We start from the raw sequence: 260,148 nt of genomic DNA, 5'->3' as shown, positions 1-260,148 counted from the left end.
CCTTGAGACCCTCACGAGTGAGTAGCAAGCTTTAATACATGCCTGATTGATTGATTGTCTCTGTTATTTGACACGCGCAGATCCATTGCCGTTTTTTTTAAAAACAGATTTTATTTGTCAAATAGCACATACGAAGCAGAGCTCTGTGATCCAAAAACTTCTGCATAATAAGTTTACATCATCATGACTTTGACAAAAACATAATAAAGGTAAATTGGAAAGCAATGCAGATGAAATAAATCAACAAAGAAACCATAACACAACAACACCCCCCCGGCACATTAAAGTCTACCCCAGAGCAGCACAATATTAGAAAATGAACCTACATCAATAACTGCAGCACGCTATTACACATGAAACTACGTCTTGCACCAGTTAAAAGGAAATTAGGCTGGGTCGAGGGTCCCTGCCGTAAAGGCGGGTTCCAGCTGCAAGACTCGATTGTCCGTTTATCGCTTCCAAATTTTAAACTGTTTGTGTGGGCACCCCCTTGCTGTAAAAATGGGGATCTTCAAACCCATGCAAAAGTCCAGACCATTCTTCCATGCGGTCACTGAGGGCGCTGCCGGTGCCCTCCATGACCTTGCGATATCTCTTTTGGCCAGAGTAAACTCCAGTAGCATAAGATGACGTTTGTATATGTTGCCCCCCACCCCTTCCATAATATGTAAGATTACCAACTTCGGCGAACGGGGAAGATCCCAGCCCAATACCTCCGAGAGGCAGGTCATTAACTCCCCTCCAAAATCGTATCAGGGCAGAGCAGTGCCAGACCGTATGCATCAGGGGGCCCTCTTCCCTCTCACACCTGAGACATATAGGGGTGGCCACCAATCCTGCCCTCCACAATCTAACCCTGGTGAAATATACCCTATGAAGGTACTTGAACTGGATAAGGCGCAAGCGTACTGCTATTGCAGCCCCCGCGGGGAGGCCAGTGCCTCCGTCCAGTCCTCCCCCTCCAGCGGGCCAACATCGCCCTCCCAGGCCTCTCTGAGCTTCTGTAGTGTGGAGGAGCTATCGGTAACCAGGGATTGGTAGATTTTATAAATGTTATGGTCTTGGAGATCTCCCATAAACACCTTAGCCTCAATCTGGCTAAACTCAGCAAGCGACTCTAACCCCTCCAGACTAGGTGAGATAGCATGCCGGAACTGAAGATATCTATAAAATTGGGTTTTCGGCATTTGAAAGTCCTTCTATAGGTCTTGAAAGGACTTCAGGACCGGCCCCCGCATTACATCCTCCAGGGTAGAGATACCAATGTTATCCCAACCACGGAACCTAGATAGAGTAGCCAACCGAGGCAACTGTCCATTGTTCCACAGGGGAGCCTCCCTCGTAAGCCTATTCCACCACCCCATCTTCCAAAGGGCATGCCTCCAAATTTGAAAACTTACCCTCTTAACTCACGGCAAATAGTTGCGCAGCGGTGCAGTGTATAGTATAGTATGCAAAGTGGAATCTCCCATACACCTTCATTCAACTGCATAGGCCGGGTCGGCCCTATGCCCGTACCACCATTCATTTAAGACAAGCAGATGCGAGGCCATATAGTACGACAGGATGTCGAAGGTCGCCAGCCCCCTGCAGTACGTAGATTGGAAACATGTCCATAACGCTACTTTGGCCACAGCACCGGCCCACATAAACTGTACCAAGGCCGCATTGCCTTGCAGGAACCATCTGGAAGGAATCGGATAGGGGTGATTTTGCAAGTGATATTGTAAGCAGGGGAGCGAGACCATCTTGAAGATGGATGATCTACCATAGATGGACAAGGGCATATGGGACCAGGTCTTAAGGACCTCCCGTACATTCTGTCCCAAGACACTCTAGGCGAGTCCGAAAAGAATACTCGCAAATACTTCATCCCCCCCTGTAGCCACCCGAACCCACGAGGCCCAGAAGCCCAGAGATCCATTGCCATTTTGCAACGGAATTGGCTTGGAAGTATGAATGGCGTTTTAGTGCCCACACTCTTTTTATCGTATTAAGAATAACATGCTTATAGTGGGGATCATGCATGATTTTCCCTTGTAACCCACTGGCCACTCGATATTCCAATTTATATTTGACGTTTTTGTTGTACCTTTTTAAATTATCTATGTTATTACTTTTGTCGTTGGACCCATATTTAATGTCTATTTGTATCATAATGGTTTTCATTAACCACACAATAAACATATTAGTGGTATTATTATTAATCTGTGTTCAAAATAGTGATTCCTCATGGCGATGCCAGTTAAAAGTCTCAAAAGGTGGCAAATGCTGTATAAAGGCCACCAGGATTCGCTACACAAAAGAACTTGCTTTTTTGAACGTTTTTCTTTGTTTCAAACTACCACACAGCATCAGTTGGGAGACGGTGGGGCAGGGGAGAAACCCCAGATCAGTGATGTTAATCTTCGCACCAGCTTCCTTCTGAATTTGTCAAAGTATCCTGATGGCACAGCTAACATTATTGGCTAGTGGCACATTTCTCTGCAGAACTGAAAGAACCGCACACCTTCAGCTGTATTGCAAGCTTCATGTTTTCCTAAAAAATCATAATAAACATTAATACATGTATGTATAAAAACGGGGGCTTTCGTTCAACCTTCATCCTTTGGTATGTTAAAGTATTATTCATATATGTCTTTTCACCCTCCACAGCATTCAGCCACTGGCTCCCTGCACCATAAGTGACAACGTTGTGTTTGTGCAACGTGTGCCTAAGAAGGAATCTACTTGGGTATTATGGCTGGTAGGCCAGCTTCTATTTCATCTTTCATGTTTGGTTTTAATTTATTTTGGAGATGGGTCATTTCTTTTTTTTTTTTGCATACACATGGATGCCATGTTTAGACGGCTGAGCTATGCAAAAAAGTGATGGGTGGAATGCTTGAAGTAATGTCACCCACTGGTAATTACGCTGGCCTGCAATGCAGCCCATCCTGTCCAGAACTATGGTCTTGAGTGCAGCCCCAAGCGATCGCCAGTGGCTGTGATTAACTGGAACATTCCTTCCATCATCTTGTTTTTGTATGTTTATATGACAGCATTTTGTGCTTTTTATTATTTGCATTCTTCTAATTCATATTACATTGGTAAAAAAACAATCGCTTAAAAACCGCTGCAGGCTTTCCAAATCCAAACCTATCGTTTTGCTAATCTTAGTTATGATTTGATCTTCGTGTGACTTACGGGACTGGCTGGTAAGTGTTTGTCTAACAGGTTTTCAAAAACATGTCTAGATCACACACACATTTTCAGAATAACCATACAACTATGTAAATCAGAACATTTTGATTTGATGAATGCAAATGTATGTTATGAGACTATACTGAAAATCTGGCCTTGATCATTCCTTCCGTACCTACGTTTTATACCCCTAGTATAACGCTTTCAAAAGAACTTCTTAGGACCCTGCAGGTAAGGCCCTTGCCTAGATTACATGTTGCTCATTGATGGAAGCTATTTTCGTGGAATTTGATGGATCTTTATGCATTAATACAAGATTCATGACAATGATTGAGTGAAGATAAAGGTATGGTTGTTCTGTACTAGATAATGTAACTACTCATTGTAGTATTTTCAGTATCAGCACCGTGCAGAGCAACCACGTTTTCCAGTCCCATGCACGAGAAGCTTTTGCAGCTCTGGCTGTTGTGTTGCATGCTAGGATTTTCAGTCCTAACCTATTACAAATCCCGGACCACAAATCTCAGAATTGACAGAAAATGGCTAGAATGCATAAAAATAATCCCTCTCTCAGTGTTTGTGAGTGTCAGTGTTTACACCCCCTTGCTTCAAAATCCATAATTTTCTGTCCCATTGTCGATTGGTGAAGGACTGTAGTCAGGGCACAAGTCGATGGTACACGTAGATAGACGGCGTCTAACCACTATTTTTACAGGGTGGACACCATCTACCCTGCCATGAGGTTGGGCCCTACAGAAATGTGCTAAACTTGTCCTGGTGTAATTTTCAGACACCAGGACATTTTCAGCAGCACCTGCACGTTTTCTTCTTTAGTTCTGAACAGCAACATACGGGCAGAAAAGAGGGATCCAGCAGCGCTGAGCGCCCATAAGAAAAGCCAAAGTTAAGGGGCCACCAGGCCTACTTTTCTTGGAGTATCCTAGCTGGGAGCTACCGGGAGCCCACACCTAGAAGCAATGGAGGGTAAATAAAGACTCATAGCTTGTTTTCACATCTACTTAAGAGATGCATGCTTTTGACTTTGTTCAGTCCCTATATTTAAGAGATATGCATGCACTGTAAGAATATCAGATGTGTTGGTCTGTCCCAGTATTTACACAATTAACAATTTAAATGCCACTATTTTGTTTCATTTATTTTATAGTGCTTTAGCACTACTCATCCCAATGCAGGGTGTCAGAGCGCTTTATATCACATGTACATTGACAATAAATTATTTATGTGTAAATCAATGTACAGGATGTGTCACATAAGACAGTGAGGGTCTCAAGTTGTTGGAGCCACATGTCCTTCATAGCTCAGTGTGCTATATTAGATGGGTTGCAATTTATGAACAGCAAGTAACAAAGGGATCTCTGTGTTAAAAGCAGTAACCCACTTACCCATGTACATAAAATACAAATCTTTCATTGACATGTTACATAATGTGCTTTCAAGGAGATATATTAACCCTTTATACTACTTTGAATCAAAACTGGGACTAGGCAAAACACAGATCTCTCCAGCAAATACCTTATCCTCCAGAATTATCTTACCATTATTATTATTCCCTGAGATGTAGCTGTCACACAAAGATCTTTGTAGCAGGTGGCTCAACCCCCTAATTTGTTAAATATTTTAATGCACACAAATGTACTCATGATAGACCTGATAAACTTATGCAAGGTCTTAAGATCTGATGTCACTTTCTGTGATGTTATGGGTTGTGCTGCTACTTCCTGTAATGCAACAAGCGATGTCACGTGCTGTGATGTCACATGCCATGATGTTCATTCCATACTATATAACTTGGTTAGTCCCACCCACTTCTTTTCTAGGACTTGTGTCCTGACTGTAGTGGTGCTGTTTATAAAGCGTGGCTAATCACCCGATAGGGTCTGGAGGCTTATTCGAACAGTCAGCTCTTGAGGGCCATTCGGGATTCCGGAAGTAAGGTGATGGTCCGGATGTGAGAAGTTGGCCTGATATATGCTGTCCACTAGTTATAGTGGGCACCCGGTATCAGTCTAAACAACCCCTTATTGGTTATAGGTTAAAGACAACCTTTATTGAAAGCTATACTAGTGGTGGCTATGGAGAGCAGCCTTCAGGCTAAGTCTTGAGCAGAGAGTCGAAGGTCCAGGATTCAGCTTCAGCGTTTCGTCCAGGGTAATCTAAAGTCCTAAGGACAGGGGTCCCATACTTATACTAAGGTAGGGGGTTGGACATACTCTGGGAACCCACCTATGGGAGGGTTTGGAAAGATGGGTGGCTACACCCATTTCCTTTGTCCAGTTTCGCACCAGAGCAGGGGCTGGAAGCCCCTGAACCAGTTTGAGCTGGACTATGCACAGGGACACCAAATGTGTCCCCAGTGCAGGACTTCAAAGCACTCAGAGAGTGCTCCACTCAGCCCCAATACACATAAGCCTGTCTGGGAGGTGGTTACACCTCCCTGTGACAGGAAATCTATTGTCCAGGCCTCCCCTGCCGGAGTTTCAGTCAGCAGCAGGAGGCCAGACTGGTGTCTGTGGCTGCAGCATCCATTTTGTGATGCCAGGGCTCTATTAAGTTTCTACCGGGTATACCAGTGCTGTCATGTCTCTCCCTCTAGAAGGGTGGGATCATACTCCCACACCAGTTACTTGTGTGGGGGTAGGATTCCAAGGTGTTTGACACCAAACACGACATGTTTCCGTGCAGCCAGTCCAAAGTTAGCATTTACCGTTTGGTTATAATGCACTTAAGAGTATATGGTCAGGCTGCACTACCAACAGCATCAGAGAAGGGTCTCCCCGAACGCTGCAGAGGGGCTCTGCTCATGCAGGGGCACCCTCTCACATAGGAGCCAAGCACTGTGCCTTCAGTATTGATAAGGCCTGCCATAGGAGTGACTTATAGGTTTATATATGGGTATATGGTGAGATATAGTGAACCTATATCTCAGTAAGGGGTGCATGCACCACCTTACCCAGGCTGCAGTAGCAGACCTGTGGTGTCATTTTGGGTGGCTTCCCAGGGGTGGCATAATACATGCTTCAGCCCCTGGTAGGCCTCTGGGGTACCTATGCCCTGGGTACATAGTGTACCATATACTAGGGGCTTACAAGGACACCTCAGATCCAATCTGTAATGTACCTAAAGTATATGGAATCATTTTAGAGAGGAAGCAGCTAGGCTGGGGCCCTGAATAGCAGGGTCCCAGCCAGACTAAAGTCGAAAAACAGTGAAACACCAGCAAAAAGTGGGGGTAAACATGTGAAGCAGATCCTACTCTCCTACACTGGAGTTGCGAGGTGGGGCTGTTCTAGCCCTTTTCTGCAATGTGGGAGAAGGAGAGTCCTCCACTTCTGGTTCGCTAGATGCAGGAAGAATGAGCACATGAGAGACAGGCAGAACATATTCTTCTCAAAACATAATTTTTTTTAAAGTTTCCACCTGAGACAAAGGAAAACTGGTGGGATGGGCAGTTCTGGCTACTAAGAAGGCTAAATTTGCACTGAGTATGGAAATGCATTGTGTAAATTCCTTATGTGAAAATCTAGGCTGACTTGCACACAATCTTTATAAAACAAAAAATAACATGGTACAGATTGGCCCTAAAGGTTTTCAAGAAATTCTATCAAGCAGATAGTGGTTGACAAGTTTGTCTCTTGGGATACATGCTCATATTTGAGAGATGCCATATTTGCCTTTTTAGGTCGAGCCTAGACAGCGCGTGTGCCGTCTCGGATAGTCTGTTGTATGTACTTTGAGGGCTTGAACTCCACCCATCGCTTTACTTTTGTCTAATTGATGTCTTTTAAAATTCATTGCTTGCCCATTGCCCCATGACTCTTTGGCTTCCACTATTTTTTATTTTGCTTTCTGTTCAGAATTTTTTTTTAAAAGTCCTGAACAGCTCCTCCCACATGCGAACGTGTTGTGGGTGGCTACGTTTGTGCCTTTATCTTGTGGACTAAGCTGTAATGATAGAGGCTGGTTCCTCACGTGCGGTTGTGTACGGTGTTTGTCAAATGTGAAAGTGAGAGCACTTGTTTATTATTTTATTTTGTTTAATGTAAGGTTACGTTTGTGTTTGTTTTTTCAAACATATTCTTCGATGGAATCATTCTTCTATATGTTCTGTGCATCTTTGTTGTACGCAGTGTTTTGTTTGTGAGTCTTTTTTTGACAATAGAATATTAGACGGAATAACTCTTTTGTGTAAATTACGTGTGTTCCTGTTTATGTATTGTTTTGTTTGGCTCAGTTTCCTTAAAAATTATTTTTTGTGATTTGAAATCGGGTGTCTTACTACTAAAATAAGATAAATTTTGTCGCCGTACAAAAAGGAGAATAATCACATTTCAATATGTTTTGTCCAATAATATTTTAGGCAGTGTTTTCTTAAAATGTTAATTTCTCAGTGTAAAATGCACCTGGCCCCTCCCGAATCCCAAGTGAGCACGCCTAGGAGCTTTGTGGTGGTATTTGGGCTCCCACATCACCACCTGAAATAGCAGCCGCGGTGTAGCAGTTCAGTGGTTCCATGAGTTCACCAAGCCGCTGGTGAGTATAGTAGGCAAGGCAACGCGTTATCTAGCGTGCGCCGCCATTATGGCGGTCGCACCAAACCCCGGCAGTGAACCGGAAGCACTTTAAGTGCTTCCGGTTCACACGACCACCGGACGTTGGTGAAGACTGGTTTAGACCAGCCTGCCTGGTGGTCCCACTGCCCCCTCTTAAAAGGGGGCGGTGGGTGCAGGAACAGTCTCTTGTACCTCGCGCCCCCCACTGGAACGCACCCGGGCCATCGGCGGACCCTAACTTGTTTTTTCCTCTTTTGTTCCCACTGCAGATCACGGATGACCGAGGAGGCGACCTACGGTTCGTTGCCTTTTTGGGGGATTATTGGCGGAGAGGAACGGGTCGGCTGTAATCAGCGAGGGGACCGGAAGCAGCGGAGGAGTTGACTGCTGGGCGTCTGAAACTTATTGTGAACGGAGGTGGCGAGCGTGACCGGCTTAAGGAGAGGAGTCCGCTGTGGGGCGATCAGCTGTGTGTGAGGTAACCGGTGCTTGTGTGAGGCGCACCAATGTCTTTTGCGTTTCGTGCGCTATAGAAAGGACTGCACTCTCCCTCGAGTCAGCTGGTTATATTTATATACTCCGCTAGCGGGCTGTGGCCATAGATATAATTTAGCTCCCGGGGTCCCACAGCGTGGGTGGCCCGGCTGGGAAGGTGCGAGTAGCAGTGCTGCGTCACCGGCCGAGCACCATGATTGCCGCAGCCAGCACCGCCCGCAATCTAGTGTGTGAGGCTGAGCAGCATTAGTCCGCAAGTCCTTCTTCACAAGATTTAACTCCCCACGCCTATGTCGGGCTGTACATCAATATTATGTACCTGTAGTGGTGAAGTGTTGATACTTAGTTGCTTTTGCAAGCAGTGCCATGGTTTTTGATGGAATACTTAACTGCCGGAAGGCTGTGGAGAGGCAGTGCAAATTATACACATGATGTACATATGAATATGAATATCTTTAAACATGGAGACGCAATATTGTTCAGTATAGACCCAAGGCTGAATGTTTCTGCTGCTATGGTAGATAGCAGTCATAAATCTATTCCTTCAGGTTCCGAGGCAGTGCTAATTATACACATGGTATACATGTGAATGTCTTTAAACATGGAGACGCACTATTGTTCAATATATACTGTAATGTCCCGTGTCTAATCAATCCACGCAGAGTTATGGTTGGGGTTTGTAACATTTGATGTTTGGTGTATTGGGGCTCAGTGGGTCTTGCTGTTAATGTGGTAGCATGTATTATGTGGTGCTGATATCTCTGTGAGAATGGAGACCGGGCACTTTTAAGAGGACTAGCTAAGTAATGTGTTAGCCACCAGGGTCTGATGTGCCTACAGGCTAAAGACTGATGAACGCCAAGTTGACATCGGGATATCAGATTGCCAGAAACAAATCATCAAATTTGTGACATGTCCAGATGGTCTTTATCTAGAACGGGGTTATGGGCGCATACCTACTCTGTACATGTCAGTTCATATGCTCTATCAGTTTCATTCTGTATGTGCACCTCCAGGCATGGTCTGAGGTTGAGTTAGAATGATTGCCTACTGCTGGTGAAAAAAAAAAAATTGGCTCATTCAACAAGACCCTTTAGTCTTTAAGAAGAAAGTAAAATCGTGCACTCTGGGGCAGTTCTTGAATCGCTGCGTAAATACTGACAGTGGCAATCATTTTTAGGAGAATCATTTATATTGTCTTTAAACTCTTCTGATTCCAAATAAGAGAAAGATGTTATTTGATGACCTTTTAATTCTTGCTCATTGGTTCCTAATTGGCCAAAGTTATTAACATCTGGAGAGATATTGAGATGTATTAAATATATTGTTAAGTCCTTGCTGTTGTTGATGGGCATGCGCATGCCAAATTATAGAAAATCACCATTGCTGTGGATTGATAGTTAATGTGTAGCGATTCTCACTTGGTGGGCCAAACAACTTTGGCGGCTTTAACTATGAAGGGAGCTATGGTGTGTTTGTGCATGATTTCTCCCCAACTTAGTACACTACGTGACTTTCCATTACTGGGGAATGCCAACAGGCTGCGACTCATGACTTGTTAATGGCTTTCCTTTAAGTGTGATGGATGCGCTAATGTTTGTTATGTACAAAAGGTTAATTTTCCGGAATGGTGTCTTTTCCTTGTCTCAATTACCTCACGATACGCCGTGTTATTTACCTGTTACTCAGGTTTAACGCCACAGAAACGAGCCATGCGAGCAACCTGGGGGTGCACCCAGCGTGGTACGGCAGCGAAAGTATTTAGGGCATGCAGTAAATTGTGTCAACTGCAGCAAATTATGATTAGCGTCTCGAATTAGACTTCGGAGGTCAGTTACTGGGCAAGGCCTACAACCTACAAGTGGGGAGGGCCTTGGAACAGGGGCCAATGGCACCATGGTAGGGGGCGTGGTAGACGGGGGGGGGCTACACAAGATCAAGATGGGCCATCTTCTGACTACTCAGAGGTGGGGAAGCAGTGACAAACGGTTGGGCATATAGTCTACATGGCGGTAAACTGTATAGGGAACACAGCAAGCCTTCAGTAATGTTTTCTCAATGTTCCTCACTTAATGGAACTGGTACTATGCTAGGCGTTCTCGTTGAAAGTCTGATTTCAATGTACCTTATGGAACTGTTCCTCATGTCAATGCAACTGGTGAGATGCTAGGCGCTCTTAATTGGAAATATGGTTTCAATGTTCTTCACGTAATCAAACTGGTGCTATGCTAGGCGCTCTCATTGGAAGTCCGATCTCAATGTTCCTTATGTGATGCAACTGAGGCTATCCTAAGCAGTCAGATTTGAAAGTCTGATTTCAATGTGAAGTCTAAAAGCCATGCTTCAGGTCAGCCAGCCATTCGCATGCTGAAGACCATTCATGCTTAAAGTACGCTCGGGCCGGTTCCCAAGAAACACAAGGTATACATTCGGTATGTTACCCGTTATTCTTATTTGTAGTTCCACAAACAAATCCTTGCGGAAGCAAACATTTTCCTGCTTGCTAGAGAGGGATGACAGCCTGGTTGGCTCGTTCGAATTTTCAAGCCACATTTTATGGTAGAATTAACTTGTGGAGTGAGAATGTGTCTGGTCAATCTGAGCGCGAGGAACGCAATGTTACGCAGCCACGGAGTGAAAATTTGTTGCCACCGGAATGCACAAACCATTGACGTTTTGTCAGGTTGAAACATGACTGCCCTACTGTTGGCGTCACATCAAGGCACTCCAAACCATGATGATGTCACATCAATATATTTCAAGTCTTTGTCAGTCTTGCGAGGCGCTTGCCTCTGTGATGTCACTTATGTACATTATCAGAACTTGCGATGTCACATCAATACATCACAGGCCTTGTTGTCACTCATTCGAGAGTGCCTATACACGCGTGTGCTGTTACACATATGAATTAGGAGTCTGTGTCCAATAGCATCTATACACCCATCGCAGGTACACGTATGCATTAGAGGCTTGTTATGTCGCACCTGTATGCTTGTACACGTATTCAATATATACCTATGGTTTGTCACACAGTAACTATGCACTCTTGTGCTCGTATACTTATGAATAATAATGTATGGTGTCACACAGTACCTCTGCACCTTTGGGCATGAATGTTTATGCATTGGATGTCCGTGTGGTGTCACACAGTACCTATCCAGCCTTGTGAAATCAAACATTATGTGCCTGTGGTTCTCCACACAGTTCATACGCACCCTTGTGCTCGTACACTTATAATAATATTGTTTTGTATCGCACAGTACCTCTGCACCCTTGTGCCTGAACGCTTATGCATTGGACGTCTGTGTTATGTCACACGGTACCTATGCACCCTTGTGCTTGGCAATCAAGCGTTATATGCCTGTGGTTCATCACACAGTACCTACGCACCCTAGTGCTCGTACACTTATAATAATGTATTGTGTTACACAGTACCTCTGCACTCTTGTGCCTGAACGCCTATGCATTGGATGTCTGTGTTGTGTAACACTGTATCTATGCACCTTTGGGCCTGTACAATTAAGCATTATATTACTGTGTTTTGTCACACTGTATCTACTCCCTGGGTGCTGGGGCACATTGATGCATTAGATGCCTAGGTCGTATCACACAGTACCTATGCACCCTGTGCTTGTACACTTTTTACACTAGATACGTATGGGGTGCCACACAGTACCTATGCATCGGTTGGCTACCGCATTTGATGTCTAGGTTGTGTCACACAGTATCTATGCACCCAGACGGTTTGGGTGGTAAGGGGGGGTATAGTCTCATGACGTAGTCAACGGGCCTGGCATGCAAACTGTATCTCTTATCCGAAGGCTAAGAGCACTAATCATCTGTGTTTTTTATGTTCCTTTATGTATGGTGGATCCATGAATGTGATACCGGTGAGGTGATCCACACCGCAACGACGGCAAGACGTGGACAAGAAGTGGGGGACCGGAGGATCCAGAATGGGTGTGGCAAGTGGTGGTAATACGTGCTGGCCCGTGGCCAGACTAGAGGCCTTTATGGCACAGCGGACGTGGGCCACGTCAGGGCTACTTCTGCTACATGGCGATGGTTCACTCCTCACTATCTTTCACTTCAAAAGAATCATGGATCTGGCCATGCAAGACGCCGGGTTGGATGGCAGTGGCAATGGGTCTAAGGGAGGAGCAGGTTAAGAGGATCGGTAGGTGGTCCTCTAACTGCTATAAGCGCTATGTGTGGCTGCCATGCTCTAGCCCATTGGTTTTGTTTCATGTGAATTGCAGGTTTCTTTATCCTGGGACTCAGGGAGAAGTTTGCATCAGTACACTGTTACATAGTATCATGTGCAGTAGTGTAGGTTTTTTAGCCTGTCAGTAGGGCAATACACTGACGGATTTTCTATTTTCACATTGGCTTGCACCTTCTTCATCCTGTGACTCAGGGGGGAAGTCTGCATCAGTCCACAATCACAAAGGGAGGATACTCAAGGAGACGGCTGTCAATAGTCCACGAAAGAAGCACAGGAGCTCACGAGGCCAGGGAGAGTAAGTTGGGAACAAGAATACAGTTTCATGGACAGGGCGGACCGTGTGTGGTACAATTCAGGGAGCTGGTAAACCGCGCCTTAAAAGAAAGTAAGGGACCACCAGCAATCTGGATCCTGCATCTAGTGGGTAACAACCAGGCTCGCCTGGGACGAAGGGTTTTAGTTGAGGAGCTGCTCACTGAGGTGGGATGGTTGGCGAAGAGGTGCCCCAATGCTAGGATCGTCTGGTCCCACATGATCCCAAAGGTTCCAATGGAGAGGGGGTGGGTCAGTGCGAGCGTTGAATCACGCGGTAAAGCGGATCAACAATAAGTTTGATAAGCTGTTCAGGAACTCGAAACTAAAGTCAATAGGACATGGGTACATCCGGGTGATCAGTTCTTTTTTGCAAGACGGGGTTCACTTATCATCCAAAGGGAATCAGGCATTAATGGAGGACATCTTAGCATGGTTGGAGAGCACGAGACACAGGGCATGACCTCCTAGTGAGTGCAGGGGGAGGCCAGATAGTCGGGCAACTATGCTGGCCTGTGGCGGTAAGGTCATGGTTGGTAAGCATAGTCTTCGGCCCTTAGCGGTCAGTAGGCTGTAGGGGTGCGGGGGCCAGGGGAGTCACTCTTTCCAGTAGGCCAGTGGCTACCCTCGCATGCGCATCAGGGCGCAAGTATGCAGAATTGAAGCCCCTGTTGATGGAGTTTAAGGCTTAGGGCGTAGGGGGGGCCCGGGGGAAAGTATCCGTCCGATAAGCTATCCGTCCGATAAGCTGTACCCCCTACGCAAGCTAACTCTGGTGGAGTAGTATTTGTAGTTCTACCGGGATCTGGGGCTGCCAGTCATTGACCTTGCCGTAGGCTCTAGAGGGGACATGCAGAAAGTAAAGTATCTACTTTTGTAGATTACGTTAGGAGTGGAATTTGTATTAGAGCATGTTAAGGTTAGACAAGTGACATGTATCTATCAATGTATCTGGAATTTCTGAGTGAAGTGTACATAATAAAATAAAACATTTATAATCAATGTTTTTAATATGTAATAAATACGGCCGGGGGTCACTCCCCCTAATCCAAGAACAGTGTGGTTTGAAATCCTTGTCCTGGGGGGGGTACCCATCCATCTAAGGGCGGATTTGGGGGTTTCTTCGTTAAAAGGGGTCTTAGGCAAGTACCAGGCCATATGGAATGGATGCATGGTGTGTATAAGAAAGTGGTGAACTGCCCAGCTCGGCCCTGCAGAAAATATTCACCATAGACAGTGTGGAGGCGCAGGCTCTTAGTATCCGCTCTTTTGTGCACCACACATGGTCTCTGGAAGGCCTGTTTAAGGAGGTTGCCTTGGCTCTTCATCTCTGCTAAACACCAAATACCGCCAAGTTACGTTATACCTTTTTAAAACGAACAAACATCCTTAGCCGGGCAAATATCTCTTGTACAGAAAAGGTCTGTTTGGTTACATCTCTGTGGAGCCATCTAATCCCTCGATGTCGCAATACTTGGGGTTTATTTAAGGGAGCCAATCTGCAGAGGTTGTATGATGGTACAACACTAGTATACGCATTACATGCCTTTAAAACGCATTTGTTACCCAGTATTTGCTTTTTCCTCGCATGCCATTTCCATGCATTACTAAGGTAAGTTTAAACATATATGTATATATTTATTTTGCATCTTTTTTGGGGGGTGACCCCCCAACCCCCCATACTTACCTTACATGCGTGGTAAAAGCCTATACGTGCTAAACAAATGCGAAGTAGCACATGCGTGGTGAAGGCACTGCGATGTAAAAATCGCGTTCCAAAGACGGTTTCCCCTCTGCAGACCTAATGTGTACTCGGTTATTGAAGCATTCTTGTTGCTCGCCATAATGTGGAGCAGTGCACAACACTTAATGGAGCAGTTACCAGGTTTTTTTGTCCTACTTTTTGTGCCTGGGGCATAACGCAAACACTGGGTGGCACTACTGCACTTTTATAATAATTGCCTAGTGTTTTGGGAACAAAGGTTACGGTATAGGGACCCGACAAATATTTTTAAAAAACACCTTGCATGCTAAGGCGGTGGAGTGGCAATGTTTGAACTGGCTAAGCGTGGCCTGCACTTGTGATTATATAAGTTGTACTGCTCCATCATGCCAGAGAACTTTGTAGCGTAGCGTTGATTAGATCTATAGTTTGCAATTGTGCATGTTTTCTGCATATAATTAAAGCCCCTTCCTGCTATCTGCACTGTCTGACTGTCCACCAGTTTTGACCAGGTGACTGAGAAGATCTCAGTTAAACACTTGTATACTAAAGACATAGTTATACATGTAGTGCTTCATTATCGCGTATAAAAGCACTTCCAGATATATAACTTCAGACTACCAGTTGTACAAAAAAAAACCTCTAAATAAGTATTTCGCAGTGCTATAATGAGCTCATTAGTGTCAAAGCTTCTTTGTTAAAAAAACAAAACACTTTTTTGTATTTAAGAGACTTTATCATGTGTTTATTAAATAGCTCGGAAGCCCATTCTTGGGTGTGTGTGGCCGTTCACCAGTGGCACGTGAAGTAACAGTAGATGTTTAGCACACACAATAATGTGCTCCATGGCTAAATACTTATAATGTTCCAGAGGCGAGACCTTTTGGCTATGCCAATGCTTGTTTTAATAAAGCAAGACACGTATTTTAATTTTTATGAAACAGCAAAAACTTTTTGGGAGTTTGTAAATCTCGTGCTAGCAGGAAAAGCAGTATATGCTTTGCATTGGTCAAAAAAAGTATTACGTGCAAAGTGAACGAATACACACTAAGTGAGTTACTTGGCACTGTGAGACATTTTAAACAGCCCTCTTACTTTCTAAATATAGTTAACCAGCTGTGTACGCCACTTACCCTCTGAGAAAATCCACAAACCAACACACACCCCCGATGAGAACCAATCACATTACTCCCCTAATAACAACATCAGGTGCGAGGAAGGTATTGCTGACGCTTCCAACAAGGTACATGGCAAGCGAGGGCTGCCATGCTAGTTGTGGCATAGACCAACAGCATTATCAGTGGCAATGCTTGTTGTGCGAGAGAGCATAGGTGGGTGAACCGCTGTGCAGAGTGTGGCCGCTGCATACATGCAGTTACATTGAATCGACAATGTTCCTTAAAGTAGTACAGGAAGCGTATGCGCTTCTGTGATAGTTTGTAAAACATTACAAATTCCCCCAAAAATTGTAAAGCTGTTTTAAAGTGGTGTAATTTAGCTTCTCGGTGCTGTTCTTAATGCTGTTGCCCTCACCCAGGCTGTGACGTTTCCCAGACAAAGGCGTGAAAACCTCGCCCAGGTCAAATTTTAACTTGGCATTCTAGGACTTAAAACCTCATTTTAGCTCATTAAAAAAAATCTACAACCCCCAGAATGCACATGAAGTACTTGGACAAGATGAGTAAGACATTTTAGAGCTCAAGCCTCAGAACGCTGCTACAGTTTAAAACAGAACAAACAAAATAACTAACGATTCCTAGCTTTTAAACTTACAACACATTCTAGATTCATTGCCTATGTTTACAATTTTGCAGGAGAAACCAGTCCAAAGATGAATCTAATGTATACAAATGTCACACGTGACACGGCCTCTTTGACAGATCGCGGCAGGCGTATGTTTCATTTTCTTGACATCTCAGGGGAGGGTACAGCGCGCAAATTCTCGACATACTGCCAGAACAGCCGAAAGACAGCAGCTCGCGTTTACGAGCCGTCTACCGGGGAGGATCTTCTTGCCGCACTCAATATGGCGGTTGTAGTTGCCTCCCTGGAGTGACTGACGTCACTAGAAAGAGCCGTACGCTGCGATTCAATCTCCTGTCACTGTTACTTAAGAGTTCAGGAGGCATCGGAGCTGTGTTTACAGGTGAGAAGACCCCGTGCCTCTTTGCAAAGCGTTCTGGACTCTTAAGTCAAGGGAAATATGTAATGTACCAATCGGAGAGGGTTACGGCCTTAGCTGAACCCTGTGATTCTTGGCAAATCACCTAATCTCCCCGTGCTCACAAAAATGAATGTGTACTTGTGTAATAAAACTGGTGCTCATGTCTACCTTCGGGACGAGTTTCCGACCATAAAAAACTGTAAAAAAAAAAAAAAAAAAGCAGACTAGCAGAGGCAATTTGGGGTCTGTAGTTCACACTGTAAGCGACATTTGGGGAGCTAAGTTTTGTCTAGTTAGAAACTTGCATTCGGGCATATTTAATCCTTTAACGACAAACCGTTTTATCTGCAATCATTTCAAAGTAAAAGTAGTATTATCGTTCTTGCATACTTTTGTCTACAGGAAAATGGGGGATATGAGAAATAACCGTTGGAGTGTATTTTTCCTACTTAACCTACATTGAATCAGAGTTAATTTAAGTCGGGAGACGGCTCAAATAAAGCCATTCTGGCTTCTAAAATCAGGAGTTTCTCGCCTGAATCGGGTCTGTTGGCATGTATGTGTCAGATCTGTAGAGAAAATTTTAGGGTGGTCTGCAGCAGGCTCTGCTCTAGAAATCTTGAACTGGGAGAGGTATTAAAACGACTGGGTGGGTCATGAAGGTGCATGGTGAAAGTGTGCAGAAATCAACAAATGTTTTTGGTAGATCTGCTATTGGTAAATTGGGTACAGTAGGGGCGTCTTTGAAGTGAATGTTACATTTTTTTGGGATCTAATGCAATCGCTGTTGACCATGCCAGTGCCATTTTATTGACTTTTAACTATATTCCAATGAGAGTTTTGGCTTTTGCTGCAGCAGGAGTGTCATTGCATACCTTGATGTTCAGTTTTGGGTGAGTGGTAGTCATGTGCTAAGGGATTCTGGAACAAACATTACACATTGAGCTTTCTTTTTATCCAAAAACTTTGATATAAAATACACAAAAAGCATAAAATGACAAGAACCCCATGTCTTTAAGAAAACTCATAAACATGCCTCCTCGGTATATTGTCTGGAGGGATACTTTCATGGACAGTTGCTTCAAAATCAAATTCATAATGGTATTGCCCATTTCCAATCCCATCCAAAAACTATGCCCCTTACTGTACCAGACAGAGGATAATCATGAGGGAGAGTGACGGAGATGTAAAGATCGACAGTAGCTGCTCTGGACTGGGGATTTTGCTGATTTCTCCTTCAGTAGGAAGGGAGCGTTGATTGCAGCCAGGAGATCCTTAGTGGTTGGAGAAGTTAAGGAAGCTTCTTCAGTGGCATAGCTATCAATAGTGGAGCAGGTGCAGTGTCACCAGAATCCAGAAGAGTTAGGGGCTGACTGCGCCCAAGCTCTGTCATACATTATCCTACCATCAGATTGAGGGCACATATTCCCTGCTTGCACTAGGGCCTATGACACTCTTGCTACACCACAAATCCTCTCAAGGGAACAGAGGAGCCAGGAAAGTGGTGCAGGTAGGCTTTGTGTTTGTAGCACAGCACTTTTATGTAGATTTGTTTAAAAAAAGGCATTTAACCAAAAACATGGAATCAAGCGGTTACATTTGTGCAAAAGATAACATTACATTGAATAAGCCTTGTGACTATTTGTTGGACTTGGCCCTTTTTGCAGGGTCATCCCTGAACTTTTTGCCTTCCTCCTGTATTTTTTCAGACCTGTTGTTGGCTGTTTTATGACTCTGGGCACTTTACCACTGCTGATCAGTGCTAAAGTGCATAAGCGCTCCTTATTGTAAATTGATGTATGGATTAGTGATTCCATGATTGGCAGATTTGGTTTACCTGTCAGACCCCAGTACAGTGCACCAGGAGTGCCCAGGGCTGGTAATCCAAATGCTGCTAGTGGGCTTGCAGCACTGGTTGTGCCATCCACAGAAGCAGCCTGTAAAAGTGTGTCTCAGGTCTGCCATTGCAGAGCCTGTGTGCAGTCTGGTACTGCCATGCTGACTGGGCAAGCGCACCCACTTGCCAGTCCCTAAACATTCCCTTTTCTTCATATCAGACACCCCTATGGTAGGCCTAAGGGCAGGGTGCATTGTAAGGATAAGGTAGGACATGCCCTGGTGTGTGTGGCATGTCCTAATAGTGAATTAAAGCCATTTTTGGTTTTCACTATTGCAAGGCTACTTGTTCCCCATAGGCCAGAATGGGCAGTTTGATTATTACATCTTATAATCCTAACTGACTCAGGGAACATGGTAGAAATTCGAGTTTAGTATGCCTGAATTTAGAATGATAAAATGCATCTTTTAGTGAAGTTGGTTTTAACATTCTGTGTTTGAAAATACCACTTTTAGAAAGTAGGTATTTTCTTGTCTAACCATCCAAGCCTGCCTCTGCTGGGTTGTGTATTCCTTGTCTGGAGTTGAGTGACAGGGGCTGGGGAAATTCCAGGAGACAGGGTGAGTCAGCACGGGGCTGAATAGAGAGATCTGCATCTAGATGGGTGGGAGGAGTTGCACCTGAGGGCTGTGCCTTCCCTCCACAATGCTGGCTCCACCTCCTGTGGTGCGTCTGATGCCTCTGCCCTGCACTCTGAAAGGAAAGAAAGAGTCTTGTCAACAAAGTGCTTCAGGACTGACCAGAACTGGTTTGGACTAGGCAAAGGCCTCTCTGCCTTCAGAGAACAAAGAGAAACTGGGTATAAATATTGGGACCCAAACCCAAGAACTTTATATCACTTTGGGAACCAAGAAGAAACCTTTGCTGAGGAGCGGAACCAGAGAGACTGAGGAGAGACTATCCCTAAGCTTGAGGGATTGGCCTGCAATCGTTGCCCGACTGCCAAAGAGAGGAGAAAAGGAACTTTGTGTACTTTATTCAACTTGTGAAGGATCTCCAAGGGCTTGAGAAAAGAGCTTGCCTCCTGCTGAAGTCTCAGGGGCAACAGACTTCACCCACCAGCTCCCCAAGAGTCCTTTGGAAGTGCCTGCTGTTTTGCGAGGCTTTCCGAGGGACTGCGTGTCTCAAGGAGCTGGAAGCGCGACTCACGAGCAAGAAGCATGTTGCCGCACTGCCGCTGTCGCATCACAACGAGAAACCGCCTCGCATCGCCGGAGAACAGGATCGACGTTGCAGCAGATGCCGACGCATCACCGGGAAGCGTGTCGCAGGGCCTGTCGCGGCTTGCATCGTTGTTAAAGCAGCTAGCATCGCTGGGGAGAAGGATCGACGTCGCATCAGACGTCGCCGCATCACCGGAAAGCGTGTAGCAGGGCCTGTTGCGGCTCGTATCGTTGCCGAAGCGTCTCGCATCATCGGAGAAGAGGATCGGCGTCGCAGCAGACGCCGCCGCATCACCGAGAAGCGTGTCGCAGGGCCTGTTGCGGTCTGCATCGTGTCGCATCAAGAAGAAGACGCTATCTTTGTTTCATTGCACCGGATCTTCATCGTATCACGGCGTTGCGGGCCGCTTCTCCACAGAAGCGCAGTAAGAAAATGACGCATCACCGTTCCTGTGTGTAAGGAACTGATGCATCACCTTCCCTGCAACACTTTCATTGTATAGCGTTACGCATCCAAAGGTACATTGAACTCAAAGTGTCGCATTTTAACATATAAAGAGAAATAAGCTAATTCTACCATTTTAAGTACAGTATTGTGGATTTTTGTTGTTTGTGGTCGTGATAAGTCTATATAAAGCATACTTTTTTTTTTTTTTTATATTTTTTATTATTCCTTAATATAACATTAACAAGGCGGCACATGAATGAATCAAACAAACAGTTAGACATTCCTTCTTACATTTAACGTGTTTGGCACATCCACCAATTGAGTTGTAAACTTAAGTCATCTGTGTGTCGTCACATATATGTACGTAATACCTCACATGCAAATCACAGTATTATATTACAGAGATATCCTTCATAATGGTCCTTCTGGGTCTTGTGGTATAAGTGGTAAGGTGCATAGCTCCCCCTGTATATGTTCCACCCTTTCCACAGCCGTATCCACTTTTTCGGGCACCCCCTGCGTACATATACAGTCTTTTCAGCTACCATAGCTATATCCATGTCTTTACACCATTCTGTGAGTGTAGGGGCGGCCGCTGCACCCCAGTGTCTTGCGATTTTCTTTTTTGCCATCATCATTCCTAAGGTTGCCCATATCTGTCTTGTGAGGTTAAGGTCTGTGGGTTCCCATATGTTTAGAAGGCAGCGCTTGGGTTCAGGCAGGACTGGGCTACCACTGAATCGTGTGATTTTTCCCATTACCAATCTCCATTATTTCACTATCGCAGGGCACTGCCAGATAGTGTGGAAAAAAGTGACGGGCACCCCACACCCCCTCAAGCAAAGTGGAGTGTCCGTTCTCCCCATTTGGTGGAGTGTCAGTCGTGTATAGTACACTCTATGTAGGATCTTAAGTTGTATCAGATGAAGTCTAGATGGGATTGCCACTTCCCTGGGTGAGGCTAATGCATCCTGCCAGTCTGAGTCGTCAAGGTCTCCCAGTTCCGCGACCCATTTATCACGGAGCTTTTTCATGGGGTCAGGTGCTTTGTTAATGATTTTTCGATACGTCATGGAAATTGCCTTTTTAGGTCTCGCGAGCCAAAGGCTCGAAGAGACATTTTATATGTGGGATTTTCAAAGTGCTACCCAGTCTTTTGGCTGGCCTAAACCTTGAGTGCACGAGATCACATGCATGTGCACAGCTGCTCCTCTGCTCATTGCATTCCCCCCTCCCTTCTCACCCAGCCCTTTGAGGCTCTGCTCCATTACTTTCACTTTCGCCGCTTTGACCCTTGCATTCCCCCCTCCCTTCTCACCCAGCCCTTTGATGCTCTGCTCGCATCTCCCTCCTCCCTGGGCGTGAAGGGAGACAGAGCCATCCTGCTTGATTAATGGCTTTGCATTCCCATGTGTTCCCGTAGTAAACATGCCCGAGGCGCCAGCCGAGCACAAGGCTCACGGAGACATTCTCTTTACCCTTGTTTATGGATAGCAACCGTGGAAGTCTAGCCTGTGCCGCATTTGTGATTACCTTTTATGGGATCACCACCTGTGATTGGCTTTTTTTTAGTTTGTAGCTTGTTACTTCAAGCGATTTGCGATTTCTTTGCACCCTCACTTCTCTACCTTTTGCCTGATGCCATATTTCTGCCCCCTCTAATTTCAGGTAATGCTGTTTCCGCCACTGTGTGACCCTTACCCTCTCCCCGCCCTTCTCCATTATTTTACTTTACACAGCGGGTTTGAAGTGTTTGCCCCACTCGCTCAGACTCTGCCGCCAGTTCACAGATACTCTGCCTGAACCCTCTCTACTGTTCGACTCTCTTCCTGCTGCTCACCCCACAACCCCTGAACCCTCTCAACTGTTCGGAACTCTTCCTGCTGCTCACCCCACAACCCCTGGTCACCTTTCTACTGCCGTGTTGTTGTGAGCCAGATATAACAGCGGACGCTGATTGCCTCCACAGCACACATGGCGCTGACGGCTCCGCGTTCCATTCACTTTCAAAGTGGCCTCACGCTGCGCTCTTCACCCACCAGGCAACATCTTCCTTGCGTCACCGCAGACAGAAGCCAGACGCAGCGTTGGCCCTGCTCCAGCAGGATCAATCTGGTTCGAAGTGCCACGTTCTCGAGGGAATACAGGTTCAGACCATTTTGACCACAGATTATTATTACATAGTTTTTTTGCTAAATTGACCCTATTCTTTATCAATCCTTCCGAGATTATGCCTGTGGCAAACAGTAGATTTCAACGCCTCGTCAGGAGAAAAAAGCGTTATATAAAAAAAAAAACGCACAAAACCTATATTTTTCTGCAATTTACAATCATTTTAATGTACCCTATACTTCCCTACCACCACATTCTTTATCTCATAATCGTTATAGGCCTGGGTAACAGGATCATATACGCTCAGTCAGATTCGTCTCGTAGATTTTGGATGCTTCTATTCATTGGCGAAACACACTACGAATACGAAGCGAGTTTACTGATCACATGCTGCTGGCGGAGGTACTGGGTGACATGAGGGCTGGCTTGGCCCAACCAGACTCGAAATACACATGCGCGTAAACACACACTATATATGCAGACAAATCATTGAGTGTAGTGAAGTATGAGTGTAGTGAAGTATGTATCTACTATTCTAACTCCACAGGCGCAGTGATACCGGGATAGGTTGTTGCGTGGGACACAGTAAATATCGCTGTGCTTTTAATTTCTGATACACCCGCTCCAAAATACCTACACACTCTTTGAGGACTGGTCCTCACAGGACTTATGTCCTCACATCGATGGCATTTCTCTAACTTTGTCAGGGTTTACTAACACTTAAAAAATACACAGACACACACACCCCAGCCACACTGCTTCTGTATACATCTACAGAACGTGTACCGTGTGTATGAGGAAGTCTTCACTTGTGTTCTACCTCTTGTGAGTTTGAGGGGTACTTTGACACCTACCCTGGCCTGTTATTTGTGTTAGAATAATTGCACTGCTGCTGCCTATAAACAGCAGCAGTGCAAGCCTTCTAACACAAATTCATGGACGCAATATTTTCATGAAGCTTCGTTAAAACCATCTAGCTACACAAAAGCAAATATAAATGGCGCTGGCCATGCTTGTTATCGCATACAATCAGATTTTTTTTCATGAGGAAAACAAACACTGCTTGCTTCATTGTTGACCCGTTTACAAAAGACATGAACATAACACATTTTTCTTTACCTTATGGAATGCTGCAGGACCGGTTATCAAAAGTACCACAGTTACCAATACCACTGAAAATGTACGTTCAGTCACTTATCTTCTAAAGATTGGACTTTTGGCTGTGCAAGAAGGATATCTTAACTTGCCCTCATTCACAATTTGTGCTCGGTTTGATGTATTTTACTTGGTATGCACACTCGGTTTACTGTCCGACTGGACCTGTCCCCTTATTTTTACAGGGCACATAAAGCAGGACTCCGTCTCTTAATTCCTTACATACTAAGCTGTTTTGGGTGATAATGATGCTAAATTCACGATTCGTGATTAGATTAAATAGACTTCATAACCACATTCCTGGGCTAACTCTGCCGGAGACCTGCAGAGGTTTGTTTAGCAGCAGTAACCAGTGTTTCACCTGACGAAGCTGCCAAGCGTCTGGTTTTGATATCTCTGGGCCACCGTTGTGGAGCGTTGGGTGGAACCACAGTGGGGTCATTGGACTCCAGCGCAGGGGGAGGGACTGCAAAAGGGCCACGTAAGATATGCCTCTTACGATTGGGAGCTTTGATAGGCCCTGGCCTCTGAGTTCATGGTTCAGCTAGACTGTTTTCCGAGCCTCTGGATGCTTGTCAAGTCAGTCTTTGTCCTTGAGATATCTCTTTTAAAATGGGGCATTTGTTTGTGCCCGTTTTGGCAAGGATTTCACAAAATATCACTTTTGTTTTTGTGTTCTCTTGAAACACTAGACGTTTCAAGAGAAAACTAAAAAAACAAGCATTTTCAATGCCCTAGTTCTCGCATTTACGCGAGTTTGAGCTACTGGCATTGTACATGACAACGCCTTTTATTTAGGTTTTGGTTTTTAAAACATAAATAAAAGGCATTATCATTTACAATGCCAATAGCTTAAACTCATGTAAATGCGAGACCTATTGCATTGCAAATGCTTGTTGTCCATATGTTCCGTAAGTAACCTGTCTTCTAATGGCGATGCCTCGGGTAAGTGGGTGGCGGGCGGGATTGCTGCCTCAAAGGCATGCTTTATTTGATAATATCGGAAACGCTCCATTGGTGCCATCCCATATTTGGATTGGAGTTGATCAAATGTAATCCTCTTCCCCCGTACCCAGAGGTCCCCGACCTTGGAGATGCCAATAGCATCCCATTGATGGAATCCCTTGCTCTTGCTCAGTCTACCCAGTCTTTCCGTGACCCAAAGTGGTGTGCCCTGTGTGATTTTGTTGTGCCAGCCCAGTTTTTTATGTACTGTTTGCCATATTTGCAGGGTGTGTTTCGTCGGACCCAGCAGGGCCTGCAGCTTGCCGTAGATTGCACGATACGGACCTTCGTCTCCCATTCCTACCCTATCCAGCTCGTAAGCCGGGTCTGTGTGAGGGACATGCAGCCAGTTGTTTATTACCATTAGTTGGGATGCCCAATAGTAGGTCTGGATATTAGGGAGCGCAATTCCACCATCATACCATGTTCGACACAGTTTAACCATTGCTATGTGAGCTGGCTTGTTATCCCAGAGGAGCTTAGTGACCTCTGCTTCTATAGCTCGTAAGTAGGATGGGGGAATCCGGATAGGGGTATTTTGGAGGGCGTACAGAAAACGTGGCAGCGCCATCATTTTAAAGAGCGCCGCCCTACCTAAGAGTGTTAACGGTAGCGATTGCCAGTGCTTAGTGTCTCGCTGCAGCCGTGGCAGTGGGGCGTGTAGATTGAGGGCTGTGAATATCTCGGGGCTGTGCGTTATATGTATCCATAGGTATTTAAAGTGATCTGTCACTATTTTAACGTTGCAGCCAGCTGGTAGTCGTGGTGGGGGGCCATGTAGAACATAGAGCACGGATTTCGCCCAATTGATTGTGTAGCCTGAGAATCTCCCATAGGATTCACAGATATCTAGGAGGCACGACAAGGATCCGCTCGGAGAGGGCTGGTATAGGAGAATATCGTCTGCTTACAGCGATATACGGTCTTCATAGTCGACAGTCCATCGGAGCCCACGAATGAGCGGGTCCTGCCGTACCCATGCTGCCAGGGGCTCTAGTATAAGGGCGAAGAGCAGTGGCGATAGTGGGCAGCCCTGTCGTGTGCCTCGATGCAGTGAAAATTCTCTGGAGATGCGGCCGTTCGTCACCACGTGCGCCAGGGGATTAGTGTAAAGGAGTTGTATCCAGGAGCAGAACGTGGGGCCAAATCCTAGCTTTTTGAGGACAGCAAATAGGAAAGGCCACTCGACCGTATCGAAGGCCATTCTTGCATCCAGTGAGAGTATAATGGTGTCCTCTTGAATCGTGTGTCTGCGCCCCATAACTCCGTGGAGGCGTCGTAGGTTTAGGGCCGTATTCCTCCCTGGCATGAAGCCCGATTGGTCTGGGTGTATTAATTTGGCTAGATACGGTGTGAGTCGGTTGGCCAAGGTTTTGGCCAAGATTTGGGCTTCCGCATTTATCAGGGATATAGGCCTGTAGGAGGTGCAGTCTCTCTGGGGTTTCCCGGGTTTGCAGATGGCCACTATAGTTGCTAAGCGCTGGTCTCGTGGTAGTTCTCCTGCTTCCAGACCCGTCTCAAGCACCGTTAATAGATGTGGTGCCAAGGTTGTAGCGTTAAGTTTAAACCACTCTATGGGGATTCCGTTGGGGCCGAGGGCCTTCCCAGACTGAATTTTATGAAATGCTAAGGCCAATTCGTCTGCCGTAAGCTTTGCTTCTAGGAGCTGAGACTCCTCCGCTAGTTTAGGAAGACGTCTGTCCCGGAGGAAGCCATCCAACTCCGCCTGTGTGTGTGAATGTGCGGAGGCATAGACTTGTTCGTAATGGTGTGCTAGGAGATCTACCAACTCTTGTGGGTTCTGCGTGGTAGCTCCCGTAGGCAGGCTGAGTTCTGCCACCCATCTGTCCGCTTTCTCGCGTTTATCAAGCCAGGTCAGCAGTTTGCCCGCTTTGTCGCCCATTTCATATATTGTATGCTGCGTTGCCGATAGTCGTGACTTAGTTTCTTCCCATAAATGGTCTTTGTATTCTTGTTTTTTGAGCAGTAATCTATGTGTGACATCGTCAGAAGGGTCTGGTCCCAGATTCTTTTCTAGATCATCAATCTCTCGCTCAAGTGTCTCCATTCGCTGGGTTTTATCTCTCTTGTGTTGTGTTATGAGTGAGATTGCCTGCCCCCGGAATACAGTTTTATATGCCTCCCACAGGGTAAGCGGTGAGGGGACTGAGGTTTCGTTTTCGTTAAAGTAGTGCATGGTAGCATCTAATAGTCCCTTTGTTATTTCTGGGTTTGTCAAATATCCGGGGTAAATCGGGTACGTTCTAAGTTTAGCTGTTGTTTGCCATGTGTAATTAGTACTAAGTGGGGAATGGTCGGAGATGCCTCTCGGCAGGTGGGAGATCTCCAAGAAGTGAGCTATTTCACCCGCCGGTGCCAGTATGTGATCTATTCGAGAGAAGCTGTTATGGGCGCCCGAGTGGTATGTGTATTGGCGCGCCTGCGGATAACGGTGCCTCCAGACATCCACAAGGCCCAGTGTCTCCATGAAGTCCGTAAGCGCCGAGTGTGCCCTATGCTGGTGTCGCGGGGGTGTGCGGTCGATGGTGTCGTTTAGCGTAGCGTTGAGATCCCCGCCTATAATTAAATTGCCCTGGGGGAGCTGTAGTAAGAACTCTCCTAGCGCCGGGTATGTCACTGAGTGAAGCGCTGGGGGGAGTTAAACGGAGACTACATTAAGTAGACGGCCCTCCCATTGGCATGTCAGTGCCGCGAACCGGCCCTGGTCATCTGTATATGTCTTTTTGACTACGATTGGGTACTGTTTTTCGATGAGAATCCCCACCCCGCGAGAGCCGGTCGTGAACTCTGAGTGGACCGCTAGTTTGAAGCCCCATCTGTCAAGTGCTTTACATGTCGTCCCCGTCAGGTGAGTCTCTTGTATCATTGTTATCGCTGGTGCCTTACACTTTAGGTATTGGAGGACTAATGCACGTTTCAGCTTGTCTCGGAGGCGTTAACATTCCAGGAAATCATGGGCAGGGTTTGCATGCGCATTCGGTCTTGCTGAGGTGCGTCAGGAGTAGTGAGCATGTGCGGTAATGACGGTGCTTAATTTACGGTCTAGGTAACAGTGGAATTCCGGTAAAGTTGCCAACATAAGCTGATAGTGTGCCTGAAAACATGACAGTACAATCAAATAAACCAAACTAAAACTTCCCTTATTAACCCTGGATCCCTCCCCCTCCCTGCTTCCCTGCAAGACGGTATAGAAACTTCCCGCCACCCCAACTTTGCAGAGGGCCTAAATCCCTTTACCCAACACATCTGTAGGGGGAGAGGAGCGTCCACCAGATGTCCCCGTTTATGGGCCGCATCACAGGATTAATGTCCCAATTTGCCTGTTATGATGAGTTCGTAAGTGGATGGAGAGTGTCTTTGTTTCACCGCTTTTGTCTCACATATCGAGGCGCGGCTGCAGTCAGTTTCAACTGGGTTCGGTCTTTGCTGACTTAGTGTTCATTTACTGCGCGCTTGTCCGGTTTGTCGCCTCTTGGGTTTCATCATTGAGTCTGAACTTGGCTGTCGTACTAGACTTGGGACCACACCCTACTCCGGGAGTGTCCAGAATTCAGAGCGAGGTCTGCTGTATGGCAGCCTAGCTGCTCACCGCTGTTGCCCGTTCCGTTCAGTCGTGAGGTTGTGTCCCTGGCGGTGGGTGGCCATGCCGTTTTTGTCTCGTCCGAAGCCGTTACGGCTGGAGACTCGCCGCCAGCCCTCTAGCCATTCCTGTGCCTCCTCAGGTGTGGTGAAGAACCATGTTTTGCCTTCTGCCTCCACTCTCAACTTAGCCGGGAACATCATGGAATATTTGAAGTCTCGGCTCTTGAGTTCTTGCTTTATGGCCAGGAAATTCCGTCGCTGTTTGGCAACAGACGCGGTGTAGTCCGGAAATATGGAGATCACCGTGTGCTGGTACCTTAAGGGGGGTGCCGCCCTTGCTGTCTGCAGGATGAGATCCCGGTCACGAAAGTTGAAGAGCCTCGCTAGAATTGGTCGGGGGAGGGGTCACCCGGTCGCGGCTTGCCCCCAGGAACGCAGTGAGCCCGCTCCACCGAGAAGTAGTTGGAGTGTCCTCTTGGCTGCAAGTGATTCTTAATCAAGTCCTCCACAAATAGATCCATGGCAGGACCCCCCGTTCCCTCCGGCACACCTACGATGCGGATGTTGTTGCGACGGGAGCGATCTTCGAAATCATCCAGCTTTGCCGCCATTTGTTTGTTGTCCAACTCAAGCTGCTTCATTTGGTTCTTCAGTATACGTGTGTCTGCGCTTAACTCTGTCGTCGTCTTTTCCGCTTCCGTCACTCGCGAGCTAAGGTTGCGAAAGTCAGCGCGTATGAGTGACAATTCGGTAGTGACTGTATCTATGCGGGATTCCAGTGACGCATGGACCTTGTTGAGCGTAGCCATAATGTCTTGCAAGGTAATATCATTTGCTGGTGTGGGGCCTTTACTTGCTGCGTCGTCCGCAGCAGCCCCCCTCGGGTCAGTAGACTCGCTCTTGGAGTATGCATATTTCTCCAGTCTGTTCTGTTGGATCCCTCTTTGGCCCCGGCCCCCCATGGTGCCCTGACCAGGAGCACCAGGCTTTGTTCACCAGGAAACAGCAGGTGATATTTACCGCCGCCTGCCATCGCCTTTCTATCTGGCGCGCGGCCTGTCGGGTTTCTCACCAGCCGTAGGGTGTCACTGATGCCAAGGGGGGGGGACGTTCTCAGCTGCGTCTGAGTAGTATGTCGCCTTCGACAGTCACTGGTGGTATTACACGGATCTTGTCGCCTACTGTGTGGTGGTTGCTTCCAGCAGGTTCGCCGGACACTTGGAGCGGGGGCTCTCTCAGGCCCAGAGACACCCCACCGCCGCTGCTGTCATTCTATGATGTATGGGGGTGGGGGCCGGGTAGTAGACGCCCTGGACAGTCCCTGGCGTTATTGAGCGGAGCTTGTCGCCTGTAGTGTGGTGGCTGCTGCCAGCGGGGCCACCCGACACTCAAAACGGGGTCTCCCTCAGGCCCAGAGGCCCCCTCTTGTTGCTGCAAGAATACTTATTTTTGATATAAAACTTGTGTGGTATCCATCTGTAGTGTTGTCACTTGATTACTGTATGTATTCACAAATGCTTTACACACTGCCTCTGAGATAAGCCTGTCTGCTCGTGCCAAGCTACCAAGGGGGTGAGCAGGGGTTATTTTAGGAGTGTACCCCCTTACCCTGACTAGACGCAAGGGCCCCTACTTGGACAAAGGTACCTACCTCTGCCAACTAGAGACCTCCAAATCTAATACTATTGAGATTGTTTCTTTGTGAAAAGTCGTTGTAACATGCAATCTGTGGATGCTGTTTCTTTCAAGTAATTTTCATACAACTGCAGAAGTTGTATTATAAATAGTTGCAACAAGCCTGTAGTCATGGCTGCTTACACCTCCGGTGCTCACGGTGCAGATTCTGGAAGCCAAATCAAAGACTTTCACAAAAGAAGAATTGTTAGAACACCAAGATTAATAATAATAAATGTCTTTATTCATGCCAAAGCTAGACACGTTTCAGCTGGTAAATATAGATATATCTCTAAAGAGAGCAACAATGAGTCCAACTTTCAGTACCTTTTATTTAGAAGTTTAGTTTAATAATTGCACACTTGGTTTGTTTTTATTTGTTTTTATTTCTCCTTCTATTAACTCTATTACTCACCCTATATCCGAAGGCTCCAAAAATCTTCTTTCTGTACTATGAGGCGTAGACCCAGGACACGGAACCAATATCGGCCTTCGTGGACCGGACAGGATGCTCTCTGCTTGTTAGCCTCAAACAACAAACATAGAGAGAATCTCTATGAGGTTACGTCCTCTTTAATTCATCAGAAATTCACCAACCCCTGTGAAAACTAGTGAGCTTGCAAAAATGAACAAAACAATGTAATGTTGCATGACCTTTTCCCTTCCGCAGCTTTTCTCAGAGTTTCCCTTTGTAATAGATAGCTTCCTAAGATAGACCCCACCACCCAAGAATGCCCAGCATGGCACTTGCCTGTAGCCACGGCTCGATGACGGAGCTGTGGTGTCCTGGCGTTCCTTGCCTTCAGGCCCTGGGGTTGAGGGGTGGCCTCTGGAGTGTTCTTTGGGCTCTGGTGTCCTTCCCTCAGGGTCTCTTTCTCCCGTGCTCATTCTCCTTCTTGTGGTGACCTGGACTCCCACGTCTGGTGCTCCTTTACTGGCGCCTCGGTCTCCTGCATTCAGTGCTCCTTTGCTGACGTCTCGACCTCTCTTTCCCCCATGCACTCCACTGTGCTTCTTTTCATGCGGCTCGACTGTCTCTCTGTCTTCTCCCTCTTTCGATTACTGATGTCAGGGATCCTGGAGACCCGTCATCTGGAATGCTCCGTAGAGCTTTTCCTGGGTCTAGTTTGTCAGCCATATTGGGAGGGAACTCGTTGACTATATTACAATACCTGGGAAGAGTGGGCTGGTAAGCCAGGTAGGGGGATGGGGTGTAGGAGGAAGGCGGCAGTCCGATGGGCGTGCCGGAAGGCTCCAGGTAAGGGAAGAAAGGCGTGACAGAATATCTGCGTGCCAACATCGCCTTTGGTGGCCTGATCATACGGAACATGCCACGCATTTTCCTAGAGGATATGGTCTTCAGGAGGGAATGGTCCCTGAAGGCATGAAAATGCACCTGGGATTGGCTTAGTCTAATCATCAATACTGCCAAACGATTGGCTGATGATGTCCTCATTAAGATCATTTTGGCAGAAAATTCCCTAAAAACTAGGATACAAATTACAGCATACAAGAACAAACTAGCGGAAATAAACACTGAAATCAGTGAGAACAGGGATTATCTACTCAAACAGAAGATAAACAAACTACAGAAGGATATCAAAAAGTTCGACAAAGAACAAGTCTACCCCTACTTAAAAGAGGACTATGCAGGCACCAGCGATGTGTCATCCGATGAGAACAGCACATCAAGGACACAATATTCTTCATCCAACAGCAACTCCAGCTTTGGCAGCAGGGGATATGACGACACCTGCAGGAACGCACAACCATCACCACTGATGGGCTACGACGCACCACCTTACCAAGGCACCCCTAATGGCTGGCACACATACTAGATGTACCCTGCGGTACCACCACATGCCTTCCCCCAACACTAATTCCCCCTTCCTTTGTTGGCAGAGAATGGGCCAGAGGGAGAGGAAAAAGAAGAGGCGCGTCGCAGAAGCACGTCCGGTGGTAAACACCAGACACAGAGTCCTCCAGACAGACCAGGAGCCAGACAGCCTGCAAGAAAAACTGATCGTCAATTTGGCTTTCCCTGAGCCTCGCAATACCCATTACTGTGTTTACCTGATCACATTCCCTTGTCAGAAAAGATATGTGGGTATGATGACCAGGGCTGCCAAGATTAGAATTACAGAACACAGCAGTAACATCAGATGCTGTAGGTCCACATCGAGAATGCTCTCTCACTACATTGAGATGAACCACACATCTGTCGTCATACGATGGACAATACTTGAATCCTACATCAATATTAACCAGCATGCTCTCTTCAGCAAAGAACAACGCTGGGTATTCTGCCTATCCACACACCTCACAGGACTCAACAATGACATTCCATGGCCTGAGGTAGTACGCTGACTCTCCTTCTCACAGCCCGAAATATACTACAGCTGCACCCATATCGCACTAGCCCAGGCGCGCAACACCCATTGGGCTCACCGGACTTCAGCCCCCCCGTCGTGTGTGACAGCCCGGCTGAGACAGCCTCGCGGGCTGGCGTCCGTCTAATTGCAGCCGCACCTGAGTACTTCATGGGTGTTTAAAAGACCATTTACTCGTTAATGAGGCTTTTGTTGTGTTTTCACCCCTTCTTACAGCCATTCTGCCTATGGCTGGAAGACTTAGAACCCCCCCCCCCCCCCAAATCTTTGTCAGCCCCCCCCCCCCCGAAATGTGGCTCTAGTTGCCTGCATGCACTAGCACATGTATCTGGCAGCGGTCGAAGGTAGCCTAGCAGTGTCTGTCTGACTTGAGCCAATACCAGCTTTTCCCCTAGTATCAGTTTAGGGTAACTTAGCTGGGCTTGTCCCACCCAACCTATATGAATCAGCTAATTTTTCTTCTTTACCCCCGCTACAACCCCTCGAGTCTCTGGGGTAACATGATTGCCATGGCACTTTTTGAGCCCAAGGTTCCTCCTCCTCTGCCCCCCCCCCCCTTATCATTTTTCTCCCTTTAGTTGCAATTTGCATCTAGGTCCCTTCTCACCTGGCTCTCAGGGGGCCTCTTACTGCCCCTGTAGACTTCCTTTGAGCCCTCAGTCCCCATATCCCACCCCTCCCGCCCCCTCTTCTCCATTGCTTGGCGCCTCATTCAGCATTTGTTGGGCACCTCAGACACGCATGTCTCCCAGCATTATCCCCCCTGTTACCCGGTTCTCCCCTCCGATGTGATCATAGTTTCTTTGGGCTCTGTCAACCTTTCCATTTCCTCTTAGTTCCTTTCCAAGATGGTGCTTCCATTCTCCCACTCTCCCCCGACCCAATATGGCACCCATTTTCACCGCCTTGTGTATATACGAGAATCTTGTCTCGCTGCATGCCTTTACGCCCCACACGGTAAAAAACTGCTTCCTCTACTTCCTGACATCCCCCTCGATGTCCAGACGTGGGTAGGTCCCACGTGCAGGAGTACCTGAAACTCAGTAAGTACGCGCTCTACCCCACGTTTCTATCTTCCTCTGGCCGCCTTTGCTTGCCACTACTTTCCCTACACCTTGGCAGGGTTTCTTACTGCCATGGCAAGACGGACCATGATCCAGTCATTAGCCCTCCCTGGCCCGAATCTACTGGGACGTTAGACACTTTGCCACACATTGACTCCTTAGCCATGCCTTTCATCACACACGTCGCGACTACACACATCCCCTGCATAGCCATCAACAGGCAAGGGGCCCCCGTGTGTTGCACGCGCTCTCTCCATTTTTTTCTCCTCTGTCTCGTTTCTTTCCCTCTCCCCCTTGCCCTCTAGACTCGGCACACTCCTGGTCGGGTCGACTTCCCACTGCCCTGCTAATTGGTCCCGCACCTCGTGATTGAAATTCAAGGACCTTGTTTCTCTCCCTCAGCCCACCTCTCTGGGACCTTTCTCGCCATCACAGGTATTTCGCCCATTTCCCTCACCACCCTACCTACCGTGACATGACATTACCATATGGTGACACCTCTAATACCCTTACCCAGTTGGGTCCCTTACATGCCGCTAGAGCCCATTGATGCCCATACCTTTCTGGCACCTATGCGACTTGACACAATAGTCTCGCTCCTTTTTAATATTCTCTATGTACTTTCATGCAATAGGTTGTTCGCCCTCGCCAGTGTGCAAGTGTCTTGAACGTCCAGGTTGGGGTCTAACTACATCCCCTTCTAGGTCAGTCTGCTTCCCACTTTTCAAGACAGATCTGCCATGGGACACTGTTGCAGCGGTAGCACTCTACCAGCCCCCACAGGCTGATCCCAAATACCCAAACACAGAACGACAGCATGATTCTGACCCATGTTGCGCATGATCGCCCATACATATGTCTGAATGTTTTTCACCTTGACCACAGGTTTGGAATGTCACCTATGATAATGTAAAACCAAAGGGGATGATGGACGGAGTGTTGAACATTGCACGCACTCACCCCCAGTCAACTGATCTGGGTTTAATCCATCATCATTCTTTGGCTCACTCCGCCACCCCACTTCAGACATGGGCATATGCAAATCAGTCTGACCCTGTGCCTCATGGGAACAGTCCAGCCCGAACTGTCAAGCCATGTCTTCCCTGGACCGGAAACAAGTATGCTGGGACCGGTTTCTGGCTAATCAGCCGTCATAAGCCAGGCTAGCTTGAATCCAGTGGCAAAGTGAGCAAGGGACCCACGTCTGGGCATACCCTGCCAACTTAGGGCGAACAAAGCAAAATCAAAGGGGAAGATGGACGGAGTGTTAAACATTGCAAGCACTCACCCCCAGTCAACTGATCTGGGTTTAATCCATCATCATTCTTTAGCTCACTCCGCCACCCCAGTTCAGACATGGCCATATGCAAATCAGTCTGACCCTGTGCCTCATGGGAACAGTCCAGCCCGAACTGCCTAGCCATGTCTTCCCTGGACCGGAAACAAGCATCCTGGGACCGGTTTCTGGCTCATCAGCCAGGCTAGCTTGAATCCAGTGGCAAAGTGAGTAAGGGACCCACGTCTGGGCATACCGTGCCTTACTAGCAAAACAAACACCTTATTGCCCTACTTGCACAATGAAGGAAAATACATGAGTCTACCGAAGCGGTGTGCTAGTTCCTAGAACTATGACAGCCGGATGCTCCATTCAAACCAATGCCAACTTATTAGATCAAGTAGATGGGTAACCATACATGTTAGGGTCTTACATTATACATGCTAACCTGCAGCTTTATAGGGCAATAATGAGAACAAAGTGAAATACATTGATTGGCCATCTCTAACCAAACAACAGCCCTCCCATCCCCACCAAAAGCCACATGCACAATTCACCCTCAATTCAGCCACATCAAAATACCCTATCCCCCTTCACCACCCCCTTACTAAAGGCTAAAGGACATTAAGTAAAAATAAACATAACTAAAAAGTCTAGTTCCCGGAACAAAAATAACTTTAACATCTTTGACCTGTCCTCACAAACAACACTGAACCTCATGTTAATTTCAGAAACATGGCTCATGAAAGATTTTGCAGCCATATGCCACAAAGCCATGCCTCCTAATTTTCACATCATTAGCAAAACTGAAGGAGACCTAGCTACCATCCATAAAAAAACCACTACAAATAATCATTGAAAATCTCACCATGGGCGGCTGTGAATCCTTAATGATAAGATGTCACCACACTCCAACTATTACCAATTATTTGTGCCTAATATATAGATCACCACACAGTGATGCCAACTTTAAATATGTCCTACTTGATAACAAACACCCATCAGGAACAGCCAAACCTATACATTCTAGGAGACCTCAACATAAGGTTTGACAAAAAAAATCTAACCACAACCACAGCTATCACAACCAACCTTGAAGCCTTTAATGTACAACAAATCGCTTGTGGCCCAACTCACTGCATGAGAGACACAGTAGATGTCATGTTTACCTATGATAATGTTTCACCTATGATTATGTGTGTGTCTAAGCAACTGCTTTTATCTGGATTCCCACATGTCATGTGTTGGGGCACAGGTTCCTCCAATGCTTTATAATGTGATTACTTACCCCTGTTTTGTAACTTTCTTCCCCCTCCAGGTAATTTTTAGAAGGTAGACAGTTTTTTACACTCACTTCCCACTAGCGCCCTGGATTACGACATGAATTCTGACCTTAGGGACGGCATCTCCCAGTCCACCTTTTTGACCGTTCCATTCTAAGAATAGATGAGGATACCCCTGGTCCTGATGAAATGCTATTAATCCTGCTGGAGAATTTAGGCATGAAACATGTCAACCATTTGACCACTTCCACCATTCACTAATCACCTTGAGCTGCAGCAGCTTTAATTATACTCGCCAGCCACGACTCTCACAGTCGGTTGTTTTTATCCAAAGCATCAGTATCTAGCGGATAAAATTATTTTTGGACACTTACAGCTATTTTTGGACACACTCTAACTCCCACTCTACTCATCTCACATACGCTTCCGTCCCTCATATTCTAGGGCCTCACCACAACAAACAGACAAAGCCTTCGGCAAAGAGCCCCCCTGTAGGGCCCACTGGCCATTCCAGCGCCAGCCCAATTAGGAGCTGCCCTATGATGAAGTATGACACCTCTCGGGGTGTGTGAGGGCCCTTGCTCCTTATAGGAGCTATCCCATTCCTGCCTTTCCTCCCTTACCTGGAGCCTTCCGGCACGCCCATCGGACCGCCGCCCTCCCACTACCTCCTCCTTCCAACTGGCCCCCCAGCCCACTCTTCCCAGGAACTGCATACCACTTGTTTCACTTCTATGCTTAGGAGCATGTATGCTGGACCTACCAAGCCCCGTCCCTCCTATTGTGATTATATTACAATACCCCCCTTTCCAGGGGTGGCCGATTGGGCTAGTCCGTTAGGGGTTCTCTGGACAGTTAGTCTACATTCTCTTGTGAACGTCCTGGCCGGTGGTTTACCTGAAATAAAAAAAGGTTGTAAGGCCAGGAACCATCTTAACATCCTAGTATTTGTGTCCTTATTCCTAGCCTACCAGACGAGTGGAGCAGGTCAGTAAGCAAAGTAAAACTGCCCATTTAATAGCTTAGTATTCTTTCTCGATTGTAGGGTACTTTTGTTCTCGGGCCATCAATTTCCTGCTAATATAAACTATTGGATGAAGATTCCCGTCACTGTCAGGCTGAGATAACACTGCGCCTAAACTTTTCCCTGAGGCGTCAGTTTGGAGGACAAAGGTTTGCTGAAAGTTGGGACATCTTAATACACGTTCTTTACACATAATAGCCTTTAAATGGTTAAAACTCTCTTGCTCTGTGTCAGACCAACAAGTTATTTTGTTAGGGTGAAGGTTTCTCAATAAGTCTGTGAGAGGAGCAGCCAAATCAGCAAAATGTGAAGTAAACCATCTATAAAAAATCCACTAATCCCAAGAAGGAGCACATTTCTTTCTTGGTGGTGGGCCTAGGGATATCTTTAATTTCCTGCACCTTCTCTTCTTGGGGCCAGATAGTACCTGCTTGGATTTGATATCCTAGATATTTTATGGAGTTTGTGGCAAGGTTACATTTTTTGGGTTAGCTGTGAGACCTGCATCTAGTAGAGAAGAAAACAACGAGCATAACTGCTCTAGATGAGATTCCCAAGTGGGACTATAAACCACAATGTCGTCTAGGTAGGCTGCTGCATAGGCATTGTGAGGTTTTAAAAGCTTATTATCAGCCCCTGGAAGGTGGAAGGGGCACCATGTAGGCCGAAAGTTAACACTTTAACATGATATAAGCCAGAAGGGGTGGAGAAGGCGGTCTTCTCTTTTGCATCTTTAGTCAAGTCGATTTGCCAGTTGCCCTAATCTCTCTATCAATGTATCTATCCTAAGCATGGGATATGGGTCAAATTTGGAAATGCTGTTCAATTGCCTAAAATCTATTCAGAAGCATATCAAACCATCCGGTTTTGGCACTAGAACGATTGGGGAACAACAATCACTAGTCAAGGGCTCAATTATATCCCCTTGCAGTATATTAATGACCTCCCGTTCCTTGCCTCAGAAATACTGTATGGCTTCAGTCTAACTACTTAATTTGTTTCAGCGATTATGTGATGTTGAGTTAAATTGGCTCTCCCTGGTCTCCCCTAAAACAATTCAGAAAACCTATGAAGAAGGTCATTTAACTGTTTCCTTTGCTCTTAATTGAGCTTGGATCCGATCTTTTTTTTTTATGCCTTCTGGTGTATTTGTGGGGCAAAATTCTATATCCAGGAGTACTGAGTCTTTTATTAATAATGCTTGGTTCCCCAAGTAACCCATATCTTCAGATTGGTTCCACTTCTTTAGTAAGTTGATGTGGTATACCTCACTGTCCGTTCCTTTGTAAGGTACATCAACCTTATAGGAGACGGGGGTAACCTGTTTAATTATTTAATAGGGACCTGGCCATTGAGCTAATAGTTTATTATCTGAGGAGGGTAACAAGATGAAAACCTCCTCACCAGGTAACAGAGATAGGGTTTTGGCAGCTTTGTTGTATTTCTTTTTAGGTCGAGCCTAGAGCCAGCGCCAATTCCCTGCTCTGCGAGACTTATTGTAGAGGAGAAGGGATTAGAAGCCCCGCCCACTCCTCACCCATATTTGCCATTGGCTAGTGTCATTTTCCGTCCTAAATGCTGGCTTCTGATTAATCAGTAGATTTGTTAATCCCTCCTTAGTATCGCCTCTTCTTCATTAGTCACCTCCCATGGCGACTGGCCCCTTTACTTCGGTTGTTACACAGTAGTGTTATTTAGACTGTGAGCACTATTTTCTTTAATGAGGTTTTCCTTCTGCAGGCACAACATGCTTTGGTGCCTTCTTTCCCCCACCCTCCCTCCTGTTGTTGTGCCTTCTTTCCCCTGCCCTCCCTCCCGTTGTCTGTGCCTTCTACCCCCGCCCGCCCTGTGTCCGTGCCTTCGCCCCCGCCTGCCCATTGTCCGTGCCTTCTCACCCCCTCCTGCCCTCCTTCTCGTTGTCTGTGCCTTCTCCCCCCCAGCAGCCCTCGCGCTGTCCGTGCCTTCTCCCCCCCGCCTGCCCGCCCTCCCGTTGTCCTGTGATGCCTACCATTTGCAATGCAATAGATCTCGCGTAAATGCGAGAACTATTGCATTGCAAATGCTTGTTTTGATTAGCTTGGGATTTCTCTAGGTTCATCCTCATCTCTTCCCACAAAGAATGCACCCCAGTTTTCAGCTTAAAAACATAATCTAGCAAATTATGGCTTTCATCCTGCTCCTCCTTCCAGTGTTTTGCAACAATATCAAGAACGGTATGTGGTAGTCTGCCAAATAGTAACTCAAAAGGTGAAAATCCAGTAGAAGATTGTTCATGGATGCGTATCGCAAACAGTACCAAAGGTAATTATCCCAGTCCTTCCCGGAGTTGGCGACCAATTAAAACAAAATAAATCATTTTGATGGTTCTGTTATATCTTTCTACTAAATCATCAGTTTGCAGGTGGTAAACTGAAGTCCTGATTTGTTGTATTCCTAACACCTTACAGACTTGGGCCATCAAGCGAGACATGAAAGGAGTACCCTGGTCTGTGAGTATCTCATTCGGGAAGCCCACACTTGAGAAAACCTCTATCATGGCCTGTGCGATTACCTGAGTTGTCATGCTAGTTAGGCGTATTGCCTCAGGATACCTGGTACCAGAATGTATTGATATCCCCGGGAGGAGGGTACCAGCGTTCCCACTAGATCCATCCCTACCCTGGTAAAGGGAATACCTATAATGAGGTGTGGTCTTAAGGCTACTCTCCTGTCAGTTGAAGGATTTACTAACTGGCATTTCTCGCATTCTTCACAAAATCTCCTGATGTCAGTGAAAGTCCCTGGCCAATAGAACCTTCTAAGTAGATATTCTTCAGTTTTCTCCCAACCATAATCTTCCCCGCCAACTTGACTCTGGGCCAGATGAAGAACTTTTTTTTCTAAAGACCCCAGGGACAATAAGTTGATGACATCTTTTCTTATTTTTCTCTGTACTCCGATATAAAAGTTCCTTTTGTATGAAAAATTGTGGTCCTACCTTTCGTGGGTTTTCCTCAGCTGCATAAGTCCATGCATTAGACAGGGTTGGGTCCTCTTGTTGGGCTTCCCTAAAACTGCACCAGTGTTCCCATTCATCGTCTTTAGAGAGAAAACCAGGTTCAGAGGATTTGGTCAAGAGAAAGATTTGTTTTTGTGGTATTTCTCTAATTTAGTCAATCTGGGTTTTTTCTTACCCTCCTCCATAACATTGCTATAAAACGGGCCTCTTTCAACCAGCAGGAATGTGCCAGCTCTTCCCCAGCCATCACCAGGATGTTGTGGAAGTCAGTACAATCAGTTCCAACTGTTAGATCTGTTCCTAAGGTACTAGTTCAACATCCTAGTCTTCCTTGGTGCCTCCCAATTCCACAGTTACCTTACCACTGCATACTCTCTAGTGTCTCCATGTACACAGGTTATAAGAACCTTCTTTTCTCTCTGAATTAGTTGGGGATCCACCAAATCAGGGTTCACCACTGAATATCTACACCCTGAATCCACCAAGGCTATTCTCGTTTTCCCATTAACTTTAATTTTAAGCATATAACTACGCTTATCTGGTCCACCCATACACAGCGCTTGTCCTCTGATAACACCTACTTCTATAGGTTCAGAAGAAGGAGGTTTTTGGGGACAATTCTGAGCAATATGTCCCCATTTAGCACAGTTATGACACTGAGGTCTCTATCCAACCTCTCTACCTGGGCCCTTCACTGTGGTCTTTTTTGACTTTATTACTCTCCCCTATATCTGGATGTTCCAAAAATCCTCTTGCTGTTCCATGATGTGTAGACTGAGGAAGCTGAACCAATATCGCCCTTCGTGGACCAGAAAGGATGCTCTCCACTTTTTAGCCTCAAACAACAAACAGAGTGAAGCTCTATGAGGTTGCGTGCTCTTTTATTCATCAGACATTCACCAACCCCGTGTGAAAACTAGTGAGCATGTGAAAAAGAACAAAAAAAATGTGTTGCTGCGTGACCTTTTCCCTTCCACAGCTCTTCTCATTTCACATTTTTAATAGATAACTTCCTTAGATGGACCCCACCACCTCCACAAGAATGCCCAGTGTGACACTTGCATATAGCCACGGCTTGATGACGGAGTCATGGTGTCCTGGCATTCCTCGCCTCCTGGCTCCGGGGTTGAGGAACGGCCTCTGGAGTGCAATTGGGGCTCTGGTGTCTCCGTACTCAACACTCGCTCCGGGTGTCCCGCCTGCGGCGTCTCGGTCTCTTGTGCTCGCTCTCCTTCTTGTGGCAACCTGGACTCCCACGTCCGGTGCTCCTTTACTGGTGCCTCGATCTCCCGCATTCGGTGCTCATCTGCTGCTGTCTCGGCCTCTCACTCCTCCGTTAAGTCCACTGCGCTCCTTTCCATCCATCTCGACTCTCTCTCAGTCACCTCCCAGCTCTGACGTCAGGGTTCCTTGAGACCCGGCATCTGGAATGTTCCGTAGAGCTTTTCCTGGGTCTAGTTTGTCGAGCATATTGGGAGGGAACTCGTCGACTATAATACAATGTCCATGGAGACTTCAAACAGCCCCGCATTCGCGGGAAGGAAGGAAGTGGCACAGCTTCGTCTTCTATGAACAATGCTTTTTATTCTCTTTTCTCCAGTGCAGAGATTAGTCCTACGCGTTTCGGCCGTAGCCTTCAACAGGGTCATAGAGTTGCTTTGTGCAGAGTGTACATTTATAGGGAAAATTCAAAATTTGCGAACATACGTGACAAGAATTTTCAATTATATTAAGGACAAGGAGGCGAGGATTATGCTTTCTCATTTCTTTACTAGAAATGCTCAGCAGCCAATAAAAACACAGTATATGAAAAGAAAACGACAATACCCATAAACACAAGGGTATGACGTGAACAACCATAGAGACCATAGTATAAAAGGTCATGTAGAAAGTACAACATCCTCTTTCTTTGGTGAGGAGAACAGTTCAAATAAAATAATAAGTTCAAGAACCACGATGACCATCAGGGAGAAACAACCATCAGCAACGGCAGAAGTCCATATGGAAGAACGCAGCACTGGAAGGCCACAGGACCCTGGAAACAGAAGAACATCGGATGCAGGAGAAACCAGATGGAACAGTAACACCGTCACTTCGAGTCAGAACCTGAAAAGAGACAGACTGCCGTAATACACATCCAATATATAGTATAAACACAATAGAGGGGGGATTAGAGACAACAATGAATTATAAGAAATATAATGCATATTCAAAAGCAACAGTATAAATGCAAAATATGTACATAACAAAACAATGGGTGAGATAATCCTCGCCTCCTTGTCCTTAATAGAATTGAAAATTCTTGTCACGTATGTTCGCAAATTTTGAATTCTATGTCAGGACAGGAGGCTCCGATTATGCTTGTTCAAAGCTTATCCACCAGTACTGAAGCAATATGATCAATTGGCTTGTAATAGAAGGTTTTAAACATAGAATCAGAAGACCAATCTGCGGCCTTCATAATGTCAAACAAAGTAACACCCATCGAGAATGCTTCAGAAGCCATAGCCCCCCGTGCCGAATGAGCACCAAAAATGGAAACATCAATGCCGGCCTCAGACATAAGCCAGCGAACCCAACGAGCTGGGGTAACAGGGCGAAAAGGCTTCTGCAAAGGAATCAACAGTTGACCCTGCATATCTGAACGTAAAGGAGCAGTACATACCTCATAATCCTTGACGCATTGGATTACACAAAGGTTGGGATGGTTAGGAAAAGAAGGATAGGTAATCAAGGAAGTATTTGTTTTGGTACGTCGGGAAAGACGAAAAGTGACACCCTCAGGGGTAAAACTGCGACCTGCCAAGTCCAATGCACGAACATCAGACACCCGACTGCAAGAAACTAGGCATAACAACATGGTCAGTTTGGCTGAAAATTTTTTGCGGGAAAGCAAAGAATTGGAAGGCCAGGCTTCCAAAAACTTCAAGACAACGGATACATCCCATAAAGACGCGTATTTAGGACATGGGGGAGTCGCCAGACGTATACTCTTAAGCAATTTAGTAATCAAAGGGTGTTCACCCGCGGGTTTACCATCAAGAGGAATATGGCCTGCCGAAATGGAACGGAAATTATTAACCGTCCGATAAGCCAAACCGGAGGAAGCAAGAGACACTAAAAAGTTAATAATTAGAGATACATTCGCTGCAGCGGGATCAGCTTCCCGTTGAACACACCAATCACACCATCGTCTCCAAGAGCCTGAGTAGCGTTTGTGAGTGTTGGGTGCCCAAGATCCACTGATAAATTTGCAAGCGTCTCGTGAAAGGCCTGGGACCGTCCAACGGTCCCCGAAAGTCGCCAAGCCAGAAGACGGAGAGAGCCTGACTGGATCAGGGGATGCGGATTGCCGAGAGGGTCCAGCAAGAGATTCCACTTCTGGGGAAGAAGGATCGGCACTGCACAACACATTTCCAGGAGAACTGGGAACCAAGCTTGAGCCCTCCACAGAGGAGCAATCAGAATCAGCTCTGACTGATAACGCTTTGTGCAAGCCAGTACTCTCGGAATCATCATGAACGGGGGAAAGGCGTAGCACAGAAGGGGAGGCCAGATTTGGAGAAATGCGTCCGTGGCCAGGGCTTCCGGATCCGGCCTCCAGCTGAAGAACCGAGGAAGCTGAGTGTCGAGGCGAGAGGCAAACAGGTCGATGTGACACTGGCCCCAAACCCGATGGAGAGAGCGGAAAATGCGAGGATGAAGCCTCCAATCGCTGTAATCCCGAAGGTGACGCGAATGCCAGTCCACAATCTGATTGTTGCGGCCGGGAAGATACTCGGCAATAACAGTGATCTTCTTCTGCAGACAAAAGTGCCAAAAATCTTTGGCGATTTCCGCTAATATCTTGGATCTCGTGCCGCCCAACTTGTTGACATAACGAACCGCGGACACATTGTCCATGCGGAGAAGAATACAACAATTGGACCGAAGGGGAGTGAAGCAACGGATCGTAAAGGACCCCGCCAGGAGTTCCAGACAATTGATGTGGAGAGACAACTCCTGAGGGGACCACCGACGCCCCGTTGATATTGGACCGCACCGGGCTCCCCAACCCCAAAGGCTGGCATCGGACTCTATCACCATCTCCGGGGAAGGACCGAACAGGGCTCGCCCATTCCAGGCCTCCATGTGGTCCAACCACCACTGCATCTCGCACCTCGCCTCCTCTGAAAGAGGAATTTGATCGGAATAGCGAAGGTCGTTCTGGAGATGACGGATCTTCAACCGTTGTAACGCTCTGTAATGCAGAGGACCCGGAAAATGCCTGAATTGAAGACGCCAAAAGACCGACGACACGAGCTATAGATCTCAATGATACAATCTGTTTGGAGATAATCGAAACCAACTCCCTTTTGATGTAGCGAATCTTTTGATTGGGTAAAAGAAACTGACAGGTCAGAGAATTGACTTGGAAGCCTAGAAAGTCTATCACCTGAGATGGGATGAGAACAGATTTCTGAGGATTCACAAGAAATCCCAGGGATTGTAAAAGGTCGATCGTCCATTCGAGATGCAAAATCGGTTTGTGTGGACAATCTGCCATGATCAGAATGTCGTCCAAATAAATAATCATGCGGAGACCCCGAGCGCGTAAGCATTCCACCACGGGCTTCAGAAGCTTCGTGAAGCACCAGGGTGCCGACGAGAGGCCGAACGGAAGGACCTTGTATTCGAACCAGTCCCCTTGCCATTGGAACTGGAGAAACCGACGATGTGGACTGAAGATTGGAATCGACAAATAGGCATCTTTGAGATCTAGGCGAACCATCCAATCTCCCTCTCTGAGAAGATCTCGCAAAATATGGATCCCTTCCATCTTGAAATGGCGGTAAACCACTCCTCCGTTGAACTCCTTTAGATTGAGGACCAAACGGGATCCGCCCCCTCGTTTCTGTACCAGAAACACCGTGCTCACAAAACTGCTTGGATGACGGGTAGTTCGAAGAATAACCCCTTTTGCAAGAAGGGAGTCTATTTCTGTTGAAATGATCTCCCGATCTTGAAGAGAGAAGAACAACGGGGTTGGAAGGAGGGTTTGAGGCTTGGGCTGATAAAACTCTATCTTGTAACCTTGAACAGTGTCCAGCACCCAAGCATCGTTGGAGATTAACTACCAATTGTGGAGAAAAAATTGGAGCCTTCCCCCCAAAACCACTTCGGAAAATGGAATCAACCTCACCTGAATTGTTGGAGTCTTGGTGACCTTCTTGGTGTCCTCCGAGGCGACCCTTCCGGAATTGTCCTTTCCCTTTGCGAGAGGGATAGAAGCTGGAACGGGTGGTGAAGCCGGAGTCCTGACCACCCCCTCTGTGGGACTGGAATCCTCTCTGGGAATTCTGCTGAGATCCCCGGCCGAACAAACGTCCCCTAAGACGTCCGGCCTTTGCAAAAACCGTCCGAAACGCCCGCCGCAGCGAGGCTTGGGCCTTGTCAAGGCCACTGAAAGTGGCCACAAAATGGGTAAGCTCCTTCAGGAACGGCTGACCAAATAAGAGCCCCTGAGCCAAGGGGCCGGATTCTGAAGATGAGAGTTCCGCCAGCTTAGGATCAAGTCGGAGAAGAATGGAGCGGCGTCGCTCACAAGAAATCGCGCAATTGGCATTGCCCAACTGACAAATGGCCCGCTGGGACCACTCAATGAGTTCGTCCGGATTACCAAGAGCTGAAGACTCTTTGGCAAGAACGCCCAAATCTAAAATCTTAGTGAGCAGGCCCAATAAATCCAACAATTTATCTTGGCAGGAACGCCAAGACCTGTCAAGACCTTTCTTGGGGTCTCTGGTGTACTTTCTAAGATACGTGACCATAGTAGGATCCACCTCCGGGGTCTCGGCCAAATGGTCCGCCAAATCAGGACGTGGACACTCCGATCACAGGCGGGCCCTGACATCTTTTTCAAAAGGCTGGCGAATATGAGCCTGCACATATTCCGCCACTGCTGGAGATGGCAACCAAGAGGAAGAATGTGGATGCACAATATCAGAGGGATCAAAAGTGAGAATGGGAGGATGAGCGGGGGCGTCCACGAAGTGCTCCTTACGAGCCTTTTTTCGTGGAGGAGGTTCAAACTCAGAAGAAGTGGAGGAATGAGCTTTGTCAGCATCGGTATCAAGGAGGGATAAAAACGAGGTCCCAGCCGACCCCTTAGCAGTAGCCGTGTCCGAAGACAGTGTTTTGGCCAACTTCTGAAAATCAGACTTATGAGGATTGACAGGGGATTTAGATGCACGAGCAGCCGGTAACCAACCCTCTTGCTGTGCGTAGAGAGATAAATGCTTTAAGGGATTAATAGCGCGAACAAGCGCCTTATTAACGGACTGCTGTACCCCCTGATCCAGCGCCTCCACCAAATCGTGCTCCAAAGAGCCAGAAGGATCCTCATCATAGTAATAGTCATCCTCATAGTAATCCTCCATTATGACACAAAGTGTAACAAGATACAATGCCCACAGGAATGACAACAATCAATAATGGCCAAAGGCACAATGCAGGGGGAGTGAAAAAACCCCACAGCAAACCAACAGTGCAGACTAGATAATCTGAGCACTCTATTAAAAAAAATTTTAAAGGTGGAGGGAGGGCTTGCTGACTGAAAAACGATCACTCTAGGCAAAGCCTATGATCAATTATACAGCCCAAAAGATATAAATTGCTAATGGGCGTAAGAAGGGGCGAATACACAGGCTGTGGGCTCTGGGCGCAAAGCGACCGTTCTGTCAGGAGATAACACCCGTTTCTGATGTTAAAAATGGCCGCCGCGCATGCGCAGTAACGACCGCCCGGTATTCTAAACATACGGAGCACTCGCAAAGCTAGCACGAGCCTCCCAGCCCCTTTCTCCCTCTCCACAATGAGAATACTGGGGCGCGAAGCGCCCGTCCCCGGGAAGGTGCAAACCTCCCGCTCCCCGCACTAACGACAGCGGCGAGCGAAGACCAAAAACCCGTTACGGTAACCATAGAAACGGTACACAACAGCGTGAAACACGCGGAACGAATACGCTCGCATCAATAAAGCATGCACAAAATTGCAACAGTAACACAAGCGTATGAATAAAAAAGGAATAAACACTTAACTGGCTGCGGAGCAGCAAAGAAAGAGGATGTTGTACTTTCTACATGACCTTTTATACTATGGTCTCTATGGTTGTTGACGTCATACCCTTGTGTTTATGGGTATTGTAGTTTTCTTTTCATATACTGTGTTTTTATTGGCTGCTGAGCATTTCTAGTAAAGAAATGAGAAAGCATAATCGGAGCCTCCTGTCCTGACATAGAATCCTTTACCTCACCACCTTTTTGTTAAAAAATAACAACTAGACTGCTCACATGTTTTTTTAGTCCTACAATATTATGGGGCATTTTGACCTCCATTTTCTCTGTCACATTATAAACTGTTAAAGAGTTCTCACATGGCGTACTCTACTCCTGTGGATAGGGAGTATCAATCAGTGAAAATACAGGAAACATTTCATCAACACATCGGACTACTTTGCGTTCATTCTTCATTTCATATAATCCTTATTCAAATACTCATCAAGTCAAATATGCATAAAGCTCTGATCTAAGTAAAGCATCATAAGAGGACTCATATGTCCATTGTATTCCATTGAGGAATTTTCATGCATGCAACCAGGAACTAAGAACAAATAATGGTGCATTTGATACTGTGTCTCATCCTAGGTTACTTGGTAGGCAGCATGAGATTGGTATTCATGGAACAGCGCTATAAGAGCTTGCTGATTTCCTCTCCAACAGGCTCAAACTGTTATTTTGGGGCCTATAAGTCTTGTACCATGACGTTTTTCAAGGTGGTACCTCAGGGCTCATGTCTCAGCCCTACACTTTTTAACATTTATGTTGCCCCTCCTTGCCAAAATTGTCAGAGCCTTCGGCTTTGATATTACATCATACGCGGACGACACGCAGCTGCTAATCTCCCTGGACAAAAATCTGGTCAAAACTAAATAATCTTTTTTTCCGCTGGGATGAAGACAATAGCTACCTAGATGACTGTAAACTGTCTCCAGTTTAATGCAGCAAAAACAGAGATTATGCTGTTTGGAAATGCTCAACCGCCCTGGGAGCATGAATGGTGGCCTCCAGAACTTGGAATGGCCCCTTCACCTAAACTAGTTAAAAACTTGAGAGTCCGGATGGATCAATCTCTTACCATGAAAGAACAGATTTTGTCCATTGTTGGCTCATGCTTCCACATGATGCTTTTGCTCAGAAGAGTCTTTCCTTTATTACCATTCAAAGCAAGGAAAACTTGTGTCCAGGCATTGGTCATCAGCTGTCTAGATTATGGTAATGAACTCTTGGCCTCAGCAAACGAGACATTGCTATCTAAACTTCAGGTGGTACAGAACACCGCCACCTGTCTCATTTATTATCTCCCCTTGGAGCTGCATCTACCCCACTTCTGCATGCATTACACTGGCTACCAGTGAGGTCTGCTATCTAACTCACAAAGTACTATTTGGGGGAAGGGCCTACCTATTTATCTTCAAAGCTTACTCGCTAGTCCCTCTCAAGACTTTTAAGATCTTGCGACAAAGCTCTGCTCACGGTTATGACGTTACTGCGACAATAACCCCGATATAACCACTGGTGTGATTTTAGTGACAAGGCTTTGAATAAATGCCAATATCTTTGATATTACTCATATGCAATGGCGGCTGCTCCAATTTTGTGATGGTGGGGCAACGCCGTAGGAAGTACGTGGGGGTGAGGGGAAAATAATAATTTTTAAAAACCAACGTACCTGCTCCTGTGCCCGCCGCCTCAGTGCTCCTCTTCAGACACTGGTCACGGTATAAAGGCTCCCAAGAAGCAATCACGGCACTGCTCTCATGTTTGTAATACCAGCATGAGATCCACGCTTTGATTGGCCTGAGAGGGCTGATTTGACGCTCTCTCAGGCCCAGGGAGCCTGGGGCTTTTCTCCAACCTGGCTATTGCAACATAGCTGGGTTGGAGAAACATGAGTACGTATGTCTGTTTGGCCGGCCTGAGACAGCCGGCCTGAGACAGCCGGCCAAACAGATATGCGCACTTACTAGTGCCCAACAGTCCTCCTGTAGCATGACGCTCAGTAGGATGGCCAGCCGCCACCCTAACTTTGGTTGGGAATACTGAAAATAAAATTTTAATAAAGTGGTTTTATTCTCATTTTATTTTTCAGTAGGGTGACGCCAGTTTGTCATGTCCTGTTTTGTGCAAAGTGCTAATGCAGGACCAACGCACGGTTTATTAGGTACCTTTATTGACAATCTCAGAGCATCGTGCGATATACGCATACAGGACTTCAGATTTTGTGAAAGTGCTAATACATGCATTATAAAACACTTTACCAGTCTCAGAGCAATGTGCAATATAAGCAAACAGTACTCCAAAGTTTCTTAACGTGCAAGTGCTAGCATTATCACACATTTGCCCAGACATCTCCCCTGTCACTGTGCAAAACATGCGAATGGTACTCCAGTTTACCATTGTAGGAAGCTGAGTACTTGTTGCAGTGCCCCCGCCCCCTTTTTGTCGGTATTTGATGCAACTTTGATTGAAGTGTACTGGGTTTCTGATAACCAGGTTCCCAGTACCAGTGTTCTTTCCCAAAACTGTACAGTTGTTCCCCCAATTGGCAAAACCTTTAGCACCCTCTGTAAGTTCCTAGTAAATGGTGCATTGGTACCTAGGGCTTGAGGTGCTAAAGAGGGTCCCTAAGGGCAGAAGCACAAATTGTGCCACTCCAAGGGACCTCTCACCAAGCACATGCAAGACTGCCATTGCAGGCTTCGTGTCTTGGTGTAGACCAAATTGAAAACACATGTCACACATCCCTATGTGTCATGTCCCTAACACTGCATGTAATAATTTAAGTCATCCCTACAGCAGGCCTGACAACCCTAAGGCAGGGTGCTGAATATTACATGTGAGGGCATACCTGCATGAGCAGATATGCCCCTGTGCTGGTCAGATCTATTAGTGTAAGTGAGCAGGGAAGACATTTTCAAACATGTGCACGACACTGGGGAAAATGAGTACCGAAACTACATGATGGCTTCACTAAAAATAGGGATGTTTGGGTATCAAACATCTCGTATTGGTAAACTCACACTAATTCCAGTGTAGGATGTACCAATGCATGCACTCAGAGGCCACCTTAGAGGTGCCCCCTGAAAACCTAACAGCCTCTGGTGTCCTTGCTGACTGGTTTCTGACAGCCTGCCACCGAGACGCTGTTGTGACCTCCTAGTGGGACAGACTTTTGCTCTCAGGAGACACAGAACAAAAGCCTGTCCAGGAAGAGGGTGTAACACCTCCCCTGCCACAGTATGACCTGCTGATTAGCCTCCTTGGGCCTGCGAGCTTCAAATAAGCTGCTGCCTTTAGAATGTGAATCTGGCTCTCCTCAAAGGAGATTAAGCCACCCCCCCCCTGTCCAGAGCCCCCTTGGCACCTGGACAGGTGGGAAAATTAGCTAGTCAGGAAGGCGTGCCACCTCCTGGCTAGTACCACCCCTAAGGTGGGCTACTGTGAGGTGGACACGATTTTTCAGCATTAGACATCTTTCTGATGGCATACTTAGGAATTCTGGGATAGGGTTATGCACACTTCTCGCAGGAAGTGGTCATATAGGGGGTCTAGTGACCACAGGGATTAGTAGCCCTTTGGCTACGACACTACACCCCCCTAAATTCAGTATTTAGGGGAGTCCCTGCCACCAGAGAATCAGATCCTGACTACCTAATAAGAGAGAGGACACTGAAGAGCCGCAAAAGCTGAGAAGAGAGAAGAAATAGATGACCTGGTACCAAACCCTGCCGGCCTGTCTGCATCACTCATAAAAAACGGTGCCAAAGTCAACTAGTCCCACAACTGTGGCTACAGAAACTTGGAAGACTACCTGCCTTAAAAAAAGACTCAATACCTCCTGTGATCAGCGGACTTGTTCCAAAGAACTCCAAAGGAGAAGACTTTGAGGCCTCTGGAACCGCCAAAACCTGACACAAGAGGTAACCATTGCACCTGTTAACCTTCGGCCCGAGTTGAAGTGGACCAACTGACATCACCTGCAGCCTCTGCCCGCAGGTCCCCTCCACCGCGACTGCTCCTGGTAAGAAAACCAGATGCCGCCTCAAGACACCTCTGGACCCGTTGCTCCCAGGCCACTGAGAAATGGACCTCAGGTGCCCCTACGTCCTGATCATTGCAAGCCTTAAACTCTCATGTTGGTTCAACCCGACTGGCTTCCTGGCCAGAACCTGCAGCCTCCTTTTACAGTGACCGATCCCCATTGAAACGGATTGGGCTTCCAACGCTAATTTGCATCGTGCACCCGGCCGCCCTTGTGCCACTGGTGGTGTTCTGCTGGTGCTGCCTTGGACCTTACCCACCCCTCCTCTTAACTCCTGTAGATTGGTCCTGTAAGTCGATGTACTGTAGCGGTTTGCAGAACTTGTTCTTCCTTCCATTGGATAACATTTCAGAACTCAAAAACTGCATTGTGTCCGCTTTTTGAGCTGAAAAGAATTTATATTTGAAAATGTACTTACCTGAACGATTTTCTTCTGATGCCTAAACATATATAAAGATACTTGCTTTTTTATTAATTGGTGTGGATCTCCTTCTTGAGTTGTGTTGTCATTTATTGATCATTGTGTGTATTTGCAAATGTCTTGCACTCCGCTGTGTTAAACACAAATTGATGATGGACGGAGCGCTGAAACTTTTCCGACACTCACCCCCAGTCACAGATCTGGGGGTGAGTGTCACAGATCTTGGCCACCCCAGTTCAGACCCAGCTATATTCAAATCAGTCTAGAACAGTCCAGCCCCAACTGCCAAGCCAGGTCTTCCCTGGACCGGAAACAAGCATCCTGGGACTGGTTTCGGGGTAACACCCCATATCAGCCAGGCTAGCTTGAATCCAGTGCCAAAGTGAGCAAGGGACCCACGTCTGGACATACCCTACCAACTAAGGGCAAACAAAGCAAACACAAAGAGATGATGGAAGGAGCACTGAAACTTTTCTGACATTCACCCCCAGTCACAGCTCTGGGTTGAATCCATCATCATTCTTTAGCTCACTTCAGTACCATCTTGACCCTGTGCCTCATGGGAACAGTCCAGCCCGAATTGCCAAACCAGGTTTTCTCTGGACCGGAAACAAGCATTCCTGGGACACCCCTCATCAGCCACTGTTTTAAGCCTAAGGCTGCTCGACCACACTACCCCCTAACACAGCACTTTGAGATTGCATAGCAAGCCTTGTCCGGTCGTAAGGGAACCACTGGACTCTTTGCAGGGTATATCAATTTTTTGTTATATCACGTAAAAAGTCAGTCACCTAAACCCATAAAGTTGTTTCCTTCAAATGCCTGTCTCAGAAAAAAAATATGTATATATCCCGAAGGCCAAGTGGTTTATATATGTCACCAGAACCCAGAGATGACAAAATAGGACCCTATTTCACATGGTACCCATTATGTGTTCCTAGGTCTCGCCTGTGACAGTGCATGCTCTCGCTTGCGAGAGACAGTGTATACATAAATGGCTTGCAGCTCACCTATTGCTTACCATTTGTTGGTTTCATTGTCACTCTTATTTGCTGTCTTTTAATTTGCCAGTGCATGCTGGCTGCACTTCCTCTTCCTTCGCCTGGATAAGGACCAAGTACTGATTGGTTCAGCTTTATTGCTGTTGTCCCGCTGATCGTGCTGTGATTGAGGTACTATTTATATTTGTTCTTCTTCCCCAGTCCTCCTTGTTGAACTTCTTGTAGCAGTTTTACTATTCCACATGCGCTTCAAAAAAGCCCTTTTACCCTTTGAAATAGATGTTTATTGTGACAACAGATATTATCTGGTTCCAAATCTATTTTCACTAAGACATAGACATGGGTGCAATTGCTTTCTTTATGTGATAGGATTATTTGCCAAATGTCATATTTTTTTTCACACATGGGGAGATTAACTGACTTGCTCAGAATCACTGGAATGTTGTGCCAGCACCCAGACTGGAACCAGGTTCCCCCATTCAAATGTAGACTGGTTTGTCCATTAAGCCATTATGTTGATTTATATAGCGCATTATTCACCCAAGAGGGTATCCAGGAGATTGTGCAAGTGTATAATCACTAAGGTCCTTATACGAAGAGCCATGTCTTCAGCTTCTTGCGGAACTACAGAAGTTAGGAGGAGGGTCTGATGTGTTGAGGGAAGTAGTTCCATGTCTTGTGTGCAATGTAAGAGATTAAGCAATCTCCAGTTTTGCTTTTGCAGATGCAGAGTGTGTGTGAGAGTGAGGCAGAGCATAGGTGTCTGATGGGTTGGTGAACGTGTATGTGGCTGTTCAGGTCCTGTATTGTGTAGGGCTTTGTACTTGTGTGTGAGAAGTTTGAATTGGCTGCACTTGTTAATAGGGAGCCAGTGAAGCTTTCTGCGGTAAGGTGTGATGTGGGTGAGGCGTCTGAGGTCGAGTACGAGTCTTGCGGCGGGGTTCTGGATGGTTTGGAGTCTATGTAGGAGTTGTATGGATATTCCGGCGTAGAGAGTGTTGCAGTAGTCCAGTCTAGTGGTAATGAGTGCATTGAGTGATGGTCCGTCTGATGTTCTAAGGTTACTATTTGGAGATCTTTTACAGTATGCGTAGGATGTGGATGCAGGATGTGCAGACTGCGTTGACTTTAGCCGTCATGTTGAGCTTGTCATCTAGGATGATCCCTAGATTGTTTTTATGTTTTGTGGGTGTGAGTGTTGGTCCTAGCTCTGACAGCCACTGGGTGGAGCTCCAATGGGGAGGTCTTGTTGCTGAAGACCAGTACTTCTGTCTTGTCTGAGTTGCCAAGCACTTTGATAGATAGCTGGGCCTCTGGGACACAGCATATGCTTACATTGAAAGAGATTCCTTTGATCACAATGCAATAATAATAATTGACATCTTCTGCTTACTTTTGATTCATATTGCTATCTATAGAGCGCTTTGCATAGCACCAGTTGCGTTACATGAGGACACATTTTGTTGTTGTTTTTGTTAGGCACGGGGAGAGTAAGTGATTTGCCCAGAATCACAGGATGTTCAGCATCATTGCTGAGACTCAAACCCAGTTCCCCAGATTCGAGGTCGACCGCCCTAGGCGTTGGGCCAATTCCTCTCCCAATCAACTCACAGATTCATAACCTTCCACTAAAAAAGACAAAACAACAAAAATTATAATAACTACAGTATATGAAAAGTGTACATTGTTTACAAATGCCTTCTAATACCAGAATAAACCCCCTTCCAGAAACCCTACATGCACAAAACAATCATTGGCAAAGCCATCATTTTTCACTACAGATTTACAAAAATGGGCCTTCATAACTAGTGAAATGTTTTGACAGTTCACTTAGCTATTTCAATGTTGTATTTAGAAAAAAGCCTGACATCTTACAGCCTTTCATTTAACATGCTGTGCACAGTTCACTTTACAAAATCCTCTACCTTAAGTCACATAAAGAAAAATACATGTAGGAAGACAAACTGACTTTTGACCTCCGTCTCTGAAAGCCTGCAAATGTGACAAGTTAACAAGATTTAAAGGCATTTTTATTGCTCTTGCACTTCGTGAGTAAATAAATATGTCTTTAAATCTTATCTTGTCAAATTTTCTCTGCTTTCAGAGAGGGCATAAGTCAGTTTGTCTTCCTACATTTACTTTTTTTCTGAATGAAGTTAGAGGATTTTCAACTTGCCAGAAAAGGTGAATAGTCCCTAAAAATAGCTCGTCCTGAATAAATCTTGCTCGACAATGCGAAAAGATTTTTGGAGCCCTGAAAAGTATCATCCCTAGGAAATATACTTGTGAAGAGTCATTTACCAACAAGGAAAAAACATAACAACTGGTTGCAGACACCTGGCTTTTGGAAAGGCACAAACTGCAAAGTGTACAAACACAGAATTAACAAAACATCATATAAACTACACAATGGTAAAGAACAGAAATCATGGAACATATAACCTATTAAACCAATTATGTAGTTTATGTCCTACAATGCATGTGTGGAAAATCATATGTAGGAAGTACTACAAACAAGGTAAAACTGAGAACCTTACAACACTTATGTTGAATAAAAATCAGGACTCAACCTATCCAATTGCCAAGTACTTTTGGGAAAGACATGAAGGGAAGAAACAAGATTTGACCTATTTTGGGAATAAACACAACGGAGCTTGAGAACGAGGGGTATTCGAGAACTGAACCTAAGATGGATGGAATCAAGACCGATTATATCCATGGGTACTGAAACCCCTCTTTGCCACAATTTTGATGCTGAATTACATGTCCATATTTGAGAATAAGACTTTGTGGATGTATTGATTATATCATTTTAACAGACGTTATTCTGAAGCCCCTCTCGGCCACAATTTGGATGCTGAATTACATGTCCATCTTTGAGAATACGACTTTATAGATGTATTGATGATATAATTTCAACGGAAGTTATTCTCGCTCAAACTTTAGATATTGGATCTTTTTAGGAGCCTGATAACTGATATTAGATATTGGCGAACCAGAAAATTGCAACATTGCTGTTTGCCGATGATACCCTTTTGGCATCTAAAACTCCCATGGGCCTCTAAAAGCTTTTTGATCAATTTAAGGATTTTTGCGATATGAGAGGTTTGGTTATCAACACTGCCAAAACTAAGTTGATGATGTTGAATCTCCGCAGAACCTTCAAACAAAATTTGGTGTTGGATAATGTTCCATTGGAGAGTGGTTGGCTCCTTTGAGTATTTGCGCATAAAGCTATCAGATAGTATGACATGAAATAATCATTTAGATAAGGCGACCCTGAAATTCTCACAGCTAACCGGGGCCTTGCTGAGGGAGATTTGCCTATCGTACGCCAAGCCTGTAGCTCCAGCTCTCAAACTCTATAGTGCTAAGGTAGTGAGCAGTGTTCTTTATGGGGCAGAATTGTGGGGTGTAGCAGACGCAAGCAAGCTAACCACTGTGGAAAACAAGTTTCTTAGGAGTCTGGTATCCCTCCCTCCGAGCACGCCCCTTCTCCCCTTGAAAATGGACCTGGGAGTTAGGTCAATTATCGACCAAGCGAGACTACGCCCATTGCTCTTTTGGTACTGACTGGTTACTACCCCTGATTTGGCCCTTTATGCTGCTGCTTTTAATAAAGTTTCTGCCCTAGATAGAAATAAAAAAATCGGGTGGATTAAATCTGTGAATACCATCCGGGCAGCAATTGGTCTCCCAAATGAACTTGTTGGTCCCCAGCCCCTGCATACAAATGACAAAATAAAACTCCAATATTGGTCATGGGTAGAGCAGATAAATTATTTGAAAATCCGCCATGGTAGCCTGACTGGTGCTTTTTTAGATATTAAAACTGTTAAATGTCTTGCGAGCTACTTTGATATTATTAAGGAGCTTGGGGACAGGAAACTGTATAGTCAGTTTAGATACGGCTGTCTACCCATTAACGCTTTTACCACTTCTTGGCAGAATAATAACAGCCAGCCCAAGGGCTGTCCCTCTTGCCCAAATCCAAACGAAACCGTTGGCCAGGTATTTTTTGCATGTCCTGCGTATGCAAGACCAAGAAGGAACTGGTTGGCTCCTGTATGTAGACAGTTGGGGACCCACAGTCATTATGAAGCCCTTCGTATCTTAAAATCAGATACAAGATCACTATTTGTGTGTGCAGTCGTAAAATTTATTGGCCAGTTTTGGGCTATTAAGCGGAGGCTACTGACTACCCCCTCAAGTGTTATGATCCAACTGCAGATTAACAACTGTGACAACTGTCATTTAAACAAATGCACTTGCACTTTAGTTTTTATCCTAGCAATTCTTAACACTGATTTTAAACAGTGAGTTATGTTCCCTGTTGATCTTTTTCGTGTTTATAAGACTGTATCTTGGATTTTTTTTGACTCCTTAGAATCTGGTGTACGTAATTTTTTTCTCATTCTTTGTACTAATTCTATTTCGAGCGCTATTGATAAGAAGTTATATGTTTGTATCCTTTATGGTATCATAAACCGAAATAACGATTTTATGAATGAATGGATATTAGGTCTTTACCATGTCACTTTATCTCCCCCTTTTATATCTTCACCACTCCTCTAACAACTTCCCCTGTATTTATTCCTACATTGTTCGAATTTGCATATACCCTCATAATCTCCACATAAAATAGGATTGATATGGTTTTCTTTTTAAGTTAAGGTAGCCTGAATAAATCTTGAACTTTAGAAGGTCATGTATGAAAGAAGTAACAGTCCATCCATGACAGCCATAGTCCACTGCACTCACATTTTAACAATCTTAATGGGAATTATGTAGTAAGACCGACCTCTTTTTGAGCACCTTAATGATAGATGCATTCTTTTAATGAACAATCGAAGGTAATAAACTCAATGTAGAGTATAATTCTAGAAGGGATTTGTTAACTGAGCTACTTAGCACTTTAGAAGGTCATGGGGGTAAGAAGTGATAGTCCACAGTCATCTGCATTTGCACTTTGTTAAGCCAACAGAAAATGCTGCAGTAGACACACCTCTTCTTTGGAGCACTTTATTGACATATGCACTTTCTTAAGGAATAATGGAAGACCATGAATTCAATGGAGAGTAGAATATCTAGAAGGGTCCAACAGAAAATAATGCATTTGTGAGATTTTTTTTAGATAACAATCAACAACTCTATACATAGATTGGGGATGTGAGGTTGACCCCCCTCTTTAATATAAACAATGAGCTTTTTATGCATATATACAGCCTATGGGATTGAACTGAATTTTCTAATTGTACTTAACATTTAGAACAGTAACTGACTATATAATTGATGGCTACTTGAACATTTTTAAAATTGACAATGATAGTTCAGTCACAAAGTGAATAAAATCGGGGGCGTGGCTGAGCGGTGAAGAGAAATGGCCGTCGCTTAGCGGAGCTCTGTGAAGCCCGTCTCTCTCCCGAATATCTGGCAATCTTATCCGTTACCCTGTAAGGGGATCTAGTCATCGGAAGACGTCCGGTGCCCTCTCCCGTAACTGTGGGGTCTGTCGATCATCTGGGGGCCCTAGATAGCGCCCATTCTGGAGTGCGGCCTGCTGCGGGTCTGCGGGCCGGACCTCGCGTGGGAGCCGGGGTGGCGTGCGTGCCCACGTACTCGGAGTGGCTGGGCCGCTGGCCCTGGGACTGCCGCGCTGCCCTGCCCTTGAATACAGGCAAGTGGTGATTCCTGCTCTAGGTGCTGCCCGGAGGACGGGGGAACTACGACACTGCACATAGGGAGTGGGAACCCCGCTCCGCTCTGCATCGCAAAGCACCGTGCATTGGAAGGACGTGGCGCTTTGAAACACCGTCACTCTAACCCTGCTGGGGGAGGCTCCAGCGGCCGAATCCACCCCAGTGAGCTGCAGCCATAAATAGTGCTCACGGGCAGAGAGTTGAAAATAGCCTAAGACTGCCAGGCTCTATCGGATCAATTCTCCACTGATATTGAAGAGACAGAGTCCATATCCCCCAGTATAACGCTTGGCCACTGCATTCTTGGTTGTCATTCCAGCCACTCTTGACACGGCCTGGCAGGGTGCGTGAGGTACTAGGCTTGGGTACAGACGCCTCCAATGCGATAGTGGAGTGGCGAGAGCCCCTGTCTACACATGGTCTCTCCTGGGAGGAGTTGGGCCCCCAGGTGCGGTATCGGCGGAACAGTCCAGTGTGAGGCATTGGTGACTTAACGCCCGGTGAGGGTACAGAGGAGGCATACAGTGATCTGGCCCTGCCACATCCTCTTCGTTACTGACGTGCTTGGGGCACCTGGGAGGAGGCAAAATGTTGTCCACGAGAGGCAACAAGCCCATACAGCAAAACAGACTGGACCAGTACACTCTCCCCAAGACGTCCCTACCAGATCCCTCACCCATTGAATAAAGCGCTGGAATACAGGAAACGGCAGACCCAGAGCCTACCCTCAAGGATGTTATGGGGGCCATAGCCGGGATTAAGACCTCGCTGGAACAAAAGATGGACACCATCACCGTAGAAGTCAACCTGCTACGAGCGGATCTTAATAAGAATAGCGAACGAGTCAAGCAGGTGGAAATCACCGCCACTAGCCTAGTGGAGGACACTTCCCAGCTACAAACAGAGGTGAAAGACTTAAAAGACTTTTTGGAAATTCGCGTAAGCTAAGCTGGACGACTATGAAGGGCGCCTACGATGCAACAACGTGCGTATTTTGGGAGTTACAGAGAAATCAGAGGGCCAGGCGACTGATCTTTTATTTGAAGATCTCATCCTGAACCACCTACAACCCAAGGGACTGGGAAAGTTCTTTGTCATAGAGAGGGCCCACAGGGTTCCTGGGGGTCGCCCGAAACCGGGAGCCCCTCCTCGCCCAATCCTGGCCAGAATCCTCAACTTTCGAGACCGCGACGGTATACTTCAGCATGCCAGAGCGGGTCCCCCGCTCCGCTATGAGAACGCAGATATAACCTTTTTTCCGGATTTCACCCAAATGGTTCAGAGGCAACGTCGATCCTTCCTGGTAATCAAGAAAACATTGAGAGACAAGGGGTACAAGTACGCTATGCCGTTTCCGGCCAGACTCCGGGTGGAGGCCGAAGGTAGGGCCTGGTTCTTTTACCCCCCGAAGTCAGCAGCGGACTGGTTGGAGAGCCGCTGAACATGCTACAGATGGGGTGAACTTTCTTTGGATTGGGCAAGCGATGGCCAACAGAAGTAGGTGATGGACCAGGTCTGCATGTAAAGTAAGCTTGGTCAGGGAGGGAGCGTGGGGTGGACACCGGAGAGCACCATTGGACAAATATGTGAGACAAGAATCTCTTAGATGTATAGACTTGCGCAAATTCTGGTTGTCGCAAAAGGGTCCATATTACAGTAATGCCTGAGGGGAAGAGGAGGGGACAGAGGATCATGCACCCCATTTTTGTACATTTAGTTAACGTTCTGGGCGACAGGCACTCTGCAAGTTGAATCATGCGCAGTTTGAAGCCCAGAGTGCAGGGACGCAGGGAGGGGGGGCGGTTGGGGAGGGGTATTGTTTTTGTTAGATGTTAAGTTTAGAGTAACACTCGTCATGTTAACAGCACCAAAATGTAATGTAACAGGAGAACAGTGCACAAACATAGTTCTAGATGGGTACGCAGTGGGACACAGGGATTAAGATCCTCAGCTGGAACGTCAACGGGCTTGGCGATAAAGTAAAACGTAGTGTGGTTCATCGGTATGTAAAGAGACAAGCCCCGGATGTTATCCTGTTATAAGAAACACATCTAGTGGGGAACACCTGTAAGGCAATGAACAGGGGGGGTACAAACTGGTGGCACACGCGGGCTTCACGACCGGCTCGAGAGGAGTAGGCATTATGGTCAGGAACTCGTTCCCCTTCACTATGCAATCCACATGGCCGGATGATCGAGGTAGATATATAGGAATCTCAGGCCTCTGGGAGGGTAGAGCTGCAACATTAGTTTCGGTCTACATACCCCCGGGCTTCCAGGGAGACACATTCAAAGAATGGGGAGCGATCCTATTATCGCTCCCAGAAGGCCTACTCATGGTGTGGGGGGGACTTCAATGCAGTGGTCTCGGGAGAGATGGATCGGCACCCACCGCGAGACATTAGACCCGCACATAGATGGCTGCCCGAATTTCTTTTTCGGGGGCCCATCGTATTCTCTCCCGCATCGACTATATACTGGTTCCGGCGTCCCAGGCACTTAATATCCGTGAAATCCGACACCTAGCTAGGGGTATATCAGATTACTCACCGATTTGGGTACATGTAGTCATGGGCCAAATGAGAATTGGGAAAGTAGCTCCCATCAATCCGTGGTATCTCCGAGACCCGGAAACCAGAAAGGATCTAATCCAGGTCACTGACCATTATTTTCAAGAGAATGAGAGAACGGTGGACTCCGCACAAACGTTGTGGGAGGCTTACAAATCAGTAATCCGCGGGCAGGCCCTGTCTTTGATAGCCGGCAAGAAGAAAGATAGGCAAAAAGATATGGTGCAAGGAGAGGACGCGGTACATCGCTTGGAAGAAGAACTACACGGGGCAGTAACCCCTGAGAAACTGCATTTACTGCATCTAAAACAAGATGAATTTAAGGCCTTGGCAACAGATAGAGCTAGGGTTCAGGGTACGGAAACACAAAGTAGAGTATACAAGCATGCTGACAAGGCGGGGAAGTTGATAGCGTGGTTGAACAAGAAGGAATGGGCCAGTCGTCTAGTGCCTGAACTGAGGGAAGGGGATACTGTCCCTGGTACTGATCCTCAGGAAATTGCTAAGCGATTTGCTGATTATTATCAGACAGTGTCCCGCACGAACGGACGGTACGCTGAAGAAGACTCTCGCGCGTTAATCCATGACATCACACTTCCCACCCTGACGGATGGAAACCGTGATTATCTTGGGGCTGACTTGTCGGACGACGAAACAGCCCAGGCTATACCGTCTCTGCAATCGGGGAAGGCCTCGGGTCCCAATGGCTTACCCATCGTGCTCTACAAGCTCCGACCAGACAACATAGCCCCATACCTTCGCTCAATGTTTATGGATAGCAGAGAGAGGGGGATGCTCCCGGCTGATCAAAGGATAGCGAACATAGTGGTCATTCACAAAGAAGGCAAACCCAAAACGAATTGTGCCTCGTATAGGCCGATATCCCTTCTTAACGCGGAACCCAAGATCCTGGCAAAACTACTGGCAATTCGTTTAGTAAAAGTGATAGACAGCTTAGTACATCCCGATCAGTCAGGCTTTATGCCACATCGGAACACTGCCTTAAATCTGCGCAGAGTGCACGGGGTGCTGGGAAGAGTTGCCACCATCCAGGAGCCCGCGATCCTGGTTTCCCTGGATGCCACCATGGCCTTCGTCATGGTGAAATGGCCGTACCTTTTTGAAGTACTTGACAAGATGGGTTTTGGGCCCAATTTTATTAGCTGGGTTAGACTACTGTACTCGAAACCCATGGCACAAGTAGTAGTGAACAATAGAAAATCTGAAGTATTTTAATTAAGCCGTGGAACACGGCAGGGATGCCCCTTGTCCCCGCTCCTGTTTGCCCTGGCTCTGGAACCCCTAGCCGTGTGGATTCGCAAGGTTCTGGTTATTCGCGGTCTGCGCTGGTCCCCGGGGTGGGAAGATAGGATCTCTCTATATGCGGACGATATTCTGCTCTACCTGGCTTCCCCGAAAGCGTCCTTGGTGTGCACACAGGATATTTTGGCAGTGTTTGGCAGGTACTCGGGATTCATAATAAACTGGACCAAGTCCATCATTTACGTCCTTCGGGGGGAAATACCTATCTTACCAAGGAATTGCCCGATCCAGATAACAACAGAGGGTTTTAGATATCTCGGCATATTCATCTCGCTGAATCCTGCACTCCGCTTCACCTGGAACATCAAGCCCCCTATGCAAAGATTGAAACAAGATATAGAGAACTGGAAGTCTTTGCCGCTCTCATTGCTGGGCAAAGCCACCCTCTTTAAAATGATGGCGCTACCACGCTTCCTGTATGCCCTCCAGAACTCGTTAGACCCAGTCCCCAAATCACATTTTCAAGAAATTGAGAGACTCCAGAGAGACCTATTGTGGGAAGGAAAACCTAGAATTGTCCTGTCTAAACTCACCCTCAATTGGTACAATGGTGGCATCGGCCTCCCAGATATCAAAAAATATTACTGGGCGTCCCATCTAGCAGCCATAAATCAGGGGTCCTATGGCCGTCTCGACGACCCGGGGTACGCTATGGATAGATGGATCCTTACGGGAGGGAACTACAATAGAGCACTCTACTCTAGACCCCGTAAATATTCCTTAACAAATCCAACCTCTTACTCGGTTCACGTTTGGCATATTGTAAACAAGAATTTGGGCTGGGACCGCAGGCTCACGCTGGCAACCCCCTTGTGGGATTCCGAGAAACTGGGAAACTTGTGGCGTAGCCAGGGATTTGACAAGTGGGACCTTATCGGAATCTCCCAGATCAAGGATCTTTGGGTCAAATATGATAGTTTTGTTTGCCTTCCTCCAACAGCAATATAGTCTAGCAGACACTGAATGCTTTAGGTATCTCCAGGTCCGTAATGCCCTCCGGACCCATCTTACTGGGGGAACTTCCCTCCCGGATGCCTCCCCTTTGGAGGATAGGTTATTGGACGGTCACCTGCCCGAAAAGGCCATCCCTGATTTATAAAAAATGAATCAATAATCTGGAAGACCCACTTCAGTCACTTAAAGAGAAATGGATAAGAGACGGACTTCAGCTTGACGAGGAGGATTGGAGGGAAGCAGTTTCCTCCCCGAGGGAGGTGGAAATTCAGGCTAGACTGCGATTAGTTCAACTCATGATTCTCCACAGAATCTACATAACGGGGCTGTGTCTGGTGCGTATGGGTAGAGCAGAAAGTGGGGAATGCAGGCGAAAATGTGGGTGTGAAGGCACCTTCATAAATATAATATGGGAATGTGACCAAATACAAACTTATTGGCGTGCTATTCACCGCGTCCTCAGTGAGGTGCTCGAAGTTGAGTTGCTTCCGGAGGCACGTAAGTGCATCCTGAACATATGGGAACCAACAGACCTTACCTCCTACTCAAAGCTCTGGGCCACTCTAGCTGTAATGATTGCTAAAAGAAACATCGTACAACACTGGGGAGCCCTTCAACCACTTGGGGTAGAACACTGGAAAGAAGACCTAGACTGGTGTATGTTCAGAGAAAAGTCAGTCTATATAGCCAGGGGGTGTCCCAGGAAATGGAACAGGGTCTGGGGGCCTTGGAACTCCTACCGTGGCGAAATTTGTACCCCGCCTATACGTATGAATGTAGATGATAGCCTCACACCCCACTAACTGTCCCATGCTGTACACTGCGAATTGAATCTATGTAATTCGGAAACTTAATTGTTTGGAACGTCTCCTCTGTATGTTAAGAATGATATGATGTGCTGACAATACTTAATAAAAAAAATTCTCTATGACAGTGGATAAATTAACAATTATTATGTACTTTCCAATGAGGAAGAAATCATAGAAAAAATGATGAAAACATATATGTTGGGTACACTCATTAAGGTATGAAGAGTAAAAATGGTGGCATGCTTAGAGATGTAACTTTGAGAGCATGAACGCTCTAGATGCTTTTAATGAACACTGTTGTTGGACATACCCATGGGGCTTTAAATGGAGTGTTTACACGCTAGGACTCTATGGTCCAGCTGAAGGCATAAACGCCGAAACGCGTCATCCTTCTTACCTTGAGCAGACACGGAAGGTGATTTATATGGTGAAATAAACAAGTTATTTTTACTTCTGTTGTGTGCCGCTTCCTTCTCTGTGCTGTAGAAATTTCTTTCCAATTTACTGATAAGGGGTTCCCAAAATTCCTCGTAACCTAGTGCTTCATCAAATAGTTTCCTCTAATAGCATAAATCGGCTGTAGCCGCCCGTCAGTAAAATTACCCAGGTACTTTTACTGACAGGGGGCTACAACCGAATTACGGGGACTTTTGGGAACCCCTTGTCAGGAAATTGGAAAGAAATTTCTTTGGAACAAATTCTATAAAGCACTGAAGAAGTGAAACTTTCGCGAAACACGTGTTGGCTTGGCTGTTTATACCACTGCATGTTGATGAAGATTTTTAATTAAGTATTTGATGTTTTTTTGATACGAATATCATACAAACGAAAGATGAACTGTTTCAAGTGTTCGTAAGAAGGACGTGCAATAAAAATTATCTATATGAACATTTAAGATGCAAAGTGTGTTTTTCTCAGTGCATGGTCAAGTGTATGGAATATTCCCTGAAAGGAAAAAGGGAACTGAGAACTAGCGCTGGGCAATTTCTCTACTTATATATATATATATATATATATATATATATATATACACATATATATATATATATATATATATATCACTGAAAAAACCATAGGTTTCACACACGTTATAGTTAGGAATTAGCATTTAAAAAACCTTGCAAATTCACTTAAAAAACCATAGGTTTCACACATGTTATAGTTAGCTGGACATTTCACTCATAAAAAACCAATGAAATTCCCCCGTTATAGTTACTGCAGGCAACTATAACTCACGCGACCGTAATCCTCTGCTGATGCTAATACTGTATTTAGACACTTATTTACCCATGTCTTCTTCCATTAATCTTTAGCTATACATATATTACAAATATTTATTTTTCAGAAAGACACATATGTCATCAGTGATGTAATATCTGACGTCATCAGCAGAGGATTGCGGTCGCGTGAGTTATAGTTGCCTGCAGTAACTATAACGGGGGAATTTCATTGGTTTTTTATGAGTGAAATGTCCAGCTAACTATAACATGTGTGAAACCTATGGTTTTTTAAGTGAATTTGCAAGGTTTTTTAAATGCTAATTCCTAACTATAACGTGTGTGAAACCTATGGTTTTTTCAGTGAATTTGTACGGTTTTTTAAATGCTAATTTATGTATTTTTTTTATATATTTATTTTACAATAAACTACGTATTAAAAATTCTTTTTTTTTTTTTTTTTGGTTTTCACCCTGCGAATTATTTATTTTTTTTGTAAAAAAAAAATTTTTTTTTGTGTTTTTCAGGGTGCGCGCACTGTGCGCGCACCCCCGCGATTTAAAAAAAAAAAAAAATTTTTTTTGCCTTCGGGGTCCTTCAGGGACCCCCTGACAAAGTCTAGGGGGTCAGGAACTCTCTACCCTGCCCCCTTTTCACGTTCGCCACCTTCCTTTTTCACTCTCGCACTGAAAACAAACAAAATGGCGGCCGACACTTCCTGATTTCGACCGATTCGAACGTTGACTAACATGTAACCACCAATCAGAATTACGCTCGCGCACGTTAGGGTGCTCGCACGGTGCTCGCACGGTGCGCGCACCCTGCGCGCATATAGATATATATATGCTTTTAAATGCTATTTTCTCCGGAAATACTGAACAGCTTTACACCAGACCTGCAAAAGGCACTTCCTTGACCTTATGGCTACCTCTCTGCCAAATTTCAAGTAATTCTGTTCAGCCGTTCGGGCTGTAGCTGTGTCTAAAGGTCCTATGGAAAAATGCATGGGAAAAACGCGTTTTGGGACCCCCCTTTTATCTCCGCCCCCGCTTGACGAATCCCCCCGAGACTTTCAGGGTAGGAGCGGAGCGTAGCGCCCCACCTATTTTGAAAAATTTGCGAGGATTCGTCGACCGGCGCCAAAGTTATTCAAAATAGAATGTTGCGGATTTCCTATGAAAACGTGGTCCTAACTATAACTACCTACTGGCGACCGCCAGTAGGTAATATATATATATATATATATATATATATATATATATATATATATATTTATCCTTTTCTCTCTCAGACATTAGATCCCATTTGGGACTGTGAAAGGGCAAGAAACATTTTAACATCAATCCTATCCATATGAACATCATCTCTCTTTAATAAACAAAGGCTCTTGCATATTAAAAATTATTTTGAAAGTTTTTTTTAGTTAATTTGAATCACATTCATACATCTTTAAAGCTGGTCTACACTCTATACATAGGTAGACCCCTTGGCCAGACAACAAAATATCTCTGGCAAAAAAGCCTACCACCCCCGCCCCCGCCCCCGAGGGACCCATATGGCATCGTAGCGCCAGCCCCACAAGGAATATACGCCAAATGAGGAAGCATACCACCAAATTGGTGGATGAGGGCATTTGCTTCTAAACAGCTGCCCTGTTTCTGACCCTAAAAAGGTCAGTCATAAGAGACAACCAGGACCCTCTTGTCTTCGGAACTGTACACCTCATAGATACTCGGAGAGATGTGATAGAATTAGAATGAGTTGGGTAGTTGCAGATTTTTGGGGGGTTTCATTGATGATGCCTCGCATAAGAAAGACTCTTAAAATATCGAACCATAATGTACATACAGTGACATATTGCGTACAGCTCTGTATTGGTGTAAAAAATGTAGAACAGACAATTGCCAACATTGCTGCTTGGGGAAAATAAACTATAACAAACATAGTGGATTTTTTTAAAGCATACATTTTGTTCAAGGGCAAAAATATGAAGACAATTGATTTTGCAGGGAACAGTAAGAAGAAATGGGTTCAATTCTTCAGACTAAAGGCCTGATTATGAGTTTGGTGATGTCAGTGCGGGTGCCACTCCACTGCCCAGCTCCCATACCGCAAAACTCCACCGCTGGCCGCCCGCCGGATTCCACGTCCGGGCAGGCTGTCCTGCGGTAGCTTGCCCACTGCGCTGCCTTTCAAAGGCTCATAGGAGAGTCTTAGAAAGGCAGTGCCGTGGACCGCCACAGCATGTTCCAGCACAGCATGGACTGTAAAGTCCATGCCATGCAGGAACTGGGGCTGGGAAAGACAGGAGGGTACACCATGTGCCCCGTGCACCGAGGCACTAGGGGGCCCGATACAGTTTTCTCAGTGCCACCCTTTTCATAGGGGGCTTACTGTCATGAAAAGAGGGCAGTGAGGAAACTAATAATATGCTTGGAGGTGCAGCAGCTGCACCGCCAGCATATTGTAGCCTCAGACTAATGCAAGACCGGCAGGGATTGCGAATCCCTGGCGGTAGCAGCGGTCCTATAGCGGTTCAACAGCCAAAGTCATAATACGGCAGTCGGCCGGTTGGCCGGTGATTGCCGCACCGCCAACATGGCTTTGGTGGTCCATCGGACCACCAAACTCATAATCAGGCCCTAATTTTGAGGCCAAGTCAGCTTTTATCCTCTTTCACTGAGCAAGGGGCAACAATGTTACTGCACAGCCTGATTACAGTTTAAAATACGTGCTCTGGGTGATCGATTAGTAAGTTTTGATTTGTAAAGTACATTTATTTAGCTATTGTGATGCTGTGTTAGTAATTTGTTTCCACCTTTGATTTGTCTTTCTGATCCACTGTCATTACTTAGCTGGTTCCCAGAGACTTCCTTGCAATTAAGTTATCCTTATCCTGGTTGTAGGATGACTGAATACCTGAGTAACGTGACCGTGATGGAGAATCTAGTTGTGTAGTTGTGGAACTGGAAAATTACTCACCAGTGTTGATTTTTAGGTCACGCAGAACTGCAAGCTAATTCAATGCAATGTAACGGAGCCAGCTATTGGAAATAAGGGTTAAGAGACAGATCACCTGAGGTCTACATAGAAAAGATAATTGATGGGAGAAACTCCGGCTTGTGAACCCTGGACCTTATCAGTCTACTGTGGGGTTGTGCAGTTGTGGATTTTACTACTGTCAGGCCAACGGTAACACCAGTAATAATCTGAATTTATGCACGCACCTCATGGATCACTTCTAATCATTCACTATGTACGTCAGGTGCATGGTTAAAAATAAACTTAAAGTCAAAGTCTGCCTGCAGTTTGAGCTCTTCTGTTTTCTTCAAACAGAGGTTGGATGAGAAAGGGTAGTTATTGAAGGAAACTTTATGACAAATGCTTTTTTGAATTCGAGTTCCGTTAGTGTATCTCAAGCCTATCCTGCAGCACCTTCTAATATGCAATCACAGCTCCACCAAATTACCTCACTTGTAGCTGGCAAGAGAAAAGCATTTCCTCTCCCACTTGCAGACACAGATGGCTGTTTGTAAATTGGAGTTAGTGAAGGTAATGGGCCGAATACTGTTAAACAGATTGGAAAACTGGGCTTGGGAGAAATGGATCCTGGCGGAGGTACAATATGGTTACAGGAAAGGCAGAGGGACCATGGATCAATGCCTAAACTTGCCACTTCTTGCAGGGAAGTACACACAGGCCAAGCCAGAAAATCTTTATATGGCATTAATGGATCTCTTTGCCGCATTTGACTGTGTTAATCAAAACAAATTGTGGCAAGTCATTGCGCAAATGGGGGTGGAGGTGGCAATAATTTGTTTTATAAGACAATTATATGCAGGCGCTTCAGCGAAGGTTTGCCATGGTAGGCTGGGTGAATGCACCAGATCTTTTAACATCACAAACGGCGTAAGGCAGAGCTGTGTACTTGCGCCCTTCCTATTTTCACTGTTTACCAACAAGCTAAATGACTTCTTTGTAGGAAAAATAATAGATACCCTGAGCACAAGTAACACACAATTTCCCATTCTGCTGCACGCAGATGTTGCGGTCCTCCTAGCAGGAACCCCCTTAGCTTTTCAAAAGTGTATCTCTAACTATGTAATTTTTATGGAAAATCTCGACATACATGTGAATAAAGCGAAGTCTTTTATTATGTGTATGGGAAAAAGTAAAAAGAAAGGAAACTATGCAATCAACATAGTAGCTAATTTTTCATATTTAGGAATCATTTTTGATAATAACTTAGATTGGAAAATGATGGTGTCCTCGAGGGCGTCACAGATTAACAAAAGCAAGCTGCAATCTTTAAGTTTGCAACGTCTCCGGGTAATAAACCAATACCAGAGATGGTCAAAATGTATCTGGCAAAAATTGTATCAGTGGCTACATATGGAGCAGCAGTATAGGGTATATCCAATATGGATTCCCTTAAAAAAATAGAGGATAGGCTTACTAAAAGGCTACTGTCTGTTCCCAAGGCATGCAATAATGCAATCACACACAAAGAATTAGGTTTACCCTATATCTCTGATACAAATATATTGGCCCCTCTGTTACTTAGGCTGTCAATCTGGAGACGGTACAGATAAAGCAATGCATTTTAAATGATGTGATGAAATTGGCTTATGAGCATAAAATAACGTGATTAAAGTATATAAGGTGTACTCTGGTCTCTCTGGGGTTGGGGGCCTTGTATGACCACCCAATGCAATGTGAAACTTTCTCAGAGAAATGCACACAAGAAAGAGAGCACAAGATTAAAGTCAAAACCACAGTATCTGCATATAACAAGAGACCCTCTTTAGCGCATGGGCTTCCTTCATTTCTTGGCTGTGTGACTAATAATCGTCATAATTTCCTTTTAATAAGGTTTAGGTTGGGATATGTAATGATAATGCTGGGATATCCAGCGAATGTGTTTGCCTGTATAATTATACCTCTGCACTGTGTGCCATATTACAACTAGAGACCCCGTATGTTAGCCTGGCGGTGGCCTCCTTCCTCTGTGCAGCTTTCAAAACCCACAGACTAGCAAACATCTGATTAAATGTTTAATCACTTATAATATGCACAATATGAATAATTCTAAAAATATATTAAGATACAGATGAATAAGTAATATGATATACATATGTGTTTTTATCTACATTGTGATTAACATTTCTCTTTTAAGACAATTTTATGATAACTTATTGACATGTCTGTATATTTTTATCGGAACATTTTATGCATTTGGCTTTACATGCGAAATAAAGTATTAATTGAATTGAGTTAGTGAATAAACAGGGGTCTAGTTTATGTGAGGTCTGAAACTGGTCTGCAGCCTGCAGCATAGTTTTCCCAGAAATGTATGCCCCTGGGGGCAGCATATTGTTATGGTAGGTCAAGAACAGATACTCTTCAACAAGAAAAAAATGGTATGCTATATTTGCCACTACAAAGATGGGCATAATACAAACAAATGTCAGAATTGTTGATACATTATGTGACAAATCCATCTTACAAAACGTCTTTACCTCTTGCAGGAACGTAAAAAACATGGCACTGCCAGTGGCGACATGGAGGTTCCTGAACAGAGCCCGCTGCAGTGGGGTAATGATGGGTTACACTCGGACTCAGAGTACTGCTGCCAGTCAGAAAGGTAAGGAGCAGTGTGCCAGCAGTTAGCGATTGTGTTTTCATGTTGCCTGTCAGCCTCTCTTTTAGTACATTAGTCTCATCTTCTATGGGAGAACCAGTGTTCTTCTGGAAGCTGAGGGAGGAATAGGAATATGGCCCATCTCCTGTTTTTATGTGTGATGTACAAAGAAATTTGTCACGCAAACCTGATGTAATAAAAATAAATCAATAGAAATTACACACATAGTGTGGCTTTGGGTCAGCCCTCTTCATCTATTGATCTGTTCTAATGACATTCATGTTTTCCTTCCTCCCATAGCAGTATTCAGCGTTGTCCAGTAGGTCAGTCCACTTCAGCTATTGTCTGCATTTTTGAGTCACTGCATTTAGCTTGATCACAAGTGCACATCCATCTAGAAAATGGTGTGCTTCAATGTCACTGTCGGTTTGCCAACTTGGTGGACTGCTGCTGACTCCTTTTTAAGGTCTAGCCTCCCAGACATAGCAGTTGTTTAGTTGCGAAAGACAGATTATGGGCTTAGAAGGAACATCAGGGGATTGGAGCCCGCCCTTTGCTTACCATTGGTTAGCTTTCCTGTCATTCTCATTTGCCTCATTCGCATTTGTATCCCAGCTTGTCAATCTTGTATTTGTCCCTCCCTTGGAGCATAGCCTCTTTACCATCTCTTTTCATTGGCTGGCTTCTATTTTTTCACTTTTTGATTTTCATGAATTACATTTTTCTTTTGGTTAAGCATTCCATGAGAGTGCATGTGTTTTCCAGCATTCTCCCTTGTGTACTTCTCTCCCCTGCGTACTTCTCCCCTCTGCAATCCATGTTGCACTCTGCCCATGTGCTTCTCTCTGTCCCCTCGTATTGTGCTTGCTCTTGTGTCCTCTCCCCGTTATTTTCTCACCTGTGTACTTCTGACCCCCTGCTCCATACTGCTCTCACCTGTTGCTGCTCCTCCACACCCCGCCCACTGTGTTGCTTCCTAGACACATCCTCCTTCTCTGTCTCCTACTGCTTCTCCCCTCCACCCCCGTAAAGGTTCCCACACCTATGCCCTCTTTGTTGCCCTCCTAATCACAATACAAACAAGCATTGGCATAGCCAATAGGTCTCGCTTTTCGGACCTTATAAGTATTTAGTTATGCAGCAAAATATCCTTGGTGCAACAACATCAACTGTTGCATGGCTAAACACTTATAAGGTCCCAAAGGCGAGACCTATTGGCTATGCCAATGCTTATTTTTATCAGTGTGTGTCTCCGGGTGAGCTAATCCAGTGTGTGTGGTTTATGCCGGACCACACTAGGAGCACCCTATGAATAATGCACTGTTTACAGTCTGTCTGGCTGCACTGAACAGAATGCATGTATAAAAAGGATAACAAAAAGTTGAGTACTATCATAGTTCTTCAACATCGTGACAGCTTTATTCTAACTAACGACACTGTATATTAATGTCCCCCTAACATAAAAGGGTGCATGTGTTGCAGTGTTTATATAAACACACACAGGTGAGTGGTGTCACTGGGTAGTGCAGACCTTTAGGGTACTTGGTAAATAGCAGGAAGAACTAGTACGCAAGACTCCCTTGAAGGGTTCTACGCTGATTTAAGTACATGCCCTTGTGTCATATCAGAGAATACAGCTCCAACGCAAGCACACAAGGGTTTGTAGGAATGATACACACTCAGACGAGTATATAAAGTTCCTTTATTCTCAGCTCTGTCTCCTACATTCCACTGCATGCAAGCAGCAACACCACAACGTTCATACTCAATCCCAGAATTCGAGCAAGACTCAGGGTCCAGGGAATTTGGGCCTCAGAGTGCACCTAGTGTGGGCTGCGGAATTACTTGAGGAGCATGAATACTGTTCGCGCAAACCAGTTGCGTAACACAAAGTGACGGGGCTCCCCCTTCAGATTGTGAGGAGGGTCCCCTGAGTCTACGATAACGCACAAATATTTATTGATCTTTGCCTGATTGCAGGAACCTGAACGGCTGGGGGCCACCTGCTCTGTCCAGGCACAAACCTTTGATTTCCTCACATTTGCGCATGCTTCAGTGCATCATTGTAGTTTGTTGGGCTCGGACCTCTAGTTACCGCTATATTGTTCTTGTCAAGATGCCTTGTACGGGGCCCACCATGGAGTAGACGGCCTTTGAAGGTCTCATGATAGGGTTCTTTCTGTATTTCATCGGTTTGCAGCTTTGCTGTTATCCATGAACTGGAATCTCTCAATGGGACTTAAAATTCAATGTATCCCCCTCCCCCCGATGTCACTGCGTCTAAAGGAATGTGACGAGATAAGAACATGATTTACAGCCTTTTACAACGCCGCTCGGAGTAAGTCAGGTGAAAGCGTTTTGATATACAATTTATGGTATTAAAGAAAAGTCACTCGTCTTCAACAAATGCCGCTCGTTTTACACAACTGCCTAGAGGCTGATGCTATACGCTGCTCTCTTAGGAAATAACCACTAACATAACTAGACCATACACAGGAAATGAACAGGCTGTATGCGATATGTACAAGAAATTGATAAGAATGCATGTGTACAACGTTTACAGAGTTTTTACAAAGTGTATGTCAAACCTAGGTAAAATAACAAAACGTAGATGCTTAAAAGCATCAAATACGGGAGTGAGTCCAAAGCGTACGCGCACATTAAACAGTCACTTGTCAACAAAGGACTGAAAGGCGTATCTGACGAGCAAGTAGGATGTATTTTAATTGTAAATTTGGTGGGCCACATTAAGTCAGGCTGAACTTACTAGTGATTAAGAAATATTGGTAATTATGTTTTATGTGATCGAAACGATGGCAGTGGTGCAGAGCACCCATGAAAATGCACTAAAGTGTTCCTGCAAAAACACAGGATGAACTAAGGAAGTCCATATTCAAAGAGAATTTTTTTTTTCAAAAAAGGCAAACCAACGACAGTAAGATGTTCAAATCTAAAATATCTAGGTAAGCAGATGTCACACAGGGGTGAGTGTGCAAAGTTAGAAAAGCCGGCGTACAGCAGGTTTTGCATAAATTACAAGCACATACATGGACGGTTTCTGAAGTACTCCTGTGTTATCCACTGACAGCACACCAAAAAAAAAGTTATACAAAGCGCAGTAGCCTTGAATCGGGCACACGCATGCGCCATGTAGATAAACGTTAAGCATGCGGCCGCCATGTTGAAAGCGCGACGGCCATGAAATAGGAACCGTGCTGATCAAATAAATGGCGCGTGGCCTCCTGATGTGGCCGCAATTGTGACACATAAAAGCGGGCAGTTAAAAGTTAGGCACTCTGCCTCCTGAAGCGGCAGCCATGCTGAAACATGAAGCGCAGCATCCGTGAAGTAAGAAAGGCAACATGCACAGCGTGTGTTCCGAATGAGTCAACTGGCGAGCAAGCGAGCTTCAGTCTTACTAGTAGACAGAAACGAGAACACAGGGACACGAGCAAGATGACAGGGGTGCTGCTGTTGGCACTACCTTAATGCACACAGCTCCGTGCACCCCTTAGAATATCGGAGTCCCTTGCCCCTTGAGCTAAAGGCTCGCTCTGCCTCCTCTCCGATGCAGAATGTCAGGTGGCAACAGCCCACAAATCACAATACACTACCAAGCCCGAAACAGGCTATCACAGCCTGATACTAACTGTCTAGACTGCACCCATCGACTGTTTGAAGTAGGATGGCTCGGACAAAGAGATGTGCGGAATCCGCAGCCAATCAGCGGTTTGAATTTCTCTGCGGCATATTTGGATTGGTTAAGCTGTCCCCAATGATCCAACCCTAGGCCAACTTACACATATGCTGCACCTCTGAGTCCAAGACGACCCGTCCATGTTTTGTGTCCTGGGATTGGTTGTTATGCGAGCCGTACCCACTAACATTGAGAACAAATGACGTCCGTGGAAAGGTTAAACGGGAGACAGGCATTTGACTGAAATCACGGATGGTCCTTGTAAGTAGCGGACAGGTGTTTCATTTTAAATTAACCCATTTTAAGCAAAATAATTTGAAAACAGTGCAGATGTCTACCCCATTGACAGTATTATTCAGCACTTCACATTCAATTAATCATTCGACATGGACAAGTGGGAGCGGCAGGGAGTGCATGCTGCAAAGTCACCTATGTTGTTCCGCTTGCCTGTGGCATGGGGGAGATCAGGGAATTTACAATTTGGACTGTTGGACTGCATGAGGAGGGGGGTGGGAATAAAGTCAACATAGACAACGGGGGACTTCAACATAAATGGGAATGCAGCGATCAGGAAGAGGATGTCTAACAAAGCACAAACACGACTGTGCGGTGGCAGTCATGCTGATTATAATATGAATATACTCCTTGGAAAATGCAAGGGCAGCATCTGTGAAGCGAGCGCCGTGATGAACGGGAGTTGTGTGCGCGCGCGTACACAAAGTGAAAGTGATCGTGGGGGAAAAATGCTACCGCCGGCCACAGCGCATGGTGCGCGCGCAGCAGTAATCACGCCATATGGCGCCTCTGCTCAAGCACGCACCCACGCACATGCACTGCAAGCTGTGGCCGGCGGTAGCATTTTTTGAAGCCCTTACTTAAAGTCTCGCCAGACCAGCGCAAGCGCTGGGTCAGGCGAGACCTAAAAACACTTTAACACATTTTTTCCCATTTATATGCTGATCCAACTCGGATTGGAAGCAAACCTTCATATTTTTTTACATTTATTTTGCCATGCACGCACATCATTGGGGAAGCTGTACAGCATAGTTAAAAAATATTGACAAAGCCAATAAGTCTCAAAGGCTTTGCCAATGCTTATATACTTCTATTCCTGGACTACATATTCCCATCAACTTTGGATGCCGCCATGTTTACTTTTTTAACTTTTCTTTTTTAAATTGCTATAGCATATGTTTGTTGGTGGAAAAAAACATTGCACTGTTGCCAAGGCCCGACTTATTGGCTTTGCCAATGCTTTTTTGTTTGTTTGTTTTTTGGTTACATGGTTTCCCCTGATTACTGTGCCCTGGACGTACTAGGAATGAAGAGCAACTCAGTTAAAAACATGCAGTATTAAGCATTTGGAAATATACTTATTTTGTCGAGGTTTAATGCTGAATCTCATGCACGGTTCACTTTAGTTATAACATACTTTTTTTGTCAAAGAGAGGTACATTATACGAAAGATGGGACGTTACAATATTTAAAATACAGTCTATTATTTTAAAGTTTTGAACGACGCCTCCTTTAGTAACTTGGGGAGGTAGCAAGTTGTGCACCAGAATTGCTTTGTATCTCATATGGGCAGACACGTTTCCTATGTTTAAGAACTGTAGACCTGTGTCCTTTTATTAAGTCACAGTATTAGTGAGGGAGCACTGCACATACATGTTGTGAAAGGTAATTCATTTTGCTTTTTTATGCTCTGTAGGAAATGTTCTCCGCAAGACCTTCTTTATCTTGTTGTGTGTCAATATTTTTAGGTCTGTTTTTTTGTGTTAAGACTTCTTTTCGTACTCAGAGAGGGTAAAACCTCATGAATCTGCAATCCACAAAACCAGCATCTCTCTGCCCATGAACCATGCAAGAAGAATAACACGTACACTAACTAAAAGCTTTTATGCCTAAACATAAATGCGTTATAATACTGTACACCCACCCATTTCTTCCAATAATACCCCCAACCCTTAAAGAAGTTCAGAAATTAACTGTTCCCATAATGAGTTGTTTGAAAAAAAGGTAAAAAATAAAATGTTGTCACTGGCCTTTGAATCTTCTCTAATTGTTCGAAAGTACGTTATTATCCCCCATTTGTGTCATAGCATAACATATGTTTGAATTATTATTTTGCTCGTCGGGTTAATGGGGAGAAAATGTTGTGTTTCTTTTGGGCTTGGGTGCACTGACTTTTCCCCTGTATTTGTACATAAATAAGTTGGAATGTAAGTTGGAATTGTCATTGATTGAAAATTATATCAGGCCATTTATATTTCCTTTTATGAAGTATTATATATGGTTTAACGCAACCTTTGACTACTTTAGAACATTTCAGTTTAGAATTCCTTCTACGAGTGATTTGAGTGTGTGATTGAAATTTATTTCACCCAAATTCAAACCAATGATATGTAGACAGTTGCAGTTGGATAAATAGTGTATATTTCAGTAGAAGGTAGGTGAAATGTAAGGACTGATAAACAAGACACATCTTTACAATCGCCCTATGTACATTTTTCCATATTCTGGTGGCAGTGTATGGCGCCCTCAAAAAACAAAAACAAAAAATCACCACATATGTTACCTTTCCATCACTGCCTCGTAGACTAAAAAATGGAGACACCTTTAAGCTGAAGACCAACATCTTCAAGAAGTTCTACCATCCTGATTTTTCTATCAACCGATATTTATCTTGGGAGCATACATCGATGCAAAATACAAATCAATTTTTGGAGGGTTTGAGCTCTTGGTAGTAGGAGAGAGGATGTCTAGCACATTACCGGGAGCCTGGCTGAAATTTCACATTGGACTTGAAAGTACCCCCGGTCATGTTCAAACTTAAAACAAATTTAGTTTGACATGAAAGGCCCTATTGTGTTTATTTATATTTTACATTTTGAACGTGTTTTGACTTTATTATGGGTGAGATGCGATTACTTAATTGAGATCCTAGTTCTCTTCCGGGGTTATCTTCACTTAAGTCGTAAACACTAAATAGTTCTGCCCACAAGCAGGATTCCTAAGGCCATTAAAAAAAATAATAACAAATAAGAAAAAGTTATTTACTTGTAACTACAGCTCTCCAGCACTGGTATTTTTAATAGTCACATGCGTGAATTATTCCTGCTAGGCATGATGTCTGCATGTATCCCCTGGTGCGTTTGTATCACTTGTGAATGCACAGTTTACAGGTGCAATTAGATCTTCAGTGGCAGCAAGTCAGCAATCTTTGAGACAAGCCTGCACTGATAACTTCACTCATAAAGAAAGACCTGTTGTAATGGATGCTGCAAGACGGTCTTTGAAGAACAAGATCTGTACGTTCAGAACCCACAGCTTCATTTGACAACGGATGCCTTCCTAAAAAGGTGGAACACTCATCTTCAGGAGCTGGCAACAAGTGCAATTTGAAACCAACAAGAGGAGTCTCTCCACATGAATGTATTAACATTAGGAGCAGGAAGATTGATTTTGAGAGCCTTCCTGCCACATGTTCAGAATCAAGAAGTATTTATAAGAACAGAGAGAATGACAGCTGTACATTATAGGATCTCAAATCATGTAATAAGAAGCACAACACCTGTTGGGTAATGCTAGTCTGGAACCTACTCCTGAGGCGGAAGCCGGGAGCGCTTGTCATTGTTTTAAATTTGTATTTTGGTATCTTGATATACCAGTTCTGTGTTCTCCATATCTTGCTCTGTACTCACCTACTCCCTGTCTCTCGGACCGCGCAGCCGATTAAGGCGCTGTCGCGGGGCCAGAGATTGGTTTGCCGCCATTGTTGGGGAATCCCTGGGCTGAGGACATGCCCACTACCGCTAGGCCACGCCCCCTCAGGCTCTATTTCAACGATGTGCCTGTCCCGGCCACGCAGCGGGCGCGCCGCCAGCGCGCCAAAGGCACGCTAAAGGCAAGCCCGTCTGCGCCCGTCCGCGCCTGGCCGGGCCCTGGGGGCCTGCACCCTGCCTGCTCCTTTATATATTCACCTACTCAACTGCTGGCCTGCCACGACGCCTGGCCCATCAGCCCTCTTACCCATGCCAAGATCAACTCTCTAGATATTGCACGACCTGTCCATATTGATCCTTCTAACCCCATACTTACGCCCCACGCCATGCTTTCATGCCCTACCTCTCTCTCTCTCTCTTCTAAATCATCGGTTTGCCCCCCTCATTTGGTCTCGATTTCCCTCCTTAATACCCGTTCTGCCGTCAAGCACCAATTGGAGCTTTTCGACTTTCTTAATACTTTCAGCCCTGAGATTCTGTGTCTAACTGAAACCTGGTATACTGCCGACTCCCTACCTGATGTTCTCACCTCTCTCCCAGACTCCTATTATATCCTCCGTGCTGATCGCCCTGAGGATAAGATGGGCGGTGGAGTGGCTATGATTGTGCGTTCTAACCTTCTATTTCAACCTCTTCCTCACCTCCCTGTTCCATCTGTCGACCTTTTGGTGGTACGTTCTACCAATCTCACGATCCCTCTTACTGTTGTATTGCTCTATCGTCCCCCTCAATCTATGTCTCACTTTATCTCAGCCATACAGGACCTTCTAGCCACCCTGGTCGTTAATAACTCCTCTCTTCTGTTATTAGGTGATTTTAATTTTTGGCCAGGGGACCCGTATGAAGACTTTATGTCTAAAGATTTTTCCGACACCCTCCATAGCATTAATTTCATCCCTCGTATTTTTGTTCCCACTCACATCCACGGTCACACTCTCGACCAAGTCTGGACTGTTAATCTACCCATCTCCACACCTAACATATCCCCTTGTGTCTGGTCTGATCATTTTTTGATCACTTTCTCCGCTTCTTTGGCAGAGGTCAACCTTCCCTCCTGCCCAAAAAACACCTATGCTGGTAACTGGAATAGAGTAGATATGGTCACCCTAGGTCTTTCTTTAGCCTCTTCGGCTCCTACCCTGACTGATCTTCCCCTAAATAAGCAGGTAGCCCTTATTAATCTTTGGCTCTCTGAAGCCTGCAATCAGATCGCTCCACTCAGACGTGTCGGAATTCGCCGCCCTCACGATGCCAATAGATGGTTTTCTAATACCCTTAAATCTCAGAAACTTGCACTCCGTCAGGCGGAGTGCCATTGGCGCCGCAAATATTGTCCCGATTCCAAGCTTCATTATCTGATCCTTCTGCAGGCGTACAAAAAGTCCATTCTCTTTGCCAAGCAGGAATATTTCTCTCAGAAAATTCATCTGGCAGTTAATAAACCTAAGGAGATTTTTACAATTGTGCACGAACTTTCTGCCTCTGATAGAGCTGCTTCTAGGCCCATTCTCTCCCAAACCCTGTGCAATGCTCTCAATGATTTCTTCATTGAGAAGATTGCCATCATAAAACAGAACATCCCCTTGGCACCCACCTTCTTTACCTGTCCCCCTCGACCCCCGCCATCCTCCTTCATTGACCAATTTCCCTTGATCTCTGAAGAGACCTTCCGCACTCTCCTGGGTAAAGTCACTTCGGGCTCCCCCGCCGATCTTTGCCCGGCATACATCTTAAGAGATATTTTCTCCCGTTGTCCGGCCCCTCCTATTACCCTTCTTAATACCTCCATCACTCTCGGTATTGTACCTGATTCGTTCAAATTTGCCACTGTTATTCCCATCCTCAAAAAGCCCGGTGCTGATTCTGCTGTTCCTTCAAACTTCAGACCCATCTCATTGTTGCCACTCTTAAGCAAAATTTTGGAGAGTCATATCACCACTTCACTCTCCAACCACATTGAAGTTCATCACCTCCTAGCAACTAATCAGGCTGGCTTTCGGCTGGCTCATTCTACGGAATCTGTTGTTCTCTCTGTAGTAGATGAGCTCAGGCGCAGCGCCGATACCAACTCCCCCCAGGCCCTAGTCCTCCTCGATCTCTGTGCCGCCTTTGACACGGTCGATCATACCATCCTTCTCGACCGTGTCGGGGGCGCCGGCCTGCGGGGTTCGGCTCTGGCCTGGCTCGCCTCCTTCTTAACCGGCCGCACTCAGGCTGTTCGCCTGGAGGGTTTTCTTGCTCCCATCAACTCCGTCATCTGCGGAGTACCCCAGGGCTCTTCACTATCTCCCCTTTTGTTTAATCTCTACATTCACCTCCTCATTGTTGCTTTACAGGATATGGAGGTCACGGCGTTTAATTACGCGGATGACCTCCAGCTCATTTTCAATCTTTCTCCCTCCCCTGATTCCATCTTTAAGGTGCACTCTACTCTTACGTTCATATTCAACTGGATGAATTTCAACCAATTGAAATTGAACCCCGATAAGACCGAGTTGGTCCTCTTCCTCGGTCCTTCCAACCCCTGGTCTTCTGCTTTCTGGCCCCCTATCCTTGGTTCCCCTCCATTACCCTCAGCCTCTGTGAAAACCCTGGGCATTAAAGTTAGTCAAGACCTCTCCATGCGCCCTCAGATTAGCTCTGTAGTCTCCTCGTGTTTCTTGGCCCTTAGAACCATTCGCAAAATCTCACGTTACTTCTCCGTTGAAGCTCTTAAACTCCTCATTTTAGCACTCATCTCGTCCCGCCTGGATTACGGCAATGCCCTTTACGTCGGCATTCCCACTTATGAATGTCGTCGTCTGCAGCTCATCCAGAACCAAGCGGCCCGCCTTATCTACAGGCTTCCTAAATCTAGTCACATTACTCCTGTATTACGGACTCTGCACTGGCTTCCCATCAGGGAACGCTCACTCTTCAAAATAGGCTGCTTGACTTTCATGTCCCTTACTGGTACTGCCCCTGCTTTTGTCAGATCTAAAATAATTGAATACAAAATGCCCACTCTTCGCAAGCAAATGATGGTGAGCGCAAATCCAGGGAAAGCTGTTTCCATTGCATGGTTTGGGATATTTGCCTACACTCTTCTGCCAATCCCAGTGATCACTAGGATCCTGTGCAAGGTCAAATGGGAATGCTGCTACCTCATTGTAGTGGCTCTGCTGTGAGCTAGACAGTTCTGGTAAACAAATCTGTGGGACCTATTGGTGGACAAACCTACCCATTTCAAGGTAGATTCCTATCTCCTTACGAAAGACCTTGCCAGTTGTTACATCACAACCCACCTCCATCCACTTAACTGACTGGCTTCTTCAGACATAGAATTTGTGTGACCCTTGACCCTGCTTAGGCAGGTCGCTCCCCACGCCGAAACAGCACTACCTGTTGTGCCCCAGCTGCAGCTCGCTGCCGCTGCTCTGACCACGAGTTCGAGGCCCTCCACCACCCGAAGGCTACCACCTGCATCTCATCCCTGGTGGCCAGTGGTAGGCCGTAGGTTTTTTACTTGTATCTGCACTGTGTTTTGTTTTTATTGTTTTCTGCTTGTTCTGTTTACTTGCACTGTATTTGGTAATTTGCTCTTGTGATCGTTTATTCTTTCCCCTTCTCCTCTGCCTTTTTTGCCTTCTGTTTCCCTTAGCCGTTCCCCCCTCACGTTTTCCCGTCGCTGTGTCCCCTGAGGCTCGCCCATTCCTCAGCTCCCCACTCCCAGCTGCTCCTCCCACCTCCCCTTCTTATGGCGGCTGCTGTGCGGCCGACGCGCCAAAGGCGCGCCAAAGGCGCGCCTAAGGCAAGCCCGTCTGCGCCCGTCCGCGCCTGGACCGCGCCCAGCGCCAGAAACCCTGGCCCCCGCGAACGCCACGACACCCGACTCTGCTACGACGCCAGCACCCTCCACGCACTCAACACCGGACGAGAACACGCCTGCTTCCAGGCTGCCCCAAAGTGCACCAAAGGACCCTTCTCCTGCCGGAACTGCAGCTTCACCAGCACCAGAGCCGCCAATACGCCAACCAGGACTGGACTCAACCACCTCCGCTGCATACTCCTGAACACCTGCTCCGTACGCAAACACGCCGTCGAACTCTGGGACCTGCTCGACACGTCCTCCCCGGACGTCGCCTTCCTGACAGAGACTGGCTGAACGACTCCTCGGCACCCGACATCGCCATAGCCATCCCGGACGGCAACAAGATCACCTGCAGAGACCGCATCAATGAAGTTGGAGGAGGAATCGCTATTGTCCACAAGTCCACCCTCAAGGTTTCCACCAATTCTGACGACACACTCAGCACCGCCGAACACCTGCACTTCCAGATCCACACCGACCTCAACACCACCCTCAGAGGAACCCTCGTCTACAGACCCCCAGGACCCCGAGCACAGTTCAGGGACCTGAACTTCCACCTCGAGAACAACAACGACACCAACTCCACCACCCTGATCGACAACCTAGCCAACCTCGGACTCGAACAACTCATCACAACACCCACCCACTCCGCCGGCCACACGCTCGACCCCATGTTCTCCGCAAGCCCCCATGTCCCCTTCAACCACACCACCGAACTCCACTGGACCGACCATCGCTGCATCCACTTCACCTTCCGGAAACCCAACACGCACCACCGCACTCAACAGATGCCTCACCGCTGCTAGAGCAAAGTCACCGAAGACCAGCTAACCACCACCCTCGCCCAGAGCCCACCCGCCGACCCCGACGCCCGCAACCTCAGACAGTGGATCGACGACTGCGCCAACACCCTCGCCCCGCTCAAGACTCCCTCCAACAGTCACACCAGCAAGAGAGCCAGCTGATTCACTGACGACCTCCAGGCCTCCAAGCAAACCTGCCGAAAGCTGGAGAAGAACTGGCTCCGTGAACGAACACCCGACAGCTACGCAGCCCACAAGAACGCCACCCGGAGACACCATCACCTCATCAGATCAGCCAAAAGAGCCTCCTTCAAAGACCACCTAGACAACAATGCACACAACAGCAAAGAGCTCTTCAACATCGTGAAGGAACTCACCAACCCCAGCTCCAACACCAATGACATCCCACCTTCGCAAGACCTGTACGACTCACTGGCCACCTTCTTCCATCTCAAGATCGCAGACATCCACGACAGCTTCAACGTCACGACTGCCCCGACAACCATTGAGACCTCCGCCCCCACGACCACCATCCGCACCAACCGCCTGCTCTCCTGGACCAACATCAACGACGACGACACCATCAAGATCATGAACACCATCCACTCCGGATCTCCATCAGACCCTTGCCCACACCACATCTTCAACAAAGCCAGCACTGCCATCGCACCCCATGTCCGGAAAGCCATCAACATCTCCTTCGAGACAACAACCTTCCCGGAGAGCTGGAAACGCCGAGATTAACACCTTACTCAAGAAACCCAAGGCAGACCCCAAGGACCTCAAGAACTTCCGGCCCATCTCCCTGCTCCCATTCCCGGCAAAGGTCATCGAGAAGACCGTCAACAAACAACCTACTACCTCGAGGAGAACAGCATCCTGGACCCGTCCCAGTCCGGGTTCCGCTGCAACCACAGCACCGAAACTGCCTTCATCGCCGCCACCGATGACATCGGGACCCTGCTAGACAACGGAGAAACCGCGGCCCTCATCCTCCTGGACCTGTCAGCCGCCTTCGACACGGTCTGCTACCGCACACTATGCACACGCCTCCACGACGCCAAGATCAAAGAGAAGGCCCTGGACTGGACCACCTCCTTCCTCTCCGGCAGAACACAGAGCGTCCGCCTCCCCCCCTTCCGCTCCAAAGCCACCGAGATCATCTGCGGCATCCCCCAGGGCTCGTCCCTCAGCCCAACGCTGTTCAACATCTACTTGGCACCGCTCGCCCACGTCGCCTGACTGCACGACCTCAACATCATCTCCTACGCCGATGACACCCAGCTGATCCTCTCCCTCACTAAGATCCCTCACACCACCAAAACCAACCTCCACGAAGGAATGAAGGCCGTCGCCGAATGGATGAGGAACAGCCGACTGAAGCTTAACTCGGACAAGACGGAGGTCCTCATCCTCGGATCCACCCCTTGGGCCAGGAACGACTCCTGGTGGCCGACCGCACTGAGAACAGCTCCAACACCCACCGACCACGCACGCAACCTAGGGGTCATCCTCGACTCCACCCTCTCCATGACTAAGCAGGTCAACGCCGTCTCTTCCTCCTGCTTCAACACCCTCCGCATGCTCCGCAAGATGTACAAGTGGATCCCCACCGAAACGAGAAGAACGGTCACCCAGGCCCTCGTCAGCAGGAGGTTGGACTATGGAAACGCCCTCTACGCAGGAGCCTCGGCCAAACTCCTGAAACGGCTTCAACTCATCCAGAACGCATCTGCACGCCTGATCCTCGACATCCCTCGCCGCAGCCACATCACACCCCTCCTGAGAGACCTGCACTGGCTCCCCGTCAACAAGAGGATAACCTTCAAGCTCCTCACCCATGCACACAAGGCACTCCACAACACCGGACCAGCATACCTCAACAGACGACTCAGCTTCTACACCCCCACACGCCAGCTCTGCTCCGCCAACTTCGCCCTCGCCACAGTCCTCTGCATCCGAAGAGTGACCTCCGGTGGCAGATCGTTCTCCCACCTCGCCGCCAAGATCTGGAACACCCTCCCCATCCACCTACGGCAGACCCAAGACCTGCTGACCTTCAGAAGACTCCTCAAGTCATTGCTTTTCGAGCAGTAGCAGCTTTCCCCACCCTCCAGCGCCTTGAGACCCTCACAGGTAAGTAGTGCTCTTTACAAATGCTATGATTGATTGATTGAATATACCTCCATAATGACTTAATATATTGCTAGCTGCAAGGAATGATTCTATGAATAAAACACATTCACTGAAGTGGAAAAGATTCTGCATCTGGGCAGACACACACAAATTGAGTCCACTCCACAAGAGTACAGTGGTTTCCTTGCCATTTCTACTCCAACTAACTTAATGAGGATTTTTTCTTTTTACAATTTAATAGTAGTTAATTTGGCAGCCTTATCCAGTATCTTACTAATATTATCGAAACAGGCTGTCTTTACTTCAAGAATAGTAAAGAGATATATGAAGAGGTTAGTCAGACTTTTCCTTGCACTAATCAAACAATTCCTGGGAGCAGAGCACTGAATAGGGTCCTCTAATGAGAAGTTTTTTCGAAGCGCTATACAAATCTTCAAGTCAGATGCTTTCATGGAAGACTGCTTTACAGCTGAAATAACCTCTGCAGACATTCTCTAAAGACAAGGTTACCTTACCCACCAATCTGTGTTTCATTCCAAAAGTTCCTTCGAAATTCTAACAAAAAGAAAAGATTAATTTGCCAACATTTTTCGCTCAACCTTCGACGATAGAGGAAAGTGCACTGCATACTTTAGACATTAAACAATGTTTAAAATTCTACATAGATGAAACCATTCAACTCCATAAGTCCAGCTACTTGTTGTAAAATTTTGCAACAGTTTGTAAGTTGGACCAACTTTCTGAATCATTTTGCAACAAGACTAACAGTGCTCCTATTTAAAAACAGGTCATCTCACACTGGATTTTTTCCTGCATCACTTTCTGTCATTCCAAGGATGGTCACCTTCAATTACAAAAGGTGGAAACTCACTTGATGAGAGTCATGGCTGCCACTATGGCTTTCTTTGCTGGTGCCACTTACATACATAAATAAACCTACAACATGGGGATTTATGCACACATTTAAGAAGCACTACTTCTTGAACAGCCAGTCTTGATCAGATACAGCGGTAGGACAGGCGGTGCTATGGAGTCTATTTCATTAAGTTAATACTCATTTGTGCCTATTCCTTATTTTTGATAAAATGCACTGCTTTTTGTAATCTGCAGGTTTCTGAAAATCTACTCACCCACTCGCTGTGGTGAGTCAGATTTTATCAGGGCGAGCTATTTTTAGCATCTACTGGTCGGGTTTGGGGAGTGAACTTAAGTTAGAAGAAACTATTGTTCTGTTCATTCAGAAAGTGAATGAGCAATAAAGATGCCTTTAAATCTTGTTTTTATTTTGACACATTTGCTGTCTGTTCAAGGACAGAGTCAAATGTAATTTTGTCTTTTTCCTAATTTGTTTCTTGTCTTATCCTGGAAAATGGTGTTTACTTCTCTTTCTCTTATTACAATTAGAGGTTTTTATCAAGTGAGCTGTCGGACAATCATTGTGAAACAAAAGGCTGTAAGATGTCAGTTTTTTTTCCTAACAGACAACATTTAAACAGCTTGCAAAAGAATAGTACAAGAATTTCAAAATATATCAGGCATTACGAAGGAACATTTTTTTGTAATTCAGAAGTGTAATGCAAACAAAGATTTAAATAGGAGCAAAACAAATCTGAACACTTTGCTTGGTGATGTGCAAATGACACATTTCTGCAGAAACTCAATTTACAAACTTTATACACTATATCATTTTATCAGTAAAACCAGCTGTCAGTGGGAAATGTTGTGGCCATTTCACTGAAAAATCTACTGATTGCAAATAAGTGTGCCACCACTTCATGCTTCAAGTATGTGATAGTTTTTAAACATGATTTTAGAAACATTCCTGCCCCCCCCCCCGCCCTGATGACAATGCAGTTAATGAACTAAGAGGGAAGTCAGCGGTCAAGTGTATCCTATATGTGGCTAGATTTGTATTACATATGGAGCAAAAGTTTAATAAATTAAATCAAACAAAAGTGTTTTTTTGCACAGCAGACATGCTGAACTCACATATTTTAAGGTGCTTTCATATGTGATAAAGAAGAAATTGACCTCAGTGAATAAAAATATTTGCCCAGGATCACATAATATGAGACCAGTTTATGGGTTAAGTTAAAATCTTAACACTTTTCTGATATCCATCATATTAAGAACCTTTTTTTCCACCACATAATTTTATTGTTGACAGCCGAGACAGTCCTGGTACAGCCAGGATTACCGATAATACACAATAATTGACAGTAATGCTGATATCAACATTTTCAATATTGAGATAACACACTTTAGAAATGAGGGGTATCTGAACGAAAAACTTGATAACAAAGAGTAGTGCCATGTCCAAAATATAGAGTCTGAAACATGTAGCCCCAGCCACCCAATTTGAAAAGAAACATAATCATAGTCCAGGCTGCCCCACAAGCTTGTCATCCTGGCAGCTCCCCGATACCAGAAACTGGAGGGACAGGCTCCAGATAAAGCCCCCGATAATCTGCCCACCTCCTCCATATTTTGAGATGTTTCTGAGGGCACTCCCTCGCCTTGTAAACAGGTATCTCCAGACCCATAGAGAAATCTAGGCCCTTCTTCCATACTACAACCGATGGTGGGGACACATCCTTCCAAGCCCTGGCAATATCGCGCTTAGCTAGGTTTAGGCCAAAGAACAACAAGTGGTGCTTTTACCTACTGCCCCCTATTCCTCTGTAATATGCAGAATGACCAGGTGGGCGAAAGCGGAAAATCTCATCCCAGTACTTCCGAAAGGCATGTGATCACCCCCCGCCAAAACCTCAACAGCTCTGTGCACTGCCACACCGTGTGTATGAAAGTGCCCACTGCAGCCCCACATCGTAGACAGTGGGGGGAAGCCCACCAGAGCCTATGTCTAGTGAAGAAGACCCAATGGAGGTATTTAAACTGAATAAGTCTGAAATGTGCCACAATAGCCAGACTGCGTGGGGACTCCAACGCCTCCACCCAATCGTCATCATCCATGGGGCCCAAATCCAGCTGCCACGCGTCTCGTGTTTTATTCAGTGTAGTGGGGCCATTGTTCACAAGCGTGCGGTATATCTTAGTTATCTTATGGTCGCCCAATTCCCCCATAAAGACATTGGCCTCAATGGGTTTAAAGTCAGGTATGTCTTCTTGATGGGCTATGTAGGGGTAGAAGGCATGTCGGAATTGGAGGTACCTATAAAATTGCGAACGGGGCATGGCATATTCTGTTTGGAGTTCCTGGAAGGACTTTAAGTTCCGACCATGCAAGAGCACCCCAACCCTGTTGATCCTAATGGCCTCCCAACCCCAGGACACGGACAGCAGTGACCACTGTGGCAATAGGCCGGTATGCCATAGGGTAGTTTCCTTTGTCAATCTACCCTACCATCCCATACCACACAGCGCCCGCCTCCAAGTCAGAAACACTGTCCTGGTCGCAGGCGGTTACATTCTAAGTGTTGGGCCAGAGTATAGGATCATATGTAGTGGCATGGTGTCCATCAGCCAATTTTCAACCGTGTATGCTTGGTCTCGTCGGTCTCCTTACCACCAGTTGTTAAGAATAAGGAGATGTGAGGCGGCATGGTGTGCCTGGATATCAGGGGTCGCCATACCCCCGCAATACTTAGACTGGAAGCAGGTCCTTAAAGCCACCACCCCCAGAGAAAGCGGGTAAGTATTGCATTCATTTGTCGGAACCAGGTGGGCAGTATCCGGTATGGGTGGGTCTGAAGCTGATACAAAAGACGGGGTAAAGAGACCATCTTAAATACGGCAGATCTACCAAACAGAGATAATGGTAAGTGCGACCATGAGCGTACCTGTTCCCTAGTCTCTGTCCATAGTGGGGCTAGATTTCTGTCCCATGAAGTGGACTGGGAAGCTGACAGAAACACCCCAAGATATTTAAACCCATCAGGGACCACCGTCACCTCCTGTGTCCATCCGGCCAGTTGCCCCCCCCCCCCCCCCACGCAAGGGCCAGAGGAAGGATTTACCCTTATTCATATATAGAAGCTGGAGGTCTCGCCAAAGTTTTGCATTATCCTTAGCAGTCGTGGGCCAGTTCTGTTGGGCTGCATGTCAAAGAAAAGCACAGAGCGCTATGCGGTCTGAAACCTCTCGTGACCACTCGATGCCACGGACCTGAGCATCAATCCTTACCCAAGGTGCCAGCTGCTCCATGGCTAGTGCGAAGAGGTAGGGGGACAAGGGGCACCCCTGTCGGGTTCCCCGCCCGACAGAAAAAGTTTGTGAGATGGAATCGGTCACCCGGACTAAGGCAGTAATGTTGGTATATAAAAGATGAATAAATGTAAGGAGGCGAGGGCCAATGTTCAGGCGAGTCAGCAATGCAAAGAGGTCGGTCCAGCTGAGTGAGTCGAAAGCTTTGTCAGTGTCCGCAAGGATAAGTGCTGCCGGTCCATCCAGGCGGTCCATGGCCACGATGGCATTATGCATACAGCAAATATTATGCCATGTGGCACGACTGGCTTGAAGCCGACCTGGTCAGGATGGATCAACTCTGTAGTATACGAGATGAGACAGTTGGCAATTACCTTAGCTAGGAGTTTGGCCTCGACATTGAGAAGGGAGATTGGGCGGTATGAGGAGTGAAGTTCAGGTGGTCGGCCCAGCTTTAAGAAAACGGCTATCTCTGTGTGTCTCCCGTCATGTGGGAGGCAACCTCTGTCTACTGCGGCATTGAGGGCACCCAGATATGGAGCTATCACTTGAGATTGGTACTTTTTGTGGAACTCGCATGGGAAGCTGTTGGCCGGGTGCTTTACCCGATTGCATATCTATCCAGACATTTTGTATCTCCTCGACTGTCAGTGGATCGTCGAGGGCCTTGCGCACCGAGTTAGACAAGGTCTGCAGAGGCAGGTCCGCGAGTAACCGATGGACAACATTTGCCGGTAGAGTATCCCGGGGGGCATAAAGATCTGTGAATTATTTGCCAAAGCTTGCCGCAGTTTGCGATGGGTCTGTGAGTATCCCCCCGTCTGGGCCACGTATACCTGGAACAGTCTGTGGGCATGGAATCTGTTGACAGAGGGTATGGAGTAGGGCGCTAGACTTATCGCCCCATTGATGAATCCGACTACGAGTAGCGAGCCAATACATTTTAGCTTCATCCAGCAATTCACTGGCATGTGTTTGTTGAGTACTAAGCAGTTGTCGGCGTGCCGCGCTCCCATCTTCCTCCCTGCTTCTGCGCTCTAAGTCAACCAACGGGCCTCAGTGTGTAACAGCTTCTCACGGGGTTGTTCACGTCCTGAAGCGCAGAAAGCAATATCCACCCCCCTGAGTGTAGGTTTCATAGCCTCCCATAGGGTTGCGGGGGATTCGTCTGAACCCGCATTGTAGGAAAGATAATCTGTGATGGCCGTGTGCATGTGCAGCCTATACTGCTCATCCTGCAACAGCCATGGCGAAAGCCGCCAGCGAAACAGGGAGCGCCGGGGGTCAAGACTCAGCTGTAGCGACACGGGAGAATGATCGGATAGGCCCCTGGGCAGGATTTCAGCATACAATATTCTGTGGGTGTGGGGTGCAGATATAAATATGTAATCCAGGCGGGAGAAGGACTCCTGCACTCCTGAAAAATGTGTATTTGTGTTCTGCAGGGTGTAGCATCCTCCAGGTGTCAACCCATCTCCAGAGTCAATTACAGCAGTCTCGACTCTCGCATATCAATCAGTCGCCCCGAGCTGCACCATCTGTCTCCTATAGAGCATAGTACATCATTCTAGTCTCCCCCGGCTATCGTCAGGCCAGGTGGGATCCCCGTCCAAGCGCTCCACAAGGGTCCAGGCAAGGGGGGGAGGGGCGTAGACACAGCAAAGGATGAAGGGTTCACCATACAGGACACCAGAATCTACGATGTATCTGCCCTGGAGATCAGACCATGTCTTATTGTGAACATATGGAACGCTGTGGTGGATAAGGATCGCTACACAGCGGGAGCCTCTACTGAACCCAGAGAGGAAGGTTTGGGCATATCTGAATTGTGCCAAGCATGGTGTCTTAGTACCCATTAGATGAGTTTCTTGTAAAAGCAGTACTTCCGCCTTGTAACGTTTATTTTGTCGTAGTATGGCCCCACATTTGATCTTATCGAGAGGGCCGCGGACATTCCAGCTAATGACCGGAATCTGTCATGGTTGATGGCATGTATGATATATGGATAGGTACAGATACATGGGTGACCTGGTCTACCTGGAACTATGTATGTAGTAAATGGTGGTGGCACTAAAAACAAACAAGAACTCCCAATAACCACCCAGCCCTCAAACTATGTATGTAGTAAATGGTGGTGGCAATAAAAACAAACAAGAACTCCCAATAACCCCCCAGCCCTCCCTCCCTTCACAATACCTCATGAACATTGAAGTACCTATTGCGGCATGATGAGTATCCCACTCCCAACGGGGGTAGAATCAGCACTCAGCCAATGGATCCCCGATGAACGTCCCTTGCACATGAAAGCGTCCAAACAATGAGGGAATATATGTACAGCAATAGCCCCAGTGTTTTTGCCGTCTAGATTGGTAAGTATCTATGCAAATCTTTGCGGGATAGCAGTTAGGGTGCTGCTGGCTCCTGCTGGTCATCTGTCAATGCGCCTTCTGGATTTGCTGCGGGGTTTGGATCTTTTCTTGGAACGCGATCGGCGGCGTTGCTTATCCATGGTCCTGGGGAATTCACGACTGAGCCCCTCAGATGAGGAGTCTGAGTATGGGGCTTAAGCTTCACAACTTCATCCGTCCAGTGAAACACCTCCTCCAGTATTTAAAAAAGGTGTGTCCGTGATTGGTAGGATACCCTCAATCAGGCCGGATACAACAGGGAGTACTGGATCTTTAGGCCTCAGAGGCGGGCCTTGGCCTCCACAAAGGACTGTCGGCGCTGCTGCACCAGTTTAGTGTAATCCAGGAAAATCATAATGTGATGGGAGGTGTGAGTGAGGGTTACCTTTAGCCTGGCCTGTTGTAGCATAGCATCTCTATCCTTATAATTGAGGAGTCTAGCTATAATTGGCTTGGGGCGGGCACCAGGTGGTGGTTTCTGCAATAGCACCTGGTGTGCACGTTCAATTTTAAAGCATGGAGACAATGTATTGGGTGGAAGCCAGTCTGTGAGCCATTTGGTGAGGAAGTCCTCCGCACTACTACCTTCGCAACCCTTGGGGAATCGCACAAAATGGAGGTTGTTCCTGCGAGCACGTCCCTCTGCATCTTCTATGCACGTTGCTAGGCCCTTCGTGAGTGTCTCCAGGGTAGCTACTTTTGTTTGTAGAGTATTCACCGTGTCTTCCACTGTTGAGATCCGAGACTCCGACTCAGTAATGCGTTGCACCACGTTTCTAAGATCCTGCCGGAGCAGCATAACATCCAAGCCCACAGCACCGATCTTGGCCTCAAGCATTTCTCGGGAATGTGTGATCGCTGCAAGCAGTGCAGCATTGTCGGGCATAATTGCTGCCTAGTCGCCCTGAGCAGGTGACAGAGCCACAGTGCCAGTATATTTATCCATCGTAATTTGCTTTGAGTTTGGGCTGGGCAGTTTATTTTTGGCCATTCTATATGAGTGTTAAGGAGAATGTCTTACAGGTGCGAATCCAAGCATCCTCCAGTACCCCACTTTTACGCGGGTTGATATCTCCGGCCTAATAGTCCAACAGAGTGGCCGGGGACAGCAGCTGGGAGAGGGTACTGCACCCACAAGCTGCACTGAGACCTAGTCCAACCGCTTCTGTGAGCCGGGCACCCTCACTGCCCCCCTAGCGGGAACCGTCACACATCCTCATGCCTTCACTGCCCCAGCAAGTGGATCAAGAAGAAAACAGTTGTAGGTTATCACAGGATAGCTTTGGGAAGGTTCAGAGGCCCAGGTTTCATCTTCCACAAGGGATGCCCATCGCAGTGTGTGATGCTGCAAAGAGGGAGCTGGGGGGAACGGTACACCTCTTCCTCGGCCCTCGATCGGCTGATGACCAGGCCACACCGATCCACGTGAGTCTAGTTCAGGTCTCCCCCGTTGGGGTCACAGTCCTGCAGGCCTACACCAGAGTCGCAGGCAGGGCTCCTCAGAACCCCCCAGACCACGCAGGACACAGGGCGGGAGTGCCGCAGCCCGACATGGCGGCGAGGCCTCAAGGGTGTACAGCATTCAGGGCTGTCGCATCCGTGGGCGCAACTACAGTGATGCAGCGGACGGGAAGGACCACCTCTCTCGCCCATCGCAATGCGGGCTCCAGGGCGGCCCGACTCTAACCGCGCCGCGGCTTAGGAACCTTTTATGATGTAAAGTTAATTAGAGAATAAACAGATTAACATTCAAGTCTGAAATTCACTTGGGAAGGAAGCCTGGATGAGTTCTCATAACCGTTCTTTTCTCATGAAAAACCGTATATGGTTTTTGAGAGCAAAAATGTTTGCATTTTGCTAACACTACATGCTGAAGTGATCACCACAATAAGGGTAGCTTTCAAGGTAAGATGCTGTAATTAAGCTTAATGGATAGTTCGAAAATAGGTGGTACTTAAGCCATGAGAGTACTGTATGGTATCTCTCTGCAATCCTGATTGGAGGAAATATTTTTTGATTAAAAAAAAAATAATAATAAATTATTAGTTACAAAGGCCTGAAGAGAGATTATGGAGGAAGTTTCTAAACACTCCGCTGCAGATGCATCTCGTTTTAAAAGTCTACCGGCCTGACTTTGTCTACAATTGAAACTCTTTTCTACTCACCAGATGTCACCCTAGTGGATGGATGTCTATGCAGTCTTGAGGCAGCGTTCGATAACCATATTACATGACCTGACAAGTCAGGTTGCCAATTGCAGCAGTGGTGTCTATTTGAAGTGATACTCTAACTTAGCAAAAAAAAAGAGATACTGTTTTTTTTAGTTAATTTGACCATTGGTAACAACTCAGAGTGCAGTCTATGTTTTTAGGCTAAGCTGTGCAATTATCAAAGTGGGCCAACCATATGGCATAGACAATCTAAGAATGGGGGTAAGCCATCGGATCCATAGCAGACTTTCAGATAATCACTCTCTATGTAAGTGTTTTCCACTTAGGTTTCTTGTATGCATGAGCAAAGGGAGGATTTTCAGTCCAATAGGAAAATATAGGCCATGTTCAGGTCATTTTTAATAATTTGCTACTGCACTACGAATAGTGGTATAGCTGCAGTCTTACATTGCAATATAGAAGTACTGGCCCTGGGTTTATGTAAATATATCTGGTTTTATAAAACATTTATCTTGTTGCAAAAACTCTCAACATAACTTAACATGATGTGGACATCCTGATGGTCTTCCACAGACTGAGCACTCCTAGACCTACTGTTGATGCCCCTGCTTCACAATATAGATTGCTAGTTTGCTGAATGTCTGTGATCATGATGCCAAAATCTGAGAGGGGGGGACAAGGAGCTGTTAGAAAAAGGTCCTTAACCAATGCTCCTAAAGGTAATGCATAAACACTATTGATGGTGTCAGTTCCTAAACAAGGGAAAAGAAGGAATACAGCAATCTTATTAGCTGTTGTCGGTGTAAGGTGTCTCCAAAGTAGGTTTGAGTGTGCAGAGAGGAGAGAAGGTACTCCTATATGTAAATCGTTGTGCCCTCACGCACCCTTGCGAGTGTCTAGCATCATCTTTGGGCAATGCTCCTCGTGAGGGTGGCGCTGCAGTCTCTCACGGGCCCTACTTGAGTGCTCTCTGGCGGAGATCTTCTAGGAGTTGCCGTATTTGTGCATGTTGGTGTGTGGGTCCGGAGGTGATAGTGGGTGACAATTAAAAAAAACCAGTGGGTACCCTGATCAGTTTATTCGGAGACACCTTACACCGACAACAGCTAATAAGATTGCTGTATTCCTTCTTTAGGAACTGATACCATCAATAGTGTTTATGTGATCATGATGCCCCTTTAGAAATCTCTCTCATTGGCTGACAAAGCTGAAGTTAAAGTGGCACCTATCTGACTGTAACTTAAATTACGAGTTTTTGCCAGGAATCATTGAAGCTTGTGCATTCATTCTGAGAGCACAACACTTGATAACAAGTTGGGGATGGTGAGTTTACAGCATTCAGATTTGTTATGGAAATGGATGTTTTCTACTGCAAAACTAATTTAAAGAAAACCTATAAACCTATATAATTGAATATCAGACAGGTGGAATGAATACGTCTCAATTTTTTACACTTAATAGACTTTGTCATTAAAGAATTAACTAAAAACATGGTGTGTTCTTTTATACAGAGGCCCCATCTATAACTCCTGCAAAAGCCACTAAAGGTATGGATCTTCTGTTTTCATTGTCTTTGTTTAAGAAGTTGATAAATAGCATATATTCAGCCATATTTTAATGGCCACATTTGTGTGTAACTGTGATGCTGGTTGCTTAGACCTCAAGGGAGGTGGGGATTGAGTTGATCACCTTGAGCCGTGTCTCTTAAAACAGAACCGTTAACGTTAATTGCTTCAAACAGATGTGTTTAGTGGTGTAGCAATGACACTTCTCACCTGCGTTCTTCTTAATATAGAATAATTTAACATACAATGTGGAAGGTAATCTCTAAGGAAAGGGGACATACATTTTTTACAAACTTGAAACATGTTGTTCCCTACTACTACATTTTTGTCATCTGCTTGATTGCCTAGTGTAGTGGGTTCAAAGGAATGGGCAGGACCGCCGATCTGTTTATACTAATTAGGCTTTATTTAAATTGGAAACGTCTTCTTTCTAAAATCCGAGTTCAAACAACAGTCAGGGTGATAGAGAAACAAGTCCTTCTGTTAGATGTAATTTAGGCAAGGTCTTCCTCCAAGTCTTCGGATAGACGATGGGGCTCTTCACTTCTCCCGGGTCAGGTGGTCGCTCCCGTGACACAGTGGAAAGAAAGAACGGATTTCGGTGAGTGTACTGTATTTCAAGTGCCCAAAGAAACGGGGAGGGTAGTGAGGGAAACCGCGTAGTGAGACACGTCTACGGCAAAAAATGAAAAGGACGTGCTAGTGCAGGGAAGTGTACGTTTTCTGTGAAGGGGTATGAAGGGGCTCTGTCTCTTACTCGTCGGACCTCACCCGCCTCCCTACCCAGCCCGCATGCTTCCCACATACCTGGGATAGCCACGCTCCTCCTGGAGCGCGGCGGGGCGTACGTGGTCTTGGAAATCTCCCGGTTAAGGTGACCGCTCTGTGTCCTGGCCGGCATCTTCGATGGTCGCTGCCAAACCGTCTGGGCTTTGGTCTCCTCTCTGCTCCTCGTCCTTTGCTTCCTCCCGTTCTCCACTGCTCTCGCTTGTCTCGCGTCCTCCGGCGGTGTACCATACACTCTTCCTGGTCTCGTCCGATCTTATTGGCCTCCACCACTCCGCGTCAGCACAGGGGGCGGGGTCTTCAGTTGGTGTGCTTCTGTTAAAGGGATAGTTCCCCTGTCGTACAGAGGGTGGGCATGCGAGGGGTTTCCAACCTTCCTGTTGTGATAGAAGAAGAGGTTGTTTTGTAGCAGGATCATTCCTCCAAAACAGTTCACTATAGTCCCCTGGCTGGTCCGCCCCGTGACATACCTCCTCCCCTGGATTCTCCCGCTCTGGGAGAGGGAACACCCTGGACAGGTAGTCTGCACTACCGTTATCTACCCCTTTCCTGTGTTTCACTGTGAAGGTGAAGGGTTGTAGGGAGAGAAACCAACGGAGAACCCTGGGGTTGTTCGCTTTGTTTCAGCTCATCCATTGCAGGGGAGTGTGGTCAGTGTACAAAGTGAAGGGATGACCCTCCAAGTAGTACCTCAGTTTATCTACCGCCCATTTAACTGCCAGATACTCCCTCTCTATGGTAGGGTACTTTGTTTCTCTGGGGAACAATTTCCTGCTGATGTATAGGATAGGATGGTCAGCCCCGTCAGAAGACAGCTGTGAGAAGACAGCCCCTATCCCGTAACTGGAAGCGTCGGTGTGTAGGAGAAAAGGTTTAGTGAAATCAGGGGATACCAGAACCGGGCTGGAAGTAATGGCTTTTTTTAAAGACACAATTGCCTCAATCATCACTTTGGTGGGATGGAGCAGCACCTTGGGACTCAGGTCTTTCCGTAGGGTGTTGGTGAGGGGGGCAGCAACCTCTGAGAATTGTGGGATAAAACGCCTGTAGTATCCAATTAACCCCAAGAATGCCCGCATCTCTCGTTTAGTCCTGGGAAAAGGGGTATTGGTTATGTCCTTGATTTTTTCGTCTTGGGGGGGCGATCAACCCATGACCCAGCACATACCCCAAGTATTTCACTTTTTGGTACCTCACTCGTGATTTTTTTGCATTCACGTGTAATCCAGCTTTTTGTAGGGCTCGCACTATTGTCTGAAGATGTTCCAAGTGGGTTTTCCAGTCCGGGCTGAACACGACAATGTCGTCCAAATATGTGGATGAAAAGGACTGATACCCCTGTAAAACGGTGTTCATTAGCCGCTGAAACGTAGCGGGGGCCCCGTGTAACCCGAACGGGAGTACATTGAACTGGTACAAACCATCGGGGGTGGAGAAGGCCGTTTTCTTCCTGTCTTCTTCCCGAAAGGGTACTTGCCAGTACCCTTTCGTTAAGTCCAACGTGGTGATATGCTTGGCGTCTCCGAGTTTTTCTATTAATTCGTCAATGCGAGGAATAGGAAAAGCATCAAAAGAGGAGATCTCATTAAGGGCTCGGAAGTCCATACAAAAACGCCTGCTTCCATCAGGTTTTGGTACCATCACGATTGGGATGACCATTCGCTTCGGGACGGTCGAATCACTCCTATTTGCAACATATTGTGTACTTCCTTTTGAATGGCGGCCCTCCTAGCTGCAGGAATACGAAAGGGTCGTTGTTTGATGATCTTCCCCGTCGGTGATTCGATCCTGTGCTCTGCTAGGGTGGTCCTCCTGGGTTTATCTGAAAATATAGAGGTAAATGGAGACAGTGTCTGTTGCAAGGTCTTCTTTTCTTCAGGACCGAGCTCCTCATTGATCACCAGATATTTAATGGTGCTGGGGTCCGCGTCAAGAGTGGGTAGCGTGAGGAGGGCGGCCTTAGGCACCGGGCCCAACCACTTCTTCAGGAGGTTAACATGGTATGTTTGGATGCGGTTCGGGCATACTTGTAATCTGTATGTAGTTTTACCGATGGTTTCCACTATCTTATACGGACCTTTCCATTCGGCCTGGAACTTGCTGGAGACGGGGAGTAAGACTAATACCCAATCGTGCAATTCAAACCTCCTCCACCTTTTCCCCTTGTCATAATAGAGTTTTTGTTTTCTCTGAGGTTTCTCTAGGTTGGAGTATGCCAAGTCTCTCAGCTTTCCGAGTTTTGTTTTTAGCTTCTGGGCGTATTCGAGCATGTCTCGCGTTTCTGTCATGCCTTCTTTCTCCCAGGCTTCTTTTGTTATTTCCAAGAGACTCCGTGGCTGTCGTCCATACAGCATTTTGAATGCTGAACAGCCAAGACTGCTTTGTACTTGTCCTCGTATCACATAGAGGGCCAGAGGCAGTATCTGATCCCATTCTCTGCCGTTTAGCGCCAACATCTTGTTCAACGGGGACTTTACGTGCCGTTGTACCGCTCGACGAGTCCGTCCGTTTGCGGGTGATAAACAGACGTTTTGATGTGGCGGAGGTCTAGGAGATCGCATACTTCTTTCATCAGACGTGACATGAAGGGTGTGCCCTAATCCGCCAGGATCTCCCTGGGAAAGCCCACCCCAGAAAAACTTCCAATAGTTTCTCAGAGATGTTACGAGTGGTTGCCGAACTCAGGGGATAAGCCTCGGGGTACCGGGTTGCATAGTCTACTATCACTAGGGTGTAGATGTTTCCTTTTTTTGTGCGAGGTAGGGGTCCAATGAGATCCATCCCTATACGTTCAAAGGGGTTGCCTACAATGGGAAGGGGTTGTAGAGGCACGGCTGGGGGTCTGTGTGTGTTTCTTTCTTGGCAGACCTCACATGTCTGACAATAAAGTTTTATGTCTCGGTAAATCCCTGGCCAAAAGAAGTGGCGTGTTATGTTTTGGGTGGTCTTTTCAACCCCGACATGCCCTGCAGTGAGATGAGAGTGTGAGAAGAAGAGAATTTGCTCTCGGAACGACAGAGGGACTAGCAACTGTTGTGGTTCGTTGGGGCTGGCCTGCCTGTACAGGAGTCCACCCTTAATGAGGAATCTGGGGAACACGACCGGGTGCTTATCTTGGGTGGAGTGTGCCTGCTCCCAGGCGTTGAATAAGGTGGCATCATTAGCTTGGGCGAACTGAAAACTTTTATCCCCTATCCAAGGCTCAATGGTTGTGAGTTCTGAGATCGTTTTGCCTTTCCCCCTTCTAGTTCCCTTTTTCTGTTCTGACTGAAAGCAGCCTGGTGAAACAAGTCGAGAAACTCAGGAACATCAGTGCCTAATATCAGTTCCTCTGGAAGTCCCTCCATCGCGCTCACTCTGACCTGGTAAGATAGCCCTGTCTCAAGCGTTACCTGTATAGTAGCAAGGGGATATGGTTTTACGTCCCCGTGTACACACCGTATGTATACCGTGGTGTCTGGCTGTAGCTGACTGGGCGGTACCAGAGTTCTCTGAATGACTGATTGTCTGCACCCAGAATCTAACAGGGCTTTGAGGGTCTTTCCATTCACTTGTACACTTACGTGAAAGGCGTTCCCTAGTTCTGCTGTGTACAGGACAGACCTTGGCATGTACCCCACCTCCATGGGTTCTTCCACGGTTCTCTTCCTGGGACAGAAGTGGGCTATATGTCCCCATTCCCCACAATTGAAACACTGGGGGCTCTTAATGCTCGTTACTTCAGGCATTCCCATTTTGTGCTTCGGGGTGTCGGGAACAGGACGGTGCTTCTTTTCCATTTTCGTGTGATCATCCGGATTGCGTTTTCGGCGTTCCCCACTGCGATACATGGTTGTGCTTGTGAAAAGGAATTGGCCATCTCTATGGCTTGCTCGGTGGTTAGGCGCGTGTGTTGGCGCCACCATTTCTGTGTATGGTAGGGAAGAGCATCCAGGTATTGCTCCAGGTATATCTTATCCATAATTTCCTCCTTGGAACTAACAGCAAGGGTTAACCATTTATCAGCGGCCATTTTAAGCCGAAGAACAGGGTTTTAGGATTCTCCCCTGGGCTCCCTTTTCTTTTCGGAACCTTACTCTATAGGCTTCCGAATCCAGCCCCAAGTGATCCAGGATTACTGCTTTTATAATCCCATAAGGGGTGTCACCGGTGGGGTTGGCTACTTGGTATGCAGCCTGGGCCTCTCCTGTTAACAGGGGGGCCAGAAAGAAAGGCCACTTCTCCGTGGGCCACCCACAGGCCCTAGCAGCACGCTCAAAATTCAGCAAAAAGGCGTCCGGGTCCTCCCCGGCCACGTACTTCTGTAGTGCTATTCCTGAGGGCTGATGTGGCGTCATACGGGGCTCTGGTAATAGGGGTGTGGGCTGTTCTGTCATCACCTTTTGCAGTCCATCTATCTGTCTGGTGATGGTGTCTTTGAATACCTCTCGGTCTGCTTCAACGGCTTTCATCTACCGTTCTACGGCCCAACTGAGTTTATCCTGTCCCTCCACAAGGTGTTGAATCAAAGCCTCCATCTTTGTTGCTCAGATGGCTACTTTTATCCCACTTCTGACACCAGTGTAGTGGGTTCAAAGGAATGGGCAGGACCGCCGATCTATTTATACTAATTAGGCTTTATTTAAATTGAAAACGTCTTCTTTCTAAGATCCGAGTTCAAACAACAGTCTGGGGGATAGAGAAACAAGTCCTTCTGTTAGATGTAACTTAGGCAAGGTCTTCCTCCAAGTCTTCGGATAGACGATGGGGCTCTTCACTTCTCCCGGGTCAAGTGGCCGCTCCCGTGACACAGAGGAAAGAAAGAATGGATTTCGGTGAGTGTACTGTATTTCAAGTGCCCAAAGAAACGGGGAGGGTAGTGAGGGAAACCGCGTAGTGAGACACGTCTACGGCAAAAAATGAAAAGGACGTGCTAGTGCTAGTGCAGGGAAGGGTACGTTTTCTGTGAAGGGGTAGGAAGGGGCTCTGTTCCTTACTCGTCAGACCTCACCCGCCTCCATACCCAGCCCGCAAACTTCCCACGTACCTGGGATAGCCACGCTCCTCCTGGAGCGCGGCGGGGCGGAACATGGTCTAGGAAATCTCCCGGTTCAGGTGACCACTCTGCGTCCCGGCCGGCGTCTTCGATGGTCACTGTCAAACCGTCTGGGCTTAGGTCTCCTCTCTGCTCCGCGTCCTTTGCTTCCTCCCGTTCTCCACTGCTCTCGCATCTTCCGGCGGTGTACCACACATTATTCCTGGTCTCGTCCGATCTTATTGGCCTCCACCACTCCGCGTCAGCACAGGGGGTGGGGTTTTCAGTTGGTGTGCTTCTGTTAAAGGGATAGTTCCCCTGTCGTACAGAGGGTGGGCATGCGAGGGGTTTCCAATCTTCCTGTTGTGATAGAAGAAGAGGTTGTTTTGAAGCAGGATCATTCCTCCAAAACAGTTCACTATAGTCCCCTGGCTGGTCCGCCCCGTGACACCTAGAGTTATTTTAGCACATATTATTTGTAAAGCTTTGTAAGTATTTTTATTAGTTAATGTGAAATCCATTTTGTTAACTGCCTGAAGCATTAGCAATGCAATAGGTCTCGCATTTGTGAAAGCTAGAGCTCTTGAAGCTGAAAATGACAATGCTTTTTACTTTATTTTTTTATATGCAGTAGAATGGTGATATTTGCATAGCGCTATTGCTATTCGTAGGACCTTGCGGCACTGGAGAACCAGAAAATGGGAAATAGGTTATGAGGGAGGGGAGACGAGTAATATGCTGACTGGAAAAAACAAGTAACAACTATGGTATTATATGCGCCTGAAGCCACAAACTTTTAAACAGGACTATGTATTTGACAAACCTGAGGCATAATCCACAGCCTACTGCATAATCTCAGATTACAACAACAAACACATAGTAGCTCAAACAAAATCAACAAAAAAATAATTTGCAATGCAATAGGTCTCGCATTTACGTGAGTTTAAGCTTTTGGCATTGTAAATGACAATGGCAATTATTTTTGTTTTTTAAAATATAAATAATAGGCATTGTCATTTACAATGCCAATAGCTTAAACACACGTAAATGCGAGACCTATTGCATTGTAAATGCTTGTTTTTCTTGGAGTCCTTAGAAAACAATCGGTGATGGCACCACGTACCTGCATGCTTCGTCCAGGAAGCGTTTCTTACTCCCAACTTTATTTAGAGTTACAAACACATTACACCAAACTATCACCCAATGGGTGGCTATTGCATAATATGAAAACAGTTAGCAGTGTTAACTGGTGGGGTGGGAAATACAGCCCCATCTATTGCAGGTTTCACGTGAGAGTAAAAAAAATAAACAAATATATATAAAAACATATCTAGATGAATGTAATAATGGATGTGGCAAACGGCAATCCAGACTTTTGAAAGTGCGTTTAAAGCTCTGGGGTCTCCACGTGCTCCTAGTGCTTCCGCGTTTCATTGGCTGAAATCTTGGCACAGCGCACTCCCTCGGGTACAGTCCCTGCTTCCCTACACCGTTGAGCCAGCCAGAGCCCCTCGCTCGCATTTTTAACAAGTAATACTCATAAAACTACAAAGTGCAATTATTAAAACCCAATTAATCAAACCATTAACCACGGGCCCGCCCACATAAGAGAGGGGAAAATTCATTTAAACTAACAGGCATTCTTCAACATAAATTGAAGCGCTTCATTCTCACATAAAAACAGATCGCTTTACTGAGTACCACTGACACAGTCTGACCTACTATTAAAGAGATGATTTACTTGTGATCGCTGATTTTACTTGCACTACTAAGTCTTCTCACACACATGTTCACGGGCCTGCTCTCGGGGTGATAGACATGCTTGTTCTCAAGATAATCACCGTGCAATAGAATGACTATGCTTCCTTAAAACAGCAGAAAGGGATCTCTACTTACAGCTAACCTCTGTCAAACTGCACTTCCTCAGTCTGTGTACAGACTTCAGCTTCACTTCCCAGTGCAGCTTTGATTTGCTCTGCAACCCTCACACAGATAAAAGGTTGCGTGAGATAGGCTGCCTGTCCGTTACATGTTTTCACGACCAATACCGACATGTTCCTGGGCAGATCCTCTGTAAGCTTGAATTTACATCAGGCGCTTAGTTTCACTTTTACCTTGAACACTCCAATTAAGATGAAAAGGAATTATGTGAACAGCGGAGCTGCAGGTTCAACTAATTGGTTTGCCTTTTTAACTCATCATGTTTAAAAGACTGAATGAAAATTAATTTGCCTTCCTAGGGCTAGTTTCCTTGGTTCCGCTGTTACTGATAATTATAAAAGTTGCAATAAAGCAGTTTTTGTTGTCAGTGACCCTCAAAGTAAACGCTTTATTTTCGGCGCCTGCGTTTGGCATGCTAGCCTGTATTTTTGACCAGCAAAACGTTTTTTTCTATCGGGTTAAGTAGTTTAAAAACACCTTTGAGTCACGAGGATGATACAGTGCTTGTGAATCAGACACATCAGGCGATCCTTTCAATATGCAAGACGCCATTTAAGGAAGTGGCAGTGAAAATAAAAGGCTGATTTGTTCTGCTGGGTACTGCCCATACCCCATCGCACTTTCCTTTTATTATGCTGCAAAATGGTGCTGACTCACCCAGAGACTAAAGCGCAGGTGCCGCGATCATACCGATTTTGCATGCTGTTCTCAGGGAGAGAGTCAGAGACAGAAGAGTGTGGAAACTGTCGTCATTACGCTACCGCCACACAGAGAGAACCAGATCGCAGAAGAACATACACTGCCAAAAGTAAACAAAGTGAAGAGACGCAGCATGCATGAGCTGCAATGCTAGAGAGTGGGCGGGGCCTAATGCCGACAGGGCGGACACCAACCCCGCTTCCACAGAACCCGGAAACAGAAGCAACGACAATAGAGCTCGCCTAGGCGAAGCAGCGCATGCGCTGCATTCGCAGGCGAGACCTAAAAAGGAAGTGGCATCGGCTTGTGGACAGGAAGTGAGGTATCTAGATCTATTACAGTGAAAAAAGTTCACAGAAAAATGTTCCATTTCCTCGGTGGAAATAACAGTAAAGGGCAGCCTTTTATATTGATCCTTTGTTTCTGGAACGTTAACACTGCACTCCAAAGTTGGGATAGTCTTCAGAATGGTGTACAACATAAAAAAGAATTTGATACAAACCTTCTCTCCCTCCTTTGGATAATGAACTCAGTAACTATGACATCCCATAAATGCGCAGCAGCAACAAACAATGGACGAAATGCTGAATGAATCAAACATTCACTCCCAGTCAAGAGACCCGGGATAAATCCATCATTCTTTTGCTTACTATGCTACCCCAGTTTGGACCCAGCCATATGCAAATCAGTCTTGACCCTGCTCCTCATGGGGACAGTCCAGCCCGAAATGCCAAGCCGTGTCCTCCCTGGAATGGAAACAAGCATCCTGGGACTGGTTTCGGGGTAACATCCCTCATCAGCCTGGGGAGATTGTTTGACATTGTTCAGCATTCTGTCCATCAGTTGTTGTTTTGGCATTTATCACAGAAATGCTGTCATGCTATTTCGTGTCAAACCATGTCTTAGTTGTATCGTTGGTTAGACAGTCCACTTATATCATAAGTAGGAGATACACCGGTATGCATAGTCCAGCGCTAAGCTCAAATCATCACAGCCAGTAACCCTTATGGCTTACAGAATACAAGTACAACTCCACTTAGACCATATTTCGGAAAAAAAACATTCAGTTGGTATAAATGAGAAAAACAATAAAGATACCAACGTTTACACAAAAATTGTGATTTTATCACAAGAAATTAAGATTAAAATGTTATTAAAAACAGTCTTATTCCTAAAGTTACTGAGGATCTGCTTCTACAAACAGGTATTAGGACAGTGTCTTTAACATTGTGTTGATGAAGTCCACACAAATCAGAACACATTTCAGAATTTCAATTTATATGATTATAATCCACCTCAAACTACTGTATCTCAAACCGTTCTCCTTCAGGTCCACACAATCTTCTTTTACAGTATTCTTAACTTTGCACTCCTTGAGGTCAGCACACATCCAAATACTTATCAAAGGACATGATCATATTGCAATACAGAACCCCTCATAGATCGAACTAGAACATGTTTTGCGACATCAAGCTTTTTTTCATGGAATATTTGAGTGCTTGTATTCTTTGCAGAGAAATTAATTCAAGACGCTAATACTAATATGATGAAAATAGGTGCCTAAAAAAGTAGTTGAACGTGGACTCTATTTGACTTAATACATTTAGATTTTTAGAGCCTATATATAAGAGAGAGCCACGAAGAAGTAGCAGGATGCCGCGAAATGTGTTGGCTCTATCAATGAGTGGCTCTGTGTTGCTCTACAATCATGGTATTTGATAAGTACTTGGGTATGTTGTGACTTCAAGGAACCCAAAGCTAAGAATATTGTTTAATCACCATGTCAACCTGAACACTTTGGCTTGATCTATAGTAGTTTGATGTATGATCATATAATTTGACATTTTGAAATGCATTCTGATTTATGTGTTTAGATTATTATCTAACTAGCAGTCTTGTAGATGGAGATCTTTAGTACCTTCAGGAATAAGATTGTTTTAAATACATTTTTTATCTTAAATTATTGTGAATAAAAAACATTTTTGTGTATTATTTTGGTTTTCTTTAAGGAAATAAGCTTCACTTGGAAGTATTAGTGTTAATGTGTTTGGTTCCCTACCCTTGAAAAAAGGTTGTTGCTTCAAAGACATATGCAGCTATACCCTAGAGGACGGCAATCACATGCAGTCACACTTACCAGAGAAACAGAAAATGGTATTTTAAAAGACAACCTTTAGGAATATTTTATTAACTTAATCCTGGATGCGATCTTGCATTCGGACATTACAACATGGCATGAATGTCAGTTATGGGGCCTAATCAATAAGAGCACATCCTTCACTCAAGATTTCACTTATTTCTATTCTTCAATCTATGATACAGGACTACATGAGTCCCATCCTGAAGCTCTCTACATATTTTACAATAAGCATATAGCCCAGAAGCTCCGAATGCTGGACATGGAGTCAAAGTTTAAATACATTCCTCTTCTTTTCCTGCAGAACGAGTTCGCTTTGATTGGCGTGATCCATTGCTGTTGGAAAGTCAGCTAACTGATGAGGAGGTCATGATCCGGGACACGTTTCGCAGCTACTGCCAGCAGAAACTCATGCCACGCATACTTATGGCCAATCGCAACGAAGGTACAGAGAAAAACAGACAGCTTTGTTTATGTTACATCACATGTAACTGATCGGAGCTTCGCACTGTGTTTGTAGGAGGTGTAGCTGTAGATCACAGGCTTTGCATACTCCCGCCATCTTGTGTTGGGTGCAGACATTGAAAGTTGTTTTTCTTTGAAGTACAAGTTTTGGTCTTGTGATAACTTATGATTGCTCCCTGAAGCTCAAAACGTACCAGGCACAGTCCACCTCAGATTGTTTTTTTTTTCTCGTCATCAGATTCAGATATATTTCTCTAGACCCCGGATTGTCAAACTGCAGTCAATAGGCATTCAGTTACAGGGAGTGGAATCTACACAGAAAGGAAAGAACCAGTACAACTGATGATGCTTCGAATTCGTCTGGGACGAGAAGGTTTCTCTTGGTGTCAGGTCATATAAGATTAAGTTGTGGATAGGTGGATTATGGAGAATTCAATTTTGACCCCAGTGTAACTTTTAAGTCCCCGTAGTCAGACCATTACTGGGTTTCCAATTTTTGCTTACCTTGGGACCATGAAGAATTGACTTTTTCGGCGTATCAGGCCTTCAATAATGAAAAAGCTTCTTACTCCAGTTGAGGATGTCGGTGGGTGAATTGTAGGATGTAGTGTCAGGATCCTACAAGCCTGGCACCGGTCTTTCTTGCCAAAGAAATGGACGGGACCTACTCAGAAGGGGAAGGCTATTTCTGAATTTTATGGGAGGAGTCTCCAACCAGACTGAAGTCTCAAAACCCTCTGCTCATTTGACAACGAGGAACAGTAGCCTTCGAGGACTTGGAACAAACCTGCATCCAGGATACAGACTGCACAGAAGATACTGATACCTCACCCACCATGCTCTGGCGCTCAGCCAAACAACAACAATCTTGAGTTCACCCTCAGCACATCTCTCAAGGGAGTCAGGCTTTGAGCCCAGAAATAAGGTTAGTAGTTGGCTGCGGTCACTACCCACAAGCACGCTTGGAACCAAGAGCACATTTAGACTCTCCAGGTTTCGGGCCAAACACGCACCGTGAACCCATTTCAGCACTGAGCATGAAAGCCTTCTCAACCACAAGGCATCATAGCCAGTTGAAAAAAGGATTTCATTGCCAGCCTCAATGCCAAGTCACACGACACTGGTCATCGAGCTTCTGGAACAGCCTGACAGTAGGCAAAGGAAAGTCTATATAAGACAAATGGAGCAGGTATATTATGTTACTGGCAAATGCGATTGTCCTTGGCGCACCTGTCCCTGACTCCTGGAAAGGTGCGGAGATCATCCCAGTGTATAAAAAGACGACAGGAAATTACAGGCCTATTAGCCTAATTGACTCCATACAAAAGGTGGTTGCTCGCCTTGTCTTCGCTAAGGTCTAGGAGTGGTTAGATGACAACGACATCCTCACTCCACTACAGGTGGGTTTCCGGGAACATACTAGCACCATAGATCAGGTCTTTCGTTTTATTTCAATACACTGGCTAGACCTTAAGTCAGCCTTCGACCTGGTCTCACGTATAAAATCTTAAATGGTGCTACAGGAGCTGGGGATGCCCACGGAGTTGCTGTCCATTATTGTCTGTCTCCACAAAGACAATTTCGTACAAATACGCTGGGGCTCGCAGGGGAAGGTAACAAACTTTTCCCATAGAGAAGGGAGTGCGCCAAGGATGTGTTATGGCCCCTACACTATGTTCCCTTTTTATTAATGGCATTGCAAAGTTTTTAACCACCATTACCACTGATACACCGGTATTAGCAGGAAATAAGATTCCCCATCCTAATGTTCGCTGACGACACGCTCATCATTTCTAAAACTCCAAGCGGTCTCCAGCGTGCGTTGTCACTCTGAAGATTTCTGCTCAATAAGGGGCTTGAAATTTAATGTTGCAAAGACCAAGTTCATGACCTTTAAACAGCATAAAACTTTCAGGGGTGGTATACATTTTGAGAGGATGCCACTAGAACAGGTAGATGCATTTACTTCCTGGGACTTATCTTGCAGAAAGACCTGAGATGCCATATTGACACTAAGACATTAAAACATCGTCAACTAGCTGGTGCCCTACAGAACGAGTTTAAAACCTCCCTGACCTAGCCAAACCATCTGGTACTACAGATTTATAATATGAAAGTAGTGAGTTTGGTTTTAAGAGGCGGAACATTGGGGCTTTGAGAACCTTACCCAGTTAGCCATTGCAGAGAATAGGTTTCTCTGAACGATCACCAGCCTACCTCGAAGTACCCCGGTATTGCCGCTGTTGAACGACTTAGGCAAGAAAGCATTGGTCGATCTAGCTAGGTTACGCACCATTCTGTATTGGCGGAGAATCTGGTGTACACCAGAACTTGCAATGTATGCAGCTGGTCTCAGGGACATAATTAAGGCAGACAGCTTTCACAAAATTAGCTGGTTACGTGAGATCAGAGACTCCCTGTTCAGCATGGGTGTACCGAATCTGTGGGAAAATCCATCTAATACTCAGTTTCCATCAAAAGCCACGTTAAAGGAAAGATTCTGAGATCTGGTGATTCAAAATACACTCAGGACAAGCGATAGCACCACGCTGACAGGGGGGCTTCTTAGCATTTAAATCTTGGGTAAGCTTAGAGCACTATGGGGATGTAATATCAAAGCCCTTTTTTTATTTCAAATCGTTTTATTGACTTACAAGAAATAACAAATAATAAGAACAGCAATAATAATAATAATAATAAGTCAAATCAATCAAACAGGGGAAAACAGATACAAAGACAAAGTAAATAATAATAAATAAAAGAAACTATAAATTGCTCAAGTGCCCAACTAAGGTATTCGCAGTTAATTCGTAAAAGACATAGAGACAAATGGACCAGCACAGTTCACCATGGGAGTTCAAGGGAGTATAGAGTACAGTATATAGCACAAGTTACATACTACGCAGCTATGAAGGCAAGAATTACAATACAGTACAGGAGATTTTCACGGCGGGTCGTATGAGAATGATGAGGCATCAAGGGACTTCCAGAGTTTCCTGTGGGTTTTACGCCATGGAGAGGTATGGAGTGCGGTATTGTCTGCTCCTCTGAGGTAATATAGCCATTCTTGCCACATTCTAAAAGAAACATCGTTGGTGTTTTTCCACTTACACAGTACAATTTCACAGGCTAAGGTGAGCATGAGGCCTAGCAGGTATCGGTCATTTACATTATTGAATTTAGGGTCCAGGGCACCTAATATATTATATGAAAATAATCTTGGATGTGCTATGTTGAAAGTGTTACTTATACATTCGTAAACCTTGTCCCAGTATGTTTGTAGGGTAGGGCAAGAGAAGAGCATGTGGGAGAGGTTACCAACGTCAGCTTTACAGTTCCAGCATGCTGGTTCTCACTTAGATGGAGTTTAAAAATGATCTTGGGTGTCCAGTATGTCCTATTTATTAGCATAAGTTTGGTTTGCGACAGTATTGGAGATATTTTATTTGAAAATGGTGTGATATCTAAGCCCTTTGACCGCAAACTTTATTTCCAATTCAGAGTGTGATCCTTACCATTAAAGTCATTCACTGCAAAATGGGCTGCAGCAGGTGATAGCAAATGTCCCATTTGCATGGATCAAGAAGAAACACATTCACGCATAATGTTTGTTTGCCTAACCTACGCTGGCCACCGTAAAGCATGCCTCGCTGAAACCTGTAGGAATTTGGGCACCAGTCAATGTAGTGTCACCTTGAGAATATTGCGAATAGATCAATCCCCCTGTTATGCCATCCCAGTAGCCAAGTTCTTGAGCTGGATGTGGAGAATTAGGTCTCACACACACACACTGTCTGTGGTTGTCTGTGGTTCTGATGTTGGCCATTTATTTTTGTGCTTTTGGCCATTTAAAATTTTTATAATGTGCTTATTATTATTTTCTCACAATCCCTACTGCTGCTACAAGAACTTGGCCTTTTAATTTTATCATGATGAATTTATCCTACTCTGAGTGCTTGTTCACGTTTTTAAATATTTAAAAATTTTAAATATTAGAATGTATCATGTTTATAAATATATTTTATCTTTTCTAACAATGCTTTTATGACATGTATTGTCGAATAAAGCTTATTTTGAATTGAATTGAAAGTCTATATCCACCCCACATCTGCGAAGAGTCTGACGCAACCTCCACAAGAGGAAGGCGATGCTATGCCTGGAAAGAAAAAAATACTTACATTTTGAGGAGCCTATCTGTGAAGAGCTCAAACTGTTGTCTAAAAGGCCAGGAAGCAGACATTCCCTAATGGGACAAGAGATGCACCACCTGCAGACAAGGAGAGAATCAAGATAGATACTGCCGGTAAATGTTTTTGTAGGTGCTGCAACACATAGTATATGGGCAGTTCTGTGGGCCTCCTCTCAAGCTAAGACAGGTATCATTGGGAGGAAACATTTAGCAGGGGAAACTCATCTCCAGTGCAAATACCCACTGTGCATTGAATGCTGCAGACACAGCATCAAGGGGGATAAACATGTGGCATCCCTAGAAGGCATGCCTGGCTCCTAGTGTCCAGATTTCATCCTGAAATCTAAAGCGCATCATCAACGTCCCATTTGATTTCAAACACCTGTTGGGGACACAGTTAGGTCCTATGATGGGAAAAAATCAACAAGGGCACAGACATAGCGAAAGTCAAGAGAGCACTCCAAGTGAAAACTGGCAAAACTGGATTTCAGCTACAAAAGCTACAATGCGGTGCAAAAGTTGCAGCAACAGAGCCACATTCTGGCTTCCAGCAGCATCAGCCTTTTCAGGAGAAACCAACTCAAAAAGCCTACATCTCCAGAAGCTTTAAGGGCAAGGACAGAGCAAAAGGCAGAGGCGAACCAGAAAGAGGCATCTCCTCCTCCAAGCAGTGACTTATCCACCATTTCCCCCAATCACACATCTGTCAGGGAAAGAATCAGTGGCCCTTTCCACACTGGGAGGAAATAATCACATTCAAATGGGTCCTATCCATTTTCAAGCAAGCATGCAGCTTTGAGTTTCACACCACCTTACCAAACATCCCACCTCACAGTCAGTCAGTCAGTCAGGAACATCAAAAACGTCTGCAAAAGAATGTCCAAGCACTTCTCAGCAAGGGTGCAACTAAACTGTTTCCTTCACTTCAGCGGAGTCAGGGATTATATTCTCTATTGTTCCTCATCCCAAAGAAGGAAGACACCCTGAGGCCTGTCCTTGAATGCATCCCACAACTGTTGGATCACTTCAAAAGAACCATCCTAAAGGACACCATTCTACTGCAGTGCACAGGAGATCATATGATCACATGGCGACACTCGATCTCAGGGTCGCCTACTTTTACGTCTCGATTCCTCCAGCATATTATTCATACCTCAGGTTTGTGGTAAGTGACAACACTACCAGTTCAAGTTCTACCATGTGGAGTCACAACAGCCGTAAGAGATGTGTAGCGGTCATCACACCAGATCTGCAATACAACTTCATTTATGCCTTTGCGTATCTGGACAACTGATTGAAAAAAGCACAGCTGTTACCAGCAATGCTTAGCACACACTCAAGACCTAAACCAAACAAAGGCTTGGGTCCTATGTCTACCTGGGCTGGACCACCCTATTATATAAAACAGACAAGTGACCAGATAGATTATTGCATAATCATTATTCATTAATCAGCACTTAGACAGTCAATTCCAAGTGCAAATGATTTATTTCACATTGGTTGAACACGTTAAACATGAAAGACCCCTTCATGTTGGTTACACTGATGTGACAACTTTTTAGAGTATAGTACCTGCTAATCTGTGAAGCTCCCATGTGATTCTCTATCCATGGTGTAGCTTTGCATTCATTAATCCGACTGTGGGGGCAAAAATACAATGATGTTACGAGGATGGGAAAAGGAGTTATATTTTCCTCAAGTAATGCGTTTGTTGTCTGACTGGGGACGTACCTTCCATGTGACAGTATAGGTAGAATTCTCAGTTAATGGAAGACTGCTGTCGACAGGAACGTGCAGGTATAATGATCGATGATACCCTGTTACGAAAAGAAGAGGGGAGCTGTTGTAAAACTTGAAATGTAAATGTCTGCAAGCTTGTATACAGGCCCCGCGGCTGGAGCAAATTCGTTTGCATGCCTAAGTGGTCCAGTTACACATTATACGCAGCCAAAGCGGATCTCAGACCTGCATTATTCGCTTCCTGCAGCACGAAGGTACTGAGTCGGTAAGCTCGGCTAGAGCGTGTCAAACTTGCCTTCTTTTTTTTGATGGAATCCGGCTTTTCGTCTACTCAATTTGTGAACATGTCTTCCGTGGAATGCAATTCAGGCAAAAGGGAAGTGACAAACGAGTTTTTTTTAAAAGATCCTGAATCAGGGGGAACCAGAAGTAAGACACAAACTGGAGTTGGAACGCCCAGTTGCATTGTCGGGGATGTCGTTTTTTACAGATGAACAATTTTCGAAAGTTCATTTAAACCCCGAATCGCAGTGTCAAATTTTAAGATGAGGAAAGCCTCTTTTTGGGACAGCTGTGTGGACGGATTGCCCCCTCTCAGCGATGGTCTGACAGCTGCCATAACAGTCCATTTGAAGTCATGTTGTGTATGATTCATTTGGATGAAGTGCTCTACCAAAGGGGCAGAAGCTGTTTTATTCTGGATCGATGTTGGACTTACCGTTGACGTACCTCCTGACTTGTTTTGCCGATGTAAACTTTGTTGCATGGACACACGATTCCGTATACGACATTTTTAGATTTACAATTGGTAAAATCATTATGTCTCCAAAATGTTTTACCATCAGTAAAGAGGGTTCCTTCTATGGTTGAGCCACATGCTGAACATGTACCACATTTATGATGCCCCTGTACTGGTTGAAGATTGAACAGGGTGCTTAGTTGTTTTTCTTCATGAGGACTGCGGCTATGCTGGTGATTTGTTGGCCAATGCTGCGAGTCTTTTTAAGGGCAAACAATGGTGGGCCGACGTCCGGAATGGCCCCCTCGACCAAATGCTAATTGCTGCGAATGATCTTCTTCACTGGCTGGGTATGCGGTCCAAATGTGGAGACGCAGACAATACGTTGTGTAGGTGGTTTGAATTTCTTTGTCAGGAGATGTTCCCTGGGTGTCCATCGTGCTCTTTTCAGTGAATGTCTCAGTAGCTTACGGGGATATCCTCTTTCCATAAGTTTAGTGAGCATGACTTCTGCGTGTAGTTCAAAGTCCTCTATTCTGGAGCAATTCTGCCGGATTCTTAAAAATTGTCCATATGGTAGGTTGTTTTTTAGGCTTCTGGGGTGGTAATTGCGGAAATATAGAGCATTGTTCTTATCTGTCGGTTTAGTGTGCAGAGTAGTCATGAGTCCATCTGTTGTGGATTTGACCTCAATGTCCAGAAAGGATAGATTCTTGGAACTGTAGGATAAGCTGAATTTGATTTCCGGGCTGCGGTTATTAAGCCACTCATGAAACTCCATCAATGTTGTTGTCGAGCCTTCCCAAATACACCACACATCGTCGATGTATCGTAGCCATTGCTTGATATGTGCACTGTATGGATTGTTCTGATGTACAAATCTTTGTTCATATTGAGCCATGTACAAAACGGCCATCTCTGGTGCAAAGGGACAGCCCATGGCGGTCCCTTTCACTTGTAGGAAGGATTCATCTTCAAATTTGAAAAAATTGCGGCAGAGTGAAATCGAGGCGAGCTTTAAGATCAAATCTGTAGGGACACGGTGTGGTCTAGGTCTTGTTTCAAGATATACTTCCATTGCATCCAACCCATCTTGTTGGGGAATTTGTGCATATAAATATGTTACATCCATCGTCACCAGGACATGGGTATCAGGGTCGAAAGGAAAACTTTCCACTTTATTAATAAAGTCCATGGTGTCACACAGATAGGAGGGGACCTCTGACACCAGTGGTTTTAAGACCACAGCCTCAAATTTGGATACAGGTTCCAAGATTGAATCACAACCGGATACGATCGGACGACCCGGTAGTGTGGATGCATCTTTATGAACCTTGGGTAAGAAATACAGGTGTGGTGTACGAGGGTGTTTCTTCATCAGGTACTCTGATTCTTTAGGCCCCAAGATACCCTGTTCTTTCGCTTCTGAGACTATCAGGGATATTTCTTGCATGATGTCTTTAGAGGGATCTTGCGAGATCTGTCAATACCATTGTTGGTTATACACATGACTCCTGCCCTCTGTCTGGTAGGCTTCTTTGGACCATAGGACTACTGCCCCACCTTTATCCGCCAGTCTAATAATCACAACTTGTTGATCCCTTAATGTTTTGATAGCTTCTTTCTGAGCCCGCGACAATTTTTTGTTATATATGGTCTCTTCTTTTCCAATGAGTTGAGTGAAGATAGCACAGTGTGTTCAAAAGACTAAGGGCCATATGTAGGTAGCTAAATACCGGTTGGTAACGGCCGAAATTCGGTAAATATCCCGTTACCGACCGGTATTTAGTCAAGTGAGATGTAGGAGGCCAAAAACCAGTTTTCGGTAAATATGAATCGGTAAATACCGATTCATAATTACCGAATTCTAAAGTACCGATTCATATTTACCGAATACATATTTTCCGAATCGGTAAATATGAAGTGGTAAAACGAGAAAAGATATGTAGGTAAATTCGGTATTTAAGAAATCCATGAAATTCGGTAATTAAGAGTCGGTAATTAACACAGATTGAAAGCAGGTGGTAAGCATCAACAGTGCATATAAGCAATCCCAAAATGCAACAGCATGGACAACATGGCCGCTCTGTATGTCATTGCAAGGCGCCTATGTCTACAGGCAGCAGGTCTGAGGATTTGGAGACGGGAGGAACGCATTTACAGACAGCGCATCACACTCTTTCAACAGACTGAGGCAGAGATACATGAAAGGTACAGGCTACACCCACAAACCATCATGGACCTGATAAGGGACCTGCACCCACTCCTGGACCAGCCAACAAGAAGGGCGCATGCCATACCACCACATGTGCAGGTTCTCTGCAGCCTACATCTACTCGCATCTGGCAGTTACCAGGGGGTGATCGCTGCGGTGGGCGGTGTATCCCAGAGTTGCCTGTCCCGTTTCTTCAGGAAGTTCCTGGATGCCATGATGCAGAGAATGCACCACTACATCAGCTTCCCAAACACACAGGCTGAACTGCAGAAAACCAAAACAGACTTTTATCACATGGCACAGTTCCCCCATGTCATAGGCTGTATTGATGGCACACACATTCCAATCTGCCCACCAGCTGCCACTGAGCACATCTACAGGAACAGAAAGTCCACCCACTCCATAAATGTGCAGGTAATCTGCGATGCAGGGAACATCATCACTGATATCGTAGCTAAGTTTCCTGGGAGCACCCACGACTCCTTCATCTTCCAGAACAGTGGGATCTACACGCGACTGCTTGCGGGAGAATTTGGAGAAGGATACCTGCTAGGTAAGTAACAGTGACGCTCCATTCTACTAAGTGCAAATCATCGTGTATTGAGGCATGTGACTGATGGTTCTCTCATACTCACCTAGGCGACAGTGCATATGCCGTGCGGTCATTCATCCTCACTCCCTACCTACACCCATCAACCCAGAGTGAGAGACGATATACCGTGGCACACAAATCTACACGCAACGTGGTGGAGCGCACGTTTGGACTATTGAAAAGCAGGTTCTGCTGCCTCCACAAAAGCGGAGGCGCACGCCAGTACACACCCATCATCTGCTGCAAGATCATTGCCACTTGTGCAATGCTGCACAACCTTGCCACGAAGAGAGGTACAGAGGTGGAACTAACAGATTTTGAGGACAATGAGGATGAGTCAGGACAGCCAGAGGCCAACGCAGCTGGAGTGCCAACAGCAACAGATGGGAGAGAGAGACGGGCAGAGATCACATGCAACTATTTCTGAGTAAGTAAGGGGACACAGCCAGTTGTTGGATGTCATGACGTAGTTTAATAATGCGGCACTACGCCACAACACCAAGAAAAAGCCATTCTGTCAACATTGTGTAATGACTACTTGCAAGTCCAGGGTTACTACACCCAATTGTCTTAGGCTATGCCGTGCAGCATTACTGTTTGCGGCCACGCACTACAGTGTGGGATGCCACGGATTGTGTATCCTAACTAGTGGCAGCCCCATGCCGCCTGCTGCTCCTCCGTGTATCTGGGACCGGGGGGGTAATGCTGCTCCTGCTGCTGGTTTCTATGCTTTCCACAGCATCTCCAGCACCAGTTGTGGCCGCCTGGCTTGTCAGTGGCACTTCCAGTGCACTGGTGACCTGCACCATCCCCCTTGAAACGTCATTGCTGCAGTGTGTCAGGCCCTCCTGCATAGCCACAGAGTGCCTGCAGAGCAGCGAAGTGGCAGTTGCCAGCCGGTTGAGTGCCCTGGTATGAGTATCTCTCCTCTGCCGTTCCCGGCGCCGTGCAGCTCTGTCCGCATCATACTTGCTGCACAACAGCATGACGGACTGGGACATGTCCCGCATGCCCGCAGCCATCTCACTCATCCCCACCGCCATAGCGCTGATGCCCCTGTCCATGTTTTCAAATGTAGCTTTCAGTCCCCGCATTTGGCGCTGAACTGACATCATTGCCTTTGTTTGTAGGCGCTGTATCTTTAACATGGTGCCCTCGAGCCCCGAGAACACCCCATGGCTCTCATCGTGTGCTGGTGGACTCTGCACCCGAGACCTGCGGCGCCGTCTGGCACCTGTGTGTGCTCCCTCTGAGGTGGAGGGCACAGTGGCATGGCTCCCATCCTGGGGCACAGTGGTTGGCTCCGGGCCCCTGCAGTCGTCAGATGAGGACTCTAACACTCGCAACCTGGAAGCAGCACGCCTCCTCGACCTCACCAATGCAGGCGGTGATGATGCCGGTGATTCCAGCATGAGTGGTGATGCTGGCTGTGGTGGTGATGCTGGCTGTGGTGGTGATTCTGGCTGTGGTGGTGATGCTGGCTGTGGTGGTGAGGCTGCATGTGGTACTGATCTCTGGGCAGAACTTGTGCTGGTCAACCCTGAACTGTCTTGCCGGTGTGCCCTCTCTCCTGTTGCATGTGCAGTCCTGCCCAATGTATCATCTGTGGACAGAAATGCAACATCAGCTCAGTGTACCTGAAGCCCTGCATTGCAAGCATCACAATACATTTCTGTAACACTCTCACATTGTCCTCTGTCTGCTTTTCGCTAATGTGTGTACCATGCCTTGTTGTTCTGTGCTATTGAGTTCATGGTTGGGGTTTCCCAGACTACATCTCCCATAATGCATTGCCAGTATGCACTAACACATGGACTGGAGTGGGATACTCATTTCACAATTGGGGATGTGGGATAGGGGTAGGGGGGGCAACATTGCTGTGCATGCGTCTTACCTTGTTGGGTGGCGGCTCTGGGAGAGCTGTCGGCATCCCCAAGCCCCACGACACTCTCGGGCGCTATTGTGGACTCCACCAGCTCCTCCAGTTCGGTAAGGGCAGGTGCCCTGTTCCTTCCACCTCCTGTCCGGCTGGCCTCCTTCTGCAGTTCCCCCATCTTCCTCTTCGTGACGATCCTTAGGTCGTACCAGCGCTTTTTCAGCACCTCAGTGTCCCTGGGGGTCACTCCAATAGCATTGACCTGCGCCTGGATTCCCAGCCATATGTTACGCTTCTCCGACTCAGGCACTTGCAGGGACTGCTTCCCAAACAGCTTCTGGTGCTGCTTGACCACCTCCTCCACTAGTACCTGCAGTTCCTTAGTGCTAAATTTCTGCTTTCTCCTCCTTTCCCCTCCATCTCTCTGTGTCTCCTGGCTGGACATTGTGAGTTTGAGCTGCACAATCAGGCACTGGCTCGCTGCCTCTCCTCTGCACTCCCAGCCTCTCCAGAGTCTGATGATTGTGTGCACCTGCCTGGGTGTGGCCACTTCCTGGTTGGGTGGGGTTTGGTTGCACAGGATTGGCTGATTCATCCAGTCATGTGTTTTTGTATTTCCGATTCGGTAACTACCGATTCGGTATTTACCGATTCGGTAAATACCACTTCGGTATTTACCGATTCGGTAAATAACACTTCGGTATTTACCGAATCGGTAAATTCCGATTCTTGAATACCGATTGTTACCGAATCGGTAATTATTACCGAATGATTACCTACATATAACTTACCGATTCATAAATACCGATTCGGTAAAAATTGGTATTTATGAATCGGTAAAATACATTTACCTACATATGGCCCATAATATCTCTGGGGATACTGTGCGGTGGAGGGCAAAAGGTGGATCTGTTCCGTATAATCCTGAAGCTTCCATTTGCATTGTGTTGTCTCTATCTTTGAAAAAGGATCCTAATCGAATTTTTCGAAAGAGCTCCATGACTTCCATCTTGACCCTAGTAAAATCCAATATGACTCCAGGGACGTAAGAGAGACCAAATTCAAGCACATCTATTTCTTCTTTTGACAGGCATCTGTTTGTTAAGTTCATGATCGGCGATTTGTCCAGGATTTGTAGTGTTGTCTCCGTGTTGTCCTCTCCCGTTGTTGGGGTTTGAATCTGCCACAGGCTTGCTGTTGGCCTTGTCCTAAAAAAGGCCTCTTCTGTTGATTCCTATTGGAGCGGCCTTTGCCTGGGTCTGAGTCCGCTGTAGATTCAGATGATGAAGTGTGAGAGAAAGTCAGAAACTTCTTCTTCGATCTACCTTGGTAGCCTGACAGGAACCTGGTGGATTCAGGTCTGGTGGAAAAATCGTCTTTGAGATATGGATAAACTATCTCGATGTTAAAGGCCTTTCTGTCCTTTTCAAATTTATTGATCTTAAAATTGATGGTGTGATCTTTGAACGTTGCTATCTCCTTGGCGATTTTGTCTAAAAGTGTCTTAGCTTCAGACACAGTATGACTGTCTTTTATCGATTGCAGTTGTTCTTCAATTTCTTCCACTTCCTTCTTACAAATCCTTTGGGCCGTTTCCATCGTATGGACCATCTGGCCTCTGCTACACTTCGTGCTGATGTAACTGAACCCTTTCTTGTATACTGACTGGGTCCTCGGTAAAAATGACCGGGACGTTCTTTATTTGGAGTCCCCAAGGGATAGTACCAGCTTTTAAGTTTTCTACTAGAAAGTGTCACAAAAGCCCTAAGAGATGTGTAGTGGTTATCACACCAGATATGAAATACAACTTCATTTATGCCTTTGCGTATCTGGACAACTGAATGAAAAAAGCACAGCAGTTACCAGCAATGCTTAGCACACACTCAAAGCACCATGTCACTATTGTACAAGTTAAGGTTGACAGTCAATGCCAAAAAATCACATCTCTGCCGGCAGAAATTCCAACCCTTCTTAGGGGTGGGATTAACCTTCAGTATATGCAAAAACTATCACAAGCAGGAGAAGGTCATGGCATTTCATAGACCCCTTCCCCTTTATCACAGCCAGGTCATTTATCAGTAAAACAAAATCATGAAATTGTGGGACATGAAGGCTTTGTGCGTGCTTGTTGGTAGAACAACAAGAACGTGTCACTGGGCTTATTGTTTGTAGACCCTCAACAACAGGTAACTAGCACCACAGATGCCTCACTTGAAGGGTGTGGAGTGCATCTAGACAGTCTCGTAATTCAAGATGCCTAGATGCACGGAGACCTTACCAGATAGATAAGGGCCTTACCGGACGATATGCAGATTAATGAATCCGCATAAAATAGTTTAGGCATATGATTAATGCAAATTAATCTGCAACACCTGGCTTCCTATCCTAGCATCATTTGGACTCGGAGGGGGTACAATGCATGGGGGAAATGTGACTCATGATTGTGGTAAATGTGGTCTTCTTTTATGGTTGGAAATGTTAAAAATTGCAATAAAAAGAAATTTAAAAAAAGATACTTGAATGGGATGGCATCAGAAAAAGCATAGCAATTTCTTTGAGTTAAAGCAGTCCAAATAGAACTCAGAAAGTTCTCATTAACAGATTGAATCAGAACATTCTTCTACACAGATTTGCAACAAGACTGTTCTATTGAAGACGGACGACATGATTGCAATATACTACATCAAAAAACAGGGAGGCCCTCGCAAATCTCAACTGTCATCATTGGCATAGCTGATTTGCCATTGAGAAAATCATCATCAAACACTGCTCCCAGAGGAACATTTGACGGGGTGAAGAATGAACTCGCAGTATAACAAAAAAGTATCCCACCAGAGTTAAAGGGGGATTTTGCCTAAAATGCACAGGACACAGTATAGGGGGGTGGATGGTCACCCCTCGTGGGTATGCTAGCTCTGCATGACTTGTGCAAGGAAGGAAAAATCCTTTTGATATATAACCCTCACTCACCCTAGTGGTGTCATGCTTCATCATCGGGTTCACCCTGACTCCTAGAGGTCAGAGTGGTTTCAACCGTATTTCAGGGAGCACTTAATAGATGGGTGACCAGGGGGCTTAACTAGAGATCAACATCCCTCACCTTCTCCTAGGTATCCCTTTATTAGTGGAGCTGGTGGGGAGACTAAAATAATAACACACGGGTAATGTGGACTATTATGTTCCTATGACCCTTATTTTTAGACCAGCATATTTCAGCCCTACTCTAAGGCTTATCAAGGTCCGGGGCTTTTATCAGGGTATCAGAACAATGCCTCCCTGGTAAATAGGTCATATTCACATCTGGTAGATTAATGTCACGTAAATGTGAAGGGGCAGTAATAGTACTTGCCCGTTAGTAGTTGTTGCTACAAATCACCTGCAATAGAAACTTTATGGCAGGTGTATTGTCGGGTTCACTCATTACATTTGTGCAGGTTGAAGACATGTATACAAACTGTAATTCAAAAGGAAGCATATACAACCCACTGTATCCCGGTTTAAAACCATGTCTCTGTTGCAGACAATCATTCTAATCACATGTGTATATCCATCTTAGTAACGGTAAACATGTAATTCTTATCATGACTCAGTTCATTCATTCATTCAGCTACACGAGTAGTGTGGGTCTTCTGTAATGGAACAATATATTAATTACTTCAGTAATTTTAGTTCGATATTCGGTTCTCAAGTGTTATGTATAAGGTAAGGAAGTAAACACACCTCCCATACTAAAGCGAACACCATGGTGTGTGGCAAATACCCAAATGTATTGAATGTTCAGGCACCTCGGGAGCGAGGGTGGGCCTCCCTATAGTCAAACACTGTTGGTAGAGGTGTTTGGGGAAGGGATAGAAGTGGCATAAATTAGAGCCGGAGTGCCGATAGAATCTTACCTCCTGGGTTGCGAGCGGCTGTAAACAGACTGGTCGAGTCCGGTCAGGTCTCACTTACTTCGTCAAGGGAACAGCCCCGGCAAATAGACTAAGCTGCCCTCCGTGTCTCCCGGCTTACGATGGTAAAGAGTCGGGAGGCACCAGGTATTTTTGTAGCCACGTTGGTCTGTAACTGCAGGTCTGTGCCGCACCACATGATCGGTGGGCAGTGTAGGCCTGCGTTCTACGTAGAGTTGGACTGCATCTGGAGCCCGTTGCTTAATGGGAAATGTAGTTAAAGTGTATAAAGGTGTCCGAGTAGGAGTCAGAGTATGTTGTATAGCACAACTTTATTTAAACACCAGAACAATGGTTATTATTTAATAATACTAGGCATGCGTACGGGGCAGATCAATAACTGTGGCATTAAGGTGATAAGGACAGCTGGGGCCAAAAAAGGTCAGCAGTTACGCAAATGCCTATTAGATTTCTAATGTTGGTTTAATAGCAGAATGTTAGAAGCGTAAGTTAAAGTGCTATAGAGTGTGAATAAATGAAAAAAGGCACAAGAGTACTACGGTCATTAGTAGGACCCCTCCTTGTAGGTGTAATAGGAGACTCGTGTTCTTAAATGGAAGCTTGGCACTAGAAGCTAGAGGATGCGGGGAGGTTTAGTCAGGTGCACACTATTGTCATAGGTGAAATGCATCATATAGGTATAATTGACATAGCTGGGTCTGTTAGCTCAGTGGACTAAAGCAGCCACTGCAGGGGCCTGTTTTTGACCTCATGGTCACAGGTTCATATCCCGGTGGGTTCACTCAGCCTCTCATCCATCTGAGGTCGATAAAATGAGTACCATTGAGTTGGGTAACAATAAACATCTGTTATTCAGCGCCAAGACACGTACGGGTAATCGTGCGCTTTACAAATACACCTGTTATGTTATGTTATACATATTGGACACTACATTGGAGTTTTCTATTAGGTTAGACTAATTACAGTCATTATGTTGGGGGCTGGATCGTGTGGGAAAGTAAAGACATGGGGACAATATTGGACATAGGCGAAATACATCCTATAGAAGTCCTAAGGTGAAGTATGTACCTACATAGTCCTCATTTATTAGGATCCTAAATAGGTATATACTATTTTGTTAAGGTCCATCCAGTCAGTGTATCCAGAAGCAGTGTATTTAGTTTGGAATGCTCCTGGTGAGTGATTCCCTATTTGCCTGGTAGTCTATTTAAACAGTAACACATATATCAAACTTGGTATATGTATACCGGGGTTTATATCGGTTAGTATCTCATTTGTCCCCATGGGATTTCATCATTCAATCCAGATGTGTTGGTCTTTGGATTGTACACCCTGCGTTGTTCCTTGGTCAGTAGTTTCTTTGTCAGGGCCCTGATATTGTCCATTCTTTCTATTTATTGTCCAATTTACATCCATATTATAAAATAAAGGAGAGGGGCCCAATACCACAAAAGGGGGTAGAGCACCAAATAGACTAAAGTCAAGAAAAATGTCCCCCTTTTGGCACATATACACTTCTACACACTCATTCACATGTAGAGACAATCAGTCACCAGAACAAGACACCAAAGTCTAAACCCAATCAGATAATCACATGAATAATATCCATGTATTTTATTAAAATTGACAATGTAATTTCGACACAATAGCAAATATTATACAAAAGAATAAAAAAGTTTAAAACACAAATGAATAATCAGTACAATAATTGCTCAACAGTAAAAGACAATAAAAAACAATACACAATAATAAAAAAACAAAAAGGTAGGGAGAGCATGTAAGAAAGTTATTTTCTTATCCACTGGAATAGGAAGACATTAGATCCAGATCAGCTGTTCCCCTAAACAGTTATACACCTTCTTGATTCTCCGGAGAACAAATGTCACTACAATCTATAGTCTGCCTTCTAAGCCTTGCGTTGACGCGTTTCGGTGGAAGTCAAGAAATTAAGGACCACCTTCTTCAGGACAAATATAACAATCTCCCGTAGAATGAATGTACAATCTTTTCAGTTGGACGATACAACCACATTAATAGGTATTCAGAGGTCCTTGCACCATCGTGTCAAAGGATAAAGGTCATTCTGTAAAGTCGTATTACAATTGACCCATAGATCTGCCAGCCTGTAGTCTTGTGACATAAAAATCCGAATTTAGGAAAGTATAGTCTTTATAAATAAAGTCGTTTCAATGTATTCCTTTTCTATTTTTTCAATTCCAAATGAAGGACAGCTGAAGCAGAATTACTTCAATCACATAGTCCATTTCTCAAATATCGACATCTCATTAAGAATTATTTCCTTTTTGTTTCTCTCTCAACGAGCATAAAAGCCTCGTACTAGTCTCTGGATCAAAATAACTTTCTTACATGCTCTCCCTACCTTTTTGTTTTTTTATTATTGTGTATTGTTTTTTATTGTATTTTACTGTTGAGCAATTATTGTACTGAATATTTATTTGTGTTTTAAACTTTTTTATTCTTTTGCATAATATTTGCTATCGTGTCGAAATTACATTGTCAATTTTAATATAATACATGGATATTATTCATGTGATTATCTGATTGGGTTTAGACTTTGGTGTCTTGTTCTGGTGACTGATTGTCTCTACATGTGAATGAGTGTGTAGAAGTGTATATGTGCCAAAAGGGGGACATTTTTCTTGACTTTAGTCCATTTACATCCATGTCAGTGTGTCCTTTTTCCAGGAACTGTGCTGTCAATTTGGTGGAGGATCTCTTGCATCTTATAGTGTTCATTAATCCTGATTTAGATTTTTCTTGCAGTCATCTCTATATATAAAAAATTACAGGGGCACGTGATAGTATATATATCTCGTTATTGCTGTTGCAATTTTTATGCTGTCTCTGTTCGTGTGGGGTAGGGAGTCCCAGGTCGATGTATTTGGATTGTCTGGTAAATGGACATGCTGTACACGAGCCACAGGGGTAATGTCTCATGAAACATGTTTGGTTCCAAAGAGTCAGTTGCTGATCAGGTTGTACTGTGAACCAACAAATCCCTGATGCTTTTGTTTTTTCTAAAAGGAAGAAGTGGAGGCTTGTAGGTAAGGTTATTTGATCTAAGAACCCTTCAGTTTTCTTTTTATTATTCGCTTGACTATGCTGAAACAGGAATTATATGTCGTAACGCATATCAGTGAGTCAGTCACTTCCTTTTTATTGGTGTCAAGCAATGCTGCTGGAGTATTCCATGCTCTTTTCTGTGCCTGTTGAATGATCTTTGTGGGGTATTCCTTTTCTTTGAGTCTCTCCGTGACCTTCTTTGGTTTTTTATTTTTTTTACTGAGTTTTATATAGAGCAAACTTGACCCGAATCTCGGGTATCAGAGCGTTTTACATAGCACCAATTGCATGACATGAGGACACATTCATTTTTTGTTAGGCACAGGGAGATTAAGTGATTTGCCCAGAATCACAGGATGTTCAACGTCATTGCCGAGACTCGAACCCTGGTCCCCTGATTCGAGGCCCTAGCCGTTAGGCCAACTCCTCTCCCCATTCTTCCTTGAAGTCTCGTAAGTCTGAACAGTTTCTCCTCATGCGGAGGAAATGTCCTATAGGGAGATTTCCTCTTAGTGACCGCGGGTGGGCACTGTTGAAAGGAGAAACTGTTGGGGGAGATCCTCGCACACGTACATTTACTACTAACAGTAACTGTAAGAGCGATCAGAGGGAGTGGCTGGAAAAAAGAGACATTCATACTACCAAATGGGAGGGTTTTTTTCAGGGAGGAATAAGGAGCGGTTTAGGGTGGGCTTTAAGGGAACATGCACCCCACCTACAAAAGATTTAGCCCATTGTTGGTCACAAACTGTCCTTCCTTAGTTAGTGTTGCCATAAAGGGACCCAAAACATTAGTAACGTAGTCCAGCTCCAGGCAGGAGTAAGTCCATTGCCAAACATGGCCAGTCATTGGTCATTCAACACCCTCCATAGGAAATAATGGAGGTAGAGAATTAAAATAAACCCCAAAGGAAATTATGTTAAAGTATTTAAAATAGTTAAGAATGTAAATAAATCTATTTTAATGTTTTTAAAAAAACTGCACACAAAACGTTTGTATTATCCATTTTAACACCCTTTTTCATTTATATATTAATGTGACATTCTTTAATAAAATATAATTAAATTAAATGTATTTTAATTAATTCTATACATCACTTGTAATAATTATTAATGCATAATAATACATTTATTTTTTAATTTCAGGTAGGAATTTATTGTTTAATTTAAAGTTTAGAAATTGATGTAATTCAAAATTAAGTTAGAACTTTATGTTGTTCTACATTTGAAATAAGTACATACAATTAATTGACATTACTATTCAACATACAAAATATTATTTGCCAATATTTTTACTATTCTTTTGAGTTAAATACACATTTTTACTTTTCCCTATGCTTTACCATAGAGTGACTCTACAGTCAATGTAGAGATATCCCCGTGCTAGATTATAAGGAACATTAAAAAAAGTTTATTAAACTTTAGAATTAGTACAAATATTTTTACTTTAAATATTAATATAAGAACATTTACATGTTTATAGTCTCGAATAAAATAAAAAAGCTACAGCAGTATTACCTTAATGTTTAATAATCTGTAATACAAGTATTAAAGGTAATGTAATTAACAAATGTTATGTTAATTTATTAATTTAAATATATTTTATAACTAATAAATGTCTTATTTTTAGATTTTTTTAACATTAAATTATATTTATTTATATTCTTAACTTTTAAATAATTTAATATAACTTTATTTCCTATGGGTTTTTATTTTAAGTTCCTTCCTCCATTATTTTTTCTGGGCGGGTGTCACAGTACCAGTGGTTGGCCATGTGTGGTGCTGGAATTACTACTATTTCTTTTTTTGACAGTAGTAATTTACACATGCACGTTTGGCTCTGCCCCCTTTTTAAAGTTCTAAAGACTTGTAAGTCTACTCTTTTGAGTAACTTCACATTTGGGTTTTGAGAACACCAAAAGAAAGCTACTCAAAAGTGTAAAAGTAAGTTACACATGTAAATTACTCACAAGTGTAAATTACCTTTGTGAATTGCCTTGAAGGTCTGTCTGCAGAAGAAAAGTGAAGGCCTTGCTAACTTTAAGGACTTTTTCAGGGCTGGATGACTCACACTGATCTGCAGCATATTGATATGATATTTTTTTCCTAGGGGAGACTACAAACCCTTAGACTCCTGGACAGTAATATTGTACATGTGAGCTCCCCAGCAGTTCACAGTTGTTTAAGATGGTACTTGAGAACAGAAAGTGACTCTAGCAAGTAGATTAATTCTCTGTCACCACCACCTCAGAGACCGCAAAGCAAGTACCTGAATACATTCATTTTGTCAAACCAATCCCCTGACTTCTCACAAATCGGCAGACATTTTGTATGTTGAGAGGAATCCCAGACGAGAGAAATGCCCAAAGCCATGGAGCCCAGAACAGACTGCACAGAAGACTAGGTCCGACAAAGTTGAAGACCTTTCCGCCCAATAGAAAGACACAACTCTTGCGATAGAGACACCCTTTTCCTTTGTCCAGCTCCAATCATACACTGTATATACCGTATTGGCTCTTGTGTTGATTTTCTGACATTGAGAAGAAGAGCAAGATCACGGAGAAGGTCTAACATCATATGTGTGTGTGACTACTTTATTGAGTTATTTCATTTTTGCCTACAAAAATATTGACTCCAGAATACTGACTTCCTCTAAATTGTCAAGAGAAATGTAATAGGTAACTATAAATGTAATTTTCTTAATTAGACATTTACGTACCTTGACAATGTACGTGCCAAGGTATGCTGATGTGAATACCTAGCTATAAATTCATACCTTCACCATAAAACATTTTAGTAGTCTGGATTCAATATATCTGTAAGTCAAATTTTAAAAAAAGTTTGATACTTTGACAGGCAACCATCATCAACTTTTCTTTAACAAAAGGATGTAGCCTTACGGCTAGAGTGGTCGACCTCAAAGCTGGGGAACCGGATTAGAGTCTGGGCAACGACGCTCAACATCCTGTGATTCTGGGCAAATCACTTAATCTCCCCGTGCTTATCAAAAATGAATGTGTCCATCTATAATGAAACTGGCGCTCATGTAAAGCGCTCTGATACCCGATGTCTCGGGTCTAGTTTGCGTTATATAAAAAAACATTTTTTTTAAAAAGGTGCCAAATGTACAAAGATTCCATTCTCAAAAAGCTGTCGCAAAGTTGCGCACAAACCTTTTGCAAATGGAATCTGATTTTTGGGAACTAACTCATATTATATTAGGTCAGTTTGCAAAATCACTATTCCCAGGAGGGTGCAGAACAGTCTGTCTTAATTAATATTCATTAGGGAGATTGCAGTTTGTGACCCCTGTCGCTGCCTGCAAACACTGGGATGGGAGCCTCCAAGGGACAGCCAGAAGAGCCTCCCTGGGAAAGGATGCCCACACCATATTATCTGAAGAGTTGTCTCTCACCCCGGTAGACATACACGCGCCCACTGATTCCATTACTAATGTTGGAAATTTTGCACTCACTATAGCTCAGGTGCATGATAAAACACATGTAGCTCAATCAGCCAACCCTAAGGTAGATTCTGAACTGGCCTCGTTACCCGTAAAATCGGCACGAAAATTTAAAAAAGCACTCCGGAGACATAGGAAGAAGGAAAACCAAATTAAAGTAGCAACCACTAAACATAAAAAGGGTTCCTCTACGGGGGACATAGGGACAGTGATACCTATATCGATCAACCCCATTACTCTCTCTGTAGATCACATAGATTTACCTAATTCCGGGGTTGTGGAGGATGTGGGGGATCTCCTGGCTAGTCCTTGTTTGGATGATCATCCCTTCAGTACGCCTGAAAAATACTGCGAGTTCTTGCCAAGTTTTTCTGCCAGCAGTGATGGAGGGGGTCATCATATTATCCGGGATTTTCTCCTGCGTCTTCCTCTTCCTCAAAAGATACGTCCTCACATAAAGTTAATCGCAAACAAAGAGGGGGAGGTCCACCGTTAGAGCAGCAAACAGAAAACTCTCAGAGGAACTTATATCCAACTTTGAGGATCGCGAATGATCCATCAAGTCCCCGAGAGGCTATCTGCCACGCTATCAACGAGGGGGACCTCTTGGGAAAAATTGAGCACCTGGTTAAACTTTCAATGCAGCCCCTCTTTGAAAAAATTATGATGATTAATACGCACCTGGACCTGATTGAGAAGAAAGTAGAAGAAAACTCATCTTCACTTTCTGGCTTGGCGAGTAACTTAGGCAATATGATCCCTAGTAAAACCTCTGTAAAAGCTTCGACAGTTCTAACACCAGCCCCATCATGTTCTGTGACCACTTTTAAACCTACCCAGAGTAGTCAAACTCAATCTTGTCCTTCTCAAACCAAGGAGACAACCGCCCCCTTGCCGATAAAAAAAGTCCGTCGACGAAACCTCATAGTAAAGCAGGAGATTTAACAATGGTTAACCTGAATTTGGAAGGAAACCCAGTACCCTCACAACATAAGGCTATTAAGGCCAACAAGGACAGGGAGGTAGGAATTACAAGTAATAAAACTTGGCATCCTTATAGTACTGTAGATTTACCCCCGGATCTGCCACCTATGTGATTGTTATGGCGGGCGTCCCGGAGCTCTCCTCTGAAAACAAGGAAGATCATCAAGCTCTAAGGAATAAAGTCATTTATTGGCTGAGCAATAATAGACCTTTGCCCGCCCACATAAATGGGGAAATTTTACACGTTAGGCGTTGCAACTGGGTGGGGGCCCGCCCCAAAGATAAAACAGGAGATGTGATCATTGTAAATTTTAAAGATCATAGAGCCGTTAGGCACATTGGGGACTGGTTTGATCCAAGTAGCAATGACTCCATTTCCACTCATTAACTAAATTATTTTTACCCATATGTTCTAGCCCAACGTCGCAAGAACCATGAGGCAAAAAGGCATGATCTCAGTCGGACCCCACTGTTGCAACCAGTTAACTTTTCTAATTCCCATTCTAGGCAGCGCTTTCCTTGCATGAGAGGCCCGAACTATGGTGACAACTTCCTGTGGGCTAACAGAGGCATGGTCCCATTTGCTTATAATATACCAACCTATAATCAGTTTGAGGTCTTTACGGGCCTTGATTGTGTGGATTGACACAAGAAGGATACCCGCGATAGACCATCGCTAGCATTAGGGGGGCCTGCCAACATTGTTAGTGAAAATATAGATGTACTGAGGCCACTGGTCTCCATTGAGGGCAGTTTACAAATACAAACTGTTCTCAGTGCGACCAATACTGATACTGGGACAAATTGTTGCAAGGTAGTAAGTATATTCGATGTTAAGGATGGGGGAAATAACGAAGGCTTTCGCCATAAGCTAACTGGAAAGGCAATGGATAAAGGACACCGATGTGACCTTGGGGTCAACGAAATAAGGAAAACCTGCACATTCCTTTTTTGGAATGTGGCAGGTCTAAAGGAGAGAATAAATAACCCATCTTGGGAAACTGTCACAGAAGGACATGATATAATGGCCTTTCAGGAAACCTGGTCTATAGATCCAGTACACTTTAATGGTTACAAAAGTTTTTTTACTCCGGCAGAGGGTAGCCAACATGGAAGAGCCAAGGGTGGTTTACTCACCCTGGTTTCGAATCAGCTTAAATGCGCTAAGATTCAGTTTACCCCTAAAACTAATTTTTATCAACTAATTACCCTAAGAAACAAGAAGGGGTTTAGTATCGTTCTTATAAATTTTTATAACAATATTCCTAGGAAAGAAATCCCTAGCATCTTAATAATGCTGAGGGAGGATATACAACATGAAACAGATAAAATTGGCAGGGAGCTCATGATCTTATGGGGAGGGGATTTTAATTGTAAACTCTTGTGAGAAAGTGGGTTTCTGTTGCAGTAACCCCCCCTTTTTTTGCCTAATAGCTGATGCACTTTTCCTTGTTGTGCCCTGGGCTCCTGCCAATCAGGTGCCCAGGGCCTATGTTCCTTCCTTAAAACACACAAACTCCCAATTGGCAAACCCTGGCCACATGTCAGCCCCTGGTAAATGGTACCCTAGGTACCCAGGGCCCTGTGACCAGGGAAGGCCTCTAAGGGCTGCAGCACTCATTGTGCCACCCTTAGAGGCCCTGTACCCTTACACACACACACTGCCTTTGCAGGCTGAGTGTCTGGGTGCAGGACAAAACAAAGAGTCGACATGGCACACATCTCTGTGTGCCATGCCCATTACCTATACTGCCAAGGCATATGTCAGCCACCCCTCTGGCTGGGTGCCTTATGCCTATGGTGTGGGCACAGGAGCAGGAGCCCTGTGCCCCTACAGTACCCAGGTCCATTCCTGGGCACTGTAAGTACAGTGCTGCCTTTTACAAGTACATGGTGCTGAGAGCTCGTCAAACACGAGCTCCACAGCACCATAATGGCAACACTGAAGACTGGTAAGTTTGGTATCAAACTTCTCAGCACATTAAACCCACACTGATGCCAGTGTGGGATTTAATGTACTAAGCACCCCAGAGGGCATCTTAGAGATGCCCCCTTACAGCTAACCTACAATCCACGTCTGCTCTGAGGCTGCCCAGGCTGCCACACAGCAGACACGTTGCTGGACCCCTGGGTGGGAGAGCCCCTGCTCTCCCGGGCCTGCAGCAATGCACATCCTGGGTGAGGTGAGAAATCTCCTCCCCCAGGATGAGCAAAGGGAAGCTTCAAAGGCATGCCGCCAGTTGGAGTTTCCCCAGGCCACTGCAACCCCCCACTCTGGCAGGAAGCTTGGCCGGAAACCCCATACAAGGACAGGGGATGTGCCAGCCTGCCCACCCCACCCCTCAGGTGGGGGAGGCGAGGTGAAGCACATCTCCGGGCTCTCGCCATCTTGAAGATGGGAGGCCCTACCCTATCAGGATTAGGCTACTGCCCTCCTCCCACAGGAGAGAGGCAGGATAGGGGGTGTACCCACCCCAGGACAAGGACCCATTGGTCCCTGGCCTTCACCTACCTGTAACGCCCCTAAATCTAGTATTTAGGGGCCCCCTGAACCTTCCTTCCCCAGATTCCAGATAGAAACCTACAAGAAGAGCAAGAAGAAAAAAGACCTGCCCTGCAGCTGCTAAAAAGAGGAAGACACCAACTGCTTTGGCCCCAGCCCTACCGGCCTGTCGACCCTCGAACCTGCTCCTGCTCCAGCGCGGCATCTCTTGTGGCCAGCAACCTCAAAAACCCCGGAGGACCTGGCTACCTTTGAACTCTGATTCCCTGGGACTCCCATGAGTAGAGGCTCTACTCGAGAAACCTATTCCTAACTCCTGGCAGCAGCCCGGAACCGCGGACCCAACACACTCTGCACCAGCCAAGCCTGGCCAGTGCCGGAGTGGACAAAGACCCTGAGGACGACCCCACGGCGACTGTGACCCCGAGTCCGGCACCCAAGGACCCCCCTCGACATCCTGGACGAAGCCTGCAGCCTCAGAACCGAGTGCCACCCCAGCCGCGATCAACCAGAGGGTAAGATTCCCGACGTCAAAAGGCACCCCTGCACCCGGCGCCCTGCGGCCCCCTGTGCCCAATCCCGGGGTACCCACCTAACCTACAACTACCCAACTTACCCCTCGAAGTGGTGGTGGCACCGGAAACATCCTCGTCCCCGAGCCTGCAGCCTTTTTCCAAACCGGAACATTCCCATTGATTTCCATTGAGCGCCCGAAGGCTCAAAAGCACCCTGCACCCAGCCGCCCGAGTGGCCCTGGCAGTGCACTCTCTACACTAACTTACTTCCCCACTTGCCCTGAGTAAGTGACCAGGAGCCCAGCTCCCACAGACGCGTGGCTTGCCAGACAGCAGCCACCAACTAAGGCCCCCCTATCCCTCATAGGATAACATTGGGCCTAACTCACTCTGCACCCGGCCGGCCGGAAACCGCTGAGGGTGAACCAACTGTACCTACCTGACACTGGGGGACCCCTGAGTCTATGCCCGGAATTTCAACTCTGCCAGTCGAGTACTTACCCTTAAACCGCTAACTTCATTTTCCTCATAGGGTAACATTGACTGGCTTTTTCTTCAAAAATCTTCTAAGTGTGAACTTTTCAAAACTGTAAAAATTCACCAAAAATCAGCCAAGTGACAAAAACGAATTTACTCACCTGTTCCTGGGTGAGCTCCCAGTGCTGGATCTTGGCGCCCAGCCCTGACCCTGAAAAGTACTCACAACTATACTTACCTCTAACTCATTTTTCTCCCATAGGAAACCATTGTCTGCTTTTCTGTGAAATTTCTTCTAAGTGTCTATTTTTGCAAATTTGAAATATTCTTTTAAAATCGTACCATTTCTGCAAACGAAATTGCTTACCTGTTTTTGATAAGGACCCCAGTCCTGGGTCCAGGCACCCAGTCCTGGATTACTAAAGTAACGATAAAGTACTCTACCTGCAATGTGAATTTCTTGCCATAGAGATCCATTGAATGTTTTCTTTGAAATATTTTCTAAGTGCTCACTTTTGAAATAGCTAAATATTATTTAAAAATCATTACAGTTATTAAGTCGACTTTCATCACTTGATTCTGAATACTGACCCAAGGCTGGTTCTAGGAGCCAGACCTGGAATTCCAAAAGTAATCTGAAAAGTAATTTATTACAAATAACCTGAATGTACCATTGAGCTCAATGCATTGTGATGTTTATGAAATAGGATTGTTTATTGCAACCAACTGTGACTGTTTACAAAAACTCATTGCTTAAGATAAAAAGTATTTATATGCAACCTCTCATTCTGAGAAAGTATATTTTTATCCCCTTTGTGGTTCTAAAAATAAAACAAGCATATATTTTATATATATAAATCATTGGCCTAGAGTTCAGTTATTGAGTGTGTGAAACCATTTGCTGACTGAGTGTGTACAATAAATGCTTTACACTGTCCTCTGGTACTGCCTTACTGCTCGACCAAGCTACCACTTTTGAGAGTAAGGTCATACCTAACTTTGACCTCTATCAGCCTCTGGGGGACTGTGGACTCTGTACACCCTGTACCTATTAGGGAACAGTATATACAGAGCCACTTTCTCACAACTCTGCCCTAGGGGTAATCAGGGCATCTGCGGTTTAACAATCGAGCAGGAGACAAATCCATCTCATTTTAACCATTCCTTGCTTGGGGATTTATTAAATGACATACTGTTTATGTATGACTTGGGTTATGTAAATGAAATTGCGCTGAAACCTACTGCCTTTGTCCCTACATTTATTGGTAGAGGAGCTCAGTCTACAATTGATTTTATTATCGTCTCAAATAATTGTAATTACAAGATTCTTAACTCAAACATTTTGGACCTACCATTAAGTGATCATCTGCCCCAAATAATGGAGGTTGAAAACCCTTTTTTCAATCGGCTTGAAGATGTACCCACCACGTGCACTGTCCCCGACGTAGTCTTAGGTAAACAGAATGGCTATAACTTTAAGTGGAGTAAGGTGGTCCCGGAAATGTTTTTGGGTAAGCTGTTGAACGCTTGCCCAAACAGTTTCTCCACCTGTTTGGATGAAAAGTCTAACAATGAGTTGATAATTGAGCATTTTAATATAATAGCTTCCACAATAAAGGATAATCTGTGGGTGGAGGTTAGGAAGAGGACTAAGGGTAAGAAAAGTTGGTTTGACAATCTTTGTACCCAGTCTCTTACCGACCTTAAACGCGCAATTCATAGGACACCTCGAAATCCCACAGAAATAAGAGGCTGTAGGAAAAAATATAACGAAGCCTTAAAAAATAGGAAAAATACTATTAAAAAAGAGGCCCTGGTAGCTTTATGTGAAGCATCACAACTAAAGGATGCATCTGCATTCTGGAGGGACGTAAATACCCCGTTCCTCTACGATAATTCCAAAGCGCGTATAGAGATCGCCATCGCGGAGGAGGACTGGGTGGAGCATTTTTCATCTCTTTACAAGACACAAGACGCATGTCATAGTATAGATTCTCCAGTAAGGGCTATTGTGGATGTGGAGACTGAACGACTCATTGTGACCTTGGAGGAAGTCACTGCGGGTCTGAAAGCTATGAAGGGTGGCAAGGCGGCAGGGCCGGACGGGATCCCCGTAGATCTGTTTAAAGCAAATATTGAGGTCTGGGGCCCATTGCTGGTACAGGTTTTTAATGCGGCACTAGAAAGGGGCCTAAATCCGTCCTGGCTCACCTCGATCATTGTACCCATTTACAAGAAGGGAGACAGACAAAGTTGTGCCTGTTATAGACCCATCTCCCTCCTGGACTCATCCATAAAAATCCTGGGGAGAATCGTCCTGGCAAGATTACAAAGCTGGATCGAGGAAAATGATTTGATGAGTGATTTGCAATATGGATTCCAAAAGGGCATTGGCACAATCGAACAATGTCTAAATTTAATGATCCTTCAATCAAAGTATATAAGGATAAAGGGCGAACGTCTGTATCTCACGTTCGTGGACCTTTCTTCGGCGTTCGATTGTGTATCACATGCCAAGTTATGGGCAATCTTGAAAGAAATGGGTGTGGAAGATCCCATTGTCTGCTTTCTTAAAGACCTATATTCTGGGGCCACAGCATCGGTCCGTTATGGTATTGGGGGTCAGTGCACTAGAAGGTTTGACGTGGGTCGGGGTGTGCGCCAGGGCTGCGTCCTGGCCCCCTTCCTATTCTTGCTTTACATAAATGGTTTGGAGTGCCACCTATTGCAGGAGTGTGGGGTCATGCCTAAGGTCGGGAGGAGGTCTGTCCCTGCGCTCCTGTCTGCGGATGATGCGGTCCTGATGGCCCGTACCCCCATGGCACTACAAAATCTGGTCAAATCATTTGAGACCTTTATGTCTAGAATAGACTTGAAGGTGAATTGCAGTAAAACCTTCTCTATGTACTGTGGTAATGGTCCTGGAAAGCAGAAAAAAAGAATGTTTTTGAATAACGTTCCTCTGGAAATTGTCCCTACTTTTTCTTATCTTGGAGTCTTGTTCCATGACACTGGGGCATGGTCTAGTGCGGTTAAGGCCAGAACCTTTTTGTTCCAAAAAACTATAATGGCCCTGAAAAACTTTATTAAAAAACTGGGTAAGAAACCGACAAAAGAAATTTTAACAATATATAAAGCTACATGCACCTCGGTAGCTATGTATGGCTCGGCTCTGTGGGGGTATTCCAATATTGACTTAATTCAAAAAGCTGAGAATAGGTTCTTGAGGTACATCCTGACAGTCCCTCAAAGTGTCGCGACATACATATGTCACACTGAATTGGGCTTATCTTATATATCTGATACGATCAGAATTCAACCAATACTTTTGTGGCATAGGGTATGGACAACAAGGAAGTGTGTTATGAATCGGGCCATCCTACAGGATGTTTTAACCCTGGATAATGTGGGTAGATCTGATTGGCTAAATTATGTCAAGAACTTTATGGTTAATATTGGATGCCAACAATATTATGAATACCCACTTTCAATGGTTAGTATATCTAGAAACCTATTGTCTAAGCTATGTATGGAATACCTCGAAGACATAAGAAGACAAGAGGAAGCGAAGAAAAAGTCAGTAACTTTGCACCTCTGTCTGTTAACTCATTCTAAAATACAGCCTTACTTAACTTTGCCGTTGTCTAATTATGATAAATTTCTCTTGACTCGTTTTAGATTAAATATTATGTTTAGACTCCTGACCTTGCCAGAAATGAACTTATGGTCGTTTAATCTGCCCCTCTGTCCGTGTGATGACTCATCGTTCCAATCAGATATTCATATTTTATTTTTTTGTGAATTCTATACTCTACCTCGTAGGCAGTTCATTATACAATTCCTCAAAGAACTGAAATTAAACAAATGTCGTCCAGCTTTTTTAGAATTTCAACGAATGGATACTGTTCTAACTGTTACCGTAATTTTAAGCTTTTTTAAAAAAAAATTTAAACTTCGGAAAACAATTGGGCTTGGATGAAATATAATATGTCCCGTTGTTTTTCTTTTTAACATTTTCCCTGTGTAAATTTGTAATCTGATGTTGTTGCTTTCATGGTTTTGGTTTTTTTTAAACCGAATAAAGTTTTTCTTGATCTTGATCTTGATTAGAAATGGTACTTTTGTAGCTTCAAATCCTGTGAGTCTGGAAATCACATTGGGACTGCAAAAAGGCTTAGTCATCTAGCCCTAAAAGCCTTGACAGGTTAGTCATTTAAATATGGGTCAATGAAAACTCCTGTTCTGCAAAGAAAAGCTGGTTCTACCGCCGATCATTTGAAAAAAGCCCTGGAGGTAGTCTTCTGGCCAAAGGGAAGTACTCTTTACTAGTAATGATTCTGCTAACTCTGACCCCCCCCCCCCCCCTCTAAAAATCCTGTTTTCGCAAATTTTGACATGAAAATATACCTCCTAGAGCACACGTTCTTTCCCCCAACTAAAGTGTGTGTGTGGGGGGGAATTTGACGAAGCACCAACATCCTGAATTCCTTTTTTACTCACTAGTTCACTCTTTTGGGTTTGTAACTCCGAATCTGAGCCCTTCTTTTTGATCAAGAAGTAGTGTTAAACTCCACTGCCCCACTGGTGTTTTGATAGTAGCTCTATTATTCTTAAAAGTTAAAGTTCTTAAATAGTCAGGGTCAGTTTGCACTTTTTTACTGTGAGATGTATTATTGCTTCTTGTCCTCCATTAATTTTTACTCTAAAATGTTAGTTCAGTTGGGCTGGCAGATATAAAAACAAATCATAACTAACTGTGCATGTTTTATAATTAGATATTATATTTGAAAACAAGACTTTTTAAATGTGATCTAGGATGCCACAAGTACACGGAATAGTCCTTTTACAAATATGAGTGTGAGTACTTAAAAGTACATCTTTATTCCTCTGAATGCGTTGCATATGTCTGTAGTTAGATATTATATTTGAAAACAATATTTTAAAAAAACAAATATGAACTAGGAATCCACCAGTACACCGAAAAAGTCTGCCTTTTATGAATATCTGGGTGAGTACTTAAAAGTACATCCTTGTTCCATCTCTTGTGGTCCATATGCCTGTCCATAAATTGTAATGTTTTACATTGTGGGAAAATGTTTTTTAATTTGTGTTTTATTAAATATTTCAGTCTTTCATCGTGATATCATTTCTGAACTTGGCGAGCTTGGAGTCTTAGGATCCACCATTAAAGGTAAGACATATTACAAATGAAAACAGATATTTCCAAGTGGAGACTTCATAGTTGTTAAGCAGAGGGGAAAAGGCAGTCCCTTTGTCCATCGGGCAATGGTCTGTCTGTACCCAGAAGACGTAAGCTGCAAACGTCAATAGTAGAGATAATCACTTGTGGGTGACTGCCAAGTCGGTGAACCAGACAAGCACTATAGCCATTATTGGTAGGTGCTCGCTACATCATTAGAGGAATGCAAACAACCTAGTAAATTTCCTCTAGGGTCCCATGATATTCCTGGGGTTGAAAAAAGCATCCAGACTACGTCAGCCCACCACTCAACTAAATGACTACAACCACTCAACTGTTAGTTTGTAGAAGTGGAGCACGTCACATCATACCACAGGAGGAGAAGATTACTTTAGGCTTAGCTTGCCAGACCATGACAGCATTGCGAGAAAACAGTTACTTAGGGTGTACCTAGTAAGAGATCATCAACGTAAGGAGATCACCAAATCTTCCTTTGCATCTAGGAGCAGATACTCATTCTAACGGGCGGAAATCACCGCAACCATGGCGTAACATTTTCTTACCACATCACTGTGAAAAGAGAACAGCTCTAACTGTTGTATGTAAAAATATGTCTTAAGGGCTGATTCCTTTTGTTTTTCCTTTGTTCCTTTACTTTAAGGGTATGGATGTGCTGGGACCTCGTATGTCGCCTACGGTTTACTTGCCCGGGAAGTCGAGAGAGTGGACAGTAGCTACCGATCAGTGATGAGCGTCCAGTCCTCCCTGGTCATGCACCCGATTTATGCCTATGGAACGGAAGAGCAGAAGCAGAAATATCTCCCCAAGTTAGGTGAGGGAGGAAATGTTTTCCGTCCTGTGGTGGGCTGTTAGTTTATCTATATTTGTATAGTTCTTTCTACTGCTTTTGTTCACCCACGCACATGGGCATCATTTTAATGCAGTGCTGGGATATCCATCAATCAGTTGAGTATGGTTGCATTTGGTTGTTATTAGTGCAGTGACGATGTATTATTTTCTTAAAGAAATATGTGAACAGCTTATATATTCTCACTATTATGTCCTCTGAGGGTAGAATATATATATGGACTGCATTGTTACTCATGGAGGGTATGAATATGCATAACTCCCAATTCCTATATTGTGGCATTTGTATGAGAAAGAAGATGAATCCATTTGGTTCATTTAGATCCTGCCTGAGAGTTTGAAATTCTAGTTTCCCTACCAAAATCCCGCTTCCAAGGCCACAATTAAGTTTTTTTATGGTTGATGTTATTTATTAAAAAGTTTTAAATTCTAGAATGGGTGGCATGATCAGTACCTTGGCAAGATGCCCAACAGCTGCCTGATGCCAATTCCCCCCCCCCCCCCGGTACCCCCCGCCCCACAAGTATATTAGCGTCCGCTCCATAGTACTTTGCTTTGGGACTACACACACTTCATCAATTGAAGCTTGCCTGGTCCTGCGGTATGGCTCGTACTTGAATAGTGCAGTACCTTACACGAGGGCCCGTGTTGGGTCCTGTGGGAGTACTGCGTATGATTTATTTTCGTGTGCTTTTTTGCCCCTGGGTGGGGGGTCTCTGTGGGTCACCCCTTGAGTGCTAGGGGTGAGGGTATCCCTATCCATTCTCATATCCTATGTGTTCAAAATAATTTATTGGATTTTGTGATAAACAAGGACAATACAGAAAAGAGTACCGATAAAAGTACCTTGAAGAATCTGTCTATCAAGAACAATAAATATGAAAATAAGAGGTACAATATAGTGAGAAGAATAACAAATTATAAAAGGAAGGGGAGAAACAGAAAATAATGTTATTATATGACACCATTTATAATTAATAGAGAAAATAAAACTATAGGTAAGAAGCAATATAATCATCAATCGGTTGCCAAAATAAATGATATGAAGGACTATTATGTACAATGCCAGACAAAGATAAATTAGCACCTCTTCAAGTAAAAATAATCCATGTCCACCAAACATGACACGATAGTAAAGATACATCTTTCCAACATGCAGTAATATACTTTAAAGCAGCCAACAATAAAAAAATTAATAGTTTACAGTTTAAATCAGACTATTTTGTAGAAAGAGCACTGGATTTGCAAATCAAAATATTAAATTAAAGCGTTTCAGAAAAATGTAATTTTTTTTATGACATCCCAAACTTCCTTCCAAAATGAATGAACAAAATTACATAAAAAATCATATGTTTTAACGTGCCTGGATATAATTTACAATGCCAACAATTCAAATTGGGTAAAAGCTTAGCTTGAAATGACGTTAACGGAGTCCATAAGCAGTTAAAAACAATACAAGAATTTGTTTGATATAGTGATACAGGTAACCAACCGGAAATATTATTTAACCATATTTTCTTCCATATATCATGAGAGAAAGATGTTGAAAGTTCATCATTCCAAAATGATTAAATCAACTCAATATTGTTACCTCGAAAAGTATTCAGGTGTTTATTAATTAATGAGACGGCATGAGATGAAGATACTGCATGAATATAAATTGTGGAATCTGAAGTAATTTTTATTGGGGAATTATTAGGAAAGGAATCTAGAAGAGAATTACATAAAATTTAATTTTAAAATAGATCAGAAGGATAAGCTACATTTATGACATATTTCATTAAATAATAAGAAATTATTATTATGGTAAATATCCTTTAAGTAAAAAATACCAGCTTTGATCCAGGAATTCAAATATTTTACTGATCGAGATAATTTTAATTTAGGATTATGCCATAATGACATATCAAAAGAATAGGAAATAGTTGATAGGAAAAGAGCATCTAAACCACAAAAGATTAACTTTGTAGATTTCAAAATAGTAGAATTCTTAAGCAATATTGATTCATTAGACATCGTTAATAAGGTATGTAAGGGGAATGGCTTTATCAAATTCTTTTCTATAAGAAGCCAGGTAGGGAGATTATGAAGGTGGGAATGATTAAACCAAAGAGAACTTTGTTTTAATATAAACACTTTATGATAATTAAAGAAATCAGGGACACCAAGCCCTCCATTACATTTAGCTATTTTTATTTTTTGTAACCTATACGAGATGTTTTATTATTCCAAAGAAATTGAGAAAAATGTCGATCAATTGTCTTATAAAACTGTATAGGAAATTAACTGGGAATCATAGCTAGGGAATAGAAGATTTTGGGGGCAATTACCATTTTTATTGAGTCAATTTTTCCCACCATGACAGATGTAGTGCAGACCATTTGAAGAATCTTTCTTTAAAATAGTTTACAAAACATTAGCAATTTAATGTGATTGTTTTTTTTACAGAACTAGTACACTGGATCCCGAGGTATTTAATTTCATCCCTTTGCCAAATTATTTCCTGTAAAGGTAACTTTTCAGGTGTACAAAGAGAATTTAAAGGAAAAAATTCTGTTTTGTTAGCATTTAATTCATAACCTGAAACCTGCAAATATAATGAAATAATATCTATTAATGGAGGGAATGAGGATTCTTGAGTGCTAATAAATAAAAAGAATATCATCCGCATATGCTAATGTTTTAATAGTAACATCCTTAATATTAATACAAGTGATATCAATATGAAAACAAGTTACTTACCTGTAACTACAGTTATCCAGTATTGGTATCTTTCATAGATTCACATGCCTGAATCATTCCCCGTCGCCGAGGCGGGAGTCCCCGGTAAATAAAAAAGTAGTGCCAAAATGCTAGTAGTAGTAGTAGGCCCAAAGAAAAGGCCAAAAGCCTGTATCTTAGCAGCCTATCTACCTCATTATGCAAAAAGAACCAAGAATTTGGTAACAACCAATCAGACACCAGCACCCTTCTAGAACCCTCTCAGCAGAGCCAGTTCTCCTCAGATTTTCGTAGCACAAGTGGGAAGTGAACGTCCTAAATTATATAGGGGAGGAGGGTGTGTGCATGTGAATCTATGAAAGATACCAATACTGGATAACTGTAGTTACAGGTAAGTAACTTGTTTTCTTATCCAGTATTGGGGTATCTTTCATAGATTCACATGCCTGAATCAGAATAGCGAGCAGTATACCAAGTATACAGTCGTTTGCGGATGGCGGGAGACTAGTGCTGATACTCCCTAATTGCATCCACAGCTTGTTAACAAGAGGTATAAGAAAAGATCTTAAAATTCGAAATATGTAATCTATAAAGAGAAAAAGCATGTAAAAAGGAAAGCAAATCATTATTGTAACACATTGCATTGTTATACTAAAGATATCAACATCTTACATATTAAAATATGAAAAAAGGGTACCTGAAGGTATCTCAAAGAAACAGATGTCGTAGTACAGCTTGCCCAACTGCTGCATCATCACGATGCGTAGATTGGAGGCAGTAATGTCTGGTAAAAGTGTGGACATTTTTCCATGTCGCAGCACGGCAGATATTTTCTAGAGTCACACCAGCAAACAATGCTGTAGACGCTGCTACTGTCCTTGTGGAATGGGCCTTGGGTTTCCTCAACAAAGGCCTGTGAGCCTTGTCATGGCAGAAAAGTATTGTAGATGCTATCCATCTGGCAATGGTGGATTTTGTAACCGCCTTTCCCAGAGTAGTTTGGCCATAAGCCACGAATAATTGATCGGACTTTCTAAGGTTCTTTGTTTTCAGAAGATAGAATTTAAGACATCTCTTGATATCGAGAGAATGTAAGGCTCGTTCCACTGGGGTGGATGGATTAGGAAAGAAAGTTTTTAACGTCACTGGTTCATTAAGATGAAACTGTGAAGGCACCTTAGGGATAAACGTTGGATTAGTTCGGAGGTGCACGTAGTCTTGAGTGAAGTGTAGAAAAGGTTCCTTTACAGTAAACGCCTGAATTTCACTCACTCGTCGAGCTGATGTTAAAGCCAGAAGTAAAGCAACCTTCCAGGTAAGGAATTTTAGGTCAGCCTTGTGGATGGGCTCGAATGGATGCTTCATTAATTGCATTAAGACTGTGTTGAGTTCCGATTCCGGTGGCGGAAGTCTGACCGGAGGAAACTCTCGGAATAGTCCTTTCATAAACTGTTTAATTAAAGAGGATTAACAAAGAGAAGGGCCATGAGCACCCCTTCTGAATCTGGAAAGTGCAGCTAAGTGGACCTTGACTGAAGGGAAAGAAAGTCCAGATCTTGCCAGGTGTAACAAGTAAGGAAGGATCTTTTCTGCAGGATCGTCCACCGGGTGCACCTGGTTTGCTTCACACCAGCAGCAAAACCGTTTCCATTTTAGACGGTAAGTTTTTATCGTGCTCTGAGCTCGTGATTTTGTTAATATATCCCTACAGTCTTGAGGGATATCCAGGTCCTTAAACTCTAAGAAGTCAGGAGCCATGCGTGTAAATGTAGGGACTGAGGGTCCGGGTGGAGAACCTGACCTCTGTTCCTTGACAGCATTGTGGGCGTCGGGTGAAGACGGATCGGCTGGTCCTGTGATAGCAATAGGAGCTCCTGAAACCAGTATTGGCGTGGCCATCTGGGTGCAATCAAGATGAGACGACGCCCTCCAACTTCATCTTGCGTATGACCCTCGGTATCAGGGGTATCGGGGGAAAAGCGTAAGCACAAATCCCTGACCATCGCATGGACAGGGCATTCCCCCTTGAGCCCTGTTGAGGGTATCTGCTGGCATAGAAGCGGCATTTCTTGTTCTCCTTCGTGGCGAACAAATCCAGCGGTGGTGTTCCCCAAGCTCTGAATATTCTGAGCACCTGAGCTTGCTCTAGCTCCCATTCGTGGCAATCTGATTGGGATCTGCTGAGCGTGTCCGCTAATGTATTGCAGAGACCTCTGACATGTTCTGCTCTGAGGGTTATGTTGTGGAGTGTGACCCATTCCCACAACTCCTGAGCTTCCGTGGACAAAGTTGCTGATCTTGTTCCTCCTTGTTTGTTCACGTAGAACATGCTGGTGGTATTGTCGGTTCGAATCAGAACCGAAGAACCTGCAATCCTTGGAAGGAAAGCTTGCAGAGACAGGAAAATTGCTCGCAATTCCAGACTGTTGATGTGTTTGTTTTTGTACTCTGGGGACCACTTCCCCTGTATCTGTAAATCTTGGAGATGACCTCCCCATCCTTCCATGGAAGCATCGGTAGTGAGGACAAAGTCTGGAATCTTCTGAATGAAAGTAAGCCCTTCTGATAAGTTGGGAATATGGGACCACCAACGTAGAGCGCTCTTCATGCCTGAAGTGACTCTGATGATGTCGTCGAAGGAGCCCATCACCTGCTGCCACTGAAGGTGTAACTCCTCCTGCAAGGGTCCCATGCGGAGCCGCGCCAGAGGAACGAGGTGTATTGCAGAGGAGCACATCCCTAGGAGCGACGCGAACATCCGGACAGAAACTGACTTTCTTTTGGAAATTCGGATTGCTAAGTTTTGAAGACGAACCTGCCGTTCGTGAGATAAGAATGCCTTGCAGCGGACGGTATCTAACAGCGCGCCCAGAAAAGGAAGGATCTGCCTTGGTTGTAATTGAGATTTGCTCCTGTTGATCGTAAGCCCCAGAGAATGGAACAGACGAAGAGATGTTGTCACGGCAGTCTTGACTGATCTTTCCGAAGGACCCTTTATTAACCAGTCGTCTAAATACGGAAAGACTTGGATTCCTTGGGAGCGCAACACTGCTGCCACTGGAGCTAGGCACTTCGTAAAGATCCTTGGGGCAGATTTTAACCCAAACGGGAGCACCTTGAACTGGTAATGGGCGACAGCCACTGTGAAGCGAAGATACTTGCGATGCTTCGGATGAATTGGGATGTGAAAGTAAGCGTCTTCCATATCTAAGGAAGCTAGAAAATCTCCCTCGTTGAGGCAACCTAGAATTTCCGCCAGAGTGACCATGCGAAATCCCTGCTTCTTGAGGAATCTGTTCAGATTGCGAAGGTCTAAGATTGGGCGCCACTCCCCTGATTTCTTCTTGATGAGAAAAAAGCGGGAATAGAAACCTGTCCCCTTTTGAAGCGCAGGAACCTTCTCGATTGCGTTCTTGAGGAGCATCGTTAAAGCTTCCTTGAATAGTAAGTGAAGACGAGGGGGAGGGGGTCCCTTGGGTGGTTTGTTGGGTGGTTTGGTGACAAACTCTAAGGTATGACCGTTGTGAACCAGGTCCAGAACCCACTGGTCCGACGTAATTTCTTGCCACTTGGTCGCAAAAGTTGAAATTTTCGCACCCACAGGGAGGGGAAAAGGAGTGGAAGGCGCCCTGCAGAAATCATTGCTTCCGTGAGATGTCTCTTCCCTGATTCTGCGATCTTTTTCGTCCGCCTTGACGAGAGAAACCAGATGTATTGGTCTGTCTGTAGGAAGACTGATATGATTGCCGATACTGAGGCTGGTACCTATTTTGTTGGGTATGATAACTTCCTCTGGATGAAAATCCACGGCCCCTTGCTCCTCTGAAGGTACCTCTTTTGTATTGCAAGGAGCCCAACGATCTTGCAGTATCAGTATCCGTTTTAATTGCTTGGAGTGCGTCATCTATGTGTTTTCCAAACAATGATTCGCCATCATAGGCCATGTCCAATATTTTTGTCTGGACTTCTGGTCTGAACGTGGTAGCTTTCAGTCAACCCTGGCGCCTAAGAACCGCAGCCCCAGCGAAAGTTAGTATTCACAATATCCAGTGCGCAGTCGATAGTCTCTGAGGCTGCACGCTCACCCTCCAACAAAATCTTTCGAGCATCTTGCCTGTTATCCTCTGGGATGAGCTCGATAAAGCTTGCCATTTCTGACCACATCTGGCGGTCATAACGCCCTATTATCGCTAGGGAGTTGGCTGCCCTGATGGAAGCAGCTGCCATAGTTGAAATTTTTTTCCCAATTAGATCCAGTCGGCGTCCTTCCCTATCCGGTGGTGTAGTGACCGGTGCTGCCGGATTCTTAGACTTTTGTTGGGCTGCCTGAGTTATAACCGAGTCTGGACACGGTTGGCCAATGAGACAAGAGGGACTGTCGGCTGGAGCACGGTATTTTTTGTCAATCCGTGGAATCACCGCTGGTACTGATGCCGGGTTTTTCATGATTTTAACCCCTTCTTTCCAAATATAGTCAATGATAGGGATAGCTCTCGTAACCTTGCTTGACTCTTCTTTAAAGTCATGCAGAAAACAGTCAGACTGCTCAATGGTGACCGGCAAGTTGAACCTGGTCGCAGCACGCTGCATAAGGTTATGGAACCCCCCTATATCTTCTGGAGGCGAATCAGATGGTAGAGGGGTAGGTGGCGAAGGCATAGGGATTATATATGAATCCCAAGGGTCGGCTGGGTCTGGCAGCTCGCCCTCTTCGTATTCCTCCTCCGAGGTTGTATCTTGATGCGGGTCCTGTGGAGGATCAGGCAGTTGAGGCATTGGGGCTGGACCCTCAGGCAGAGGCAATGGGTCCGGCTGCGGCGCAGTCTGTGGAACCTGTGGAACGTTTGGCTGCGGTGGAAAACGCTGCTTATAATCTGCAAGCATGGCTTGTAGGTCTTGTATTAAAGTAGGAGGCAGATGTGACATCTCGTTCCTACGAGGTTGTGTGTAGCAGGGTCTATGATGCGGAACGACTATGTCTTCCTGATAGTAATGCCCTTGATAATTGTCATCTTCCTCATCATCATCGTCCTCCTGACATTTGTTGTGCAGTTCCGAAGGATGGCGAGCAATCCCAAATGGCCCTTCGTCCTCGTCGTCCGCATAATCATCATCGTCACACTGCACATAAGTTTCCAGGAGATGCGAGGGAGTAAGCGGTGAAATGTCCTGCCTTTGAAAAGACTTTAGTTGAAAAGTCCTGGTGGAAACTGGAGTAGAGGCCATCGTCGACGAGGTCGTCGTCGACGGGGCTGTGGTAGACGGGATCGTCGACGGGATCGTAGACGGTGCCATCGTCGTCGACGGAGCCGTCGTCGACGGGCTCAACGTCGACGGAGCCGTCGTCGACGGGCTCAACGTCGACGAGCTCTTCGTCGACGGGCTCGACGTCGACGGGGTCTTCGTCGATGGAATCTTCGTCGACGAGCTCTTCGTCGACGAGCTCTTCGTCGACGGGATCTTCGTCGACGGGATCTTCGTCGACGGGATCTTCTTCGACGATGGAATCTTCGTCGACGAACTCTTCGTCGACGAACTCTTCGTCGACGAGCTCGACGTCGACAGGCTTTTAAATGGCGGAATCGTCGACGGCGGTACTGCTGACTTCGTCGACGAGGACTTCGTCGACGACACCTCGACGGCGGGCTTCTTTGTGAGGATAGTAATCTTCGTAAACATAATAGGAGAGGTAAGTGCCGTCGTCATGAAGGTTTGTGTCAATGAAGAAGCAGACGAGGTGACAGAAACTGAAGATTGAGAGTAAGCCAAAGATTTTGAAAGGCTTTTACTCACAGTTTGTGTGCTAGTCTTGACTGTAGAATCCTGAGGAGAGTGCGCATCAGAAGTAGAATGATGCGATTTCTGACGCTTCTTCCCTTCGCTGGAAGAGCTATCCTGCGATCTAGCTCTCTTGCTAGAAGTAGAGGCTTTGTCATCCTCCTCAGCCGAAGAGGATTTAAGCCACAAAAGCACTCTCGCCTCCCTATCCCCAAGAGTTTTTGTAGGGAAGGTGCGGCAAATCTTGCAATCTTTTGCCTCATGTTTAGGGTAGAGGCAGTAGATGCAGTCCACATGTTGATCATCAACATGGACTCTCTTCTTGGTGCAGGGCCTGCAGGACTTAAACAAGGCCTTCTTGTCTGACATGCTGAAGCAAGTTGAAAGAAAACTGAGAGGCACTAAGGGAGACTCCCTTCCACACGACGTGCGGTGAAAATCTAAGGAGAACTGGCTCTGCTGAGAGGGTTCTAGAAGGGTGCTGGTGTCTGATTGGTTGTTACCAAATTCTTGGTTCTTTTTGCATAATGAGGTAGATAGGCTGCTAAGATACAGGCTTTTGGCCTTTTCTTTGGGCCTACTACTAGCATTTTGGCACTACTTTTTTATTTACCGGGGACTCCCGCCTCGGCGACGGGGAATGATTCAGGCATGTGAATCTATGAAAGATACCCCAATACTGGATAACTACTCTTACACAAACTTAAGGAATGTGCGGAAGGTCAACCGGGGCATCTAGCTGTGGCTTGATGTATGGTCTAGTGATTTCATCACAAACCGGGATCGTTGGTTGTCTTAACTACTGCCACAGGTGTTTTGGCATCATAATATTGCTCTGTCCACAAACTATTGTTGGGGCGATACATTTTATACTATATTTTACTCTATTTGTAATTAAAGACTTTATAGTCTATTAGAGCATGTTATTCGATGTTTTAATATACAAACTCATGCCGATCCTATTGTGGTTCTTCTACACTAATGTCAGTTTAATTTGCTATAACTTTTAATTGATTGTAATGTCTTTTATGATTTTTATAATCGAAATAAAGACTAATGAAATGATATCAATAAATGTTCAAATAGTAGTAAGCAAGGGTTCAATAACTAGGAGGAATAACAATGGTGACAAGGGTCACCCTTGTCTAGTACCTCGAAAAAGAAAAAAAACTGATTAGAAATTTGACCATTAATGAATAGGCGAGCCTAAGGACTAAAATAGAGAGCCGATATCATGCGAATAAATAGATCACCAAAATTAAATGCAGAGAATGTATGAAATAAAAATTGCCAATGGACTTTACCAACGGCTTTTTCAGCATCCAATGCCAGCACTTCAGATGGTAACGATAAAGAGGACCATTGTTCAATAGCATGTTGTAAAATTCTAGTGTTATTAACTGAATATCTATTTTTCATGAAACCAGAATGATCAGGATGAATAAGGGAATCCGATACTGAAGTGTCTGGTTGCAAGAATTTTAGCGTAGAGTTTACAATCTTGATTTATTAGGGAAATGGGGCGATAATTTGATACAATGGCCGGGTCTTTGTTAGGTTTTGGAAGAACTATAATCAAAGCTTCCATAAAGGAACCAGAAGTTGAACCTGAGGCATTAAAAACTGTAAAAAGTTTAAACAAATGAGGAATAACTTGTGAGGAAAATTATTTATAAAATTCAGGAGGATTTCCATCTGGACCTGGAGATTTACCCTGTTTAAGGGATTTTAATAGCCAATTCAATTTCTTCCATACTGATGGGAGAGTCTAATTTGTCTTTGTTTCATTGCGAAGCTTTAGGTAATCCACATTCATGTAAAAAGGAGTCAATCAGGGAGGTTTTTTTTACGTTGGGTTTATTGTATAAAGTTGAGTAATAATTCAAAAATTAGTTAACAATATCCTTTTGGGATAATGCAGTCTTTCCACTGGAACCATGGATTGAATTGATTGAGGTTTTATTTTTTTTATACGTAAATAGTTTGCCAAGAGCCTTCCAAATCTATTAGCATTAAAGCAAAATTTAGCTTTAGTATTAGAAAGTTATATACTAGCTCTTTTGCTTAATATGGAGTTAAACTCATGACGCAGCTTTTGCATTTTTATTTTAATTTGAGGATCATTAGATGTTATGAAAAGTCTTTCAAATTTCGCTATTTGTTTGTCTAAGTCTTTCATTTTAGATTTGAAAGATTTATTTTCATGAGCCATAATAAAGATGGATGTCCCACTGATATATGCCAGGAAGGTATCCCATGTAGTTACTAAGGATGTTGAGCCTTCTGGGTTAAAATCAAAATGATCCTGAAGTGCTGATAACATTTTTGGTTTATTATATTCACTAAGAACAGTACGAGTATTCATACGCCATCTGGATTGAGCTTGAGAGTCTAACCCAAGTTGTAAGGTCATAGAAATAAGAACGTGGTCAGAAATATCAATATTATGGCTATGTGGAGTAGTAACTGAGTGAATTAAGTGACGAGAAACCAAACAATAATCTAATCTTGAGTGAGAGTTATGACGGTTTGAAAAAAAAGTAAAAATGTTCTCAGTAGGGTAATACAGCCGCCCAATATCAACCAACTTAGTTAATTTAAAAAAATACTTAAGTGCTAAAAAAGCTCTGGGCGGTCTGTATTTAGTTGGGATATTCTGGCTAACAAGGGATCACATATAAGGTTAAAATCTCCTCCAACAATAGTTGGTACATTGCCTAATTTGAGCACTTCTGTAGTAAGAAGAGACCAAAAATTGGGGTCATCAGTGGTCAGACCATAAACATTAATTAAAAACATAACTGTATCTTGAATTTTGAGTTTCACTATAATATACCGACCTTCGGAATCTGAAGATTTGCTCAGTATTTGAAAATTTAGGTGTTTTGCAAAAAGGATAGCAACACCATTTTTCCTATGAACAGCAGGAGAAGATATAACAGTACCAACCCATTTTTTTCATATAATCTAAAACTGTATAATATTTGTGCGTCTCTTGCAAAAAACAAATGTCCGCCTTATATCATTATAAATAATTTAAAATGTTGATACATTTCACAGGATGTCTTAAACCTTTAACATTTAAGGATATAATGTTAATATTAGTGAAATTAGCCATGTTGAAAAAAAGAAAATGTAGAGCATGCAGAGAAGAGAGAAGAGATGCAAAAAAAAAATTAAAACAGGAAGAGATGAAAAGTAGCTCTAATAATGAACAACAATAAAAAAGGAAAAATAAAGATACATACAAACATAAAAAAGGACAACATTTAAACATTAATAACATTGTAGAAACACACACACGTTTAGTAAGCATGACCGTACCAATAGTGCCCTGCAAAACATTTTACAAATAGGTTAGCCGGAAAAAAAACATAAAATGTAATATTCAGGTAGCAGCTTCTTGTGTATCCATGGAAATCTGTGGTTGCTGATCCAAAAAATGACAAAGGTCTTCAGGGCGTTGAAAGGACTTTGAGAAACCGTCTTTCCAAAGCTTTATTATTCTGAATTTCAATTGCATTATCAGATGTTTTCATAGATAGACTAGCCATTTATTTTCTTATTTTTTATTTCGGAGGCAATAGTATCTGTGCTGGAACAAATAGCTTGAATTTCATCCAATAGTAGAGCCAAAGAAGGTTCATTAGATTGCACCAATTTTGATATAACTGGAGGTGGAGGAATATTTTGCTTCCTTTTATTATGTTGAACCTGTGTGTTTTTGCCCGCCATATTTCCTTAAATTAAAATTCTGCAGTGGAATGTACTATAAATTGCAGAAAATAAGTATAGCAAGATAAATCTGACCGTGGGAGTGACTCAGCCACAGCCTCGCCCATTCCTGAATGTATCTCCGTCAGTACCTGCTCCAGAAGACCAGTGGGGAAGCTGAAAATCAAATGAATACCTTCTGCCGTGCAAAAAGGGCAACCATGCACCTTACTGGGAAGCAGAGGCTTCAGTAAGCTGCTACCTTCAATTTAAGGTAAAAAACAGCATATTATCTTTACATTTTTACGGAAATCGGGCAGATGCGATGAGGAGCTCACGATGGGGGGGGGGGTTTGCATATTTGCCCGCGCAAATCCCTCCATTCCCATTTCCTGTAATCGCGCCCACAACATTGTGCGATAAATTGCAGCCAGGCAATCAGATTGCTCTGTAGCAAGCGACTGGAACAGGTCCAGTGATACCAAAAAGGCAGATAAGAGAAAAAACGCTCTTGGCCAATTACCGGCCCTTATGTTTTTTAAATGTATGGTATCGCAGGCCAACTATGCAGATACCACTATATTTTTAGCACCTTCATGACCACCCGAGCACCTCTTTACACTCAAATTTCTAGAGAAAGGCTGAACAAACAGATTTAAGCCAAATAATTAAAAGCATGCTTTCTGAGTAAAGCTCTGACCTTTTCCCAAATTTGGATAATTCCATTCAGCCATTTTTTTCTGTATCAATCCCCAAAATTTCCAATAGGAATCTACATAGGATGGCAGTGTTTTGTCACGGCCCCCCCACCCCACCCCTCTGTTTGTTGTCCGCCAGTTCATCCTAAAACTTTCCAGAATGGAGTTTAGGTGTATGAACTTTTTTGGGAAACTTTCATGCAGATTCATCAAAGGGCGCTAAGTTATTAGCAAAACAAAAAAGTGCTGTTCCTGTAGAAACTCTCACCTATCTATGACTACACAGTGGCAACCGCCACTGTGTAACATATATGTGTATATATATATATATATATATATATATTTTGATGAAATGTCTCTTTATCGTTCTCTTGTCTGAACAAAGACACAGCGAACCCAGGTATGGTGCAATTCATTTATTTTGAACCCCTGCACCCAGCCATAACGCGTTTCAGCCCTCGTGGGGCCTTGATCACATGACACATTAAGGGGGCAGACATAACCTTTTTAAAGTGACAGCACAGCAAGTAGTGACGATAAGATGATAGATATAGTGAAAATACTTTCATTACTCTGCTTAGTAGCTGTTGATGGTAATGCATTATGATGTAAACAATCCCAACACATGATGTGTGCAAAATGAGCAATTTGCAATCCAATAAATATAAATAAAGAAATAAATATTAAATATATAAATATAAAAATGCAAATACTCGATGTTAGAATCAAATGTTTCAGATAAGATGGTAAAAAATTGCTTTAAGAAAGAAGTAAAACCAATGTAAACTCTTTTTTATCACGTTAAAAGCATATTACTCATCCTACTTGATCCTGGTATGCGTACATCGTCTTGCCCAATTTAGACAATTCACACATGATTCATGATATTGCCCAAGTGGGCGCAAGTAATGATCACTGTATGTCTGAAATAAAGTGCAAGTGCAAATAACATATCACCTAATGAACCCATGGGATTCACATGTGCAAAATCGTGCAAAATGATAAAAACCAAACTGGTTAAAACCAATTCATAACAAGGCAGCGACGAATATTAAGACAGTTTGAACAGACCACTAACTTCATAGATATGTGAAAAAATCCTCACTGGAGTTTAAACCATTGGGAGTCTTAGAGTCTAACTCCAGAATATATATATATACACACTATCTATTGCGCTCTCGCTCTCTCTCTCTCTCTTCCTCATGTATTGGAGCACTTTCAAAAGACAATCCAAGGGATGATTGTCTGAATTTCAAACTGTTTCTAATTTTAAAAGTCCATTCTCAAAACTACACTGCAGCACTTAAACTATAAACCTCTGCCTAACAAGTAATGAGGGAAAAATCAGTCTTATAGTCTTACATTGTAAGAGTTAAAATAAAAAGAGCACCTCGTACCGCTAAGCTCCAAGAGCTTCCAATACGCATGATGCTTTGTAATGGGGAATTGCCTTACAGAATCTGTTTTCTCTGAGGATCTTCACTTAGATTATATTTCTTTTTGATTTTCTCTCAACTTTTTGCATCTTAGAAGTCGTGCAAAATGTTTTCTGGCTTTTTCATGTCAACTTGCCTTCACTATTTGTGGAATGCCCATCATGAGGAATAAAACAAGGCTTCCTCAGACCCATACCAAGTATGTGTGTTTTGTTTTCCAACTTCCTATTCCATAAAGGAATGCAAATTCTGTGTGCAGATGTCAAAAAGGACCCTGGAAAATCGGGAAGGCAACCGTCTTTAAGTAATTAGGAATACCTGAAACCAAAAGAAAAGAAAAAGCTGACAATATCTCCAGGGAAATCTCTGCTTCCACTGTGATGATGTCTGCGACACCAGTGTACTCTCGCAAAAGGAGATCTAGGGACAGGAAATCAAAAAGAGACGGAAGAAGAAGACCCTGTTATTAACATTGCTCCTTGTTGCCATAAAACGCTTTCACATTTGCAAAAACCTCAGCCCAACATTCATGCCGTTGAAAACAGGCTCAGTGTCGAATCACCCCCATTGACACTGTTTAAGTATGTTCTCAACATTGAGGCATTTGAAGCTAAAGATGGCATCACATTTGCATCAATTCCCTCGACATTGTCACACTATTCGTGTTCTCTAGAAAATGGTCTGGTGGTTGAAGAAGAGTGTCATGTAGAGGAGCTTGCAGACAGGGGTAGGTTCTGGACCTGGGAAAGAATCATTTGCCTTTAGCTCGGTTGAGTGTTTATCGTTAATTATGAGTTTAAAGATGGCACTGTTAGAAAGTTAAAAGATTGAAGGTATTTCAAACTTTTCACAAGCCTTCCTAATTTACGTAATTTTTATGAAAGGTTTGAAGGATATTAGGTGTTTTCAAAAGTTGGTGTTTTTTTGGTATAATTAGCGTAGCTTTTTTGCATGTTGCTACAGACAACTCCGGCTACTTGTTTCAGACAGGACAGCATTGTATGCTATACTACACAGCCACCCTGTGCTCATGAGTAGATGAATTTATTGTCAATCTGCTTTTTATTGGTGGCTTTCCTCACTATTAAGTGTTTTGTTCCCCACATGGAGCATAGTTTGTTTACCCTTGTTTCTGACTGGCTACCGTGTAGCCATCCATAGCCATTCACTCCTACTCCCAAGGAACTACTTTTTTTAAATTTCAGTATCTGCTTAGTACTCCATGGGAGTGCATGTCTTGGTTTTCAGACCATGCTTGCAGGCTTTACTTTTATTTATGCTCTTCTCACCCAACTTTCTGCTCCCGTCCTGCCGCAGAAGCTTTTTGGCAGCATGCCAGATGCTGGCTTTGGTGAGGCCCTGAATGTCCTCCTTATCTCGTTTCTTTCCTCCCACCCTACCTCCTGACTCTTCTTTGCAGAACACCATATGGTGGAGAGCAGCCTTGGTGATGTCCTGGGTGTTGTCTCGTTTCATTGTCAATTGCCGCCCCTCTCCCTGGTGGTAGCCACAATGAGCTTTGCCCGTGCTGGAGGATTTTTACCTCCACTGGCATTAACACAACAAGTGTTTTCATTGCTTTATATACTTTTAACATGGCCTGTTGGGCATTGGGAAAATTCCTCATGTCACTTGCTCTACAATAGCAAAGCCAGACCGACTGCCTTAGCCAATGCTTGTTTCCCCCCGTACAGACAGGCCCAGACAGAGTACTTTTTGTTATCTTTTTGTAATTAAAAGGGTCAGTTGGCCCTTCAGTGAAATGAAAGATCTAATGGATTTAGGAGAACCTGTGGACTTGTGCCTTTTTCTTCAAGTCCTCTTCTAGTTGTTGTTTACTCAAATTCCAGTTTCTTTTTTTAGCTGTTTGTGCAGCTATTCATTGACATCTAATAATTGCTTTACAGGCATCCTCTAAAGTGCTAGGTTGGACCTCTCGAGTCTCATTGCCTCCAAAGTAATCAACAATATCCCACCCTCAATGCTTGAGTTACCACTTTATCCTTCAAGAATGATTTGGCAAATCTCCAATTGTCCCTTTTGTTAGGCCTCAGACCCAGGTTGACCTCCCATTTAAGCATGGCATGATCTGAGAGTGCTATCCCCCCATTTCTATCCTGATCTCTGCCAGGAATAAGGATTGGAAGTCTTGTGTCAAATCTGTTTATGAATATGATCTATTGACTTTCAAAAAATATTAAAATTCCCGCTCTTGTTGGTGCATTTCACACCAGATGTCCAATAAACTTTGTTCCTGCTGTTTTCTACTTTTTGTTTTTTTTCATTGCATCTTGACGGTACTTCTCCTGTGGTCTATTGAGCTTGGCCTCTTTCCTGGCAAACATTCGGTCCATACGTGTTTAGAAAAGATATTACTTTCACACCTAGTTCACATGATACATGGACGAAGTTCCTGTCTTTAGAGTCTACTGTGACCTTGTTTGCTGCTTAATCAAGATGAGTGGAGTGCCTCCATAACCCCACATTTCTTAGCTCTGTTTTTTCAAAACATTGGGAGGAATATAGCTTATATCGAATTTTGGTGACATCACATTAATGAGACAGTATCCCTGGAGGCAAATTATATGTGAAAGTTCAGATTTGTATTGATCTAACAGGCAAATTTAAACCTTTAACATTCCAAGTTACTATCTTCACCATGGTAGCATCTCACTAGGATCCTCATAAAGCACTGTTGTACTAAGCCCTGAGAAATGATTGCTAACTGTGTCTGTCTGTTTCTCTACAGTAAAGCTCAGATTCTGCTGAAGAACTCCCTCTCATTCCCCTCTACCTTTGAACTGCCCCAAAATATACAGAACAATCTGAGTCTCGAAAGTGGGACAACTCTCATGGGAAGCGATTAGGTACATCCTTGAAGTATATGTGAAACACACCGTGGCAGAGCTTTCTCCGTGGGACTTCCACTTTCCACCTTCCCGCCCCCAAATGGCAAGCTATTGCATTAATTATGTACAGCCTATGCCTTTAATCGCTAAACAACTATAAAAGCTTTATTTTTCCACTACTAGTCAGTGATCATATGTGGACAGTCATGATTTCAGATCTTCCGTGTGGTTCTGCTTGGTGGACATAGCTTCTCTCATCTCTCCTGCCGTTTCCATGTCCTTTGTGACTGCTGAGACACTGACAGCGGAGTACTATCTTTCTTTCCCAGAGACTCAAGTCCTTCAACTACTGTGCAATTTTTTTGATCCTTAGAATCAAATTTGGAACCTTAATACTAACGTAAAAGACTATGTACATCTAGGATGTCTCTTGCAGAGTTCCAACTTGATGGGAATCATTGTGTACCGTTCATTAAGAGTAATCTTGGAACAGATCTGGCACATCCTTAAAGCTGAAGTCCTCTGATCTCCCCACCTCTGTAATAATTTTGTGTTACAGCCTGAATGATCATTATTTCGCCAATGTGTCTCGGGTGGGGTTTGGGACGGGGCAAGAAACGACAGGGGGAAGCAACATGGGAGGGGGTCTGGTCAAGCAACAACAGCGGGAATGGTGGAAGCATTGACTGGGTATGGAAGCATGGCGAGGGGAGAACAGGTGAATCAACAACGCAGAAGGGGGACGGGGCAAGCAATGATGTTGGGACAACAAACTGTGAGGGGGTGGGGCAAGCAACGGCACAGAGCAGGTGGAGGAAGGCAACATGAAGGACAGGGGGAGGAAGGTGGGGGGAAGGGGCAAGAAACATGACGGACGGGAGGAGAGTGGAAGGCTGACAGACAGGAGGGAGAGGGCCTGCAAGCATATGCACTGCTGGAAGTAAAAGGAAAAAGTAGCTCAGGACCAAAAGGAGGAGCAGCGGGAAAGACACTCACTGGACACTGAAGCAGTATTTGGCCATGCTCCAGGAAAGGGACAAACACATGAAGAGGAAGTGAAGCGGACACGGCCTAAGCAAAGAGAAGCAACAAAATGAGAGTGACAATGAAGCCAACCAATGATAAGCAATGGGCAGGCTTTAAGACCTTTTTAAGCTAACAAAATGTTTCACTCGTGAAGACCTAAAAAGGACAGACACATTACATAAGCCATTGGTGCTCTTCAGTCTCCATCACCTAGGGTCTCTTCGCGCAGGCAACAATATAAGGTAGGCTCCAAAGCTGCTTCGCCGGACCCTACCTCCCTCAAACCAGAAGCAGCAGGAGTCATACCACCATCAGGCAGCATGAGGGTATACCATGGGTGCCTAGAGGGGCAACAATAACAGGGGGCAGCGGCAAAGGAGGTTCCAGAAAAGGGGCCTCCACCTCTAAACACTGACTCACACCCTCTGCACCCCTATCACACAGCACATGTCTGTGGGGAGGCTGCAGGAATTCCTCCCTTGTTGGCAGTAAATACTACAGACCAGTGATTGTTAGCAGTGGTTCGCCACAGCTACTTCCTGGAACCTCTCACACCCCCTTCCAACATCCCCTCTGCACCCACACCCTCAGCAGTGATCACTTCATTTGTCTGCAGAAATACATACATGCTCTTCTCATGAAAGAGGCCATAGAGCCATTGTCACCTTACCAGCGGGGTGAGGGGGTCTACTCTCTTTACTTCCCCATCCCCAAGAAGGACAGCTTCCTCAGATCCATCATGGACCTCAGGCCCCTTAATCGCTACATTCTATCTAAACACTTCATATGGTGAAGTTCAGAATGTCATCCCTATAGTGCAACAAGGTCGCACCAGACCTCAAGCACGCCTACTTCCATATCCCCTTCCAACCCATCCACTGTTAATCTCAGCTTCATGGTAGGTAGTCATCACTACCAGTTCAGGGTACTCCCCTTTGCATCACCACTGCTTCAAGGGTTTTGACCAGATGCCTAACTGGAGGAGCTCCCTACTTAAGAACAGGGAATATACACATTTCCCCCTACTATGACAATTGGCTGATCAAGAACGCAAACAAGCAGGGGTGCCTAACCAGTAGTTGTGCTACCATCACACTCTTACACAGCCTTGGGTTCACAATAAATGTACCAGCCCTTTTGATCGGCTGTGCTAAACTCATTCACAGACAAAGTCTACCCAAGTCTCTGCAGTGTTGGAACAGTAGCAATCTGTTGCAGAACCGTCCCTTCCTAGAACCCATTTCGCTGGTCACCATCACCATGGATGCCTCTCAAGCCAGCTGGAGAGCACACCTCGAACACAAGATCAGACAAGCCATATGGGCTCCTCATCAGCTTCTTGCCATACACCTCGCGCTGAAAGACTTTCTTCCCCTCTCTCAGTGCAAGGTAGTTCTAATCAAAACAGACAACATGGTAACCATGCACTACCTCCAGAAATAGGGCATTACTCACTCAACTGGTTAGGGATCTGTGCTTACTTTTTCTGCCTCTCCCACTCCATCCTTTAGTGGTACAGAAGAAGTTGCTCTCAGACTGTTCTCCTCGTAGCCATAGCCTGGGCAAAATAGCTCTGGTAATCAGCGCTACTTGAGGCTTCTTTACATGCCTGAAGTTCTCACAGAAGTCAAATGCAGATCAGACTTCTTTACCCCAAACAGTTCAATCAAGCGATCTGACACTTGAGGTCCTAGAGTTTGCCTACCACTGTCTTCCATAAGAATGCATGGACATCCTACTGGAATCCTTCATGCCTACCACACAAGCCTGTTACGCATGAAAGTGGAAGAGATTTGTCCATTACTGCATCCCCAAACACCTAGATCTCTTAATTCTCTCCGTCCAGGACATTTATTGCTATCTGCTTTACCTGCAGAAGTCAGGGCTTGCCTATAATCATATATGGCTCTATTTAGTAGCCATAGCTGTTTACATGTAAAACGGAGCATTCCACCCTTTTCCGCTTACCAGTCATTAAAACCTTCATGGTGGGACTCAAAGTAATAATCTCTCCCAGAATTCCCCTGCACTAGTCTGGAACTTTAATATTGTCATCACTAGACTCATGGGAATACTTTATGAGCCGCTGCACTGTTGTCCCCTACAATACCTCTCCTGGAAGGTAATTTGTCTTGTGGCTATAGCATCTCTTTTTTTTTTTAACAATTCTTTTTATTGGCATTTATTATTACAGTTGTTACACATATGTATTTGTCTGCATTAACATGTTACATGTGTATCCAATCAGCTATTATCATTATAGGCATGTACAATTACTACAAGTTCATGTAGATGCTGTATGCGCTATAGCCGGTGTTTGCCAAGTAAAGAAAAACCGGGGGGAAAATCAAATTAGGGGTCGTCATGGAGTTTTAGGTGGTACAGCCAGACTAGGGCACGCATGGTTCCTCAAGTATCTGAGCGGCGGCAAAGTTGTATCTCACTATGAAGAAGATGGGCGTGCAGGCGGACACGCGGAGTAGGTGAGTGGGTCGGGGTGGTGGGGGTGGGAGACCAGCAGGCCCCAGGTAGGCATGAATTATCAGGAGGGGGCTCCAGCTGTGTGGGCTCGCATAGGAGACAGCAGTGTGGCGTAGGGGGATGTCGCGCTCGTGATCGAGTCATCCTGGGACTGAGACTGTTTGAATTGGTGTAGCAGGAGCGCCCATTCCAGCGAAATTGGGTTTTTTCGTATGCCTTTCACTTCCTCCTCCCGCAGGGCATCCTCTTCGGCTGCAGCCCATTTGAGCACCGCCCCCGCCCATGCTGCAATCGAGGGGCCTGAAGGGGAGCGCCAATGCATAGCTATGCAGCGTTTAGCTAGTAGGTGGGCTAAGGAGACAAACCGTATGGGCAGTTTGTGACGTTTCCTCCGACCGATTATACCCAGTGCGCAACACTCCCATGTGGCCAGATGGGGAAGTGTGGCTATAGCATCTCTTAGACGTATTTGTCAGCTGCAAGCCATCACACTACAAGAGCCCTTCTTTCAGGTTCATTTAGATAGGGTGATACTCTGGATGTACAAAGTATTTGTATAGCGCACACCTAGCCAAAATGCAGCTGTATAAGGTCAAAGACGAGCATCAGGTCAATGAAAGATCGTTGATGTAGCTGGGTTGCTAATGGTTAATGAATTGTGAAGGAGTCTTCTTTAAAGAGGTGAGTGTTGAACTCTTTTCTAAGTAGGAGCAGCGTTGGGATGGTCCTCATAGATACTGGGATGTTGTTCCAGATTGTGGGTGCATAGATGAAAAAGGCCTGCTGTTGTGTTCTCTTTTTTACACTTCCTAAGATGCACTCCAGTGGTGTTCTGGCTGTGGATGTGCCGAGAACCACCAGAGGTGGTGAGCTTGTCTGCGATATAAGCTGGGTGATGCGCTTTCTAAATGATGCAGCTCGTTTTGAAGATGAGAAGGCTGGCAAGGGGACATAGTAGACTATCAGGATGGGGGTAAAGTGATCATATTTCTTCAGGCCCTGATGAGATGTACTGTATGGTGAAGGGTGCCTTAAGGGGTGCCAGTGTGGAACCTGGAAGGCAATGAAGCAGGGTGTTATGACCATAAAGATGTAAGAGTGCAAGGATTTGAACAATAGCTCTAAAGTCGCTTATTGGAAGAAATGGTTTCACTTTCTTTAGATGAGAAAGCTGGTACCAGACTGTCTTTGTCTCTCGGTGAGGTTGGTGTCCAAGGTGAATCCAAGTGACTTGGCATTTGGTGAACGTTGGAGTTCAATGCTCATGTTATTGAGCCAGCTTTGTGCAGTTTCTTGTTTGTTATTTTTGGCATATAACAGGAATTATGTCTTCGTTTGAGCTGAGCTTCAGGTAGGCGCTGGACATCCAGGTCTGGATGATGTGCAGGCAGTGTTTGAGGCATTGGCTATCTGAAGCAGATTTTCAAGTCGAGTTGTATATCATCATCATATTGGTGAATCTTGAGGGCGTTATCTATGAGTAGAGCACCAAAGCGTCTCCCTGAAGATTTTGAAGATGACAGAAGAAAAAATGAGTCCCTGGGGGACTACACAGGTAATACAGATATTTTGGGTCCCTAGAAGTGGCCATCTGAACATACTGTTGTCCTTTGGAAAGGTACGAGGCAAACCAGTGAAGGGCAATGGTGGTGAATCCCATTCGAAACTCTAGGGTGCATAGAGGGTGAGAAAAGTGTATCAAGGAGAACCAGGAGCTGTTCTATAATGTATCCACTGCCTTGCACATCATCGGATGAGAGCATCTCCTTAGAGTCTGTCGGCCCACTAAAGTCTGTTGCGAGCACATCACCAAGGGCCATGCACATTGAGAAGGAAGATTCCCAGTCACAACAGACACTAAGATGGTAGACAATCACAAGCAACAAGAAAGGTACCATACTGTAAAAGCCGTTTTTACACATATGGTATGTGTATTTTTGTAATGTGTATGTTAGCTCCACAACATTTACAGTTGCTGTAAAGGTAGCAGCTGCTTATGGTGGATGGCTGTGGTACACACGGGCAGGATTGATATTTGCCGTGATATATGATACTTTAACAGGATAATTTCAGGACTTTTAAGATTTTGCGAATTTAATGTGCCCCCATGTAAGTGTTTATAGTAAATTTCAAGAGTTTTCAATGATGTGCCTTTATGAAGTTATAAACCGCACTACTTTCATCGCCTGGTTACAATTATACTGCACACAATACAAATAAAGCACTTAAAATGCTTCATAGCTCTGCACACCACAAGATCTGAACGGCTGGCTAGATCGCTGTTTTGTCTGAAGCATGCAAAAGCAAAGAGAATCTTGTTTCTTAGAAAATCTTTGACCGAAAGAACAAAAAGTTACTGACTTTTAATCATAGTATCACTTCATTGGAATCCTCCTTAAAATTCAATCCAGTAGAATACGTCCGCCTGCATTCAGGCATCCTGCAACATTTTTATAGTATATAATCTATAACTTTAAATGGTAGAAATCTGGCATTTGTTTAAATGCAGATACTCATTCAGCGTTCTAAGGATTTATTTCCAGATTTACAAATGTTTGATCTTTTTATTCTGGTTGGCAAAGAAAATAAGATTGCGGTATAACCCCTCACCTTTACGCCTATTTTTCAGAAATAGGTTACTAATTTGGAAAGTGGGGTGGGAGGGGGGCCTTACCAACTTAATAAAGACATCTCAGTTAAATCTCAGTACAAATATCAATGAAACTTTGATCAGTCCCTTGTAACTATGACACAAGCAGCAGATAGTTCTCCAGGTAAATGCAGTTACATTTAAGCAGTACCCACAGTTTTTGTGTTAAATGTTATCTGTATTTGGTAGTAAGGCAAAGGATAAAACAAATACATACCAATATGGGGATAAATAAAGGAGAGAAAATATTCAGAAGAGAAAGAATGATGATTTGTTACATGGTGAGAGGGAGTATCAGCCCATGCATGCAGCTTATGTTTTGCTGGAGTTATAAGGCATAGAAAACAGAATAATGAACATCGAAACTTAAGCTGCAGTACCAACAATTGTAAAGTCAAGAACTCAACTCCATAAAATTCCCCAACAATCTTGAAGAAGAGAAAAATGTAATTAGCAAAAACACACCAAAACAATACAAATTAGATAAACAGAACCAGAGATATAAATATTTAAGACAAAAAGAACATAAAAATGTAAAGCACCAAGGTAAAGTTTCAGTTTGTGGTTGACTGGGAATGAAGAGCGATTTCAGACAGACTGCAGTGGGGCAGAGGTCGAATACACAAGGCATGTCACCTCAGGCAAAGTTTTTACCTGCAGATTTACGGACCTGTTTGATGTTTGGCAGTCAGGATGCTTCATAACAAATGTGACAAATATCCTGTCCGCCTTATTATAAGTGCCATAGGCTATAATCTACTTGTAATATAGTGGATGGGAAATCCGCCATGTTTCTGACAGAGTATCTTGTGCACCAAACTCTAAATAAGGCCCCTAGTAATATTTCTGAAACGATTTATATTGGAGCGTAGTCTTTAAACAAAAAAATTGTTCCAGCTTTGGTGCTCTTGAAACTTGTCTAGGAAACTCATTACTAATCGGATTCCCCTAAATTACATGAAGCCATTGTAAAAGTGGTGCTAAATGCACTACCCAAGTTGGTTATTGGCACTAGAAAATGTGAGCGTTATCTCACCAATCCAATCTGAACTGGATGCCTTTTGAGGCAATAAGCACCTGTAAGCTAGCCTGCAGCACCAATAAGGCACTCCATTTGGGTTCCCTTTCCTATCTAGCCCAGAAACTGTCTATCTCTGAGGGGCCAGTGCAGACTCGGTAGCTTGGATTGCCTCCTTTGTTAAATTCTTCTTTCAAAAAGACAAAGACACTTAAGCAGCCTTTCTCTGACAGTGCTCCTTTGGTCTAGAATTCTGTCTCTCCATATATTGAGACCTTATCTTCCTGTGATAACATTTAAAAGGTTAAAATATCTGTTGCTGCAACTTCACATCACAACCTGCATGACATATAGGCGTGATGGTTGCGCTTTGACCAGGAAACTCTACATCCGTAATTCTTAATGGATTTACAATTGTTTTATTAGGTAATAAGTTAACAACTCCTTGCTAATGTTTTATGCTAAGGGTAGCACCCACTAACAAGACCTGTATGACATGTATTCTCTCTCAATTGTAACCCAAAACTGGTTCTTTGACTTCTTGTCACCCATTGGAACAAGTCCATTCTATAAAAAACAGTTAATAGGGGAATAGGAGGAAATTGTACCGACTGATTCATCGGAATTGCATCATTGTCCCGGTCTCTTGAAAACAGGACGTGATGCCTAAATGTTTTGGTCTGTGACCTATAATTCTACTTAAGCAGATTACCACTCAATACAGATACTTTGAACGATGCTGTTGATGACCCATTTGTGATTTTATTGATATAGTGCACTGACTGCATCTGCCTGAAAGTTCTCTACCCCAGGCAGATGTATTACCTTTACCAATAATTACTTCAAAGAAACCACCTTCATATCCGCAGGGCTTCTGTTGACAGTGTTCAGGCCCGGATAACCCTTTGTTTATTAAAGTAGTATATGGTGTTAATATCTATCTGAATCAAATCCTACTGATAATCAGATAGGATAAGAAAGGCTTAAGGACTAAGTGGATTGATGTGATATTGACCTTCTCTGTCTGACAGGAAGTCTTGTAGCACCAGGAGACTCAGGTGTGCCCTCCCACCGCCAGTGGTGAAGATTTGAAACCAAGTGCATATCCATATTGCACAGTTTTCAGCTCCGATTTGCCTTTAGTTATTCTTTGCCACTCTTCACAACAGTTAATTCCACCTTGCCCAGTGGAATCGCGCACTGTGGAAATGAAGTGGAGTAGTCAGTGCCTTAAGCTGGCTGCAGTTATTCCTGAAGAGGACTACTGTTGGTGAAATCCTTTGCCCCTGGTGATTTTTTCTGGGACGGCATAGCAGGGAGCCTGCAAATTTGTGCTGTAGGTGCAGGATAAATGGTATCACGGGATGTGAGGAACAGCTGGACATGAAAAAGGTGCAGCTTCCCTAATTGGCTTGGAGCGGTCATCAGAGGCGTATAAGTACTGGCCTCCACAGCCAAATACTTTGTTAATTGATTCAACTCAGCACTGAGAATGTTCTGTGCACCAGGAAAGAAGAGCACAGAAAAGCACTGAAGAGCCGGGATTGGAACGTCTGCTAGAGTTGCCACTCTCCCTACAGCCTGGGCCTGAGTCTGAGAAAACCTACAGGATCGCCTAGAGAACTGAAGAAAGCCCCCCTGCCTTCACAAGATGCTGGACTGTGCCTTCCAGAAGGAAACAACTGATACAAAGGAAGAGTTAAAAGGCCCAGCTGACCATGTAGAATTGTAAATGCATGGGCGGACAGGTGGTTGGGAGGGCAGTTCAACAGACGGAAAGTTCCCATAAGTCTGGCGGTCGGCCCGATCCGGCCCAGCAGAGCTAGCAGGATAAAAAACAAACAAGCATTTACAATGCAATGGTCTCGGCATTGTTAAAGTTAAAGCTATTGGCATTGCTCATGACATTATTTTTGTTTATGTTTTTGTTTTTAAAACATTTAAAGAAACGGCATTGTTATTTACAATGTCAAAAGCTTAATCACTCTCAAATGCGAGACCTATTGCATTTGCACCCACACAGAGCCACCCACATAGAGCAACCCACACACAAATCGAGCCACCCATAGAGCCACCCACAGAACCACCTCCACACACACAGTTACCCACACACAGACAGACCCACCACGCATAGAGCCACCTACAAAAAAAGCCACCCACACACAGAGCCACACACACAGAGCCACCCACACACGCAGACCCTTCCCCACACACAGAGCCACCCACACACACACACACACAGAGCCACCCACACACACACACAGAGCCACCCCCACACACACACACACACAGCCATCCCCACACAGAGCCCTGACAGGAAGGCAGGGTAATGCTGGCCTGGCAGGCTGTGTGGTCGGAAGTTTCAAGACTGGAGATAGTCGTGTTCTGTATTCACCACTGTGATGAGGAGGGGTTAGGAGTGCTCAGAATAAGGGAAGTACTTCAACTCAAACCCCGAAGGAGAGGCACATAAAAGTGTGCCTTGTGGGTACCGCAGCCACAGAGTTCTGCATTAGAAGGGCAATGTCAGACATTCTGTTAAGCTTGGTCTTCCAGAGTTTGCAGGACTGCCTCACGGAATCTTACAAAAAGGATTAACACACAAATCCCCTTTTTTAGTGGCAGGTCGACGCCCCTACCAGCCGAAGCCCTTCCTGCACGTCCAATTTGCTCACACCGGAGCAGGTGCCCAGAAGCCCTTTCGCTACTGTCGGGCACATCTCAGATGGCAGCCGCTCACCTGCCTCCAACATGCAAGTCACCAATGTATAATAAAGATCTGTGCTAAAACTCTTTATACTGGGCTCTAGGTTTAATAAAAACATTTCGCTAAGAGAATAGAAAAATATAATCATTCACACATGACTTGCACGGCTACCCTTTTTAATTCAGATACTTCCAGCAGCTTTAATCCTCGACTCTGATTGTTTGAATAAGTAGAAGTTTGTATTCCCTTCAAAAGACAAGAGGAAAGAAAATGACTTGTCATACCTGACTGCCCCAGTAATATAAAATCCAATTGTGAAGAAGAGGAGATAAGGGCAGATCTTGGGTAGAAGCGTAAAAAACTTCATTACATTGACAGTCAATACAGAGTATGTATATTGGCAAATGTGTGCTGAGCAAAAAAATAAGGTTTCAACATTAGCCCGAACGTCCTCGAACGTGCCGTACATGCATCTGCCCTCACTCTCATGTTCAAATAAAAAATGTTTGTTTTGTTTGAAGCTAACCGCATCACAATGTGGTGTTGTCTGCAGTTATTAACGACCACATTAATTGAATCGCCCTAATCTACGTCCTTTGTGATCTGCATCCACCCACGGCAACTTATATCACACCATACACCAGGACAGAACACACAATATAAACAGACACACTATCTGAATTCCTCTACACAACAAATCAATGCACAGCATCATTTCAGTGTTACAAAAACGTGCCACGCCACAACTCATTGAAAAGTACCCCATCCTGATCACAACAGACACAGCTAAAATCCACGTTCACTTCACCATTTCCTTTGGCTAAAACATTCCACCTTATGGCACTAAATAAAGATCAATTTAGCATATTGTCACAACACACTGTGATATAAAACCTCATACTGTTAACGCAATCATTTTACATCTGCAACACCAAATCGCTAGTTTTAGTGGTACGTCTACACCCTCATGATCTGCCCTTCTTAAGCCCACAACACACCACGCTGTGTGTGTTACCCACATAAGAAAGAAAACACACCGCCTCTTCACGGCACTCACCCTGCCACCAGAATGATGACCCGGAGAGGGTCCCTCGCTACTGTCAGAAGGATCAGGGAGAAGGCGGGTCCGAAGGCAATGAAAGTGCAGCCGAAGAACATGGCGGCCCCCATTTTGCCGGACGGACCCTTACAAAGCCCGACCGGGTCGGCCGCCTCCGACGAACCCCACAGATCAAAATACTAGGGCCACCCGGCGGAGATAGGTGCCATGGAAACAAGTGTAGGGCCACTGCGAACCAGCTGGCAAAATGATAACCACGACTGCCACAAAAGAATAGGCTATGGAAACCAAAGAAGGACCAAAGAAAATAAACTAATGGAAACTATAAAAATACGAACACTGTGTGTAAAATAGCGTCTGAAAACACAACTGGCTCTTGTTAAATACGTGAGCTACTTCCTAGCTCTTGTCTCCGATGGACAGTGGCAACTCGTGTTACAAGAATGGCCTAGCTTTAATCTCAGAGAGACGCGGAGTGCTGCCCTGACAATGTGCATTAGATATTTGTACTATGTTACCAGCTCAACAATAGCAGTGTGATGGTGCATACAAGTTTAAGGGCTCAATAACACGAAACGTACAATTCTTAAGAGGGTGGGTCACGGGAGAATAAATTAATTACAGAATTATCCAACCCAAGAACACGTCCAAAAGAATAAATAAATGTCTTTCGGTGTGTGTAACCTGCAAGTAACCTTTAATGAACACTTTTGAAAGCATTAGCAAACAGCTGTAATAATGTACGATATTTAACTGCAAGGATCTCCCTGCTGGTGGTCTTCAACTCATCTCATTGCTTAGCAGTCGCAGGTCTTTCCATAAAAAACAATGATTTTTCGCAACATTGTCGACAACAAAGTGAACTAACCGGTTCCCTGTGTGTGTACGCTGTTGGTGGTTTCAGTTGCGGCTGCGTGCCGCGGCTGTCAGCGTGCCATGCTTGTCCCACACCCCTGCACACACCCTGATAGGGGACAGAGAGAGGCCGGAGCTAGCAGAGCAGCCGCCGCTCGCACCTCAGAGAGGATTCCAGTCCGAGGAAGCCCGGTCTAGTCCAGCCGAGGGGAGAGGGGCCGGAACAACGCAGCCCCAGTGCTGCGAGGGGGGAGAGCGCGGCGCACCATGAAAGGCATGCGGGACCCCAAGAACATTTTGAGCGGGTTTCTGCACCCCTCAAAGAGCGAGGACACACGAGAGGGCGCCACCCACGAGATTCGTAGGTGCTCCGCTATTCTAGGCTTTGCAGTGTTATGGCTAAGTGTGCGCGTGCACACTCTGAGTGCTCGCACGGATTCAGCAGCAGGGACGGGTCCTCGGAGGGTGGGCCGGCGTTGGCTCGGAGGCTGGGCCTCTACGACATGCGGCCGGGCTGTGAGTGGCTTGGATTATGGGCCTCGGAGACAGGCGGCCGGCCTGCGGTTGGTTGGAAGCGGCGCTTGGTTAATGCCTCAGAGAAAGGCATGGCGCCGCGGAACGGTAGATGAGGGCGGAGGAGAGGGCAGGAGCCAAGAGCAGGGGGAGAGGACGAGCACACCACTGCCTTTCTCCGAGGTTAATGCCTCAGAGAAACGCAGCGTCGTTTTCGGATTCGGGGCGTGTTTTTCTTTTTCTCTCCTCTTGCCATTGGCTGGAAGAGAGAAAAACACGCCCAGAGAAAAGTATCGAAAAAACACGCCCCCGAATCCGAAAAGGACGGTGCTTGTTTTGCGAGACAAACCTCTTCTCCAATGGCTGGCCAGCATTTAAGAGGCCAGCCAATGGAGAAGAGGAGAGAAGAGGGGCGGGTTCAAGCCCCTCTTCTCCAAGTCATTAAATCTCGCAAGCGAGACTGCGCAAGCGCAGCCTTCGCTAGCCGAGACCTAAAAACCTAGGGAGGGGCTGCTTCAACACTTTCACAAGTCCAGGAGGGTGAGCCACCATCATCTCTGACCCTCCCGTGCGGTGCCTGTACCTTCTTCCTTTTTCGCTGATGTGGGTCTTTGAGACTGTTGAAAAACACCCCTGCTGCCACCTGCCGCGGGCAGCAAGTAGCTAGGGGAGGTCTGCCTGAATCCAGAGCCATTTGAACTAAGCCTTACGGTTCTCGTGAAAATGTCAGTTACAATTAAATGTCCCCTTTCCCTCCAACTGCACTTATGGCCTGGCCCTACCTGTATACCCGTATCCAAACCTTTATTTTTAGAGACATGACGACAGAGCATGTGAAATGAACCAAGAAGATGTGAATCATCTTTCATAAAATAACATTGGCAGCCGGCCTCAATGTTAATCTGTTGTTTACACTTGGCACGAGAGAGCTATAATAACCATTGGAATTGAGTCTCCAGTCAAAAAAGTGTAAAGTGCTTCTGCTTTTCGGTGTGTGTTCTATTTTTAATTGTGCTATAATTCACTTATATGTAGTAAAGCCATTTACTTTTGAGTAGTTACAAACTGACCGGGCACTCCTGTTCCTGACTGCTATTTACAGTGTTACACTGTTTCGAACCCCACACCACCTGCTGGAGTAAACCCTGCCTACTTGATCCCTCTGCCATGCAGTTTACTCTGAGCAAGTCAAATGCTAAAAGGGAGTATTTAGTAATTCAGTCAACAGTGTTGTGGCCTTAGGAAACCAGCCGTAAGCAACAGTATACCTAACAGAGTCTGCCTGGTAACCTCTGACCGCTTTAGGACCTCTATAAAGGCCTCACACCTGAGAACATGGTGATATTTATGCAGATTGTGTCTACCAGTCATCCAGAGTTCTGTAATCCCTCTGTTTATGTATTAACACAAAAATACAGATAGTTTTACGAATCTGCACAATCTTAGGTATACATTTACATGCAGGTAAGTTGAGCCTGGACCGTTTCTAGATTCATCACGCGAGAAGGAGGTATCAAGGGGTTCCAGAAGTCACATTTCCAATTCCTAAAGGAAATTCTGCACTCCGCTACGACAAAACTGCTTAAAGGAATCGAACAAAAACTGGCACGAAGATGATGCTTTTGTCTATGCTTGATTTGGCGTAAAACCATTCAGTGCTACATGAGAACATTATCCAAAAACAACAATTGATGGACAGAATGCAGAACAATGTCATACATTCACCCCAGTACAGAGATCTGGGCCTAAATCCATCGTTTTTTTGCTCACCATGCCATTCCAGTTTGAACCCAGCCATATGCAAATCAGTCTTGACCCTGTGCCTCATGGGAACAGTCCAGCCCGAACTGCCAAGCCAGGTCCTCCCTGGACTGGAAACAAGCATCCTAGGACCGGTTTCAGGATTACACCCCTCTTCAGCCAGGATAGCTTGATTCCAGGGGCATGGAGAGCACGGGACTCACGTCTGAGCATACCCGTCCCACTCGGGGTGACAAATGCAAAAACAACAATTGATGGACAGAATGCAGAACAATGTCATACATTCACCCCAGTACAGAGATCTGGGCCTAAATCCATCGTTTTTTTGCTCACCATGCCATTCCAATTTGAACCCAGCCATATGCAAATCAGTCTTGACCCTGTGCCTCATGGGAACAGTCCAGCCCGAACTGCCAAGCCAGGTCCTCCCTGGACTGGAAACAAGCATCCTAGGACCGGTTTCAGGGTTTCACCCCTCTTCAGCTAGGATAGCTTGATTCCAGGGGCATGGAGAGCACGGGACTCACGTCTGAGCATACCCGTCCCACTTGGGGTGACAAATGCAAAAACAATTGATGGACAGAATGCAGAACAATGTCATACATTCACCCCAGTACAGAGATCTGGGCATAAATCCATCGTTTTTTTGCTCACCATGCCATTCCAGTTTGAACCCAGCCATATGCAAATCAGTCTTGACCATGTGCCTCATGGGAACAGTCCAGCCCGAACTGCCAAGCCAGGTCCTCCCTGGACTGGAAACAAGCATCCTAGGACCGGTTCAGGGTTTCACCCCTCTTCAGCCAGGATAGCTTGATTCCAGGGGCATGGAGAGCACGGGACTCACGTCTGAGCATACCCGTCCCACTCGGGGTGACAAATGCAAAAACAACAATTGATGGACAGAATGCAGAACAATGTCATACATTCACCCCAGTACAGAGATCTGGGCCTAAATCCATCGTTTTTTTGCTCACCATGCCATTCCAGTTTGAACCCAGCCATATGCAATTCAGTCTTGACCCTGTGCCTCATGGGAACAGTCCAGCCCGAACTGCCAAGCCAGGTCCTTTCTGGACTGGAAACAAGCATCCTAGGACCGGTTTCAGGGTTTCACCCCTCTTCAGCCAGGATAGCTTGATTCCAGGGGCATGGAGAGCACGGGACTCACGTCTGAGCATACCCGTCCCACTCGGGGTGACAAATGCAAAAACAACAATTTCCGGTCCAGGGAAGGCATGGCTTGGCAGTTCGGGCTGGACTGTTCCCATGAGGCACAGGGTCAGACTGATTTGCATATGGCCATGTCTGAACAGGGGTGGCAGAGTGGGCTAAAGAACGGTGATGGATCAAGCCCAGATCTGTTGACTGGGTGTGAGTGTTTGATTGGTTCTGATGCTCCGTCCATCACCACCCCCTTTTGTACCGCTTTGTTCGCCATAAGTTGGCAGGGTATGCTCAGACGTTGAGTCCCTTGCTCACTTTGCCACTGGATTCAAGCTAGCCTGGCTGAAGACGGCTGAAATGCCAGAAACCGGTCCTAGGAAGCTTGTTTCCGGTCCAGGGAAGGCATGGCTTGGCAGTTCGGGATGGACTGTTCCCATGAGGCACAGGGTCCGACTGATTTGCATATGGCCATCTCTGAACTGGGGTGGCAGAGTGTTCTAAAGAACGGTGATGGATCAAACCCAGATCTGTTGACTGGGTGTGAGTGTTTGATTGGTTCTGATGCTCCGTCCATCACCAACCCCTTTGGTACCACATGAGAACATTAAGCAAGAAAATTTTAGAGATAATTTACAAGGTGGGGTTGTGAATTTATTTCATAAACTGACATTTTAATCTGAGCTTCCAATGTGACTGAGAAGATGGATTACTTTAGTTCGGCAGCCATAACCTGGTGTTCACAAACTAGTTCTTCTTTTTCACAAATCTTGCAGCAAAAAACATATTGCTGGAACCAAATGGGTTTAAGTGGAGTCCACTCAAGCTCCAGTAAACACATACTCTGGAGGGCTACACATTCCTATTGTGTCTGCATAACTAAAGTCAAAGGTAAGACTTGGGGGTCTGTGAACCACCTAAAATAGAAACAATCGTTCGGCACTAAGGGAATCAAAATAATGAAACATGGAGGAACTGAGAAAGGGGGAAAATCTTGCAACAAATAAAGGAATACTGGGTTCCTATTAATACTTGGGTCAGAGGCACTGGACAGGGGCCTTGTCCAAGGCCACATCCTGCATAATCTGCCCAGAGCTAGACCCAGTAAGCAGGGTATAGGACATGGTCTTTGAAAAGAGCCTTGGTGGCTGTGCCCAGCAGGCCTTGAGCTGCAAGAATGAGAAGAGAGCTTAGCCAAATGTCCTACAGCAGCGGTTGTATGACACAACCATGCATGCCTAAACCACGCATGCCTTAACCACGCGGTCTTTACAATGACTGCATCTTTACCACGCATACCTTTACAACGAGTTTGATTGTAAAGGCATGACTAGTAAAGGTTTATGTGTGGTAAAGATCCCACCAAGCCCCCCTGCCCTGAGCCCTAAAATTCATCCCTCCTGTGTTGTAATCTGTCTGCCCCAACCCTATTAACTACACTGAGCCCTAAAACCCGGCCCCCCAGGCCAAAGAAATCTCCAGGTAGTTGATGTGACAGCCCGGTATTGTGGGGTCCACCTGCCCTGAACAGTCATGTGGTGGAAGTGAGCTTCCCACCCTGAGAGTGAGGCATCAGTAGTAATGGTAACTTGTGGAATGGGGTTGAGTAAAGGCCTGCTGAGCAACAAGTTGTTGCTGTTCCACCATAGGAGAGCACGCTGAGATTTTGCCTTTACCAACTCCACATCCTCCCACTGACCCTCTACTAGTGACCATTGCTTCGTGAGGCACTCTTGAATTGGGCACATGTGCAGCCCGGCATGCAGCATTACTGTAGAGCTAGAATCTATCCTCCCAAAAAATGTTATTACCGTTCTTACAGTAAGAGGTCATCCTGTCTGAAAAAGAGGTAGCCGCTTTAGGAATGCCAGCGCCTTCTTCTGGTTGGGGTATGGTTTCGGTGACAAGGTCCAAGGACAGCCAGTTTTGCCAGTAAGTTCACTTATATTTTATTGTGCATTGGACAATTGTTTTTTATGAGATAAAACTGCTACTATAGTAGGAAAATGTGATGCCAAGCATCGACAAAGATGATGTTGCCAGAAATTTTTATTTGAGGTTACACATGAAACACCTGACCAGAACTAGAAGAGCACTGACCCAGCCAACCCTCTGGTTACATGACACACAGAAAAGAAACAAACTACTCACATCACACAAGACTCCAACAAGTCACTACACACGTGCTATTAACCAGAAGGTATTTATCTAATACTCTGCCTGCGTCACAAAAAAGGCTTTCTATGCAAATCACTGTTAGTAAGTTGTTTGTGTTTCTTCTTTTAGCCAAAGGAGAAATGCTTGGCTGCTTCGGTCTGACGGAGCCAAATCATGGCAGTGATCCGAGTAGTATGGAGACAAAGGCACGATACAATCCCACTAGCGGCACCTACACACTCAACGGCTCCAAGACCTGGTAAGAGAGAGTCATATACCTGCTGAGGCCACTGTCAAGGCATTTCCCCAATAAACTCTCATGCACTCATTCCACTCCTCCTCCAGTATGTTCATAGGCCACACCTGTGGTATGCTTTGCTGCATTTGCGCACACAATAGTTGGTGCCAGAACTAACATCTGTCGCTCCCAAACTTTCTTAGATCACTTGCTTTTTGCCCCTGTTGCCATCCCTGGGTCCATTCAGCGTTCCCTCTGGGGAAAGAAGCATCCACCATTTGTCCAGTCCAGCCATGTCCCAATCCATGAAAAACGTTCAGTTTATACATTAGCAAGCAAGCCTAGAACTGAATTGCTTTAGGCTGTGTGAAGCTTGAGCTACATACTGTCACAAAAAGTGAGCAGAAAATAAATCGATTTGGTACAACTAGTCAGAAGGTTTGTGGCAAAGTAAGTTATAACACAGTTCTAACATTTGCTGTCACGTTCTGTGACATTTTGTTTCAGTGTAACATTGGTCTCCTTAAACATTAAAACACAAATGCAGTTATTGCTCCTTGAGATCATTATGTACCAAAACCTGTTTAGCTCTAGACACTTTGTCACAGCATTTATGGATGAAGGACAGAACGAACCACCAATGGGTCACTGTACAGGTGTGGGTTGGGGCTGTTAATAGTTTATCATTTAAGGATAAATATGGTGTTCAGTGATAGCTACTGGTCACATTTCAATCTATCAGTCAATTCCATTTATTCGGGGACAAACCACTTAAACCCATACAAATTAAAAACACATCAATATGTACAACATTAAAACAAACCATAAATACATATATGAAAAATAGGTCTCAATAAAATATACATAATAATATAATTCATTTCTTATAATAGCATTTCGAATATGACACATTGAGGTTAAAAACCTTAATACACTATATACAGTGGATTCACAAGTTTCAGTTCCTACAATTCTCAACGCAAATTTGTATTGGGATCCTCTAGCTGTGTGCAAATTGGAACAATCCATTTTTTGAGAGCAACAGAAATAGTAAATCTACGAGAGTCTCAGAATCTGAGTTACAAGCTGGACAAATAATTATGGGAGCTTTTGGCCATTTACTGCAAAATGTGTTTATGGTCAAAGTTCCATATCTGATCTTGAAGTACAGGGACTTGGCAAGATGTAGGGTAATAGAATCTTAAAAACGCAATAATTTACACCACAGAGTGCAACAAGCCATATCGCATACTTATCAGAATTTGTTCTCGTGTATATAACCAGTTCTTTTCTTTAATCTGAGCTTTAGAAATAAGATAAACCTCTCTTGGGGACTTACACAAATCACCTAAGCCAAGAAAAAGTAAGTTCAGTTTGTACCAATTTCTGCCAGGGTATGCTACCATTACCATCCAGGATCAGCATCTCTTATAAAGCCTTTCTATGCATAGTCGGCTCCTGCATATACCATAATCTTTCCCAATAAAACAATGGCTCGCTGTAGGATTGGGTTTATATCCATATCTATGTTTGGTGTAATGGCGAACTCTGGGGTATCTTAAGAAGAGCCGTTAAAAATTTCCTGTTCATTATAGTCATTCTTGGAACATTCTGATGGCGCAACATCATATAAAACAGCCCACACAGATTGCATTTTATATGTATGTAAAGCTGGGGGTTGCAGACTTGGAGTGCATCTGTGGGTCCTCAATATGCCAATATATTGCAACAGCTTTAGAGCACTTTTTATTATCTGCAAATTCCATGTCATATTGTCAGACAATGTAATGCCAAGTAGTCAAAAGTCTTCACCCTTTCTATTTTGTCTCCATCCAAAGTAGGTACAACTCAGTAACCCCTATGAAGATTTAATGTCAAAAATGTGGTTTTAGCAACATTAACCTCCAACCGCCTATGTATGCAGAAGACAGTGAAGTGGTGTCTTGGAGATCAATAACATGTCATCTGCGAACAAAGGTGTTGAAACCAAGGATTTACATAATTTTAGTGCGTTATTACAACAATCGCTTAAAAAATCCGCTACTCCATTTATATAGGGTGTAAACAACGTTCAGGCAAGTACCCAACTTTGGTGTACCCCCTTGTCCTTTAACTCGCCCAGGTGATCCCTCCTCACTTGTGCATATGTTTCTTCAAACAGTTTTATTAAAATGGACAACAGATTTTCCTGGACCCATTACCTTGAAGATAGGCCAAAGATTGGGACGAGTTACCTGGTCAAAAGTTGACCTAAGATCGACAAAGCCAACATAAATGACCATTCCCCAATACAACAGTCTTCCAATAAATTAGGGAAAATCTAAGAAACCTGATCAATAATGCTGACCCTTTTTTTGAAGCCTGCTTGGAGATGAGATAGGATATTATTCTCTTCAATCCAATCATGTAGCTTCTGGAGAATCTATCTACAGATGAGTTTCTGTGTACTAGCAATAAGGCTTATAGGCAGATAATTACTCAGACATTCCCTTGATCCCTTTTTAAAAAACAGAAATATTTCAGCTCTTGCTCAAGTTTCTGGTAACTCAGTTCCTGTCAGTACAGAATTAAAAACTTTGTTAAGATAGGGACCCCAGGAACAAGGCTCCAACATGAATAAGTCACATGGAATTTTGTTGGGGTCAGGAGCTTTATTTAATTCAGTGGCCTTATCGCTTGAAGAGTCTCTGCTAGGGAAAAAGTTAACAGTTCAATATGACTGGAAGGGTATTAGCACATCGGGCTTTTCTGGATGGAGTTGATTCATAGTTTTAGAATACAAGTTGGTAAAATGGTCAACCCAGGTTTTTGGCTTAATGAAATAATTCGCGGTGGTGTGATCATAGCAGCTACCATGGGCGGCTATATGCCAAAATAACCTGGCGTCTTTAGCATTCAGTGCAATGGTAAGGTTGAGCCACCTGTTATCTTTCAACTCTCTTTTAGCTCTACCTAGGACCCTCTTGTATTTGTTCGTGGCAGCTCTTACACTAACACTGTTTCGAGTGATTGTAGTCTTTAGGTCCCCATTTGCCACATTACAATCCTCATTGAACCAAAAACTACTCTTTGAGTTATGGTGAGCTGGTCTTATTTCTCTACTGAAACATTTTCCCAGTGGTTTAAATAGATGAACATGTGCTCGAACAACATTGATGGAGTTATCGAGTGTATGTGTTATGGGATCGAAACTATCGGCCACTTTCCTGCTTATATATTGGCTAACATATCGGGTTGCTGCAATAGAGAGCTCCATTTTACATTATGCCTGTTTGAGACAATCAACTCTGATACAGCTGGTTTTCCCCAAGTTCCTTGCATAAAGGAGAAAAGGCATTCATAGTCAGATGGAGAGCATTATGGTCGCTATCATTGCGTTTTACAATTACCATGTCAATTAATGCTTTCCAAAGCCTAAGGTCCAATAGGAAATAATCGATTCGACTGGATTGGTTTAAACTGTAATATGTATGTTTTCTAATCCTGCCAGAATGCGTATGCTCATTGCAGACCCTAAACCCTAGAGATAAAGTAAGTGCATTCAGTTGAATAGCCATTGATGTCCATTGCTTAATGGGTGCTAGGTCTAAATCCGGTCTAGCCCACAGCTCCTCTTCAATGTCCATATTAGAGCAAACAGTGATGACCAAAGGTTCTAAAGCTGTATTGAAGTCACCAGAAATTATAAGAGGTGGACTATCATCAATTTTTTCAATCAAAAATTCAAGCTGTCTTAGAGTTTGAGAGCCATTTATTTCCCCTCTGGAAGTACGACTGTAAACTTTAAAGATGACACAGTGTTGCCCTGTGCTAGAGGTTAATTTGATGCCAATATGTCTGTTGAAATTGTTTTTAAAAAATTTGACCACACAATTTAAAGGGATTTCAATCCATAAGGCCCCGAAATGCCAACCCATCCCCTTTCTTTGTGCATGTACACTGTAATTCATGTAACTTGGCCAAAAATAAAGTGTCAAACACCAGGTCTCCTGAAATAGGCAAATATCACATTTGTTTATAAAGGCGCCCCATTCCAGGTCATACATCTTTGGAAGAAGCTCTGCACTTTACCAAGAAGGGATATTCATCTGATTGGGGACAGTTGCCATCACAGTTTAGGCGATATTCTGTTCCCCAGGCAACATAATGCTTGTCCCACTGAAAACCTGTGTGTAATTGAACCGTTGCCGTTCATCTCTGTCAAGTTCGATGAAATTATAAATTGGCCCCGCACTGTCAATTTCCTTCATTTGGGTCACATTTCTATCCATGGAGGGCTGGCTCAGCCATTCCACTCTACCAAAAGCTGAATCTTCCTTTCTTCCAGTATTTGACCCAGAATACCAGGGACTATTTTGTTTGGTACTAACAGTACCCCCAGGCTCAGGAGGCGGTATTTAAACTGGATCGGGCTGCTACTGGAAATACTGGCGCGTAGATCCAGACCCACCAGGCCATCACCTAAGGTCCCTTCAGCAAGAAGTAGTTCTATATTGTCATACATCCTTCCTGAGGTAGGATGTCAGAATGCTGTCAAAATTTCAGAGTGAATAACGTAGTGACAGTGACGTACACCCCGCATCCATTGAATAAATGTATCAATTAGTGAGCTTTCATCCTCCCTCGCTGAATGAGGTAATTTGGGAGCATTGATTAAGAACTCTGTTTTACTGTTGGCATTACAAAAGGACATAAACTCACTTCTAGAAATAGTACGATTAAAATTGCTATGCTGGGTGGGTCTGACAGTTGACATTCCAACTGAACTCTGTGCAGGAGGGACAGTGTGGCTATTATGATAGAGTGGGACTGTGTGCCTACAAGCACTAAATAACCTGTTCGCATTGCTAAGCAATCCTGTGGATGCATGGTCGTAGATGAGTAATGGTCTCAACTGGCACGCTGATGAAGGCCCTTTGACTGATTAGCATTTGTAGGTTCGCCTGCGGGAGCCCTCCTTAGGTTGTTACACCTTGAGATTTTGAGGTAGCATGTAAAGCTGGACAGCTTTTTGTGTGGGAAAATCAAGTGATAGACTGCTTGGTGCCGCTTTCAAAGGCAACAACTGTTTTAGTTGCTTGATCCAGTTGGCAACCTATAAGGATAATATTAGTTTTAGATCTTTTATCTCCTGTTTTAGTTCCATAATTAGTGCTATCATTGTGCTCTCAGGGCGCTTGCCATCAGCCCTCTTCTCACAATTCCCTTTTGCAACTCGCTTGCTTGCTACCTCATTGGGCCCACCCACTGACTGTAAAGGTGTGAAACTGCTCCAGCAGATGGCATTAACTTCTCGATGGATAATGCTCTGGGATGACCCATATTGGATGTCCCTATCCCCCAAAGTGAATAAATCAACGGTGGAACCCCCCAGGTCTACGGACTTCGCTAAATTGGTGGGGGAATAAGTGGTAAAGCTTCTTACTTGAATGTTACTACTATCTTAGGTTGTTTTTTTCTCTGATGCTTTGAAAGATCTTTTTCACAGTTATTTATTGACTCCACTTCATCAATTAATACCTCAATTACCTCTAATGTGCAGCTGACCGGTTGCGCTTTAGATTATTTTTTCAATGTATTTATCCCTTGCAGGAGCTCACCAGCTTTTCTTTTTCCCCATCTCAAGACTAAGGACTTTTGCAGAATGACAAATCAGTGGTACATACAATAGTGCTTTAATTTTGGGCCATAATAAGTGATAAGCTTCAACTTAGAGGCGTCTAGATAGATGAAAAACAAATTTAAGACTTCCCCAAGGAAAATATTTCCATATACATTTCAGCAACTACCGACCTACCAAATATAACCCCTGGCCGTAGTTTGTTTCAAGTGTTCAGTTCTCACAACAAACACATGGGACAATTCACGCACGTCTAGAGTGCAGGAGCCAAGAGAGGGGACCCGGCCACTTCTGGCGATGACGGTCGAAGAAAGATGGGCCTGTCATTGGCCCAGTTGCGTCCCACCCTGCAGAGATGTTGAAGGTGCTTCTTAGCGATGCAGGTCATAGGGCCCACCGCCTCCTCCATGCCTCAAAGAATTCTGGGGATTGGAGTCCCTTGGACCCAAGCAGTCTCTTGTGTCTCGTGCAGCAGGGATGTTGAAAGCGCTTTATAGCCAATACAGATCAGAGGACTAACCTCCTCCTCCTCAATGCCGCAAATAATTCTGGGGATTGGGGTCCCTTGGTTCCAAGCAGTCTCTCTTATTTATAAATCTGTTTATTGAAGTTTAATGAAGCGTACAGTACATTATGAAGCCAGAACAACTTACATTTATATTTGTACCGTTGTTATTTACCCAGGCGAGTGTACATTGATTGATGAGGAGAGGATACACCTCCTAATCTCATGTCGGTATTGGAGGCCTCTCAACTGTGGCGGCAACTATAAAGTCGCTTTTGGTGTCACACAAAAGGAGACAACCCTGATTAAAGAGCACTAGCACTCCACCCACTCTCCCCCAGTATGTCTCCATAACCAGTTAGCAAACCATGGAATAACAGGGGCAGGACTTCAAATGCCCAACCAAAATAGCAACAGCAGCAAAGTCCGAACTTTATTCTAGTATCACCTGTCCATGTCCCTTAGGTCGTCCCCCCATCCCGGTGCCCCACATAAAAACTGTTTCACAGACAATGTCACATTTGCTTGACTGGTGCCAGGCCCCCCTAGGAAAGCGCCCTCGTCACGCACCTGACAAGACACTGCTGGATCCCCATCTAGTCGCATCATGGTCTGCAAAAGCGCCTCCCACTGAGCTGCTATGGGCGTCTTCCTGAGGCCTAGCGTTTCCTCCCTCAGGAGGGCCGTGCCCTCCGCCTTAGCCCATACCAGGAATTAACCTCGCCATGCCCGTGCGTGTCGTGAATCAGCCGCTTTCCAGCGTTTAGTGAGCAGCCGCTTTGCCACCACTAACCCCAGGTCGATGAACCGAGAGGTGACTTTCATGGAAGGACTTCTGTGGGAGAGGTGTAACAGGTAGGTTGGCCATTCGGACGGGATATTGCGACCTGTGCACGCGCAGAGCGCCTCTCGCACTGCCTGCCAGTACGGACACAATACGGGACAGCTCCACAACATATGGATTAGGCTGGCATCTAGCTCCGCACAGCGGGGGCAGCCCGCATCTGTACGATGGAAGTATCTGTTGATAGATTCGGGTGTGAGGTATGCTCTATGTAAGATGAAGAATTGTATTTGGCGGAAAAGCATGTTCCTGGGGATCCTCGTCGGGCCCTGCAGCGCCCTGTCCCATTCCTTGTCGGCCATGGGCCGGGCCAGGTCCGCCTCCCACTTACGACGCATCGGGGCCAGACTGATCGCCGCATGTGTGTGCAGGGAGGCCACAAACCACCGAACCAGATGTCTCCCCCGTCCCATTACATGGAGATATTGCATCGTAAGATGTTGTTCCGGTTCCTCCCTGAGATCTCCCCAACAGCTCGTGAGCGTCGCCATCAAAGACCGGTGACGAAGAAAGTGGCCGGGAGCCAGCCCCGTCTCCTCCGCTAGGGCGGCGAATGAGAGGAGGGCACCCTCCCGGTAAAGATCCCCCAGCGTTTGTATGTCTACAGCGCTCCAGTCCGCAAGTTACTAAGCACCCCGCCCGCTAGGAGAACCTTCGAGTGGTATGGCCGGGGCGTAAGGAGTCCGGGCCCGGGTGAGGTAGAGGCTACGGCAGTAGCATTTGTAGGCCACCACCACGAGAAGGGGCACAGGCCTCGACACTTTCGCGGCCGGGTGGAAAAGCTTGATGATGTCAACTAAAGGGAGGAGGGGTGCAGCAGTCGCAGTATCATCACGCCCTCTGTCTGCCAACCACCGGGCTATCCACTGTAGCTGCGCAGCCAGGTAATAATGCTCAAAGCACGCCATTGCATGTCCCCCCTGGTCGGTGGGGAGGTACAGCTTGAGCAATGCAACTCTGTGGCGTGCGTTACCCCATAGAAAGTCCCGAAGTGACCGCGCAAGGGCTGCGAAAAAAGATGCCGGAATATAAATGGGTAGGTTGGCGAAGTAGTACAGGAGTCGGGGTAAAATCACCATTTTGACTAAGGCGACTCGGCCTGTGACCGTGAGGGGAAGGGTACCCCAGAACCGCATCTGAGTCTTGACTGCTGCCACGGCCCTGCCCAGATTGCCCTCCACAAGATCCGCCGGCTGACGATATATCTGGATACCCAGATAACGGAAGATATCCGGCCGCCATTGGACCTGCACGCCCCCAAGATGATAGTTCGGGTCTTGAGTGTCGGCTCGAAACACATATAGACAGGACTTAGCGGCGTTCACCCGGAGGCCTGAGAGAGCAGCGAAGTAGAGTAGAATGTGCTCCAGTTTGGCCGGGATGTGAGCCACATCTCTAACAAAGACCAGCAGGTCATCCGCATAAAGCGATACCTGATGCGTCGCATCACCCAGAGGGATGCCATCAGTCGGCTCCCTACGGAGCGTGGCGGCGAGGGGCTCTATTGCTAGCGCAAACAGAGGGGTGAGAGCGGGCACCCCTGTCTGGTGCCATGGCAGATTGGGATGGCATCGGAGATGTACGGCCCGGTTCTCACTCTCACCGTGGGATCCTTGTAAAGGAGGGCTGCCAGCTGGAGGAACCCGAGGCCCAACCCGTAGTGCGACAATGCCGCCACCAGGTATCCCCACTCTAGACAGTCGAAGGCCTTTTCAAGATCTAGAACCAGGCAGCCCGCCCTAGGCCATCGTTGAACACTGTCAGTAGCCACCCGGAAAAACCGCCACAAATTAAGGGAGGTGCTGCGCTTAGGCACGAAATCATTTTGGTCGGCGTGCACCAACACCGGCACCATTGGCGCCAGATGCTCCGCCAGCACCTTAGCCAAGATTTTGTAGTCCGCATTGAGCAGGGCAAGGGGGTGGTATGACCCCAGATTGGTGGGATCCCGCCTGGGCTTGAGCAGAAATACCAGATAGGCCTCTCGCATGGAAGCGGGCAAGGTATGTTCTTCGAGAGCGGCCAGATAAAGAGCGTGCAGTTTGGGTACTAGTGACTCCCGATAGGTCTTGTAGTATTCCGCTGGGAGCCCATCAGGTCCCGGCACCCTCCCAGAGGCCAAAGAGGTGACCGCCTCTCCGATCTGTTCCACGGTGAGGGGGCACTCGAGTGACTCTTGATACTCATCTGGAACCGTGGGCAGACAGGCAGCCTCAAGGAACCGATCCAGGTCCTGCGCCTGCCGGCGTCCCGCCGAACGGTACAGGGTCGCGTAGTGTTCCGTCATTGCCTGATGTATCTCCCACTGCGTGTATACGAGTGACCCATCGGGCCCGCGAATAGCATCTATCGGAGCATAACATAAGCAGTCTCCTGTCTGAGCAGCCAGGCCAGCAACCGCCCGCCCTGTCCGACGTGGCATGAATTCGAGCCCCGAGTGAGCCGCATAGTTGTGACAACGCAAGCGCTCCAGCAGCTCAGCGTGGCGCACTCAAAGCCGCGCTAGCCGGGCCGTGTCTCGACCTCCGCCCTCACCGTGTTGTTTGCACGAGAGTAGGCGAGATTCCAGGCTAGTGAGCGACAGTGCAAGCCGCTTACGAATGTTCCACTCCGTGCCCAGACAATGCCCCCTGATAGTGGACTTATGGGCGTCCCACTCTGTCAGTTCACTGCTCGCTGTCCCCTCATTCAGTTCAAAGAACTGCTCTATTGCTGTGCCTAGGGATGCACGAAATTCTGCATCCTCCAGGGCCGCTGGTTGGAGGTGCCACGTGGGGACTGGGGGACGGCCGGGGTTCCATCTGAGACGCAATCTGAGAGGGTTATGGTCGGAGTGTGTCTGACCCAGATATTCTGCCTGGTCTATCAGGGGAATCAGAGAATGGGATCCCACCACCCTGTCGAGACGCACATGAAGGTCATGCACCTCCGAATAGTACGAGTAGATGCGGTCGTCGGGATGCAAACTGCGCCACATATCGAACAATGCTCAGTGCAACATCCAGTTGGTGAGGGTCCGCGCGTTCGAAACCGCCTGTGTGTTGCAGAGGGGCGGGAAGGACCGATCAAGGTGTATGTCAAGGACTGAGTTGAAGTCCCCTCCCAGTAGCCAGGGAAGGCCCGCATATGGTGCCAACACTGTGGACAAATGGGCAAGAAATGACGGTTGCTCGACGTTTTGGGGCATATAAGGAGCCTAGTAATATGTGTTGGCCATTGAGCCTCCCGCGCGCTAATGTGTATCGCCCTTCCGGGTCATCTACTACTTCTGTGCATGTAAGCGGTGTGCCCGCCCTCACCCAGATCGATGTGCCTCGGGCGTGTGCGGATTATGTGGTCCCAAAGAGCTGACCCCTCCAGCGGGCACGCTGTGTCATGTGAGTCTCTTGGAGGAAGGCTATGGCCGCCTTATGTCTTTGCAGATAAGCAAAAATGGAATAGCGACACACTGGCGTGTGCATACCCCGTATGTTCCATGTGATTACGTTGGTGGTGGCCATCTAAAGCAATTAAGGGCTGTATAGGCGACGGGGCCGGGTTCCGATCGGCCGGTGGAGGGGACATAGGCTCTAGGTGTCATGCCGGTGTGCTGCAACAAAGAACAGAACAAAGGAACGTTTGTGTGCTGCCGAGCACACGAAATGGGAATCGAGAACTGTGTAACTACCAGGGCAAATCCCCGAACGGGCATTCGTCCAAACTGCAAGCTAAACGCTTATGGTGTGAAACTAAGCCAGGTAATTGCTAACGGGTGCGCGGCGTGGCTATAGCTGACGTAAGCTGCTCCTCTACCGCATTACCCCTGCATTCACTATGGGTGCCTTCTGTGATGCGAGTTTAACTGAGTGTGGGCAAATGGCCTAGCTGTGTCCATCTACACCGCCTGCCGCAGATCCCGCGTGGCGCATGACCCCCCCCCTGAGCAGGACTTCCCACCACCCCGCTCGCACGAGGTGACCAAGCAAACTTAACGGCGCCAGCACACAACACTGCACCATAGCATACATGGGAGCCTGTAAGCAATCAGTCACCATGACACATTGTCTATCGCATGTCGACATGTGTGCCAGCGGGCGCTGCCACCTCGCTGCCCTTGGCTCACACGATCTGGTCGGCAGTCTGGGGTGTTACCAGCGGCATAAGTTGATCTTCTGAGAGCATGGTGGACGGAGAAGACAATCTGCTGGTCTCGGGTTCACTATGTCCGTGAACTTCCGCTTCGCCCTGGCTACTCGTAGACCCAAGGGTTGCCACCGCCTCCAGGGCTCCCTGACGCTCCAGTCGCATCCTCTCCGGACTGGGCGCTACAACAGGGCCCGGCCCCGCATCCCTGCGGGATCCCCTCCGCCGCCGCCGCCGTGGTCTCCTCTCCTGTCGGCCACCAACTCCTGGGTCTAGGAGCCTCCATCCCCCGCACTGCCCCGTCTCCTCCAGCCAGTCCCAAACATCCGAGGGGGCGTCGAAGAAGCGAGTCCCCTCGTTCGTGACCACCCGGAGACACGACGGGAACAGCAGGGAGTATGGGATCTCCAGGTCGCGCAGCTGGCGCTTCACTGCCAGATAGCTGCTCCTCCGCTTCTGCACTGCTGCCGTGTAGTCCGGGAAGAACATCACCTGCCCATTTCCCACTGTGATGGTGCCCAACTTCCTGGTCTCGCGAAGCACCACGTCCCTGTCTCGGTAATTGAGGAGTCTGAAAAGGAAGGAACGGCCTGGGTTCCGCACCGGGACCCTGTGCGCCCGCTCCACCACGAACTGTGGGGAGAGCACCCCCGGGGGGAGCATGTCCCGGAGCCACCCCTCAACACCCTCAACATACTGTTCCGGATGCCGTCCCTCCTCGTCCTCCAGTAATCCCACCACTCGGACATTGTTGCGCCGGGAGCGACCTTCTGCGTCCTCGGCGCAGTCCTCCAGGGCATGGACGCGGTCTATCAGATCTTGCAGGGCTATAGTGTGATTGCTCACCACCGGCTGGATATCCTGGAGCGTTTGGCGTTGTTGGGACACTGTTTCCACCAACTTGCGGTGGTCCGCATGGAGAAGGGTGAAGTCCATCGTAACTTTGTCAATCCGGGACTCCAAGGAGGCCTTTGTCTGTTCCAAGGTAGAGCCAATTCGTTCCACTGCCGCTAGCACTGTGTCCAGTTTTGCCGCAAGTGGCGCCGCCTGAGGCTCCGCATTTCTGTCGTGGTGTCTCGGTGCGGGACCCGGGCCTTCCGCCTGCGACCGGCCCTCCTTCAACGTGTTTCGCAGCCGGCCCATGACCAATTGCTGTGCTGAAGGCATCCGCTGGCAACCCTGGCACTAGACGGGTGACTCGAGCCCAGAACCCTAGTCCACCGTAATATGAGAGAGTTGACACCACGTTCCCTCCGCTAGTGTGGGGAGGAGGGAGGGGGGAGAGGGAGAGCAAGTACCCTCCTGATAGTGGCTACGGCCACCGTCCAGGAGACACCAGCTTTCTGCTACTTCCAGGCTCCGGAGGCCACCAGGACCGTCTTGTGTCACCCCCACGATGCACCAGGATCGCCCGCCGGGCACCTCTCCCCCACCTTGACGTCGACGTCCCTCATTGATCAGTTCTGGCGATTGTCTGCCGCCGCTGCCTACGGCTGCCGCTCCTGGGCCACCGTCAACTGATGGGCACCGCCCCGGCACTACAGGCGCAGTACAGACAGCAACACGGCCCAAACGGCATTCCAGCCCCAACTATGTCAGGGCGCTCCACACAGTTCGCACCGTTAGGGAAACTCCCTCCGCAAAGAGCCCCCACTGGCCCGCCACCGCCCGCACCTGCAGCCCAGTCCTCGTCTCTCCCGCCCTCTCAGCTCTGCACTGGGTGCGAATGGCCTCAGGCACCACCGCTACGCGCCAATACCTCCGGTGTACGCAGCAGGCCTAGGTGCTCTCCTCATTCCAGCACCAGGACAGCCCCCTCCTCCCTCCGCAGCCGCTCACCCCACTGTCCGAGTCCAGACCATCCACTATAAACTGACCAGGCCTCAGGCTGCGGGCCCCGCAAGTCCTAGGCCCCCGCGTCGCTACTGCGGGTCTCAGGGCAGTCTAGTACACCACAGTCTGCCTCGCTGACCTCCACCGGGCCCGCAGCTCCACTGCTGCACACAGAGAGGTCCGCCTCACTCTCTAGGCCGCCCCGTTGCGCCCATCGGGCCCTTAGAGCCTTTCCAGGCGGCCCCGTCAGGCGATCAGGCAGGTCCTGAGTTGAGGCGCTCCATGCGGCCTTACAGATATATCAGGCAGCACCCCGGAGAGCCCACAGCAGGTCCGCTTCACAGTAGCGCCACAAAAGTGCGTGCTCTGCAGCACCGCCGGCAGACTGCGGCCGCTTCCGCGCCCTCCTCGCACTCACCACTCCATTGAGCTCGTCTCGCAGGCCGTAGCGCCTCCGGCAGGCCACGGACGAACAAGCCTGCCTCACACCACTACCGCTGATACTGGCCGCCACACTGGAGAGGCCCGGCGCCGTCCCGCTTCTTCTGCCACGGAGATCCCGACCAGCGCAGCCTGGTCACCTTGTGGCGAGCCGCGGGCTGGAGTACCCGCTTTAGCCGATCGCGGCTCACCGGCCGCTCCGCCTCCCTCACCGGCACCAGCTTCAGCGCTGCATAGCTGGAGCAGCAGGCGGTCGTGTCCATCAAGTTTCGTTGTGGGGTGGCAGGAAGCCTGAGTTTTGCGACTGGCGGTGTCTGGCGTTGTGAATTAACCCAGTTGGCAGGATAATTGCCAGGGTGATGGCACCGGGCAGCAGGAGCTTCACCTACGCGCGACCATCTTGAAAGCGCGCCACCTAGTGCCCTCGTCCCAAGCAGTCTCTCTTGTCACATGGCTATCTGCTTACAGTGGACTTAGAGTACGCCTATTGCTTACCATTGATTGACTTCAATGTCACTCTCATTTGCTTGCTTCTTATTCGTTAGCTTGTGTGGTTTCTTCTACTGTTTGCCTCTCTCCTGGCGCATAGATACATTACTTGTGTCCTTCCACTGCTCACTTTCCAGACATTTGTTTTTGTTTGAGTATTCTACAAGAGGGCACATTTTCCTGCTGTATCCCCAGAGTGCTTCTCTTCCCCGTCATGCACTCGTTGTGCTTCTCCTGTGCCCGCTCCTGTTGCTCTATTATCCATTTACTTTTCTTTCTCCGTTCCATGTTGCCGACTCCCAGTTAGTTTGATTCTCCCTGCGCCCACAGTGTTACTTAAGCCCTGCCCTATGTTGCTTCCTTCCAAACCCATGCTCTGTAATTCCAATTCGTCTTTCTCTTGCTCCCCACGTTGCTGTCTCGCCAGTGTTTCTTCTTTGCCCATGACGCCCACAGAAGCTGAGGATATTTGAATCTGCTTCAACATGGAGCAAATGACCTGCACAATTTTTGGACCAACTTCACCTGGGGACTAATACTACAGCTCCATTTCTAAAGAGGTGCGGAAGCACCCAGAACCCTTGGACCTGCAATCACGGCCTGGGGTGTCACAGTGAAGAAGGCCAGTCCCTCTACTTCCTTTCACTGAAGTGTACAACTTACCTGTCTGATACATAACACCAATTGTGCTCCCGCCCTCCCAGAGACGCTCGGAATAAGTGCTGCAGAGGAGCAAAACGTTTGCTCCTTGTTTGTGCTACACAGTTTTTAAATTTGACTCCAAAGTTTTACAGCATCTCAGTTTTTAGTTTTCACACATGAGGCAGCTTTAGCTGTCTGTATGCAAAAGCCTATTGTGGACCACAGTGCTTAAAGTAGTACTAGAGACGTGGGCGGAAATCTCTAAGATACTTGGCCTAAGTAATTAAGGGTGTTGCTTAAAATATGTTAACCACAGTCCTCTGCTCACACAGCATGCTCCCTGACTAGCTAGCATTTAGATGCCCCATTGTGGCTATGACATCTAAACATATCACACAACAAGCAAATGCATAAAACAAGCTAGACCTTCTTGCTTTGTGAGTGCTGGTTAGTAATTCTATATAAATGAGTAAAAGCAAGGATTTGGTTATAAATAACATTGATAATTACAAGTGGTACCTGTAGGAGAGTAGGGTCTGCAATCCTATGATCACCCAGATTTTTTGCTTTTGCTTCATTGGTTTACGACTTTCTCCGGCTGTGGGCCTGCCAATCAGACCCACAGCCTAGCTGTTCTCTCTCAAAATTAACACACATGTACGTTAGGTGCATCCACTAATTGGAACTGGGCCACCTTGTCAGTCCCTGTCTCAGCATACCACAGGTATCCAGGGCATCGGTGTACCCAGGGCCTACCAGGGGCTGAAGCATGTATTATGCCACCCCTGGAATGGCCGCCCAAATCTGACACAACTGGCTGCACGACAGCTGGGGCCACGTGGTGTAATCACCCGTTGCTGTAGGTGTAGTATTCCTACACCTAAACCCTAAAATGGACACATGGATTCCTATCAGTCACTCCTATAGCAGGCCTTATCGATCCTGAAGGCAGAGTGCAGGGAATCATGTGGGACGGTGCTCTGGCGCGAGCTGAGCCCGTCGACGGCTTGCGGAACCAAGTCCTAATAGCCGTTCCATGGTGACGCGGGCCAACTACTTTTAATGCATTATAATCCTTGCGGTTATTTGCTAACTTTGGCATCGCATCACCTATACATGTCGAGTAAGGTGTCATACGAATGGGAATACGAACCCCTCGCCAGTCCTGGTGACGGGGTTAGCATTCCCCCCTTTTAGAGGGACACGACATGGAAGTAACCTTGAACCCCGGTTAAAGTTGACTCAGGCCTCAGCATCACAAAATGGATGCTGCCACCAGACACAAGTCTGACCTCCTGCTGCTGGGGGACCTTCCAGCAAGGGGAGCTTGGACAAAGGGTTTCCTGTCGAGGGCGGTGTTAGCACCGTCCCAGACAGGGTTTGTGTATCCCAGGTAGGCAGGGCTGAAAGGAAGGTGATTGCAAGTGGCACCCCGGTGCTCACTGTGCATAGCCCGGCTCAAACCAGTTTCGGGGGCACACCAGCCCCTGAGCTGGCGCGAAGCCGGACAAAGGTTAGGGGTGTAACCACCCCCCTCCTGGCTCCACCCATAGGTAGAACCTAGTCACGGGCCAGCCCCTTTTCTTAGAATAAAGGTAGGAGCGAGTCCCCTTCCCAAATTGGATAATCAGATAATCGGATAACTCCGAATCACGAACTACTTTCCACGAAAGGAACTCTTGACTATTTCTGAAGACTCTCCCTTGTGGCTAAGGAGTAGCCACCCTGCACCAGCAGGCACCATCTAAGCGCTTGCGGTTTGCTGTAAGTCTCTCCTACGGATCAAGACTGCCCAGCTCTACGAGACCCGAGTTCCCTGCCATCTCTGACCTTTTACCTCCCTCATCAGCTCAGCTGAGAGTCGTAGGTGTGACGAGACCTGCGGGACCGGCTATCTTCAGAACCTGCACGACGCTTATCTAGCACGCCCACCGAGGGACCCTCGAGTGAGTGCACCTAGGGTTTGAGAAGCCCTAACCCTGAGCAGCTCCAGCATCGAAGTCTGCCTCCCCAGCATCCCCGAGATCTGCGTGGGGGCCCTTCCGCTCCTTGTTGCTCACCGCGTTGTTCGACCACTTGCCGACCGGCTTGTGGCCCTCTTCACGACGCACCACGATTGTTTCATCACTAGTCTGGTTGCTCCAGACTGGCTCTTGCTCCCCTTCAACAGAGGAGTACCACGGACCCTCCTGGTCCACTCCCGACGCCATCTTGACTCCCCCGCTTGGGTTGCCACTGCCAAGATCCGCTGCCCCTTCCTGGGCCCAGCATCATCGACAGCAGACACCTTCGTGGGACAGCTCGCCCTCCATCCTGGTCGCCGCCGCGCCTCCTGGTCCGAGGAACAGCCGAGTCCGACGTCACCCACTCACCTGGTCGAGGTGACTTCAGCCGGTACCCTCCTGGTACCCACACGATCGCTGGCTAGCGGTTGAGAACTGAGTCCCCTCTGCTTTCAGGTTTTCCTTCACCACCGATCCAGGCTTGGATCGCTCTGAACATCGTCACTGGTCGCCTGCCAGCAACTTCTTCTTTCAGGCTCCTGAGACTACACGAGGACTCCCGACATCTTGACGAACTTCACGCAGCCGCAGCCTCCGGGCTAGGTAACTCGAGCATCTCGGTGCTCCATCGCAGGTTCGCTCTACAAGTGTCCAGTTCCTTTTTCGTTTAGTCCCACTGATCGGATCACTCCGGAATCAGTATCTCCAGACTCTAACCATTCGCATTTCACTGTTAGTGTAGATGGTTTCTCGTGCCCCTCGGGCATTTGTGTAAATTGTGCAACTGAAGTATTTTCCTAAGAGTTTTGTAGTGTGCTTAGCTCCCTGACTCATAAAGAGCCAGGGTAGTCTTGTTATAAATAAATATCCTTTTATTTTCATAACAACTTGTGTGGTGTCCTTTCACTTGGTGTTCAAGGGGTATATGTGATGGTAAACAGCTGGCTTAACACGCCCTCTAGAGTTTAGCCTAAAGACTGCTCGTATCCACGCTACTAGGATAGCTGGTCTAAAAGGTTGACTTACAACCAATCATCAATGAGGGTCGTTTGGAATGATACACAGTGATCACTAGAATAGTGAGCACTACATATCAGGCCAACTTCTCACATTGGTGAGCAGCGGTTGGGATTTGAGCTTGCTGTTGTTTTACCACACACGTATCCTAAGAATATCGCAGTGAAAGATCACATAAGTACCCAGGTACATATAACTTAACTTAGAATACTCCGAGTTCTACTGAACCGGCTGTTGTAGTGTAACAGGGCTTAGCACACCCTGACTACAACTCTTAGCAAGGGATCAGTAGGTAAACCCATAGTGTAGGTAGGTGCAACACTTACACCTCACTAGAAAAGCATGTCGGTCCACGGAGAGTCTGCAGGGACTCCCTTAGTGGTCAGTGACCCTCCACAGGTCGTGTCACGATATGCAACTCTTAGCTTCAAGGAGATGCGACAACTGTGTGCCTCCAGGAAGCTAAACCAGGGTTCTAACCCTACCATCGCAATACTGATAGGTCTCTTAGAGGCGTACGATGCTAGGAGGTCCTCTAACCCAGGTCCCCCCAGTGCAGATGGGAACATGCCTCCCTTAGAGGGAACCCTCGGTGACCCGGACCTCGACCCTCACACAGAGGAGGAGGACGAGGACGAGTTATCGGGAGACGAGGCAGACAAAGGTCCAGTGGTAGTCGGCAGGCTTACAAGGACCAACTTAAGCAGGCATGAGAATGGAACTGGGGGAGCCCCGGGCCCACGCTCAAGCAGGCTTAACCTTGGGAACGGACGAGCTAGGTCTCTCTCCAGAGGCTCTGGCAGATCGGTTCATACACATGTCTCTCAGGCACCTTCTCAGAGAGGAATGACTTCCCCTCAGAGGAGGGAGCATGAAGCGAAGATGCGGGAGGTCAATCTGAGGATCGAGCGGGAAGAACTTGCCCTCGCCAAAGAAAGACTTGCCTTAGCCCGAGAGCAGAAATTAAGTGGGTTAGATCCCACTGGTGGCAGCATTCTCAATAGAGAGAAAGACAGGGGTATAGACACTAGACACCTGAGTAAAATCGTGCCCCCCTTTAAACAAGGGGACGACATCCACAAGTGGATAACTGCCTTGGAGAGGGCCTGCACTGTCCAGTGCGTCCCCCCAAGTCAGTGGGCAGCTATACTGTGGCTTTCCTTTGAAGGTAAAGGAAGGGACAAGCTCCTCACTACAAGAGCTGAGGATGCTAACAACTACCAAGTCCTGAAGAACACACTGATTGATGGGTTCGGCTTAACCACGGAACAGTACCGGGTGCTGTTCCGGGACACCCAGAAAATTCAGTCTCAGGATTGGGCTGACTTTGTCGATTGTGCCACTAAGGCTTTGGAAGGCTGGTTGCTGGGTAGCAAGGTTACTGATTACACAGGATTGTACAATCTTATCATGCGAGAACAGATTTTAAACAACTGTCAGAACCAATTGTTGCATCAGCACCTTGTCGACTCGGATCTGACCTCTCCCCAAGAATTGGGAAAGAAGGCAGACAGATGGGTCAGAACAAGGGTCAAGCAGAACCAGAATCAGAACCAGGGTGGTCAGAAGAAAGCAGACCAAAAGGGTAACAAGAACGAACAAAATGACCAGAAGTCTTCGACAGGTCCCCAACAAACCAAAGAGGGTGGGGGTCAGGCTTCACAGAAGAAGAAGACTCAAGAAGGCCAGTCAAAAAGGTGGTGCCAATACTGTAAAAGTAAGACTCACTGGTTTAGTGAGTGCACCAAGAAAGGAGGGCAAACTCCTACCACTGCAGCCCCTAAGGCACCTGCGCCCCCTAGTACAGTCAGCAGTGGTAGTGCGCCTCCCAAGGCATTAGTTGGGTTAACCTTGGGAACCGAGGGGAGTGACGACTTAGTCGGCACGCTCACTCAGGCCGTCCTTGTCTGTACAGGGGATATGGATATGTCCCCTGATGCCAGTCCCAATACTTTGGGCAAATACAGGCAGACACCTTTGATAAATGGGAGAGTGGCTCAGGTCTACAGGGACACGTGTGCCAGTGTCACCATGGTGACGCCTAACTTCGTGGACCCTGGACAGATCATGCTCGGTACCAGTTACCTAGTGACCAATGCCAGCAACGTCACTACCAATCACAGTATGGCAGTTGTTGATTTCTCCTGGGGAGGGGTAAGTGGCCCGAAAAAGGTTGTGGTTAGTTCAGACCTCCCCGTAGAATGTCTGTTGGGCAATGATTTGGAAACGTCACAATGGTCAGAAGTGGAGCAGAGGACTCACATGGAAATGTTAGGTTTGCCAGCACATGTCCTTGCTGTGACCAGGTCACAGGCCAAAAGATGCCCCACTGAACAGGTGCTGGATCCTGGAAGAACGGACCAGACACCTTCCAAGAAAAGGAGCAGTAAGGGTAAGGCTTCGCCTTCCCCCTTGCCCCAGGTCGTGGATCAAGTCTCCGAGGAGGCTGACCTTAAAGAACTGAGGGAAACTGAGCCGCAAGAGCTTGAACCTGGTCAGGTTGAGTTTCTGGGCTCAGGGGGACCCTCCAGGGAAGACCTGGGGAAGGCACAGTTAGACTGCCCCTCACTTGAACCCCTCAGACAGCAGGCCGCTGCTGAGGCTGCAGGGAACGCCACAGGTACCCACAAAGTGTACTGGGACGATGGACTCCTGTACTCTGAGGCAAGAGACCCCAAACCTGGTGCGACCAGGAGGCTGGTCATCCCCTTGTCTCTGAGAGGTTTCCTTCTCACCTTGGCCCACGAGATTCCCCTTGCAGGTCACTTAGGCCAGAATAAGACTTGGGACAGAATTGTTCCACACTTTCACTGGCCCCACATGTCCGAAGATACGAAGGAGTTTTGCCGCTCCTGTGTCACTTGCCAAGCCAGTGGTAAGTCAGGTGGCACGACAAAGGCCCCCCTCATACCACTACCAGTGGTGGGGGTACCCTTTGAACGAGTGGGGATCGACATTGTCGGACCAATGGAACCCCAGACAGCATCAGGGCACAAGTTCATACTGGTGGTGGTGGACCACGCCACCAGGTATCCTGAAGCTATTCCCCTTAGGACCACTACAGCACCTGTGGTGGCACGGGCCCTGCTTGGAGTGTTCTCCAGAGTGGGCTTCCCTAAGGAGGTCGTCTCAGACAGAGGTGCAAACTTCATGTCGGGATATCTGACTGCTATGTGGAAGGAATGTGGTGTCAACTACAAGTTCACCACACCCTATCACCCACAATGCAATGGGCTGGTTGAGAGATTCAACCGGACCCTAAAAGGGATGATTCACGGACTACCTGAAAAGCTTCGGCGGAGATGGGATGTCCTGATACCCTGCCTCTTGTTCGCCTACAGAGAGGTCCCGCAGAAGGGGGTTGGCTACAGCCCTTTTGAGCTTCTGTTCGGACATCCTGTAAGGGGACCCCTTTGTTTGGTAAAGGAAGGATGGGAGAGACCTCTCAGAAAGCCGGCATCAAACATTGTGGACTATGTGCTCGGTCTCCGCTCGCGGATGGCGGAGTACATGGAAAAGGCGTCTAAAAACCTTGAGGCGAGCCAAGAATTACAGAAAGCTTGGCACGACCAAAAGGCTGTCCTGACTGTGTACCAGCCTGGACAGAAGGTGTGGGTGCTGGAGCCAGTGGCCCCAGCAGCACTCAAAGACAAATGGTCTGGGCCCCACACGATCATTGAGCAAAAGGGAGAGGTCACCTACCTGGTAGACCTGGGAACTCCCCGGAGCCCCCACAGGGTGCTCCACGTAAACAGGCTCAAGGCATATGTCGACAGGGAGGGCATGGGCTTGCTCATGGCCACAGATGAGGGACAGGAGGAGGAGAGTGACCCTCTCCCAGACCTGCTCTCTCAGAACCCTGACGATGGATCAGTAGATGGTGTTGTCTTTTGTGGCAGCCTCTCTGGACATCAACAAGAGGATTGTAAACAGGTTCTTCAATCCTTTCGACATATGTTCTCTCTGACACCCAGTCAGACCAAGTGGTGTACCCACGAGGTCGACACTGGGGACAGTCTGCCCGTAAAGAGTAAAATCTATCGGCAACCTGATCATGTCAGAGACTGCATCAAGACAGAGGTGCAGAAAATGTTGGAGCTGGGAGTCATTGAACCCTCGGACAGCCCCTGGGCTAGCCCCGTAGTGCTCGTGCCGAAACCTCACACCCAGGGCGGTAAGAAAGAGATGAGGTTTTGCGTGGACTACAGAGGTCTCAATGCGGTCACTAAGACCGACGCCCACCCGATACCAAGAGCAGACGAACTTATCGACCGGTTGGCCTCGGCCAACTACTTAAGTACGTTTGACCTGACAGCTGGGTATTGGCAAATCAGGTTAGCTGAGGAGGCCAAGCCCAAAACAGCATTTTCTACCCCGGGTGGGCATTATCAGTTCGTGGTAATGCCCTTTGGTTTGAAAAATGCACCTGCCACCTTCCAAAGGCTGGTGAATCGCGTTCTCACTGGGTTGGACGACTTCTGTGCGGCGTATCTGGACGATATCGCTGTCTTTAGCTCCACCTGGGAGGATCACCTGGTCCACCTGAGGAAAGTGTTAGAGGCCCTGCAGAAGGCAGGCCTCACTATCAAGGCCACCAAGTGCCAGATAGGGCAGACACAGGTTGTATACCTGGGCCACCTTGTAGGTGGAGGCCAGGTTCAACCATTGGAGAGCAAAATACAGGCCATCCAGGACTGGGCTCCTCCAACCACCCAGACTCAGGTTCGAGCTTTCTTGGGCCTGACTGGTTATTACCGGAAATTTGTCAGAAATTATGGATCCATTGTGACCCCGCTAAACGACCTGACAAGTAAAAAGATGCCAAAAAAAGTTCAGTGGACAGCAAGCTGTCAGAAGGCATTCGATGACCTAAAGCAGGCCATGTGCACAGCACCTATCCTAAAGAGTCCAGACTACTCCAAACCATTCATTGTCCAAACAGACGCTTCGGAGCTGGGTGTGGGAGCTGTTCTATCGCAACTGAATTTTGATGGTCATGACCAGCCCATAGCTTTTATTAGCAGGAGGCTGACCCCCAGAGAGAAGAATTGGTCAGCTATTGAGAGGGAGGCCTTTGCTGTGGTTTGGGCCCTGAAGAAGTTGAGGCCATACTTGTTTGGCACTCACTTCAAGATTCAGACCGACCATAAGCCCCTCTTGTGGCTAAATCAAATGAAGGGTGAAAACCCCAAACTACTTAGGTGGTCCATTTCCCTACAGGGTATGGACTTCACAGTGGAGCATAGACCTGGCACTGATCATGGCAATGCAGATGGGCTCTCCAGGTATTTCCACTTAGAGCAAGAAGACTCACCTGGTCAAGGTTAGCTTATTGTCCCGAAGTTTGGGGGGGGGTCATGTAGGAGAGTAGGGTCTGCAATCCTATGATCACCCAGATTTTTTGCTTTTGCTTCATTGGTTTACGACTTTCTCCGGCTGTGGGCCTGCCAATCAGACCCACAGCCTAGCTGTTCTCTCTCAAAATTAACACACATGTACGTTAGGTGCATCCACTAATTGGAACTGGGCCACCTTGTCAGTCCCTGTCTCAGCATACCACAGGTATCCAGGGCATCGGTGTACCCAGGGCCTACCAGGGGCTGAAGCATGTATTATGCCACCCCTGGAATGGCCGCCCAAATCTGACACAACTGGCTGCACGACAGCTGGGGCCACGTGGTGTAATCACCCGTTGCTGTAGGTGTAGTATTCCTACACCTAAACCCTAAAATGGACACATGGATTCCTATCAGTCACTCCTATAGCAGGCCTTATCGATCCTGAAGGCAGAGTGCAGGGAATCATGTGGGACGGTGCTCTGGCGCGAGCTGAGCCCGTCGACGGCTTGCGGAACCAAGTCCTAATAGCCGTTCCATGGTGACGCGGGCCAACTACTTTTAATGCATTATAATCCTTGCGGTTATTTGCTAACTTTGGCATCGCATCACCTATACATGTCGAGTAAGGTGTCATACGAATGGGAATACGAACCCCTCGCCAGTCCTGGTGACGGGGTTAGCATTCCCCCCTTTTAGAGGGACACGACATGGAAGTAACCTTGAACCCCGGTTAAAGTTGACTCAGGCCTCAGCATCACAAAATGGATGCTGCCACCAGACACAAGTCTGACCTCCTGCTGCTGGGGGACCTTCCAGCAAGGGGAGCTTGGACAAAGGGTTTCCTGTCGAGGGCGGTGTTAGCACCGTCCCAGACAGGGTTTGTGTATCCCAGGTAGGCAGGGCTGAAAGGAAGGTGATTGCAAGTGGCACCCCGGTGCTCACTGTGCATAGCCCGGCTCAAACCAGTTTCGGGGGCACACCAGCCCCTGAGCTGGCGCGAAGCCGGACAAAGGTTAGGGGTGTAACCACCCCCCTCCTGGCTCCACCCATAGGTAGAACCTAGTCACGGGCCAGCCCCTTTTCTTAGAATAAAGGTAGGAGCGAGTCCCCTTCCCAAATTGGATAATCAGATAATCGGATAACTCCGAATCACGAACTACTTTCCACGAAAGGAACTCTTGACTATTTCTGAAGACTCTCCCTTGTGGCTAAGGAGTAGCCACCCTGCACCAGCAGGCACCATCTAAGCGCTTGCGGTTTGCTGTAAGTCTCTCCTACGGATCAAGACTGCCCAGCTCGACGAGACCCGAGTTCCCTGCCATCTCTGACCTTTTACCTCCCTCATCAGCTCAGCTGAGAGTCGTAGGTGTGACGAGACCTGCGGGACCGGCTATCTTCAGAACCTGCACGACGCTTATCTAGCACGCCCACCGAGGGACCCTCGAGTGAGTGCACCTAGGGTTTGAGAAGCCCTAACCCTGAGCAGCTCCAGCATCGAAGTCTGCCTCCCCAGCATCCCCGAGATCTGCGTGGGGGCCCTTCCGCTCCTTGTTGCTCACCGCGTTGTTCGACCACTTGCCGACCGGCTTGTGGCCCTCTTCACGACGCACCACGATTGTTTCATCACTAGTCTGGTTGCTCCAGACTGGCTCTTGCTCCCCTTCAACAGAGGAGTACCACGGACCCTCCTGGTCCACTCCCGACGCCATCTTGACTCCCCCGCTTGGGTTGCCACTGCCAAGATCCGCTGCCCCTTCCTGGGCCCAGCATCATCGACAGCAGACACCTTCGTGGGACAGCTCGCCCTCCATCCTGGTCGCCGCCGCGCCTCCTGGTCCGAGGAACAGCCGAGTCCGACGTCACCCACTCACCTGGTCGAGGTGACTTCAGCCGGTACCCTCCTGGTACCCACACGATCGCTGGCTAGCGGTTGAGAACTGAGTCCCCTCTGCTTTCAGGTTTTCCTTCACCACCGATCCAGGCTTGGATCGCTCTGAACATCGTCACTGGTCGCCTGCCAGCAACTTCTTCTTTCAGGCTCCTGAGACTACACGAGGACTCCCGACATCTTGACGAACTTCACGCAGCCGCAGCCTCCGGGCTAGGTAACTCGAGCATCTCGGTGCTCCATCGCAGGTTCGCTCTACAAGTGTCCAGTTCCTTTTTCGTTTAGTCCCACTGATCGGATCACTCCGGAATCAGTATCTCCAGACTCTAACCATTCGCATTTCACTGTTAGTGTAGATGGTTTCTCGTGCCCCTCGGGCATTTGTGTAAATTGTGCAACTGAAGTATTTTCCTAAGAGTTTTGTAGTGTGCTTAGCTCCCTGACTCATAAAGAGCCAGGGTAGTCTTGTTATAAATAAATATCCTTTTATTTTCATAACAACTTGTGTGGTGTCCTTTCACTTGGTGTTCAAGGGGTATATGTGATGGTAAACAGCTGGCTTAACACGCCCTCTAGAGTTTAGCCTAAAGACTGCTCGTATCCACGCTACTAGGATAGCTGGTCTAAAAGGTTGACTTACAACCAATCATCAATGAGGGTCGTTTGGAATGATACACAGTGATCACTAGAATAGTGAGCACTACATATCAGGCCAACTTCTCACAGTACCTATATGTCCATTACTATGTATGCACTGGAGAGAGGCCAAGGATTGGATGAGCACATAATCTGAACACAGTTATGGCCCACTGACTGTCACTGATTTCAGCCTCATATCCAAAGCTCTCAATCGTGCCTCATTATGAACCCCCCGAATCCCTCCCCTAACCAGAATTTACCCGGACACCTAAATGTGGCTCAGTTCACATGTCCCATATACACAGTGAAAAACCCAATAGATCAATCATTTTAGAGCCGAGACCGCTTGGCTTCGCCAATACTTTTTAGTGTTAATTACAATTAGAATGCAAAATTGCAGAGAGTTTACAAGTCTTTACTTACATAAAATATGCAATATAGGTGCAGTAACATTCCTCAAACCATTGACAAAGCTAATAGGTTGGGAAGGCAAGACCTACTGGCTTTGCCAATGCTTGTTTTAAAAAAAGGTTTAAAAAATCATAGTGCTTAAATCTGATTTGTTGTCTAACCTTTATTTTATGTGCGCTCAATCTTGTTTAATTTTTTTTTTTTTTAAATGTCTTTATTTGCATTAAAAAAAATATGACTTTACAAATCTTTGCTCGATCGACATGTTGCATACTCGTTTTGACATATGACAATATTACTGCTTTTTACTGATCCAAGTCCATATACAGCAGATACTGGTAGTTCAACAGATACACTAATAATGCATCAGTAAGCAGGTACACATATTTATATGAAACATTTAATAATAGAAACAAATACTTTTGAGATAACTCTCCCCACCCATACCCACACCCCCTTAGCCTTCCATCTAGACATCAGTCATCAGGTATACAATCTGGATTTAGAGCTGGCTGGTCATTAGACACAGTTAATTGTCCTGTAGGATAAGTGCCAGGCTACTGGGTAGGTCAGGAAACCTATGCGGCCAGGGATCATTATTTGGAAACAGAGTTTTGGAATTGTCATTTGTGGTGTAGTGAAATAGTGTTTTTAATCGCTGGCATCTTCCTCCATTAGAGCAGCCAGAGCTTGTGCCATTACTCCCCAAGAAGTAAATCGTCTGTCAACTTGTCATCTTGTGTCGTCCGGGTCACGAGGGCCTCTTCCGCACCTACCTATTCTAGCAAGTCATTGTTCCAAACCTGTGTTGTAGGGGGTCTGTTACTCAGTCATTCTATTGCAATACATCTCTTGGCCACTACAAGGCCTAGTGTTGCAAACCGTCTGCTTAATTTCTTTTTGGGATTCTCCGGGATCAGGCTCAACAGACATTGTTTCATATTACTAGGGATCTCCCACCCCGTGATGGTTTTGATATGGGACAACACCTCTGCCCAGTACATGGTAATGGCCCTGCAGCACCACACAACATGAAAAAAGGCAGCATTGGCGCAACCGGTTGTATGACAGAACCACATATGTGATTGTATTGCATGACTTAACAATGTGGTCAATACTACGACCCCAACTTTACCACACATGCCTTTACAACAAATTCTGTATATGCGTGGTAAAGATCACACACCAACCCCCACCCTGAGCCCTAAAATCCTGCCTCCAGCCCTGCAAACAACCCTGCCTCCAGCCCTAAAACTTACCCAGGCCCCCCGTCCTGATCCCTAAAACCTGGCACCAGCCCTAAAACTTTCCCGACCCCAGCCCCCATGCCTGAGCCCTAAACCCTAAAACCAGGCCTAACAACTGCCCTGACAGTCCTGCCCTGAGCCCTAAACCCCGGCCCCCAGCTCTAAAAACAACACCGACTCCAGCCTCTGCCCTGAGTCCTAAAACCGACCCCCAGCCCTAAAACTACCCTTTCCCCGCCCTGAGCCCTAAAACCCTACCTAAAGCCCTAAAACCCTACTTACCAAGCCACGTCCCAATCCTTCCTGTCCCGATCCTTCCTGTTTCTCCTTCCAATCTCCTTGCCAATAGAGCGCATACTGCCTTTACCACGCATATGTGTAGTCAAGGCATATGTGTGGTAAATGCAAAGCATGGTAAAGCTTGCAGGGTAACAGAACGCGTGTTTCCATCCGCATTGTAAATGCAGTTTTCCGGCGCTAGCACATGCAGAAGATCGATTAGGATATATAGCGTGCAGTCTCCTTGGGGATAGGTAGGAGAGGTGTACGTAATTATATTGTATTCGTTTTAACTGAGTGTTTATGGAGACCCTACGTACAGCCTATTGGAGTTTGGGTCATTCCCTGGATGTCAGTGGTCCCACGCAGGCCAAATATCCTCTAGCCGGAGTGGCACTACTTGTTGATCCATCTTAAGTGCCCAATATATGTGCTTTATATGTGTACGGCTTCCAGCTTAGAAAAGTATGGTAACCATGATCAGAGTAAGTACTGGGGCCTCTGGAAATGACGGCCTTACCTGCCTAGCCGTTGCTGCTTTTTTTACATACTGTAGAAATTGCCCTTGTCCAAGTCCAAATGATAACGTGGCATCTTGTATAGTAATAAAATGCCCCCGAGTAGAAGTCAGAAAGCATAAGACATCCTCCCTCCTTCCATTTATTAGTTAACATAGTCTGGGTGATCTGACCAGAGGGACGTATGGCCCATATATCTAAGTCTGTGGTATAAGGTGCCTGTTGTAGCCTGCTGTAAAGTCCTTTCCCAAAGTTGGCATAGCAGCTGGATCACATGGAGCATTGAATCCGGGACATGTCTGCGTCTCATCAGCAGCGCACTCAATTGGTGCCCATCATGCGTGCCCACTAGAAGGGACCTCTCCCAGTTATCAAACCAATGAATAGCATGCTGAAGGTGTGTCGCTAAGTGATATAGCTCTAGCTAAGCAATATAGCTCTAGGTCTATGACTTCCATGCAGCCCTTTCACCCATTCTTAATTGAGGGTGGCCACACTAACCCAGCACCTTTTCCGAGTGTGGAACCTCATACATGGCTCCCTGGCAATCTTGTTTTATATGGAAACTGGGTAGGGGGAGATAAAAAGATGTTCATCGGATCACACAGTTGTGCTCACTGGGGATAAGAACAATGGGCCCCAGGATTCAAAGTAGATAACTTAGCCACTAGACCGCATCTTCTCCTTACATACCTCGCTTTTCTGAAAACAATTCCCAAAGGAAATGCAGAGTAGTGTAAAGTGGGGGACCTCTGTGTGCATGGTGTTGAACTGTGAGACTGTGCTGCAGGAAGAAGTGAGGTGTTTGGTAACCAGTGTTAGGAGCTACCTTGTTGTCATTGACTGTTGACATATCATGTTGAACATGAGTTGCACCAGTAAGCTGATGGTTCTTTGTCTCTTTCTCCATTTCAGGATCACCAACTCTCCAATGGCGGATCTCTGTGTAGTGTGGGCTGTGTGTGAAGATGGTAAAGTGCGGGGATTCATCCTGGAAAAGGGAATGAAAGGGCTTTCCACCCCCAAAATCGAGGGAAAGTTCTCCCTGAGAGCTTCTGCCACAGGCATGATATTGATGGAAGATGTAGAAGTGCCGGAGGCAAACCTGCTGCCCCACGTGGTCGGGCTTGCCGTAAGTTAAACTTTTGTACCACAGCCTAAACAAACTTCTTTTGACTCTTAAATTATTTTTAGTATGCTTTTATGGTTGTACATTTCACACCGAATAAAGCTGATTTGACTTGACTCTTAAATTTTCATCTGTCATCTCACAGAGTTTAAAATCTAATGTATTAAGAAATTCGAACGTTCTCTAAGTTTACAGTGATCTTACAGACTCAGTGCTCAGACAAATGTCAGTTCTGGAATGATGTGATGTGGCTTACTGTTTTGGAGGTTGGGATGGTAGTTGAAAGTACAGTCCCTCAAGATTCCCACCTAATCCTTAGAGATAAGGATGACCTGAGGCAAAGAATACCAAATACTGTTTCCAACATAGGATGTGCAGACTGGAAAACAGCAGGTGGATCAGTACTAAGCAAGGGTGAGGAATGGAACTATGGAAAAGCAGGTAAAGGGTAGCTAAAAGATAATTACAGGAGGAGGAAGCAAACTAGAGTGGAGAAAGACTGCTTCTTAACACATGCTAGGACTGTTCTGATAAATTTATTTCAGGAACGGCAGAAGGGAAACAAAAAGACCTTCCTCTGGGTATACAGTATTTTGGGCTTATCCAGTGCTCTTCCTATAGGCAGAGGTATCAGAGATAGACCCAATATATTAAAGGACACCAACGGATGGCCCTGTACCATTATACTCAACACTACCTCCATTCTGCGCAAAAGCCTGCCTTGGAAAACGGAATCTTTATTGGCTTCTGCAATGCAGCATTTGGTCATTGTCACCCTGCACTGTGCATAGATTTTCCCTTGCCTCTGGCTGCCACAATGCTGAGTGCAAGAGCCTTTCCACAGCCTTCCTGGGTAAGGCATCAGATGACTAAGCCTTCAACGACAAGCAAGAGCATCCATTTTGATAGTAGACAAATGGACGTTCGGGGATTTGGAGACTATGTGTGTCAGACAGTTGTGCTACTTTAGAGATTCTGGACTGCTGATAGTAGAACAATCTTTTAAGTAACACAAACAGAAGAACAATTTTTTAGACTGCACAAAATGTAGATTCGGGTCTCAGACAGGAGATATTTCTTCTGGTTCATGCAGCTGGGGTTGGCATTCAAGGATTACAGATTTCACATGCTCATGTATCAGACAACAGAGTTATTTCAGCAGAACTGAGCTAACGTTCAGGTAACACTGATCACTCAGACGCACTCCTTGCATAACAGAACAAGTTACTTACCTTCGGTAACACATTATCTGGTAGAGACTCTATCTAGCTGCAGAGTCCTTACCTTTGAATTTTCCAGGCATCAGGCTGGATCCGGAAATGTTTGCTGAGCAATACCACTTGCGCGCGGCATCGAGTGTCTCCATTCAGCTCCGCGTGACGTCGGCATCGGTTATGACGTCGCAGTGCCTATATAGGCACCACCCAGGTGCGCGGACGTCAGTACTTTTTGTACTTTCCACGCCAGAAGTGCAGAGCCATGAAGTAACTGACGTAGTCATGTGCAAGACTAGGGCCCTGAAAAGGGGAACAACCCTAGCACTACATTATCAGCCCGCAAAGAGGGGATGCATGGGTGGGGCTGTAAGGAATCTGCACCTAGATAGTCTCTACCAGATAATGCGTTTACTGAAGGTAAGTAACTTGTTCATTTGATAGAGACTTCTAGCTGCAGATTCCTTACCTTTGAATCAGATACCCGAGCCATACCATCCCGGCGGTGAGTTGCGGACTCAATATCCTAGACTAAGAAGTCTAGCAGGACTGAACGGTCAAAATGTCCATCCCTGCTCACCTGACCATCAAGACAGTAATGTTTTGCAAACGTGTGCAAAGAAGCCCACATAGCTGCCTGACAGATGTCTTGGACTGGGACAACCCGAGCATAGGCCACAGCCGCAGCCTTTCCCTTGGTGGAATAGGCCCTTAATCCCTCAGGGGGCTGCTTCTTCGCCAAGGCATAACAGATCTTGATGCAGAGAACGACCCAGTGAGAGATGGTCCTTTTCTGCACTGCCCTTCCCTTCTTTGCTCCCTCATACCCCACAAAGAGTTGGTCAACCACCCGGAACTCTTTAGTGCGGTCAATGTAGAACGACAACGCTCTTTGTGGGGTAGAGACGCTCCTCCTCCTTAGAGGGATGTGGGGGAGCAAAGAAGGTGGCAAATTGATGGACTGACCCAGATGGAACGGGGTCACAACCTGGTGCGAAGCACCACCTTGTCCTGAAAGGACATAAGATAAGGAGGCAAGCTGGATAACGCCTACAACTCACTAACCCTCCTGTCCGATATAATTGCCACTAAGAAGGCTGTTTTGATGGTCAATAGCTGGATGGGACTATTGTGCAAAGGCTCAAAGGGAGCACACATCATGTAGGTGAGGACCAAATTAAGGTCCCACTGCGGCATAATAAAGGGCATGGGTGTAAATAAGTGAGCCAACCTTTTTAGAAATCTATTTACAATAGGAGACTTAAAGAGAGAAGGCTGGTCTGGCATCCGCAAAAAAGCAGACAGAGCAGAAAAGTAACCCTTGAGAGTTCCCAAGGTAGAGCCCTGCTGGGCAAGGGTTAGAATGAATAAAAGGACAGTAGAAAGAGGAGCAGAAAGAGGGTCAATGGACCTTTCTGGCAGTATAATACACATTTTTGCCAATGGCAAGAGTGTGTCGTCTTTGTGGATGGCCGCCTGTCCGCCAGAATAACATTAAAGACTTCGGGAGGAAGGTCAAAAGCTATCAACGGTCACTGCTCAATCTCCACGCATGGAGGCGCAGAGTTGACTGGTTCGAGTGGAGCAACCTCCCCTGCTGCTGCGATAAAAGATCCTCCCGAAGGGGCAGCCTGATCGAAGGATCGATACTCATAAGCTCTGAACCAGACTTTCCTTGCCTAGTCCGGATCCACAAGAATAACTTGGGCCGGTCGCTCCCGATCTTCAGAACTCTGGGTAGGAGTGGTATGGGCGGAAAGGCCTATAACAGGCCTGAGCTCTACTGCGACGAAAAGAGTCGCTGAGTGATAGCTGCCTTGGAAACTCCACTGCGCAGTACTGCTGACACTGCGCGTTCTCTTCGGAGGCAAACAAATCTAACCAGGGTTCTCCCCACTGCTGAAAGAGACCATGCGCCACCTCCGACGGAGACGCCATTTGCGATCCGCTAGGCATCGACAGCTGAGTTCGATCGCCCTGGTGTTCAGAGAACCTGCCAGGTGTCGAACCACCAGGGTTACACCCTGCTGTTCCAGCCATGTCCAGAGACGCAGGGTCTCTCGAAAAAGGGTCCATCACCCCACCCCGCCTTGCTTGTTGCAGTACCACATGGCGGTGTTGTTGTCCGTGAACACCTGCACAAGCTTCCCCTTGACAGACGGTAGAAATACTTTCAATGCCAAATGAATTAATCCGAGCTCCAATAAATGTATGTGGAGCTCCGACTCCGCTGTAGACCAGTGTCCCCTGATCTCCCCATCTCCCAGATGGCCATCCCCTCCCAGAAGTGACGCATCTGTCACAACCGTGAGATCTGGTTGGGGAAGCTAGAGGGGTCTGCCATTGACCAATTCGCGGTTTGTTAACCACCACTGCAGATCATTTGCAGTTCCTTCCGAGATCTGAACCATGTCGGTGAGATTTGCCCGATGCTGTGCTCATTGGAACTTCAAGTCCCACTGCAGAGCCCACATACGCCATCTTGCATGTCATACCAACAGGATGCAGGAGGCCATGAGACCCAATAGCCTCAGAGTCAGTCTCACCGAAATCCAGGATAGAGGCTGAAATATCGGAATCATAGCCTGAATACCCTGGACTCACTGCTCGGGAGGATAAGCCCGAAACTGCACTGTGTTCAGAACAGCTCTGACAAAAGGAAGCATCTGAGAAGGAGTCAGGTGTGACTTTGGCACGTTTGTAGAGAACCCCAGCGAATGCAGGAGGTTCGTAGCAGTCTGAAAATGGGTGACGACTGCCTGGGACGAGGACGCCTTCAACAGCCAGTCGTCGAGGTAGGGGAAGACCTACACCCCTAACCTGTGCAGATGTGCTGCAAGCACTGCAATCACCTTGGTGAACAACTGGTAAGGCTGAAGGGGAGCACGGTAAACTGAAAGTGCTCACGGCCTACCTTGAACCGCAGGTAACGCCTGTGGCCCGGCAGGATGGGAATGTGAAAATACGCATGCTGCAGGTCCAACGCTACCACCCAGTCCTCCTGGTGTAGGGCAGACAAGACCTGAGCCAGAGTGAGCATTTTGAATTTCTCTTTTTTGAGGAAGAGATTGACAGTCTGAAGATCTAAAATGGGCCGTAGCCCCTTGTTCTTCTAGGGAATCAGAAAGTAGCGGGAATAACAGCCACTGCCTACTTCTGAAACTGGGTCCCCTTCTATAGCTCCCTTGGCCAAAAGAGCCGTAATTTCCTCCTTTAGCAGCTGTTCCTGACTTGGCAGAATAGAAGAAGGAAAAGAAAGGAAAGGTAGATAATAGCCCTCTTATAGGATCTGCAAGATCCACTTGTCCAATGTTATTGATCTCCAGTGAAGATGATGACGAATTCTCCCACCAACTGGAGTAGTGTGATCCTCCAGAACCAGCCTAGGAGTGCTTGGAGGCTGCGGCTTATGGGGGTAGTTTGGTAGACGACTTCTGGCCTCCATTCCGTGATCGGAATCGACCGCATCCACGCACAGCTTGGGCAGTCTGAGTGGGACAGTGGCTGGGATAGGGCTGACACGGCTGGAAACCCCTTCCGTTGTCACGAAAGGGGCAAACGGAAGACTGGCCACGATGAATGAAGGAAAGGCCCAAGGATCTGGCCGTAGCACGAGAGTCCTTGAACCTGACCGGGCCGAGTCTGCCTTTTCCCCAAAAAGGCAAGTTCCATCAAAGGGCATGTCCATCAAATTGGCTTAGACATCGCCCGAGCAGCCAGTAGTACGTAGCCAGGCGTGGGGTCTCAGGGCCACGGTCGCTGAAATCGATCTGCCCAGCGAATCGGTTGTATCTAACCCACACGTATTGCGAATTTTGCTGCATCCCTCCCGTCCTTCACAGCTTTGGAGAGCACAGCCCCGGCCTCCTCCGGGACTTGTGGCAGCACTTGTACAACCATCTCCCAAAGGTAATGGGAGAAACAGCCCAATAAACATGCAGTATTCACCGACAGCAATGCCAGGCTGGAGGAAGAAAACATCTTCTTCCCAAGTGAATCCAGCCTTTTGGATTTCCTATCCGAAGGCACAGAAGGGAATGCGCCTTGGGATATAGAAGCCTGCACCACCAAACTCTCTGGGGTGGGGTGTTGGCTGAGGAACTTTGGGTCGTCCGGAGCTGGGAGATGGCGCCGTGCAATCATCCTATTCACAGGAGCCCCTATGCTAGGTTTGGACCAAGTTCCTAGAAGGACGTCAGTGAGTGCTTCATTAAAGGGCAACAGGGGTTCGGAAGTGGAAGCCCCAGGTTGAAGCACCTCAGTCAGGAGATTAGTCCTGACCTGCACCGAGGGCAGCTCTAGTCCGAGCACCTCGGCTGCCCTCTTTACCACCATGTTTGTCAACCAAAGAAGGCTTGGGTCCTTATGCTACCTGAACTGGACCACTACAAATATCTATAAACACAATTTATCCAGTGAGCATAATTTATATGAATTGCTACACAAAACGAGTCTTTGTCACTGATTCAGAAGCCTGTGTGATTTATTTCACTTTTCTTATTTTACTTTAAGAAAGACGAGATAATTACATTTTAGTCATGTCATCTAATCGGGCAACACTTCTTTTTACAAATTCTGTAACAAACACAATACTAAAGTACATAATAGACAAATCAATAAACATAACAAGACTCAGATTTGACGTATAAAGACATAATGAGACATGTAAGACCAGTCCCTTACTACATTGAAAAACACTCGGCGGACAAATGAAATTCACCGACAAATGTCTTTTGTAACCCTGCCAGTGTTTGTGGCTCTGGGAATTATAGTTTCTTTAGGAGGTGTTGTCAATCAGAGGGAGGTGTTGGTGCAAAGGTTTCCTCGTGGCACACCCTGTATGTGTGTTATCCCAAAAGCTGCTGTCGACGCGTTTCAAACCCCATCTTATTGGGGGGTTCTCCTGGACCTGGACTTTGTTGTATCCACGACCTGGACTTGGTTGTATCCACTGAAAAAAAATGAATGAATTTTTTTTTGTTTATTCTACCTTTAAGATCTCCTGTTCCAATGTTTCACTAATTCAACTACTAAAATACCTTATATTTGCTCAAAATGTGAGAGGTCTGTGGTTATCCTCAGAGTTAGTTCTGACCATCTCTTATCATATCTTATCTTTACCACCATGGCATAGGACGCTCCCTCCTCCGTAGCCACTGAAGGTGGAGAGAGCATGCCATTATCTGGGGGAAGTATCCAGACCTCTGGCCTCCCCAAGTTCTCAAAACCAGTCCAAATTCTCCTCAGACACATCCTGGTTCTCAAGAGAGCCCCCGGACCCCTCCCATTCCTCTCCTGAGCCTAGCATGGCTTCAAAGTGCTCAGACAACAACATAGAACCTCTGGGTTCTGTCGACTTCGGAATCAGTGTCGATTAACGCCATTCAGGCTCCGTGTCATTGGGTCTGAGGATAGGGCTTGCGCCACTGACGGGCATCGGCGACTTCGCAGGCACCGTCTTCGGGTTTGACGCCAGGGAAGGTTGTGTTGACAAGATCGGTGTCGAATCGGATCCCGCAGGCCCCACCAGCATCGTGGCTGGAGCCCAATGGAGCCTCTTCCGACCCCGCGGTGCCCGAATGCTCGCCAGCAGGGTAGTTCCGCTGTAATACGTGGTGCATGGCCTCGTAAAAGCTTTTCATTTGAGCGGGAGTCACTTCGGCTCCTGGAAAGTGGGGGAGGCACGAAGTCGACCTTGGCTCCAGCTCCGCGGAACCGTGCCTAGAGCATCGGTGCTCCTTACCTCTCTCGACGACGGACGCCAGTTGAGGTGAAGACGAAGTCCGCTTGGCCTTCTTCTTCTTCTTGTACCTCTTCCCAAAGTGTCCCAAGGACCTTGAATGAGAGAAAGAGGACTTAGGGCTTCAGGAGCTGTCCCACAACCACATCTTCTTAAAACGGGATCGTGACCTCCTCGGAGTAACGCTTGACGGTGTTGACTGTCGGGCCGTGAATAGTTAATTGCTCGCTCCCTCAAGGTCTTCGGAGCCATCGCCCGACAGTCTGAACACGACTTTGTGTCGTGGTTGCGCTCGAGTCACCAAAACATACGCGGTGGGGATCAGTAACCAACATCATTGGGGAACAAGTCCCACATGGTTTGAAACCTCCCTTCCTCTAAGACATCCCTCGCACACGAAGTCAGATTCCAAAAATTTCAACAAAAGCCCAGAAAAGGCCTGCCAAAAAGCGGCAGAGGGGTAGCTCTTCCCTGATCGGCGCTTAACTGGCGCGTAAAGAAAGAAACAAGTTACTTATCTGTAACTACAGTTATCCATTATTGGTATCCTTCATAGATTCACATGCCTGAATCATTCCCCGTCGTCGTAGTGGGAGTCCCATGGTACATATATAACAAAGTAGTAAGAAGTAAATATTACATTTCCATAGGCTATTATGGTAGCAACCATATACTCTATAGCCTATTAGTCCCCTTTTACAAAAAGGACCAAACTGAAACCTCAGCCAATCAGCAACCAGCACCCTCTAGAACCTTCCCAAGAGAGGCTGTGTCCCTCAGATTTTCTAGCACGAGTGAAGTTAGTACTGTATCCTAGAGGTGCCTCTCCGGGGAGGAGGGTGGGTTGCATGTGAATCTATGAAAGATACCAATACTGGATAACTGTAGTTACAGGTAAGTAACTTGTTTCTTATCCAGTATTGGGGTATCTTTCATAGATTCACATGTCTGAATCAGAATAGTAAGCAGTTCCTTATCTGCATTTATATATGTAAATGTGCTAGTGAACAAGGGCAGTCCGCCCGAAACGCGTATGGCGCTTTTGATGTGGAGGTGCAATTTGCTATGTTGTGCATACCTACAATAAAGAGAGGTTTTCCTGCCGCTGAAGTTGCCGTTCTCGAAGCAAGGTCTTTTCTTCTTTATGTAATTAACAGTGGCGAGATCCTCGTCGTGAGAATGCCCCCCGCGCAGCATGCGGGCCACGGCACCTGTATTGAAGTGCCACGTGGAGCTGAAGACCGACTATTGTGGGATAGGAAATTGTGCAGAACATTGCGAGTTTATCTCCATACCACCCCACCATGGGAATGATGTTTTTACGGACACAGTATTAACTACATATCACTTTGAGAAAAAATGCCATTATGGTAAATAAACTGCAAAACCCAGAATGCACTTGCGGAATGAGGGCGGCGGCAAAGATTTATAAAGCGCAGCTGTGGTGATCTGTAAATGTGCCAGTGAACAAGGGCAGTCCGCCCGAAACGCGTATGGCGCTTTTGATGTGGAGGTGCAATTTGCTATGTTGTGCATACCTACAATAAAGAGAGGTTTTCCTGCAGCTGAAGCTGCCGTTCTCGAAGCAAGGTCTTTTCTTCTTTATGGAATTAACAGCGGCGAGATCCTCGTCGCGAGAATGCCCCCCGCGCAGCATGCGGGCCACGGCACCTGAATCGAAGTGCCACGTGGAGCTGAGGACCGACTATTGTGGGATAGGAAATTGTGCAGAACATTGCGAGTTTATCTCCATACCACCCCACCATGGGAATGATGTTTTTACGAACACAGTATCAACTGCATATCACTTTGAGAAAAAATGCCATTATGGTAAATAAACTGCAAAACCCAGCATGCACTTGCGGAATGAGGGCGGCGGCAAAGATTTATAAAGCGCAGCTGTGGTGATCTGTAAATGTGCCAGTGAACAAGGGCAGTCCGCCCGAAACGCGTATGGCGCTTTTGATGTGGAGGTGCAATTTGCTATGTTGTGCATACCTACAATAAAGAGAGGTTTTCCTGCAGCTGAAGTTGCCGTTCTCGAAGCAAGGTCTTTTCTTCTTTATGGAATTAACAGCGGCGAGATCCTCGTCGCGAGAATGCCCCCCGCGCAGCATGCGGGCAACGGCACCTGAATTGAAGTGCCACGTGGAGCTGAGGAACGACTATTGTGGGATAGGAAATTGTGCAGAACATTGCGAGTTTATCTCCATACCACCCCACCATGGGAATTATGTTTTTACGGACACAGTATCAACTGCATATCACTTTGAGAAAAAATGCCATTATGGTAAATAAACTGCAAAACCCAGAATGCACTTGCGGAATGAGGGCGGCGGCAAAGATTTATAAAGCGCAGCTGTGGTGATCTGTAAATGTGCCAGTGAACAAGAGCAGTCCGCCCGAAACGCGTTTGGAGGTGCAATTTGCTATGTTGTGCATACCTACAATAAAGAGAGGTTTTCGTGCAGCTGAAGTTGCCGTTCTCGAAGCAAGGTCTTTTCTTCTTTATGATATATATATATATATATCAGACCGAGTGCCAAAAACTTTGACTTGGAGTGCTGGATGTCTATTTCGAGAAAGAATGGAGTATTCCTATAATTGATTTTATATATATATATATATATATATATATATATACACACACACACATACATGTAAACATATGCATGAATATGCATAAAATGTAGATGTATGTATGTTCGTCAGCGAATAGCACCCTTGCAGACGGTGGGTAGTGCTATAATACTCTTACATGAAATATCAATCCAAAGATCAAAGATTAGAACGTGAAACCGTGCATAGAATATGTGCAGTATAACAAGCAAAGTAGAAAAACAAATATGCATAGATACATTTAAGAGATATAGACTGCATCCAAGACATCAACTAATAAAACCTCTACTGAAAGAGGCTTACCTTAAGAAAATAGGTTCCTCAACACTGCCTGTCCCACCGATGCGTCAGCACGTTGTGATGATTCCAGGCAGTAATGATGCGCAAACGTGTGCGTCGTTTTCCATGTCGCAGCTCTGCAGATTTTTTCAAGTGGCACTACGGCAAATAGAGCAGTTGATGCTGAAACTGCTCTAGTGGAGTGCGGTCTCACAGTTCTTGATAATGGTTTCCCATCCTTGTCATGGCAAAATTGAATTGTGCTCGCTATCCACTTGGCTATGGTAGCTTTAGAGACTGCAGTGCCTTGACAGCTTTGCCCATAAGCTATGAACAATTGATTTGATTTCCTTATGTCTTTAGTTCTTTGCAAATAAAATTCAAGACATCTCTTTAGGTCTAGAGTGTGTAGCGCTCTTTCCGCAGGCATGGAGGGGTTAGGGAAGAAAGTCCTCAGAATGACTCGCTCATTCAAATGGATTTGCGTAGGAACTTTAGGGATGAACTTAGGGTTCGTCCTCCGAATGACCATTTGATCCGTGAAGCGCAAGAACGGATGGGATATGGTGAAGCCCTGTATTTCACTAACCCTTCTTGTCGAAGTAAGTGCTAGCAGAAGGGCGACTTTCCAGGTCAAGTACTTCAATTCTGCCTTGTGAAAGAGCTCGAATGGTTGTTTTAGCAACTGAGACAACACCACATTAAGCTGCCATTCCGGAGGTGGAGCTTTGATGGGCGGAAAAGCTCTAAACAGTGCTTTCATAAATTGCTTTATGACTCTTGATGACCATATAGATGGAGTATTTGGCGATCGTCTATATCTTGATATAGCAGCCAGGTGAACTCGGACTGATGAGTGTGCAAGACCAGATTTTGCTAAAGAAAGCAAATAAGGCAGGACCTCCTCTGGAGCAGAGAGAAATTGATATATCTCCTTGTGTTTGCACCATACACAGAAACGTTTCCACTTAAGCCTGTAAGTCTTTTTGGTGCTTTCAGCCCTAGATTTGCTAATTATGTTTTCGCAGTCTTGCGCAATGTTCAAATCTCTAAATTCAAAGAGTTCAGGAGCCAAGCATGCAGTTGCAGAGAAGCTGGCTCTGGGTGACGCACTTGGCCCTTGTTCTTTGTCAACAGCGTTGGTGTTGGCAACAGACTGATGGGCTGAGATTCCGACAGAAGGAGGAGTTCCGTGTACCAATGCTGTCTGGGCCACCTGGGGGCTTTCAGCAGAATGCCGCAACGTTCCCATTTCAGCTTCGTGAGTACCCTGGGTATCAGAGGAATGGGGGGAAAAGCGTATGCATAGATTCCTGACCAGCGTATCAAAAGAGCATTCCCCCGTAAGTTTGGGAGAGGGAATCTGCTTGCGAAGAATCGGCATTTGGAATTGAGCTGGGTCGCAAATAGGTCCAGCGCCGGTTTCCTCCAGAGTGCAAATATCTCGTCCAGCTGTGCTTGTTCCAGCTCCCATTCGTGACAGCTGTCGCTCGTTCTGCTCAAGGTATCCGCCCAGGGATTCCGGAGACCCGAGACATGTTCTGCTGTCAAGGAAATGTGGTGGAGTGTCGTCAGCCAGTTCCACAACTGCTGCGCGTCCTGTGACCGAGTTAGAGATTTTGTGCCTCCTTGTTTGTTGATATAAAACATGCTTGTGGTATTGTCCGTCTGGATCAACACCGACGACCCTTGTAATCGAAAAAGGAAAGCCCGAAGAGATATGAAAATGGCTTTCAGTTCCAGTCTGTTTATGTGCATCTGCCTCTGAGCCAAGGACCACTTCCCTTGCACTTGCAGGTCCTGCAAGTGTCCTCCCCAGCCTTCCATAGAAGCATCTGTTGTTACTACGTAATCTGGGATGACTGGAAGAAAAGACTGGCCTTGGGACAGATGTGAAGTCTGAGTCCACCACCTTAGGGCCTCCTTCATCCGAGAAGTGACGTTGATTACGTCGTCGAAGGAACCTGAGGTTTGAATCCATTGACATTGCAATTCCTCTTGAAGAGGCCTCATGTGCAATCGAGTTAGCGGCACAAGATCTATTGCGGAAGAGAGCATTCCCAGTAGAGATTTGAACACTCTCACAGAAATGCACTTTTTTCTGTACAGCTTGAGTGCTAATGCTCGTAACCTTTATTGCCTTTCCCCGGAAAGGAAAGCTTTGTTCTGGATGGTGTCCAGCTTGGCCCCCAGAAATGTTGTTATCCGATTTGGGAAAATTGAAGATTTCTGAAAATTGACTAAGAAACCCAGTTTGTGAAAAAGAGTGAGGCAATCGTTTGTTGTATTCTCCACTAGGCGAGAAGATGGTGCCTTTAGCGGCCAGTCGTCGAGGTAAGGGAATACCTGATGACCTTTGCTTCTGAAGGCTGCTGACACTGGAGTAAGGAATTTTGTGAACGTCCGTAGGGCCGTTTTGAGGCCTAATGGAAGGACTCGGAATTGATAGTGGGTACCAGCCACATTGAAGTATGCATCCTCGTGATCCAATGAAGTCATGAAATCGCCACTGTTGAGGCGTCGTAGGATGTCTGAAAGAGTAACCTTCCTGTATGTTTGACTCTTTAGAAATTTGTTCAATTTTCAGAGGTCTAGGATAGGCCTCCACTCTTCCGACTTTTTGCGAATGAGAAAGAAGCAGAAATAAAAGCCTTTCCTCCTTTGGGAAAAACGGACCTTTTCTATTGCCCCTTTCTGAAGCATGACACGTGCTTCTTTTTTGAGTAAGCGAAGGTGAGGGGGGTGCGATCTTCTGGGAGGGGTATTGGGAGGTTGTTGGATGAATTCCAGTGTGTGGCTATAAGTGATGAGATCCAGGACCCACTTGTCTGAAGTGATGTCTCGCCACTGGTCGATATGATCGGAGATTGTCGCACCATTCGGCGGGAAATGAAAAACAGCTGGTACCCTGTTGCAATCAATGCAGCCGGTGTCACAGCCTTGGTATCCCGGCTTTCGCTTTGAGCCTTGCCTGGAGAAACCAGCTGTATTCGCTTGGCGGTAGGATTGCTGCTGATATCCCCGATGGTATTGTGGCTGGTAGGTCTGATAGGACCCCTATAATTGGAGAAGCCCCTACCTCGGGCTCCTCGAAAGGGCACCTTGCGGTACTGCAGGGTTCCAAGCGCCTTAGCAGTGTCAGTATCTTTCTTAATGGCGTTAAGCGCCTCATCAATATGGTTGCCTCATAGGCTGTCACCATCATTGGCCATTTCCAAGATCTTGGTCTGAACTTCCGGGCAGAAATTTGTTGCCTTTAACCACCCTTGACGCCTTAAAATGGCAGCACCAGCTAACTGCCTGAAACCAGTTGTGGCAATGTCCACAGCAATGTCAATAATTTTTGACGTTGCTCTCTCTTCTTCCGTGAGTATTTTAAGAAACTCTTCCGTGCTATCTTCCGGAATGACATCCTTCATTGAACCGATGTCGGACCACATTTGTCTATCATAATGGGCTAAAATGGCTAAAGTGTTAGCCGCCCTAACTGAGACTGCTGCCATTGATGAGAATATTGAAAATTGAATCAAGGCATCGGCCTTCCTTGTCTCTGAGCCGCCTGAGAGATCACCAAGTCTGGTTTAGGGTGACTTGTAAGACACGCAGGAGAGCCCTCCGGTGCTCTATAATTTTTATCCAACTTTGGCAGCACAGGAACCACGGAAGCTGGTGCCTTCATGACCTTGATTCCTTCTTGCCAAATATGATCAATGATGGGTATTGATCTGACAGTCTTTCTTGCCTGGTCCTTAAAATCATAAAGGAAACAGTCCAATTGATGCAAAATTGTTGGAAGATGAAACCGGTTAGCGGCTCTGTCCATAATATTATGGAATCCTCCGATATCCTCCGGGGGTGAGTCCGAAGGGTGATGAGGCGATGGAGATGGCGTTGGCGCTATGTAGTCATCCCACTCATCCGCTGGTGGAGGAGGGTCTGGCATCTCTCCTTCTTCCTGCTCTTCCTCGGATGTAGTAGGGTCTTCTACGGGAGGAAGAGGAGTCATGGGACATGGTGCCATCCCAAGAGTGACAGGAGGTGGAGGCAGCGGTACTTGAGGAACTACCTGCGGAGGTGGAGGAGGTACGACAACATCCTCTTAAGGAGGAAACCTTCTCTTATAGTCTGCCAACATATTCTGAAGGTCTAGAATTAACGCTGGAGGAAACTGCGCAGACTGCTGTCTAGGCTGCTCAAAATATTGTTGGTACTGAACAGGAGGGGCCGGATACTGCTGGTAATACTGTTCTTCATACTCATATTCATCATCCGAATCCTCAACATCCAAAAGATGGCTGGGACGTAGCGGAGAAATGTTTGGTGTCCTGAATTGAGGTTGTGCAGATTGCTGGAACGGGGTTGACGGATCTGCATAATAAACTGGATTTTTCGAGGTTAGTGTTGTCATCGACGGAGAAATTCTCGTCGTCGACGGGGCCGTCATCGATGGTAAACCAGTGATGGTCGACAGTACTGTCACAGCCGGTGGGATTGCCATTGGTGGAACATATCCAGTCAATGACCGTGTTGTCGTCGACGGTGGTATTGTCGTCGTTGACGATGGTGTAGTTGTCGACCGTTTCATCGTCATCGACGATGGTATCGTCGTCGACGGTTTCGTTGTCGGATGTCTCATCGTCGACGGTGGTGTCATCGTCTATGTCTTCGTCGACGACAGCTTCGCTGACGATGAGGTCTTTGCTCTCGTCGACGGTGTAGTCGTCAACGATAAAGGTAGCGTTGACGGTATGCATCTTTTATACTTGCCGTCGATGTTGTAAACGCCTTCGACGATTTCGACGACGAGAGAGTCACAGTAGTCATTGTCGAAGTAGAAACAGGCGTCAACGGTGAACTTGACCCCGAAGAAGACTTGTGGCCAGTTTTACATTTGGAATGGCTAGAAGACTCTGGTTTTGCCTTTGACGTTCCTGGAGTCTGAGGGGATCCAATCTCTGAGGAGATCTTGGGCTGTTTCTCCTTTTTAAGAGATTCCTTAGCCACATGAGAAACTTTAGAATGTTTCCTTCTCTCTTCAGGCTGACCCTCAGGCGACCTGGGCCTCTTGAGTGACATAGAGGACGTGTCGCTCTTTTTTAGCCATATTCGAAGTCTTCCTTCTCTATCCGTCAAGGTCTTGGTTGAGAAGGTGAGGCAAATCTTGCATTGTTTTGTCTCATGGCTGGGATAGAGACAATATATACAATCCTTGTGTGTATCGTCCACATGCACCCTCTTCTTCCCACAGGATTTACAGGCTCTAAATAATCCTTTTTTATCAAACATTCTTCTTAAAGAAATCTAAAAGAGACATCTGAGAAACTGAAGAAAACTGAGCAGAGCTCAGTGAAAATCTGAGGGACTCAGCCTCTCTTGGGAAGGTTCTAGAGGTTGCTGGTTGCTGATTGGCTGATTTTTCAGTTTGGACCTTTTTGTAAAAGGAGACTGATAGGCTATAGAGTATATGGTTGCTGCCATAATAGCCTATGGAAATGTAATATTTACTTCTTACAACGACGACGGGGAATGATTCAGGCATGTGAATCTATGAAAGATACCCCAATACTGGATAAAGAACTGACGTCTGCGCGCCTGGGTGGCACCTATATAGGCACTACGACGTCATAACCGATGCTACCGACGACGTTACGCAGAGCTGAAGAGAGCCACCCGACGCCACGCGCAAGGGGTATTGCTCAGCAAAAGTTTCTGTATCCAGCCTGACGCCTGGGAAATTCAAAGGTAAGGAATCTGCAGCTAGAAGTCTCTATCAGATCTGTTTTTATAGGTCAAGCATGAGAGAGAGCCAAGAGATGACCTAGATCGCACAGAACCACATCTCCAACATCATAGATATATTTAGTGATACAGTGAGCTTTCAGGATTAGGCTTCAGATACAATAGCTATCTTTCAGTTTGCATCACTGTGGGAGCCTACAGCACTACCTAGAATAGCTAACTTTCATTTTACATATCTCTTTAAAAAGCTTGGGCACGGAGTTAGGGGCCATAGCGGGCCCCCCCTTTCCCCTTGGGCCTCGGACATGGGCCCTGGGGGGCATTTATGGTGCCCTCTACATATCCCAGCACCCTGTGGCAGACACCGCATGGTGCCTGCAACATAGTGCAGGGATATGTAACATGTAATTTCATTGTACTGCCGTGGGTGGGTGCTGCAGACCGCAGCACCCTCCGCAATACAATGAATAGACATTGCAACTGCGTGGTGGCGGGCCCCATTCCGAATGGCTGGTGGACGGGCGGACGTCCGTTTGTCTGCCATCCTAATGAGACTCGTAGTGCTTAGACAGCAAATCAGATCCTCGGGTAAAGGACCTCACAGAATCAGACGCCAAACAACGTAGAGTTATCCTTCAAGTTATTCAGAGTTTTACATTCATTTCTTAACCAGAAGGGTTTAACCCTAGTCTTACATAAAAGCTGAGGTCCAATACGGCATATCACATCCCTCCAGTTATACAGGTACAGAATTCAACTCGTGTTTAATGCTTTGTCTTTAATCAACAGGACTAACAGTAGTCTTTTTGTCCAAAGACCCCCTTATGGAAAAGTTACTTACCGGTCATCTAGTTTTACTTCTTGGGAATCTCCATTGAAATCACAAGCTCTGACTAGTTCATCCATGAACAGAGTTCTGCAACACTTTAACAAAATATTTACAACAGGTACTTTTCTTAGATCACCGGGTAGGAGAGAACACATTCCAAAACAGGCCTCCAAATGCCGTTGTATGTTAAAGACCTACATTTTCAGCACTGGAGTGTAGCAAGCCATCCTTAATTTACCAGATCATTTTGTTGGTTCACGAGGAATTCGCCGTGACCTATAAGACTCAGCGGTTTCTTTGTTACTGATACCCATGATTGAATATTCTTGCAAAAATGGAAATTGAGGGTACAAATGTCAATATTTACTCAGCTTTGAAATCAAAATATTAGAATCTTATTGTAGCGGGTGCGAGGGAAACACGGAGGCAAACTTGTAATGATACTCTTGCTTTAATGGTTGTACAACCTTCTTTAAGTGTCGGACAGGGCGATAGTATGGCAAGGGAAAATCGGTTTCCGGTTCTGTAGGCGTCCGTACTCTCCGGGTTGGTTTTCCTCGCCCGGGATGCTCCAGATTGTTGTTCCCACCGGGAATATGGTCCCTCCGGCCAATCTCAGGGTGAAGACCGAAACAAAAGAGAAGGGAGACTGAGGTCAGTGTAGTGTTCACTTCACTCTGTTACGAGGGCAAGGGAGTGAGGAGTCACACGGTGCTATATACAGTAGACCTAGGTGACGGAAAGTGAGGGAAAAGGGTTCTGTGAGGTGCGGTTCCTCCAAGTGTTAGTGCCTTTTCTTAAAGCCCCAAGCAGAGATTCGAGCGCGTACCTGCTGGTGCCACGCTTCTCCGGAAACGTGGCGGGGCGGGTCACAGGGTCGTTGGCCTCCTGCCGCTGGATCCGTTGGGGTCTCCGCTCCGTAGCTTCCTCCTTCACTCCTCTCGAACTCAGGTCTCTCGTCCGGGTGTTCCTTCGTCGCTCCTTCTTCCTCCTCGGGGTTCGTGCCGTCCTCCGTCTCCGCTCTTCCGGCATATGAACTCCTCCTGCCGTCTTCGTCATACGGGTGGGCGGAGCCGTCGGCCCAGTTAAAGAAACACTATCCACTTTGTTCTACCTGGTTCCGGGTGCAAGGCTCAGGCTTCCAAGTGTTCGTATGCTGGAGAGACAGAGGGGAGAGGTAAACATTCCCACAGTCAGTCTTTAGAGGTGGGCTCGCAGCGTTGTCTAGGGGGTTCTCAGTGTCACCTCGTTGGCTCTCCTCGTCACACACCACCCCCCCTGGATTCTCCCGCTCGGGGAGAGGAAATCGGGAGAGGAAGTCTGCGCTGCCATTGTCTACCCCTTTTCTGTGTTGTACGGTAAAGGCAAACGGTTGGAGAGTCAAAAACCACCGCAAGACCCGGGGATTGAGAGACTTGTTGCGGCTCATCCACTGTAGTGGAGAATGGTCGGTATAAAGGATGAAGGGGTGGCCCTCTAGATAATACCGTAGCTTGTCCACGGCCCACTTGATTGCTAGGCATTCCTTCTCAATTGTGGGATACTTAACCTCCCTAGGGAATAGTTTTCTACTAATGTAGAGGATAGGGTGTTCTTACCCGTCTGCTGATACCTGGGACAATACTGCTTCCCCCCCATGGTCCGATGCATCCGTGTGTAGGATGAACGGTCTAGAGAAATCGGGGGAGGCCAATACCGGGTTGGTGGTGATTACCCTCTTCAAGGTGTGGAAGGCGTTCCAAATGGCTGGAGAGGGGTGGTGAAAGGTCTGGGGTCGAGAGTCTTTCTTTAACGTGTCCGTTAAGGGAGCTGCGATATCCGAGAAGGAGGGAATAAACCTCCTATAATACCCTATGAGGCCTAAGAAGGCTCTCATGTCCTTTTTATTGGCAGGAAATGGGGTCTCGGAGATGGCTCGCACCTTTTCTATCTGTGGCTCTATCACCCCGTGCCCCAAGAGGTACCCTAGGTACTTTACTTTATGGTAGCCTATTCTTGACTTTTTGGCATTGATATGTAATCCGGCTTCTCTAAGGGCCTTCAGTACCAGGGACAGGTGTGTGAGGTGGCTCTCCCAACACGGGCTGAAGATGATGATATCATCTAAGTACGCCGATGTAAAGTGTTGATGTTCTCTTAACACCTCATTCATCAGCCGTTGGAAAGTCGCTGGAGCGCCATGAAGTCCAAAAGGCAACACGTTAAATTCGAACAATCCATCAGGTGTAGTAAACGCCGTTTTCTTCCGGTCTTCGTCTCTTAAGGGAACCTGCCAATAGCCTTTGGTCAGGTCCAGGGTGGTTATATATTTGGCTTCTCCAAGTTTCTCAATTAATTTGTCAATCCGTGGAATCGGATAGGCATCGAATGATGATATTTGGTTCAAAGCGCGGAAGTCCATGCAGAACCTCGTGCTTCCATCAGGCTTCGGGACCATGACGATGGGAGAAGACCACTCGCTTCTTGATGGTCGGATTATGCCGAGCCGGAGCATTTCCTGGACTTCCCTCTGAACGTCTGGTCGTTTGGCGGCTGGTATCCTGTATGGCCTTTTCTTAACAACTGCCCCGGCGGGAGTATCGATCCTATGTTCAATCATTGATGTTCGCCCCGGAATGTCGGAGAACAATGGAGAGAACGGCATTAGGGTCACCCGCAGGCTCTCACTTTCTTGTTGTCGGAGCTCGTCATTGATCACTAGGTCGTTTATCGTGGAGGTAGTAGGTCCCCAAGTGGGTACAGTTAAGTGGGCGTTCTGTGGGGGTTTGCCTATCCATTTCTTTAAAAGGTTGATGTGGTACACCTGTGTCTTTCCCGGGGATATCTGTAACTTGTAGCTGGTCTTTCCGATAGTTGCAACGACTCTGTAAGACCCTGCCCGCTCTGTTTGGAACCTTCGGGTGGGGGAGGGCAGTAGGACTAAGGCCCACTCGTCGACACTCAGGGTTCTCCATTTCTTTCCCTTGTCGTAATGGTGTTGTTGTCTTTTCTGGCTCTGTTCCAACGTGGCATAGGCCAACGCTCTCAGTTTCCCCAATTTGTTTTTTAACGTTTGGGTGTATTCGAGGACACTTTGTTCTTCTCCTGTATCGTTTTCCCAGGCTTCCTTGGTCATTTCCAGAAGAGTTCGTGGTTGTCGGCCGTATAGCATCTCGAACGAGGAGCAGCCAAGGCTGCTCTGTGTTTGTCCTCGTATGACGTAGAGAGCCAACGGTAACATTAGGTCCCACTCTTTCCCACTGACGGCTAGCATTTTTTTGAGGGTGTTCTTTAGGGTTCCGTTGTATCGCTCCACGAGTCCGTCGGTTTGTGGGTGATACACCGATGTTCTGATATGTCGGAGATCCACCAAGCGACACACTTCTTTCATTAGCCGGGAAACGAAAGGGGTACCTTGGTCCGTTAAGATTTCCTTCGGAAAACCGACTCGTGAAAACAGCTCTATGATTTTATCAGCAATGGCTCGGGAGGTAGGGACTCTCAGGGAAAAAGCTTCGGGGAATCTGGTGGCATAGTCTACAATAACTAGGGCGTATTGATTACCTTTTCTTGTCTTAGGCAATGGCCCTATTAGGTCTAGGCCTACTCTCTCAAAAGGGGTCCCTATGATGGGGAGAGGTTGTAGAGGCACTGCAGGTGGTCGACGTAGGTTTTTCTTTTGGCACAAGTCACAGGACATGCAATGTCATTTGATATCCTTATAGATTCCGGGCCAGTAAAAATGTCGCAACACGTTCTGAGTGGTTTTTTCGCTGCCCATGTGTCCAGCCAGTAAATGGGAATGTGAATAAAACAGTATTTGTTCCCGAAAGGCTACAGGTACCAAGAGTTGTAAAGGGTCTTCCTGAGTTCCCTGTCTGTACAACAGACCTCTTTGTATAAGAAAGCGAGGAAATCTGGGGTTGGGGTCATCCTGTGTGTGGTGGGCCTGTTCCCAGGCGTTGTACAGGGTGGAATCGTTAGACTGGGCGAACTTGAAATTCCTATCGTCTACCCAAGGTTCTGGGGTTATGTATGCCGGGTGTGTCTGTCTCTCTTCCCTCTTTGTCCCCTCACCCGGGGTCTGGTGCTTTAGGTATCGTGAGAAAAGCTCCAGAAACTCGGGATTATCGGTCCCTATTATGAGCTCTTCGGGCAGAGTGTCTAATATTCCTACCCTAACCAGATCCTTGGGGCCCCCAGGGATCTCAAGGCCGACTACAGCCATCGGGTAGGGTCGTACGTCCCCATGGACACATTTGATGTATACGATTTTCTCAGGAATTACTTGTCTTGACTCAACCCACTCCCCTTGTATCACGGACTGTTTACACCCCGAATCTAGGAGGGCTTGTATGGTTCTCCCATTTACCCGAACACTTACATGGTAGGCACTCCCTAATTCGGCAGTGTACAATACCGGTTTAGGAACATAGCCGACCTCCATGGGTTCATCAGGCGGCCTTCTGTGGGGACACAACCGGGCAATATGTCCCCAGGTCCCACACTCAAAGCATTGAGGACCTTTGAATGGAGGAACTGCTGGTTTCAGCGGTCGGTGGGGATACGGTACAGTCTGGGTACGTGGTTTTCTCTCGCCTTTAGAAGTGTCTGATCTGGCGGTTTTGTCTGCCTCCCAGGGCAGGGTTCGGGGCTGCGCCCGGGCAAATGAGGATGCCAGTTCGATGGCTTGCGCGGTTGTTAGCCGTGGGTGCTGCCTAAGCCATCTTTGGGTGTTCAAGGGTAATGCCTCGAGGTATTGTTCAAGATAGATCTTGTCCATTATTTCCTCCTTGGTACTAGTGGCGGGGACAAGCCATTTGTCGGCAGCCATTTTAAGCTTGAAGAACAGAGTTTTTGGGTTATCCCCAGCAGCACCCCTCTCTTTGCGAAACCTCACTCGGTAGGCTTCCGCATCTAAACCCAGGTGGTCCAAGATAATCGTTTTTATGTCGGCGTAGGGGGCTTGACCGGTAATGTTGGCTACTTGGTATGCTGCCTGGGCCTCACCCGACTGCAGAGGAGCCAGAAAGAACGGCCACTTCTCAAGGGGCCAACCACATGCCAAGGCGGCCCTCTCGAAGTTAAGAAGAAATGAATCCGGGTCTTCCCCAGCCACGTATTTCTGGAGTGATATCCCGGTAGGGCCAGGAAGTGGGTTCCGGATCGCAGGAATCGGTGCTGTGGGGTGTACCCCAATCTGGGTCTGTAACCCCTCCAGTTGGGCGGAAATAGTGGATTTAAAAGTCTCTCGATCAGCTTGCGCGGACGCAAGATGCTGCTCCACCACCCACCCTAGCTGTTCCTGTCCTTTGACTAGATGTTGTAACAGTTCATCCATCTTTGCTGTACAGATGGGACTCTCTACTTTGCCGGCATTCTCCACCACTTGTAGCGGGTGCGAGGGAAACACGGAGGCAAACTCGTAATGATACTCTTGTTTTAATGGTTGTACAACCTTCTTTAAGTGTCGGACAGGGCGATAGTATGGCAAGGGAAAATCGGTTTCCGGTTCTGTAGGCGTCCGTACTCTCCGGGTTGGTTTTCCTCGCCCGGGATGCTCCAGATTGTTGCTCCCACCGGGAATATGGTCCCTCCGGCCAATCTCAGGGTGAAGACCGAAACAAAAGAGAAGGGAGACTGAGGTCAGTGTAGTGTTCACTTCACACTGTTACGAGGGCAAGGGAGTGAGGAGTCACACGGTGCTATATACAGTAGACCTAGGTGACGGAAAGTGAGGGAAAGGGGTTCTGTGAGGTGCGGTTCCTAGAAGTGTTAGTGCCTTTTCTTAAAGCCCCAAGCAGAGATTCGAGCGCGTACCTGCTGGTGCCACGCTTCTCCGGAAACGTGGCGGGGCGGGTCACAGGGTCGTTGGCCTCCTGGCGCTGGATCCGTTGGGGTCTCCGCTCCGTAGCTTTCTCCTTCACTCCTCTCGAGCTCAGGTCTCTCGTCCAGGTGTTCCTTCGTCACTCCTTCTTCCTCCTCGGGGTTCGTGCCGTCCTCCGTCTCCGCTCTTCCGGCATATGAACTCCTCCTGCCGTCTTCGTCATACGGGTGGGCGGAGCCGTCGGATACGTCGGCCCAGTTAAAGAAACACTGTCCACTTTGTTCTACCTGGTTCCGGGTGCAAGGCTCAGGCTTCCAAGTGTTCGTATGCTGGAGAGACAGAGGTAAACATTCCCACAGTCAGTCTTTAGAGGTGGGCTCGCAGCGTTGTCTAGGGGGTTCTCAGTGTCACCTCGTTGGCTCTCCTCGTCACACTTATATTGTCCGAATTTCACATATTTTCTTTTTTTTAAAAAGGCTGTTACTTAAAAAACAAAACAGACTAGGATAAGAAAACTTGAAGGAAAACTCTTTCACAAGCTTTGTATTATAAGCAAAGAGGAGCAGTGTGTTTAGATAGACTGCCGCCCATAACGTTTGGATAACTGAGGCTACTCCTCCTAAGGGAGCACATACCACCAGTATGCTTTCATGAATAATCAGTGTCAGTTGTACAGGGACATATGATCCTATCAAAGCACAAACATTTTCATTTCTTCCATAGGGAGGAGGGTTGTTTATGATTTTAATGGAGATTCCCCGTAAGGAGAGTTAGGATTAGAAGGAAGTAACTGTGGAATGACCTTCTGGTATCTGTCTTGCATATCTTTGTAATGGGGGTTGTGAGAAGTTGGCCTGATGTATGATGTCACTAGTTCTAGTGTGCACCTTTTATCAGTCCAAACAACCCTTATGGTGATTGGTTGTAAAGTCAACTTTATAGACCAGCTATCCTAGTGGTAGCATGGACAAGAGCAGTCTTAGGCTAAACTCTGAATGGCATGTGAAGCCAGCTGTGATACCATATATAACCCCTTGAATACCAAATGAAAGGACACCACAACAGATATATATATAAAATAAAGTGTATTTATTCTAGTCAAACCCTCAGCACTCTTTATGAGATTCGAGGTAAGTACAACACAGTCTTATTCAAGCATACATTAAGTCACACAGGTAAGTAATACAGTTAGGCCCTAGGGGCCACGCAAACCATATACTAAAGAAGTGGTATAAGGACCACTGTCACGGAAATAGAATAGGCCTAGGGATTCGCTGGGGCTACACTACACTACCAACAGTTAGGAAGTGGGAGGCCCACGGGATTCAGGTGCAGAGTGGAAACACTCACGCGTAATGCGTATAATCAATAGAAATAGTACAGTTCTGAAATAAACAGTTTTAGGACACTTCTGGTATAGCTAGAAAGTCGAGACTCGGAAGCTAGACCCTAGGATAGTCAATACCCTTGTGAGCACCGGAGTACCCAAGTTACCTAGCCCACGGGCTGTGGGTGCATAGGTGTGAACTTGCGTCGGGTTTCGTCGTGGACTTCTATGGATGCCTGAAGGAAAGTTGCTGACAGGCAGTCAGTGCAGAGTGTCCGGTGGATCCCAAGGCCGAGATCAAGAAGGAAGGATACCTGCAAGCAGAAGGGACAGAGTCTGGGTCACTAGCCAGTGACCACGTGGAACCAGGAAGGAACGAGGCGATGTCGTGAAGATTGCAGGTGAAGAGGTGAAGCTTGTCGCAGCAGCCACGGGTACCAGGGGACGTCGAGGGCGACCAGGACCAGGAGGCGAGCTGTTCCACGAAGGCTCTTGCTGTCGGCGGCGTCGAAGTCGAACTAGGACTCACCAAGCCTTGGCAAGCGGAACCCATGAAGAATGGAGGACTTGCTTCTGGTGCAGACCAGGAAGTTCTGGGGTGCTTCTCTTTGGCAGAGGAGCAGGAGCCAGTCTGGAGGAGCCAAACCAGTAGTAAAGATTCAAAGGTGTGTCGTCGCACAGGCCGCTAGCCAACGGGCAAGCAACCGGACAGACGCGGCAAGCAGGAAAATGCAGAAGGGCCCCACGCAGGACTCGTGGAGTGTGGGGGGCTGATATTCGGTGCAGATGGTGCTTGGGGCTTCTCAATCCCCGGTGCACAACTTCGAGGGTACCTCAGAAGCTTCGCTGGAAGATACTCGCCACTTTTCCCAGGTAGCCGGTCCCACGTCTCTCGTCGCCTCCACGGATCTCAGCTCGGCTGTGGATGTGGATCAGGGTCGGAGAAGTCTGGAAGTCAAGGCTCTGGTCAGGCTCTGCAGTCGGTCCCTCGTAGAACTTCAGCAAAGGGTAAGTCTCTTGATGGTGCCTGTTGGCACAGGGTAGCCACTCCTTGGCCACAAGGGAGATTCTTCAGTCTTCTTCTTTCGTCGAATGTCGAAGGTCCAGAGTTTCTGTTCAAGTTGCAGGTTCAGAATAATCTAATCTCCTGGGGCCCGGCTACCACTCTTATACTAATCTGGGGGACTGGGTTGCCTGCTAGGTCCAGCCTTATGGGTGGGACCTGGGAGGGGGGTGGTTACACCCCCTTCCCTTTGTCCAGTTTCGCGCCAGGACTGGGGCTGGAGTGCCCCAGCACCGGTTTGAACTGGACTATGCATGGGACACCTTGTGTGCCCCAGGCAGTGTCTCGTTTCTTTCATCCCTCCCTGCCCCAATACACTAAGGCCTGTCTGGGGTGGTGCTCGCACCTCCCAAGGCAGGAAACCTATTGTCCAAGCCTCCCTTGCCGGGATCACCTCCAGCAGCAGGAGGTCAGACTTGTGTCGTGGCAGCAGCATCCATTTTGTGATGCTGGGGCTCTGGTTAACTTTAACCGGGTAAGTAGGTTTCAACATGTCTTCTCCCTCTAGAAGGGAGGGATAATATCCTCATCACCAGAAATGGGATGGGGGTATTATTCCAAAGGGTTAGACACCTTACACGACATGTTTTGATAAAGCCAAACCATAGTTAACTTAACCGTTTAAGATTATAAGGCACTTTAAGAGTATATGGTAGGCTATATCATAGAACAGCTATAAGGACATGGTTCCGAAAGCTGCAGACAGGCTCAGCTCATGCTAGAGCACCATCTCACATGTTACCAAGCACTCTGCCTCCAGGATTGTTGAGGCCTGCCATAGGAGTGGCTGATAGGTACACATGTGTCTATATATAAGGTAGGTATAGGAATACTACACCTAAGCAAGGAGTGATTACACGACCTTGCCCCAGCTGAGTGATCAGCCAGTTGTGTCATAATGGAAGGCCAGGCCAGGGGTGGCATAATACATGCTGCAGCCCCTGGTAAGCCTAGGGTACACCTATGCCCTGGGTACCTAAGGTACACTGTACAGGGGCCAATAAGGTGATCCTATCCAAATGGGTTATGCACCTAAAGCACATAGTATTAATTTAGAGAGAGAACAGCAGGGCTGTGGGTCTGATTAGCAGGCCCACAGCCACATCTAAGTCGAAAACCAGTAAAGCAAAAAGTGGGGGTGAACATAGAAAGCAGACCCTACTCTCCTACAGGGGTCTTTATTAGGAAAGAAGTAGTTGCCGTTGTACCTTTAGTGGGGTAATGTTTTGATTTACATACTAGGATTTTATTTCATTTTTTATAAAAAAAGAAAAACTTTACAAGACTGTCCCCTAGAAAGCAACTGTTCAAACAGGCCTGTATTTACGAACTAATTCCTGGCTGTTCGAATGTTTTTAGTCTTTTGTAGGTAAAATGTTAGCATTCTGCAAACATATAATGTGTACAAAGATATTTCTGCTGTAGAGGAGGGATTTTGAAAGAAGGTTGGAAGTGAAATAGACTGATTACTATACAAATCTGACACTACACTGGAAAGCAAACTCGGGTGCATTCTCCTGACCACCTTATTCTTATACAGAGTGGGGTTTTCGGGACTGTGTGTGCTGGGGTAATTGTTCCCTGTTCTTTTTTGAGACATGCTGTAAGAGAGCATTTTGGATAGACTCAAAAAGATGCCTACTATTTTTCAAAGAACTACATTAAGTTCCCTGGAAGAAGGTGGTCCCTTAACTGGTGGGAATATGTTTTTCATCCCCTCTGGCAAAACCTTAATGACAAGGACTCAAATGAAACGTGTGAAGCATATTTTTTAATAAGAAGTAATGGCACTGATTTGGCCAAGAAATGTAGATGTCTGGGGCGGGGGACACACTTCATTATGTCATTGGCTGGGGTTAATAACCTTTTTTATTTGATCAATTTAAAATTGCAATAAAAAATATATGCAAGCTTACAGAATGACACAGCAAATGAAGCATTAAAGGTACATGCATTTAAGAAATACTAAACAAATTAAGAGTCAACTATCTTAATCCATAGGCACTGCTGACTGCGGGGAATCTTATTTAAAAGCTCCGCAGATTCTTTAGTACCTCTTCCAGCTGCCTCTAGCCTGTGACATGTGCCAGTCAACTGTATGAGTTTCATTTGGCCCTTTCCACCAATTTCAAAATGTCCATGACTCCTTTTTCCATGTCCTGTCGATTATGTTCTTGGCAACTGTAACAACTATAATATCATAGGATTGTAGTTGTCACAGAAAAGAATGGCAACAGAGTTTACCCTATAGCTACTTCTGGTCATTTGATTGAATACAAAGAGGATAGTGTCTTTTCAAAATATCTGCTGTACTGGAAATGTAGCAGACGTGCAGACCCTGTCGGCTGCCACACGGAGGGCCCCGAAACTGATGTTCTTCATTAGGCAATTCATATAAAAGTTAAAAAGTGGCCGGTCCTATAAGGCCCTAAGTGACAGGCTTAGGAGCTCTATGCACATTCAACCAGGCTTCCCTTATGTTGCTTTGATAGTTTGGTGTCCATATCAAATTTAGCACCTTCTCTACCCAGCTTGTCAAGTTATCTGGCCTTTCCTGTGCAGTTACATACGTTTGAAATATTTAAAAGAGCTAGATTTTAAAGTGCTTGTATTCTCTTAATTGAATCAAGTGCATCCATATGCTTGGGAAAAAGTTGCCTTTACTCCAGACTTGAACTACCTGTCAGTAAATGCAATATGCGTTGTCAAAGATTGTTGGCATGCCCATAGGCCCCTAGAGAATGCTAGTTGCGTGCACCCAGCAGTATTTTGAAAATGTTCTTGAAGTTGCCCGCCCCCTCCACCCCACACACTAATTTCTGAATTTAAATAAGGAAAATCAGCACCCCGGGATAAAATGACATACTCCCCATCGTGCCTCAGAGTTCCCTCTCATAATGATACACATGGACTCCAAATGATTCTGAGCATATCGCTGCCGTCCACACAGTCTATCACAAAGCATATTATCGCGCTGTTATATTTCCCCATGTCGGACAGTATTTAGTATCACTTTAAACAATAACATGGGCACTTCATAAATTGTAAATCAATCTATTGGTTCCTAATCGATATATAGTGCTTAATGTCCACATCATGCACATTCTCTCTTATTGTCCTTCTAAGCATCTATCATTAAGCACTAATAAACAACTCCAAGATGCCTGTCAATGTTCATGTTCTGAACCAGATCATATTTAGCAAAATACATGTTTCATGTTTGTCATAAAACAACCTAAATATGTGAAACTCTGTGGTACGTCGACATGGCAGCCCTTCACCCATAAGGTTACCTCCTCCCATTACAGGTAATTATACTAACAGTTCCAGTTTGGTGTCTGATTGCTCCCTGCTGGACAAACCCTAATCCATAACTGAAAAGCAGTAATGTGTGCTACACCGCCTGATTCATCAGTCAACCTTAGACCTGCCCTATTGGGTTTTCATTTTGGCTTTCTGAACTCTCACTAGCTCAGTGCCTGTCACCTGTGCTGTATTGCGGAATCTTGTCTGCCCTTTATAAGTCACTTTCAATCTGGCAGGGTCTTGCAAACTCGCATCTATGTGTAGTATCATGCACTTGTAAGTCGTATCTCTCAGGCATCAGCGTTTCTCTATAGTAATGTGTGAAAGGTCCAAGCTAAACAAGAAAGAAATATTGTATACAGCTGCTGGATTGTGGGGACCTGCCTTCGTAGACAAAATGTCCCAAAGACCTGTACAATCATGCATATTGTTGATTAGCGGCTTTTAGTGTCCACAATGGAAGCTGATGGGCTCTCTGTGTTTCTTCACACAAGTTGTAATCCTTCTGTTAAAGAAAGGTTTATTTGGGGAACCATCTGTGTAGCCTAGGGGATAGCAGGGCTGGGGGTGGCAGCTATCTTTTTCGCTTCATTGAGGTATTCTTCAATATCTGTAACACCAACTGTTGGCCTTTTTTGGAAATGCCAACCAAGAAGCAGATTTTGCTGAGACGACCGTCTCAAAATTGTTGGAAGTCTCCTCATTCAGCTGGGAATATCCGTGCCAAAACAGATTTTAGCTGCCATCCAGTCGTTGCAAAATTCTGTGATAGTCCATCTTTTGATTTACCTGGTGCTCTCAAACCATCTGCCTGAAGCGCTACCAGCTCAGTGTCTGTTATTAAGATTCGTGTGCCATGTTTATCAGTTACTTCTGCAACTTGCCAGACTTGAGCTATAGTAACCGTACCTATGGTTAAAGTCTAGGCTATATTCAGTGAGCATAGTTGTAAAGGCTGTGTTGAATATTAGGTCAGGGTGGGGGGAAAAATACACTTTCCACTGCACCTTCCCTATCCATTCGTGTTTGGGGCACAAGTTAGATACTGTATGAGTCTGAGTATTTTATTTTAGGAGTTGGAATAATCTTGTATGGTAGTGGGGATCGGGCACTAAAATTTGCTTGAATCATTTAATTCTGAGACTATTCTGATGAGGCAATGCCTGATCTATTCATCTGAAAGAGACAGTTAGTTCTTTTTTATGTGCCATAATGTTGGGTTAGTTAGCCTTGGGTGAACTTTTAAACTCGGTATTCCGATGGTTGCTTAGGTGTATAATTAGTGGTCTCCTAACAATAAAGGACTCGTATTTTCAAGATTGGACTCGTATGATGTGACTGGTCGATAAGGAGTGGTTGGCTTCAAATGGAGAATTAGGGTGCATATTTATTCTCCAATTAGTCCTCATTGAAAGATTATGAGGTACCTATCTCCCTCCTGTTGGCCCATATTAGTTTTTGTTGTGTTTGTTATTTTTTAGAATGGAAGTAATTGGTCTACTGGGATGTGCTCACAGAAAGCCATCAAGGTACAAGCACAGGACGCTTTGGAAGGACACTAAATTAAAGCTTTGTGGTTCAGAGTTCTATTATTGAAAGATAAGTGACTGCACATGACAGCCTTGAAGATCAGGGTCCACAATTTCCTTAGGTGGGAGGATGCTAACATAGTAGTTATGTTGAAAAGGTATGTCAATTGGCTCAAATGAGTTATATATGATTACACCCCACAGCAAAGTAAAGAATGTATTAGGTATGTTTGCTGGTCCATAAACCTGATGTTTGCATTGGTGGACAGTTTGGCAGCTACCTCCTGAGCAGGAGAAAAGTGGGTGAGAAGCTGGTGGTGTGGTTGGTACCCTACGTTGTGAGACATACCAAACTTGACTGCTCCAAGGTATATGGACCTCTTCAACTGTAACGTTGAGGGACTTTTGGGAATGGTTTCTTGATTTGGACATGTGGAGGGAGTTGCATAAAATGAACAAGGCTACATTTTCCCTCGATTCCTCTCGAGGGTACGTCACATCGTATTTTCTGGAAGGTCCTGACATCCATTGGAGAAATTAAAGGTTATACTATCCCTGATACCCATGTGCTGATTGTTCTAGGTCTGAAATACTCTCAGTCACAAGAGATAGGGCCTTTGAAATCATTTGATAGCACTAGTCTCTGTCAGTAACATTAATGTTGGCTAGATATTGGAAAAGGGTGGAGGCCACAATGCTGAAAATTGTTCTCTTTAAGGTGTAGGTCATGGCGAAACTTGTGATAGCAAGGGAAGTACTTAGTAGTATGGCTGCTGATACTTGATTACAGGGCAAGGCACTGAGATTGAGTGTGTTAAGACATTTTTATTGAATACTCTAGGGCAATAATTATTTGGAGATGTTATCCAGGTATTTTTGGTTTTGGAGAAGGTTGGTCTATCCCAAAAGGCTCTAAGATGATTGGTCTTTGTTCACCAATATTTATATCTTTTTTTCTTTTTCTTCATCTTGTACGACAAGCCCCTTTATTTCCAGAGGGTGCTGGTACCTACTGTTACCATTTCCATCACGAATCATGAGAGGTGCTGTATTACTGCCCCAGGTGTACTTGAGTGTAGTAATGCTGTATCGTTTACAGGGAACAAATCCTCAGGGGCACAGCTGGATGACTATGTCGATGGTAATAGCAATGGGGTTACAATTTGGAAGGGGGAAATCTGTGCTGCAGCGCCAATTTTGGGAAAATATTCTATAGGGGATTGTATTGTGGTTAATTATCAATGCCTCGGGTATCAGTACTACCATGTGCAATATTCCCACCTCTCAGTTTGGAGCAACTTGAAATGAGGCCTGGAATTTAGTGATTCTAGGTACACTTTCAGCAGAACTCGATTGGGTGCTGGCAAGGAGGGAATAAGAGAATGTATTTGGAGGGGGAAATGGTCGTGGATTCTGTCATGTGGAGGTCTCTGTGTAGCAGCACATGTAAACTGTTTGTAGAGAGAATTTTTTTTAGTACTCTTGGTCCATTACCCTAATAACCTTTTATTAACAAACATGCATGTCTTCGACATCAGGGCTACTGATTAGGAACATAAACCTTGAATCTTGGCTGGTCTGTTGATTCTTTTCAGTTCTTGTGAATGGTGTGTACTGCACTTGTTTGTAAGGTCACTAGTTCCAGTTGTTTTTCATTTCTGTGTAGTGTAATAGCATGTAAGAAAGGTATCAAGTCTTTTTCCAGTTGTCTGCTCAACGTATTTCCAGTGGTATGCACTCATTTCGTGGTATCCACAGCATACCCATGGGTAAGACGTCAAGTTCATTACTAGTGGCAAATGCGGGTACTATTTGCTAATGTCTCCAGTGCATTGCATAGTGTAATCAATTTTAAGGTCTCTCGTATATTATCTATTTGTTCAGACAGTAAAGTCCTTGCTGAGGTATTTTTCTTATTTCCACAGGGTCCCTTTGGTTGCCTGAATAATGCCCGCTATGGTATTTCCTGGGGGGCACTTGGCGCTGCAGAGTTCTGTCTGCACGCAGCGAGGCAGTACACCTTAGACAGGTAAAAAAAAAAAAAGAGGCGGCATTTCATTTATTGAGGATTCCTTCATTCATGGATTTGTTTGGGACAGAGGTGAACTAGATTTGTCTGGTATCTTTTATGCAGTTTCTTGTTCTGCATTACACCATCTGTAATATTCAATTTTTTTTAAATATCAGAACTTCTCAAGATGCTTAATGCAGTGCACTGTCACTGCTAGCTGAGGCTCCTGAATTTAATGCGGGCCGGGGAATCTGTCCTGATGTCTCAAAGGTGTGCTGTGTGTCCTTTAATTTCACAGGGGTTGCTTTCACACAAGACATGCACTGTCAACAAATAATGACATACTAACCCTAAAACACTGTAGATGTCCAGTGTAATGACTCCAGCTGCCATTCCCTTTTAACTGCTCGGACACTAGTTTAGTATACATATGGCAATATTGCCACAGGGGGAATGCTAGATTTAAATGGAGTATGAAAATGCATGACCTGTGCAGTCATTGAGGGATTTCCTGGTACATAATTCTTCAGTGATGATGCAGCAGTGATCGTAGAATATGTCTTCTAGGATCCAGTTTGGCGTACCCCTAGCAAGAAACCAGCTCATCCAGAAAAAGCTGGCAGATATGCTGACAGAGATCACGATCGGCCTCCAAGCCTGCTTGCAGCTGGGACGTCTGAAGGATGAAGAGAAGTATGCTCTTTTTGTGTAGTAATATAATGTCTGCACTCTATACAGTCATAAAGCTTTAATGTGTATGTGTGTGTGTGTATGTGTATATATATGTGTGTGTGTATATATATATATAATTTATATATATATATATATATTTTTTTTTTTTAAGGAAGCTTGCTGAAGTCTGGTATTTGCATTCAGTAAGCCCCCCAGAAGATGAGAAGCAGGCGAGGGTCCATTTTGGATGCAGGATAGATTGTTGACTTGTACAAGCATAGCCCTTGTGAACTGGTGATGATGCGCAGTGCATGTGCTTTTGCAATGAAACTTTCTGTGCCCATCCAGGTGGCTGTTGTGTTGGGTTATCTGTTTACTCCCTTCTGCTACCTCATTCCAGGGCCACACCAGAAATGATCTCCATGCTGAAGAGGAATTCATGCGGAAAGTCCCTGGACATTGCTCGGCAAGCCCGGGACATGCTCGGTGGTAACGGAATCTCAGACGAGTATCATGTAATCAGGCATGTCATGAACCTAGAAGCAGTTAACACTTATGAAGGTATGTCATGTGTCTGAAAGCTGAATCCTGGACATTCATCTGAATGTCAGCAATATGGGGTTGTGAGGAAGTCTCTAGTTTTCACAACAAATGCACTTACCTTCCTATGGCCCTTCACTCATACTTTCTAGAAAATTGGGCAACCTGCCATCCTCAATAAAACTAGCTGCTCCTGAGCAATGGCGCAAACCTCTGTCAAGGAGGGGTGGTCTGTATCTAGTGCCCTCCACTTCTCTTTCGGAAGCACTCAGACAGGAAAGGTTGCAGCAGTGTCTCTCGTGGAAAGAAGGAATACAAGGGCAAAATTGAAAAACCTGCACTAGCTTGCAGCAGAGCCGAGCACAAACCATGAATGTCTCCTTGCCATACATACATCTTGGGCAGAAAGAGGAATACTTTAGCTTAGAGATAAACAATGGTATGGGTATTTAAAAATAAAACAAGCTTATCCAACATCACAAAACTTGTCCTCACCAAAGTTGGCTTTCGTGGTAAGATTGTGCCACATCTTTTTGAATTTTCTTCCCAGGCAAAGGGAACATTTAAAGTATTGGATTTGCTAATATCAATAAAAAGCATGGCCTTTGGATTATGCCTACTAGCTGGGCTACTGAATAAGAGAAATTCTGACTTTGCCCACTACTGCCTACTTATTACAAATATCATGAGAAGCCTCTATTGTAGTGGAGTGATTCTGTATGCATAGGTGTCAGGCTAGTTTGTAAAAACTAACGCTAGTAATGTTTCGTTTAACTGCAAGTAACATTTACTAGACTCTGTATATTTTCTCCCCAGGTTACATCACTGCCGAAGCTTAATAGATGAGCAGCCTCACTCTATTCAGTTAGTCTCGATTTTCCATACACTGTGATAGATTTTTGGTAGAGCGTTCAAACATTTGCCATAATATCCCCCCAAATGCTGTAGCGCTTTAAACATATATCTCAAAATAATGTTTTTGAAATGTCTTTGTTAGTTACTTTGGAAATGTGCAACTTTTATCTTGAAGGGAAAAAGTTATGCCAAAATCAGGTAAACCTGGACCATAAGCAAGTGTCCATTCCTCTTAAAAACTTCGAGTACAATCAAAAAAAGCATAGTTATCTGCTTTGTTTAAAGAACTCAAGCACACACCAGCGTGCTCTGTATGTTGTTGTATTATGTCCAGGTACTGTGATGTAGTTAGCTGAAGTTTAAAATATTCAATTAACAAGGAATAAAAAATAACCAGTTGGTAATTTTCTTGTATTTTTGTTTTTTTACTCCCAGGGACCCATGATGTGCACGCACTGATCCTTGGGAGGGCGATCACAGGCCTGCAGGCGTTCACAGTTGAAAAATAATAATTTTGAACAGCAATTTTTGATGGATCATGAGATCACGGTTTTTGCATCAGTCAAGTTTTTGCACCCAAGCAGGACAAAGACTATGCTGTCCTCTAAATTGTTCAACAGTAGGATGAAGCACAAGCTGTTTCTGTGAATTATTCAACGCCTCACATCGATGATGTGCAAAACCAGCAACTGTCCCCTCTATGACCTTGGTTCACTTATCTTTGTCAGGTGCAATAACATTTCGAGAGGCTTTCAGATCTTGGAAATAAATGTGGGTCAGCATAAATTGGCTTTTGGGTTGACCACTTTTGGGGGAAACTTGTGAATACTGACTGGATTATCAACAAGAACTCTTTGACTCTACATTACTTACATCTAGAAGTCTGGTGAGTGGTAATAATGTACAGAGAAACCTTTGCATCTAAAAGCCACGCTGCAATTATTAATTATTGCAAAAAGGCTCAAGTGGTTGAAAATGTAACAGTCATTTCCAAATAAAACAGTTTTACCTTGTCTTTCTTTAGGCCAAGTGATGCATTCTGCAGCAATCCTTATTTCGAGATTACCTGTTTTGCCACAGGTGGTCAGTTCAAGATGGTGGGTTATAGGAGTGGAAGAATAAATGATTACTTTGAGTCCTGCATTGTACAGTCGTCATTATAGTCATGAACTTTAATATAATTCAGTGGTGCATGCAGGGACCTCGAAAGACTATATCCTCAGGGAGAGAGTGTGTGTAGGTTGCCGCTCAGGAATATGAGACCTGTAGCACGTGAGGGGTCGAGCGCAAATGTCAGTCAAGCACCCTGCGCATAATCGGCAGACCACAAGAATAGAGGCTCACTCAGGATGTACCTGTGTGCTCACATGTACCTGTGAACAAGACCACACTGTTGGACGAAACACGTCTTGTTGAAGTAAAGTTGGTCCACGTATCCTGAGTGAGCGTCTATTCTTGTTATCTATGTGTTCAAAGCATGTGAGCTGTAGATTACATGCTTTGCATACTCCTGCCATCTAGTGTTGGGTCTGGATGGTTGCAAGTTGTTTTTGTTCGAAGAAGTCTTTTCCAGTTACAAGGTAGGTGACTCCGCCTTTCGGTGATATTGCGCATGGGCATCGGCTTCATTGTCAGATTGTTTTTTTCCGCCATCGGGTTCGGGCGGGTATTGCTGGGCTCTGCTTCAGAATCGATCCTCGGTTTCCCCCTTGGTGCGTACGTCTCTCTACCTCAATGTTATTGTTTTTGAATGCGCTTTCTCTTTCCGCGGTTCGAAACGAATTTCAAGAAACTTCGTCATTTCGATCGGAACATCTGCGGGCGGCCTTCCGGCCCATTCGCATCCGTTCAGCTCCTCGTCGATGGAACGGGCTCAATTTAAATCCTGTCCCCTCTGCCACTCGAAATATCCACATACGGACTCTCATAAGGTGTGTAATATGTGCTTGTTCCCCAAGCACAATGAGCAAGACTGTGATGCGTGCCGATCCTTCAGATCAAAGAAAACTCTCTGTGATCGTCAGGCTCGACGTCGAGAGATGCAGCGGTTAGATGTCACACCGGACATCTTCGGTGAAGACTCCGAACAAGAAGAGGTATCAGTGGCAGAGGAGTAGCTGACTGCAGCTGCGTCTGACTCTGGATCAGACTTACAGATCGACCTCGAGGACGACAATGAAGTAGACGGGAGTACCAAAGTCACCTTCTCCGCCCCCCCTCCCTCCCTCCAACCGTCCCTTAGAAATCTAAGGCTTCGGCACCATCTCCGCCTCAAGGCCAAGGTTGGCACTGAGAAGAGTTTTCCAACGATCCGCCTCATATCTCTGCACTGAAACACTCTGAAAAGCCTTCCAGCTCATGACCCAGTCAGCCAAAGCCCACTTCCGAGCCAAAATCTTTGAGCTCTAAAGCCAAAATGGGTTCTGAACCCAAACCTTCGGAACCGAAATCTTCGACACCGAAACTCAAGAAACATTCCTCGTAGTTGAAACCCTCGGCACAGAAAGGACATTCCGGCTCAGCTCCGAAAGCTTTGGTGTCGAAAAGCAAAGACTTGCCTACAACACATCTGGATCCAAACATAGACACTGTACCTCCTAAACTGGATCCAAAACAGAAAAAAACTGTACATTCACCCTGACCCAGGGCATATCCATGCTAAAACACCATCTAGGCACAAGCTTTCTGATGGTCTTAGCCCATGCAAAATTCCTCAGAAGAAACAAAGTGTAGGCACTAGTCCTTTCCATACACTACCAGCTCCTCTTCCTCCCTCTCCACCACAGCTTGATCCATTACAGATTACACCTAATCAGTCTCCTCTACCTCATTTTCACAGAGGTAACACTGACGATGACGATGCTCTATTACCACATCCTTGGAGTGAATACACAGCAGATCCTCCAAAGGATTCAGACCCAGACCTTTATCCTGCCAGGCCATCTCCACCTGATGACAATCTGTCATACCAACAGCTTATCGCTAGTGCAGCAGAATACCATGGGATGGAGCTACATAAAGAGTCTTTAGATTAAGATTTTCTCTTTGACACTCTAGGATCACATAAATCCAGTCAAACACTGCCTGTGCTCAAGGGTATGTTAAGATGAAAGATTTTGTCCGTGCCAGAATCCTGACTCCTAGAGTAGATAAAAAATATAAATCCTCCCCCACAGGACCTATTTTTATTAAGAGTCAGTCACCACTTGACTCTTTAGTGGTGTCAAATGCTAGAAAGAGAGCTAACTCTCAAGAATCTGGGGCTGCCCCTCCCCCAGATAAAGAATCAAAGCTTATCGATGCTTCGGACAAATGTGTAGCTGCGCAAGCAGCTTATCAATGGCGTATTGCTAATACGTAGGGCTTACTAGCTAAATACGATAGAGTCCACTAGGACGAGATGGAACAGTTACTTCAGTTTCTCTCAAAGGAGCATAAGGCAAAGGCTCAGGATTTAGTCCAAGAAGGCAAACTAATTTCTAATGCCTGTATCAGATGTGCTCCAGATTCAGCTGACACCACAGCTAGAGAGGTAAATACTAGCATCTTACTACGACAACATGCATGGTTACGGATATCAGGATTCAAACCTGAAGTCCAACAATCCATCCTGAATATACCTTTTGATAAAAACATCTTTTTGGCCCTGAACACGATCTAGCGCTCAAAAAAATGAAAAAGGACACCGATGTAGCAAAATTAATGGGAGCGCTTCAATCTCCCTCAAATAGAGGTTCCTTTTGGCACTCTTTGTATTTAGGAGGGTCCAAGTCCACAGGCACTGACCAGAACACTTCCTCCTACAAAGGAAATTTCCAATCATCTTTACAAAAGGATTTTTCAGAGGAGGTTATAGGGGAAATAGTCCTAGTGTTGCAGGGATTCTGCACATATACAGAACTATGCGCAGGAAAACAGGACCTCAGTGAATAGGGGTGTACCAACCTACCATATTAGTACCCAAAATCCCAAACCGACTAGCTATAATGTCTCATTGGTTCTCCGACTAACAGCGAAGCTACCAATGATTAGACAACCCAGAACACGACACTCCCGACTCTCTCAGGAATCGCGGGAGCCAGACAACTCTTTTGCTCACTCACTCATACTTGTCCACAATGAGACTAATCAGAGATGCGGTATAGTTTAAAATGTTTATTTTAACTAACTCGCTCTATGGTACAGTATACATGCCATTACTAGCAGCAAAATGCATAAACACAATATAGTCAGCATTGTCACAATTCCATAGAATACAAACGGGATATTATTTTATAAAGACAGTGGAAAAGGGGTAAAAGACCTAGCCACCCTCCCTGTGGTAAGAATTAGTTTATTATAAAAAAAGAAGACCTCTGGGCTTTGTCAGCAGACCCCATACCTCAAGACCTAGATGAAAGGTTCACATCTCAGGACAAGCACAGCTCTTCTCTCTGGAAAGGTGTCCCTCCAAGTGCCCCAGCAACATGTTTCGCTTGCAATATTAAAGCCTATGATTTCCAGTAGTGCAGCTGTGTGTAGCATGTTATGTCTAGGTGCGAGGGACTGACCAGAACAGAATTACTAGGGGCATTGTTGATCGACCTTGTACATCGTGTGCAGACTAAACCTCAGAGCACGGCAGAGAACGCGAAAAGCAGACAGTTCTCATGTGAAAAGGGCACAAACATAGTCTTGCAAAATATATGCATGCAGTGTCGTGTGCAAAAGCAGTCTCATGGCAGCGAAGCTCATGCTAACTTAGCAGATGTCGACAATGAACTCACAAGCTATACTACACCCTCCCCCTGGTAAGTCAATTGTATGTAAACATAGGATGAAAACAGAGTTCAAAAAGTGCAAGCAGAGTTCAAAAGCGTCTATCGGTTCAAAAATTAAAACGTAGAGAGCAATGGAGAAGGTGAGAGAGGGGGAAAAAAAACATTAAGGAGGAAAACATACTGTTTAAGTCATGCATCTGAAAGCCACGAACCTGTGAGATGCTTAAGGTGCATTTGAGAGTCTAATCCATCAGAGTGTAGGTGCCAAAAATTGCAACACCTTCCAGAAGGGCATCATTGTCGTTTGTCTGAAAAAGGGATGCCATCCAATTTAGTCAATTGAACGAACAAGTGTGCTCCACATAGTCGGGTGCCTCCATTAGCATCGCTGGATAACTTGCGTGATATTCAATATAACTCTGAAGTAGGAGATTCTGTGCAGCTTCACAGATATCCCAGTGAGCCAAACTTCCAAGTGCAGCCGCTAGCGCCATTAAGTCAATTCCAGAACAGTCCTGCTCATGGGCCACCAAGGGACCCATCAGCTGGTCGAAATCCAGGTCCAGACATGACGCATTGCAAAGGCATAAATCCAACGCCCATGTAAACTGACATCTTGAGCATGTAAAGACTGGTTGCACGCAAGTGAAGTACACAAAACGGAAGGACAACCCATAAGACACACTGAGTGTTGCTAGTGGTAGTGTACCGAAGCATCCATGCATACGGTCACGGAGCAGTTGCAGCCGACCCGGTCTGTACAGTACCACAAGAGGAGCAGCCATTGCGCAGCAGACCCAGTAGAAACAGGATTATTAATCGGTGACACACATGTCTCAATCACTCCTTGATACTCCAACTCAGTTAGAACATCAGAAACAGCACTTTTGACTTCTCACCGGATGGGGGGGTTGAGGTTGAGGCATAGACAGCAATGGAATCTCATGTGGCGGAGAATCTTTTTCCCAGCCCACTTGATTACGGTACACTGCCGGCGCCAGGGCCAAAGCCCACTCAGCTGCAAAGGCCTCTGCATGCTCCCTGGGAACATAATGCGAAAAACTTGGAAGTATCATGTCTTCCTCCCTTGATGCGGCCAGACAAAAGGTGGGGGCCAATCTGCCTCTGCTAACAAAATGTCATAGGAAGCGGTGAGATTCTCCCCAAAAATCCCAGTGATTACACGCTCACTGTCACCTTCAATGTGAAAAACTATGTTATACAGCCTATCCAGGGGTGCAACCCGGGTGTCAGCTGTCTCTACAGTAATAAAAGTTTCAGTTGCTGTCGCCTCCAGACAAGGACGTAGTGCCTCCCCCACTATGGTAACTTCTGCAGCGCTATCGAGCAGAATCACTGCCCAAGTCCAATCCAGCAGTCGGGTTCTCACCGTCTGAGGCATATCTCGCTGTCAAAGCGGCAACCTTTTTCTTTTGAAACGGGGCATGGAAGTGTGGTAGCTCCTCGTTTCCCCTTGCCGTCAAACTGACGAGGCTGATCACGTCCCTGTGGCGCAGGATGACTCTTGCCATGATCCTGGCGATCCCCACCACCGACCTGAGAGCCAGATGTGTCCTGTGAAGAACGAGGAGAATGCTGATCAGGGACTTGAAATCTATCAGAAGTCTTCATTTTAGCGCAGTTGCACAAGTCATAAGTACGCTTAGAAGTGTCAGGTGTCGGTGATCCAGCACGCGAACCCTGCTTCTGTTGGTGCTGCCTCAGTTTTTTATTTTTCCAGCTCTTTTTAGGAAAGACTGGACGCCCACCTTTATCAGACTGAGCTTTCTGTTGTGTTTGAGATTGTGTTCGCGTTTGAGTAAAAGGTTTAACTCCCAAACTATTCCGGCCTATTGTTTTATAAGCCTTTGCAATAATCTTCGGTAATTCGCGTGGTTTGTCTGCATCAGGGACAGCCTCCAAGCTGTTAGCGACTTGAAAGCTTACTGCATCGCCCTTGACATTGGCAAGGATCATATCAGCAACCACGTCGAACACTCCCGCCAGTCTCATCCCCAGCTCTACAGCCGCTTCTGCACTGTGTTCATCTTGAACACGTTTAATCATAGATGGGAGTACAGTCATAGAGGGAGTGCCAAAATACTTTGAATATACGGCTGCAAACACCTTGCCCCAGGTAATACAATCAGCCACCTCAGGAAGTAAGTCTTTAGGCAAACTTATCGTCAATATCCTGTGTTTCTCCACAGGACTTGTATTGGGAAAAACAGCCTCTAGCTCTCCAAATTTCTCAGCAAGCCAATAAGGTAAATCGTCCTTATTTTGTGGGCGCTTGCCCATTACGGACTTAACCATGACGGGGCTGATGGTTATACCAGCAGGTTCAGCAGGCTGCGCAGCAACACCGGTGGTCCCACCTGGTAGTTGCGCGTCATGAACTGTATAACAACTCTATGCACGCATATTAAAGAAGTATGTAATACGCGTAGTTCTGGCAGTGTAGCCGTTGTCAGGCCACGCGGGTGTGGGCTATACCCAGCCAAAAAGAGCCATGTGGCCCCATCTATTGATAAAGGGCCTAAATGGACCGGTGTGAGTGGGTGAGGAAGGGCGCCATGAAACCAAATTTGGTGTTGCCAAGCTGTGAGCGGAACCTCTAGGGTCCGATAGGGCTGATACGCATTAGGAACAGCCGAAGCAGTGTAGTCATAAAACAGATTATCTGCTCCGTCCACCGCCGGAAAGGTGACCCAAGAGTAAAACACTTCGAAGCGGTATGCTGGATCCGCTTCTACTACAAGAATCAGTGCGACACCAGCATCCGGGATTTGATTTATAAAGCGCCCGAATCATCCAACCGGGGTATCTCCGCGCTAGGACTGCTGTTGCCAACCAGGGAGTGATAATTCAGAACAGTAGGGTTTTCAGCAATTTTCTTAATACCAGGAAATCAGTGCATTGGCGCAGTTGGATAGGGAGTTGGTTCCAGTATAGGGGGGCTAGATGGGAAAAGGCTTTGCCTCCCATGCAAGCTTTTTTGAAGCGTGGGATGTGCAGCAATGCTTTGGACCCTGACCGGAGTGACCTGGATGGCTGGTATCTGACAAATTTGTCAGCTAGATAGCTGGGACCTAGGTCATGTAAGGATTTGTAGGCCATGCAACAGATCTTAAATGGTATCCTTTTTCGAAGTGGGAGTCAATGTAGCTTTTATAAGGGAAAAGAGGCTGTTCTGGGCGGGGCCTTGGCAACCAGGCGGGCCACAGTGTTCTGGACCACCTGCAATTTGTTCACGGAACTCTCCTTAGCTGAAATAAGCAAAGCGTTGCAATAGTCCTGGCGGGTAAGCACCAATGCCTGGATTAGAGTCTTCTGCGTTTGGGATGGCAAAAGGGGAAACACTCTTCGTAGAAGGCTCAGTGTATGGAAGCAAACCGTAGAAGTGGCGTGCTCCTCTAGGGTTAGTTTTTGATCTATCCAAACCCCCAGATTTTTTACCACTAGTTTAGGGGTTGGGGCAGAGCCTAGGTCCTCGGGCCACCATTCAGGGGACCATCTTGTTGCCGCGTCTCCGAACAACCTCATGTAGAGTCAAATACGCCCTGAGTGCTGAGCGACTGTGTTGTGGAATATTAAGGGCCGTCACGGAAAGCAAAGAAGAACAACTTAATAAGCGGCAGCATAACAATAGGTTAATAATAAAGAGAAAAACCTTTTTTAAACTTCAAGCTTGAAAGAACCTATAAACACATCAATATAGGAGGTCACACCATCACAGCTGTCTCCGGAAGCAGAAGTGAGGGTATTGTGGACAAGCACTACTTAAGCGTCTCACAGATAAGAACCAGACTAAATGTTGGCGGCACCATGTTGCAGGGATTCTGCACATATACAGAACTATGCGTTGGAAAACAAGACCTCAGTGAATAGGGGTGTACCAACCTACCACATTAGTACCCAAAATCACAAACCGAGTAGCTATAGTGTCTCATTCGTTCTCCGACTAACAGCAAAGCTACCAATGATTAGACAACCCAGAACACGACACTCCCGACTCTCTCAGGAATCGCGGGAGCCAGACAACTCTTTTGCTCACTCACTCATACTTGTCCACAATGAGACTAATCAGAGATGCGGTATAGTTTAAAATGTTTATTTTAACTAACTCGCTCTATGGTACAGTATACATGCCATTACTAGCAGCAAAATGCATAAACACAATATTGTCAGCATTGTCACAATTCCATAGAATACAAACGGGGATATCATTTTATATAGACAGTGGGAAAAGGCTAAACGACCTAGCCACCCACGCCGTGGTAAGAAATAGTTTATTATAAAAAATAAGACCTCTGGGATTTGTCAGCAGACCCCATACCTCAAGGCCTAGATCAAAGGTTCATATCTCAGGACAAGCACAGCTCTTCTCTCTGGAAAGGTGTCTCTCCAAGTGCCCCAGCAACATGTTTCGCTTGCAATATTAAAGCCTATGATTTCCAGTAGTGCAGCTGTGTGTAGCATGTTATGTCTAGGTGCGAGGGACTGACCAGAACAGAATAACAAGTGGCATTGTTGATCGACCTTGTACATCGTGTGCAGACTAAACATATTGTCAGAGCACTTTCACATGGTAATTCTTCAACAAGTACTTCCCCTCTTGCCGCAGGGCGACATTATGTCTACTCTAGATCTAAATACCCCTACTTTCATATTCCAATTCATCCTGCTCATCGCAAATACCTCAGGTTTCTGATAGCAGGCGAACATTACCATTTCAAGGTACTTCCATTTGGCGTCACCACAGCCCCCAGAGTGTTCACCAAAGGTCTTGCAGTAGTAGCCGCTCATCTCAGAAAACAAAGTGTACGTCTTCCCTTACCTGGACGACTGGCTTATCAAAGCGGGCACTTACCAGAACTTTATACTACACACTCAGACGATACACCTACTTCATCAGTTGGGTTTCACAATAAATGCACAAAAATCTCACCTGTGTCTGGCAGAAGTGCAATGTTATCTGTGAGTTTCCCTCAACACTCTCAAAGTTCTAGCCACTTCCAATGTAGCCAAGATTCACGATATTCAGGCCACAATATTAAAATTTCAACCCAATCAATCATTACCGGGCAGAGTCTTCATGCAACTGCTGGGAATGATGGCATCCTGCATTGCAATCGTACCTCATGCAAGGCTTCACATGCATCCTCTGCAAGAACGTTTAGCGCGTCCGTGGAATCAATCATATGGTCTATTAACCGAGCTAGTGTTGGTAGACAGCTGCACCGATCGCTCAGTGGTGGAACCCTCAAAACATATCAAAAGGGTGGCCTTTCATAGACCCGATTCCACAGACTATACTGACAGCAGACACATCTTTAACAGGTTGGGGTGCCCATCCTCAACATTACACAGTACAAGGCTGTGGTTGCACAATCACAAACGTCTCTACATCAACTACCTGGAACTTCTAACAGTGTTCCTAGCACTCAAAGCTTGTCTCACCCAACTTGTAGGCAAGACTGTCTTTGTTCGCACGGACAACATGACAGCAATGTACTACCTACAGAAACAGGGAGGGGCACACTCTCCAGCTGTCGCGTCTTGCGCAAAGCTTTTGGAATTGGGCGATTCACCACAAAATCTATCTCCTAGCAGCACACCTTCCAGGAGTAGAGAATCAAATTGCAGACCTGCTCAGCAGACACAGGCAGCAACTAGACGAGTGGGAACTTCATCCCCAAGTTCATTTTCCCTACTTTCAAAAATGGGGATTTCCACAGATAGATCTGTTTGCCACAGAATACAACGCAAAATGCCCAAACTTTGCATCCAGGTTCCCACACCCAGCATCCAAAGGCAATGCTCTATGGATGAATTGGTCAGGGATATTTGCTTATGCTTTTCCGCCACTTCCACTAATTCCATTACTGGTTGGGAAGCTCAGACAAACGTCCCTCACACTGATCTTAGTAGCCTCCACATGGGCTGGTCAACCTTGGTACACCACCCTGTTAGAACTCTCAGTGGTTTCACATTAAAAGCTACATCTCAGACCCTGTCTCCTCACTCAGAGCCATGGTGAAATCAGACATCCAAATCCCAAAGAAAGAGTTTGGTTATTTGCAGCTACCACCAGACTGTATGAATATAGTGCAGCGGCCAGAGCAGCTGACTTCGGAGCACAGGGTTCACGGTTAGATCCCCGGCGGCAGCTCAGCTCAGCACCATGTGACTCTGGCCAGTAGCTCACCTAATTTCCACAACGGCTCCCAGCGCCCTAAGACCCGTAAGGGTGAGTAGTTTGCACTTTACAAATACGGATTTATTTATTTAAGAGGCTAGAAAGCCTACTACTAGAGCATGTTATGCAGCAAAATGGAAACGATTTGTTGTCTATTGTAACAACAACATCACTCCACTTGATGCTTCTGTACAGAACATCATTTGTTATCTGTTGCATTTACAGCAATGTGGATTAGCTTACCCGTCCCTTTGTTTACATCTAGCAGCCATTGCTGCATACTTGCCGTTCGCAGTCGGAGGGAGCCTGGTGTGCACTTGTACTGAACTGGTATCGCTTTCTGTGGCATACGCTCTGGCGAAGAGAGCGGAACTTTGGCCCTGTGTACAGATTGTGGGAGGATTATCCGGACGGGACTGCGAGGACCAGCAGCCCCGTAACCACGCTCAGCTGTGCCCTCTTCCCGCCCCTGCTGACCTTTGAGCATTCTTAACGACTCACGGCCCCCGCTTCGCGGGAGCCGTTCGCAGTCGGAGGGAGCCTGGTGTGCACTTGTACTGGACTGGTATCGCTTTCTGTGGCATACGCTCTGGCGAAGAGAGCGGAACTTTGGCCCTGTGTACAGATTGTGGGAGGATTATCCGGACGGGACTGCGAGGACCAGCAGCCCCGTAATCACGCTCAGCTGTGCCCTCTTCCCGCCCCTGCTGACCTTTGAGCATTCTTAACGACTCACGGCCCCCGCTTCGCGGGAGCCGTTCGCAGTCGGAGGGAGCCTGGTGTGCACTTGTACTGAACTGGTATCGCTTTCTGTGGCATACGCTCTGGCGAAGAGAGCGGAAATTTGGCCCTGTGTACAGATTGTGGGAGGATTATCCGGACGGGACTGCGAGGACCAGCAGCCCCGTAATCACGCTCAGCTGTGCCCTCTTCCCGCCCCTGCTGACCTTTGAGCATTCTTAACGACTCACGGCCCCCGCTTCGCGGGAGCCGTTCGCAGTCGGAGGGAGCCTGGTGTGCACTTGTACTGAACTGGTATCGCTTTCTGTGGCATACGCTCTGGCGAAGAGAGCGGAACTTTGGCCCTGTGTACAGATTGTGGGAGGATTATCCGGACGGGACTGCGAAGACCAGCAGCCCCCTAACCACGCTCAGCTGTGCCCTCTTACCGCCCCTGCTGACCTTTGAGCATTCTTAACGACTCACGGCCCCCGCTTCGCGGGAGCCGTTCGCAGTCGGAGGGAGCCTGGTGTGCACTTGTACTGAACTGGTATCGCTTTCTGTGGCATACGCTCTGGCGAAGAGACCGGAACTTTGGCCCTGTGTACAGATTGTGGGAGGATTATCCGGACGGAACTGCGAGGACCAGCAGCCCCGTAACCACGCTCAGCTGTGCCCTCTTCCCGCCCCTACTGTTCCCTGTATAAAAGCAACAAAGCATCCCACTACGCGGTCACGCGCGGTCGCGTGCCGGGAGAAGCCCAGGACAAGGGCGGGACCGTTTGTGGCCGGGACGGGCCACCCCCATTGATTATTATCCATTCTGTGACATTTATCTCTTCTGTGGCTTTGCTACTCTACTGGTCTAATTGCAGATGGGTAAAATGGGCAGGGTAACTCCTGCAATACCTCCCCATGTCTTAAAACAAAGAGAAACGTCAAATCAATCATTACCTAGTCTGACAGCAATTGATCGTATGCTGCAGAAAACTATTGGAGTGGTGGCCACTGCCATAGAAAATACTGAACGCCGCCTCTCCCTCCCTGCTGGCACTTTTCCCCCTCCACTTTTGGTCAATACTTCATCTCTTACTATTAATTTGCAGGATTCGATTTTGGCCCCATCCTTTGTTGCACTCCCAGGATCTTATCCTATTTTTACAACCCAGGGTGTAGTTTCTACTTCAGATAATGTTCCCCCTCAATCTTTATCAGTTCAATCTAGGTTATCACTGACTCCCACCACCTTCTTGACTGCACCTCCCCCTGATTCCTTAGCTCAGATAGGGGAATCCTCTGATAATTCTATTTGCCAAATACCGACAACTCCAATCTTGGTTTCCCCTTTGTCGCTAAGTCCGGATACGCACATTCCGAGGGTAACAACAAGAGGGCAGAAGGCTAGAAGCAGTTTAAAACAAACCAATAGAGACGGAGAAAATGTAAAAAATGTAAAAAAAATCAAAGTGCCTTAATGGTGGTCGTACTTATAAGAAAGCTGTTCCTAAACCTCCTTCTATAATAAGTAAAAACGTTGATAATAACTCACGTAAGTCAGCTTCTACATTAGTTCACGAAAATGGCCCTCGTGTTTCACCAGTAGAGCAACCACCTAGTCTTTTGCCCACTTCTTTATCTAATGATGGGCTTTTTGAAAAAATTTAACTTCTTATGAAGTCCCTATTGGCTCCATTACAAGAAAGGGTAAAACGCCTAGGAGAGAAAATAGACAACATGGAAACAGCCACGAAAGATTCCTTTACTATCCAAGGGGACCTGCTAAACAGAATACATTCAAAATGTTTTCCTACATCTCCAAACCTCAGGCCTAAAATAATTGGATCTGATAACAACAGACAGTTGCCAACTGCACCTAGGCCTGCAATAGCTATTACACCAGCGATTGCAGATCCTACTGTTAAGCCTCCTTTGGAGGCACCAGGGGTGCTTAAACTCTCGGAAAAAGTGGGGGGTGACTCATGTAGGGATTTTGAACCTGTAAGTCAAATGATAGATACTTCAGCTCCCCCTAGGGATCGCCCTACGTTAGCCGCGTCAAAGATGTCACTCTGATATATTGATCTACCCCCACAATCACTAGCATATACTATAGTTTTAGTTGATGTTCCAGAGCTACCATTAGGGAAAGTAGAGACCTTCCCCGAGCTAAGAAATAAAGTCGCATTTTGGTTGAATAAGAATAGGCCGCTCCCGTTAAACATTTCTGGGGAGATATTGTTTTCTAGAAGGATAAGCTGGCTGGGTCGTAGAAGAAAGGACACGATGGGGGATTGTATCGTTGTAAACTTTAGGGACAGGCGAGTTTTTCGTCATATACGTAATTGTCCTCCTTATAGTGCTAATACTGATATTCAAGTCAGGGATTTGACCTTTTTTTACCCCCAACTTCTGCATTGTCTGCTATCTAACCCCCCTAGGGTTTTACCAACTGTAGATCGGGCGACAGGGACTGAATTACGATACAACATCCCGACTTTCAATCACTTTGAACAGCTTTCTGAACTGGAGAGAGTGGATTGACTCCAATCGGAGGGTTTGATACCAAAGTCTGACAATACCCTACTAACTCCGGTATGCTTCTAGATGATTTGCCCCGGGATGGTCTTGTGATTGAAGACACCTTCTCACACGTCACCCAAATTCCCAGCCATGAGGTTTCCTCAGGAATAGCTTTGAAACCTTCGACTAACAAGGATGACCCTTTACTTAAAATACTTTTATGGAACGTGGCCGGTCTCAGATCAAAGGCCAACAATGATGTCTGGCTTGCATTTATATGCAGCTTTGACATCTTGTGTTTCCAGGAAACATGGGCTCCATCTGAAATTCACTTCGAGGGCTTTAAGACCTATTTTTCTCCAGCACTATCTTCTTCCTCTGGCAGGGCAAAGGGCGGCTTGTCTATTTTCGTATCAAATATCCCCTGATTTTCATCAATAGTTCCACTAAAATTGGCCACAAACTTTCAAATTCTTATTCTTCATCTGAACAACAATAAGGCTATAGTACTTGTGAATTTCTACAATAATCTTTCTGTGGATGAACTTATGAAGGCAATAAATGAAATATATCATTGCCTCCAAGAATTATCCATAAAAGCTCACAAGGAATTAGTTTTAATATGGGGTGGAGATTTCAACCAATATTTATGCACTGAGAGTGGGAAATTAGTCTGTGGAATCGAGGATGAAAATGGTGATCCAATAACTCACTTTTCTCATACTCTACCTGGGCAATCTCTGAATGAGATTCTGTGTGGTTTAGACCTTGCACTTGTAAATGATATGGTGAATCCTCCTATTCCTGTAGTTCCAACTTTTGTTGGTAGAGGCAGGCCAACCACAATTGATTTTATTTTTTCTTCTACGGCAGCGGCTAATGACTTATCCACTTGTAAAACCCACGATATTGCCATCAGCGATCATTATCCAATTAGTCTCACACTAAAAATGCCCAAGAAACATGAGAGGCTTAACACTGAGGCGACGTTAGCTCAAAACAACTTAACAATAGATAGACTAAACGGATATTCTTTAAGGTGGGAAAAAGTGGATCCGAAGGGAATTACAGCATCTTTAGTTGCAAGAATGACCCCAGCGATAATTGATTGCCTTGATCCTGCTACTTCTCATGAGGGAATTATGGAAAACTTTGCTCTGTTGCTGGTAGCAATAAAGGAAACTTTATTTGTAGAACTCAAGAATAGTAAAACCAAACCAAGGGGATGGTTTGACTCTTCTTGTACCAAAGCCTACCAGAGCTTGAAAGTAGCCCTCCACAACAAGATAAGAGATTGAAAGGAGATTGCAGCCCTTAGAAACAACTATAAGCAGGCTCTAAAGCGCCGGAAGGACGATTTGAAAAAAGATCTCTGGGACCAATTGCACAAAACATGCGCCTTCAGAGATAGGGCTGCCTTTTGGAAGGTTGTGAAGTCCCCATTTTTAACGGAATCATCTTTAAAACCTAGTGTCGAAGGTGGCGATTGATGAACAAACATGGCTTGACTATTTTGAGCGAATATTCAGCCTTTCTCCAACCACCACACTCTTAACTTCTCCTAGGTCAAATAAAGCTGCTTTCCCTTTGTCAATTAATATCTCTCATGAGGAGGTGGAGCACGCCCTAATGGCTAGCAAAAATGGTAAAGCTCCGGGCCCCGATGGGGTCCCAGTTGATTTTTTCAAATTTACTATGGACCTGTGGTCCCCAATTTTAACCAGGGTCCTTCAGGCATTGGGTCCTATAGATTCTTGGTCCCAATCAACTCTTGTCCCTATCTTTAAAAAAGGGGACCGCCATTTGCCTTCTTGCTACCGAACAATTTCCCTATTAGATTCGCTAGGGAAAGTCGCTGGGCGTGTCATTCTGGAGCGGCTTCAGCATTGGGCTCTTGATAATAAAGCTCTTTCCGATCTCCAGTTTGGGTTTCGTGAGGGTCTGGGTACCATCGAGCAAGCCCTCAATTTATCTTTAATAATAGGTAAATATGTGAGTGCAAAAGGGGGAGCACTTTATTTAGCATATGTGGACCTTTCTGCAGCATTCAACTGCGTCAACCACACCAAGCTGTGGGATATTTTAGAGAACATGGGTATAGAGGCACCTCTTATAACTTTTCTGCGTGAACTATACTCAGACGCCACAGCTCGTGTGAGATATGGACTGGGGGGTGAGGTGACAAAGTCTTTTAGAGTGGAGCGCGGTGTAAGGCAGGGTTGTGTCCTGGCGCCTTTTTTATTTAACCTATATACCAACGGCTTGGAAAAAGTCATGTTAACAGGGGCACAGGACATTCCCTGTATAAACAACCGCCATATACCGGCCCCACTGTATGCTGACGATGCTGTAATCCTAGCACGCACTCCTAATGAATTAGTGTGCTCTCACGAAATATCATGCTTTTATGGCCAATCTTGACCTAAAGATCAATATCAAAAAAACTTTTGTGATGTCTATAGGGTCAAGGAAAAAGAATAAAAAGACCTTTATTGTCGATAACCACAAAGTAGAGAGCACCTCTTTGTATCCATATTTGGGCATAGTATTCAATCATAAATGCTCATGGAAAAGTGCTATTGAGTCTAGGAAACTCACCTTTGTAAGAACTACAGCTGCCCTAGTAAATGTTGCCAATAAGTTAGGCAGACGACCAACGGTCGAACTCCTGGAGATCTACAAGGCAAAATGTATAGGTAGTATAGGCTGGGCATGGGTGATCAGGAATAAAATGCTGGCGGGATAACCATCCCGATATTCTGTAATGTCAATCTTTCTGCAAATGCCTTTATTTATTGTCTTAAATTATTTTTTAATATGTTATTTGTAAACTGTGTATATATATAAATTTTGTATGCTTTTATGACAATCGTCGAATAAAGCTTTCTTGACTTGACTTGTATAGGTAGTGTTATTTATGGGGCTGGTATATGGGGTTATGCTAAAGTCGAGGAGGTCCAAAGGGTGGAGAATAGCTTTCTAAGATTTCTTCTGGCCATCCCGCGGGCCACATCGACCTATGTCTGTCATTTAGAACTGGGTCTGCCCTATCTTACAGACCTGATTAGGATTCAACCCCTATTATTATGGCATCGCATTTGGACATCTAACGCCACTACTCTCTCTCAAGGGTTCATTAAGGACTGTATAGCCTTAGACCGTGCACATAAGATTGGATGGATCTCTTATATAAAGAGATTCCTCGATGATTTGGGAATGGCACGTTTTTTTCATTCTCCCCTGACAATAGTAGAATTACCGAGGAAACAATTTAAAAAGCTGTGTATGGTTCACCTAGAATCCTTGAGAATGTCTAATGAGTTTGTTAAACCAACTGTACAACACTTGTTGTTGGTCCAAACGACCCTGTCAATTTCAGCCCTATTTAACATTTAACTGTACGGATTTTGAGAGACTTCTCTTAACAAAATTTAGACTAAAAATTTTCCATCATTTGGTCACGTTTTCAAAATCTAATATCTGGGAAAAATCACTCCAAGTCTGCCCTTGTGATGAGAGCTCTTCTCAATCTACGATCCACATAGTATTGTTCTGTAAATTCTACCAGGATATGCGGAAACGTTGGCTTACCCCGATTTTAAAGATCTGGGGTTTCCGCAGATGTCGCCCTGCTTTTTTGGATCTTCAACACCTGGATACTGAGCCATCTGCCAAATCGATAGTTACTTTTTTGAAACTAGTCCTGAGGCATAGGCAGAACTTGTAGATACTATTTATCCTGTCTACCCCAACAATGAAATCTTTGTTGATGAGTCTTTTTGTACTTTTATAAAAGGGAAAGGTCTGCTAGTGATGTTTTTGTATTGTGGCAAGTTTGTTTATTTCTTGCTGTTTTTTAATATGTATTGGCTATATTGTTTTACTTTTTATTTGCAAACTGTATTGCTTTGTACTTTTATGGTTGTTTACTTTCAGCCGAATAAAGTTTGTTTTGATTTGATTACTTGCAAAATAGACACCACTCATCTCTGTTCAGAGTACCAGTGATTAAAGCCTTCATGGAAGGTTTAAAAAGGGTGATACCACCAAGAATTCCCCCTGCTCTAGAGTGGAACTTAAACACAGTCCTTACAGGGCTAATGGGTCCACCTTTTGAACCAATGCATAAATGTCAGTTACAGTTCTTATCATGGAAAGTTGCTTTCCTCATAGCGATAACCTCACTAAGGAGAGTTGGTGAACTTTGGAATTAACTATACAAGTCTTTCTTTCAACTTCACGAGGATAGAGTGGTTCTTTGTACCAATCCTACATTTCTCCCTAAAGTAGTTTATGCTTTTCATATCGATCAATCGGTTGAGTTACCTGTGTTCTTTCCTCAACCTGATTCTGTAGCAAAAAGAGCCCTACACACACTTGATGTTAGACGTGCTTACTTTACTATATAGAAAGAATATATTTAAGTCAGGGATTGCAAGATGGATTGTAAAATGTATCCAAACATGTTATATTAAAGCTAAGAGAACTTTGTTAGTTCCCCTAGAGCGCATCCTACTCACAAAATAGGGGCTACTATGGCTACTATTCCTATAGCTGATATAGGCAGCAACATGGTCCACACCGCATACATTAACCAAACACTATTGTGTAGATGTGTTAGCAAGACAACAGGCAAATGTAGGCCAAGCAGTACTTAAAACACTGTTTCAAACAACTACAACCACTACAGGTTAACCACCGCTTTGGAGCTTACTTCTATATAGTCTATGCAAAGCATGTAATCTACAGCTCACATGCCTCGAACGGATGTTACTTACCCAGTAAGCATCTGTTCTTGGCATGTAGAGCTGTAGATTCAAATGCGCCCACCCACCTCCCCGGCTACCTTTGAAAAAGAGCTTAGGCTCGACGAGATGCGACGACAGCGGCCTTGGCAGCGGCACTCTTCTCCGACGTTTGCGAGACGCTTCTGCTCGATGCGATGCTGCAGCGGCCTCACCCCTTTACGCGATGCGACGACAGCAGCTCCGACGGCGGCACGCTTCTCCGTGGATGCAAGGTGCTTTTCTTGATGCGGTGCAGTGCGACAACTACGATGGCTGCGATGGCGAAACGCTTCTTCCTCGATGCGAGACTCTTCTCTTGATGCAGTGCAATGCGTCAGCTACGATGGCTGCGATGGCAACACGCTCCTTCGGCGTTGCGAGATACTTCCGGAATGATGCGAGACGCTTCCGCTCGATGCGATGCTGCAGCGGCGACACCCCTTGCGGGATGCGACGACAACAGCTCCGGCGGCGGCATGCTTCTCCTTCTTGAGTCGTGCTTCCAGCTCCTTGCGACACGCAGTCCCTCAGAAGGCCCAACAACAGCAGCAGGCACTTCCAAAGAACTCTGGAGAGCTGGGGGGTGAAGTCCACTGGTCCTGGGACTTCGTTCAGGGGGCAAGCTCAGCACAAGCCCTTGGAGATCTTTTAGGGAAGAGTTAAGAACAATGGTTCAAGTATGGCCCAAAGGGATCCGATAGAAAAGGTGACCCAAGCAGGGTCACTTGTTTTTTAAGAGAAGTGAAATCAAATCCGTAGGGAGCAGGAGACAAAGTACATAAAGGGTCATGTAGGTCAAAAGAAAACAGGTATTTATTTAAACAAAGTCAATTTTAGAATGCTCACATAATAAGAAAGTGTGGTGTGAAATAGTGATAGTAGTTTTAAAAAGACATCGCATTGACAACAATATAGTTGTTGAATTCCATAATTGATCTTTACAACTTATAAGGAATTCATGTTGTGGGGTGGTCGACGGCGTTTCGAACCCAATTATTGGGGTTCATCTTCAGGACAGTGGTGAGCATGTATTTTGAAGTTAAACTGCCCGTAAAGTTCCTAGAGTCTCCAAAGTGGGAGGCAGGGGCTTCAAAGGTTAATGATTTGAAAACAAGCAGCTTGGCAGTACATAGATCCGCCTGGAGAATATAATTTTCTTTAGAGGGGCGACAGGGCAGTGAATGGGAGCCTGAGGCCAAGCAGTCAGAGACGTCCTGCAGCTGTTGGGGCTGGCTGATGAATGCCGCATTCATCAGCCAGCCCCAACAGCTGCAGGACGTCAATGCAATGTCTTTTTAAAACTACTATCACTATTTCACACCATGCTTTCTTATTATGTGAGCATTCTAAAATTGACTTTGTTTAAATAAATACCTGTTTTCTTTTGACCTACATGACCCTTTATGTACTTTGTCTCCTGCTCCCTACGGAATTGATTTCACTTCTCTTAAAAAACAAGTGACCCTGCTTGGGTCACCTTTTCTATCGGACCCTTTTGGGCCATACTTGAACCATTGTTCTTAACTCTTCATTATCACCCCAGGTTCACATATCGGGGTACCCTTGTCTCCAAAAACCTTGGAGATCTTTTAAGCACAAGTTGAAATAAAGTCTTTGTAGTCTTTCTCCTCTCCTTCCAGCAGCAAGGCAACCACTGCAGTCCAATCCCCAGGTCAGGGACAGTACTCCTCCTTACAGCTTTCCCAGTTCCTTCTCCTCAGGCAGAGGTTCTTCTTGTCAAGCAGGATCTAATTTCTTGGGAGCAGGGTCCCAATACTTTATACCCCTAATTCCTTTGTTCCTCTGGGGTAGAGGGGCCTTTGCCCAGTCCAAACCAGTTCTTGAGCACTTTGTTGACATGACTCTGCCTTTCTATTCAGGGTGCAGGGCAGAGACATCAGCCGCTCCACAGGAGGTGGAGCCAGCATTGTGGTGGCAGAGCACAGCCCTATTCAGAGTCCAGGTGCACTCCTCCCACCCATCTGGATGTCAATCTCTCTATTCACCAACAGGCTACCTAGCCCTGCCCCTCTGGGTTTCCCCAGCCCTGTCACTCACACAAACCCGACAGGCAGATACACATCATAGCAGAGGCGGGCTGAAATGGTTAGGCAAGCAAATACCAAAATTCTAAAAGTGGTATTTGCAAACACAGAATATTAAAATAAACTTTACTAAAAGATGTATTTTATTATCCTGAGTTCAGGCATACTAAACTTGATTTTCTACCATGTTCCCTGGGTCTGTTATGATCATAAGATGTAACAATTCTAACAGCCTATTCTGGCCTATGGGAACAGGTAGCCTTGCAATAGTGAAAAACAAAAATGGCTGTAATTCACTATTAGGACATGCCACACACATCAGGGCTTGTCCTACCTTATGCTTACAATGCACCCTGCCCTTGGGCCTACCATAGGGGTATGGCATACCTTAGACACATTTTACTAGGCCGCTTCTGTGGGTGGCACAACTAGTGCTGCAAGCCCACCAGCAGCATTTGTATTTACAAGCCCTGGGCACTCCTGGTGCACTTTACTGGTGTCTGACAGTAAACCAAATAAGCCAATCATGGAATCCAACCAACACCTACATTTTAAATAGGGAGCACTTGCACTGTGGCACTGGTTGGCAGTGGCACAGTGCTCTGAGCGGCCAACACCATAAAAACACATGAGGCACAGCGACAAAAAGTGGAAGGGAGACTCGCGCCAAGGTGCCAGGTCTAACACGTGTCCCCTCCAGCTGAAAAGTGGGGAGAACTACCCTACCCCAGGGAGTTCCTCATCACTAAGGCGGAAAAATCTGGACAGACCGTCAGCATTGGCGTGATCTGTACCAGGGCGATGTTCCACTGTGAAATCCATACCGTGTAGGGAAATGGACCACCTCAACAGCTTTGGATTCTCACCCCTCATATGCATCAACCATCTGAGGGGCCTGTGGTCTGTCTGAACCCGGAAGTGAGACCCAAACAGTTAGGGTCTTAACTTCTTCAGTGCCCAGACCACAGCAAATGCCTCACGCTCAATAGCACTCCATCTCTGTTCCAGTGGTAGTAACCTCCTGCTAATAAAGGCTACAGGTTGATCTAGGCCCTCTTCATTAATCTGTGAAAGAACAGCCCCCACACCATGCTCTGAAGCGTCTGTCTGAACGATAAACTCTTTGGAGAAGTTGGGAGCCAAAAGCACGGGCGCCGTGCACATAGCAGCTTTCAGGGCCTCAAAAGACTTCTGACAGGTGTCAGTCCAATTCACCTACCTGGGCTGCTTCCTTGAAGTCAGCGCTGTCAAGTGGGCAACAATGTTGCCATACCCCTTGACAAACCTCCTGTAGTACCCGGTGAGACCTAGGAAGGCTCTCACCTCTGTCTGGGTTTTGGGCGACTCCCAATTCAGGATGGTTTCTATCTTGGGTTGAAGGGGTGCCACCTGGCCACTCCCAATTTGGTGCCCCAAGTACACCACTGAACCCTGCCCGATCTGGCACTTACTCGCCTTGATCGTGAGGCCTGCCCTCCGCAGCGCCATCAACACTTCCCAGAGGTGGTGCAGGTGTTCCACCCACGTGGAGCTGAACACTGCGATGTCATCCAGGTAGGCTGCACTGAACGAATCCAGCCCAACCAACACCTGGTTGACCAACCTCTGGAAGGTGGCAGGGGCATTTTTCATCCCAAAGGGCATAACCTGGAACTGGTAATGCCCATCAGGGGTGGAAAATGCTGACCTCTCTTTGGCCCCATCGGTCAAGGCGATCTGCCAATACCCAGACGTCAAATCAAACGTGCTGAGGTAGTTGGCAGCCCCTAGCCGATCTATGAGCTCATCAGCTCTGGGGATGGGGTGTGCGTCAGTCCTGGTGACCGAATTGAGTCCTCTGTAGTCCACACAGAACCGGAGTTCGGGTGTGGCTCCCGTCGCTGCAGCCTTTGGGACCAAGACCACTGGGCTGGCCCAAGGACTGCTTGAGGACTCAATTACCCCAAGGGCAACCATCTTGGAGACCTCCTCCTTGATGCAGGCCCTTACCCTGTCAGTCACCCTGTAGGCCTTGTGCCGCACAGGTCTACTATCCCCAGTGTCCACATCATGGACACACCAATCAGTGACACCGGGAATCAGGGAAAACAGGTCAGAGAATTGTCCCAGTAACTGGTGACAATCGTTCTGTTGCTCAGGGGTCAGGGTGGAAGAGAGGATGACACCATCCACTGACCCATCTTGCTCCTTGGCTGACAGGAGGTCAGGAAGAGGCTCGGTCTCCTCCTCCATCCCAGCATCTGTCGCTAAGAGCATGCCCACTTGGGACCTCTCCAAGTGGGGCTTGAGGCGGTTGACATGAAAGACCCTCAAGGGGTTCCTTGGAGACCGCAAGTTCACCAAATAGGTGACTTCAGGTCCACCACGTAGGTAACAGGACTCTTGCGCTCCACCACCTCAAAGGGACTGGTCCACTTATCCTGGAGCGCACAGGGCTCCACTGGGGCCAAGACCCATACCTTCTGTCCAGGCTGAAGCTCTACCAGAGTAGCATTCTGGTCGTACCACCGCTTCATCTCCTCCTGGCTTGCTTCCAGGTTTGCCTCAGCAAGTTCCCTGAAACGCCTAGTCTGGTTCCTGAAGGCCAGCATGTAGCTATATACATTCTGGGGAGATTTCCTGGGAGATTGCTCCCAGCCTTCCTTGACCAGACTTAGAGGTCCTCTCACTGGGTGTCCGTGCAGAAGCTCAAAGGGGCTGAACCCTAGAGACTTCTGTGGCACCTCTCTGTAAGCAAAGAGAAGGCATGGTAAGAGGAGGTCCCACTTACGCCTCATGGGTTCCTCAAGACCCATTATCATGCCCTTTAGGGTTCGGTTGAATCTCTCAACCAACCCGTTTCCTTGGGGGTGGTAAGGTGTGGTGAACTTGTAGGTTACACCACACTCTTGCCAAAAGGATTTCATATATTTAGATATGAAATTGGTACCCCGGTCAGACACCACCTCTAGAGGGAATCCCACTTGGGAGAAAATTCCCATCAGCGCACATCCCACCACGGGGGCCGTCACTGTCCTCAGAGGGATGGCTTCCGGGTACCGGGTGGCATGGTCCACCAGGACCAGGATGAACCTATTGCCCATCGCTGTCCTGGGGTCCAGTGGCCCTACAATGTCAATCCCCACTCGCTGGAATGGGGTACCGACCACAGGGAATGGCTGGAGTGGAGCCTTCTGCTTCCTTCCACTCTTCCCACTTGCCTGGCAAGTCTGACAGGTCTTGCAGTGAGTGTCTGAACTACTGCGCATTTGGGGCCAAAAGAAGTGGGTGACAAGC

At 46.0% G+C, this 260,148-nt stretch overlaps 1 protein-coding gene across 5 annotated transcripts; it reads left to right on the top strand.

Annotated features, from left to right (window-relative positions):
* Window positions 1-16,614: 16,614 nt before the first annotated feature.
* GCDH (glutaryl-CoA dehydrogenase) lies at window positions 16,615-236,867 on the top strand. Of its 5 annotated transcripts, none has more exons than XM_085600630.1 (12): window positions 16,615-16,655; window positions 70,429-70,544; window positions 95,067-95,102; window positions 106,002-106,142; window positions 137,579-137,641; window positions 138,312-138,482; window positions 173,235-173,364; window positions 202,096-202,312; window positions 233,686-233,789; window positions 234,339-234,464; window positions 234,844-235,004; window positions 236,274-236,867. In XM_085600630.1, the coding sequence occupies exons 2-12, from the start codon at window positions 70,442-70,444 to the stop codon at window positions 236,345-236,347; spliced, it is 1,326 nt and encodes a 441-aa protein (XP_085456756.1). In that variant the 5' UTR covers window positions 16,615-16,655; window positions 70,429-70,441; the 3' UTR covers window positions 236,348-236,867. The 5 variants fall into 5 exon arrangements, with proteins under 5 accessions (XP_085456756.1, XP_085456758.1, XP_085456759.1 ...); XM_085600631.1 differs by lacking the exon at window positions 16,615-16,655 and adding an exon at window positions 52,405-52,500; XM_085600632.1 differs by lacking the exon at window positions 95,067-95,102.
* The last annotated feature ends 23,281 nt before the right edge of the window (window positions 236,868-260,148 follow it).

This window comes from Triturus cristatus, chromosome 4_2, assembly GCF_964204655.1.
Source record: "Triturus cristatus chromosome 4_2, aTriCri1.1, whole genome shotgun sequence".
Taxonomy (NCBI): domain Eukaryota; kingdom Metazoa; phylum Chordata; class Amphibia; order Caudata; family Salamandridae; genus Triturus; species Triturus cristatus.
Note: the sequence above shows the minus strand (reverse complement) of the source record. Positions and strands in the feature narration are given on the sequence as shown.

Coding starts and splice junctions, on each gene's coding strand:
- GCDH (XM_085600630.1), top strand. CDS start 70,442: ATGGCACTGCCAGTGGCGACATGGAGGTTCCTGAACAGAGCCCGCTGC. Junction 173,365..202,095: donor CTCAACGGCTCCAAGACCTG/GTAAGAGAGAGT, acceptor TCTCCATTTCAG/GATCACCAACTCTCCAATGG. Junction 235,005..236,273: donor AGCAGTTAACACTTATGAAG/GTATGTCATGTG, acceptor TTTTACTCCCAG/GGACCCATGATGTGCACGCA.